General features: G+C 44.1%; 4 protein-coding genes, 1 long non-coding RNA gene and 1 other non-coding gene across 16 annotated transcripts; 3 read left to right on the top strand and 3 right to left on the bottom strand.

Annotated features, from left to right (window-relative positions):
* The first annotated feature begins 24,991 nt into the window (after nucleotides 1-24,991).
* Nucleotides 24,992-58,799, top strand: LOC130296577 (lysozyme C-3-like). Of its 3 annotated transcripts, none has more exons than XM_056548259.1 (9): nucleotides 24,992-25,008; nucleotides 44,507-44,685; nucleotides 45,527-45,803; nucleotides 46,114-46,217; nucleotides 46,405-46,473; nucleotides 55,343-55,438; nucleotides 55,847-55,993; nucleotides 57,407-57,482; nucleotides 58,521-58,771. In XM_056548259.1, the coding sequence occupies exons 5-9, from the start codon at nucleotides 46,464-46,466 to the stop codon at nucleotides 58,588-58,590; spliced, it is 399 nt and encodes a 132-aa protein (XP_056404234.1). In that variant the 5' UTR covers nucleotides 24,992-25,008; nucleotides 44,507-44,685; nucleotides 45,527-45,803; nucleotides 46,114-46,217; nucleotides 46,405-46,463; the 3' UTR covers nucleotides 58,591-58,771. The 3 variants fall into 3 exon arrangements, with proteins under 3 accessions (XP_056404234.1, XP_056404233.1, XP_056404231.1); XM_056548258.1 differs by having other exon boundaries at nucleotides 46,402-46,473; XM_056548256.1 differs by lacking the exons at nucleotides 24,992-25,008; nucleotides 44,507-44,685; nucleotides 45,527-45,803; nucleotides 46,114-46,217; nucleotides 46,405-46,473 and adding an exon at nucleotides 47,992-48,225 and having other exon boundaries at nucleotides 58,521-58,799.
* A 13,870-nt stretch (nucleotides 58,800-72,669) lies between these two features.
* LOC130296589 (lysozyme C, milk isozyme-like) lies at nucleotides 72,670-129,144 on the top strand. Of its 5 annotated transcripts, none has more exons than XM_056548286.1 (5): nucleotides 88,039-88,133; nucleotides 126,860-126,955; nucleotides 127,544-127,690; nucleotides 127,900-127,975; nucleotides 128,930-129,144. In XM_056548286.1, exons 2-5 carry the CDS (start codon nucleotides 126,943-126,945, stop codon nucleotides 128,997-128,999), a joined length of 306 nt encoding a protein of 101 aa, XP_056404261.1. In that variant the 5' UTR covers nucleotides 88,039-88,133; nucleotides 126,860-126,942; the 3' UTR covers nucleotides 129,000-129,144. The 5 variants fall into 5 exon arrangements, with proteins under 5 accessions (XP_056404262.1, XP_056404261.1, XP_056404264.1 ...); XM_056548285.1 differs by lacking the exon at nucleotides 88,039-88,133 and adding an exon at nucleotides 98,672-98,778; XM_056548287.1 differs by lacking the exons at nucleotides 88,039-88,133; nucleotides 126,860-126,955 and adding an exon at nucleotides 72,670-72,796.
* Nucleotides 81,947-179,933, bottom strand: LOC130296588 (lysozyme C-1-like). 4 transcript variants are annotated; one of them, XM_056548280.1, is made up of 7 exons: nucleotides 178,856-179,012; nucleotides 163,880-163,987; nucleotides 96,005-96,144; nucleotides 85,051-85,146; nucleotides 84,282-84,428; nucleotides 82,844-82,919; nucleotides 81,947-82,176 (listed from the first exon to the last, which is right to left on the bottom strand). In XM_056548280.1, exons 3-7 carry the CDS (start codon nucleotides 96,078-96,080, stop codon nucleotides 82,107-82,109), a joined length of 465 nt encoding a protein of 154 aa, XP_056404255.1. In that variant the 5' UTR covers nucleotides 96,081-96,144; nucleotides 163,880-163,987; nucleotides 178,856-179,012; the 3' UTR covers nucleotides 81,947-82,106. The 4 variants fall into 4 exon arrangements, with proteins under 4 accessions (XP_056404255.1, XP_056404257.1, XP_056404258.1 ...); XM_056548282.1 differs by lacking the exons at nucleotides 163,880-163,987; nucleotides 178,856-179,012 and adding an exon at nucleotides 179,744-179,933; XM_056548283.1 differs by lacking the exon at nucleotides 85,051-85,146 and having other exon boundaries at nucleotides 178,856-179,015.
* Nucleotides 179,934-188,316: 8,383 nt separating this feature from the next.
* Nucleotides 188,317-242,312, top strand: LOC130296848 (lysozyme C, milk isozyme-like). Of its 2 annotated transcripts, none has more exons than XM_056548856.1 (4): nucleotides 188,317-189,473; nucleotides 235,424-235,570; nucleotides 236,014-236,089; nucleotides 242,112-242,312. In XM_056548856.1, the coding sequence occupies exons 2-4, from the start codon at nucleotides 235,426-235,428 to the stop codon at nucleotides 242,179-242,181; spliced, it is 291 nt and encodes a 96-aa protein (XP_056404831.1). In that variant the 5' UTR covers nucleotides 188,317-189,473; nucleotides 235,424-235,425; the 3' UTR covers nucleotides 242,182-242,312. The 2 variants fall into 2 exon arrangements, with proteins under 2 accessions (XP_056404831.1, XP_056404832.1); XM_056548857.1 differs by lacking the exon at nucleotides 188,317-189,473 and adding an exon at nucleotides 200,883-201,020.
* LOC130297203 (U2 spliceosomal RNA) lies at nucleotides 188,597-188,780 on the bottom strand. The gene has a single exon (XR_008849447.1). It is a non-coding gene; the product is annotated as a U2 spliceosomal RNA (small nuclear RNA).
* LOC130296849 (uncharacterized) lies at nucleotides 189,480-199,194 on the bottom strand. The gene is made up of 5 exons (XR_008849309.1): nucleotides 199,089-199,194; nucleotides 197,805-197,856; nucleotides 197,267-197,336; nucleotides 191,046-191,176; nucleotides 189,480-190,332 (listed from the first exon to the last, which is right to left on the bottom strand). It is a non-coding gene; the product is annotated as an uncharacterized LOC130296849 (long non-coding RNA).
* Nucleotides 242,313-245,608: the final 3,296 nt, after the last annotated feature.

Genomic DNA, 245,608 nt, shown 5'->3' with positions numbered 1-245,608 from the left:
TTGTACCGCGCCTATCTTCAGCAGTCAGAGAGGTTGAGCCGTTGCTAGTGGATACGACCTGGTTACTACCGCCGCAGCAAGACCATCCCGCTTTGCGGCGGGCTCTGGTGAACACCAGTAGTAACTTAGAACCGGTCCACTAGCACGGTCCACGCCAATCCCTCTCTGGCACAGAGGATCCACCTCCTGCCAGCCGGCATCGTGACAGTAGATCCGGCCATGGATCCCGCTGAAGTTCCTTTGCCAGTTGTCGCCGACCTCACCACGGTGGTCGCCCAGCAGTCACAACAGATAGCGCAACAAGGCCATCAGCTGTCTCAACTGACCGTGATGCTACAGCAGCTACTACCACGGCTTCAGCAATCATCTCCTCCGCCAGCTCCTGCACCTCCTCCGCAGCGAGTGGCCGCTTCCGGCCTACGACTATCCTTGCCGGATAAATTTGATGGGGACTCTAAGTTTTGCCGTGGCTTTCTTTCACAATGTTCCCTACACTTGGAGATGATGTCGGACCAGTTTCCTACTGAAAGGTCTAAGGTGGCTTTCGTAGTCAGCCTGCTCTCTGGGAAAGCTCTGTCATGGGCCACACCGCTCTGGGACCGCAATGACCCCGTCACTGCCTCTGTACACTCCTTCTTCTCGGAAATTCGTTGTGTCTTTGAGGAACCTGCCCGAGCCTCTTCTGCTGAGACTGCCCTGCTGAACCTGGTCCAGGGTAATTCTTCCGTTGGCGAGTACGCCATACAATTCCGTACTCTTGCTTCTGAACTATCCTGGAATAATGAGGCCCTCTGCGCGACCTTTAAAAAAGGCCTATCCAGCAACATTAAAGATGTTCTGGCCGCACGAGAAATTCCTGCTAACCTACATGAACTCATTCATCTGGCCACTCGCATTGACATGCGTTTTTCCGAAAGGCGTCAGGAGCTCCGCCAGGATATGGACTTTGTTCGCACGAGGCGTTTTTTCTCCCCGGCTCCTCTCTCCTCTGGTCCTCTGCAATCCGTTCCTGTGCCTCCCGCCGTGGAGGCTATGCAAGTTGACCGGTCTCGCCTGACACCTCAAGAGAGGACACGACGCCGCATGGAGAATCTCTGCCTGTACTGTGCCGGTACCGAACACTTCCTGAAGGATTGTCCTATCCGTCCTCCCCGCCTGGAAAGACGCACGCTGACTCCGCACAAAGGTGAGACAGTCCTTGATGTCAACTCTGCTTCTCCACGTCTTACTGTGCCTGTGCGGATATCTGCATCTACCTTCTCCTTCTCTACTATGGCCTTCTTGGATTCCGGATCTGCAGGAAACTTTATTTTGGCCTCTCTCATCAACAGGTTCAACATCCCGGTGACCAGTCTCGCTAGACCCCTCTACATCAATTGTGTTAACAATGAAAGATTGGACTGTACCATACGTTACCGCACGGAGCCCCTCCTAATGTGCATCGGACCTCATCATGAAAAAATTGAGTTTTTGGTCCTCCCCAATTGCACTTCCGAAATTCTCCTTGGACTACCGTGGCTTCAACGCCATTCCCCAACCCTGGATTGGTCCACAGGGGAGATCAAGAGCTGGGGTACCTCTTGTTTCAAGGACTGCCTTAAACCGGTTCCCAGTACTCCCTGCCGTGACCCTGTGGTTCCCCCTGTAACCGGTCTCCCTAAGGCCTATATGGACTATGCTGACGTATTTTGCAAAAAACAAGCTGAGACTCTACCTCCTCACGGGCCTTATGACTGTCCTATTGACCTCCTCCCGGGCACTACTCCACCCCGGGGCAGAATTTATCCTCTGTCCGCCCCAGAGACTCTTGCTATGTCTGAGTACATCCAGGAAAATTTAAAAAAGGGGTTTATCCGCAAATCCTCCTCTCCTGCCGGAGCTGGATTTTTCTTTGTGTCCAAAAAAGATGGCTCCCTACGTCCTTGCATTGACTACCGCGGACTTAATAAAATCACGGTAAAGAACCGCTACCCTCTACCTCTTATCTCTGAACTCTTTGATCGCCTCCAAGGTGCCCACATCTTTACCAAACTGGACTTAAGAGGTGCTTATAATCTCATCCGCATCAGGGAGGGGGACGAATGGAAAACGGCATTTAACACTAGAGATGGACACTTTGAGTATCTGGTCATGCCCTTTGGCCTGTGCAACGCCCCTGCCGTCTTCCAAGACTTTGTTAATGAAATTTTTCGTGATCTCTTATATTCCTGTGTTGTTGTGTATCTGGACGATATTCAGATTTTTTCTGCCAACCTAGAAGAACACCGCCAGCATGTCCGCATGGTTCTTCAGAGACTTCGAGACAATCAACTTTATGCCAAAATGGAGAAATGTCTGTTTGAATGTCAATCTCTTCCTTTCCTAGGATACTTGGTCTCTGGCCAGGGACTACAAATGGACCCAGACAAACTCTCTGCCGTCTTAGATTGGCCACGCCCCTCCGGACTCCGTGCTATCCAACGTTTTTTGGGGTTCGCCAATTATTACAGACAATTTATTCCACATTTTTCCACCATTGTGGCTCCTATCGTGGCTTTAACCAAGAAGAATGCCAATCCTAAGTCATGGCCTCCTCAAGCGGAAGACGCCTTTTTACGGCTCAAGTCTGCCTTTTCTTCTGCTCCCGTGCTCTCCAGACCTGACCCATCTAAACCCTTCCTATTGGAGGTTGATGCCTCCTCAGTAGGAGCTGGAGCGGTTCTTCTACAAAAAAATTCTTCTGGGCATGCTGTTACTTGTGGTTTTTTTTCTAGGACCTTCTCTCCGGCGGAGAGGAACTACTCCATCGGGGATCGAGAGCTACTGGCCATTAAATTAGCACTTGAGGAATGGAGGCATCTGCTGGAGGGATCAAGATTTCCAGTTATTATTTACACCGATCACAAGAATCTCTCCTATCTCCAGTCTGCCCAACGGCTGAACCCTCGCCAGGCCAGGTGGTCTCTGTTCTTTGCCCGGTTTAATTTTGAAATTCACTTTCGCCCTGCCGATAAAAACATTAGGGCCGATGCTCTCTCTCGTTCCTCGGATGCCTCGGAAGTAGAGCTCTCTCCGCAACACATCATTCCTCCTGACTGCCTGATCTCCACTTCTCCAGCCTCCATCAGGCAAACTCCTCCAGGGAAGACCTTCGTCTCTCCACGCCAACGCCTCGGAATCCTCAAATGGGGTCACTCCTCCCATCTCGCAGGCCATGCGGGCATCAAGAAATCCTTGCAACTCATCTCTCGTTTCTATTGGTGGCCGACTCTGGAGACGGATGTTGTTGATTTTGTGCGGGCCTGCACTGTCTGTGCCCGGGATAAGACTCCTCGCCAGAAGCCTACTGGTCTCCTTCATCCTCTGCCTGTCCCCGAACAGCCTTAGTCTCTGATTGGTATGGACTTTATTACAGACTTACCCCCATCCCGTGGCAACACTGTTGTTTGGGTGGTCGTTGATCGATTTTCCAAGATGGCACATTTTATTCCTCTTCCTGGTCTTCCTTCAGCGCCTCAGTTGGCAAAACAATTTTTTGTACACATTTTTCGTCTTCACGGGTTGCCCACGCAGATCGTCTCGGATAGAGGCGTCCAATTCGTGTCAAAATTCTGGAGGGCTCTCTGTAAACAACTCAAGATTAAATTAAACTTTTCTTCTGCTTATCATCCTCAATCCAATGGGCAAGTAGAAAGAATTAACCAGGTCCTGGGTGATTATTTACGGCATTTTGTTTCCTCCCGCCAGGATGACTGGGCAGATCTTCTTCCATGGGCCGAATTCTCGTACAACTTCAGAGTCTCTGAATCTTCTTCCAAATCCCCATTTTTCGTGGTGTACGGCCGTCACCCTCTTCCCCCCCTCCCTACTCCCTTGCCCTCTGGTTTGCCCGCTGTGGATGAAATAACTCGTGATCTTTCCACCATATGGAAAGAGACCCAAAATTCTCTCTTACAGGCTTCATCACGCATGAAGAAGTTTGCTGATAAGAAAAGAAGAGCTCCCCCCATTTTTTCTCCCGGAGACAAGGTATGGCTCTCCGCTAAATATGTCCGCTTCCGTGTTCCCAGCTACAAATTGGGACCACGCTATCTTGGTCCTTTCAAAATTTTGTGCCAGATTAATCCTGTCTCTTACAAACTTCTTCTTCCTCCTTCTCTTCGTATTCCTAATGCCTTTCATGTTTCTCTTCTTAAACCACTCATCATCAACCGTTTCTCTCCCAAACTTGTTTCTCCCACTCCTGTTTCCGGCTCTTCGGACATCTTCTCCGTAAAGGAGATACTGGCCTCCAAGAAGGTCAGAGGGAAAACCTTTTTTTTGGTCGATTGGGAGGGCTGTGGTCCCTAAGAGAGATCCTGGGAACCTGAGGACAATATCCTAGACAAAAGTCTGGTCCTCAGGTTCTCAGGCTCCAAGAAGAGGGGGAGACCCAAGGGGGGGGTACTGTTACGCCGAGCGCTCCGGGTCCCCGCTCCTCCCCGGAGCGCTCGCTACACCCTCGCTACTGCAGCGCCCCGGTCAGATCCACTGACCGGGTGCGCTGCGATACCGCCTCCAGCCGGGATGCGATTCGCGATGCGGGTGGCGCCCGCTCGCGATGCGCACCCCGGCTCCCGTACCTGACTCGCTCTCCGTCGGTCCTGTCCCGGCGTGCGTGGCCCCGCTCCCTAGGGCGCGCGCGCGCCGGGTCTCTGCGATTTAAAGGGCCACTGCGCCGCTGATTGGCGCAGTGGTTCTAATTAGTGTGTTCACCTGTGCACTCCCTATGTATACCTCACTTCCCCTGCACTCCCTCGCCGGATCTTGTTGCCCTTGTGCCTAGTGAAAGCGTTCCCTTGTGTGTTCCTAGCCTGTGTTCCAGACCTCCTGCCGTTGCCCCTGACTACGATCCTTGCTGCCTGCCCCGACCTTCTGCTACGTCCGACCTTGCTTTTGTCTACTCCCTTGTACCGCGCCTATCTTCAGCAGTCAGAGAGGTTGAGCCGTTGCTAGTGGATACGACCTGGTTACTACCACCGCAGCAAGACCATCCCGCTTTGCGGCGGGCTCTGGTGAACACCAGTAGTAACTTAGAACCGGTCCACTAGCACGGTCCACGCCAATCCCTCTCTGGCACAGAGGATCCACCTCCTGCCAGCCGGCATCGTGACAATATATGAGAAAAACTTTAGAAAACATAGGTATGGTGTAGCCAAACATGCTACCTTGTTGTATGAACCAATCAGAACACAGTATCCGATATATGACTGACAGTTAATATAACATCTTCCTTCTTCTTCTGCTGCTCAGCAGTGACAACAGATAAGTGTTTTGTCTCCACATATTGTGAATTTTATTTTCAATATTATATATTTATATATTTGGATTTATCTATATTTCATTATGAATTCGGGTAGAAAAACAGACATGGTGCACATCTACAATCTTGTATAATGATCTGATTGCTTCTCAGCATAATATCAAAAACTAACAGGTTGTTAGTATACATTTTTGATCAAAAAGTAAAAGCCTACTCGCCACGTCAAGGCCACCTATCCAGAGTGGGTCCCTAACGTCCCTAGCATAAAATGGCGCAGCACCGGGCGGCGACCACCACCGCCGCGACACCAATGCCCACAGGGGGGAAGACCCACCGGCAGAGCGGCCCCAATGCCACTCAAACCAGTCTATGGGCCGCACCCCCCCCCGCATACACGGCGCCACGGCAGCAACGGACACCGCACAGCACCACACCAGTGTGAACAAGGTGTAATAGCTCACTTACCATGCTCGCCCAGTCAGACTGGGAGGCTGCTAGGAAAGAAATGGCCCAGGTGTAGCTAACTACTACTTATATAGGTTTGGGCTGAGGGGGTGGGGAAGAGTGCAGCACATGTTCAAAAAAAAAAAAAAAAAGGAGGGGATAGAAATCACAGTGTGAATTCGGGTAGAAAAACAGACATGTGCTCATCTACAATCTTGTATAATGATCTGATTGCTTCTCAGCATAATATCAAAAACCAACAGGTTGTTAGTATACATTTTAGATCATTTTCCCATATATATGTGGTAAGCCTTGGGGGGTGTAGGGTAGTTGGGATGTTGTAGTAGATAATGGGTTCATGTTAACCCTATAGTTCGTGACGCCAGGCTGAGGGCTAGTATGCTGAGGTAATTCTCCGATCTATCGCCGCCCTTCCCAGTAACGATAGGTGCATGTAATAAAATGACTGAAGGTCCACAAGGTACTTGAACTTGAACAAAAAGTGAAACTAAAAGTGAATGAATATCATTTAACCCCTCCCCTATTAAAAGTTTGAATCACCCCCCTTTTCCCATAAAAAAAAACCAGTGTAAATAAAAATAAAAATATATGGTATCACCGCGTGCGGAAATGTCCGAATTATAAAAATATATAATTAATTAAACCGCTCGGTCAATGGCGTACGCACAAAAAAAATTACAAAGTCCAAAATAGTGCATTTTTGGTCACTTTTTATATAATTTAAAAATGAATAAAAAGCGATCAATAAGTCCTATCAATGCAAAAATGGTACCGTTAAAAACTTCAGATCACGGCGCAAAAAATTAGCCCTCATACCGCCCCAAACACGGAAAAAATAAAAAGTTATAGGGGTCAGAAGATGACAATTTTAAACGTATAAATTTTCCTGCATGTAGTTATGATTTTTTCCAGAAGTACGACAAAATCAAACCTATATAAGTAGGGTATCATTTTAATTGTATGGACCTACAGAATAAATATCAGGTGTCATTTTTACCGAAAAATGTATTATTTAGAAACGGAAGCCCCCAAAAATTACAAAACAGCGTTTTTTTTTTCAATTTTGTCGCACAATGATTTTTTTCCCCTTTCACCGTAGATTTGACGTCATTACAAAGTAGAATTGGTGGCACAAAAAATAAGCCATCATATGGATTTTTAGGTGCAAAATTGAAAGAGTTATGATTTTTTAAAGGCAAGGAGCAAAAAACGAAAATGCAAAAACGGAAAACCCCCCGATCCTTAAGGGGTTAACTATTTATTTACATTTATACAATCTTATACATCCAAATCCTAAGTGGTTACTGGACAATTAACAACTGGATGAGAGGTGACTAGGGGTGAACTAGACAATTGGTACCCCGATGTCCTAGGGACTCTGGCTATGGGGACCCACAATAAAAGGTACCGGATAGGATACGGTACCGGGACACCACATATATATATATATATATTTATATTATATATTTTTTCCTAATATTCCTTCATTCTCTTTGCTTTTATATACATACTTGTATTGCTCGTTTTCCATATATTGCCCATTATCATTCCTCTGTATTCTTTCCCTTATCTCACTCAATTTACTTCCATATTGTTTTGTTTTTTTCAAAAGTAAAGGTTTATTAATTTTTTCAGCAGTAACAAGTGCATAAACCAAATGAAACAATTGCATACTTCCATATTGTTTTATATACATTATTCCAATAAATTTCTGTCACCCTTATACATACCTTACATTTCCGTTGTCTCCGATTGCTACTCCGAACCTCCATCTTTGGTATTCTTTTCTTCTGCGTCAGACTCTCGCGAGACTTCGGCAGAGGGGTCCTCACCTGCCATTGGGCGGGAATCCTGTCAGGTTCCCTTGCGATGCAGCATTACCTCACTGTATTCTCCTGAAATCGGTGGTTGGATACTCATTAGTTACTTGTTAATTACAATGTTATCAGCATTTCTTAGCCTGTACTACCATCTAGTGGCTGAACTATCAATTGCTTTTATAAAAGCATAGTTTTTTTCTCTGAATTTTCCTCACAGTACTGTTCAGCTTTATTATCATTACTAAAATATTATATTTAATACCTTCTTGTCCAAAGTATTTTATAACATTATTATTCCTGTGTCCATTAAATAATTTTTTCCTCACATGGATATGGCAGAAGAATCCAGGAATATCTCTCGAGATATTCTCCCTCAGTCAGTTACTGAGGTGATTAATAATGACCACCGTCAAAATTTAGTGGACAATTCTGCAGTTACTGTATTACAGGATAGTATCCAAAAATCTATTTCTTTGGCATTATCTCGCCCCTCCTAAAACATCCCCAAAAAAGCTACATCTAAAAAACGCCATACCAATGACGGCGCCATTCCCCCTCCTAAAAAACTATCCAATGGGGTCCGCCAAAACAATCCTGATGACAGACCTATTTTAGGTCACCATGAATGTGCTTCACAGTCACATATTATACCCTCTGCCCAAGAGGAGGTACATGTTAAGAGGGCTTAAAAAACCGTTAAACGGTCAAAACCCGACTCATATATTGAACCAGATTCTGATACCTCTTCAGATTTCTGAAGAAATTCTTGATTCTTTTGAATACCTCTCAAAAGAATGTGGTGAATTAACCCCTAAGGATGCCGGGCGTATCCATACGCCCCCGTTTTAAAGTCCCTAGGGACTGAGGGCGTATCGATACACCCGTGGGAATTCCGGTCCCTGTCGCTCGCCGGGTGGGGACCGGACCGGGGTGACTGCTGATATCTATCAGCAGGCCCCCCGTGCAAACCCCTGGGGGGTCCCGAGAACCCCACCACCACCATGTCGGCGATTGCCGCAAATCGTCGGTAAATTCAGACCAACGATTTGCGGCTTTTCCGGGTCAATCGGGTCTCTGGTGACCCAGTGACCCGGAAAAAAGGGTCAATGGGGCTGTCCGAGACAGCCCAATTCACCCTTACCCAGCAGGAGTGAAGAGGCACGGATGTCGCCTCACGATCACGTAATTGATCGGTTGGAACGACCGATCAATCACGACTCTGCTGGGCGGCGATCGGGACGGCGAAGATGGTGGAGATCGGCGCCGGCGGGGGTTCCCTACCTTGCCCTGGTCCGGCGGGGGTCCCCTCGGGATCGGTGGCAGCGACAGGAGCAACAGAATCTGCGGCGATGCAGGCGGCAGGATACAACAGGAGGTGAGGCCGGTTCACCTCCGGCTTAGCAACAACTCGCAGCCTGCACAGCCAAAGGGAATGCTTAGAGTTGTAGTTTTGCAACAGATGGAGTTCCAACTACAACTCCCAGCATGCCCTTTGGTAGTCTGTGCATGCTGGGTATTGTAGTTACGCAACAGCTGGAGGCACATTTTTTCTATGAAAAAGTGTTCAGCCAGCTGTTGCATAACTACAACTCCCAGTATGCACAGACTACCAAAGGGCATGCTGGGAGTTATAGCAGTGTGTCTCCAGCTGTTGCAAAACTACAACTCCCAGCATGCCCTTCGACTGTTAATGCATGCTGATTGTTGCAGTTTTCCAACACATTGGTTGTGAAACCGAGTTTGTTACCTAACTCAGTGTTTTGCAACCAGTGTGCCTCCAGCTGTTGCAAAAATACAACTCCCAGCATGCCCTGAGAGACTGTACATGGGAGTTCTAGTTTTGCAACAGCTGGAGGCACACTGGTTGCAAAATACTGAGTTAAGTAACAAACTCTGTGTTTCGCAACCAATATGCCTCCAGCTGTTGCATAACTACAACTCCCAGCACATTCACACGGGTGGGTTTACAGCGAGTTCTGCTGCAAGATTGAGATGCGGCAGATTTTCCGCCGCAGCTCAAACTCCCAGCGAGAAACTCATTGTAAACCTCAGCCCGTGTGAATGTACTACAATTACACATAATAAAGGGTAAAACTACATAGACACATACCCCTACACAGTCCCACCCCAATAAAAAAAAAAAAAACGTATTGTACGGCAGTGTTTCCAAAACGGAGCCTCCAGCTATTGAAAAACAACAACTCACAGTATTGCCAGACAGCCACTGACTGTCAAGGCATGCCGGGAGTTTTGCAACAGCTGGAGATACCCTGTTTGGGAAACACTGCCATAGGGTATTTTTGTGGCGGATTCAAATCCCCAATTTAGTCCTCAAATGCGCATGGTGCTCTCTCACTTCGGAGCCCTGTCGTATTTCAAGGAAACAGTTTAGGGCCACATATGGGGTATCTCTGTACTCGGAGAAAGTGCGTTACAAATTTTGGGGGGCTTTTTCTCCTTTTATACCTTATGAAAAGTTAAAGTTGGGGTCTACACCAGCATGTTAGTGTGAAAAAAAAAATTCTTTTTACACTAACATGCTGGTGTTGCCCCATACTTTTAATTTTCACAAGCGGTAAAAGGAAGAAAAGACCCCCAAAATTTGTAATGCAATTTCTTCTGAGTATAGAACTACCCCATATGTGGGCATAAAGTGCTCTGCGGGCCCACAACAAGGCTCAGAAGTGAGAGCGTGCCATGTACATTTGAGGTCTAAATTGGTGATTTGCACAGGGGTGGCTGATTTTACAGTGGTTCTGACAAACGCAAAACAATAAATACCCACATGTGACCCCATTTTGGAAACTACACCCCTCACGGAACGTAACAAGGGGTATAGTGAGCCCTAACACCCCACAGGTGTTTGACAAATTTCCGTTAAAGTTGGATGTGAAAATGAAAAATTTAGTTTTTTTTAACTAAAATGCTGGTGTTACCCTACATTTTTCATTTTCACAAGGGAGAATAGGAAAAAAGCTCCCCAAAATGTGTAGCCCCATTTCCTCTGAGTAAGAACATACCCCACATGTGGATGTAAAGTGCTCTGCGGGTCAACTACAATGCTCAGAAGAGAAGGAGCGCCATTGGGCTTCTGGAGAGAGAATTTGTCCAGAATTGAAGGCCATGTGTGTTTACAAACACCCATAGTGCCAGAAAAGTGGACCCCCCCATATGTGACCCCATTTTGTAAACTACACCTCTCACGTATTGTAATAAGGTATACAGTGAGCATTTACACCCCACAGGTGTCTGACAAATTTTTTGGAACAGTGGTCCATGAAAATGAAAAATGTTATTTTTCATTTGCACAGCCCACTGTTCCAAAAGTCTTTCAAACGCCAGTGGGGTGTAAATGTTCACTGCATCCCTTATTAAATTCTGTGAGGGGTGTAGTTTCCAAAATAGGGTCACATGTGGGGGGGTCCACTGTTCTGGCACCACGGGGGGCTTTGTAAACGCACATGGCCTCCCAATTCTATTTTAACCAAATTCTCTCACCGAAAGCTCAATGGTGCTCCTTCTCTTCTGAGCATTGTAGTTTGCCCGCAGAACACTTTACATCCATATATGGGGTATTTCCATACTCAGAAGAAATGGGGTTACAAATTTTGTGAGGCTTTTTTTCCAATTACCCCTTGTGAAAATGAAAAATTTGGGGGTAAAACCAGCATTTTAGTGAAAAAAATCAAATTTTTCATTTTCACGTCCAACTTTAGTGGAAATTTGTCAAGCACCTGTGGGGTGTTAAGGCTCACTGTACCCCTTGTTACGTTTCTTGAGGGGTGTAGTTTCCAAAATAGTATGCCATGTGTTTTTTTGCGGTTCTGGCACCATAGGGGCTTCCTAAATTCGACATGCCCCCCAAAAACCATTTCAGCAAAATTTGCTTTCCAAAAGCCAAATGTGACTTCTTCTCTTCTGAGCATTGTAGTGCACCAGCAGAGCACTTGACGTCCACACATGGGGTATTTCCATACTCAGAAGAGATGGGGTTACAAATTTTGGGGGGCATTTTCTCTTATAACCCCTTGGAAAAATGTAAAAGTTGAGGGAAAACCAGCATTTAAGTGAAAAAATTTATAAATGAATTTACACATCCAACTTTAACGAAAAGTTGTCAAACACCTGTGGGGTGTTAAGGCTCAGCGGACCCCTTTTTTTGTTCCTTGAGGGGTGTAGTTTCCAAAATGGTATGCCATGTTGGTTTTTATTGCTGTTCTGGCACCACAGGGGCTTCCTAAATGGGACATACCCCCAAAAAGCCATTTCAGAAAAACTCACTCTCCAAAATCCCATTGTCGCTCCTTCCCTTCTGAGCCTTCTACTGCGCCTCCCGAACACTTGACATACACATATGAGGTATTTCCTTACTCGAGAGAAATTGTGTTACAAATTTTGGGGGGCTTTTTCTCCTTTTACTCCTTGTAAAATATGGGTCTACAAAAACATGCGAGTGTAAAAAATGAAGATTTTGAATTTTCTCCTTTACTTTCCTGTGAGACACCTAAAGGGTTAACACACTTTCTGAATGTCATTTTGAATACTTGGGGGGGGGGGGGGTGCAGTTTTTATAATGGGGTCATTTATAGGGTATTTCTAATATGAAGACCCCTCAAATCCACTTCAAAACTGAACTGGTCCCTGAAAAATTCCGATTTGAAAATTTTGTGAAAAATTGGAAAATTGCTGCTGAACTTTGAAGTCCTCTGATGTCTTCCAAAAGTAAAAACATGTCAACTTTATGATGCAAATATAAAGTAGACATATTGTATATGTGAATCAATATATCATTTATTTGGAATATCCATTTTCCTTACAAGCAGAGAGTCTCAAAGTTAGGAAAATGCTAAATTTTCAAAAAAGAAAGGATGCAAGTAACAATGAAAATTTACCACTGTGTTAAAGTAGAATATGTCACGAAAAAAAATATCGCAATCAGAATAATTGGTAAAAGCATCCCAGAGTTATTAATGCATAAAGTGACAGTGGTCAGAATTGCAAAAGAGGGCTCAGTCCTTAAGGTGAAAAGGGGCTCAGCCCTTAAGGGGTTAATAGATGACCCTGACATACAGGAGGATTACCCTTCAGTGGAATCAGACCCTTCCTGTTTTGACCCATCTCTTATCCGCCACCCCACGTCAGGGGAAAGTCTCCCAAATCCCCTTGTTGCAAAGTTTTTATCTATAAGAATTAATAAGGGCATGGATAGGGGAACCTGTAACAAATTAACCCCTTAAGGACTCAGGTTTTTTTTCCATTTTTGCACTTTCGTTTTTTCCTCCTCACCTTTTAAAATTCATAACCCTTTCAATTTTGCACCTAAAAATCCATATGATGGCTTATTTTTTGGGTCACCAATTCTACTAAGTGACATCAGTCATTTTACCCAAAAATTTACGGTGACACAGAAAAAAAAATCATTGTGCGACGAAATTGAAGAAAAAATGCCATTTTGTAACTTTTGGGGGCTTCTGTTCCTACGCAGTACATTTTTCTGTAACAATGACACCTTATCATTATTCTGTAGGTCCATACGGTTAAAATGATCCCCTACTTATATAGGTTTGATTTTGTCGTGCTTCTGGAAAAAATCATAACTAGATGCAGGAAAATGTATACGTTTAAAATCTTCTGACCCCTATAAATTTTTTATTTTTCCACGTATGGGGCGGTATAAGGGCTAATTTTTAGTGCCGTGATCTGAAGTTTTTAGCGGTACCATATTAGTATTGATTGGACTTTTTGATCACTTTTTATTCATTTTTTCATGATATAAAAAGTGACCAAAAATATGTTATTTTGGACTTTGGAATTTTTTGCGCATACGCCATTGACCATGCAGTTTAATTAATTATATATTTTTATAATTCGGACATTTACGCACGCGGCGATACCACATATGTTTATTTTTATTTACATGTTTTTTTTTATGGGAAAAGGGGGGTGATTTGGACTTTTATTAGGGAAAGGGTTAAATGACATTTATTAACTTTTTTTTACACTTTTTTTTTGCAGTGTTATAGCTCCCATAGGGGGCTATAACACTGCACACACTGATCTTTTACAGTGTTCACTGCAAAGCCATAGCTTTGAACACCAAAAATAGACACTACTTCCCAAATATCATTAAATAAAGTTTATTAAGTATACATAATCAGATAAAATATTACATTAATATTAAAGAGTACATATGCAGTCACAACAGGAAGTACCTAACAGGTAAGGGATGGGAACTGAGTAAATTTCCCAATAGAAAAAGACCTGTAAGACCTAGTTGCTCTGCACAGACTCTGGGTTTGTTTTATTTCTATTACATGCTGCTAGCTTATTTGCGCTATGCACCTTGTACAAATTGTTTACATCTGTATTACTACCTGCTATGGTTGAACTTTATGATTGCCTGTACCAAGAGTCTGTTCTTTTTCTATTGGGAAATTTACTCAGTTCCCAACTTCCCATCCTTTACCTGTTAGGTACTTCCTGTTGTGACTGCATGTGTACTCTTTAATATTAATGTAATATTTTATCTGATTATGTAATACAGATGTAAACAATTTGTACAAGGTGCATAGTGCAAATAAGCTAGCAGCATGTAATAGAAATAAAACAAACCCAGAGTCTGTGCAGAGTAACTAGGTCTTACAGGTCTTTTTCTATTGGGAAATTTACTCAGTTCCTAACTTCCCATCCTTTACCTGTTAGGTACTTCCTGTTGTGACTGCATATGTACTCTTTAATATTAATGTAATATTTTATCTGATTATGTATACTTAATAAACTTTATTAAATGATATTTGGGAAGTAGTGTCTATTTTTGGTGTTCATTATTTTTGGTAACACTACACCCTAGAGGTGTTGGTTGGTGTGGTATAGTCCCACCGGTTCTATTATTTGGTGTATGAAGCCATAGCTTTGCATTGATCAATGTTATCGGCAGTCGATTGCTCAGGCTTGGAGCAATCAATTGCCGAAGGGACGCGCTGGAGGAAGGTAAGAGGACCTCTGCTTGCGTCCTAGCTGATCGGGACACCATATTTTCACTGCGGTGGTCCCAATCAGCCCCACTGAGCAGCCGGGAAGCTTTAACTTTTGTTTTAGATGTGGCATTCAACTTTGAACGCCATGTCTAAAGGGTTAACAGTGCGCTGCACCACAATCGCTGCTGCGTGCTATTAGCCCCAGGTCCCGGCTTCAGATACATGCAGGGACATGCATATGACATGGTGTCACCGCGTGACCCTGCGTTATATTGCGGGAGCCAGCCAAGGACGTAAATATATCTCCTTGGTCATTAAGGGGTTAAAGCCGGAGTGTCCACGCCCTACCCTTCCCCACAACTCCTCTGTGACACCTGAACTGGTGACCGGTTCTTAATAAATTTTTTATGAAAGCGGGAAAGAATTACAAAAAGGGCATAGACAGGAGTTTCAAAGCCTGTCAGGACAAACTCCTTGACATCCTGGGCCCTTTATCCCAAATTTTGGATCTGGTGGAGGAATCATCTTCTTCTGCTAAACCAGTAGACACAAAAATTTTGAGAGGGTGGGCACAACATGCCATGTTTTTTTTGGGCAAAGCAAATACTGCCCTTTCCACCGAGCATAAACGCTCTATTCTCATGCGAATCGACCCACAATTAACATATCTTGCATCCAATGACCCCACGCACCCCACTGAAGGGATGCTATTTGGGGAAGACTTTATCCACTGGATGGGTAAATACGTGGGACTGTTCTCATCCATAAATAAAGCACAGACTTCCTTAAAGAAAGTCTTTTCCAACAGAGTTTTTGGCAGGGCCGAAAAAGGGAGGAGCTACCTCCCCCCTAGACAACAAGAGTTTGTTTCACCACCCATTTAATATAAAGAATAAAGAACTTATCACAAAGAAAGCCATTGTGGTGTCCCGGCACCGTATTTTATACGGTACCTTGGTTATTAGTCCCCAAATCAGAGTCCCTAGGACTATCGGGGTTCGCTTCCCTAATAAGCCCCTAGTCACCCCTTAGTAACTTGATATTTATGAATATTATCATTGTAAATATGTATATGGTCTTACTCACTTTAGCGTTTTACCGTCACAGGACCTGCGGGTCATGTGACATGGTTCAGAACTCTATGGTATGTTGAAGGACCTTAGGTGGTTCTTAAGTCACGTGTTTACCCATAATGCAGTGTAACGGTGAGTGACAGTTGTAATGGATCAATCCAAAACGGCCAGCCCCTGCCCATATAAGGGAGCTGCGGCCATTAATCGCTCTCTTGGGTTGCTGGCACTGAACGAGGTAAGACCTCCGCAACTTTCAAGTACGTTTACTAGGCCAAAGCCTTGCGGCCTCGGCCTACATCACAGCAGTGTTAGATATATAGTTCCCTGCTACTCTCCGCAAGATCGCTGGACCTAAACTCACCCCTAAATCCAGCGGATCTGTGCAACGGATTCTTTCCTAAAGCTAAATTGAGCTTACCTGATCTCAACCAACTGTCAATCGCTGCCCAAACAAAAATAGACTTTGTTCATGGACTGTTATTGCTATTGTCTGCTTCAGAAAATCTTCAGTAAAAGTTCCTGCAAGTTTCAGTTGACAGTATTTGTGGACAATCCGGTTATTACTCATTCACCTATCGTTCTTGGGAAGGGTGGCGATAGGCCCAGCACCATTACAGTATTTAACCCTCACCCTGTCGTCACGAGTGACAAGGGTTAACAGCGCCCCTTTATTATCCAGAACAGCAACACCCCAACTACCCTACATACCCCACCAAGGCACCACAAAGCCTTTTTGGCATCTGACGAACAGGATTCGGATGTGTGCCTGCTGCTGTTGCCACTATTGAAATTGTACTCCCCCAATATAACGGACTTTATTCATGTGCTGCAAACCGCATTATTGTGTACAAGAGCGGTGGTGCGCAATACAAGGGGGCCACGCAAAAAGTAAAGGGGGAGGCAAAGATTTACTCACAGCAAGAATGTGCAAACTGCAAAATGAATACATGCTACGATCCTCTTGTCTGGTCAGCACAGGAAGAGTTAACCTGCTGCCGGAGAAGCGCGCGAAAAAGTCCCGCGCTGTGCCACGTCCCGCCCATGGGCGTGGCTGTCAAGTTGCTGTATCGCAGCCAAAAGGGAACTTGGAAACAGAGGAGTCGTTTCTGGGAGGACAGGAAGTCGGGGCTGCAGCGATGACGTCCTTCCTGCCGGCCGCCATTTTGGGGAAGCCCAGTATAAAGGAACCCTGCACAGCGACCTCTTCAGTCTGCACAAGGAGCCGGAGAGTACAGACATGGAGGAGAGCAGCGTTCCACGTGATGAGAACAGCAAAATTGCGCTGGAGCAACGGAAAGTTGTGGCGGTCGCAGCCCAACTGTTCCAAGATATTGCCGACCGTCTGCAGCGGTTCTTATTTGATGAAGAACGGGCCTGCAATCTTCACCCACTGCAAGATGATGATGATGACTGCCCGGATACACCTCCAGGAGACTGCGCTGGGACACCTGGAGTAGCATCGCCGTTGAGATTGTCTCCTCACCACAGGACTTGGGGCTCGTGGGCCGAGATCCCATCAGAGGAGTCTGCAGTGAGTACCCCGCCAGAGGCGGCCTTTTCTTCCTCCTCCAGCCCTGAGCCTGAAATAACCCTGTCCAGCTTGCAGAGTGCACAACCGCGCTCACCAGATTTGCCCCAGTGGATTTTTGGGGACGAGCCGGGACTCATCGAGTATATGCATGCGGTTCTACAACCCATACCTGGGAAGCCACTCCCACCAATTCCAACCGCACAAAGAGAAAGGGCCCGTCAGGAAGCCGAGCTGGCTGAGTTGATGGACAAATTAAAGACCCGACACAGAGAACTGTACGCCCCTAAGCATGGGCATTTGCTTCCTGAGGAAATAATTCATTATCAGGAGAATACTAAAGAAATGGAAGCACTCTAGCCAGTAGGAGATTCTTAAGTTTTGTGCCCGGCTGATTTGTGGCAGCCGTGAAATATAGACTCCTAGTGTAGGTGGACTGCAGATCCTTACACGTCCATTTGTGTATATATCCCTACTTTCTTGCTAAAAATTGCACTTATCAGGTGTATGCGCCTGAACCTTGTTGGAGAGTTAATAAATGTGTAAACTTGTATAATAAAAATGTATATGGTTCTTGTACACAGAAAAGATAGCTTTGTGTCTGTGTACCTAAAAAAGTAAGTAAGTGTTGTACACAGAAAAAATGTTCGCTAGATGCACGTGTACACTAAAAACAAAGAACGTAAATAATTCCTGTATACATTGTGGCAGTGTGGCAAGGAAAGGGTGTATTTCCCTTGCTATCTCTGCAGAATGCTCCACCTGTGGCCTGATTAATGAGGTATCAGGAAGGGAAAGTGTGTGTTTTAAAAGGAAAAGAGACAGAATAGTTGGGGCTCTTCCTAGGAGACAGCATGTGGGCTGTAGGGAAGAGACAGAGGCTGCTGAGGAGTATACAGCCCGAGCTGAGTGGCTCAAAGAGAGTGACATTGTGAGTAGAAGGTTGCAGGGGACATATGTTTAACCGGCTGAGGGAAGCTCAGCGGTTGTTAGTCAGGACAAGCTGGTCTGTTTAGTCAGTGACCAGACGGTCTAGGATTTTGTTTTGTTCCTGCTTTTTTGTTTGTTTCTTTCCCTGCAACCTGTCTAATAAAACTGGCAAGGTGCCAGATTTGCATTACAAGCATTTGTTTGCTGGTTTATTGAGAAGAAACGCATCCTGTGGCGTGGTCCAGGACGATCCCAGAGCTAATCCCCAAGACAGATCGTCACAACATGTACATACAAATGCATAAAAGAAAAAAAATACTAAAAAGGTGTTTTAGTAGTTGCTAAATAGGTGACTCTCCCGATTCCTCCGAGAGTAGCATTTCAGTCGCCAATCACTAGCACCTGTCATACTTTCAATTGCTCACTTAAATGTACTACCTCAGTTTTCTTCTGTACATACACAAAATAAAAATATGTCTCACACTCAAGAAACACTTTAGGAATTGTAGCCTATTGATATCCAATTCCTGTCACTGTTAGGTACACTAACTTCTCTTTTCTCTTTATTACGTGTGTGAGATGCTCTACCTGGCCAGTAGGTGCTCTTGCGAGTTAAAATTAAACACGTATTTCTAAAGGTAACCTAGGTAAGGTTATACTGTTGTTTTCTAGGGGTAAGTAGCGTGTAGCCGATAGACCCTAGTAGCTAACCTTATTGGTAGGTAGCCTCAGGCAAGCCAATATACCCTTCTGTGTAAAACAAAAAGTAAATGTGGTCAGCTTGAAACTAAAGGTAAAGAGAGCTGCACTAATGTCTAGTTAGTGTCATAAATGTATAGAGAGCTAAAAAAAAGTCTAAGGAGCTATAAACTAATGTCTAGATAGCTTCATAATGTCTAGATTGCTTCATAATTGTCTAGTAACGATAATAGTCAGACTAACAGAAAATTTTGTCATAATGTATATAGAATGTTTATAATTCTGTCCTTGTCCTAGTCCCACTGCCTTAGGGGACAGGCGTCGTCTTGTTTTAAGTAAGGGGGTTTGTGGTGTCCCGGCACTGTATTTCATACTGTGCCTTGGTTATTAGTCCCTAAAGTCAGAGGCCCTAGGACTATTGGGGTTCACTTCCCTAATAAGCCCCTAGTCACCCTTTAGTAACTTGATATTTATGAATATTATCATTGTAAATATGTATATGGTCTTACTCACTTGTTTTAGCGTCGCAGGACCTGCGGGTCATGTGACATGGTTCAGAACTCTATGGTATGTTGAAGGACCTTAGGTAGTTCTTAAGTCACGTGTTTACCCATAATGTCGTGTAACGGTGAGTGACAGTTGTTTGAGACCAATACAAAACGGCCTGCCCCTGCCAATATAAGGGAGCTGCGGCCATTAATCTTGGGTTGCTGGCACTGAACGAGGTAGGACCTTCGCAACTTTCAAGTACGTTTACTAGGCCAAAGCCTTGCGGCCTCGGCCTACATCCCAGCAGTGTTAGATATATATAGTTCCCCACTACTCTCCGCAAGATCACTGGACCTAAACTCACCCCTAAATCCAGCAGATCTGTGCAATGGAATCTTTCCTAAAGCTAAATTGAGCTTACCTGATCTCAACCAACTGTCAATCGCTGCCCAAATACAAATAGATTTTGTTCATGGACTGTTATTGCTATTGTCTGCTTCAGAAACTCTTCAGTAAAAGTTCCTGCAAGTTTCAGTTGACAGTGGTTGTGGACAATCCGGTTATTACTCATTCACCTATCGTTATTGGGAAGGGTGGCAATAGGCCCAGCACCATTACAGTATTTAACCCTCACCTTGGCGTCACGAGTGACAAGGGTTAACAGCACCCTTTATTATCCAGAACAGCAACACCCCAACTACCCTACTTACCCCACCAAGGCACCACACCATCATATCTGTTCCCCTCAATTCTCCAGGTTTCCTCAGTAACCTATTCCTTGTACAAAAGGAAGACGGAGGTCACAGACCTGTCATCAATCTAAGACCACTCAACAATTTTGTTGTTCAAAGACACTTCAAGATGGAAGGTATCCATCTTCTAAGGGATATCTTGCTAAAAGACGACTGCTTAGTTAAGATAGACTTGAAGGATGCATATCTGACCATCCCGATTCATCCATCTTCCCAAATTTTTCTTCAATTTCTTTGGGACAATCAAAAATGGCAGTTCATGTGCCTTCCATTCGGCCTATCTTCGGCCCCATGGTGCTTCACAAAACTTCTGAAGCCAATTGTCGCATTACACAGAAGTCGAGGAGTACGACTCATTACTAACCTAGACGATATTCTAATCATGGCTCAATCCGAATCTCTTCTCCTAACACACAGAGATTGGACATTATCTCTTCTAACTAATCTGGGTTTTCTGATCAATTTTAAAAAATCCATTCTTCAACCATCTCAAGAGATAGAATTTTTAGGCTTCCTGATCAATACTCGATCAACCACTCTGAGTATTCCTCCGAAGAAAATCAAAGCTATCCGGAAGGAAAGTCACCAAATCCTTCGCAAAGATCTTATTTCTCTCAGTGCTATAGCTCATATTGTGGGTCTTCTTTCGGCCTCCATTCAGGCTGTGTGGATTTCTGGCATTTTTGTCTAGACAAACACATAACACTTAAAGCGGAATATCTCCCTGGCATATCCAATTCAATCACAGATTGGAATTCTCGTTTCCTGATGGATTTCAGCGATTTGAAACTCCTTCCTTCCATATTTCAACAGATCAATCAATTATGGAGTCCTCTTCATCTAGACATTGTTATGATTTGGCTAGCTGGATGTGGATCCTCTGTGTCAGCGAGGGATTGGCGTGGACCGTGTCGGTGGACCGGTTCTAGGTTGCTACTGGTTTTCACCAGAGCCCGCCGCAAAGCGGGATGGTCTTGCTGCGGCGGTAGCAACCAGGTCGTGTCCACCGGCAACGGCTCAACCTCGCTGACTGCTGAGAAGGCGTGGGACAGAAGGACTAGGCAGAGGCAAGGTCAGACATAGCAGAAGGTCGGGGCAGGTGGCAAGGTTCGTAGTCAATAGCAATAGCAGAAGGTCTGGAACACAGGCTTTGGACAACACTAAACGCTTTCTCTGGCACAAGGCAACAAGATCCGGCAAGGAAGGGAAGGGGAAGTGAGGTTATATGGACAGGGAACAGGTGGAAGCTAATTAGACTGATTGGGCCAGGCACCAATCACTGGTGCACTGGCCCTTTAAATATTAGAGAGCTGCCACTTACCGGGACGGGTAAGTGGCTTGGGATGTGATTCGTGAGCGGGCGCGTCCCGCTATGCGAATCGCATCCCCATCGTGAATGTCAGTGCAGCGCTCCCGGTCAGCGGGTCTGACCGGGGCGCTACAGAGAGGAGAACGCCGCGAGCACTCCGGGGAGGAGCAGGGACCCGGAGCGCTCGGCGTAACAGACATGTTCGCTTCTTGACTGAACTGTCAGATCCCTAAATTTTTCAGTTGGAGACCAGACCCAGATGCTCTAGGAATAGATGCCTTCATCCAACATTGGCCTCAGGAAACTCTTAACTCATTTCCACCTTTCAGTTTAATTCCTCAGGTTCTACTTCAAACTTCAATTTGGAAATCTACCACGGATTTGATTGTCCCTTGGTGGTCGACCCAATCTTGGTTCCCCCAATTACTTCATCTTCTCATAGACTATCCCTGTATACTTCCATCTGTTCTGGATCTCCTTCAGGACCCTCTTGGCAATAATCAACCATTAATACTATCAGACCAACTAATCCTATTAGCTTGTCTCATTTCAGGCATTCCAGGGCTTCCTCTCCATTTTCTCTCACAGCTAGAGAACTTCTCTCCGACGCTTGGGCTCCAGGTACTAGATCTTACAGATCAGCCTGGAAATGTGGCTTCATTGGTGCTCTCAACAGGATTTGGTTCCCTTACAAACCATCTCTCGCTGACATCCTGAATTTTCTTTAAGACTCTTTTGATGCTGGTAGAGCTTATAGAACTATCAACCTTTACCGCTCTGCCATTTCAGTTAAACATTCCCTTATCTATTATGTTCCTATTGGTCGCCATCCACTTGTATGTAAGCTCTTAAAAGGCATACGTTTTCGACGTCCACCTTTACCTAAGTACAACTCTATTTGGGATGTGAATATTCTTTTGAATCTTTTCCTTTCCTGGGAGGACAATGATTCTTTGTCTCTTAAATTACTTTCCTTTAAACTTACGGTTCTCTTATGTCTCATTTCAATCAAATAGGATATCTACTGTTAGAGCCCTTAACGTTTCTAGAAGAAAATGCTCCCCGGAAGGACATGTATTCACTGTCCATCGCTGTACAAAACATAATTTGCATTCGGTTTTCTACCCTACTTTTCCTCATCAACAAAAGTTATGTGTGGTTCGCTGTTTACGCTCTTATGAATCTAAAACAGAATCCTTACACTCTCCTTCTTTCTCTCAGCTTCTGATTTCTTTCTGTAAACCCCACAAACCTGTCTCTTCCTGCACCCTGGCTAGGTGGGTCAAATTAACTATGACTATGGCTGGCATTGATACCTCCACATTTGGAGCTCACTCCACTAGAGGTGCAGTTTCAACAAAATTGTTTCAATCGGGCGCTTCCCTTTCCGATATCATTAAAGCAGAAAATTGATTTTCCGATTCAACCTTTAACCCCTTAAGGACCGGAGGTTTTTCCGTTTTTGCATTTTCGTTTTTTGCTCCTTGCCTTTAAAAAATCATAACTCTTTCAAATTTACACCTAAAAATCCATATGATGGCTTATTTTTTGCGCCACCAATTCTACTTTGTAATGACGTCAGTCATTTTGCCCAAAAATCTATGGTGAAGCGGGAAAAAAAATCATTGTGCGACAAAATTGAAAAAAAAAACGCTGTTTTGTAACTTTTGGGGGCTTCCGTTTCTACGTAGTACATTTTTCGGTAAAAATGACACCTGATATGTATTCTGTAGGTCCATACGATTAAAATGATACCCTACTTATATAGGTTTGATTTTGTCGGACTTCTGGAAAAAATCATAACTACATGCAGGAAAATTAATACGTTTAAAATTGTCATCTTCTGACCCCTATAACTTTTTTATTTTTCCGTGTATGGGGCGGTATGAGGGCTCATTTTTTGCGCCGTGATCTGAAGTTTTTAACGGTACCATTTTTGCATTGATAGGACTTATTGATCACTTTTTATTCATTTTTAAATGATATAAAAAGTGACCAAAAATGCACTATTTTGGACTTTGGAATTTTTTTGCGCGCACGCCATTGACCGAGCGGTTTAATTAATGATATATTTTTATAATTCGGACATTTCCGCACGCGGTGATACCACATATGTTTATTTTTATTTTTATTTACACTGTGTTTTTTTTTTTATTGGAAAAGGGGGGTGATTCAAACTTTTAATAGGGGAGGAGTTAAATGATCTTTATTCACTTTTTTTTTTCACTTTTTTTTTGCAGTGTTATAGGTCCCATAGGGACCTATAACACTGCACACACTGATCTTCTATGTTGATCACTGGTTTCTCATAAGAAACCAGTGATCAACGATTCTGCCGGATGACTGCTCAGGCCTGGATCTCAGGCACTGAGCAGTCATTCGGCGATCGGACAGCGAGGAGGCAGGTAGGGGCCCTCCCGCTGTCCTGTCAGCTGTTCGGGATGCCGCGATTTCACCGCGGCTATCCCGAACAGCCCACTGAGCTAGCCAGGATGCTTTCGGTTTCACTTTAGACGCGGCGTTCAACTTTGAACGCCGCGTCTAAAGGGTTAATAGCGCGCGGCACAGCGATCAATGCCGCGCGCTATTAGCCACGGGTCCCGGCCGTTGTTAGAGGCCGGGCCCGACCCGCTATGACGCGGGGCCACGCCGTGGCCCCGCGTTATAGATCGGGAGTGGACACATGACGTTCCAGTACGTCATGTGTCCTTAAGGGGTTAAAACATTTTATTGTAGACCTGATTCACATGTATCTATGAAACTTTTGTAATCTCATATGTTGTTTAATACTCATTTAATTTTAGCTTTAAACTAGGATAATAGGAGCGTCTTGAGTTTAAATAAAAGTGAAGATTTTCCTATCCTTGGTGAAGGAAAATATAGATTTTATTAAAGACAAGACGCGAGTATGATCCCTCCCTATGAACCCATCCCTTTGATTCTCTCTCATTGCTTTTGTCTTCATAGCCACATAGGAAGGTTTACTTTAAATTTACTTATATTCTTCGATTGAAGTTTTTATATTGTTAAATCAATTTCTACAACCATAGAAGAAGACCTTCTCCACACTTCTACTTTCTTCTATGGATGTTCCATTATTGTTACAACGTTTTTTCTTCGAGTTCCAATCTGTATACCAAGTTCAACTTCAGAATATAGACTACTTGCCTTCGCTCAAAAGAAGAAGGAAGATATTATATTAACTGTCACTCATATATCCGATACTGTGTTCTGATTGGTTCATATAACAGGGTAGCATGTTTGGCTAGACCATACCTATGTTTTCTAAAGTTTTTTCTCATATATTATTAATATATGGTCTTTTGCTGCTGAGAAAGTAAAAGAGATTTTTAAAACATAATACTCACATCTTGGGGGAGATTTATTAAAACCAGTGCAGAGGAAAAGCTGACCAGTTGCCCATAGCAACCAATCACATTTCTTCTTTCATTTTTGAAAAGGCCTCTGCAAAATGAAAGCAGCGATCTGATTGGTTGCTATGGGCAACTCAGCAACTTTTCCTCTGCACAGGTTTTGATAAATCTCCCCCCCTGTCTTTAATAAAATCTATATTTTCCTTCACCCACGATAGGAAAATCTTCACTTTCTAAGTGTCAACTGGAGATTTTACTGACTGCATAGCCAATGTTAAATTCCAGTGGTCCAAACGTCCATTTCATAAAAAGTAAAGTAGCCTGGTGTGACATGAACATGATTTTGTTTATAGCCCTTTTAGGTTGCTGCAGTATGACACATTTTATGTTGTTTGTATTTTAAAGACAGTTCATTCTGTAGACTTTGGATTTTTACACTTTTTCTATATCTTGAGGCCAGAACTGTGAGGAACCGGCCAAATACGATTTTACAAGGCGTAGAACAATTAACAATGGATTTTATTGCTTTGCCACGATTTTATAACACAGATCTACATGTTTCCCGGTTAAGACCAATGTAAACAAATTTTTATAGTTGTATAAAACAATGTGCAAAACATCCATCACTGTGCAAGGACTACAACATGGGGGCCTGCTCCCTCATAAAGTGATTATCTACAAGCATCCATACTAAGAAATTTGTTTTAGGTTTTTCTAGCTGTAGTGATCAGTGTCAGGCAGCTGCGGCCAAGGCAAATAAAATCATGGGGTGCATCAATAGGGACATAGATGCCCATGACAAGGAAATAATTCGACCACTAGTGAGACCATCACTAGTCAGACCACCCATGGAATACTGTGTACAGTACTGGGGACCAGTGTACAAGTTTTTTGTGACATATTCTACATTATGTTACTGGCAAATTTTCGGCAATACTTGTATAATTTCTTTTGAAACTCTCTGCTTATAAGGAAAATGGACATCCCAAATAAATTATATATTGATTCACATGCACAATATGTCTACTTTATGTTTGCATCATAAAGTTGACATGTTTTCACTTTTGGAAGACATCAGAGGGCTTCAAAGTTCAGCAGCAATTTTCCAATTTTTCACAAAATTTTCAAAATCGGAATTTTTCAGGGACCAGTTCAGTTTTGAAATTGATTTTAGGGGCCTTCATATTAGAAATACCCCATTATAAAAACTGCACCCCACAAAGTATTCAAAATGACATTCAGTAAGTGTGTTAACCCTTTAGTTGTCTCACAGGAATAGCAGCAAAGTGAAGGAGAAAATTCTAAATCTTCATTTTTTACACTAGCATGTTTTTGTAGACCCAGTTTTTGAATTTTTACAAGGGGTAAAAGGAGAGAATTCAACCTAAAATTTGTAACCCGATTTCTCTCAAGTAAGGAAATATCTAATATGTGTATGTAAAGTGCTCTGTGGGTGCACTAGAGGGCTCAGAAGGGAAGGAGCGACAATGGGATTTTGGAGAGTGAGTTTTGCTGAAATGATTTTGAGGGGGCATGTCACATTTAGGAAGCCCCTCTGGTGCCAGAACAGCAAAAAAAATAAAAATAAACACATGGCATACTATTTTGCAAACTACACCCCTCAAGGAAAGTAACAAGGGGTACAGTGAGCCTTAACACCCCACAGGTGTTTGACAACTTTTCATTTAAGTAGGATGTGTAAATAAAAATATTTTTTTCACTAAAATGCTGTTTTTCCCCAAATTTTACATTTTTATAAGAAGTAATAGGAGAAAATGCCCCCCAAAATTTGTATCCTCATTTCTTCTGAGTATGGAAATGACCCATATGTGGATGTAAAGTGCTCTGCGGGCAAACTACAATGCTCAGTAGAGAAGGAGCGCCATTGAGCTTTTGGAGAGAGAATTTGTTTGGAATGGAAGTCAGGGCCCATGTGCGTTTACAAAGCCCCCCATGGTGCCAGAACTGTGGACCCCTCAGAATTTAATAAGGGGTGCAGTGAGTATTTACACCCCACTGGTGTTTGACAGACCTTTGGAACATTGGGTTGTGCACTTGAAAATTACATTTTTGATTTTCACGGACCACTGTTCCAAAAATTTGTCAGACACCAATGGGGTGTAAATGCTCACTATACCCCATATTACATTATGTGAGGGGTGTAGTTTCCAAAATGGGGTCACATGTGGGTAGAGGGGTTCATTGTTCTGGCACTATGGGGGCTGTGTAAACATGTGGCCTTCAATTCCAGACAAATTTTCTCTCCAAAAGCCCAATGGTGCTCCTTATCTTCTGGGCATTGTAGTGCACCCGCAGAGCTCTTAACAACCACATTTGGGGTATGTTCTTACTCATAAGAAAGGGGGTTTCAAATTTTAGGGGGCTTTTTCCCCCCTATTTTGTCTTGTGAAAATGAAAAATTTAGGGTAACACCAGCATTTTAGTAAAAAAATGTTTTTTTTCATTTTCCCATCCAACTTTAACAAAAATTTGTCAAACACCTGTGGGGTGTTAAGGCTCACTATACCCCTTGTTACGTTCCGTGAGGGGTGTAGTTTCCAAAATGGGGGTCACACGTGGGTATTTATTTTTTTGCGTTTATGTCAGAACCACTGTAAAATCAGCCACCCCTGTGCAAATCACCAATTTAGGCCTCAAATGTACACAGCACGCTCTCACTCCTGAGCCTTGTTGTGCGCCCGCAGAGCATTTTACGCCCACATATGGGGTATTTCCAAACACAATTGCTCCCAAGTACGTTGATATACGACAGAGCTCCAAAGTGAGAGAGCGCCATGAGCATTTGAGCACTAAATTAGGGATTGCATAGGGGTGGACATAGGGGTATTCTTCGCCAGTGATTCCCAAATAGGGTGCCTCCAGCTGTTGCTAAAATCCCAGCAGCTGGAGGCTCAGTTTTGGAAACACTGCCGTACGATACGTTTTTCATTTTTATTGGTCGGGACAGTGTAAGGGGGTGTATATGTAGTGTTTTATCATTTATTTTGTGTTAGTGTAATGTAGTGTAGTGTTTTTAGGGCACATTCACACGAGCAGGTTTACAGTGAGTTTCCCGCTAGGAGTTTGCGCTGCGGCAGAAAATTAGCTGCAGCTCAAACTTGAAGCAGGAAACTCACTTGAATATACCCTGTACATTCACATGGGGGGGGGGGGGGGGGCGGGCAAACCTTCAGCTGTTGCAAAACTACAACTCCCAGCATGCACTGACAGACCGTGCATGCTGTGAGTTGTACTTTTACAACAGCTGGAGGCACACTGGTTGGAAAACCTTAAGTTAGGTTCTGTTACCTAACTCAGTTACCTAACCCACCAGCTGTTGCAAAACTACAACTTCCAGTATGTACTGATTGCCGAAGGGCATGCTGGGAGATGTAGTTATACAACAGCTGGAGGTACGCAACTACAACTCCCAACATGGCGAGACAGCCGTTTGCTGTTCGTGCATGCTGGGAGATGTAGTTTTGCAAGATTTCGAGGGCCACGGTTTAGAAACCATCTCACAGTGATCTCCAAACTGTGGCCCTCCAGATGTTGCAAAACTACAAATCCCAGCATGCTCAGACAGCAAACAGCTGTTTGGGCATGCTGGAAGTTGTAGTTTTGCAACTCACCGGCCTCCGTAGTCATCAGGATCGCCGCACGCCCACCAGGGAGAGGATCGCCGCTCGCCGCCGGTAAGGGACCTCCACTGCCAGTCACGCTACAGCTACCCCGCTCTGCCCTTACTACCGTGGGTGGGCAGAACGGGGGAACTGAACTTTAACCCCCTCGCCCCCGATCTGCTATTGGTTGGTCGCTTCTGACCGACCAATAGCAGGGATAGGAGGGGTGGCACCCCTGCCACCTCACTTCTATCCCTTCGGGGGGGATTGGGGGTGACTTGGACACCCTTGATTCCCATTATTTTCCCTTTAATCGCCTCAGATCGCCGGCCGACTGGGGGGGGGACCCCCCTCTGCGATTTCCCGGGATGCCTGCTAATTGATCTCAGCAGGCATCCTGTTCTGAGCCCCGGCCGGCTAGCGGTGGGGACCGGAATTCCCACGGGCGTACCTGTACGTCCTACTTCCTTAACACCTTAAGGATCGGGGTTTTTCCGTTTTTGCATTTTCGTTTTTTGCTCCTTGCCTTTAACCCCTTAAGGACTCAGGGTTTTTCCGTTTTTGCACTTTCGTTTTTTCCTCCTTACCTTTTAAAAATCATAACCCTTTCAATTTTCCACCTAAAAATTCATTTTATGGCTTATTTTTTGCGTCGCCAATTCTACTTTGCAGTGTCATTAGTCATTTTACCCAAAAATGCACGGCGAAACGGAAAAAAAAATCATTGTGCGACAAACTCGAAAAAAAACGCCATTTTGTAACTTTTGGGGGCTTCCGTTTCTACGCAGTGCATATTTCGGTAAAAATTACACATTATCATTATTCTGTAGGTCCATACGGTTAAAATGATACCCTACTTATATAGGTTTGATTTTGTCGCACTTCTGGAAAAAATCATAACTACATGCAGGAAAATTTATACGTTTAAAAATGTCATCTTCTGACCCCTATAACTTTTTTATTTTTCCATGTACGGGGCGGTATGAGGACTTATTTTTTGCGCCGTGATCTGAAGTTTTTATTGGTATGATTTTTGTTTTGATCTGACTTTTTGATCACTTTTTATTCATTTTTTAATGTTATAAAAAGTTACCAAAATACGCTTTTTTGGACTTTGGAATTTTTTTGCGCGTACGCCATTCACCGTACGGCTTAATTAATTATATATTTTTAAAGTTAGGACATTTACGCACGCAGCGATACCACATATGTTTATTTTTATTTATTTTTACACTGTTTTAATTTTTTTTATGGGAAAAGGGGGGTGATTCAAACTTTTATTAGGGAAGGGGTTAAATGACCTTTATTAACACTTTTTTTTAACTTTTTTTTTGCAGTGTTGTAGGTCCCATAGGGACCTATAACACTGCACACACTGATCTCTCATCCTGATCACAGGCGTGTATTAACACGCCTGTGATCAGCATTATCGGCGCTTGACTGCTCCTGCCTGGATCTCAGGCACGGAGCAGTCATTCGTCGATCGGACACCGAGGAGGCAGGTAAGAGCCCTCCCGGTGTCCGATCAGCTGTTCGGGACACCGCGATTTCACCGCGGCGGTCCCGAACAGCCCGACTGAGCAGCCGGGATACTTTCAGTTTCACTTTAGAAGCGGCGGTCAGCTTTGACCGCCGCTTCTAAAGGGTTAATACAGCACATCGCCGCGATCGGCGATGTGTGGTATTAGCCGCGGGTCCCGGCCGTTGATTAGCGCCGGGACCCACGCGATATGATGCGGGATCGCGGCGCGATCCCGCTTCATATCGCGGGAGCCGGCGCAGGACGTAAATATACGTCCTGCGTCGTTAAGGGGTTAAAAAATCATAACTCTTTCAATTTTGCACCTAAAAATCCATATGATTGCTTATTTTTTGCGCCACCAATTCTACTTTGTAATGACATCAGTCATTTTGCCCAAAAATCTACGGGGAAACGGGAAAAAAAATCATTGTGCAACAAAATTGAAAAAAAAAAAACGCTGTTTTGTAACTTTTGGGGGCTTCCGTTTCTACGTAGTACATTTTTCGGTAAAAAATGGCACCTTATCTTTATTCTGTAGGTCCATATGATTAAAATGATACCCTACTTATATAGGTTTGATTTTGTCGGACTTCTGGAAAAAATCATAACTACATGCAGGAAAATTTATACGTTTAAAATTGTAATTTTCTGACCCCTATAACTTTTTTATTTTTCTGCGTATGGGGCAGTGTGAGGGCTCATTTTTTGTGCCGTGATCTGAAGTTTTTAACGGTACCATTTTTGCATTGATAGGACTTATTGATTGCTTTTTATTCATTTTTAAATGATATAAAAAGTGACCAAAAATGCACTATTTTGGACTTTGGAATTTTTTTGCGCGTACGCCATTGACCGAGCGGTTTAATTAACAATATATTTTTATAACTCGGACATTTCCGCACGCGGTGATACCATATATGATTATTTTTATTTACACTGTGTTTTTTTTTTTTATGGGAAAAGGGGGGTGATTCAAACTTTTAATAGGGGAGGGGTTAAATGATCTTTATTCACTTTTTTTTCCCACTTTTTATTTGCAGTGTTATAGCTCCCATAGGGACCTATAACACTGCACACACTGATCTCTTATACTGATCATTGTTATCCCATAGGGACCTATAACACTGCACACACTGATCTTTATCATTGTTCACTGGTTTCTCATAGGAAACCAGTGATCGATGATTCTGCCGCTTGACTGCTCATGCCTGGATCTCAGGCACATAGCAGTCATTCGGCGATGGGACAGCGAGGAGGCAGGTAGGGGCCCTCCCGCTGTCCTGTAAGCTGTTCGGGATGCCGCGATTTCGCCGAGGCTATCCCGAACAGCCCACTGAGTTAACCGGCAGCTTTTACTTTCACTAAAGGGTTAATAGCGCGCGGCGCCGCGATCGGCGCTGCGTGCTATTAGCGGCAGGTCCCGGCTTCACTATGACGCCTGGCCCGCCGTGATATGATGCGGGGTTAGGATGACTCAGGATGCAGGGTGTATGCATATGCCCTGCACCCTGAAGAGGTTAAATAGCAGCACATGGTTAATAACGGATAATAAATAATAAAATCAGAAAATAATTTCATCATATGCAAAACAGGTAAATGCAGCAGCCAATTAGTATACAGCATAGGTAACATAAGGGCTGCCCAGGTGATAATCTTCCTCTTCTTTGATGCGAGGATAAAATAAACCAATAAATGTCACTAATAAGGTAAAACAATGTCTTGAGATAAATAGTCTCTATCCACACAAAGAACTGTAGAGAAACAAAACCGGAACTGAAGCTCCATAACCAGGTTCCATGAATAGAAGAACTTTGCGGGAATTAATAGAAAACTTGGAGGATCAGGATGATCACAATGAAGGCTCCATAAGTTGGGAATTTATGCTGAAAGACAGAGAAAAATATATAACAATATTGGGTAGGGTAATCAGGAGGGATAATGTTGGCTTCCTGTCTTCAATAAAATCTGTATTTTCCGTCACCAAGGATAGGAAAATCCCCAATTTTATTACAAGATGAGGAGGCTCATATTATGCAAGTTTAAAGCATCATGTAAATATATTATTTATACAATTAAAATATATATGAAAGGAAAAAAGAAAAGGTTAAATGAGCATCATAGAAACATGAGGTTCAGGACAGAAATAAAAGGTTTTAAATGTAGATTCAGAAGCCCAATTTGCTGCTTTCATAATGTCTGAAAGGGAACCTCCAGCTTGACTTACTTTTGTGGAAACAGCACCTCTAGTGGAATGAGCTCCGAAAATTGTTGTATCAATGTCAGCTAAGGATATAGGCCCACATTTATCATTGCAGTGCAAGTGAAGCATTTTTTTTTACACCTTTTTTGTGTGCTGATAATGTGTAGGAGCACCAAATTTATTAACCTCTTCAGGACATAGGGCGTATGGATACGCCCTGCATCCCGAGTCCTTAAGGACCGAGGGCGTATCCATACGCCCGTGGGAATTCCGACCCCCACCGCTAGCCGGTTGGGGACCGGAGCCGGATGCCTGCTGAAATCGTTCAGCAGGCATCCCGGGATATCGCCCAGGGGGGTCATTATGCCCCCCCATGTCGGCGATCGCCGCAGATCGCTGGACAATTCAGTCCAGCGATCTGCGGCGATTCCGGGTCAATCGGGTCTCCAGTGACCCGATGACACGGAATTACTGGCTGTTCGGGGCCGTCTCTGACGGCCCCGAACAGCCAGAGCCTGCAGGGGTGAGGTGGCACTGGTGCCACCTCACGATCGCCCTGATTCGTCGGCCGGATTACCGGCCGACCAATCAGGGCGCCTGCTGCGGGTGTCACTCCCGCACCCGCTCCGCCCCTCTTCCGGAGGACGTGAGCGGGTGCAGGACGTGCACCATGGGTGCTGGGGACCCCGATCCCCGTCGTTAATGTTGGGATCGGGGCCCCAGGAGCAGCGGCGGCGGCGGGACTGACCTGCAGCGTCTGGATCGTTGGAGGTGAGTGACAGCCTCCTGCTGTTGCTTAGCAACAGCTCCCAGCATGCAAAAAGGGCATGCTGGGAGCTGTAGTTATGCAACAGCAGGAGGCAGACCACCACAACTCCCAGCATTCCCTTATGGGCATGCTGGGACTTATGGTTTTGCAACAGCTGGAGGCACATTCTTTCTATGGAAAAGTGTACCTTCAGCTGTTTTATAACTACAACTCCCAGCTTGCACAAACAGCTAAAGTGCATGCTGGGAGTTGTAGTGGTGCATCTGCTGGTTGCATAACTACAACTCCCAGCATGCCCGTTGGCTGTCGGTGACTGCTGAGAGTTGTAGTTTTGCAACAGCTGAAGGTACACTGGTTGTGAAACTCAGAGTTTTTTTTTACCTAACTCAGTGTTTCACGACCGGTGTGCCTCCAGCTGTTGCAAACTACAACTCTCAGCAGTCACCGTACACCATGCACCGTACATGCTGGGAGTTGTAGTTGTGCAACAGCTGGAGGCACACTGGTTGTGAAACACTGAGTTAGGTCACAAACTCAGTGATACATAACCAGTGTGCTTACAGTTGTTGCAAAACTGCAACTCTCACCGACAGCCAACGGGCATGCTGGGAGTTGTAGTTATGCAACAGCTGGATGTCCCCCCCAATGTGAACGTACAGGGTACACTCACATGGGCGGAGGATTACAGTAGGTATCTGGCTGCAAATTTGAGCTGCCGCAAACTTTCTGCTGCAGCTCAAATTGCCAGCGAGAAACTACTGTGAACCCCCGCCCGTGCGACTGTACCCTAAAAACACTACACTACACTACCACAAAAAATAAAATAAAAAGTAAAAAACACTACGTATACACATACCCCTATACAGCCCCCCTCCCCAATAAAAATGAAAAACGTCTGGTACGCCACTGTTTCCAGAACGGAGCCTCCAGCTGTTGCAAAACAACTCCCAGTATTGTCGGACAGCCGTTGACTGTCCAGGCATGCTGGGAGTTTTGCAACAGCTGGAGGCACCCTGTTTGGGAATCACTGGCGTAGAATACCCCTATGTCCACCCCTATGCAAGTCCCTAATTTAGGCCTCAAATGCGCATGCTCTCACTTTGGAGCCCTGTCGTATTTCAAGGCAACAGTTTAGGGACACATATGGGGTATCGCCGTACTCGGGAGAAATTGTGTTACAAATTTTGGGGGGTATTTTCTGCTTTTACCCTTTTTAAAAATGTAAAATTTTTGGGAAAACAAGCATTTTAGGTAAAAAAAAAAATTTTTTTTTACATATCCAAAAGTCGTGAAACACCTGTGGGGTATAAAGGTTCACTTAACCCCTTGTTACGTTCCCCGAGGGGTCTAGTTTCCAAAATGATATGCCATGTGGGTTTTTTTTTGCTGTCCTGGCACCATAGGGGCTTCCTAAATGCGGCATGCCCCCAGAGCAAAATTTGCTTTCAAAAAGCCAAATGTGACTCCTTCTCTTCCGAGACCTGTAGTGCGCCAGCAGAGCACTTTTCACCCCCATATGGGGTGTTTTCTGAATCGGGAGAAATTGGGCTTCAAATTTTTAGGGGTATTTTCTGCTATTACACTTTTTAAAAATAAAAAATTTTTGGGAAAACAAGCATTTTAGGTAAAAAATTTTTTTTTTTTTTACATTTGCAAAAGTCGTGAAACACCTGTGGGGTATTAAGGTTCACTTTATCCCATGTTACATTCCCCGAGGGGTCTAGTTTCCAAAATGGTATGCCATGTGTTTTTTTTTTTTTGCTGTTCTGGCACCATAAGGGCTTCCTAAATGCAACATACCCCCCAAAAACCATTTCAGAAAAACGTACTCTCCAAAATCCCCTTGTCGCTCCTTCCCTTCTGAGCCCTTTACTGCGCCCGCCGAACACTTTACATAGACATATGAGGTATGTGCTTACTCAAGAGAAATTGGGCTACAAATACAAGTAAAAATTTTGTCCTTTTACCCCTTGTAAAAATTCAAAAATTGGGTCTACAAGAACATGTAAGTGTAAAAAATGAAGATTGTGAATTTTCTCCTTCACTTTGCTGCTATTCCTGTGAAACACCTAAAGGGTTAAAACGCTGACTGAATGTCATTTTGAATACTTTGGGGGGTGTAGTTTTTATAATGGGGTCATTTATGGGGTATTTCTAATATGAAGACCCTTCAAATCCACTTCAAACCTGAACTGGTCCCTGAAAAATACTGAGTTTGAAAATTTTGTGAAAAATCGGAAAATTGCTGCTGACCGTTGAAGCCCTCTGGTGTCTTCCAAAAGTAAAAATACGTCAATTTTATGATGCAAACATAAAGTAGACATATTGTATATGTGAACCAAAAAAAAATGTATTCGTAATATCTATTTTCCTTACAAGCAGAGAGCTTCAAAGTTAGAAAAATGCAAAATTTTCAAATTTTTCATCAAATTTACGGATTTTTCACCAAGAAAGGATGCAAGTATCGACAAAAATTTACCACTATCAAAAAGTAGAATATGTCACGAAAAAACAATCTCGGAATCAGAATGATAAGTAAAAGCATTCCAGAGTTATTAATGTTTAAAGTGACAGTGGTCAGATGTGCAAAAAACGCTCCGGTCCTTAAGGCCAAAATGGGCTCCGTCCTGAAGGGGTTAAAAGGTAAAAGAGCATTTGATAAATTTTGTGCAGGTCCACATTTTCTGAAATTTCTGTCTACACATACACCAAAAAGCTACACCATGTCTGGGCTGGTGTAGTTTTAGAGACTTTTCAGTCGCTTTGCGCCTTTTTTTTGCTCCTTTTTACAAAAAGGCACAATGATAAATCCCTTCCATATCATGTCTATTGCCAAAATCAGTGGATTGCAACTCAAAATCAGTGGATTGCAACTCAAAATCAGCAGAAATGTGTAAATAAAAGGGGGCAAAAAAAGGCGCAAAAAACCCTGCTTGTGCCTTTTTTGCCCCTTTTTTAGACACAAAAAACAGTCTAAAGACAATGATAAATGTGGGCCACAGTCTGTTTAACCCATATGGCCAAGGTAGAGGAAGAAACAGGTCAATGAGGTTTATAAAAAAGATATTAATAACTGAGTTGCAGATGAATCTCTTAAAAGAGCTGTCTTTTGTTCATACATAGTGTTGAGCAGCATAGGCCATATTCGAATTTGCAATATTTCGCGAATATATGGATGAATATTCGTCATATATTCGCTAAATACACATATTCGTAACATTCACGTTTTATTTTCGCAAATGCGAATATTCGCATATGCGAAAATTAGCATATGCAAAAATTTGCATATACAGAAATTAGCATAAGCGAAAATTCGCATATGCAAAAATTTGCATATTAGAATATTCGCACGCCAGTCTCGCACAGTAGTATTAGAGCCTTCTTTACACCACACAAGCTGGAAGCAGAGAGGGGTGATCACTGTGATGTGTACTGTGGAAAAAAAATATGAATATTCGTAATTACGAATATATAGTGCTATATTCGCGAATATTCGCGAATTCGCGAATATGCGATATTCGCGATTAAAATTTGCATTGCGAATATTCGCGAGCAACACTATAATCATACACTCTCAGGCAACGGACTACACATAGGTTTTCCTGATGAGGAAAGGCTGGATAAAATACAATATGAAGGTTGGTTTTTGCGTGTTTGTGGATGGAAAAGGGAATTCTAGTAGGAGAAAATTGTCTTCTAGATATATCCAGAGCTCTTACATCAGATACTCTCTTGATAGAAATAGGACAGAGTAAAACTGTAAGTTTAAGGCTAGGTTCAGACTAGCGCCGACTGAATTAGTCGGCGCTAGGACCGCGCGGACACTGCAGTCTCCTATAGACTGCTATGTGTTCCGCTAGGATTTTCGCCTGAAGAAAGAGCAACCCCTTTCTTCAGGCGGAAATTTTCTAGCGGATTTTTCATCTGGATTTTCCTCTTCACAAATTCCGAAGTGTGAATTTGTGAACGGAAAACCATTCACTACACTATGCATTTTAGTAAGTGGAATTTCTGCCGGAAATTTCAAAGCGAAAATTCCGGCGGAAATTCCGTAGTCTGAACGTAGCCTAAAAGACAAAAATTTTTGAGAAAGTGATTTGTTATCTCCCCAGCATTCAAATTAATTAACCCCTTAAGGACGCAGGACGTAAATGTACGTCCTGGTGAGGTGGTACTTAACGCACCAGGACGTACATTTACGTCCTAAGCATAACCGCGGGCATCGGAGCGATGCCCGTGTCATGCGCGGCTGATCCCGGCTGCTGATCGCAGCCAGGGACCCGCCGGCAATGGCCGACGCCCGCGATCTCGTGGGCGTCCGCCATTAACCCCTCAGGTGCCGGGATCAATACAGATCCCGGCATCTGCGGGAGTTCGCGATTAAAATGAACGATCGGATCGCCCGCAGCGCTGCTGCGGGGATCCGATCATTCATAACGCCGCACGGAGGTCCCCTCACCTTCCTCCGTGCGGCTCCCGGCGTCTCCTGCTCTGGTCTGTGATCGAGCAGACCAGAGCAGGAGATGACCGATAATACTGATCTGTTCTATGTCCTATACATAGAACAGATCAGTATTAGCAATCATGGTATTGCTATGAATAGTCCCATATGGGGACTATTCAAGTGTAAAAAAAAATGTAAAAAAATGTAAAAGTAAAAGTAAAAAAAAAGTGAAAAATCCCCTCCCCCAATAAAAAAGTAAAACGTCCGTTTTTTCCTATTTTACCCCCAAAAAGCGTAAAAAACATTTTTTATAGACATATTTGGTATCGCCGCGTGCGTAAATGTCCGAACTATTAAAATAAAATGTTAATGATCCCGTACGGTGAACGGCGTGAACGAAAAAAAATTAAAAAAGTCCAAAATTCCTACTTTTTTAATACATTTTATTAAAAAAAAAATTATAAAAAATGTATTAAAAGTTTTTTATATACAAATGTGGTATCAAAAAAAAGTACAGATCATGGCGCAAAAAATGAGCCCCCATACCGCCGCTTATACGGAAAAATAAAAAAGTTATAGGTCATCAAAATAAAGGGATTATAAACGTACTAATTTGGTTAAAAAGTTTGTGATTTTTTTTAAGCGCAACAATAATATAAAAGTATATAATAATGGGTATCATTTTAATCGTATTGACCCTCAGAATAAAGAACACACGTCATTTTTACCAGAAATTGTACGGCGTGAAAACAAAACCTTCCAAAATTAGCAAAATTGCGTTTTTCGTTTTAATTTCCCCACAAAAATAGTGTTTTTTGGTTGCGCCATACATTTTATGATATAATGAGTGATGTCATTACAAAGGACAACTGGTCGCGCAAAAAACAAGCCCTCATACTAGTCTGTGGATGAAAATATAAAAGAGTTATGATTTTTAGAAGGCGAGGAGGAAAAAATGAAAACGTAAAAATTTAATTGTCTGAGTCCTTAAGGCCAAAATGGGCTGAGTCCTTAAGGGGTTAAGGATCAAATTAACATCCCAAGTAGATTTGTACTTGGGAAGGGGAGGATGTCTAAATTTTATGCCTTTCATGAGTTTACAAAATAATGGATGCTTTCCTATAGACATAGCGTGAATAGGGGAATGATAAAAGGAGATGGCCAAACGATAGACATTAATGGTCCGATAAGCCTTATTAGAGTCAAAAGCGGAAGATAAAAAATGTATGACTTGAGTTATAGATGCATGTACGGAATCCAAATCCCATTGCAAACACCAACCACACCATAGTTTCCAGGCTAATCTGTAAGCCGATCTGGTGCCTGGGGCCCATGCGTCCAAGAGAATGTCTCTATCTGACTGTGAAAGGTTTGAATCTGGTTTTGTTGACCTGAAATGTACCATGCTACAAGAGTCAGTAGATTGGAAGAGATCTGGGGGTGAGGATACCATGTGTTTGTTTAAAATTGCACGAATCTCTCTGCGAATCGTTTTCAATCTCCTGGAGGGAAGACTGAGAAAAGTTAATTGTGTATTTATGAGGAAACCCAGAAATTCTATTTATTTTGAAGGAAAAGAATAGATTTCTCTTTGTTTATGATGAATCCCAAAATGGACAGAAGGGAGATGGTCCAGTGAATGTGGAGATGAATCAAAGGCAAGGTTTGAGCTAGTATGAGGATGTCGTCTAAGTAAATAATGAGACGTACACCTCGAGACCTCAGGAGTGCTATTATTGGCTTGAGTAGCTTTGTAAAGTACCATGGGACTGATGAGAGTCTGAATGGTAGGCATGTAAATTGCCATTTGAGATCCTTCCATATAAATTGGAGGTAAGGTTAAGAATTGTAGTGCATCGGCACTGTGAGGTAGACATCCTTGAGGTCTATATTCGCCAGCTAGTTGTCTTCTAATAAAATATCTCTTAAGAGAAGGATACCCTCCATCTTGAAGTGATGATAAACCACCAAATTGTTGAGGTTTTTTTTAATTTATGACTGGTCGAAATCCTCCATCCTTCTTTTTCACCAGGAAAAGATTGCTCACAAATCCTGGTGATTGTGGAGGAACCTGGATTATAGAGCCTTTGGAACATAGTTCCATGATCTCCTGATCTATCAGACCTTGATCTGCTGAGGAAAATCTTATTGGATGAGGAGGTCTGAATTGAATGGATTTTTGTACAAATTCGATTTGAAAACCCATGACTGTATGTAAAATCTACACTTCTAAGGTAATTGAAGCCCAAACTGGGAAAAAATGAGCTATCCTTCCTCCTAATGGAATGTGAGAAGAAAATTGAAGAGGAGGACTTACCTGAAGTAGGTCTGGATTTTTTATATCCGCAACGTCCCTGAGCTCTCCAAGGCCTTCCTCTGGAGGGAAAGAAAGGGGTGAAGTGGAAAGGGTTGGATTTAGTAGGAAATTTGTCATTGTGGTGCGGGGCATGGTATTGTCCCTCTTGGGGTTGACGGCTGGGAAATTTGCCCCTTCTCTTCCGAGCCCTTCCAAAAACACGAAGTTGGAATACCTTGCATAAGGAAGTCTGAGCCTTATCTAATGAAGAAAAAAAACTGACATATTTATTGATTTCTTTTATAAAAGAGTCTTCAAAAAGGAGACTGTCAGTGATAGAATTGAGTTTGGTATTTGCCAAATGTATCAACTGGGGGTCCAGTTTCAACAAAATTTACCTCTTTCTTTTGGTACAAATTGAAGCATTCACGCTTCCAAAAATACAAATGGCTCTCTGAGCCCATCCTAGGGTGTTGAGATCCACAGGATTCCCAGAAGATGCAGCTTCCTCTGATAAATCCAAAATCCTGGTCAATGGACCCAATATATCCAAAAAACTGTCCTGAATGGTTTGAAAGGAGCGATCTACTCCTTTTTTGGGATTTTCCCAGATTTATTCAGGAATTTAACTAATGTTGGGTCAATGTCAGGAGTGTCAGCCATCTTAGATCATCAATTGGATGGGTATCCAGGAAAAATAGGACTCTGCCAGGCGCTTCTCCTCTAGGTATTGAAAGTCCAGACCATACAAGATGGATGCAGGGACAATCACTTTATTGGTGCTAGTCCTATTTTTCCTGGATACCCATCCAATTGATGTTCATTTACTGGAGTGACCCAGAGCCACTTGAGAAGGACGCCTCGACTTGCTGACCTCAATCCTCATTGTCATACTACGGGAACTTCACGGTATTGCGCCCGCAGCGCATCATCTTCTGGTAAGCAGAATTAAACCTTTTTGGGGCACCTGCTTATCTTAACTTCTACACTAGGAGCGCACCTTTGTTTTCTTTCTAATTTCAGCCATCTTAGATGGTAGTGTGGGTCTTGGGCACTCCACACGCAACTTACTTCTGGTTGTTTTGTCTAATGCTTTTCTTTACCATGAATTAATATATTTGACCACTTGAGTTGTGGCATCCACTCCCCTGAGCTGGGATGTTTAATATACCCCGGGACAAAGAAAGGGGTACCGGTAACATCAAGAATGACAGATTTTGTATCTTCTGCATCTAAATACTTATCTTCCTCTGACAAGTCCTCATATTCAGAATTTTCATCCTGGTCCAAAATTTCTACCTCTTCAGAAGAGGATTGACTCAGTGGCTCCATAAATGAGTTGTTACACAGAGCGCTCCGGGTCCCTGCTCCTCCCCGGAGCGCTCACGGCGTCTCTCTCTCTGCAGCGCCCCGGTCAGACCCGCTGACCGGGAGCGCTGCACTGACTTTGCCGGCGGGGATGCGATTCGCATAGCGGGACGCGCCCGCTCGCGAGTCGCATCCCAAGTCACTTACCCGTCCCGGTCCCCGGCTGTCATGTGCTGGCGCGCGCGGCTCCGCTCTCTAGGGCGCGCGAGCGCCAGCTCTCTAAGATTTAAAGGGCCAGTGCACCAATGATTGGTGCCTGGCCCAATCAGCTTAATTAGCTTCCACCTGCTCCCTGGCTATAATACCTCACTTCCCCTGCACTCCCTTGCCGGATCTTTTTGCCTTGTGCCAGTGAAAGCGTTTAGTGTTGTCCAAGCCTGTGTTTCCAGATCTTCTGCTATCCACATCGACTACGAACCTTGCCGCCTGCCCCGACCTTCTGCTACGTCTGACCTTGCCTCTGCCTAGTCCTTCTGTCCCACGCCTTCTCAGCAGTCAGCGAGGTTGAGCCATTGCCGGTGGATACGACCTGGTTGCTACCGCCGCAGCAAGACCATCCCGCTTTGCGGCGGGCTCTGGTGAATACCAGTAGCATCTTAGAACCGGTCCACCGACACGGTCCACGCCAATCCCTCGCTGACACAGAGGATCCACATCCAGCTAGCCGAATCGTGACAGTAGATCCGGCCATGGATCCCGCTGAGGTGCCGCTGAGGTATCCACGGTGGTCGCTCAGCAATCGCAGCAAATCGCCCAACAAGGACAGCAGCTGTCGCAGTTGACCGCCACGTTACAGCAACTTCTGCCACTGCTACAGCAGCAACCATCTCCTCCGCCAGCTCCTGCACCTCCTCCGCAGTGAGTGGCCGCTCCTAGCCTCCGCTTGTCCCTGCCGGACAAATTTGATGGGGACTCTAGACTCTGCCGTGGATTCTTATCTCAATGTTCCCTACATATGGAGATGTTGTCGGACCTATTTCCTACAGAACGGTCTAAGGTGGCGTTCGTAGTGAGCCTTCTTTCTGGAAAGGCCTTGTCTTGGGCCACACCGCTCTGGGACCGCAATGATCCTGCCACAGCCACAGTCCAGTCCTTCTTCGCTGAAGTCCGTAGTGTCTTCGAGGAACCAGCCCGAGCTTCTTCTGCCGAGACTGCCCTGCTGAACCTGGTCCAGGGTAATTCTTCAGTAGGCGAGTACGCCATCAGATTTCGTACTCTCGCTTCCGAATTATCTTGGAATAATGAGGCTCTCTGCGCGACCTTTAAAAAAGGCCTATCCAGTAACATCAAGAATGTGCTGGCCGCACGAGATATTCCTGCCAACCTGCAAGAACTTATTCATTTGGCCACCCGCATCGACATGCGTTTTTCTGAGAGACACCGGGAGCTCCGCCAGGAAAAAGACCTTGATCTCTGGGCACCTCTCTCTCAGTATCCTCTGCAATCTACCCCTGCGCCGAGGAGGCTATGCAAGTGGATCGGTCTAGCCTGACCCACGAAGAGAGGACTCGCCGTAGGGATAACAATTTATGTCTGTACTGCGCCAGTACCGAACACTTCTTGGTGGATTGCCCTATTCGCCCTCCACGTCTGGGAAATGCACGCACGCACCCAGCTCACGTGGGTGTGGCGTCTCTTGGTACGAAATCTGCTTCTCCACGTCTCACGGTGCCCGTGCGGATTTCTCCTTCTGCCAACTCCTTCCTCTCAGCCGTGGCCTGCTTGGACTCTGGTGCCTCTTGAAATTTTATTCTGGACTCTTTGGTGAATAAGTTCGGCATCCCTGTGACCCGTCTCGTCAAGCCGCTCTACATTTCCTCGGTCAACGGAGTTAAATTGGGCTGCACCGTGCATTACAGCACAGAACCTCTCTTAATGTGCATTGGACCCCATCACGAAAAGATTGAATTGTTCGTCCTTCCCAATTGCACCTCTGAAGTCCTCCTCGGTCTTCCATGGCTCCAGCATCATTCTCCCACCCTTGACTGGACCACCGGGGAGATCAAGAATTGGGGCCCTGCTTGCCGTAAGAGATGCCTCACATCGGCTCCTCCTGTCTCCTCCTGTGCCTAGCCTCCCCAAGGCCTATCTGGACTGTGCCGTGCCTCCTCATAGCCCCCGTCCTGGTGACACTCTGCCCCGCGACAAGCTTCACCCTCTGCCCCCCCTCCCCATTCCCACTTCTTCTGAACTACCTGCCGCTGGTATAGCTACCCAGAATTTCTTTTTTCAGAAGGAGACTCAAGAGGCGTCCCCTATGTTGTCGTCTCTTTTGAAGGGACAAGGAGACAAAAAGAGGGGGAGACCTAAGGGGGGGGTACTGTTACGCCGAGCGCTCTGGGTCCCTGCTCCTCCCCGGACCGCTCACGGCGTCTCTCTCTCTGCAGCGCCCCGGTCAGACCCGCTGACCGGGAGCGCTGCACTGACTTTGCCGGGGATGCGATTCGCATAGTGGGACGCGCCCGCTCGCGAGTCACATGCCAAGTCATTTACCCGTCCCAGTCCCAGGCTGTCATGTGCTGGCGCGCGCGGCTCCGCTCTCTAGGGCGCGCGCGCGCCAGCTCTCTAAGATTTAAAGTGCCAGTGCACCAATGATTGGTGCCTGGCCCAATCAGCTTAATTGGCTTCCACCTGCTCCCTGGCTATAATACCTCACTTCCCCTACACTCCCTTGCCGGATCTTGTTGCCTTGTGCCAGTGAAAGCGTTTAGTGTTGTCCAAGCCTGTGTTTCCAGATCTTCTGCTATCCACATCGACCACGAACCTTGCTGCCTGCCCCGACATTCTGCTACGTCTGACCTTGCCTCTGCCTAGTCCTTCTGTCCCACGCCTTCTCATCAGTCAGCGAGGTTGAGCCATTGCCGGTGGATACGACCTGGTTGCTACCGCCGCAGCAAGACCATCCCGCTTTGCGGCGGGCTCTGGTGAATACCAGTAGCATCTTAGAACCGGTCCACCGACATGGTCCACACCAATCCCTCGCTGACACAGAGGATCCACATCCAGCTAGCCGAATCGTGACATGAGTCTGGCTTAGATTTCTTAGAGATTTTTATAGCCTGTTTATTTTCGGCTTCCTCGAGGGCGGAGGCTTAAGGATGCACTTTAGTAGCATCAGCAGATGTGCTTTTAGAAAAAGCTGTGAATGTATCCTGATTTTGAAGGGTTTTTGGGAACATTATGTGACATAGCAGTGGCCACAAATTTTGCTATAATGTCTGGAACGGAGGACATAGCAGTATGTACATCAGATTGTATGGAGCTAGAAACTGATTGATCCACCATATTTGGATTATATTTTCATCTAACATCTCAAATTGAGCATTTTCAGCCATTTTTGTGGAGTCTTCACTAGTCATGACTGAATAAGTGAAGTCTATATAAATAATGGTGCATATTAAGTTTATTAATATATATGAGGTAAGGAGTTCAGGGAAGGAACCTGAAAGAAGGAAAAATTAGGCAGAGAAAAAAGATATAGAATAGTGAATAATATATTCAGAACAAGTTCTAAATAAAAGTACTTTGGTAGAAAAACAGCACAGCACCTGAATGAAAGAGTAAGGAATCCTTTCTTCTTCTTACAGGAATCGCACGACGAGCGGCAAGAGACCCATATGACAGGAGCGCTGCGCTGTGTGTGAGGGAAGCCGAATACACAGACTGATCACCAGCCGCGCTCGTAATATGACTCAGCACCGCCGAGTCAGGCACGGGAGTGTGGCGCAGAGTGAAAATATTTAGTATATACGCTACAAGGAGATAGGTAAGATGTACCGAAGTTGAAAACAACTATAAAGGAGAGGGACGGAAAGAGATATGAAAAGATAAGGATAAGAGAAAAAGGTATTAGATAGAAAGAGAGGTATATCCAAAGACCTATGCGCATATATACATGGCTTTTAAGATATATAATTAAACAATTTATCCATATTTAAAAAGGGGACACAGAAAATGTAAGGAGAATTTTTTTTTTGTGCTGAGTACTTATCTTGAATAAGAGCAGCAAAAAAGAGGAAGATTATCACCTGGGCAGCCCTTATGTTACCTATGCTGTATACTGATTGGCTGCTACATTTACCTGTTTTGCATATGATGAACTTTTTTCTGATTACCTGTTATTAACTCTTCATGTGCTGCTATTTAAAAGTAGTAAAGAAGAATTGCATAATGTGAGCCTCCTCGTCTTGTAATAAAATTGAGGTTCCCTTACATAGGAGCACACCAGTATGCTTTGAGAGAGAGTAAAGGTAACTTTACACATACGACATTTGTAGGCCGAATACATATCAGGGATACCTGTTTATTAGGCCCCATATACTGATATATGTCAGTCATTCATGTTCCCCCTCCTAGGCTATTTTAAATGTCTTGTGCATTTGTGTTGTGCTTTTTATGGGGTTCATGTGGGGTTTCTCATTTTTGTCATTTGATTTGTTTTAATTGATAAATAAAGATAATTGTTATTGGTATTTTGGTATCATTCCTTTTTTAATAGTGGGGTCTAATTTATAGGTTTATATATTTGTATATAGGTCTCATATTGATGTACATGTGTTGGACATAAGTTGGTCACTATATTTGTAGGTTGTTATTGTATTTTGTAGGGCCAAGAATTAAGGATGGATTTATCAAGTCGGGACAAGAATTGGTTATCCCAAGTATTGAATATTTTTAAGAACCCAGAGAGTGGGGAAATAAGCAACACCCAGGGGGACATTGTTAAAAATCAGCGCACTAAGACCAAGACTAAGACATGGTGGAAAAAGGTCTCTCTTGAGCAGTATCTCCAGAAACAAATTATCCCAAGAGGACTGAGAATTCAAGTGTTACCGGCATACCCAGGATGAGGAGATTTTCAAAAAATGGGAGGAGTCTTGTCAAGTATGTTCCACTACATTTTTAAAGTTATTAATTGATCTGGATCATAAAAATTTGTGTGACATAGAGGGTCAAATTGTTAGTGTTTAAGAGAAACTGAAACAATTCAGTACAGAAGAGGCTCTTCTACAGTTACAGACAGAGATGAATGAGTCTCTGGAAAAGGAGATCCAACAACCTAAGGTTAAGAAATTCCAATGTGATGTTAATGATTACCAAAACCAACGTGCATATAGATGGAATCAACAGGACAAGAACAAGCGTTGTGAGTCTGTAACATCTATGACTAGTGTTAATTCCCATTCCTCTTAAGCTTCAGGAACAAGCACTACTAGCTCACGATTGTCTAGAAGGGAACTGAGACAGAGACCAAAGGGGAAACAAATGATGGATGCTGACGGTGATTCGTCCTTGAAGGTAATTAACTTATCCAATCATTGTTTGTCCGATGACCACATTTCTGTACTGTCCTTAGGCCTCTCATTCTGCTCTACAGCACAATTTGATCAATTTATGGCTATTAAGGATATTTTCTTATTTGCAAGAAAAATCTTATTGAAAAAATATCATTCTAAAAAACAAACATCTGATTTATTTACAGCAGAGGAGGAATTGTAAGCGCTCAGGGCACAAAAGGATTTGTTATTGGAACAAACAGATGCAATGGAGGAGGGTAAGTTTTCAGCTTACGTGTCTAAAAAGTCGACTGTATTTTGATCATTGTCTTTGATTCCAACCGTGGACATGTTTGTGAGACTAGTTATGAAGGAATTTGAAAAAATACAGATGGATAAAAAATTTGATAACCTGATTAAAGATCAGAGGAAAGCATTGTGGGAATTCACGAAAATGAAAGATGTGGTGTTCAAACCCAGTGACATAGGCGTGAATATGTCATTTGGCCAGTGGAAAAATATGAAGTAGAGGCATACAGACAACTGAATGATCCAGATTGTTACAAACGGCTGTCTTCTAATTCCCTGACCAAATTTCAAGGTGAATTGTTTGGAATATTGCATCAGGCCTTTGAACAGGAGATTATCCCCAAGAAAATTTTGGAAGGTCTTATGGTGGACTTATCGGTGATACCCACATTATATTTACTGCCAAAAGTAAACAAGAGTTTGATTGATCCACCGGGACGCCTGATTGTATCAAGAAGGGGCAGCCTTTGTGAACCTGTGCGTAAATTCCTTGACTATTTTTGTTCAAGGACAGATATTTTCTTCAGGCGAAGGGAGTGGCCATGGGGGTGACTTGCGCCCCTTCATTTGCAAACCTATTCCTTGGATATTGGGAACAAATAAGTGTCCTAACTTATGAAGGTATGGAAAGTGGTCAGATCATTTCATGGATGAGATTCATCGATGATATTTTGTTTATTTGGCAAGGTTAACGGGATACTCTTGAAACTTTTATTTCAGAACCGAAATGATCTCAACATTCGACTCACCCATGTTATAAAAAAAGATTTGATTTTTTTTTATATTAGAATATTTACAGATGAATTGGGCTTGTCACATACCACAGTATTTCAGAAGGACACAAGTGTCAATGCCTTGCTTCATGCAAAATCATACCATCCACCACATGCAATCCATGCCATACCATACGGCCAATTTGTGAGGACAAGAAGAATCTGTGACCAAGATAGTGACTATGATCAACAGTCATTCCAGCTTGAGCAAGATTTTTTTTAAAAGAGGATATAAACCGAGGGACATTTTAAATGGATATGTTAAGGCAAAAGCACTGGATAGACAAAGACTTTTTGATTCAAAGAAAGTCAGGAATGATGATGGACAGATTTGTCTAATTGTGAATTTTTATACAAGATGGCAAAACATGAGGAACATGGTGGAGAAATTTTGGCCAGTGTTAACCCAGGACAAAGAATTGAGGACACTTATTCCACAGAAATCACTTATAACAGCTAGACATTCTAAAACCAGGATATGTTGGTACAAAAGTCATTATGTACCTCCACAATCACAATTTATTTTTTCTTCCCGGGGTCCCAAGTGGAGATCGTCTCCATGTGGATCATGTTCCATTTGTCCACAAATGGTGAAAATAACTACATTCTGTAACTCAAAGAGAGATTGTGAATATAAAATTGTTCATTTCATCAACTGTAGAACGACATCAGTAGTGTATTACGTGACGTGCCCTTGTGGGCTGATGTATGTCGGAATGACATCAAGGGAACTACGTCCAAGAGCCCAAGAGCATATTAGGGACATCAGAAATGTAATGAATGTGGATTTGAGGGATCATGAATAGATGATGAAACTAAAGGCCATACCACGTCACTTTAGGAGATTCCAAAATGGACAAGGAAAACTTCTCCAGTTTAGAGGGATTGATCGAATACATCTTGGTGCAAGAGGAGGCAATCTTATGATAAAGCTAGGACAGACAGAATGTAAGTGGATAACCCTTTTAAAAACAATTTCACCCTTAGGAGTGAATGAACAATTAAGCTTTTCTTGTTTTTTATAACCCACTGGATCTCTGGGTCCTGTAATAACATGGGTATTTTAATATAAGCATACGTATAAGTTGGGGGTAGCAGACTAAGATCTGATGTCTTATTGAATAGAGCGACTATTTTCTCCTTTGACCCGTAAAGGTATTTTGAGCATATGGTTGATTATGACTAAGTCTGTTTAAAATTTTTTTTTTAGGTAGCAATTGACATCATGGCAGTCATATTCTAATATGTAGATTTTTTCCCTATTTGAAGAGCAATGTTATGGGCCGAGGCATAAAATGATGATGAGAATGCTAATGAAGCTTCTAGGAACTCTGTTGACATCACGAGCACAGTGATCTCTGCTGACATCTCTGTCCATTTTAGGGACTGTCCAGAGCAGCATATGTTCTTAAAATGGACAGAGATGTCAGCAGAGAGCACTGTGCTCGTGATTCAGCAGAGAGCTCTGTGTTCCAAAAAGAAATAATTTCCTCTGTAGTATTCAGCAGCTAATAAGTACCGGAAGGATTAAGATTTTTTAATAAAGTAAAGTAATTTACAAATCTGTTTAACTTTCTGGCACCAGTTTTATCACTTTGTATGTATTTCACATCTATTATATTTTGTTCTCAGTAATATATGTCTAAATAATCAATCACAATTATTTACATGTGTACACATAGTTTAGAGGTTATATTTAATATTCACATTATACCACTATTAATTTACACTATGAATTATATTGTTTTATGTATTCATTTATTTATATTTGCACACATAGTTTAGAGTGGGTATTCAACACTCTTACTATATCACTAGTAATTCACACCATGCATTATATATTTATTTATTTATTTACTAGCTGAGTACCCGGCGTTGCCCGTTTTTTCCTTCCTCATCCTTGTTAGGGAGGAAAATCAACAAAGGAGGAAGCTTTTGACTTCAAATCCCATCCCCATACATTGTTGTCATATCCCAACCCCATATCCCGTCCTCATATCCCGTCCTCATACCCCGACCTCCTATCCCGAACTCCTATTCCGTCCTCCGATCCTGTCCACCAATCTCGACCTCCTATCCTGACCTCCTATCCCGTCCTCCTATCTCGACCTCCTATCCCGTCCTTCTATCCCGTCCTCCTATCTCGACCTCCTATCCCGTCCTCCTATCTCGACCTCCTATCCCGTCCTCCTATCTCCACCTCCTATGCCGACCTCCCATCTCAATCTCCTATTCCGTCCTCCTATCTCGACCTCCTATTCCGGCCTCCTATCTCCACCTCCTATCTCAATCTCCTATCCCGTCCTCATATCCTGTCCTCATATCCCGACCTCCTATCCCGACCATCCTGTCCTCCTATCTCGACCTCCTATCTCGACCTCCTATCCCGACCTCCTATCTCCACCTCCTATCTCAACCTCCTATCCCGTCCTCATATCCCGACCATCCTGTCCTCCTATCTCGACCTCCTATCTCGACCTCCTATCCCGACCTCCTATCCCGTCCTCCTATCTCTACCTCCTATCCCGTCCTCCTATCTCAACCCCCTATCCCGTCCTCCTATCTCCACCTCCTATGCCGACCTCCTATCCCGACCTCCTATCTCAACCTCCTATCCCATCCTCCTATCTCCACCTCCTATCCCGGCCTCCTATCCCGACCTCCTATCTCCACCTCCTATCTCCACCTCCTATCTCAACCTCCTGTCCCGGCCTCCTATCTCCACTTCCTATCTCCACCTCCTATCCTGTCCTCATATCCCTTCCTCATATCCCATCCTCATATCCCAACCATCCCGTCCTCCTATCTTGACCTCCTATCTCGACCTCCCATCCCGTCCTCATATCCCGACCTGTAATATGTGTACCAGGTATTGAAATATTTCCAGCCGTACGGAAGTTATGTGAGTACATACATTTCCCATTGATTTGCATGGGACTTTAAACAAAAACCCCAACCTTCACAAATGTGGGTAGTTAAGGGTTAAATTAACTATCCTCTATTTTAAGTGGACATATAAGTAACATGTGACCAAGTATTATCGAAATATCTCCAGCCGTTTGGAAGTTATGCACTAACATATATTTCCCCTAGACTTGTATGGGACTTTAAACAAAAACCCCGCCCCTGGCAAATGGGGGTGAGTAAGGGTTAAATCACCTATCCTATGTTTGTTGTTGACATATAAGTAACATGTGTGCCAAGTTTCATATTAATATCTTTAGCCGTTTGGAAGTTTTTGTGGAACATACACACACACACGTTGAGTTTTATATATATATAGATTATGTATATCATGAATTCACACAAAAAAATGTTTTAGGGTACGTTCCCACATGGCGTATTTGCTGCGTATTTGCTGCTGCGTATTTTATTTGCCCTGTTGAAGTCAATGGGTAGGAAAATACGCAGCACCAAATACGCAGCAAATACGCAGCAAAATACGCCATGTGGGAATGCACCCTTATGCTGCATATTTTTTTTATATATTTTATTGCATATTACAATGATTGGTGTTCTATTTATTTCTGGGCACAATCATGTATATCATGATTCCCGGTGATCACATAATGAAGGGGGATCATTTTTATGCACTTTAGCACATGTTGAAATGAATTTTTCATTTTTAGACCTACCGTATATACTCGAGTATAAGCCGAGTTTTTCAGCACGATTTTTCATGCTGAAAACGCCCCCCCTCGGCTTACACTCGAGTGAGCTCTCTGCCTGTCAATCCCTTCATCAGTGGTCTTCAACCTGCGGACCTCCAGATGTTGCAAAACTACAACTCCCAGCAAGCCCGGGTGTTGTAGTTTTGAAACCTCTGGAGGTCCTGCACAACGTCCCTGTGCGTCGTTGTCAAATCAACATCACTACTCCGGGGCCGGGGCCGAAGCGCGGAGAAGAGAGGCCCCCCTGGTGAAAATGGACAGCCCGCAACGACTAACCATCCCCACCAGATGGTCCCTGCAGTATAGATGGCCCGGACAAAATCACCCTAACGTCCTGCCGAGGGGAGATGAGTGCAAAACAAAAGGGGGGGGGGGGAGTTGTCTGGATGATGACGAAGGCAGCAGTGGTCTTCAACCTGCAGACCTCCAGAGGTTTCAAAACTACAACACCCAGCATGCCCGGACAGCCATCGGCCACGCTAGGAGTTGTAGTTTTGAAACCTCTGGATGTCCGCAGGTTGAAGACCACTGATAAAGGGATTGACAGGGGGTGATGATGAAGGGGGGGGATGATGACGGGGTCTGGATGATGACGGGGGTCTGGATGATTACATGGGGGGATGTTGTATTTCCCACCTTAGGCTTATAGTCGAGTCAATAACTTTTCCTGAGGTAAAATTAGGAGCCTTGGCTTATATTCGGGTCTGCTTATACTTGAATATATACGGTATTTATATTATTCACACATAGTGATTTAATTTTTAAATTATTTGTTTTATAGATTATAGATTTATTTATGATATTGTTTTCCTTCTTATATTATTACACTTATTACATACTGTATATTATTTATAATTGTATCTCATTACTTACCAGATTGAGATTATGGACCTATTCCGCAGTATAACTTATGCAGTTGTTTATGGATTGGTATTAGCCCATACATTTGGCCTTTTGTAAGATGGCCGCCATGGTGTGGTGCGCACTGCAGCCTCGCTGATGGGGCGGTGTCACACTTCTGCCAGCAGTCGCTTCCAGCGGATGCGCACGGAGCGGCCGGTAACTCATGCCACAGGAGTAAGTAATTGGTCATTGATATGGGTATATATATAGTCACTCCCGCACCCCTACATCATCGCTCCTGGTCAAAGCAGGACAGCGAAGCGCTTCAGAGGGTGAGGCAGGGGAACGCGAGTGACTGCCTGAGCACTTTCTATTTGTAAGTTTACATGATGTGGAATAGTGTAATATATATGTGGGGAGGTTCTTTGGTGGGGTGGCAATGGTGCTGTTTACATTATAGAATTGATTACCTTGATATCCCTCAGCAAGCCCGTATTAAAATCTACATCACATCCCCTCATTGATATTGTTTGTTGGATGTCTTGTGCCATATCAGGGATACCTGTTTATTAGGCCCCATATACTGATATAGGTCAGTCATTCATGTTCCCCCTCCTAGGCTATTTTAAATGTCTTGTGCATTTGTGTTGTGTTTTTTATGGGGTTCATGTGGGGTTTCTCATTTTTGTCATTTGATTTGTTTTAATTGATTGCAATAAAGATAATTTTTATTGGTATTTTGGTATCAATTTATAGGTGTCTAATTTATGGGGTCTAATTTATAGGTTTATACATATAGGTATTGATGTACGTGTTGGACATAAGTTGGTCACTATATTTGTAGGTTGTTGTTCGAATACTTATTCAGCCAACAGCTATATCTGCCGATTTCTCAATACACATGAATGCTTGACCAAGTGTTCATTTTTTCTAAATATGGTGGTGGTGGTGGGGGGGTGTAGCTGTAGGGGGTGCCACTTTGAGATCATAAGAGGCTGGTGAACTTTGCAAGGATGCCAGTGGCTGCGTAATGTGTATTGAGGACTGGTTATCCATTGGCCAGACAGACGCCTACATCTGATAAAACTCAGACGGAGAGAGTATGTCATAAGTAATCCTCTTCCTTCAAGGATAAGATCGGTGGGATCGTAAGGATCGGTGCAGGTGGCACCAGGGACAAAACATAAACATATAAATTTACTGTCAAGTTAAAAACTGTGTGTTGTTGAAAAGGTTTAAGTAGTACTGTAAGGAGGTGGCATCCTATTCAGAGACTATGCTTGCTTATGGACTGTGTGAAAGGGTGCAGCTCTCTGTAAATCTGCATAGGAGATTGGCATGCAAGCTACTTGGATGTTGGATGAAATGTAGCTGGTTAAGGTGATTCTAGAACAAGGTGGTAGAGGAGTCAGGGCTTTAAATAATACAAAGCTAGACACGTAATGGTAAGGTGAAATGTCCCTTGGATCTAGAGCAAAATAGATGGCAAAACTTTCCAGCCATCTTAAGACTCAACCTGATCTAAGGACCCTGAAGGAAAGAAGACTATCACCGTAAAAGATAAATATTGTAGCAGTGTCTGCTAGATTGCATCGAATTCCCATTACTAACAATTACTGGATTATTTGGGAAATTAATAAATTGTAAAAAATTGGAATAACAAAAGGTGAGCAGATGACTCACAGCATATTACCATTGAAGGGCAAAGGGTTCACATAATTATGTAGCACCAGGAGTTAGTGAGTTGCCAGTCTGCGACTGCAAATTGCTCATCTGTTAAAGACCTCTATTGAGTATGACCTGCTTGGAATATGTGAAAAGACTATGGGCGAAATTTATCAAAACCTGTCCAGAGGAAAAGTTGTTGAGCTCATAGCAACCAATCAGATTGCTACTTTCATTGTTGAAAAGGCCGCTGAAAAATGAAAGAAGCGATCTGATTGGTTGCTATGGGCAACTCAGCAACTTTTCCTCTGGACAGGTTTTGATAAATCTCCCCCTATGTGTGTGTGTGTGTGTGGAGTTGGAAGAGATTTCATCTCTTCACCAGGCGAGTTTGTCATAAAGTCTCAACATTTTTGCGCAAACAACAGTTTCTTCCAAAAATTTTGTGACATTTTGATTCCTTGCTTTACACTGGCTACATGGGCGGAGCTTGGTGGAAAGTGGGTGTGACGCTACACAAATGGTGTCATAAATGCACCACATGTATTGAAGTTTACATTTGCAAAAAGGGAATATAATAACTAAAATGTACGATAACTGTGAACATGTGCCTCTACACCAGCGTGCCTCTGTGACTGCTGTGAGAAATCTGTCTTAAAGGGGAATTCTGGGTTTATCCAAAGGATAGGGGATAAGATGTATGTTCGTAGGGGTCCCGGCCACCACGCCCCCTCCCATAGACATGAATGGAGGGGGCATGGTGTGATGTCACTAGATGCGTGCCGTGACGTCACATCCCCGTCTCGGAGGTAGCGCCCGGTACACAATGCTGGAGGCTGTGGCGGGACCCCTGCGATCATACATCTTATCCCCTATCCTTTGGATAGCGGATAAGATCTATAAACCTGGAATACCAGTTTAATAAATTCCCCCCTATCTCTGTCAAGTATGTTTAAAAAAAATGGAAGGGAGGTGCTACTGTCTCTAACAAGGTACTAAGGGATCTGCTTGTGTCCCATTTTGACACCTAGGTGTTAGGGTGGAGTCTGAAGGACTATGTACACATGAAGGCCAGTGCCACGTTGGTTGATTCAGTCAAGGAGGTAATTGAGTGGCATCAAGAGGAGATGTCCTATAAAAAGAGTCAACAAGTCCAAACAAGAGTTAACCAGTCCCATTGAGTCCATGCTGGCAGTACAGAGCAAGATGTAAGAGATGGGACTTTGTCCTACAGTAGATAGAGTGCCACCATTTTTCTGAGCATGGCAATTGGTGAAAAGAAGGGAAATGTACGGAGAACCATGCAAAAACTCACATATTGCCTACTGTTACCGACCTTAGAACATGACAAGTATTGCAGATGTTGTGTTACTGGGGATACCTTTCTTTGCAGTGGATGCTGCATAATGCTTTATCATGCCTTTATTCATCATGCTAGAGTTGTGTTTGCTGTAGTAACTGGGGTTGCTGTAGATGGCGAAATCTGCAGCTACTTGGTATCTTAGAAAGTAAATTCCGGGAAAGTCTGTCAGGGAACGTACAAAACTGTACACAATGACTAGGTGTAAGAATTTAGAAGCACTGTCAACATTATGGACTTTTTTAACTACTTACACTATGTAAGAGAATATTTGGTAATCCAATAACACATACTGCCTCTGGCTCTAAATGGGAAAACAAAGAGAATTCCTAAATTCATTGCCAAAAGCCCCAAACAATAATGTGTACCCAGTATATGCCCCAGGGCTTTACATGTACTGACTGTGTGGTCAGATGGTGGTGTGTGTATTGTGTGAACACAAGGCATTGACTATAAATATAAAGGGTGCAGGATCAGCCTCCACAACACATCAAAATGAAGACCATTATTGTCCTCATCCTCGCAGCTCTGACAACTACAACTACCAGCCAGGCATCCAACCGCTGCACATGGCTTAATGCATTAAAAAAACTTAACTTGGATAACACCATGGTGGCAAATCGTAAGCATATCTCATCTATCTCATATCTTTCTATCTATCTCTCTCTCTCATATCTATCTATCTATCTCTCCCATATCTATCTATCTATCTATCTCATATCTATCTATTTATCTACATATCTCATATCTATCTATTTATCTAGCTATCTATCTCATATCTATTTATCTTATATCTATCTATCTATCTCCTATCTATCTAGCTATCTATCTCATATCTATCTATCTATCTATCTATCTAATATCCATTCAGCCATCCATCCTTCTATTTATCTCATATCTATCTATCTAATATCCATTCAGCCATCCATCCATCTATTTCTCTCATATCTATCATGCTCCACTTTTATCTTTTACATTGCAAATTATAAAGATAGTGTAAAAGATCATGTTTGTTCCTTCTGTCTTTCAGTCATGTGCATAGCCCACCATGCCAGTAATTTCAATAAATACCATAGAGCAAATGATCGGGCCCATGGTGTCTTCCAGGTTGGTGCTGGCTTGTGGTGCCAATGCCCTAAATACCCAGGCCAGAATCACTGCCATATCCCATGTTCTGGTAAGCATTGCTTTCCACTTTCAAACCTTTATAGATGTAAAGCTTGCTATAAGTCTTAGATATTTAAAGGGGTACTCTGGTGGAATTTTTTTTTTTTTAAATCAACTGGTGCCAGAAAGTTAAACAGATTTGTAAATTACTTCTATATAAAAATATTAATCCTTCCAGTACTTATCAGCTGCTGTGTGCTCAAGAAGTTCTTTTCTTTTTGAATTTCTTTTCAGTCTGACCACAGTGCTCTCTACTGACACCTCTGTCCAATGTCGGGAAGTGTCCAGAGTAGGAGCCATCCCCATAACAAACCTCTCCCGCTTTAAGCAGTTCCTGACACAGACAGAGGTGTCAACAGAGAGCACTGGGGTCAGACAGAAAAGAACTACACAACTTCCTCTGGAGCATACAGCAGCTGATAAGTACTGGAAGGATTAAGATTTTTTTATTGAAGTAATTTACAAATCTGTTGTTTAACTTTCTGGAGCCAGTTGATTTAAAAATAATAATAATAATAATAATAATTATTATTATTCCACCGGTGTACCCCTATAACTCCTTAAAGACACAAACAAACACACACACACACACATATATTACACTTTCCTCCCTTTCTAAAAGCCCTGGTGCTTTCAATTTTCCACCTACCGACCCACATGAAGACTTGTCTTTTGCACCGCTAATTGTACTTTGTAATGACAATGAAAATAACATTTCAGAAGAAAATCTATGGTGAAACAAAAAACAAAAACATTATTTAAGGTTAAAAATTACTGACATTTTGCAAATTTTGGGGGCTTCTGTTTCTATGCAGTGCACTTTTCGGCAAACATGACAATTTATCTAAATTTTGTAGGTCCATACAATTAAAGATATACCCAATTTAAATAGGTTTTGTTTCATTATACTACTTTTAAAACATGATAACTTTTTGTATGAAAATGGCCATGCTTAAATTGTCCTCTTTTGACCCCTATAATTTTTTGTGTCATGATCTGTATTTTTTTTTATCGGAATCATGTTTGTTTTAATGGGACTTGTTGATCACTTTATATTAATTTTGTTTCTGATCGCAGCATCTAATGTGTTAATATCAGGCATTGGCCTGATTGGTGATGCCCATCATTAGCTGTAGGTCCTGTCTGCTCATACTAACCGAGACCCACCGTGTATGAAGCGAGCTCAGCTCCTAAGCATGCTTCATACAGCCGAAGGGGACACCGGGTGTAAATATACGCCCAATGTTTTTAAGGGGTTAAAACTGGTCATGTGTTGTATCTCAATATGTTTATAATATTCTTGTTTAATATGCAGAAAGTTATCACAATCCACCCTGGTGGTTATAACTAGCACTGCAAAAAGTATATTAAAATACGAACATATAGCTCTGTCTTACAGTGTTGTTGTTTTTTTATTTTGTAGCCTTACGTGACCAAAACCTAAATGATGATATCCAATGTGCTGTCACTGTTATAAAAACCCAAGGATATGCTGCATGGTAGGTTGTGACACTATGGTAGGAACTTTCTGTAGACTGTATATACTACTCTTACCATCTTACATTAAATGGATATCCTGGGATATTTTTTTTATGTGGCTATGATACAGGGGCTGTAAAGTTGTGTAATTCATAATATAGTGTATGTACCTGTGTTTGATGGCTGGCCTCACAATTATTAAGGGATCTTTGCCCTGATGTTTATTGTTAACAGCATACAAATTGAGCGTTGTAGTGCAGCCCAAGACATTACATCACTAGGCAGGTGTTGAAAGGGAGCCTGTCCATGCTTCATTGGGTGCAGCGACCACTGGGTGGGTATTACTACAGGGTATTACTACAATGGTTGAGGTGGCTGATGTGTGGGAGGGAGAAAAGTGAACTCACGCTTACAAGCAAGGGATCCTGGGACTTGTAGTTGGAGGGAGGAAACTCCGACAGGAAATAGCCATTTCACAAAAAGAAAGCAGCGTTTTTGTGGACTCACAACACAGCCATTTAGCCCTAGACAACCATGGATCCTTCCTAAGCATGCCTATTACTGTCTGACGGGTAAGTACTAAAATCACCTGATGGTGGATAACCCCTTTAAACCTTTTATACTTGGTTTGTTGTCGGGAGATGGATTAAGGGAAATTTTCAAGGCCATGTGCCATGTGGTCACCCACTACTGAAATTAATAAGAGGTCTGCCCAAAACCAAGTATATTCTATAAATTGACTGCATTTACTATATACAGTACATACATTTACTACAACACTTTAGTCATTGGGAGGTAGAATAAAGAATCTCAAAATGTCAGATCTATGACTCTGTATCTAATGTGCACTACTAGGGATTGTATGAGAGTTTATATAAGTCATGGCTATGTTACATATTGCAGCTCAGAATGATTAACTAGAACGAGGTTAAGCTGCAATACCACACACAGTCCATGGACAAGGGGGCGCTGTTTTGCAAGATAGTGCCACGTTTCTTTTTACACTTTATTAATCCTTTGGACTATACTAATACATTGTTTGCCTCATTCTTATATAGGGGTGTCTGGAAACAACACTGTGAAAACAAAAACCTTCAAGAATATCTAACGTGTCCAACGACTTGTTAACTTGATACAAGTGATGAAAACACCGGATGACTGATGAAATCTCTGGTGTCTCCTCTCTGAATCACCAATCACATGTAATTGTTCATCTTCTGAAATTGTCACAAAAATCTAACAAAAATATTTCTTAATCTACAAATCAATAAAATCTTTAGAGCATCAAGATTCTGTGTTTGCCTATTGATACATAGAGCTCCCCCTGCAGGAAAAATATAGCATTACATAAAGTCCATAAGATAAATGGCTGTCCATGTCATTCATGACCAGACCACGTCTGCAGGAGCGAGACTGCTCTTTGTTAGCTGCTCTAAACTCTGGGTAATAGACAGTGGTGTGAAGCAGGGAGCTTAGGGGTTACACCAGTAGTGTTGCTCGCGAATATTCGCAATTCGAATTTTATTCGCGAATATCGCATATTCGCAGATTCGCGAATATTCGCGAATATAGCGCTATATATTCGTAATTACGAATATTCGTTTTATTTTAATTTTTTTTTTTTCACAGTACACATCACAGTGATCACCCCTCTCTGCTTACAGCTTATGTGGTGTAAGAAGGCTCTAATACTACTGTGTGAGACTGCTGTGCGAAGTTTCGCATATGCGAAAAGTTGCATATGCTAATTTTCGCATATGCTAATTTTCGTTATGCACATTTATGTATAAATAAATTTTCGCAAATGTCAATTTTCGCACACGCGAATATTCTCATATGCGAAAATAAAACGAGAATATTGCGAATATGACGAATATTCGTTCATATATTCGCGAATATTCGCGAATTCGAATATGGCCTATGCCGCTCAACACTATACACCAGTGGTACAAAGGATGTCTGAAGGAGATCTGGAGCTTTAAAGCATAAATCTAAAAGGATGAATATGGGGCCTACAGTAGCGCACACACACTATACACTGCAGTGTTCTCTACCACTAACTTACAACATACACTTTATTTATCTTACATTAAAATGCATGATATAAATAAGTATAGGCATTTTTATATTTTAGTATTTTGTGCATTAAAAAGGTTTTTTAAGCATGCATTAACATAGACAATGATAGCTTGTTTTTTGTAGGAGGAGTTTTTATCGCTATTATATTGGAGTACATACAATGCACTGAATAGTGTATGTGCTAATACAATTCTGTATACAAGCACAGTAATATGTTCTAAGATAACAGAAACACCAAGTATGTATACTGCTTTATGTTTTTAGTATACAATGTGCACAATTTATACACAATTAACTTTCCTCTTTGTTCCTGTATATAAAGTATTGTGCATTATCTGCAAAGCGATGTGTAATGGGGCAGGGGGGAGCAGGCAGAGCACATACAAGTATTCTCAATCCTGCTTACTTATATCTCAGAAGAGCGATTTCAAGGGGTCAGAGTTCATTTGTTTGGCCAGAACAGATCAAGAGCATTATGCTAGTCAGGGAAAGGGATTATGGTAATGGCCTTAACCCTCCAATCTCTTTACCTCTCACCCTACAAGCAAGTATGGTTAACAGGGCTGGCATCAGAAATTTCGGGGCCCCTCACACAGCTCAAGGCCTGGGAATCCCCCCCCCCCTTCCATGTAGAGATACATGGAGGGGGGTGCCGGCAGCTTCCTGCAGAGTACAGACGTCAGCTTCCAGCAAACTGCCGGGCCTGTGCAGGAGATCGCGGGGGGTGGGGGGGTGTCTTGGTATCCGAGCGCTTGGACCCCCCTGCGATCTATAACTTATGCCCTATCCTTGGATAGGGGATAAGTTATTTTTCACCAGACTACTCCTTTTAAAGAGGGGCCTACCCAAACGATATGGAAGCAACTATTAACAGAGGGGCCTACCCAAACTATATGGAAGCAACTATTAACAGAGGGGCCTACCCAAACTATATGGAAGCAACTATTAACAGAGGGGCCTACCCAAACTATATGGAAGCAACGATTAACAGAGGGGCCTACCCAAACTATATAGGGGGCTCCATATAGTTTGCGTAGGTCCCTCTGTTAATAGTTGCCCCTATAGTTGTGGTAGGCCCCTCTCAGAGAGGCCTACAACTATATGGGGGGAAAACTTTTAGCAAAGAGGAGCCTACAACAACTATATGGGCCGGGGAACAATTTGCCACTATATAGTTGTTGTACGCCCCTTTCTGCTGTAAACCGTTGCCCCCAATGCTGTATCAATGCGCAGCGGCAGTGCGCAGGGATGCAGCTAGAAAGTACAGGGCCCCGATGCAAAAAAATTACCTCAGGGCTCCCTACCCCTTCCCCCCTAACCCCCCCCCCCCAAGGGCCCAGGCATTTTATAATAAGCAGCCCATTTTTGGGGTGGGGGTCTGAATGCTGAGACCCCCACCAATCACCTTGGTGTAAGTGTTTCTCTAGTCGTTGGAAAGCTAAAACTCCCATAATGTCTGGAGAGCCTCTGGCAATGGGATTTGTAGTTTTGTAACAGCTGGAGAGACACAGATTGGACACAGTTTTAACCATCATCACTGCAGAACTTACAAGTGACTACAGCTCTGATGGGACAGTCAGTAGAATACACAATGATATCAGTTACCTGAGGGACGTCTTCTGACTTGAGTCAGAACTTGAGTCTGACATCCGGACATCATTGGCTCCTCACTTTGTCAGCAGATCCTCATCCTCTGCATGAAAACAGTAATCATTATAACCTTGCCAGAAAGTGTACCCTAAATAAAATACTGCCACACACTGTACCCTGAATTTAATCCTGCCACACACTGTACCCTGAATATAATACTGCCACACACTGTACCCTGAATATAATCCTGCCACACACTGTACCCTGAATATAATACTGCCACACACTGTACCCTGAATATAATACTGCCACACACTGTACCCTGAATATAATCCTGCCACACACTGTACCCACTAAATATAATGCAGCCGCACACTGTACCCTGAAAATAATACTGCCACACACTGTACCCTGAATATAATCCTGCCACACACTTTACCCACTAAATATAATGCTGCCACACACTGTACTCTGAATATAATCCTGCCACACACTGTACCCTGAATATAATACTGCCACACACTGTACCCTGAATATAATACTGCCACACAATGTACCCTGAATATAATACTGCCACACACTAGAAACAAACACTAGAAGAATTGGAGTCATTTCAAATAACGTAAAAGTAATATATTTTATTAGAATGATTAAAAGCAGAAAACAGGGGAGCAAACTGACACAGGGGGGAAATAGGACATAAACAATGGCGTCACTACTGCCAGCACATGTAAACATTAATAATATGGCGGAGAGGAAATAGGAACACTGTACATTTTATTAAGAGGACATAAGTCTCAGCAGTGCAAATACAGTACCAACCTCAAACAAACGTCAATAAAGTGCAGGAGTGGTGCCACCCCAATGTACGTTTCGGCGATATCCCTCCCCAGGACGAAGGATATCGCCGAAACATACATATGGGTGGCGTCTCTCCTGCTGCACCTTTGCACTTTATTGACGTTTGTTTGAGGTTGGTACTGTATTTGCACTGCTGAGACTTATGTCCTCTTATTAAAATGTACAGTGTTCCTATTTCCTCTTCGCCATATTATTAATTAATGTTTACATGTGCTGGCAGTAGTGACGCCATTGTTTATGTCCTATTCCCCCCTGTGTCAGTTTGCTCCCCTGTTTTCTGCTTTTAATCATTCTAATAAAATATATTACTTTTACGTTATTTGAAATTACTCCAATTCTTCTAGTGTTTGTTTCTAACTCTTTAGGAGTTCATATATGAAGCCCCCCCAGTACCAGGTTGAACAGCGTATACATTTACATATTGTTGCACATTTGTTGTGTGTATATATATATATATTTTTTTTCCATCAGTTTTTGTACATGAATTTACCTAGGTACTGTGCTATTTATTAACATACTGCCACACACTGCACTCTGAATATAATACTGCCTACATGCATACACATCATATATACATATACACCCCTCTTATTCTCTGTGTCCTCATCACTCCTCATCACCCCCCCGCCAAACCTCTTATCACCCCCATAACCTCCCTGCACCTCTCATCACCCCCATAACCCCCTGCCCCTCTCATCACGCCCATAACCCCCCTGCACCTCTCATCACCCCCATAACCCCCTGCACCTCTCATCACCCCCATAACCCCCCTGCACCTCTCATCACCCCCATAACCACCCTGCACCTCTCATAACCCCCCCACCTCTCATAACCCCCCTACCACCTCTTATCACCCCCCTGCAACACTCATCACCCCCCCTGCACCTCTTATCACCCCCCCTGCACCACTCATCACCCCCATAACCCCCCTGCACCACTCATCACCCCCCTGCACCACTCATCACCTCCATAACCCCCCCCCACCGCACAAGTTCACCTACCCTGCTGGGGATCTGTGAAACCAAGTGAGGCTTCTGCAGCTCCTCTCACTGCACGGGGAGGATCACTGGAGATCGCGCGGGGACGTATTCAGGGGCAGGTCAGGTGATTGGAGTAGACGTGCGTGCCTGCGCGGGGCACGTGACGGCTCTACTCCAATCAGCCTTGGCCTGTCCGGCCCTGCCATAATTCTTAAGGGGCCCGCACCCTAGAAATAAGTAATTCAATAGAAATGTGCGGGCCCCCTGGACTATGAGGCCCGGTCATAGTCCTTGCGGGCACCCAGCAGTCAGTGAGTGACAGTCGCAGTCACTCACTGACAAGCAGGGCCACCATCAGGGGGGTACAAATGACAATCCAGTGTAAAAAATAAAATAAAAAGTTCCAGGGACGTCCGGCCTCCTGAGGCTCCGGGCCCCATACAGGTGTATGGGTGGTACCCCCCTGATGGCGGCCCTGATGGCTATCACCAGGGGTCAATTCCTGGAAAAAAAAGTGTGGGAACTCACCCAAGATTTCTAATACACTCCCCCAGTTTGCGCAAAAAAAAAAACTAATGAAAATGTCCAAGCTAAAACTTGACATCCTGCACGGTTCCAGTATTCTTACAGGCCACAGGCATGCAGCTGCTTACGGAGTATAAGAGTGACACACTGTAACAAACCTCCTCCTCATGTAATCTCCTTACTACTGGGGTGACACACTGTAACAAACCTCCTCCTCATGTAATCTCCTTAATACTTGGGTGACACACTGTAACAAACCTCCTCATGTAATCTCCTTACTACTGGGGTGACACACTGTAACAAACCTCCTCCTCATGTAATCTCCTTAATACTTGGGTTGTGTCACCCAAGTAACACACCTCCTCCTCATGTAATCTCCTTAATACTACTGGGGTGACACACTGTAACAAACCTCCTCCTCATGTAATCTCTTTAATACTACTGGGGTGACACACTGTAACAAACCTCCTCCTCATGTAATCTCCTTACTACTGGGGTGACACACTGTAACAAACTTCCTCCTCATGTAATCTCCTTAATACTACTGTGGTGACACACTGTAACAAATCTCCTTCAATGTAATTACCTTACTAGGGTGACATGTCTCCTCCAGCTCAGCCCCGCCTCCTCCACAGCATCACACAGGTCCTTCAGCCATGATCTTTCCTCTCCTCCACAGTTAAGCTCTGCCCCCAACATGTGACGGTGACATCATCACAGGTCCTACATCTCCAGCATCAAGCAGTCCGGGCCAGGGGAGGAGACAAAGGGAGGGTAAGAATAATTCAGAGGTCGGTCCTGCAGGACTAGTGTACAGGGACGGCATTCCTCCTCAGGAAAAAGCAAAGGAACGCCGTTCCTGTGCGTTCTTGCAGGACTTGAGCCCTCGGGGCAATCCACTGCTGAGGTAGCCTGAGGGCTTACCTCTCCTGCTGCGGCGGCTCCGGTGCTCAGAATGATAAAGCCTAGCAGGGCCAGGCTTTATCAATCGAGCGCAGAGCACACTGATCAATGGGATTGTATGTAACCCCATTGATCTGTATGAGGAATCAAATTATTCCTCCTAAAAGTCCCCTAAGGAGACTAAAAGTGTAACACATTAACCCCTTCCTTATTAAATGCTTAAATCACCCCTCTTTTCCCAAATTCCATCTAAAAAATATATAACCATAATAAAAATAAATATATATGGGGAATGAGCAAATATCATGAGGAATGTGCCTTGTCCTCATGGCATTTCACTTCCTCTACACGATGGGAGGGGTCCAGAGCAGATACCGGAAGGAGCAGAGGGGGAAAACAGGGAGGGGGGCCTCCTACATGAATCATTTTTTTTACATGGAAGGAAACCATAGAAACATCTATTACAAGCTGTCAGGGTCCGGACTAGCGGCTGGTGAAGACACTGGAGGTGGATCCCCTGTACCAGAGAGGCGATGACGTGGGTCGTACTGGGGAATCGGTTCTAAGCAGTTACTGGTGTTCACCAGAGCCCGCCGCAAAGCAGGATGGACTTGCTGCGGCAGTAACTACCAGGTCGTGTTCCCCAGTAGCGATTCGACCTCTCTGGCAGCTGAGACTGGCGCGGTACACAAGGACTAGACAGAGGCGAGGTCAGACGTAGCAGAAGGTCAGGGCAGGCAGCGAGGTTCGTAGTCAGGGGCAACAGCAGAAGGTCTAGGTACACAGTCTTGGGACACACTTAAATGCTTTCTCAGAGCACAAGGCAACAAGATCCGGCAAGGAGAGGAAGGGGAAGTGGGTTTTTATAGGTTAGGGAGTGATAGGAAGTGATTGGGCCAGGCACCAATTAGTGGTGCACTGGCCCTTTAAATTTAAGCAAGTCGGCGCGCGCGCGCCCTAGGGAGCGGGGCCGCGCGCGCCGGGAGGAAGCAGACGGGGGCGAGAAGTGAGTGAGACGGGGCGCAACCCGAGGGTGGGCACGAGCCGGGAGCAATGCCGACCGGAGTGCTGCAGCCAGAGGAATGCCGTGAGCGCTCCGGGGAGGAAGCGGGACCCGGAGCGCTCGGCGTGACACAAGCCCCCTAAAAAATGATCATTCTACCTTTCCCTAATTTCCATCATCCTAACTCATCTGCCCCAATGTGTTTTCTCGAACGTTTCACAGTACTTTAGACGACCCATGGCTTATCCATGTACCCCCTTAGCCTCAGACTTTACACATATGGAGTCAGATGCTGTCCATATGGGTCACAGGTGTTATAGATGGCATTGAAGCTCTGTAATGGGGTATAGGCTTGATCTGTAATCTCAAAGTCCACATTTTTCATCACTGGCGTGGCATTCTCGAGGGTCGTCTCACACTTCTTCTTCTTTAGGCAAAGCAAAACATAACACACAACAAAGTAAGATTATTAGAATTATGAGTATGGTTATTTTACCGGTTCTATACTGGCTGAGATATACGTGCAACAAATCTCCCAAACATCTTGTATACCCCCTTTTTCCTTTTACACCATACATCATAACTAATGCTGTAACATTTTGGAATATTATAGCGGATGTGACTCTTAGTTGTTCGGTCTAACCTCTAAGAGCATTTACAAAGAAATGTATTAATCTTAGTTAGTTATAATAGATATAATAAATTTTACTCATGGAAATCTGGGATATTATTGACTCAACTCCATCTTTTTATTTGACCTCTAGCTATAAAACTCATCTGGGACCCCCCCCTTGGGACTCCTTTAACATCAATATACACAAAGGGATCAAAACTCCCAGCAGGGGCTGCACGTTTTCCTCTAAAGTGTGGTTTGGATTCCTTTGTTGGTTCGGTAATGAAAGTGTGTATAGGCAGACGTGTCTTGACTAATGTGTATTCCCCAGTTTAATTCCTTTCTAATTTAACTCTAAACTTCATATCATCAAGTATCTCATACTTTACGATAGTTACCATTTACTCATCCGGCTAGCTAGGTCTATCCTTTCTATAATCTTACACCAAGTATTCCTTTCCTTTATAACATTATCACTCACTGAAATACTTGTTGCACCCCACTATTTGTACATGTTCACCTACTGATTCTCCTCATACAACGTCACATCCTAACAATCCGTTGTGATTATCTTTCCCTTTGGAACAACCATGGTTATGCACAGACATAGATTTAACAGTTACCAGAGATACATCTATACGGGATCATCATATGCAATCTTCTCTTTCCTCACTTATTTCCTGCATAGGTTTTGAAGAAATGGGGGACAATTACAGAATCTGAACTAGGTACAGTTTCACAAAAGGTTCTTAATTGTATACTTTACTGTATCTGTGGTTAGGGATCAGTACAATTAGACAAGGAGATACTGGTATTGACCTACCCCAGGCAGTTAGATGAAGTCTACTCATAGTCTCTGAAACAGGTAAGATGTTTATGGAGCGTGTTGGTCAGGTACCTTTATTGTTTTTACCTAGGTCATATGTCAGATGTAAATTATTACGTCTGTACAAACCTTCTTTCTGCATTGTTGAATCCTGAGGCGACCCAATGTACTGACATTACTATGCACATAGCTCCCCGTTGCTTAGTGTATGGGGTCATATATGTTACCATGGGGTACAAGACTGCTGGCACATACATTTTCTTACCAACTCTTTCCGGATGCCGTCTTTGCCTTGTACCACCTCTTTCTTCTTCCATTGGTCTCTCTCAGCATGCATTGCTGGTTCCTGCAAGAGACCTAATACCAGAAAATTCCACATTGCCCATCCACCTGTACACTTTGTACCATCATTGTGGGGGAACAGGAGCGCTGCAGCCTTGGCAGCCTCCTTCACCATTCAGTCCCCTTGGCTTCTGGGGCTGTTTCCTTCATGTGTCTCTTATCTTTACGATGGCCATTTTCTCTGGCAGCTCTCGGACTTTGAACACTTGAATTACAAATTTACAGATTGGTTCGCTCAAGGATTCAACAACACTCTTACGTCAATAGGCCCATACTTGTGGGCGGTAATTAAAATGTACCCATACTTATTGTGTCATACCTTTAGATATCTTACACATCTCAGTGAATACCTTCAACTCTACTTCTCTGAACCACCAGCTCAGATCGAGTGGCTCATTGCAGTAGAACTTCATTCTGCGTGTGGTCACCATATATCCTGTCTTATGTATTACATCTTTACATTACTTAGAACAAATTAACATTTATGACTCAGAATTAACCATGGATTCTCCGATATCCTATCATGGCTCTTGAATTTTTTATTTATTTAATTATTATTATTTGTTTTTATTTGTATTTTTTATTTTTTTATTATTTTTTTTTATTTATTTTTAATCTTATAAGTTCAAGACAATCAGCATCTTCATATTACACTAAACACCATTATAAAGTTATCCACTTAAAATTGATGTTATTCAAATAAATACAATGTAGAATGTATAGGTATATCACATTGTGTATGCAGGTACATCCAAGTTTAAACAGTAGATTTGTAGTTCCTTCAATTTAATTTGACTGTGTTTCCTTAGACCAAGGCTGTTCTGTCAATCTTCCTATAAGCCCCGCCTTTCTCCTCCCACTCCTCTATGTCACTGGTCACCACCCCTTTGAGTCTGGCTTTTTTCCTCATTTTGGTTTGGTCATTTCTCAAAAAAATTCTTGAGCAATCAGTGCCTACATGGAGACATACCATACACATGGAACATGTAACAATACCAACATTTACAAATACTCAACATACAACACACACAGACAGGGCCCACATTCTCACCAAAAACAAAATGTAAAAGAATAAAAAAATATATACAGAGCTCTTTCAAAAATTGGGAAAAAATGATCTTCAATGCGCATTATTTATAATCAATAAACCCTTAGCTGATTTTAAATGCTTAAAGTAATATTCATTAATTAAACAGTGATCATTTTTTCATTTATTTTATGTTTTATTTTATTCTCCTTGGCCAAACTTCTCTCCTTACTCCTATAATATAATCAGATAGTTAATTGCATTTCCTTATAAATTTCCTTTTTTTTTTTATCCATCTTGCATTCCTGCAAAAAACAAACTTATTAAGAGATTAATAAAATATCATCAAGTAGTTTCATTATGACATAATCATGTACATACACAGTTTCACCTAAATCCCTTTCACTGGTCATACTCCGTGTATTTCTAATTTATCATATATGTTTCAATTGACTAGGTGTGTTAAAAATGGCTGCTGGGAAGGGGAGGTGGGAACTAATTGTATGAACTAAAATGGCTGCTGGGGGAGGAACTTCACTTTTTTTTTTTTTGGAGTGTAACATGGCTGCCCCCCATAGGAGTGAACACGTGGCAGAGACTAGCAGCCTCATGGAAAGAGAGAGGAAAAGGAAGAAAGAGAAAGAAACATGGAAAATCTGGGTTATGATCTTAAGGTGTCACTCCATAAGGGATTCTTAGCTCCATAATAATAGTATTATACAGACCAATTTTCTCAGTCCCTCCCCCCTGCTTAATACAAAGACTCTCTTAATTGAGAATATGATAATTTTCACCATCCTGTCACCAGTTTCTAAACAAATGTATGTCTGTACATACATCGGTGTTAACTTCAATACCTAAATATTTGCATCATACTTTCAGTCCACACCTCATGCCTATCTATTCGCTACACATTCTTTTGCCTATTACACTGCTATATATATATATATATATATATATATATATATATATATCTATATATATATATATATACACCTTCTTATCCCATCAACCATCAATATATTTCAAACTTGCAACTGCCTTAATATCTTTAATTTATCAATTCCATTTTGGAACCACATGCTTTCCATCAAAACTTAATTTCCTTAACTCCATACAACTCTGTGTAATTCCCTTCCTTCACTTCCTCTCCATATGCAATTCTATCTGCACTTTCCCAAACCCTGCATTTCTCTTCAGCCCCCTCTGTCTCCTACAAACAGCCCAGGGTGTCCCCAGCTGTTGCAAACTAAAACCCTCTCAAAAACCCCATACTTTTAGGAGATATCTTTAAAACACTAATACATTAGATCTAGTATTAGAAGGGAAGTTATTTCCCCCTCTTCGTCTGAATTAGCTAATTTCCATGGACACATTAAGACAAGACAACATAACACATATTCAATCAGTTATAATGGGACAAGGTCCAGAGGATATGTTATTTTTGGGGAGTCCCTGGAAATATGTCATTTTAAGACACACTGTCTTAGATGACAGTCTACCCCAAAAGTCAATTCCCCCAAAGGACATAGGCCCATTTAATCGGCGTCCAGCACCAAAATTCCACTGATACCCTCTCTTCGGATCATCAGCTCACCCCAAATAATCCAATCCTCCAAGGCGACCAAGGAAAGAGTCCCGAGAATCTGTAACTTTTGGGAGTCCCTGGATATCCCCCAAGAGACCTCATACCCCAAAAAATGCAATTCTTCCAGGCTAACTCAATCAACTCCTACCCAACAGGATCCTGCTTACTCACTCACACACATTTCATACACATTCGGGCAGTAAGATAGCTACATTATACATGGGTAATTGGCTGGACGAGAATTTATCTGTCTTGCTCTGTTAGGTCACATGTAAGTCAGCTAGATCAGCATGACAAAACAAAAGGGAGACATGGTTGCTTTGCCTGGAGTTGATCAAATCCCATCTGCGTCCGTTGTTGTTCCATCGTCTGGTCTGGGTACTGGGACATGAGGCCTATAATCCAGCCCCACGACTTTGGGCGACATCTGTAGTACATTAACTCAGCGTTCTTATAGCTATCTTACTTCCGGACAACTCCGTATACAGAATGGGGGGGATTCATCAGTATGTGTCTATTGTAGACACAGTTCTATCCATTTACACTTCTTGTCTAATATATACTCTTGCTCAGAATTTACTAAGGCTGTGCACTTCTATAAATCTTCTGATAAATCTTGTGCAAATTTAAAAACTCCCCCCCTCGCTCTACCGTACACTCCTTCTCTACCTCACAGGAAAAAAAGATGTAGGGATTTTGTTCTATTGCTTTGAGGCCAGGATTCCATTGTGGTTTTTTATGCATCATAAAAACCGCCAGAAAAACTGTCCCAGCTTTTTTTCTTTTAAATTTAGATACGTTTATGCGGAGGACTATGTCAGATTTTGTGGATTGCGATGATGAACAGCGTTTTAGTTTTTTTAAATGTCAATAAAAGCGTTAACGGGGGCTGTGGGGTATTTTTTTTTTTTTAAATACATTTTTTTTCATTGTGTTGTGTTTTTTTATAATTGAATTTTCAGGCTTAGTAGTGGAAGGCGTCTTGTAGACAGAATCCATCACTAAGCCGGGGCTTAGCATTAGCCCCAAAACAGCTAGTGCTAACCTCCAATTATTACCCCGGTACCCACCGCCACTGGGCTTCCCGTAAGAGCCGGTACCAACAGGCCCGGAGCGTCAAAAATGGCGCTCCTGGGCCTAGGAGGTAACAGGCTGGCTTTATTTAGGCTGGGGAGGGCCAGTAACAATGGTCGCCCACCCTGGTAACGTCAGGTTGTTGCTGCTTGGTTGCTATCTGGCTAATACTGAAAAAATTAGGGAACCACACACTTTTTTTATTTATAAAAAAAAAAATAAAAACGCATAGGGTTCCCCCTATTTTCAGTATCAGCCAGATACCAACCAAGCAGCAATGGCCTGACGTTACCAGGCTGGGCGAGGACCATCCTAAATAACGCCAGCCTGTTACCGCCTAGGCCCAGGAGCGCCATTTTTGACGCTCCGGGCCTGTTGGTAGCGGCTCTTCCCAGCACCCCTGTGGCGGTGGGTACCGGGGTAATAATTGGGGGTTAGCGCTAGCTGATTTTTGGGCTAACGCTAAGCCCCGGCTTAGTAATGGATTCTGTCTATAAGACGGCTTTCACTACTAACCCTGAAAATTCAATTATAAAAAACACAACACATTGAAAAAAAATGTTTATTTAAAAAAATCACTCCCCCACAGCCCTCGTTAACCATTTTATTGTAATAAAAAAAAAACGCTGGTCATCGTCGCAGTCCACCGAATCTGAGGTAGTCCTCCGCATTCACGTATCTGAAATGAGAAGAAAAGAAAAACAAGAAATGTGGGTTAGTACACTTTTTGCGCTCTCCCCTGGGAAGCGCACATAATGCAGCGTGTTCCTAAACAGGGAGCCTCCGATTGTTGCTAAACTACAACTCCCATCATGGGGGGCTGTAGTTAAGCAACAGCTGGACGCACACTGGTTGCAAAACACTGAGAGTTTGTTACTGACGTAGTCCTCCGCATTCACGTATCTGAAATGAGAAGAAAAGAAAAACAAGAAATATGGGTTAGTACATTTTTTGCGCTCTCCCCTGGGAAGCGCACATAATGCAGCGTGTTCCTAAACAGGGAGCCTCCGATTGTTGCTAAACTACAACTCCCATCATGGGGGGCTGTAGTTAAGCAACAGCTGGAGGCACACAGGTAGGGAAACAATGAGTTAGGAAACAGACAATGTTTCCCAACTAGTGTGCGTCCAGTTGTTGCAAAACTACAACTCCCGTCATGCCCAGGCAGCCGAAGGGCATGCTGAGAGTTGTAGTTTTGCAACAACTGGAGGAGAACAGTTTGGAGACCACTGTGTAGTGGTGTCCAAATTGTAGCCCTCCAGATGTTGCAAAACTACAACTCTCAGCATGCCCAGACTGCCAAGGCATTCTGGGAATTGTAGTTGGCAACATCTGAAGGGCCAGATGTTACAGAACTACAACTCCCAGCATGCCTGAACTGTCTGGGCATGCTGGGAGTTGTAGTTTTGCAACATCTGGAAGAGCACAGATTACAGTGGTCTCCAAACTGCGGCCCTCCAGATGTTGCAAAACTACAACTCCTAGCATGCCCAGACAGCCGAAAGGCTGTCTGGGCATGCTGGGAGTTGTAGTTTTGAAACTACCAGAAGCAGCAGTGAAGAGCTCCACTGCTGCCTCTGATGCAGAAGCCGCCACCGCTGATCCACATGTCCACTGATCCACATGTCTGCCTCATGTCAGTCTTTCAAACAACAACACACCACTACCCCTCTCCTCTCCACCCCCGCTCCCTCCCTTCTCCCGGCAGGGTGCACTACTCACCCCTGTTGTTCCTGACCGTCCTGCTCGCTCGTTCCTCATCACTGAACTGGTATGCCTGGGACCAGTCCTGACAGCTGACGTAATAGACGTCAGCGCAGCTCCGCCGTCCGACACATTCCACCCACGCCCCCCTCGGCGTCACGTCGCGTATAAGTGACAGATCGTCTCCGGGAGCAAGTTAACCCCTTCGGAGTCCAGCAGGTCGGTGGGGACACGATTGGGTGTGTACAGTATACAATTATTATTGCACATTGTTTCTGTGAGCTCCATCTGCAGACCGAGCTCACAGAAACAGTGAGTGACACCGACTGTCGGACGCACGGCATGGTGTCCTCCCTCATGGCATCCCCCCCTTGGTACGCTACAGATGCAATGCGGATCGCAGCAGATCTCCAAAATGATCTGCTGCGATCCGCATTTAAATTAAAAAGCCGGTGGTACATGCGGCTACGGCTACACCGCGCTGCCACCGGCTTCTATATACACTCTCATAATTCATAATCCCCGCTGGGAGAGGGGAGCTCTAATTGGAGAATAGCTATTGACCAATCAGAGCTCCCGTGTTCCGGCGGCGGGGATTATGAATTATGACAGCTGTGTACAGAAGCCGGTGGCAGCGCGATGTAGCCACATGTACCGCCGACTTTTACAGTTAACAAAGGCGGATTGCAACGGGTCTCTGCAGAATGACCTGCTGCGATCTGCACCTCAGCCCCTGAACTACAACTTCCATCATGGGTAGAGTCTGTCCATGATGGGAGTTGCAGTCCTTACTGTGTGAAAATACACACTTTGGTACGTGTCCTCCGAGGTGGTGTATATTTGCGCAAAAAAATGATACTTGCGTTCTTTTTGTGCGTCCAAAAAAAACCCCGCAGTTAGTAAATCAATGCCTACAGGAAAAATAGCTCTACGGTACACCTGAAGGGTGACATCTTTAGAAAAAGTTCCACCAAAAAAGACGCACAAAATGAATGCAGAAAATATCATTGCGCAAGATTTTGTGCAAGAAAATACACTTAAAATTACTCTATTTAGATTGATGAATCCCCCCCAATGTATATACCGAAGCATAGAGAAATAAATCAGACAGAGCCATTGTGCTTTAGCGTTCCCTGTGTGCTGTCCACTGGGCTTCATTTCAAATCGTTCAAGCTTATATCACCTTTGTCATTAACATAAGTTCCCACCCCCTGCTACGGGACGTTCTAGCATATGGGGAGTGAGCAAATATCATGAGGAATGTGCCTTGTCCTCATGGCATTTCACTTCCTCTACACGATGGGAGGGGTCCAGAGCAGATACCAGAAGGAGCAGAGGGGGGAAACAGATGAGGGAGGGGGGCCTCCTACATGAATCATTTTTTTACATGGAAGGAAACCATAGAAACATCTATTACACATGGCTGTCTAACTACCTGCCTGCCCACCTGTCTAACTACCGGTCTGCTAGCCTGGCTGTCTAACTAATTCATGCTCTATTCCTATATATGTGTGAAGTCTAATTTATTTAGATGCTATTTTTGTGAGCTAAATGCTGTTTTAATTAATTACTGAATCCATGCCGTGTTTTACCATTTACTCTCTTAATGAGAGAAGATTCTCCTATATATAAGGAAGGGTAGAGGTCCCCTTCCCATATTATTCATAAATATTTTGCTGCTGAAGAAAGGACCTAAGGCAGTCCTGAAACGAGTCCAGCCAACTCTTATAGTGCGGACCATTATTTGCTGCCTAATATTTAATATTTATCTGGCAATAGCGCTATCTTGGATTTTCTAATTGGACCTGTCAATCACAGATCCCAAGCCTCTGTTGCACGAGGACACCATCCTAGGCTCATCCCCGCTCAGCTCTTACCACCCACCAGTCTGTTACTAACCTCCAGCAGCATAGCCCACGATCCTGTATGAAACCTCGCACTCGTGAGTTCACCGAACGGCCAGCGGCAGACCGGTCAAACAGCGTTGCGCAGACACTAGATGAGCCACCGCATGGCAGCGCAACCTCCAGACAACCAGGGGAGGTGAGAGGTGCAGTGCACCATTCTATGTTCCTATACTATTTGGACCAAATGCGGAGGAGCGGGTAAGATTAAAGGGGTATTCCAGGAATCAAAAAACGCCTTTTTTCTTTCAAAGACAGCGCCCTCCTTGTCTCCACTTTGGGTGTGGTATGACAACTTGGCTCCATTCACTTCAATGGAACGGAGCTGCAGAACCACACCTAACCTGGAGACATGGAGGGGACTATCTTTAAAAGTCCTCATCACTACCAAATCCTTATCACTACCACACTTAAGATTGCAGTCAGATACACAAAGACTTACCTGTCTGACAGTGGAGGAGTGTGTTCCTGATACTGAAATCACGGGCGCATGGATTGCCACATTTTATATTTACTAAAATTGATATTGGATTGTTTTTCCAAAAGAACTTTGAATTACTATTGGATCAGCCTTGTTAATCACAGGATCCACATACTACTAACAATTGGTGTATTGTAAAGGCTAGACTGTTTATTTGTATGGGAGGACTATAAATCCCAGCCTGCCTTGAAACAAACAGCAAAGGAATCATTTTACAAGCAGCAAATAATAGGATCTTTTTAGATGTGTTTATACATTATTTATTTATCCATGTGTTTTATTACTTTTATCTAATATCAGTGTGTCACAAGGGCCATGTGACACACTATTTAGTAATAATTATTATCTATTATTTACTGAATTAATATATTTTAAGTTGAATTTAGTACTTTAATCCATTAAACTTTGTTCATCGGAATATATATATATATATATATATATATATATATATATATTTTTTTTTTTTACTTTTCAAACACGTATGGTATAAATGTCACTCGGTTTGCACAGTTATCAGTTACGTGATGTATAGGAGCCTGTCCCAGTACTTTACTATATCTTACTACCTGCCCAACCACCTGTGTAACTACCTACCCACCTGGCTTTCTGACTACCTACCTGCCCACCTGGTTGTCTGACTAGCTGCCCCCCTGGCCACCCAGCTGCCTAACTACCTGCCCGCCTACCTGGCTGTGTAACTACCTGCCCGCATGCACACCTGCCCACCCACCTGGCTATATACTCCCCACCCACCTGGCTGTCTAACTACCTGCCCACCCATCTAACTACCTGCCCGCCCACCTGGCTGTCTTACTACCTGCCTGCCCGTCTGTCTAACTACTTGTCCAACTATCTGGTGGCTGTCTAACTACCTACCTGCCTGCCTGCCCACCTCGTTGTTTAACTACCTGCCCAGCCACTTACCCACCAGGCTTTCTGCCTACCTATTTACCTGGATGTCTACCTGCCAACATACCTACTTGAAATAGAGCGGAGAATAAAAAGGCCCTTTCAATGTGCTGCTGGTTCGAATTGGGGAATGACAAACCAGGACCAGAGATGTAGGTATACAAGCACTGGAAAGGTTTTATTCATAAAAAAATAAATAGAGATGATGCATTTCAGGGGAGGCAACCTCTTCAGATCAGTATCCTACATACATCCTACATACCTACTTGGCTGTCCACCTACCTAACTACCTTCCTGGCTATCTAGGTAGCTACCTACCTATCTAGCTACCTACTTCCCCACCCACCCACCTACACACCTGGCTGTCTACCTACCCACCCTCCTACACACCTGGCTTTCTACCTACCAATCTACATACCTGGCCAGACACCTTACTAGCTAGCTGCCTACCTGCCAGGCTAGCTTTCTAACTTCCTGACTCTCTACTAACTTAGCTAGCTGCCTACCTGGCTATCTGCCTAGCTAGGTAATTACCTACTTAGGTAGCTACCTACCTGGCAACCTACCTAACTACATACATACCTACCTAACTGTCTACCTACCTAGCTAGCTAGCTATCTACCTTCCTGGCTAGCTAACTAGCTACATAGCAGCCTACCTACCTGGCTACTTACCAACCTACCAACATAGTTAGCTCCCTGCCTACCTTGCTAACTATCTGGCTATCTACCCAACTAGCTAACAACCTACCTAGATAGCTACCTACCTACTTAGCTAAGAACATTCCTAGCAAGCAAGTTACCTACATAGTTAACAACCTAGCTATCTACCTACCTATCTCACAACCTACCTACCTACTTACCGGGTTACCTGAAAAATCCTACATAAGAAATCACGGTAGACTTAAATAGATGTATAAATAAAATACAATCTTTATTGAACATTCACATACAATACATACATTCTTAAAATATGCACAAGAACAGACAAGGAAAATCCCACTGGGTAATAATGTGACAATGTATAGGGCACAAACAGATTTCTCACCTCTTAAATACAAATTATGCAAGTTTTTGCAATATCAAATAACAGTAGATCAGGGGATAAATTGTTACATAGTATGATGGATTAGTAAATCTACATCGATAGGTGCTATAAAAATACTGGTAACTATAAATATATTGCACCATATGCCCAGGGGCAAATATATTTCGCACATATGCCCCAAGAAATGTAAACATATATAAGTAGTCAAGTGCAAGAAATTTAAACGTACGGTATATAAGCAGTCAAGTGACAGTGTCCTTATAGAGCTAATATGTGCCACATAAGACCTCAAGTCAGCCCCTGAAAAATAGCATACAATCCCCTGGAAAAGATATATGGCCCAATCTCACATAAATTACCTGTGGTGAATATAAGTCACCTTCCTAACACACGTTTTGAGTCGGTTGGTCACAGGACCTCAAGTCAGGGTCCTCTCTGAGGAAATACCTGCTTATGGGGGGGGGGGGCTGCCTAATAAGGGAACATTCTAATTACTGTGGGACATACCTACCTAATGGTGGAACTACCTGCCTATTGTGTGGGGGATAAACCTTATTAACTGCAGACCTACTATCCTACCCGCTTTTACTGTGGTGGACACCAAGGGGGCATTATAACAGTTCAGGACCTATAGATGGGAGATTGTGTAGAGATCGGGATGGTACTGTAAAATGTGGAGTCTGTCACGTTTGTCCTGCAGAGAACAAAAAGATGAGTTTTGGCTAGAAGAGGTTGTCATGGTGGTCTGAGCCGGATGGAGAAGAAAAGGAGAGAGGATGGAGCTGATCAGAAAAGATGTCTGTGAGTTCCTTATATGTAACTGTAATCACTTATTGCGTATACAGATCCTGTGCACACCTGGTATATACCTCTATATGGCCCTGTATATAATCACTTATATGGTATACAGATCATGTGTACAGCTGGTATATACCTCTATATGGTCCTATATATGTAATTACATATATGCTGTATATAATCATTTATATGGTATATAGATCCAGTGTACAGCTGGTATCTACCTCTATATGGTCTGTATATAATCACTTACATGGTATACAGATCCTGTGTACAGCTGGTATCTACCTCTATATTGGCACTGTATGGCGGAATACCAGTCTGTGTACAGTGTTTTTTTTTCCAGTAACAGTTCAGATAGTCAGTCACTTTGTGATGTATAGTGTGTTCCTAATGCACTGGTACTATTTTGCCATTGTATTATTTTTATACTGGCATTATTGGTATTGTTAGTCTGTGTATAGTGGTTTTTACTCAGATTGGGATATTACTCAGTCTTTGTGTGGTGGTTTCATGTATATTGTTATTATTGGTCCCAGTACTCTGGATTTTGTCATTAACAGTATGATGGTAATATATATGGGGATTGGTAATATTTGTCTCAGTATACAGTACTTGGTCAGCAACAGTATGATGGTAATATGTATGGTGATAATATTTCTCCTTTTATACTGGTATTGTTTGTAATATTGTTCAGTAAACAGGATTTGGAGTCTTGCAGGGGGCCCATGCTTTATTAGGTCTTGGCGCCCCAAGTGTTGCTAGTTTATTAAATTATATAAAATAATGAATATGAGGGCGTTTTGGTTGGTGTCATTTTATAGCAAGGGGGAAGGAGCAGCATTTCATTCTCGGATTCAAGCAGCACAGTATACTAGTTAGCTAACAACCTTCCTACCCAGCTAGCTACCTACCTGACTGCCCATCTTTGTCGCACTGAGTATCATACAGTGTTGCACGTAATGTAAGCAAAAAGAGTCGCACTGCAACCCACAAATGGCTGCTTTACCAGCTGTCAGCCATGGCCACTTGTAGGTCTATTAAAATTCTCAGCACCAGGCCCATGATACTCTTATTCCAGCCCCCGCTGCTTACCAGTACCATGCAATGCATGCAGCTCTCCTGCCTCGATGTAGGCTCCAGATATTCCTTTTTTCTGCATGCAACAGTCTCTGACTTCTCCCATAGGGGCCGTGCATGTGCACAAGCTTTCTTTTATAAAGTCAATGCACATTTCTGATTCCTGTCCTCCTTCAATCCCTGCCAGACACCAGCTATATGAAAGCACTTTCCTGTGATGCCTGAACAATATTTTAGTACCTACACGCGAATGTATTTGTTCCTTTGTTCCAGATCTGCATACCTGTGTCTGACCTGAGCCTGATATCCTGACCCTGCTTCTGCCTGACCCCTTGGACCTGCTTGATTCTCCAGTATATGACACTGTCAGCTTTCCCATCCTGGAGTAAGATAAAGGATGAAAACCAGATTACAGACTAATCTACTATTTAGCTCTATGTTAGCAATATTTTAGCTCTTTTTCGCTGTGTGTTTTAGGACCCATGACTGAGACCAAGCTTCCTGATGCTCGGCAGGATATCTCGCTCCAGAATGCCTTGATAGTCTTGAAATGTTATTGAATCCTGTACAGATTCAAGACACCCTGTGCCAGATGCAGCAAAGAAGCCATAAAACATAAATCAGCCTCCTCCATTCTTCGCAGTAGGTATCAGGATCTTTTTGTGTAGGTTTCATTTTTGCATCTGCGAATATAGAGCTGATGTGTCCTACCAAAAAGCTTTAGTTTTGTCTCATCTATCCAAAGGATATTCTTCTAGAACTATTGTGGCTTGTTCTTTGGCCAGAAAACTGGAGCTTTTTGGCAAGTCACATAAACTCTGTGTTTGTAGATACAAAAATGAAGCATACAAAGTAAAGAACACTGTACCTATTGTGAAGCATGGAGGAGGTTGAGTTATGCTTTGGGGATGCCTCACTGCATCTGGAATCTATACTGGGTACAATGAAATCTCAAGACTATCATGGTATTCTGGAGCAAAATGTGCTGCCCAGTGTCAGGAAGTTTGGTCTCAGTCACAGGTCCTGGATCCTCCAACAGGATTATGACCCAAAACACACAGCTAAAAATACCCAAGAATGGCTACGAGGAAGAAACTGGACTATTCTGAAGTGGCTTTCTATGGTTGGGTGGGATACCTTTGAGGTGTCCCATTGCATGACTTTCTAGCACCTCTTGGTTGTTAGGCATATTAGTCCCGAAACTGCACATTATTGTTGTTATGTTATGTTGTATTCATATTTTGCAGTTTTTCATCACATCCTTACTCATATGTGATACCTCAGTGTAACAAACAGAAATAGTTTTGCTTAAAAAAACTCATAATACCCCAAACACAAACATTCAGGCTTTTAGCAAATAAATTCCTCAGTCACATGACAACTGCACACATTTTTAGCTAGGACATGATTACCAAGACACTGTACAAGGCACTGTGAGTACCAAGTACCAAGACTGAGCATGATAGGGACAGGGATGCCTACACATCATCTAGTGGCCTTGCTCCTGCCCTCCAGGAAAAAGTAAGAGCTGCAATATCCCTATGGGCACTTGCTAAGGCTGTGACAACACAAGGCCCAGTCTGTCTGCTGGTATCCTATGCCACAAATTGCATTTCACTTCAGCTGTGACACTGATCTCAGTAAACTTACCAGTTGAAAATGGCACTTGGCCATCAATAGTGCCTTTATCTACTATGAAGACAAGAGAGAGCACTCCATAGCGTTATACCGCAGGTATAGGGTCCAAGAGTAGAATAGGAAATGCCCTTACCAAATGCGGTTGTGTAAGCTCACAAACAACAGTGATCAGCGTGAGTGAGAAATAGGATCCAGCCTGCAGCCTTCCCATCCGAACACGGCAATGGCAAGAAAGGACTTCTGAAGGTGGTGGGATTCAGCGGCGCTGGCCAGGAGCAGACACATCAGGCAGGTAGGAAAGTATCTTTATTAAAACAATGCAACGCGTTTCACCGCAGATACGGCTTCACCTGATGAAGCCACACCTGCGGTGGAACGCGTTGCATTGTTTTAACAAAGCTACTTTTCTACCTACCTAACTTGTCTGCTCCTGGCCAGCGCCGCTGAATCCCACCACCTTCAGAAGTCCTTTTTTGCCTTTATCTACTATGAGACCATGATGGACATCCATATTCTGAAACCTGTGAACAATGTTATGTTTATGCTACAACAGTAAAATGGGTACAAGTCCAAGGGTAAGCCACTGAGTAGTGCAGCTGCCCCTTTAAGGGTGATAACCATACTTGCTTGTAGGGTGAGAGGTAAGGAAATTGGAGGGTTAAGGCCATTACCATAATCCCTTTCCCTGACTAGCATAATGCTCTGGATCTGTTCTGGCCAAACAAATGAACTCTGACCCCTTGAAATCGCTCTGCTGAGATATAAGTAACCAGGATTGAGAATACTTGTATATGCTCTGCCTGCTCCCCCCTGCCCCATTACACATCGCTTTGCAGATAATACACAATACTTTATATACAGGAACACAGAGGAAAGGTAATTGTATATATATTGTGCGCACTGTATACTAAAAACATAAAGCAGTATACATATTTGGTGTTTCTGTTATCTTAGAACATATTACTGTGCTTGTATACAGAATTGTATTAGCACATACACTATTCAGTGCATTGTATGTACTCCAATATAATGGCGATAAAAACTACAACTCCTCCTACAAAAAACAAGCTATCATTGTCTATGTTAATGCATGCTTAAAAAACCTTTTTAATGTACAAAATACTAAAATATAAAAATGCCTATACTTATTTATATCATGCATTTTAATGTAAGATAAATAAAGTGTATGTTGTAAGTTAGTGGTAGAGAACACTGCAGTGTATAGTGTGTGTGCGCTACTGTAGGCCCCATATTCATCCTTTTACATTTATGCTTTAAAGCTCCAGATCTCCTTCAGATATCCTTTGTACCACTGGTGTAACCCCTAAGCTCCCTGCTTCACACCACTGTCTATTACCCAGAGTTTAGAGCAGCTAACAAAGAGCAGTCTCGCTCCTGCAGACGTGGTCTGGTCATGAATGACATGGACAGCCATTTATCTTATGGACTTTATGTAATGCTATATTTTTCCTGCAGGGGGAGCTCTATGTATCAATAGGCAAACACAGAATCTTGATGCTCTAAAGATTTTATTGATTTGTAGATTAAGAAATATTTTTGTTAGATTTTTGTGACAATTTCAGAAGATGAACAATTACATGTGATTGGTGATTCAGAGAGGAGACACCAGAGATTTCATCAGTCATCCGGTGTTTTCATCACTTGTATCAAGTTAACAAGTCGTTGGACACGTTAGATATTCTTGAAGGTTTTTGTTTTCACAGTGTTGTTTCCAGACACCCCTATATAAGAATGAGGCAAACAATGTATTAGTATAGTCCAAAGGATTAATAAAGTGTAAAAAGAAACATGGCACTATCTTGCAAAACAGCGCCCCCTTGTCCATGGACTGTGTGTGGTATTGCAGCTTAACCTCCTTCTAGTTAATCATTCTGAGCTGCAATATGTAACATAGCCATGACTTATATAAACTCTCATACAATCCCTAGTAGTGCACATTAGATACAGAGTGTTCAGTGATGAAAAAGAAGCGATCCTGTTGCGGCGCTCGCCCGTGTGGCAGGAATGGAGTTCAAAAGCCGATGGTAAGTAAAGGCATCTTTATTCAGAATCAATTCGGACTACGCGTTACGAAGGGACACGCTCCCCTCTTCCTCAGGTCCAGGACAGGCTCCCTTTCAACACCTGACTAGTGATGTAATGTCTCGGGCTGCACTACAACACTCATTTTGTATGCTGTTAACAATAAACATCAGGGCAAAGATCCCTTAATAATTGTGAGACCAGCTATCAAACACAGGTACAGACACTATATTATGAATTACACAACTTTACAGCCCCTGTATCAAAGTGACATAAAAAAATATCCCAGAATATCAATTTAATGTAAGATGGTAAGAGTAGTATATACAGTCTACAGAAAGTTCCTACCATAGTGTCACAACCTACCATGCAGCATATCCTTGGGTTTTTATAACAGTGACAGCACATTGGATATCATCATTTAGGTTTTGGTCACGTAAGGCTACAAAATAAAAAAAGACAACGCTGTAAGACAGAGCTATATGTTCGTATTTTAATATACTTTTTGCAGTGCTAGTTATAACCACCAGGGTGGATTGTGATAATTTTCTGCATATTAAACAAGAATATTATAAACATATTGAGATACAACACATGACCAGTTTTAACCCCTTAAAGACATCGGGTGTATATTTACACCCGGTGTCCCCTTCGGCTGTATGAAGCATGCTTAGGAGCTGAGCTCGCTTCATACACGGTGGGTCTCGGTTAGTATGAGCAGACAGGACCTACAGCTAATGATGGGCATCACCAATCAGGCCAATGCCTGATATTAACACATTAGATGCTGCGATCAGAAACAAAATTAATATAAAGTGATCAACAAGTGATCAATACAGATCAGATCAATACAGATCATGACACAAAAAATTATAGGGGTCAGAAGAGGACAATTTTAAGCATGGCCATTTTCATACAAAAAGTTATCATGTTTTAAAAGTAGTAAAATGAAACAAAACCTATTTAAATTGGGTATCACTTTAATTGTATGGACCTACAAAATTTAGCTAAAATGTCATGTTTGCCGAAAAGTGCACTGCATAGAAACAGAAGCCCCCAAAAGTTGCAAAATGTCAGTAATTTTTAACCTTAAATAATGTTTTTGCTTTTTGTTTCACCATGTTCATGTGGGTCGGTAGGTGGAAAATTGAAAGCACCAGGGCTTTTAGAAGGCGAGGAAAGTGTAAAAAATAAATAAATAAATAAATAAATAAAAATTATATATATATATATATATATATATATATATATATATATATATAATGTGTGTGTGTGTGTGTCTTTAAGGAGTTATAGGGGTACACCGGTGGAACAATTATTATTATTACTTTTTTAAATAGACTGGTTCCAGAAAGTTAAACAGATTTGTAAATTACTTCAATTAAAAATCTTAATCCTTTTAGTACTTATCAGCTGCTGTATGCTCCAGAGGAAGTTGTGTAGTTCTTTTCTGTCTGACCCCAGTGCTCTCTGCTGACACCTCTGTCTGTGTCAGGAACTACTTAAAGCATTAGAGGTTTGTTATGGGGATTGCTCCTACTCTGGACACTTCCCGACATGAAAAGACTGACTGAAGACTGAAAAGAAATTTGAAAAGAAAATAACTTCCTGAAGAGCATACAGCAGCTGATAAGTACTGGAAGGATTAATATTTTTTATATAGAAGTCATTTACAAATCTGTCTAACTTTCTGGCACCAGTTGATTTGGAAAAAAAAAAATTCCACCGGAGTACCCCTTTAAATATCGAAGACTTATAGCAAGCATTACATCTATAAAGTTTGAAAGTGGAAAGGAATGCTTACCAGAACATGGGATATGGCAGTGATTCTGGCCTGGGTATTTAGGGCATTGGCACCACAAGCCAGCACCAACCTGGAAGACACCATGGGCCCGATCATTTGCTCTATGGTATTTATTGAAATTACTGGCATGGTGGGCTATGCACATGACTGAAAGACAGAAGGAACAAACATGATCTTTTACACTATCTTTATAATTTGCAATGTAAAAGATAAAAGTGGAGCATGATAGATATGAGAGAAATAGATGGATGGATGGCTGAATGGATATTAGATAGATAGATAGATAGATAGATAGATAGATAGATATGAGATAAATAGATGGATGGATGGCTGAATGGATATTAGATGGATAGATAGATAGATAGATAGATATGAGATAGATAGATATGAGATAGATAGATAGATAGATAGATAGATAGATAGATAGATAGATAGATAGATATGAGAGAAATGGATGGATGGCTGAATGGATATTAGATAGATAGATAGATAGATATGAGATAAATAGATGGATGGATGAATGGATATTAGATGGATAGATAGATAGATAGATAGATAGATATGAGATAAATAGATAGATATGAGATAGATAGATAGATAGATAGATATGAGAGAAATAGATGGATGGATGGCTGAATGAATATTAAATAGATAGATAGATAGATAGATATGAGATAGATATGAGATAGATAGATAGATATGAGATAAATAGATATGAGATAGATAGATAGATAGATAGAAAGATATGAGATAGATAAGATATGCTTACGATTTGCCACCATGGTGTTATCCAAGTTAAGTTTTTTTAATGCATTAAGCCATGTGCAGCGGTTGGATGCCTGGCTGGTAGTTGTAGTTGTCAGAGCTGCGAGGATAAGGACAATAATGGTCTTCATTTTGATGTGTTGTGGAGGCTGATCCTGCACCCTTTATATTTATAGTCAATGCCTTGTGTTCACACAATACACACACCACCATCTGACCACACAGTCAGTACATGTAAAGCCCTGGGGCATATACTGGGTACACATTATTGTTTGGGGCTTTTGGCAATGAATTTAGGAATTCTCTTTGTTTTCCCATTTAGAGCCAGAGGCAGTATGTGTTATTGGATTACCAAATATTCTCTTACATAGTGTAAGTAGTTGAAAACGTCCATAATGTTGACAGTGCTTCTAAATTCTTACACCTAGTCATTGTGTACAGTTTTGTACGTTCCCTGCCAGACTTTCCCGGAATTTACTTTCTAAGATACAAAGTAGCTGCAGATTTCTCAGTCGCCATTTTGCGGAACCCCAGTTACTACAGCAAACACAACTCTAGCATGATGAATAAAGGCATAATAAAGCATTATGCAGTATCCGCTGCAAAGAAAGGTATCCCCAGTAACACAACATCTGCAATACTTGTCATGTTCTAAGGTCGGTAACAGTAGGCAATATGTGAGTTTTTGCATGGTTCTCCGTACATTTCCCTTCTTTTCACCAATTGCCATGCTCAGAAAAATGGTGGCACTATATCTACTGTAGGACAAAGTCACATCTCTTACATCTTGCTCTGTACTGCCAGCATGGACTCAATGGGACTGGTTAACTCTTGTTGCGACTGGTTGACTCTTTTTATAGGACATTTCCTCTTGATGCCACTCAATTACCTCCTGGACTGAATCAACCAAAGTGGTACTGGCCTTCATGTGTACATAGTCCTTCAGACTCCACCCTAACACCTAGGTGTCAAAACGAGATCCCTTAGTACCTTGTAGACCTAACTGTCTACCTACCTAGCTAGATATCTACCTTCCTGGCTATCTAACTAGCTACATAGCAGCCTACCTACCTGGCTGACTACTTACCTGGCTACTTACCAACTTATCTACATAGTTAGTTCTCTGCCTACCTTGCTAACTATCTGGGTATCTACCCAGCTAGCTAACAACCTACCTATATAGCTACCTACCTACTTAGCTAAGAACATGCCTAGCAAGCAACCAACCTACATGGTTAACAACCTAGCTATCTACCTACCTATCTAACAACCTACTTACCTGGCTACCTGAAAAATCCTACATAAGAAATCACGGTAGACTTAAATAGATGTATAAGTATAGAATAAGTATATTCAAGACGTTCGGCACTGCTTACTTCTGTACCTACGGCGAACGGATTCTAAGTCGCTGTAGCGATGATGGATGTGATGGTGCTCGGACACATGTAAGAAATAACCTTGGTGCACTTGATAATGTGACAATGTATAGGGCACAAACAGATTTCTCACCTCTTAAATACGAATTATGCAAATTTTTGCAATATCAAATAACAGTAGATCAGGGGATAAATTGTTACATAGTATGATGGATTAGTAAATCTACATCGCTAGGTGCTATAAAAATACTGGTAACTATAAATATATTGCACCATATGCCCAGGGGCAAATATATTTCGCACATATGCCCCAAGAAATGTAAACATATATAAGTAGTCAAGTGCAAGAAATGTAAACGTACGGTATATAAGCAGTCAAGTGACAGTGTCCTTATAGAGCTAATATGTGCCACATAAGACCTCAAGTCAGCCCCTGAAAGATAGCATAGAATCCCCTGGAAAAGATATATGGCCCAATCTCACATAAATTACCCGTGGTTAATATTAGTCACCCTCCTAACGCACGTTTTGAGTCGCTTGGTCACAGGACCTCAAGTCAGGGTCCTACCTGACGACATACCTGCTTATGGGGGTCGGGGGGCTACCTAATAAGGGAACAGTCTAATTACTGTGGGACATACCTACCTAATGGTGGAACTACCTGCCTATTGTGTGGGGGATAAACCTTATTAACTGCAGACCTACTATCCTACCCGCTTTTACTGTGGTGGACACTAAGGGGGCATTATAACAGTTCAGGACCTATAGATGGGAGATTGTGTAGAGATCGGGATGGTACTGTAAAATGTGGAGTCTGTCACGTTTGTCCTGCAGAGAACAAAAAGATGAGTTTTGGCTAGAAGAGGTTGTCATGGTGGTCTGAGCCGGAAGGAGAAGAAAAGGAAAGAGGACGAAGCTGATCAGAAAAGATGTCTGTGAGTTCCTTATATGTAACTGTAATCACTTAATGCGTATACAGATCCTGTGCACACCTGGTATATACCTCTATATGGTCCTGTATATAATCACTTATATGGTATACAGATCATGTGTACAGTTGGTATATACCTCTATATGGTCCTATATATGTAATCACATATATGATGTATATAATCACTTACCGTATATACTCGAGTATAAGCCGAGTTTTTCAGCACGATTTTTCGTGCTGAAAATACCCCCCTCGGCTTATACTCGAGTGAACTCCCCCACCCGCAGTGGTCTTCAACCTGCGGACTTCCAGAGGTTTCAAAACTACAACTCCCAGCAAGCCAGGGCAGCCATCGGCTGTCCGGGCTTGCTGGGAGTTGTAGTTTTGAAACCTCCGGAGGTCCGCAGGTTGAAGACCACTGCGGCCTTCAACATCATCCAGCCCCCTCTCACCCCCCTTTAGTTCTGAGTACTCACCTCCGCTCGGCGCTGGTCCGGTCCTGCAGGGCTGTCCGGTGAGGAGGTCGTCCGGTGGGATAGTGGTTCCGGGCTGCTATCTTCACCGGGGAGGCCTCTTCTAAGCGCTTCGGGCCCGGCCTCAGAATAGTCACGTTGCCTTGACAACGACGCAGATGCGTCGTTGTCAAGGCAACGGCTCTATTCCGGGCCGGAAGCGCGGAGAAGAGGCGCCCCCGGTGAAGATAGCAGCCCGGAACCACTATCCCACCGGACGACCTCCTCACCGGACAGCCCTGCAGGACCGGACCAGCGCCGAGCGGAGGTGAGTACTCAGAACTAAAGGGGGTGAGAGGGGGCTGGATGATGTTGAAGGCCGCAGTGGTCTTCAACCTGCGGACCTCCGGAGGTTTCAAAACTACAACTCCCAGCAGGCCCGGACAGCCGATGGCTGCCCGGGCTTGCTGGGAGTTGTAGTTTTGAAACCTCTGGAGGTCCGCATGTTGAAGGCCGCAGTGGTCTTCAACCTGCGGACCTCCGGAGGTTTCAAAACTACAACTCCCAGCAAGCCCGGACAGCCGATGGCTGCCCGGGCTTGCTGGGAGTTGTAGTTTTGAAACCTCTGGAGGTCCGCAGGTTGAAGACCACTGAGGGCGAATGATGAGAAGAGGATGATGAAGGGGGGGTGTGGGATGATGAAAGGGGGTGGGGATGATGACAAGGGGATGATGAAGGGGGGGGTGTGGGATGATTACAAGGGGATGATGAAGGGGGGATGTGTGGGATGATAAGGGGATGATGAAGGGGGGATGTGTGGGATGATAAGGGGATGATGAAGGGGGGATGTGTGGGATGATGACAAGGGGATGATGAAGGGGGGATGTGTGGGATGATAAGGGGATGATGAAGGGGGGATGTGTGGGATGATGACAAGGGGATGATGAAGGGGGGAATGTGTGGGATGATAAGGGGATGATGAAGGGGGGATGTGTGGGATGATGACAAGGGGATGATGATGAGGATGTTAATGACGGGTCTGGATGATGACAGGGGGGGATGAGGTATTTCCCACCCTAGGCTTATACTCGAGTCAATAACTTTTCCTGGGATTTTGGGTTGAAATTAGGGGTCTCGGCTTATACTCGGGTCGGCTTATACTCGAGTATATACGGTATATGGTAGATAGATCCAGTGTACAGCTGGTATCTACCTCTATATGATCTGTATATAATCACTTATATGGTATACAGATCCTGTGTACAGCTGGTATGTACCTCTATATGGGCACTGTATGGCGGAATACCAGTCTGTGTACAGTGTTTTTTTTTCGATAACAGTTCGGCGCATTAGTCAGTCACTTTGTGATGTATAGTGTGTTCCTAATGCACTGGTACTATTTTGCCATTGTATTATTTTTATACTGGTATTATTGGTATTGTTAGTCTTTGTATAGTGTTTTTTTACTCAGGTTGGGATATTACTCAGTCTTTGTGTGGTGATTTCATGTATACTGTTATTATTGGTCATATTGGTCCCTGTACTCTGGATTTGGTCATTAACAGTATGATGGTAATAAATATGGGGATTGGTAATATTTGTCTCAGTATACAGTACTTGGTCAGCAACAGTATGATGGTAATATGTATGGTGATAATATTTCTCCTTTTCTACTGGTATTGTTTGTAATATTGTTCAGTAAACAGGATTTGGAGTCTTGCATGGGGCCCATGCTTTATTAAGTCTGGGGGCCCCAAGTGTTGCTAGTTTATTAAATTATATAAAATAATGGAAATGAGGGCGTTTTGGTTGGTGTCATTTTATAGCAAGGGGGAAGGAGCAGCATTTCATTCTCGGATTCAAGCAGCACAGTATACTAGTTAGTTAACCCCTTAAGGACCCAGCCATTTTACACCTCAGGACCCGGGCATTTTTTGCAATTCTGACCACTGTCACTTTAAACATTAATAACTCTGGAATGCTTTTAGTTATCAATCTGATTCCGAGATTGTTTTTTCGTGACATATTCTACTTTAACATAGTGGTAAAATTTTGTGATAACTTGCATCCTTCCTTGGTGAAAAATCCCAAAATTTTATGAAAAATTTGAAAATTTAGCATTTTTTTTTTACTTTGAAGCTCTCTGCTTGTAAGGAAAATGGATATTCCAAATAATTTTTTTTTTATTCACATATACAATATGTCTATTTTATGTTTGCATCATAAAATTTATGTGTTTTTACTTTTGGAAGACACCAGAGGGCTTCAAAGTTCAGCAGCAATTTTCCAATTTTTCACAAAATTTCCAAACTCACAATTTTTCAGGGACCAGTTCAGGTTTGAAGTGGATTTGAAGGGCCTTCATATTAGAAATACCCCACAAATGACCCCATTATAAAAACTGCACCTCCCAAAGTATTCAAAATGACATTCAGTCCGCGTTTTAACCCTTTAGGTGTTTCACAGGAATAACAGCAAAGTGAAGGAGAAAATTCACAATCTCCATTTTTTACACTCGCATGTTCTTGTAGACCCAATTTTTGAATTTTTACAAGGGGAAAAAGGAGAAAATGTATACTTATATTTGTAGCCCAATTTCTCTCGAGTAAGCACATACCTCATATGTCTATGTAAAGTGTTCGGCGGGCGCAGTAGAGGGCTCAGAAGCGAAGGAGCGACAAGGGGATTTTGGAGAGTAAGTTTTTTTGAAATGGTTTTTGGGGGGCATGTTGCATTTAGGAAGCCCCTATGGTGCCAGGACAGCAAAAATCCCCCACATGGCATACCATTTTGGAAACTAGACCCCTTGAGGTACGTAACAAGGAATAAAGTGAGCCTTAATACCCCACAGGGGTTTCACGACTTTTGCATATGTAAAAAAATAAAAATAAAATTTCACTAAAATGTGTGTTTCCCCCCAAATTTCACGTTTTTGCAAGGGTTAATAGCAGAAAATACCCCCCAACATTTGTAACCACATCTCTTCTGAGTATGGAGGTACCCCATAAGTTGACCTGAAGTGCACTACGGGCGAACTACAATGCTCAGAAGAGAAGGAGTCATATTTGGCTTTTTGAGAGCAAATTTTGCTCGGGGGGCATGTCGCATTTAGGAAGCCCATATGGTGCCAGGACAGCAAAATAACCCCCACATGGCATACCATTTTGGAAACTAGACCCCTTGAGGAACGTAACAAGGCATAAAATGAGCATTTACCCCCCACTGGTGTCTGTCATATCTTTGGAACAGTGGGCTGTACAACATTTTTAATTTGCACAGCCCACTCTTCCAAAGATCTGTCAGACACCAGTGGTGTGTAAATTCTCACTGCACCCCTCATTACATTCCGTGAGGGGTGTAGTTTCCGAAATGGGGTCACATGTGGGGTTTTGTTTTTTTTGCGTTTGTCAAAACCGCTGTAACAATCAGCCACCCCTGTGCAAATCACCTCAAATGTACATGACGCACTCTCCCTTCTGGGCCTTGTTGTGCGCCCCCAGAACACTTTACGCCTACATATGGGGTATCTCCGTAGTCGGGAGAAATTGCATTACAAATTTGGGGGGCTTTTTTCCCCTTTACCTCTTGTCAAAATGAAAAGTATAGGGCAACACCAGCATGTTAGTGTAAAAAGTTTATTTTTTTACACTAACATGCTGGTGTAGACCCCATCTTCACCTTTTCATAAGGGGTGAAAGGAGAAAAAGACCCCCAAAATTTGTTAGTCAATTTCTCCCGAGTACGGCGATACCCCATATGTGACCCTAAACTGTTGCCTTGAAATACGACAGGGCTCCGAAGTGAGAGCGCCATGCGCATTTGAGGGCTGAATTAGGGATTTGCATAGGGGTGGACATAGGGGTATTCTACGCCAGTGATTCCCAAACAGGGTGCCTCCAGCTGTTGCAAAACTCCCAGCATGCCTAGACAGTCAACGGCTGTCTGGCAATACTGGGAGTTGTTGTTTTGCAACAGCTGGAGGCTCCATTTTGGAAACCGTGGCGCACCAGGCGTTTTTCATTTTTATTGGGAGGGGAGGGGGGCTGTGTAGGGGTATGTGTATATGTAGTGTTTTTTACTTTTTATTTTATTTTATTTTGTGGTAGTGTAGTGTAGTGTTTTTAGGGTACAGTCACACGGGCGGGGGGTTACAGCGAGTTTGAGCTGCCGCGCAAAATTTGCTGCATCGCAAACTTGCAGCCCGATACTCACTGTAAGCCCCCTGCCCATGTGAATGTACCCTGTACATTCACAGGGGGGGGGGGGGAACTCCAGCTGTTGCAAAACTACTACTCCCAGCATGCCTGAGAATGTTTGGGAGTTGTGGTTTTGCAACAGCTGGAGGCACACGGGTTGGGAAACACTGAGTTAGGAAACAATATTTCCCAACCAGTGTGCCTCCAGCTGTTGCAAAACCACAACTCCCAAACATTCTCAGGCATGTTGGGAGTAGTAGTTCGGCAACATCTTTAGAGCCAGATGTTGCCGAACTACAACTCCCAGCATGCTGGGAGTTGTAGTTTTGTAACATCTGGAGGACTACAGTTTGCAGACCACTAATACAGTGGTTCCCAATCTGTGCCCTTCCAGATGTTGCAAAACTACAACTCCCAGTATGCCAAAACTGTCCAGGCATGCTGGGAGTTGTAGTTCTGCAACATCTGAAGGGCCAGATGTTACAGCACTACAACTCCCAGCATGCCTGGACAGTAAGGGCATGCTGAGAATGTGTAGTTTTGCAACATCTGGAAGGGCACAGTGGTCTCCAAACTGTGGACCTCCAGATGTTGCAAAACTGCAACTCCCAGCATGCCCAGACGCCAAGGGCTGCCTGGGCATGCTGGGAGTTGTAGTTTACAGGGTCCTATTACAGCAATGCATGTCGCTTTACGGCGACGTGCATTGCTGTAAAGGGCCAGACCGCGGCTGAAGATCTACTCACCTGTCGCTGCGGCCGCCATCTTCCTCGCCGGGATCCGGATCTTCAGGGACGAGGTAAGTACCGGGGCCGGTCCCCAGCACTCCCCCGTCCCCCGCCGCGTCCTCCGGTCTTCCTCCCGTCCTCTCCGGACTTTCAGGGGCCGGGCAGGATGGGAGGAAGTAACCGCCCCCCCCCCTCCTGCGATTGGTCGGTTAACTAACCGACAGATCGCAGGGTATAGGAGGAGGTGGCAGGCGTGCCACCTCGCTCCTATACGTTAGCATGGTCCTGGCTGTCTGTGACAGCCGGGATCATGCGAAATTACCGGGTGGTCGGGTCCCAGAGACCCGATCAGCCCGGTATCGCCGCAGATCGCAAGGGCGATTTCCCTTGCGATTTGCGGCGATCGCCGACATGGGGGGCCTACATGGCCCCCCTCGGCGTTTGCCCTGGATGCCTGCTGAAGGATTTCAGCAGCCATCCGGTTCCGATCTCTGCCCGGCGAGCGGCAGAGACCGGAAAACGCCATGACGTATGCATACGTCATGGGTCCTTAAGACCCAGGGTGTGATGGCGTATGCATACGTCATGGGTCCTGAAGAGGTTAAAGGGGTACTTCGGTGAAAACCTTTTTTCTTTTAAATCAACTGGTGGCAGAAAGTTAAACATATTTGTAAATTACTTCTATTAAAAAATCTTAATCCTTCCAGTACTTATTAGCTGCTGAATGCTACAGAGGAAATTCCTTTCTTTTTGGAACACTGATGACATCACGAGCACAGTGCTCTCTGCTGACATCTCTGTCCATTTTAGCAACCATACATAGCATGTGCTTGCTAAGGGCAGCATGGTGGCTCAGTGGTTAGCACTGCTGCCTTACAGTGCTGGGGACTTGGGTTCAAATCCCACTAAGGACAACAATAAAAAAAGCATTATTATTATAATAACATCAGCAGAGAGAACTGTGCTCGTGATGTCATCAGAGAGCATTCCAAGAAGAAAGGAATTTCCTCTGTAGTATTCAGCAGTTAATAAGTACAGGAAGGATTAAGATTTTTTAATAGAAGTAATTTACAAATATGTTTAACTTTCTGCCACCAGTTGATTTAAAAGAAAAAAGGTTTTCACCAGAGTACCCCTTTAACAATCTTCCTACCCAGCTAGCTACCTACCTGACTGCCCATCTTTGTCGCACTGAGTAACATACAGTGTCGCACGTAATGTAAGCAAAAAGAGTCGCACTGCAACCCACAAAAGGCTGCTTTACCAGCTGTCAGCCATGACCACTTGTAGGTCTATTAAAATTCTCAGCACCAGGCCCATGATACTCTTATTCCAGCCCCCGCTGCTTACCAGTACCATGCAATGCATGCAGCTCTCCTGCCTCGATGTAGGCTCCAGATATTCCTTTTTTCTGCATGCAACAGTCTCTGACTTCTCCCATAGGGGCCGTGCATGTGCACAAGCTTTCTTTTATAAAGTCAATGCACATTTCTGATTTCTGTCCTCCTTCAATCCCTGCCAGACACCAGCTATATGAAAGCACTTCTCCTTTCCTGTGATGTCTAAACAATATTTTGGTACCTACAAGCAGGACTCAAGTCCTGCAGGAACGCGTGGGAACTGAGTTCCTGCACTTTTTCCACAGCAGGAACAACTTTCCTATTAGCAAAACCAGCACTTGAGTGGAAATCTTGAGTTCTCACACTTTTTTTCCCAGGACTTGACCCCTGATTGCCCCCCTGCGATCGCACTGCGGGAGGGGGGGGGGGGTGATCCACCCCACTGGACCACCAGGGATGGGATACAGCCACCTTTAGACGCCGCTGTCAACTTGAACAGCGGCGTTCTAAAGGGTTGGCTATTAACAGGAATCTACAGGAATCAGCTGGGGGCCGGACGGTATGATGCGGGCTCGAGTCGGGAGCCCGCGTCATACCCCGTTAATGGCCATTGGACGAGCATAGACGTCCATGGTCGTTATCAGGCTAATATAGTGTCTTATACCACCACCACTGTAGAAACTTTGAACCCTGAATACTGGAATCCTTGCCCGCACCGTCTCTGATACCTAGGAATCGGTGGACATACTTGCCACGAGACAGACGTTGGCTCGTCGAATTCAACTGCACATTGCCACATGTGCTAGCAAGTTGACTAACTGCAGCGCACTGCTCCACCATTACCATCAAAGTTACAGACCCAGCGAGAAACCCCCACTCTGACATCCAAAGGTTTGCTTACTGAGAGGGATCACGGTCATTCCGCTAGCAGCCGCTCTCACAGCAAGGACTCATACCAACGCATTAGGGTGAGCGGTAGTGTGTACCAGTTTCTACATCCACAGGACTGTATCACATGAGCTGCGGAGCATTGAAGGACGTGCATGTGACACTGCCATTGTGAAATACTGTTTATCCATGCGGACGTTATTCTAAGATTTGACTGCTAGTTTTTTACTGAATCTATTCTATATTCATAGGTGCTATTTTTCAGGATTTCTTTACAGGATCTAATTCACGCTTTTGAACATGCCTTTTTGTTTACCTATTATTGCATAACTCCAGTGGTGGTATACTTTTTATATTTTTTTATTGTTTTATAGGTGTTACCATTTTTTATTCATACACTGAATTCTCTACACCAAGTCTGTTGTCACTATTTTGCATTTATCCTAGGATATTCACCCACAAGGGTCCTGTGGGTGGACTGTATATATGCATTGACTATATGGATCACTTTTATATAAATAAATAACTTTTATATAAAACATTTGTTTTTATCAGTTTAACTGTCTGTATATTTATAGACCTAGAGCTCCAAATTCCTTTATTATATTATCTTCTAACTATCTGCACCTAGGGTATAGGTGCAATTTTTGGTTAGCTCGGTCTAGCACATTTTGGAGTTGCACTGTGAGCTATCCTTATAATCCTTTTGCTACATACTACAGAGGAAGTTGAGTTGTTCTTTTCTGTCTGACCACAGTGCTCTCTGCAGACACCTCTGTATGTTTCAGGAACTGTCCAGTGTAGGCAGGGGCGTAGCTAGAAACCCCAGGGACCCCCACCTATCACCTTGGTTCCAGTTGCTCTCCAGTTGTTATAAAGCTATAACTCCCATCATGTCTGGAGAGCCTCAGGAATTATGGGAGTTGTAGTTTTGCAACAGCTGGAGAGCCACAGATTAAGGTATAGCATCACCTATGATCACTGCAGAACTAACAAGTGATTACAGCTGATGGGACAGTCAGGAGAATACACAATGATATCAGTGACCTGAGTGACGTCTTCTCTGTTGTCTTTTCTTTTCTTCTTCATCTGGTCCAGACGTCAGGACTTCTTCCAGCTCCATCTTCTCTGCACAGTCTGACACCCGGACATCATAGGTTCTCACTTTGTCAGTAGATCCTCATCCTCTGTATGAAGACAGTAATCATTATTATTATGCTAAATACTGTACCCCCTGAATATAATACTACCATCCACTGTACCCCCTGAATATAATACTGTCACACACTGTACCCCCTGAATATAATACTGCCAACCACTGTATCCCCTGAATATAATACTGCCATCTACTGTACCCCCTGAATATAATACTGCCGCCCACTGTATCCCCTGAATATAATACTACCTTCCACTGTACCCCTTGAATATAATACTGCCACCCACTGCACCCCATGAATATAATACTGCCATCTACTGTACCCCCTGAATATAATACTGCCACCCACTGTATCCCCTGAATATAATACTACCTTCCACTGTACCCCTTGAATATAATACTGCCACCCACTGCACCCCCTGAATATAATACTGCCATCTACTGTACCCCCTGAATATAATACTGCCCCACACTGTACCCCTGAATATAATACTGCCACCCACTGCACCCCCTGAATATAAAACTACCATCCACTGTACCTCCTGCATATAATACTGCCACCCACTGTACCCCCTGAATATAATACTGCCATCTACTGTACCCCTGAATATAATACTTCCAAAAACTGTATTCCCCTGAATATAAAACGACCATCCACTGTACCTCCTGCATATAATACTGCCACCCACTGTACCCCCTAAATATTATACTGCCACACACTGTATCCCCTGAATATAATACTGCCACTGACAGTACACCTAAATATAATACTGCCACCTACTGTACCCCCTGAATATAATACTTCCACACACTATACCCCCTGAATATAACACTGCCTCCAACTGTACCCCTGAATATAATACTGCCTCCTACTGTACCTCTGAATATAATATTGCCACCTACTGTATTCCCTGAATATAAAACTACCATCCACTGTACCCCCTGCATATAATACTGCCACCCACTGTACCCCCTTAATATAATACTTCCACCTACTGTACCCCCTGAATATAATACTGCCTCCTACTGTACCCCCCTAAATATAATACTTCCACCTACTGTACCCCCTGAATATAATACTGCCTCCTACTGTACCCCCTAAATATAATACTTCCACCTACTGTATCCCCTGAATATAATACTGCCTCCTACTGTATCCCCTGAATATAATACTGCCTCCTACTGTACCCCCTGAATATAATACTGCCTCCTACTGTACTCCCTGAATATAATACTGCCTTATACTGCACCCCCTGTATACTGCCACGACTGTACCCCTGAATATAAAACTGACTCCTACTGCACCCCCTGAATACTGCCACGACTGTACCCCTATATATAATACTGCCTCCTACTGTACCCCCTGAATATAATACTGACTCCTACTGTACCTCCTGAATATAATACTGCCAACTACTGTACCCCTGAATATAATACTGCCAACTACTGTACCCCAATATATACTACCTCCTACCGTACCCCATGAATATAATACTGCAACATACAGTACATACACACACATCATTCATACAGTACATACACACACATACATACACACATACCATACACACACACCCGTTGCCTCCAGATCCCCCCCACAGAATTAATCTCCACATCATACATACATCTTGTTTACACACATTCATACATCATACATACAGTACATACACACACATTCATACATACAGTACATAAACACATCATTCATACATCGTACATACACACACATCATTCATACATCATACATACAGTACACACATACACACATCATACATACAGTACATACACACACATTCATACATACAGTACATACACACATCATTCATACATCATACATACAGTACATACACACACATCATTCATACATCATACATACAGTACATACACACACATCATTCATACATCATACATACAGTACATACACACATCATTCATACAGTACATACACACATCGTACATGCACACACATCAGCAAAATCTGCTGAAGCAAATATGCAGCAAAAATACGCACACGTGAACGCACCCTTAGGGTAGGGTCACATGTAACAGATCAATAGTGTATGTTACTCTGCTGATCCGTCAATGACCTGACCCTATAGTGTGCTTCCAGCTGTTTTCCCCCGTGCAATCTGCAATCTGCCGCTCCACGATGTCTGCGAGTACACTGCATGTGCCCACGGTGACTTGCAGGTCCCTGTGTGGCTGCTTGTTAGTGGCAGATTGCTGCTATGAGCAGCACACAGGGGGGGGGGGGGGGAGGGGGAAACAGCAGGAGCCACTCTATAGAGTCATCGGCGGATCTGCAGACATGTAACCCTACTCTAATGTTAATCTGTACAGGATGATTTATGATAAGAGAGGTTTCCACAATATATAATTTTTTTCTCTAACTTAAAGGAGAACTCCAGGATGCAAAAATTGTCATTCAGACGCTGGCAGTAACATAATAAATATATACGCACCTGGGGAGCGGCCTCCGCCGCGATCCTTTTCCTGGTTGCCGGTGGTTGGTGAGTCACACTGCCGCTCAGCCTATCGCCGGCCGAGGCAGGACTTCGCTGTGACCGGTGATTGTCAGCATGCCTCACCAACCGCCGGCCACCAGGAAAAGGATCGCAGCGGAGGCCGGAGCGGGTTACTGGAGACACCAGGGGAGCGACAGCAGGTATATATATTTATTATTTGACTTCCGGCAGTCTGAATGAAAATTTTTGCATCCCGGAGTACTCTAAGATATTTACTGTAAGCCAGTGTTTTCCAACCATGGCACCTCCAGCTGTTGCAAAACTACAACTCCCAGAATGCCCAGACAGGCTTTGGCTGTCCAGGCATGCTGAGAGTTGTAGTTTTACAACAGCTGGAGGCACCATGGTTGGAAAACACTGGCTTCTAAGATCAGAGGATTTCACTATGCGCAACTACTATGAAGTGAGCGCAGGAGTTCCTACGCTAACTACATAGCCATGCCATAAATGAACGGCGCTTCATGCCCCTTTTCTAACCCCCGACCTCCTACATGCTCCTTTTCCCAACACACTCCCCTCCTCCATGCTCCTTTTTCAGGGGGGTATTGGAAAAGGAGGTCAGAGGGGGGCTTATTCATGCTCCCCCCCCCCCCCCCCATCTGTCCTGCATGTTCCTTTCCCCCTCCCCTCTGTCATACTCCATGCCAGTGTTTCCCAACCAGGGTGCTTCCAGCTGTGGCGAAACTACAACTCCCAGCATGCCCAGACCGCCTTTGGCTGTCCAGGCACGCTGGGAGTTGCAGTTTGGCCACAGCTGGAGGCACCCTGGTTGGGAAACACTGCTCCATGCTCTTCTAGCCAGCAAACCCTCCCCCACCACTCTCACCTCTGACCCTCCGTCATTGTTTTCCAGCCTCGTCCTCCTCCTCGTCTTGCAGGGAGGATGCAAGTGAATAAAGATCATTTAACCCCTCCCATATTAAAAATTTGAATCACCCCCCTTTTCCTATAAAAAAAAAAAACACAGTGTAAATAAAAATAAAAATAAACATATATGGTATCACCGCGTGCGGAAATGTCCGAATTATAAAAATATATCGTTAATTAAACCGAACGGTCAATGGCGTGCGTGCAAAAAAATTCCAAATTCCAAAATAGTGCATTTTTGGTCACTTTTTATCTAATGTAAAAATGAATAAAAAGCGATCAATAAGTCCTATCAATGCAAAAATGGTACCGTTAAAAACTTCAGATCACGGCGCAAAAAAACACCCCATACACGGAAAAATAAGAAAGTTATAGGGGTCAGAAGATGACAATTTTAAACGTATAAATTTTCCTGCATGAAGTTATGATTTTTTCCAGAAGTACGACAAAATCAAACCTATATAAGTAGGGATCATTTTAACCGTATGGACCTACAGAATAAATATCAGGTGTCATTTTTACAGAAAAATGTACTACGTAGAAACGGAAGCCCCCAAAAGTTACAAAATGGCGTTTTTTTTTTCAATTTTGTCTCACAATGATTTTTTTTTCTGTTTCAACGTAGATTTTTGGGCACAATGACTGACGTCATTACAAAGTAGAATTGGTGGCGCAAAAAATAAGCCATAATATGGATTTTTAGGTACAAAATTGAAAGAGTTAGGATTTTTTTTTAAAGGCAAGGAGCAAAAAACGAAAATGCAAGAACCGAAAACCCCCCGGTCCTCAAGGGGTTAAAGGAGTACTCCGGTGGAAAACTTTTAATTTTTTTTATTTTTTTTTATGAACTGGTGCCAGAAAGTTAAACAGATTTGTAAATTACCTCTATTAAAAAATCTTTACCCTTCCTGTACTTTTTAACAGCTGTATGCTACAGAGGAAATTCTGCTCTTTTTGAATTTCTTTTTTGTCTTGTCCACAATGCTCTCTGCTGACACCTGATGTCTGTATCAGGAACTGTCCAGAGCAGGAGAAAATCCCCATAGCAAACCTATGCTGCTCTGGACAGTTCCTGACACGGACAGAGGTGTCAGTAGAGAGCACTGTGGACAAGACAAAAAAGAAATTCAAAAAGAACAGAATTTCTTCTGCAGCATACAGCCGCTAAAAAGCACAGGAAGAGTAAAGATTGTTTTTTTTCCAAAACTTTATTTATCAGGTTTTACAGGTATATAAAGCACAAAACAGGCATAGCATATAAACGAGCGACCACATAGGTCACAATACAGCCCATAAAACTGAGATAAGGGAGAAAGGGCGAGGAAAGAAACAGACAAGGGATACCGACAAGGGGAGGAAGGGGGGGGGGAGAGAAGGTGCACAATCCCTAGAATAAATGCTTTGGCACATATGTCAACATGTACAGTAGTCAAGTGGTAGCGAACAATGTCAAGCCCAAGGAGCATGATTAAGGGAGCAACTAATTGAGATGAACCCTAGTAGGGGAGCACATCCAAGTAAAAAAAAAAAAAAAAAAAAAAACTAAAGCAAGGTGGAAATTGGGCACTTCCTCACTGAACGGTTAGTTGGTTACGAGCAATATACCGCAACCATTTGTCCCACAATAAGAAGACGAGCAGCCGTAAGAATGTGAAATGCGATAGTCTTGCATTGATTAGGGAGGTCAACGATGTGATTGGAGAGTAAAGCAAAGTCTGGACCCCAGGGGATAACTATGTCCAGAACATCATGGAGTAGGTGGAGAACTCTAGACCAAAACAGCATTAAAGCACTGCACGCCCAACAAATATGTAGGAAGGTCCCCACTTGAGCGCCACACCTCCAGCAGGTAGGATCCATTCCAGGGTATATCTTAGACAGTCGTTCCGGGGTAGAGTACCAACGGTACAAAATTTTTCGGGCAGATTCAGCATGGTTGGTACACTTAGAGAGCTTAAACGGGAGAGAATATAGGAATAGCCATTGGTCCCCCGAGATATCCCCACCCAAGTCTCTCTCCCACATTGGTTGAAAGGGATGGGTGTCAGAGGATCGCAATAATTGTAAATGTTTATATGCTTTAGACACTCCTCCTTTATTCCCCACGATATTGGAGAAGCATAAAGTGTAGAGTTTATCACCTACACCCAAAGGCCAAGAATGGGAAGAAATGAAGTGCCGTAGCTGAAGGAACTTGTAAAAATCAGTATGGGGTATGTGATACTTGGGGGCAAATGTTGAAAAGGGGAGGAGAGAGGTGGAAGAGCATATATCACCCAAGCTCCCGACCCCCCCCCCCCCCCACTCGGCCAGTTAGTGAAATCAATGTGAGAAAGAAGATGTTGTATAACAGAGAAGGGAGTAGAGGGGAGGATACAAAAGGGAAAGGACCCAAGAAGAGAGTGCGAAGTTCCAGATGTGAAGACAGGCAGAGATGGTAGGGCTAGGAGATGATAGGGGAATTTTAAGGATAGCCACCTTCCAAAGTAAATGCTGTAGAGACGGGACTTTAGCAATAGCCGCTTCCATTGGAAGCCACCGAGCATCTGTATCACTCCTCCACCACTGCTTGAGACTCACCAAGTGGGAAGCTCTGTAATAATTGATTAGATCAGGACACCCCAAGCCCCCAAATTTAGTCGGAAGGAATAATAACTTGGCCGCAACTCTCGCCCTACCACCCTGCCAGATAAAACACATAAGTAAGGATTGGAGTCTTTTAATAGCAGGGAAGGTAACAGGTAAGTTACGGAAGAGATATAGAATGTTGGGTAGAAGAAACATTTTGGAGACCGCTTTGCGGCCAAACCAAGAGAGTTGAATATGAGAGAAACGCTTGATTTCAGAAGAGGGGGTAGAGGTCAAAGCAGAGAGATTAGAGGAAACGAGAGAGGACAAGGAAGGTGTAAGAAAAAAAACCCAGGTATGTATTGCCCTCAGTAGCCCACTGAAGGGGGTACATAGATTTAAGTTATGCAGTATCAGACTGAGACAAGAAGAGAGGTAGAACAGTTGATTTAGAGGTATTACGTTTATAAAGACTAGCCTCACTGAAGAGAGAGATAAGATTCAAGACATTTGGTAGAGATTGTAGGGGAGAGGACAAGGCAATCAGGACATCATCTGCGAAGAGTCCAATTTTGTGCTCTTCACTGCCAACAGTGATGCCAGTAATACTAGTGTCGCACCTGAGATGTTCTGCAAAGGGTTCCATAACCAGAGTAAAGAGGATGGGGGACAGGGGACATCCCTGCCTAGTCCCATTTGATATAGTGAATGAGGAGGATAGAGCGTTAGATGAAAACACTATGGCGGACGGCGAGGAATACAGTGCCATCAGACTGGTAATAAGGGAAGTGGGAAAACCAAATTTGGCGACGACCTCCCGGAGATAACCCCAGTGCACCCGGTCGAACGCCTTCTCTGCATCCAAAGAAAGGAGAAGAGAAGGCGCCCGACCTCAGCATGCAGCAGTAATAATGTTAAGAAACCGCCTGGTGCCATCGGAGGACTGACGGCCCTTGACAAATCCCACTTGATCAGCGGGGATTAGGGATGGGAGAACAGCTGAAAGGCGAATCGCCCACAATTTGGAATAAAGTTTGAGGTCGCAATTTAGAAGAGAGATCGGTCTAAAGTTGGGGGGTGATGTAGGGGGCTTCCCTGGCTTGGGGAGGGTGACTATGACCGCTTCTAGCATCTCAGGTGGGATCTGGCCTGTTTGAGCTATATCCTTAAAGAGATCTGTCAAATGAGGTACTAATGTTTCCGCATGGATTTCAAAAAATTCATTTATCAGCCCGTCAGGACCTGGTGACTTCGCTCCCTTCAATGTCCTGATTGCCTCTGAAACCTCTAAGGATGAAAAAGGTAGGGTCAGAGAAGAGACAGCCTCCAGAGATAGAGATGGCAAGGATACCGAAGAAAGAAAGGAAGAAATGGAGTGAGGGGTAGGTGCAGCTGAGGAGGGATCAGAAGATAGATTGTATAGGGAAGAGTAGTAGGAAGCAAAAGCGTTAGCAATGGATTGGGGGTCAAAAGCTTTCGTGTCATCTGGTAAGGATAAAAATTGGATGCGGCTCCTGGCTGCCCTCACCTTAATTTGCCTAGCTAAAATTTTCCCCGGCTTATTGGCAAGCCAGTAGGTCTGGAGCTGCAGACGATGGAGTGCTAGGTCGAATTTGTGCAGGTCCAGGGAGTGAAGTTCAGTAGTCAGCGCAGATATGCGCGAGTGTAAGCTTGGCGAGGGAGATAGCTTGTTTTTTCTGTGCAAGATGGCGAGGTCCTGTTGGAGGGAGAGCCGTTTGGTGTTAATCTGCTTGGTATGATGAGCTGATTGACAGATTAAAGTTCCTCTAACGGTGGCCTTAAAGGCACACCATAAAACCGCCTCGGAGGAGACAGAGCCCTTATTGATAGAAAAGAATGATTCAATGCTGGAGCGTATATCAGGTTGGTAAGTGGGATGTTGGAGGAAATATGGGTTGGCCAAGTAGGGTATGACTCTTCTACAGTGAGGGATACAGGGGCATGGTCAGACCATGTAATATTGTGAATCTGCAATGTGGATATGGATTGTAAAAGGGGGTTGGTAATTAGGAAAAAAAATCGATTCTGGTGTAGGAACTATGTGGGTGAGAAAAAAAGGAAAAATCGCGTTCGCCAGCATGCTGTATCCTCCAGACATCAAATAGGCCTTTGTCGGAGATCATTCGGAAAATAGGCGTGGGCTCAGTAATGTGTGAGGGAGAAGTAGAATCCATAGAGGGCCAGAGGGTGACATTAAAATCACCCACAACTAGTAAACGTTCAGCTGGAGAGGACCTCGCCACCCTGGACAGTACATATTTGAGGAAAGCTTGGGTGCATAGATAACAATAGAATACTTAACTAGGTTAAGCAGACAATGTACAATCAAATACCTGCCGCCTTCATCCGCCTCCACTCTCATATCTGAGACAGCAATAGTGTCTCTGATAGCAAGTGCAACACCTCTTTTTTCCGGTGCGCATGAGAAAAGAAAATATGTGGGTAATTTTTATGGTGGAGACGAGTGGAATCAGCCTCCAGTAAATGAGTTTCTTGCAGACAGAGTAAATCTGCCTGCAAGCGTTTGGCTTCAGCCCACACCATTGATCGTTTAAAGGGGGAATTTAGGCCCCTCACATTAAGGGAGACAAATTGCATTACCATGGCGGAGAAGGAGATGGATCGCTGGGCAAAAGTATAACATTGACTACATATTCACAATAAAATGGGACATATGTTCTCAATACTGTGGGTGTTCGTAGGGTGACTGTGCAGAACCACAAATAAACAGACATACCATACATGTGTCAACAGGACACAACCTGTAAAACAGAATGCAGAGTGACAAATTACTCCAGGAGAGAGCAATTTAGGGGGAGATACAGGAGAAACCATACCCATATCTAACATGTGTCGGACCGGCAATATAATAACTACACCCCAACTATGACATTAGGAAGAAATTTAAGAAGATTTCCGTTTTCCATACTGTACCACAGTCCAGTCCTCTGTCATCCTCGCCGGAGATGGTTGAGGTGCTGTGGGGACCTCCGCAGGTATCTGTGGCAAATTAGGTGAAGAGGCAGTGAGGTGCCACTTGGAACACAGCTCTAACAGATCCTCAGGAGATGTAGCCAGATGTTTAGATCCGTTGTAGGTGACAATGATTTTAGTGGGGAACCCCATTTATAGGAGATTCTGTTAGCTCTAAGTAGGCTAGTGCCTTTGGCAAACTCTCGTCTTCAAGCCATGGTGGCGGGCGAGAGGTCAGCGAAGATAGAGAGAGAAGTAAACCTGGCCAGTAGAGCAGGCGGGTTCCTGGCTGCTAACATAATCTTCTCCTTAACATGAAAAAAGTGCACCCGCAGGATGACATCCCTCGGTGCCGCCTGCGGGATAGACTTTGGCTTAGGTAGCCTGTGGACTCGATCCAGGAGAAGATCTGGCGAAGATGCATTTCGTAGAAGCAAGGCAAAATAGTCCGTCACAAAGCCAGCCAAATCCTCTGTTTTGAACTCCTCCGGTACTCCCCTAATGCGGAGATTGTTCCTCCGGGAGCGATCTTCCATGTCCGCCATCTTGGACCTAATAGCCGCAATCTCTTCTTCGAGGGAGGAAACCTTGTCCACTACAGCATTGTGGGCCGAGGTAAGTTCTCCCATCTTGTTCTCCACATGAGAAGTGTGGGATCCAAGCGAGTGGAGCTCTTTTTGGAGGCTAGAGACTGCAGCACGTATTTCCTTTTGGATGGTGGAAGTGAGTTCTGCTGCAACTGCTATTAGCGCGGCCTCCGTGAGGGGCGAGGAAGGGCCAGCTGGGGACCCACCAGTAGGTGCGGAGGTATGCCAGAGAGAGGAGCAGGCAACCTAAGGGGAAGCCGGAGGAGAGCGAGAAGCAGAGCCACTTGAAACCGAACCAGCCAAGCCCAGGGAGGAAGGTCCACGTGGATGACCGGAGCCCATAGAGGTAGGGGAGCTCCCGGCTTCTGGAGATGTTCTTGCGCTCGCGGCTGGCAGGCCGCCCGCGCCATCTTGTAGGTCAGCCACCGGGAAGAATTGGGTAAGCTTCAGCGGGCTCTTCTTGGCTTTTTTTGTCCGAGCCATCGCACACTCGGTGCAGCAGGAGTTAGCAAGCTCGAGGGTAGTTAAATTAGCTGAGATGAGCCGGGTTGAGCCGCTCTATTGCCGGAGACTAGCGGAGCACAGGGATTATGCGACCGCCACCATGCGCGTCCAGGCCACGCCCCCAGAGTAAAGATTTTTTTAATAGAAGTCATTTACAAATCTGTCACCAGTTCATGAAAAAAAAAAAAATAAATAAAGGTTTTCCACCGGAGTGCTCCTTTAAACAGATTTGTAAATTTATTCTATTAAAAAATCTTAATCCTTCCTTAAACCATATAGATGCTAAAAAGTACAGGAAGGGTAATGATTTTCTAATAGAAGTAATTTACAAATCTTTTTAACTTTCTGGCACCAGCTGATTTGACATTTTTTTACCCCTCCGGAGTACCCCTTTAATTGCAGAAGACCCACCGCATAGCTGCACCTTATGTGGTTTTACTGTACACTGTACTCTTCTATCTGGCCCCAATATCGTCAATAATTCACCAGTCTATCCCTTGGTGGCCGCTTATGGGCCTACTTATTTAAAGCATAATTTCTATGTTGGTCCAGCATTAAGATACCTGTTTACATTTTCCACTAACTTTGTAGGCCAAGACTTGACCAAAACTAAAGTTATCAGGATACGGATTTGCCAAAAGTGCCATAGACTTGCATCTGCCTCACACTGACTCACTTCCTTTGACCAACTGCCTTATATTACTTACTTCTTATCTTTGTCTGTTTGACACTGTCATCAATTGGTGATTGCCAACACTGCAGTGTACTAACCAGTCACATTGTAAGGAGAATGATCTTACCACCCTTACTAAGTTGGATATATACTATACACAGGAAGTTAAATAATACATTTTCTAAATCTTTCTAGTTACAGGACATTTTCCTGACTATACCTCCAATGTTAGGTCCAGTGGTCCAAAAGTCCATTTCCAGTAAGTAAAGTTGCCTGACACTGGTGTAAAAAGAAGTTTCCCCCATAGCCTTAGGGTTATAGCAGAAAGACAAATTTTATGCTGTATGCATATTGGAGACAATTTGTTTTGTAGATTTTGGTTTCATACAATGGGTCATTAGCTTGAGGCCAGAACTGTGAGAAACAGCCTACTAAGATTTTATAAGGTATAAGAACAATTAATAATAGTTTTTATGTTTGATCCAGGATAATAACATAGATTTACAAGTATCCTGGACAAACAAAGGTTAACCTTTCATATTTCACTTCTGCACATTCTCCTGATTCAGCACTGTGAATGTTTTGCAGTATCTTTCCATTCCCTTGAATTGGCTTAAGCTCCATTTATATCGAGATCATCATATTGTCAGGATGCATTTGACTGGGTAAATGGGAAACTAGTGTAGAATGGCATCTATCTATCTATCTATCTATCTATCTATCTATCTAATATATTTGAGGATTTGCACCTCTCACAGCAAGTGGGAGGGAAGAAGCAGAGGTGCATTTAGTGCCCCTAGTGCCCCTGTTTGAGTGGCGTATTTGTACCCCCCACCAACATCATTGCCCCCACAACCCCTTCCGACAACCCCACGGCGACGCCCTACCCAAAAAACTTACACCCTGCACTAATATACATGCAGTTATATTAAGTGATTCACAATTGATGTCTTTTCTGATCGCAGTTGTCCTCTTTCCTTTTCTTCTCCATCAGGCTTAGACCGCCATGACGACTTCTTCCAGCCAAAAACCATCTCTTTAGCATCTGCGGGACAAACAACTTAGTCTCCGCATATTTCTAGTGCACTTCCCACTTCTACATCTATAAGAGCCCAAAGTGTAATAATGCCCCCCTTGGTGTCCCGCACATTAAAAATAGGGAGGTTAGTAGGTCCCCCATTAAGTAGGTATATACCCCCTGCAGGCAGCTAGTTGTCCCACAGTAGTAAGATAGTTCCCTTATTAGGTAGTGATGTCCTCAGTTAGGTACCCCCCCAATAGGTACATACATCTATGAGTAGGTAGGTAGATCAATCCCCCCCCCCAGTAGGTAAATAAGTCGGAAGGTAGGTAAAAAGCCAGTAACATAGGTAGCCAGGTGGGTAACTAGCTGGGTAAGTAGGTAGCAAGGTAAGTAAAATATAAAACAGCAAGTGGAGCTCACAGCAAAAAACATGAGGTTAACTGAGTAACCCTCAATCAGGGGTTAATAAAAACAGAAAATGAAAAATGGAAAAACCTTAGTCCTCAGTGTCTTATCACCTATGGTGAATGTGCAGTAGACATTTGGTACTATGAATATCAAGCTAATTATAGTATACAATCAACTCTTTAATAAATTGTTAAAAATATTATGGACAGATATAGATAAAAAATTGGATAAAATAGGATATTATCTGGAGATCTGCCCCCACAGGGCCCTTGTGGTTGATAGGCCGACTCCAGAATACCAGTAATCAATACATACAAATTATTGATAAGATGATAAAAAACTACTAATGTGGTCCACCTGAAATAAATAACAATCTCATAAACTGAATAACCTGTAAATATTTTGTTTTTGTTTTGTATAAACAAAAGATGTTCTGTCCCAAATGTATTATTGCCAAACTATGTATATGACAGTTCAGTCCAATTGATCCTATAGAAGAAAAAATGTATCCGATCCTATAGGTGTATCTGATGCTGTAAAATAATATTCATATGGCAAAAAGCTGTAAGAAAATAAGTCCAAGTCCAAGTCCATAAAGAAAGAATGTATCCGACCTAAAGAGACATATCCAAGTTCAGCAATCCTGTCAGAAAGAAAAGTTTGGCACTTAGTGCCACTCAGCACTCCTGGATATCTATGGAGGTGTAACACCGGTGAGTTGATTCTCTGTTTCTGGAGCGGCCACACCAGTGCACCGGAGTCTAGCCGCTATACGGAAGCGGTTCCTCCAATCTATCCGTCCCGCTCTCGGTCAGTGCTGCTGCTTGCATCCGGAGGCGTGTGATGTGGATGTGAACGGTCAGCTAATTGCAGGTCAGCTGACCTCTGGTGGTATCAGGCACCTGGGATGTACCGGAGCCCAAGGCTCTGGACGGGATGGTGTAAGTCAGATGATGTTATGACACAGGTATCGCTGGTCTCTTTGGCTTCAATGCGAATATTTTTAAGGTCTGCTAGTTATTGTAGTCCTTCTGCCACCTAATTGTGGTATAACAGACTCGGTGGGATAGGTAGTAATAGTAATAGTCTATGCTGTAACCTCTTCACAAATAGAGGAATCCCGGTGAATCTTTAGACCGCAGGGGAAAAAAATGCAGGTGGACCGCACATTAGTATGAACTCAGCACAACAAATAAAACCAAACGCGTTTCGCGGTACACATAGGTAATATCCTGACCACTTCTTCAGTGGAGAAAAAAATGATAATGACCTTTTGGAAACTGCTATGTTGGCTTTTTATACCTAAATGATTAAGTCACCTGTGAGGGATCTTATGGAACAGGTAAAATCTGGTATGGAGCAATTGGATGTGATGTGTCATCCAGACCAGATGACTCAATTTGTGAATGTACATTGTGTGAACAGGAGTCTAACTAAAACATATAAGGGATTATGAGTTGTTTTTATGTGATACGGATTGTAGTATAAAGAAGGTAGAGTACAAATATTATAAAATGAATATATCTTTAGTGGGTGGTATTGACCATATACATGTGTAACAATGCATATGTATAAACGTGTGTTTTTTTTTAAACTAAAATGCCCAAAATAAAATAAAAATAGAAATAAAATAAAATAAAAATAAAAGTGAAGGAAAATAAGGTGAGTGAAAATGAAATTATGTGGAATAAAAATGGATGTGTGTGAACATTAAAAATAATAATAATTAAATACAAGGATGAAAAAAATAAAATTAAAATAAATAAAAATAAAAAGTAATAAAGAAAAATAAACATAAAATAAACAAAAATAAACAAATAAACAAATGTTGAGACTTGCAATGGCGGGAGTGTTAGATGGCCTATGCATGGCATAGGAATCAGTCTGGGGGAACGTCCCGAAACACAATGACAGGACGGACCCCCGAAATGGGACCCATCCCACTACAGAAACCCAAATATTTCTAAACTTGCATTTAACCCATTTGGTTCTAAATTTTCGAACTCGTAGATCTTCTGTGTTTCCAACTTAGATATTTTGGACAGGTAACTGCCGCCTCCCAAATCTTTCCTGACAATTTGAATACCTACAAATGTCAGGGTGGCGGGATTTCTGTTATGTACCTGTAGGAAATGTAGGGACAGGGGATGTTTCTGGAATCCTTTTTTTTTATTATTAATGTGTTCGGCTATCCTTAATTTTAATGGGCGCTTGGTTCCAGAGAATTGGGCAGCACTTGCAGGTATGTTGCTCAAAGGTGCAGGGTAAAATAGGACTCGGTCCCGGAGAGTCCCAGATACATCCACCTGAAAGAAGGTAGTGTGGTGTCCCGGTACCGTATTTCATACTGTACCTTTGTAGATTTCCCCATTGTCAGAGTCCCTACGAACGTCGGGGTCCCTCTTCTTTAGTTATCCCCTCGTCACCCCTTAGTTGGTTCATATTTGTATAGAAATTCATATAAATATAAGTAAAAATATGTATATATTCAAATGCCTACCTGTTCAGCGTAGCAGGACCTGCAGGTCATGTGATTGGGTTCAGAACTCTATGGTTTTGCTAAAGGCCCTTTGGTGGTTCTCATGACGTGTTCAAAAGACAATTTACTAGGCCAAAGCCTTGCGGCCTCAGTTTATAACAAAGCGGTTATACTAAGCAATTCCCCGCTACTCTCCGCCAAATCACTGGACCTAAACGCACCCTTAAATCCAGCGGATCTATGCTACAAAATCTCTGAGAAGCTAAATTGAGCTTATCTGATCCCAACCAACTGTCAATCGCTGCTCAGCCATATCTGTAAAGACTCTGTTATCTGGACTGTTACTATTGCTGCATGTACAGAAATTCTTCAGTAAAAGTTCCTGCAAGTTTTCAGTTAACAGTGGTTGCGGACAATCCTTTATTCTACATTCACCTATTGCTCTTGGGAAGGGTGGCAATAAGCCTATCAAGAAACACAGCATTTAACCCTCACCCTGGCATCACGAGTGACAAGGGTTAACAGCGCCCTTTATTATTCTGAACAGCAACACCTTAACTACCCTACACCCTACAAGGTTTTATCCCCCAAGGTTACCACAAAGCCTTTTTGGCGTCACGAACAGGATTCGGGTGTGTGCCTGCTGCTGTTGCCACTAGTGAAATTGTACTCCACCCCAGAAAGTAACGGACTTTGTTCATGTGTCGCAGACTGCATTACAGTGTACAGGAGCGGTGCGTGTGGTGCGAATTACAAGGGGGTCACGAGAAAAGTAAGGTTGGAGGCGAAGATTTATTTGCTGCAATGTGTAAACTGCGAAACAAATTCATGCTACAATCCTCTGGTCCAGTCAGCACGGGAGGAGTTAACCTGCTGCCGGAGAAGGGCGCGAAGAAGTCCCGCGCTGCGCCACGACCCGCCCCTGGACGTGGCTGCCAAGTTGCCGTGTCGCAACAGAAAGGGAACTTGGAAACAGAGGAGTTGTTTCTGGGAGGACCGAAAGTCGGGGCTGCACCGATGACGTTCTTCCTGCCGGCCACCATTTTGGGGAAGTCCAATATAATAGACACCACGCACAGCGACCTCTTCAGTCTGCACAGAGAGCCGGAGAGTACAGACATGGCGGAGAGCAGCGTTCCACGTGGTGAGAACAGCAAAATGGCGCCGGAACAGCGGAAAGTTGTGGCAGTCGCAGCCCAACTATTCCAAGAAATTGCCGACCGCCTGCAGCGGTTGTCACTGGACGAAGAGGGGGCCTGCAATCTTCACCCACTGCCCGATGACGACGATGACTGGCCGGACACACCTCCAGCGGAGAGCGCAGGGACACCTGGAGGTGCATCACCGGTGATATTGTCCCCTCACCACAGAACTTGGGGCTCGTGGGCCGAAATCTCATCGGAGGAGTCTGCAGTGAGTACACCACCAGAGGCGGCCTTTTCTTCCTCCTCCAGCCCTGAAGCTGAAATACCCCTATCCAGATTGCCAAATGCACGACTGTGCTCACCAGAGTTGCCCCAGTGAAATTTTGTGGACGAGCCGGGACTCATCGAGTATATGCACGCGGTTCTACAACCTATACCTGGAAAGCCACTCCCACCAATTCCAGCCGCACAAAGGGAAAGGGCCCATCAAGAAGCCGAGCTGGCTGAGTTGATGGACAAATTAAAGGACACAGAGAACTTTACACCCCTAAGCATGTGCATTTGCCTCCTGAGGAAATAATTTATTACCAGGAGAATATTAAAGAAATGGAAGCATTATTCATCGCAAATGGGACCATCCCCGAGAAGGGGAGGAGCCTCTAGAACAATGAAGAGCAACTGTGGCCAAGTTTAACAAGGTCAGAGGTTATGGGACACTCTTAGATTGCCATACAGGGCAAACCATCCTCGTAAACCGGCGAGCAGTACAGAGGCCATATCTTCACAAAAAGTTCTACTCCCGGGAGGTGGGTGAAATTGTGGAGTACACCCCCGTCCAGAGCCTGCGTGGAGAATGGGCTGCAGCGGTCACAAGACCAACAGCCCCAACACAGCTTCCCTTCAAATACTTTCCATCTACAGATTGGGAATCGGATCCTTTCAACTTGAGGCCGAAATGGTCTGCTCCTGATGCCTCCACCAACGTACTCAAGGAGGAGGAGCCTCCACAACATCAATCATCTTCTGTGTACAGTAAAGTGCAAAGTCCTGCTCAAGATCAAGAAAGTAAGCCCAAATTGCGGGCACCAAAGACCGTACCTAGACCCTCTCGGAGCAATGAGAGTTTGTCTGTTCCAGAAGTACCAACATACGTACCTAGGCCCTCTCGGAGCAATGAGAGTTTGCCTCCTGAACAGGTACCAACATATGTACCAAGGCCCTCTTCCGACGTGGAGAGTTTGCCTGCTTCCAGGCAAGTGCTTTGGCCCACTCCTGGCATGGAGATGGCGCAAAGGCCTTATGCACCAACTTTGATCACGACCAGTAAGCCCCTGGTCAGTTTGAATCCCACTGTTTCCCACTCTACCCTCACCAATGTGGTGTGGGAGAGTTACATTAACTCCCTGCCAGTGCCTGATGTAGGAAGGGTTAGGGGGTCTACAAGAGGCACAAGAAGAGTCCGCAAAAATGTCTTTTGAAGGACTGTAAAGTAATGTCTGTTGCTTTTCTATGCTAACCACTTTTGTTTTTCCAGTAACCAAGTTCAAGAAATTGTGCCTAGCAGGACTGTGCTAAGATTGTTCCAGTTTCAAGTTCAGCAACGTAACCATCAAGCTTTGTGCCTGACCATCAGGTAGAGAGACTCCGAGCCAGTAGAAGATTCGTAAGTTTTGTGCCCGGTTGATTTGGGGCAGCCGTGAAATATAGACTCCTAGTGTAGGTGGACTACAGATCCTTACACGCCAGTTTTCTGTATATAACCCTATATTCATAGGACTTTCTTGCTAAAATTTGTACTTATCAGGTGTATGCGCCTGAACCTTGTTGGAGTGTTAATAAATATGTCAGCTTGCATAATAAAAATGTATATGGTCCTTGTACACAGAAAAGATAGCTTTGTGTCTGTGTACATAAAAAGTAAGTAAAGGTTGTACACGGAAAATTGTCCGCTAGATGCACGTGTACTCCAAAAACAAAAAACGTAAATAATTCTGGTACACATGTTCATATAAATGTATAAAAATACTAAGAAGGTGTTTTAGTAGTTGCTAAATAGGTGACTCTCCCGGCTCCTCCGAGAGTAGCATTCCAGTCGCCAATCGCTAGCACCTGAACAGCAACACCCTAACTACCCTACACCCCACAAGGCTTTATCCCCCAACGTTACCACAGTAGTAGCACACAAGTTACGGTGAAAAGGTTGATGGCTTTATTCACCAGACATCAGAGGCGATGTTTCGGCTGTCTCACATAGCCATTGTCAATGGCTGTGTGAGACAACCGAAACGTCGCCTCTGATATCTGGTGAATAAAGCCATACACCTTTTCACTGTAACTTGTGTTCTGCTAACTCCTTTCAAGTAGGTCAGAAAGTGGCTAGGTAGGTAGCAAAGTAGTTAGGTAGCTAGATAGGTAGCCAAGTAGTAATGTAGCTAGGAAGGTTGCTAGGTAGCTAGCTTGATAGGTAAGTAAGTAGGTAGGTAGCTAGCTAGCTAGCAAATTAGCTAGAAATGTAAGTACAAACAAAGAATAAGTTGGCCAGCACTATTGATTCCAAACTATTATATGGACCTGGCTTACAGGTGCAGGCTGCTGGGCTAAATATACAGCAACAGGAGAATACAGCAGCGCACTGCTAGCACAAAGATATAGATAAAACATGAGTGATAGTTTGTAATCAATAGTGCTGGCCAACTTATTCTTTGTTTGTATTACACATATGGGTGAGTGGCTACCTCCATGTTGGTTCTTGCACCCCACCCACCTCTATCAGGTGTATATAAGGTGATTTGGATGTTACAGATCCTGCAATGCCTGCTGATCTATTCACACAGAGGCATATACATAGTGTAGGGTCCGTCCCAATGAGATCACCTTACCGTGGTGGGACGGTCCAAGCTATTTGGCCGCCAAATTGCAAGCTAGTATCTCACTATTTCATTACTGCACCATAGCTGAATAGCTTCTCATGTTGTATCTATATACTCATGTTTTATCTATATCTTTGTGCTAGCAGTGTGCTGCTGTATTCTCCTGTTGCTGTATATTCCTGTTGCGGTTTCAATTGTATACATTGGAATGACATCATCGCTCTTGCATTATATGGAGGCAGAGGTCACTGACTCCTATCAGTGTAGGCTGCAGGTCTTGCGGCTTACAATGATAGACAGCTTTCGGCTGTATGCAAGGCCGGTTTTAGACTTAATGTTGCCCTGAAATTATAAGTGGGGCCCCAAAAGCCAAACAATTCAGTCACATTTAGTTAATTCAGGATCTACCATGCCAAGAGTGTTGCAAGTTTATTAACCTTTTAAGGACACAGGTTGTACGCCCTGCGCCCGATCTCCTACTATGACGCAGGCTATCAGCCACCAGGACCCAGGGACTAATGCAGTACATAACGGATTGTGGTGATGCCCAGCATTAGCCCCTTAGATGTGGCGATCAAAGTTGATCGCGGCATCTAACGTGAAAGTATAACCGTTCCCGGCAGCTCAGTTGTGCTGTTTGGGACCACCGCTGTGAAATCGGCTGGATCAGCAGAGTGCCGATAACACTGATCTATGCTATGGCATAGCATTGTACAGTGTATGCAATCAGAAGATTGCATGTAAAAGTCCACTATGGGGACTAAAAAATTGGGTAAGAAAAGTAAAAAAAAAAAAATTTAAACAAAAATAAACATATATGGTATTGCCACATGCGTAAATGTCTGAACTATAAAAAAAATAATGTTAATTAAACTGCATGGTCAATGGCGTCTACGTAAAAAAAATTCAAAAGTCCAAAATTGCGTAATTTTGGTCATTTTGTATACCCTAAAAAAATGTATAAAAAGCGATCACAAAGTCCCATCAAAACAAAAATGGTACCAATAAAAGCTACAGAACACGGCACAAAAATGAGCCCTCATATTTCCCATATATAAAAAAATAAAAAAAAGTTATAGGGGTCAGATGACAATTTTAAACATACTAATTTTGGTGCATGCAGTTGCATTTTTTTAATTAGTATAATAAAATAAAACCTACATAAATTGGGTATCCTTGTAACCCTATGGACCTGCAGAATAAATATTTGTCACTTTTACTGAAAAGTAGAAATGGCGTTTTTTTATTTTCTAATGTTTTCCCACAAATCATTTTTCTTTGGTTTTGTCATAGATTTTGTGGTTAAATTACTGATGTAGTGCATAAAATAAGCCCTCGTATGGGTCTGAAGGTGGAAAACTGAGTGTTATGGTTTTTAGAAGGTGAGGAAGAAAAAACGAAAGGCAGAAACACAAAAACGCTGAGTCCTGTAAAGATTAAAAGATCAGGAGCACAAGCCACAAAGTGTATGCCCCTGTAGACACAATATTTGCTAGACACACACAATACAGCTATATTGTTTCTAAATAAAAACCACGCTAAATAGACCAATATTCTCACATACAGTAACATATATGACGCCGGATGATTGGATACAACGGAGAGTGAAGTTTGGATTACATCCCCTGAAATACACTAATGTGTGTGTGTGTGTGTGTGTGTGTATATATGTATATCATAGGAAAGAAAAAAAAAAAATATATATATATATATATTTCCCAACCAGAGTGTATCCAGCTGTTGCAAAACTACAACTCTCAGCATGTTGGGTTTTGTAGTATTCTATCAGCTGGAGGCACCCTGGTTGCGAAACATTGATAGATACACATACATGCATAAATTTGTGTTTCCCAATCAGGATGCCTCCAGCTATTGCAAAACTACAAATCCCAGCATGCCCGGACAGCCTATACAGCTAGTGGCACCCTTGTTGGGAAACACTGATAACGAGATTATACATATATATATATATAAAATGTTAGAGCCATGAGATTTTACTATATCTGCTGCACTAGGGTTGAGCCTTAGGTAGGCCTAGTGACAGATCGTGACAGATGCACCACTGTATATCACATATATTTAAAAAACTATGCAAACACTCATTCACACATATATCATACATATATGATATCCATACATGCATTACACACACATACAGCACGCTATACACAAATACATGTAACAGATGAACTGTTTACCTCACACATGTATATCTACACATTACATCTACTTACTTTTATTGAAGGCTGGCTGGTTGCATTAAATACTTCAAGAGCTGCTAAATATACATGCCTCCTGGTGCCTACAGACTATCCTCCTTATCGTCGGCCAACAGGCAGCTAAACTGTGCGACAGCAGCAGCAAGAGGAGAGGACCGGGAAAGGAGGCTCTCACTGCCAGCACTATGTAAATGAACTCTGCAGTGAGGCTTAATCCTGGATGCTGCTGGCTGCAGGGCTGCACTGCTTTCCCCAATTACAAACACTCTAGCAGCCGCAGGGAGCCCTCTGGAGGATGGGGACCCTGGGCAATTTCCCAGTTTGCCATGCCCTAACGCCGGCCCTGACTGTATGTGTGTGCGCAGTTCAAAGTGCCCCCCCTCGCTTGGGGATTAGGGACAAGTATCCTAGATTCCCATTAGCAAGGGAACACCTGTGCCTGGTGGCGGTGCTTGGCAGCTTGGGTTTACCAAAGCACAAATATGTTACTAAGAAGGAGTCAGTAAGAGGTCCGGAAAGGGGCTTTGCTTTGCATAGATAGGGCATGCAGGGCATGTGTCCTCCTCTTATGTGACTTTAGGGCTAACAGCTAGATTTACTAAGCAACTAGACTTACTTAGAAGTGTGCGCCTTTTAGGAAATCCAGGGATCTAAGTATGGGCGGGGCTTTAAATACATGTGGCGTACCAAAACAGTGCAGATGATAAATCTCTCCCTTATGTGTATTTGTTGCTGGAGAAAAAAGGGTCCATACACTTTTCTTGCATCAGGGCACCTACCTAGCTAGAACATTATCTGCTGTTCAGATTGGACTCTGTTTGGGAATTGACACGATTTAGGATAAATTTACAAGTACAGGATCTGCTTCAGACTTTATGCTGCAGATATTAATGTAACTAAATGACTGAACATAGAATCATGCAGGAAAAAACTGCAGAAGATAATGTATGTGTGAATGTACCCTTAAAGGGGTACTTCACTAAATCAACTGGTGCTAGAAAGTTAAACAGATTTGTAAATTACTTCTATTTAAAAATCTTAAAGGGTAGCTCCCACCATCCTATTTATTTATTATTTTTTTTGCTAGCCCGTTCCGCCCCCCCCCCCCCGCTACGGCACTAGCCCGTTCCCTCCTCCCCCCGCCCCGCCTACCCCGTTCCCTCATTACACTTGCAGTTACTACAGAGTCCTGCAGCGGGCGTGCAGGGGCAGCGGGCGTGCAGGGACAGCGGCGGCAACGAGGCGGCGGCGGCGATGTGCGGGAGGAGTGGCCTCTCAGCCAGTGGCCGGGGAGCCAATGCACTCGCTCCCGCCTGTCTGGTTGACAGGCAGGGAGCGAGTGCAGCCTAACTGAAAAAGGACTGATTGCCACTCCAAAATCAGTCCTTTTTCAGTGGCCGGTTTTTAAATGTAAATTAAACCTTTTTAATGAAAAAAATTATAATAAAAGTATATTAGAGATATGTTGTAGTACATAAGTACTACAACATATCAAAAAATAAAGTTGGTGACAGTGCCCATTTAACCCTTCTAGTACTTATTAGCTGCGGTATGCTCCAGAGGAAGTCCTTTTCTTTTTGAATTTCCTTTCTGTCTGACCACAGTGCTCTCTGCTAACACCTCTGTCCATGTCAGGAACTGTCCAGAGTAGGAGCAAATCCCTATAGCAAACCTCTCCGGTTCTGGACAGAGGTGTCAGCAGAGAACACTATGGTCAGACAGAAAGGAAATTCTAAAAATAATATAATTTCCTGTGGAGCATATAGCAGCTGTTAAGTACTGGAAGGATTAGGATTTTTAAATAGAAGTAATTTACAAACTGTTTAACTTTCTTGTACCAGTTGATTAAAAAATAATTTTTTCAGGAGAGTACCCCTTTAACCCCTTAAGGACCAGGCCATTTTACACCTTAAGGACCGGAGCGTTTTTTGCAATTCTGACCACTATCACTTTAAACATTAATAACTCTGGAATGCTTTTAGTTATCATTCTGATTCCGAGATTGTTTTTTCGTGACATATTCTACTTTAACTTAGTGGTAAAATTTTATGGTAACTTGCATCCTTTCTTGGTGAAAAATCCCAAAATTTGATGAAAAAAATGAAAATTTAGCATTTTTCTAACTTTGAAGCTCTCTGCTTGTAAGGAAAATGGATATTCAAAATATATTTTTTTTGGGTTCACATATACAATATGTCTACTTTATGTTTGCATCATAAAATTTATGAGTTTTTACTTTTGGAAGACACCAGAGGGCTTCAAAGTTCAGCAGCAATTTTCCGATTTTTCTCAAAATTTTCAAACTCGCTATTTTTCAGGGACCAGTTCAGGTTTGAAGTGGATTTGAAGGGTCTTCATATTAGAAATACCCCATAAAAGACCCCATTATAAAAACTACACCCCCCAAAGTATTCAAAATGACATTCAATAAGTGTTTTAACCCTTTAGGTGTTTCACAGGAATAGCCTCAAAGTGAAGGAGAAAATTCAAAATCTTCATTTTTTACACTCGCATGTTCTTGTAGACCCAATTTTTGCAAGGGATAAAAAGGAGAAAATTTTTACTTGTATTTGAAACCCAATTTCTCTCGAGTAAGGACATACCTCATATGTCTATGTTAATTGTTCGGCGGGTGCAGTAGAGGGCTCAGAAGGGAAGGAGCGACAAATGGTTTTTGGGGGGCATGCCGCATTTAGGAAGCCCCTATGGTGCCAGGACAGCAAAAAAAAAAAACACATGGCATACCATTTTGGAAACTAGACCCCTCGGGGAACGTAACAAGGGGTAGTTTGAACCTTAATACCCTACAGGTGTTTCACGACTTTTGCATATGTAAAAAAAATATATATTTTTTTTTACCTAAAATGCTTGGTTTCCCGGAAATTTTACATTTTTAAAAAGGGTAATAGCAGAAAATACCCCCCAAAATTTGAAGCCCAATTTCTCCCGATACAGAAAACACCTCGCATGGAGGTGAAAAGTGCTCTGCTGGCGCACTACAGGTCTCAGAAGAGAAGGAGTCACATTTGGCTTTTTTGAAGGAAATTTTGCTCTGGGGACATGCCGCATTTAGGAAGCCCCTATGGTGCCAGAACAGCAAAAAAAAAAACACATGGCATACCATTTTGGAAACTAGACCCCTCGGGGAACGTAACAAGGGGTAATGTGAACCTTAATGCCCTACAGGTGTTTCACGACTTTTGCATATGTAAAAAAAAAAAAAATGTTACCTAAAATGCTTGTTTTCCCAAAATGTTTACATTTTTAAAAAAGGGTAATAGCAGAAGATACCCCCCAAAATATGAAGCCCAATTTCTCCCGATTCAGAAAACACCCCATATGGGGGTGAAAAGTGCTTTGCTGGCGCACTACAGGTCTCAGAAGAGAAGGAGTCACATTTGGCTTTTTGAAAGCGAATTTTGCTCTGGGGGCATGCCGCATTTAGGAAGCCCCTATGGTGCCAGGACAGCAAAAAAAAAAACACATGGCATACCATTTTGGAAACTAGACCCCTCGGGGAACGTAACAAGGGGTAGTTTGAACCTTAATACCCTACAGGTGTTTCACGACTTTTGCATATGTAAAAAAAAATATATATTTTTTTTTACCTAAAATGCTTGTTTTCCCAAAAATTTTACATTTTTAAAAAGGATAATAGCAGAAAATACCCCCCAAAATTTGTTAGGCAATTTCTCCCGAGTACGGCGATACCCCATATGTGACCCTAAACTGTTGCCTTGAAATACGACAGGGCTCCAAAGTGAGAGCGCCATGCGCATTTGAGGCCTAAATTAGGGACTTGCATAGGGGTGGACATAGGGGTATTCTACGCCAGTGATTCCCAAACAGGGTGCCTCCAGCTGTTGTAAAACTCCCAGCATGCCTAGACAGTCAACGGCTATCTGGCAATACTGAAAGTAGTTGTTTTGCAACAGCTGGAGGCTCCGTTTTGGAAACAGTTGCGTACCAGATGTTTTTCATTTTTATTGGGGAGGGGAGGGGGGCTGTGTAGGGGTATGTGTATATGTAGTGTTTTTTACTTTTTATTTTATTTTGTGTTAGTGTAGTGTAGTGTTTTTAGGGTACAGTCGCACCGGCGGGGGGTTCACAGTAGTTTCTCGCTGGCAGTTTGAGCTGCGGCAGAAATTTTGCCGCACCTCAAACTTGCAGCCCGATACTTACTGTAATCCTCCGCCCATGTGAGTGTACCCTGTACATTCACATTGGGGGGGAACGGGGAACATCCAGCTGTTGCAAAACTACAACTCCCAGCATGTACGGTCTATCAGTGCATGCTGGGAGTTGTAGTTTTGCAACAGCTGGAGGCACACTGGTTGTGAAACACCGAGTTTGGTAACAAACTCAGTGTTTTGCAACCAGTGTGCCTTCAGCTGTTGCAAAAGCAACAACCCCCAGCATGTACAGACAGCGGAAGGGCATGCTGGGTCTTGTAGTTATGCAACAGCTGGAGGCATACTACTTTGGCTGGGGATGCTGGGGATTGTAGTTATGCAACAGCTGGAGACACACTGGTTTGCTACTTAACTCAGTGTGCCTTCAGCTGTTGCAAAACTACAACTCTCAGCAGTCTCCGACAGCCAACGGGCATGCTGGGAGTTGTAGTTATGCAACCACCAGATGCACCACTACAACTCCCAGCATGCACTTTAGCTGATTGTGCAAGCTGGGAGTTGTAGTTATACAACAGCTGAAGGTACACTTTTCCATAGAAAGAATGTGCCTCCAGCTGTTGCAAAACTACAAGTCCCAGCATGCCCATAAGGGAATGCTGGGAGTTGTGGTGGTCTGCCTCCTGCTGTTGCATAACTACAGCTCCCAGCATGCCCTTTTTGCATGCTGGGAGCTGTTGCTAAGCAACAGCAGGAGGCTGTCACTCACCTCCAACGATCCTCGCCGCACAGGTCAGTCCCTCGTCGTCTCCGCCGCCGCCGCTGCTCCTGGGGCCCCGATCCCAACAGGGGCGCCGGGGATCGGAGTCCCCAGCACCCGGGGTGCACGTCCCGCACCCGCTCACGTCCTCCGGAAGAGGGGCGGAGCGGGTTGCGGGAGTGACACCCGCAGCAGGCGCCCTGATTGGTCGGCCGGTAATCCGGCCGACGAATCAGGGCGATCGTGAGGTGGCACCAGTGCCACCTCACCCCTGCTGGCTCTGGCCGTTCGGGGCCGTCACTGGAGACCCGATTGACCCGGAATCCGCCACAGATCGCTGGACTGAATTGTCCAGCGATCTGCGGCCATCGCCGACATGGGGGGTCATCATGACCCCCCTGGGCGATATGCCCCGATGCCTGCTGAACGATTTCAGCAGGCATCGGGGACCGGCTCCGCTCCAGATGGTTGCGGGGGGGCCGGTAAAACACATGACGTTCTCATACGTCATGTGTCCTTAAGGACTCGGAAATGGAGACGTATGAGAACGTCATGTGTCCTTAAGGGGTTAAAGGACACCAGTCGACACTTTTTTCCTGACAGAACCATGAGTCATTGGGGGTAGTTCGCGGTGGCTTCTCGCCACCCCACCAGCCTTGATAGACAGTTCTTTTCCTGGTTGGGTATAGGCCAGCAGGGCATACTGAAGGCATTGGGGACCACCATGATGACTTGTGGTTTAGGCAGCATGAAAGTGATGATAGGTTCCCTTTAAGGGTTGCTATAACTCCTATACTTTAAGAACACTGAATCATTATTGACGGCTACTAAAGATGCACATTTCTAGCAGGGCAGATTGGAAATATAAATAGTCATAGTCAGAAATGTAAAAATTGTCTCATGTTGTAGGTGGATCCAACTTGGCACCAGGCAAAAATAGCAAACTATTACCAATTATTTTGCATAGCTGCCATCTATCACTGTCACAATGTCATCCTCTCATCTCTGACTGGCTGCTCTCTGCCCAGCATCCTGGGTCTGCACATCTGCCCTTATTTTGATGGGCAGCTTGGTTGGTGATGTTAGACTAATTTTCTTTGGGTTGTGGACTGTGTAGAGACAAGAAAGATGTGGAGCACATGTAATGGGCTACAATAGGTCTCCCCCTTATAAAAAAGTTTTAAACACGACACACTACCATAAATAATCCTAATACATCGATGGTAAGCTCATAACATAGTACAGTACTAGAACCAAGCTCATAACATAAAAACTGGATCATAACAGGTGTCCCCTGAGAGCAAAAGTTGCGCTTAAAGGGTTTCTCCGGCGCTTAGACATCTTATCCCCTATCCAAAGGATAGGGGATAAGATGCCTGATCACGGGGGTCCTGCCGCTGGGGACCCCCATGATCTTGCACGCCGGACCCCGTTAAAATCAGTCCCTGGAGCATGTTCGCTCCGGGTCTGATTACCGTGTTGATCACGGGGACGGAGCGTTGTGACGTCATGGCTCCGCTCCGTGTGATGTCACGGCTCCACCCCATGTGACGTCACGGCTCCGCCCCTCAATGCAAACCTATGGGAGGGGCGTCATGCCCCCTCCCATAGGTTTGCATTGAGGAGCGGAGCCGTGATGTCACACGGGGGGAGCCGTGAGGTCACAACGCTCTGTCCCCGTGAGCGATAGGTTTGCATTTAGGAGCGGAGCTGTGACATCACACAGGGGCGGAGCTGTGAGGTCACAACGCTCCGTCCCCGTGATCGACACCGTAATCAGACCCGGAGCGAACATGCTCCAGGGACTGATTTTAACGGGGTGCGGCGTGCAAGATCACGGGGGTCCCCAGCGGATAGGGGATAAGATGTCTAAGCGCCGGAGAAACCCTTTAAGTGCTTCCTTACAAGAAGAGGTGTCCCTTTATACAATATAGATGACTATATAGATGCCACAATTAACAAATATTCTCTTACATGGTGAAAGTATCTAAAAACTATTAGGTGCTCCCTTACTCTTCACATGAAGAACAGAGAAGGTAGTCTAGAGGCTTCTTTTGGCCTGTGAAGTTGGCGGCTATGTGCAGGCAGGTGTGAAGATGTTACTTTATTGCTCACACTTGAGTTAGGGTGCTATTGCAGAATCTCGTTGGTTACAGGCTATCATAGGACTGCAGTCTACAGGACACAGGACAAGCACAGCCCAGTATGAGGATGTGACATTATCATGCTTGTCTGGTGGATCCACAAGTGGAAAGGTGATTGGGAGAGCAGGGAGCTGATGACTTACTGCTCCAACATAGTCTCCAACCCAAGAATTCAAAAATAGTTGACAGTGATGCTGGCCTGGTTATTTAGGGGTCTGGGATAAAAATAAGTGGCCTCTGTCTCAGATGCCCAATGCCTTCCCCCATCTTACCTCCGAGTGGCCACCTGAAATTCTCCTGGTAGAGCCTATGGTCAGTCCACTCCTGATTGTTACTACTTTAGCAATGTTGATTTTTGGGTTTAAATTATATATACTCCTTTGTTGTATAGAACATACCGTATACACATTTTCTGCAACTTACTGTACGTTCATTACCTTTTATTCATAGTTACATAGTTAGTATGGTTGAAAAAAGACATACGTCCATCAAGTCCAACCAGGGAATTGAAGGGAAGGGTGTAAGGGGATAAGGGAAAGGGATGTAGTTTTATAATTCTGCATAAGCATTAATGTTATTTTGTTCCAGGAATGTATCTAACCCTGTTTTAAAGCTGTTAATTGTTCCTGCTGTGACCAGTTCCTGAGGTAGACCGTTCCATAAATTCACAGTCCTCACGGTAAAGAAGGCGTGTCGCCCCTTTAGACTAAACCTTTTCTTCTCCAGACTGAGGGAGTGCCCCCTCGTCCTTTGGGGGGGTTTAACCTGGAACAGTTTTTCTCCATATTTTTTGTATGGGCCATTTATATACTTATATACGCTTATCATATCCCCCCATAGTTACATAGTTATGTAGGAAGTACAGTTGAAAAAAGTTCAACCAAGGAAGGTATGGGTGAATGAAGGGGATAGGATTCTATATTTATGCGTAAGCATTAATGTTATTTTGTTCTAGGAATGTATTTAAGACTGTTTTGAAGCTCTAAACTGTTCCTACTGTGACCAGTTCCTGAGGTAGGCTGTTCCATAAATTTACAGTTCTCATGGCAAAGAAGGCTTGTCGCTTCTTGAGACTAAACCTTTTTATTTGTTGTTTGCATTTTTTCTTTTTTTTACCGCAAACAGTTTTCCTTATATTTTTGTATAGCCAATTTATATACTTAAATAATTTAATCATATCCCCCCCTTAAATACTCTTCTGGAAGCTTAACAAATGTAATTCCTTTAATCTTTTCTCATAGCTAAGATGTTCCCTGCCCCTTTTAGTTTTGTTGTGCCTCTATGTACCCTTTCCAGCTGTATAACATTCCTTTTATGAACTGGGGCCCAAAACTGAACAGCATATTACAAAAGCTTGTCTTGCGGGGTGACTTTCAATAGATCGCAGATCGCTGCTCTGTTAAACACGAAAACCCTGACTTACCGTATTTTTCGCCCTATAGGACGCTCCGGCATATAAGACGCACCCAATTTTAAATGAGGACAATCTAGAATACAACGTAAAGTATAGGTCACAGTGATCTTCAACCAGCGGACCTCCAGATGTTGCAAAACTACAACTCCCAGCATGCCTGGACAGCCGTTGGCTGTTCGGACATGCCAGGAGTTGTAGTTTTGCAACATCTGGAGGTCCGTAGGTTGAAGACCACTGGTATAGGAGGTAATACTAAAGTGTCCCCACCGCTCCGGACCCATCACTGCTGCCCTGGATGTCGCCCTCCATCGCTGTCCCCGGGATGTCCCCGTCGTTCCGGAATGTCTCTGCTGCCCGGTATCCTTGCTCTCCGTCGCCATCATCACGTCGCTACGCACGCCGCTCCTATTGGATGACGTGGCGGCGTGCGCGACCACGTGATGACGATGAAGGAGAGCGCCGACCATGCAGGAGATCCCGGCATGGAGAAGACACCGAGGAGGCAGGTAAGGTCCCTCCCGGTGCAGTCAGGTTAGTGTTACTTTCGCTTCAGATGCGGCGATCAGCTTTGATCGCCACGTCTGAAGGGTTAATACAGGGCATCACCGCGATCGGTGATGTCCTGTATTAGCCACGGGTCCCGGCCGTTGATAGCTGCAGGGACTGCCGTGATAGGTGTGTATTCGCCGTATGAGATGCAACAACTCCCCCCCCCCCCCCCCCCGCCAGGGGTAGAAAAAGTGCATCTTATACGGCGAAAAATACGCTAATTCCACCGGCTGCTAACTGTATCAGTTTCCATTGAGGAAGGTAAGCTATCTAGCTCTTGCCTACCTGAGTGCCAGCTCTTTGATTTGGCTGGGACATGATATTTGGGGACTGTTACCAAATTATATTTGACACATAGATTCAGCCAGGCATGTCTATGGGAATGGGAATGTTCTCGTAATATCACTGACTGGCAGGGACATCTGAGAACGAAGAAGTAGAAACTGATGAGTTACAAAGTGATGGAGGAATCAGCCCATGGGGATAAAAATGGCTGACAGCTGCTACCAGAAAGTGGATGCGGAATAAATCTGGGAGCTTACTAAACTGCACACAGTTACTAGACCTAAGCATTCGGGGCACTGCCATTTATTCAATAGTTTTTAGATACTTACACTATGTAAGAGAATATTTGGTAATCCAATAACACATACTGCCTCTGACTCTAAATGGGAAAACAAAGAGAATTCCTAAATTCATTGCCAAAAGCCCCAAACAATAATGTGTACCCAGTATATGCCCCAGGGCTTTACATGTACTGACTGTGTGGTCAGATGGTGGTGTGTGTATTGTGTGAACACAAGGCATTGACTATAAATATAAAGGGTGCAGGATCTGCCTCCACAACACATCAAAATGAAGACCATTATTGTCCTCATCCTCGCAGCTCTGACAACTACAACTACCAGCCAGGCATCCAACCGCTGCACATGGCTTAATGCATTAAAAAGACTTAACTTGGATAACACCATGGTGGCAAATCGTAAGCATATCTTATCTATCTCATATCTTTCTGTCTATCTATTTATCTATCTCATATTTATCTATCTATGTCATATCTATCTATGTCATATCTATCTATGTCATATCTATCTAGCTCATATAATATCTATCTATCTCATATCTATCTAATATAATATCTATCTATGTCATATCTATCTATCTCATATAATATCTATCTATCTCATATCTACGGTATCTAATATAATATCTATCTATCTCATATCTATCTATCTATCTCATATCATATCTATCTGTCTCCTATCTATCTATCTATCTCATATCTGTCTATCTACTGCATCTCTCTATCTCAGATCTATCCATCACTTGAAAATGGTGGCGTGAGGTCACTGAAACATACTGATTTTTGCACCATAAAATAAACTCCAATTTCTTGGGACATTTTTGCCAACTGGTGTGCTGCATTAATCTCTACCCTTTCCATCTTTCTATCTATCTTAGATCTATCTATCAATCCATCTATCTTACTCCACTTTTATCTTTTAGATTGCAAATTATAAAATTAGTTTAGTGTTATACTATGTCCATGTTTGTTCCTTCTGTCTTTCAGTCATGTGCATAGCCCATCATGCCAGTAATTTCAATAAGGACCATAGAGCAAATGATCGGGCCCATGGTGTCTTCCAGGTTGGTGCTGGCTTGTGGTGCCAATGCCCTAAATACCCAGGCCAGAATCACTGCCATATCCCATGTTCTGGTAAGCATTCCTCCCCATTTTCCAGCCTTCATAGATATAAAGCTTGTTATAAGTCCTAGATATTTAAAACTGCTCATGTCTTGTATCTCATTGTGTTTATAATATTCTTATTTAATACTCGGAATGTCATTACATGCAAAAAGTATAAAAAATACGAGCATATAGCTCTGTCTTACATGGTTGACTATTTCTTTTTTTTTTTTTTGTAGCCTTACATGACCAAAACCTAAATGATGATATCCAATGTGCTGTCACTGTTATAAAAACCCAAGGATACACTGCCTGGTAGGTAATAACTCTATGGTGGGGATTTTCTGTATATACTACTTAAAGGCGTACTTCGCCTCTAGACATCTTATCCCCTATCCATAGGATAGGGGATAAGATGTCTGATCGTGGGGGGTCACGCCACTGGGGACCCCGCGTTCTCATTACCGGCACCCCGCCATCATCACAGCACAGAGGAAAATCTCTGTGCGTGATGACGGGGTGACACGGGGCCGGAGCACCATGACATCACGGCCCCTCAATACAAGTCTATGGGAGGGGGCGTGGTGGGAATGCCCCCTCCCATAGACTTACCTAAAGGGGGCAGGGCGTGACGGTATGAGGGGCCGGAGCCATGATGTCACGGTGCTCCGGCCCCTGTATCGCCTGTCATCACGCACAGAGATTTTGCTCTGTGCTGTGATGACGGCAGGGTGCTGCTACTGAGAATGCGGGGGTCCCCAGTGGCGGGACCCTCACGATCAGACATCTTATCCCCTATCCTTTGTATAGGGGATAAGATGTCTAGGGGCAGAGTACCCCTTTAAACCATCTCTCCACAAACCTATTATACTTGGATCGTTGTCGGGAGATGGATTGGGGATCATTTATAAGGCCATGTACCATGTGGTCACTCACTATTCTATTAACTATCTTCATTCAGTATATACAGTACATACATTACATACATTTACTACTAAATGTAGATGTAGAATGAAATGGCTTTGAATGATCTTTATGCAGATAAGGTCTTATTTTTCTTATGTGAACTACTAGGGATTGTATAAAGACATGGCTTTGTTAAATATTGCAGCTCAGAAGTATTCACTAAAATGGGGTTAAGCTGCAATACCACAAAAAGTCTATGGACAAGGGTGGCACTGTTTGTTGGAAAAGCGCTAGGTTTCTTCAAACTCAACTCTCTAATCCATTGGACTATACTAATACATTGTTTGCTTCTTTCTTATATAGGGGTGTCTGGAAACAACACTGTGCCAATAAAAACCTTCAAGAATATCTAACGTGTCCAACGACTTGTTAACTTGATACGAAGTGATGAAAACACCGGATGACTGATGAAATCTCTGGTGTCTCCTCTCTGAATCACCAATCACATGTAATTGTTCATCTTCTGAAATTGTCACAAAAATTTAACAGAAAAATACCTTAATCTACAAATCAATAAAATCTTTAGAGCATCAAGATTCTGTGTTTGCCTATTGATTACAGCTATGTTCATACAGCGTCCCCTGCAGGAAAAATATAGCATTATATAAAGTCCATTAAGATAAATGGCTGTCCATGTCATTCATGACCAGACCACGTCTGCAGGAGCGAGACTGCTCTTTGTTAGCTGCTCTAAACTCTGGGCAATTGACGGTGGTGTTGAGCAGGGAGCCCCTCTAGGACATGTATTTACCCTTATAGGGGTTATACTGGTGGTACAGAGGCAGAAGACGATCAAGTTAGACTGTGCTTATATGGCAAATGTCTTTGTGGAACTCTGCAGAAATATTCCACATGATGCAGCATTCCCATTGATTTTCCTGATTCCAGTGTCGACAGAAATAATAGACTTGTGTATTCTTTATGTGGATTCCCCTCTGAAATGCATTGCCCCGCCAGATTATTCAAATGTGTGGAATGTCCGTCCGTGTTTCCCGGGCAGACATTCCACACATTTGTGACCGTGTGAACCTGCCCTTATGATGGAACTCAAGGCGGGCAGCTAACTAAAAGACATGGTTAGCAAACTAACAATAGATAGAACTCACACGGCATGTAAACACGGTCACGCATTTCAGGTGTTGCCACCCCTAATCATACTGATTCCTAATCATATGATTAAGGCTACATTCACACTGCTGGTTGTTTCCGGTTTAGGATTGAGAAAAGCTGGAGAAAAAATAGTGCTTTCACCGTCTTTTTCTATGGCTTTTCTCTCCGCAAAAAAAAACAGCGCCTGACAGACCCATTGACTATAATGGGTTCATCGGGATCCCTTATTGGCCGTCATGACCTGTCAAAATTACGGCCGTAAAACTACAAAAAAAAAAAAAAAAAAAACTTGCTCTATGTGCCAGTATTCCAAGTAATGCTATGCGCACATGGGTCAGATGAATTTGTACTGGTCATCTGACCGTGTTGCGCTATGAGCACAACACCATAGTTGGCATCAACACATCAACTGGTGTGTTAGCAGGGTCCCAGAGATCACCCGCAGCATTCAACCGCAGACTTCTATGGAGGTTGCGTCTGACATGCAGTCCTGGAATTCTCCACACAATCCAGCACCGGTAGAACCTCCACTGGGCGGATGGGCTCTAGGGTGTGGGGAAAATAAAAGAAAAAAAGAGAACGCTTGTATGAAGGTGCTCCCGGGGACTGTATAGTAATTTACCGTAATGCACAGACTTTAAAATAAAGAAAGGTTTATTGGAAAGAGAAACAGACAATTTGTCTCAAGTTAATGCTCTTCGTCAGGTCCATAACTAGATGTGATGAAGAGTGTTAAAGGAAATCTGTAAATAGTATCACTCGCACTAAACCTGTCGGGTGATGCTGATTAAAACGGTACTCACATTGCCCAGCCATTCCGCCGCAAATTGCATTTCTCTATTTCTGCTAATGAAGGCCTTGGGGCACGGGCGGAGCTCTGATCCGAGCTTGGGGTACGCTGATGTAATCTTCGCCGGGTGGCCGCTCCGCCCAGCTCATTAACATTCATAACCACCTCCCTGCTCCTTCACCCGTGTTAGTGTATGGTGCATGCGCCGCTTACTGTGTACTCCCGGAAGCAGCGTTCTCCTCGGCTTCACTGCCGCAGCCATCTTTGATAAGTAACATGCTTAGGGGAATGTCGCTTCTGGGAGTACACAGTAAGTGGAGTATGCCGGGCGAAGGAGCAGGGAGAGGTGTTCTGAATATTGATGAGCTGGGCAGAGCGTCTGCCCGGCGAAGATGACATCAGCGTGCCCCAAGCTCGGATCGGAGAATTTTTACCTCCAATATGAGGGTTTTTGCCTTCCTCTGCAGCAGCTCAGCAGGGACTCAATAGAAATATATAGGTTGAACTTGGTGGACTCTGGTCTTTTTCAACCTTATGAACTATGTTACTATCTGCAGAACAATATGAAATGGGGTAGGGGAAAGCAGGGGGAGCAAATACAGAATTCCTCAATCCTGGTTTCTCACAGCCCAGAAAATCAGCATCTAAGGGTCAGGGTTCATCTGTTTGCCCAGAGCAGAACCAGAGTTATATACAGTTGCCCCTACTAACTAATCAGATCGCTTCTGTCCTTTTTAAAAAGGCTTCTGAAATATACACATATATATATATATAAATGTAGAAAAAGCGCAGCACTCCTCAATAACGTGAAAAAAGTGGTGATTTATTGGCTCACATAGCAGCAACGTTTCTGTCCTACCATAGGACCATTTTCAAGCTTAGTGACACAACTCAAGTAGGGGGTATATATACCCAAACATATGTGTGCAATCAACATCATGATCAATATAAACAATTAGCAAAATAAAGTGCATAAGTGCAAAAAATGCATTGCATTACAAGCAGTGTAAACAGTATCAAAAGTGTACATTCATATTATATAAAGTGCATTACATAAAATGTGCGGTAGATTAAAAACATGCTTGAAAATCTCATAATACATATAATTGTCTATTAATAACTGCAGCTGATAACAATATTAAATAATGTATACTAGTATAGTAGTATAGTAGTAAGTGGAGATACCTGTGAGATGCTCCTGAGCATAACAGTATGGCGCCCACAGCATGGGACGCCGTTCTCGGCGTCTACTATTGCGAGCGACCGAGTTCCGGTCAGGTGAACATGTCACATGACTAACAGCGATCACGTGATGCTGTAGTCATGGAGCACACAGACGCCTGAACTTGCGCCTGTGAGAAGCGTATGAATCAGATGGAGAATGGTCTAGTGTGTGAACAGCGCCCGAGGGATGGCACACAATCAATCCCAATGTATAGAGTAATAAGATATTGCACAGAATAGGAGAAATGAGATGAAATGCAAATAGAAATAAAATAAATACAAATAAAAACATAATGATAAACGAAAATGTATATAAGAAATAAAAAATAAAAAAATAAAAAAATAAAAAATAAAATAAAAAATAATAAATACAAATAAAATAAAATGATAAATAAATCAAAAGATAGTGGTACACAAAACCAGTGTAATTCTTTATTATTAATGTTCTCTCCCTTGGGCTAGGGAAGGAGGATAAAGGCCATCTACTAGAGACCCTCCCTGGTTTGTAGGGCAACCCCGGATGTGTCCAGAAACCGGGTCACCACCCGAGGATGCCAAAGGTTCATTCAATAAATGCGAGGTTCTGTTAGGAATCCCCGGTTCGCTAGAGTTCCCACTACAGCCAATTTTGGGAGTGTGCTAATATTTAAATAGCACCATAGACTCATGCATATATAATAATATTTTAGGCCAACCTCCAGATGTCAAAATAATGAAAATAAATGATAAATTAAAATATACAAATAAAATAATAATAAATAATAATTATTTAAAGTATAAAAATAATAAAAAAATAATGAAAGAACTAAATACAAAGATAAACAAAATAGGAAAAGGATAGTTGAAACCAAAAGAACTTGTAGTTAGTACATCTGGATTTATTGAGTACCCACTCTGGGTCTTTTTTCTCACTGTTGACCATGTCACCATCTATATATACATCAATATACTTATAAAAACATGAAAATATTAAATAAAAATTATATGAGCAGTCGCACAGGTGTCTTCCACTTTGAGGTCCTGTAAACTGAAAAAAAAAATAATAAGAAAAAAAGAAAAGAAAAAGAAAATTAGTGAAAATCAATGATAGCAATACATAACAATAATCATATCCATATTCATAATAATGCAGATCTAAATTGTGTCAAAGAAGTCCCAGCTGAAGTTGTATAATTTTATCAACAGATGTAATAGTTGAAGATTGTCAAGAGGTATGAATAGAGTAAAGGAAATATGCTCACCATTCTTATTATATTATATTGAAGTCGACATTAAGACCAGTAGGACGGAGTGTGTTCAACTGATGAATCCACCAGAATTCCCTCTGTTTTAACCTTGCCAACCTATCACCACCCCTGTTGGGCTTGGGAACAGATTCTAGTGCCATAAATTTTAAATCCTTGTCAGTGTGTCCTACTTCAGTGTAATGCTTTGAAACAGGAAGATCCATCCTGTGCTTACGGATGCTGTATCTATGGTTGTTGATGCGCACCTTGAGACTGCACGTGGTTTGACCCACATAAAGCAGTCCACATGGGCACACCAACACATAGATCACCCAACCGGAGTCGCACGTCAGGAACTGTCTCAACCGGTATTTTTTCTGTGTTGTGGGGTGGGTAAACTCATTGCCCTTCAACATTGAGGGACAGTTGATACACGTGAGGCAAGGAAAGGATCCTTTTCTTTGGGATCCTAGGAAAGTTTGATGACTAACTTTCTGTGAAGGAACCTCTGTTTTTACTAGTTTGTCTCTTAGGTTATATGATCGTCTGTACGACATCAGAGGGTTCGCTCTGAACTCACTGATGTTTTTAAAGCTATCTCGCATAATAGGCCAGTGTTTATTCAAAATATTAGAGATATGGTTACTATGTGCAGAATAGGTAGAAATAAAAGGAATCCTAGTATGTTTAGCTCTAGTCTTGGGTTTCAAAATAGATTCTCTATCTAGCGCTAGTACCTCCTCTTTATGTGCATTAATGATATAATTAGGATAACCCCTTTGTTGGAAATTTCTAGACATAACATTTAGTGTTTCCATTAACTTGGAACTGTCATCCACGATCCTCCTTGCTCTCAGCATCTGGCTGTAGGGCAAGGAGTTAACCATTTTACGCGGATGACAACTCCGGAAATGGAGCAGAGTATTTTTATCTGTAGGTTTGGAATATAGTGTAGTATTTAGATGTTGTCCCATTTTGCAAACCATCACATCAAGAAAGCTCACTTCCTGTTTGGAATAAGTCATAGTGAATTTGATTTTGTCCTCCATATTGTTTAAGAACTCATGAAAAGTATGTAGCTCTTCCTCGGAACCACTCCACAGGAGGAAGACGTCGTCAATGTAACGCCACCACCCCAGACAATGTCTGAAGTGGCGGCACACATAGACGACGTCTTCCTCCAATGAACCAACATATAGATTTGCATACATTGGCGCAACATTCATCCCCATAGCGGTCCCAACTAACTGTAAATAATATTTGTCATCAAAAATAAAATAATTGTTGGTCAAGATTAATTTTAATAAATCTAACATAAAATGTTGGGCCGCTATGGGGAAGTCTGTTGTCGCCAATTTCTTTTGAACTGCAGCAATCCCTTTATTATGATCAATAGATGTATAGAGACTGGAAATGTCAAATGAAACCAGGATTGTATCTGCAGGTATATTGGTATTGTGTATTTTACTTAGAAAATCATTAGTGTCACGTATATACGACTGGGCCCTAAAGACCAATGGTCGTAGAACTCTGTCCAAAAAAATTGAGGCATGACTCAGTACCGCCTCCCTACCCGAAACGATCGGGCGGCCAGGTGGATTAGACAGTGATTTGTGAACCTTTGGCAGGATATACAGTGATGGTGTTTTGGGATATTGTATTAAAAGGAATTCCTTGAGTGGCCCATCAATAATACCTGCTGCCAAGGATTCACAAACAAGGCTAGAGAAACGTTTCTGTATATCAGGACATGGACCTCTATCCAACAATTGATATGTATCAGCGTCCATGAGTTGTCTGTACACCTCCTTCCTATAATCAGCTGTGTCCATGACCACGATCCCACCACCCTTGTCCGCAGGCTTGATGTGAGATCGTGGTCATGGACAAGCTGATCAAGGGCAACCCTCTCAGCCCTAGTTAAGTTAGGATGCTCCCTACCGGAAGGCCTCTCTTTCAATATTTCAATATCTTGTCGTACCAAAGACATAAAGGTCTCCAAAGGATGAGACATCAAGACAGGATTGAATGTGCTCTTATTTCTAAGATCAAACTTATTAAGCTGTAACATACAAGTATTGGTCTGAGACCCAGTCGAATTATCGGCATGGGTGTTAAACCAAATCTTTAACTTAAGATTTCTAAAAAAATACTGTAAATCACATTCAATTTTATACCAATCCGTGTTGGTCATAGGGCAAAAAGATAGTCCTTTAGAGAGCAATTGTACCTGAGTCTCTGTCAGAGTGTGAGATGAAATGTTGATAACCGTATCTGTTATTTCTTCTTCTGTTGTGGACGGGGATTGTTGTTCCTGCCTGTTCTCTGTGTTCTGGTTCTTCCTTGGCCTGTGGCGTTTTCGCCCCCCTCTCCTTGTGGGTTTCCTGGAGATGGGTTCGAGACAGAGTCCTCCCCTAAAAAATCATTAGTGGGGAAAACATGAAAATCAGAATCCTTCTGAGCCGTTTTTTTCTTCCCTGGTTTGGGGGTGGCATATTGTTGATTAGGCACATAAAGATTTTGTTGATGCCACGTGTATACACGTCCTTTAGCATAATCTCCTGCATCCCTATGCCATTTCTTTTTCTTGACCTCCATAACATCATTTTTGTACTTATCAGAGAAGCCTTTAAATCGTTCAAAATACAGTGTACAATCGTCCGTTGACAATATTTCTAGCAAATTCTTTTTCAACTCAATCACCTTGGCCCGAGCCATCTCCAATTCTTTTTGTAAAAAATCTAGATTAAGCAAAATGATGTCAAGAGCATATCTATCTGAGATAGCTTCAAATTTCCTCTTGAATTCCACATTATCGGTCTGCACAGCTGGTCTGAGTCTAGAGCGCATTCCTCTAGGAATCCTTTTATTTCTATAGTACTCTCCTAATGTAATCAAATGCAATTCAAGCGTAATACATCTTCTAGACTCGTATTCAAAATTACGTTTAATGTCCGTGATGGCAGGTGTAGCAAGAAACGTGGCGTCTCCTTTCACTCCATTCAAAATCCTCTCAACTTCAACCTCAGCATAGGACGACAAATGAGCCATATCCAAATCAATAGGTGCTTCCATAGTACACAAAAACAATAGTGTGCCAGCAAAAAAAAATGAATAGATATCAATGAAGAAAATCTGCAGCACTACTTATCCAATACAGCAGCGGGTGCCAGCGCCCCAGACCCGATCAAAGTCCATGTAATATAAATGTAGAAAAAGCGCAGCACTCCTCAATAACGTGAAAAAAGTGGTGATTTATTGGCTCACATAGCAGCAACGTTTCTGTCCTACCATAGGACCATTTTCAAGCTTAGTGACACAACTTAAGTAGGGGGTATATATACCCAAACATATGTGTGCAATCAACATCATGATCAATATAAACAATTAGCAAAATAAAGTGCATAAGTGCAAAAAATGCATTGCATTACAAGCAGTGTAAACAGTATCAAAAGTGTACATTCATATTATATAAAGTGCATTACATAAAATGTGCGGTAGATTAAAAACATGCTTGAAAATCTCATAATACATATAATTGTCTATTAATAACTGCAGCTGATAACAATATTAAATAATGTATACTAGTATAGTAGTATAGTAGTAAGTGGAGATACCTGTGAGATGCTCCTGAGCATAACAGTATGGCGCCCACAGCATGGGACGCCGTTCTCGGCGTCTACTATTGCGAGCGACCGAGTTCCGGTCAGGTGAACATGTCACATGACTAACAGCGATCACGTGATGCTGTAGTCATGGAGCACACAGACGCCTGAACTTGCGCCCGTGAGAAGCGTATGAATCAGATGGAGAATGGTCTAGTGTGTGAACAGCGCCCGAGGGATGGCACACAATCAATCCCAATGTATAGAGTAATAAGATATTGCACAGAATAGGAGAAATGAAATGCAAATAGAAATAAAATAAATACAAATAAAAACATAATGATAAACGAAAATGTATATAAGAAATAAAAAATAAAAAAATATATAAAAAAATAATAAAATAAAAAATAATAAATACAAATAAAATAAAATTATAAATAAATCAAAAGATAGTGGTACACAAAACCAGTGTAATTCTTTATTATTAATGTTCTCTCCCTTGGGCTAGGGAAGGAGGATAAAGGTCATCTACTAGAGACCCTCCCTGGTTTGTAGGGCAACACAGACACATCCGGGGTTGCCCTACAAACCAGGGAGGGTCTCTAGTAGATGGCCTTTATCCTCCTTCCCTAGCCCAAGGGAGAGAACATTAATAATAAAAAATTACACTGGTTTTGTGTACCACTATCTTTTGATTTATTTATCATTTTATTTTATTTGTATTTATTATTTTTTATTTTTTTATATATTTTTTTATTTTTTATTTCTTATATACATTTTCGTTTATCATTATGTTTTTATTTGTATTTATTTTATTTCTATTTGCATTACTACTGGGCCGGGCGAGACACGGAAGAGCGGGCGGCCGCAGGCGGCGAACATAGTCAGAGCCTCTGCCAGGCGGCCCAGATTGCTTCCCCAAGAGTACCCCCCCCCCCCACTCCCGGGGGCCCGAGCAGCGAGACCAGCGACCCCACGCACCGGAGCGTATCCGCTGGGCCACGGGGGGGGGGGGGGGGCGGGGCCCACCGCCTTCCAGGTGCTCGCCGGGCCCTCACCTGGCTTCGACCCGGGTCTCCTCCTCGGCCGCGGGAGGGGGCGGAGCCCACGTCCAGCACGGTGCCCGGTCCGGTCCGCACGCCGGGCTCTCTTCCACCTCCTCGCTCCCCGTGGTCCCGGTCGGCAGAATGCGGCGTTCTCCCTGGCTGCCGGGGGCGGCGCCGCCGGGCCGTGGGGTGCGAGGGGGCGGAGCCAAAACGTGAAAAAAAAAAAAAAAATTATAATAATAGTAATAAATATGTCAAAACAAACAAGTAAATGTATAAATAACAAGTTGGCCGGGTGGATCACTCTGGCTTCCCAACAGTAGGGGGACTGGCGGCACCCCTGCACCATTCAAGGGCTCGGCTCCCCGCGGCCACCGGGCAACTGGATGCCATAGGGGGAGTCTCCTCTGCATTTCCCCTCCTCCACTTTTACACCCAGGCTTTCCTTTCGGTACCAGGGCCACCTCGGCCCAGGTTGGTGGGGGTCGACTCTTTACGTAGCGGCCATGCCTCACGTGATCGCTGTTAGTCATGTGACATGTTCACCTGACCGGAACTCGGTCGCTCGCAATAGTAGACGCCGAGAACGGCGTCCCATGCTGTGGGCGCCATACTGTTATGCTCAGGAGCATCTCACAGGTATCTCCACTTACTACTATACTACTATACTAGTATACATTATTTAATATTGTTATCAGCTGCAGTTATTAATAGACAATTATATGTATTATGAGATTTTCAAGCATGTTTTTAATCTACCGCACATTTTATGTAATGCACTTTATATAATATGAATGTACACTTTTGATACTGTTTACACTGCTTGTAATGCAATGCATTTTTTGCACTTATGCACTTTATTTTGCTAATTGTTTATATTGATCATGATGTTGATTGCACACATATGTTTGGGTATATATACCCCCTACTTGAGTTGTGTCACTAAGCTTGAAAATGGTCCTATGGTAGGACAGAAACGTTGCTGCTATGTGAGCCAATAAATCACCACTTTTTCACGTTATTGAGGAGTGCTGCGCTTTTTCTACATTTATATTACATGGACTTTGATCGGGTCTGGGGCGCTGGCACCCGCTGCTGTATTGGATAAGTAGTGCTGCAGATTTTCTTCATTGATATCTATTCATTTTTTTTTTGCTGGCACACTATTGTTTTTGTGTACTATGGAAGCACCTATTGATTTGGATATGGCTCATTTGTCGTCCTATGCTGAGGTTGAAGTTGAGAGGATTTTGAATGGAGTGAAAGGAGACGCCACGTTTCTTGCTACACCTGCCATCACGGACATTAAACGTAATTTTGAATACGAGTCTAGAAGATGTATTACGCTTGAATTGCATTTGATTACATTAGGAGAGTACTATAGAAATAAAAGGATTCCTAGAGGAATGCGCTCTAGACTCAGACCAGCTGTGCAGACCGATAATGTGGAATTCAAGAGGAAATTTGAAGCTATCTCAGATAGATATGCTCTTGACATCATTTTGCTTAATCTAGATTTTTTACAAAAAGAATTGGAGATGGCTCGGGCCAAGGTGATTGAGTTGGAAAAGAATTTGCTAGAAATATTGTCAACGGACGATTGTACACTGTATTTTGAACGATTTAAAGGCTTCTCTGATAAGTACAAAAATGATGTTATGGAGGTCAAGAAAAAGAAATGGCATAGGGATGCAGGAGATTATGCTAAAGGACGTGTATACACGTGGCATCAACAAAATCTTTATGTGCCTAATCAACAATATGCCACCCCCAAACCAGGGAAGAAAAAAACGGCTCAGAAGGATTCTGATTTTCATGTTTTCCCCACTAATGATTTTTTAGGGGAGGACTCTGTCTCGAACCCATCTCCAGGAAACCCACAAGGAGAGGGGGGCGAAAACGCCACAGACCAAGGAAGAACCAGAACACAGAGAACAGGCAGGAACAACAATCCCCGTCCACAACAGAAGAAGAAATAACAGATACGGTTATCAACATTTCATCTCACACTCTGACAGAGACTCAGGTACAATTGCTCTCTAAAGGACTATCTTTTTGCCCTATGACCAACACGGATTGGTATAAAATTGAATGTGATTTACAGTATTTTTTTAGAAATCTTAAGTTAAAGATTTGGTTTGACACCCATGCCGATAATTCGACTGGGTCTCAGACCAATACTTGTATGTTACAGCTTAATAAGTTTGATCTTAGAAATAAGAGCACATTCAATCCTGTCTTGATGTCTCATCCTTTGGAGACCTTTATGTCTTTGGTACGACAAGATATTGAAATATTGAAAGAGAGGCCTTCCGGTAGGGAGCATCCTAACTTAACTAGGGCTGAGAGGGTTGCCCTTGATCAGCTTGTCCATGACCACGATCTCACCATCAAGCCTGCGGACAAGGCTGGTGGGATCGTGGTCATGGACACAGCTGATTATAGGAAGGAGGTGTACAGACAACTCATGGACGCTGATACGTAGGAAGCCTATTTGGCTGAATTTGTGCGAGGGGGTGTGAATTCCCACGCCCCCCTGCACCTAGAGGCGGGGTCTTGCTGGAGGCACCACTATTAAACGCCCCTGCAACACACAGGCGGGGCGTACGTGGTTTTCAGGCACTTCGGCGGTCGTCCAGCGTGCAGAGGTCCCACCACGAGAAACCGGGTCTCCGGCCTTATGTCTCAGTCAGGTACCACCACACGCTCCAGGTTACCGGAGAGGACCGGAGCTCCGTCCCCTCGCCCTTTTGCCGTGTCACTCTACTGGGCCGGGCGAGACACGGAAGAGCGGGCGGCCGCAGGCGGCGAACATAGTCAGAGCCTCTGCCAGGCGGCCCAGATTGCTTCCCCAAGAGTACCCCCCCCCCCCCCACTCCCGGGGGCCCGAGCAGCGAGACCAGCGACCCCACGCTCCGGAGCGTATCCGCTGGGCCACGGGGGGGGGGGGGGGGCGGGGCCCACCGCCTTCCAGGTGCTCGCCGGGCCCTCACCTGGCTTCGACCCGGGTCTCCTCCTCGGCCGCGGGAGGGGGCGGAGCCCACGTCCAGCACGGTGCCCGGTCCGGTCCGCACGCCGGGCTCTCTTCCACCTCCTCGCTCCCCGTGGTCCCGGTCGGCAGAATGCGGCGTTCTCCCTGGCTGCCGGGGGCGGCGCCGCCGGGCCGTGGGGTGCGAGGGGGCGGAGCCAAAACGTGAAAAAAAAAATTATAATAATAGTAATAAATATGTCAAAACAAACAAGTAAATGTATAAATAACAAGTTGGCCGGGTGGATCACTCTGGCTTCCCAACAGTAGGGGGACTGGCGGCACCCCTGCACCATTCAAGGGCTCGGCTCCCCGCGGCCACCGGGCAACTGGATGCCATAGGGGGAGTCTCCTCTGCATTTCCCCTCCTCCACTTTTACACCCAGGCTTTCCTTTCGGTACCAGGGCCACCTCGGCCCAGGTTGGTGGGGGTCGACTCTTTACGTAGCGGCCATGCCTCGCAGCCGCGCACAAGCGTTGTGCCGTTCAGTCACTCATAACATTCTTTCCGCACAGTCGCCCTTAGATTTCTTTCTGTACAGTCACTCAGCTTTCTTACCTGACAGTCACCCGGCTCTTACGTCGTCCAGTCACTCATAGCATCCACATCATGCAGTCACTCATAGCATCCACACCGTACAGTCTTTTCATAGCTTTCACACCGTGCAGTCACTCATAGCTTTTACGTACGGCGCAGTCACTCACAGCTTTCACACCATGCAGGCACTCTCAGCTTCCATGCCGTACAGTCACTCACTACGTCCATCACTGTGCAGCCACTCCTAGCTTCATACCGTATAGGCACTCTTAGCATTATTCCGTCACAGTTCACGCACAGCGTTCTGCCGTGCAGTCACTCGTAGCATTCACACCGTGCACTCACTCATAGGTTCACCATGCAGCCGCTCATAAGCGGCATACCAGGCAGTCGCCCACAGCTTCTTGCAGTCCGCTCACTCATAGCGTCTTACTGCACAGTCACTTATATCATTGATATTGCACTGTCACTAGGCGCTCATACATTGCAGTCACCCTTACCATCTCATTCTGTGCCATCTCCTTAGCGTTTCCACCATGCACCTACTCTCAGCACTCATACCATGCAGTCACTCCTAGACCGTTCCACACGTAACTTCTCACGATACATGTACTCATGGTTTCACACCGCACACAACACGTATACGGTTCATACAGTCACAACATTCACCACTCTTACGCAATGTCAGTACTACACCGCCCGCTGTTCTTACTGAACCTACGCGCATGCATTTCACACCACGTATAAACATTCAGAAATTTCATCCTGCACAACAGGCGCTCTTAGCGGCACACGCAGGGCATACAGTTATAGTGTTGTATAGAGCACACACGTCATAGTGCTTCATGCAGTGGGTACAGCAAGTCATTCACAGGTTACTCAAGTTCAGGGTCACTTGCCGCAAGCACAGTCACTTCATTGTACAAATACTCGCTCACAGTCTCACATACAGTAGGTACAGTTGGGGTACCGTGTACGGTATGTACGCTCTTGGTGTCATTTACAGTGAGTACAGTTGTTGTTGCATTCAATTCACACGCCCAGTCGCACATAGTGGGTACAGTAGTAACACACACAGTACACACGCTCACTCTGTTACATGCAGGGAGTACAGTCACATTGTCGCATATAGCACACACGCTCACAATGGTTATGCTGCGAGTGCAGCGGTAGTACGGTCACAGTTCATATGATAGTTCCATGCAGTGGGTACAGTTCCGTTTTACACGCAGCACATACGTACATCACGCCACATACTGTGAATACAGTCGTAGTGCCAGACGTTCACAATTTCAGCACCACACCGTGCCCATCATGGTCATTTCGCACTCACATGTGCCGCTGCGTCAATTTCAGGCGCTCGCGGCTTGCACGGAACGCACACTCACAACCATCGTCGTGTCTAGCTCCTCACTGTGTTGCCGCACTTTGCTCATAGCTACTACTGTTTCATACGTACAACCTCACTCGGCACACCACACTCACGCTCGTAAACTTCTCACGGTTCAGATATTCTCAGGTGGCACTGTACAGTCACATATAGTTACCCTGCACATGGCGGTACCGGCGGTTGGTCCCTGTAGTTGACATGCCACATTCAAGTTACCATAGTAACTGCTCAGTCTCAGCCAAGCATCCGCGTCTTGCCATGCTCGCCAGTCACCTAGCTTGTCCTAACGGTTTATTGTTGTTGCGGACACGTCATTCTGCACATTTCATGCCACGACACAAGTGGTGTACACCCACTCCACCTGCCACGTCCTGCAGGAAGAGCCGCTTCCCATTCCTTGTTACTGTCATGTCTTCTGAATACAACATCACGACACATAGGTTTCCTCATCACACCTGCCACGCCTGCAGGGGACAGCACTTCACGGTGGCTGCTACTGACACTCCTTCAGAGCTACGACACCACGAAACACGGATGGTGGGCGTAGCCCTCATGCCCCCAGGGGGTTGCGCCGAGCAGCCATGGTTATACACACCGTCAGATCACACACACTTTAAAAAATAAATAAATAATAATAATATAAAATAATGGGAAACATGTACACTCACGCATGTACTTCTCGACACGTACCCACTGTTTCCATGTCACTTCATCATTCTTGTTTGCTTACCACAGTTACTCGTTCCACACACCGACGCTGCTACTGACACGTCTTCAGAGCCTCGCGCGTCCTCTCACCCACCAAGTTCCCAGGTCCGACTCGCTCCAGTCGGGGTCCTGGTAAAGTCCGTTGTTCCTGACTCTGCTTCAGTGCAATATGACTCGTCACACATAGGCAGTGGGTCAACCGTTGGCTGACACGTCGTCAGTGGGGGCCCCTGCGTATGCTGTTCTGACTCTTCTTCAGCGCAACAGCATACACTTAGTCTCATTTTCACGACACCATGCATACATCATGTCAGGCACTCAGCGGTCTTTCACTCCCGCTAAAAAATAAATAAATAAATAAATAAAAAATAAAAAGGAAGCATGCACACTCTTATATATGTACGTCGCAACACGTACCCGATGATCCATGTTTCACTTTCACCTCTTTGTTGCTTACTACAGTTACTCGCATCACACACTGACGCTGCTACTGACACGTCGTCAGAGCCTCGCGCGTCCTCTCACCCACCAAGTTCCTCAGGTTGGACTCTCTTCAGTCGGGGTCCTGGTGAAGTCTGTTGTTCCTGACTCTGCTTCAGTGCAACATGACTCGATACACTTAGGTATGTGGGTCAACCGGCTGGCTGACACGGTTTCAGTGGGGACCCCTGCGTAGGCTGTTCTGACTCTTCTTCAGCGCCACAGCATAGTTTCACAGCTTAGTCTCATCTCGCGTCACCACGCATACATCATGCCAGGCACGAAGCTGCCATTCACTCCCGCAGTAGGAAAAAAAAAAAAAAAAAAAAAATAATAATAATAATAATTCAAATAAAAATGAATATGAACCCAGGGGTTGCATACCATCTCCACCTGCCACGTCTGCAGGGAGATTAATAGGCTTCATCAGTATTTCCCCAAACACAGGTCGTAGAGTTACTATGTCATGACTCATAGGCGGTTTTATTTCACGCATCAATCTGTCTTGTCCGCGCATGTCAGCATCACATTAACAGCTATCTCTTCCACAGACACGAGGGCACTCTTAGACCTGTCACGCCACAGGCACGAGGTTCGAGTCAGACTGCCTTTCCAGGCACAGCAGTATTGCAGAGACCTGTCACATCCACAGGCACAAGGGTATGCGAGACCTGTCAGGTTACAGGTACGACAGTCACATATAGGCCTTCCACAGGCATGAAAGCATGCAGGACCTGTCAGAATCTACAGGCTCGATAGTCGTGTAGAGGCCGGTCTTGTCTGCGGACACAGTGGTTCTGTTGATGCCTGTCTGCAGGCATGGCGGTCCTTAGGCTTAATTTGTTACTGGTATCTGTCGAGAATACAAGCGTGATCAGGGCTGGGAGGCCCGTCGTTCGCTACTGGTCATTACCTCGGAGACTATATTCGGGACGGTATATTGGCAGGGCAGGACATGGCTCACAGTACAGTCCAGCCAACTCTTCATATCTCTACACAATGAATTTTTGCCACTCTTTAGCAGGGACAGGAGGACGTGTTGCCCGGCAAGCTCTATCGGTTCCCCTTTTCGGCAATTACATAGCGAGCATGCCAATATGAACGAATCAGCTAGCACGTAGTCAGGCCCCGTTCCAGGGCTGGGCCGTGACGCAGTAGGCGTCTCCAACATATTCTCTCCGTGTCAGACACTGCCTCAGGTGGTCGCCAGCCGGCAGGCACAACTCTCTTGGTTCCTTGAGTCTAGCATGTACAGTTTGGGGGAAGATAGGCATGACGAATTTTGGTTATTATGGTTAGGGATGTTATCAACTCTACTTCTTGATTTTTTGCCCTCTATAGGCGTGCCCTCATACGCGGTTTCGGGCACAATTCAACCGCTTTGCCAGTCATTTATTGATATAAGTACATAGGTTTGTATGCAAGGTGCAATCACAAGTACGGAACAACGCAAGCCGCTTGGTAAGTCAACGTTATGGTTTGCATAGTTGTGTTTCAGTCCTTGCCTTTACAAGCCCGAATGTAAGCCCTGAGCACAAGTAGGAAGCCTATTTGGCTGAATTTGTGCGAGGGGGTGTGAATTCCCACGCCCCCCTGCACCTAGAGGCGGGGTCTTGCTGGAGGCACCACTATTAAACGCCCCTGCAACACACAGGCGGGGCGTACGTGGTTTTCAGGCACCCTCCCAACCCGCCCTTATTTCTATCAATCCACCATAGGGTATGCCCTCTATAGGCGTGCCCTCATACGCGGTTTCGGGCACAATTCAACCGCTTTGCCAGTCATTTATTGATATAAGTACATAGGTTTGTATGCAAGGTGCAATCACAAGTACGGAACAACGCAAGCCGCTTGGTAAGTCAACGTTATGGTTTGCATAGTTGTGTTTCAGTCCTTGCCTTTACAAGCCCGAATGTAAGCCCTGAGCACAAATATCAATTGTTGGATAGAGATCCATGTCCTGATATACAGAAACGTTTCTCTAGCCTTGTTTGTGAATCCTTGGCAGCAGGTATTATTGATGGGCCACTCAAGGAATTCCTTTTAATACAATATCCCAAAACACCATCACTGTATATCCTGCCAAAGGTTCACAAATCACTGTCTAATCCACCTGGCCGCCCGATCGTTTCGGGTAGGGAGGCGGTACTGAGTCATGCCTCAATTTTTTTGGACAGAGTTCTACGACCATTGGTCTTTAGGGCCCAGTCGTATATACGTGACACTAATGATTTTCTAAGTAAAATACACAATACCAATATACCTGCAGATACAATCCTAGTTTCATTTGACATTTCCAGTCTCTATACATCTATTGATCATAATAAAGGGATTGCTGCAGTTCAAAAGAAATTGGCGACAACAGACTTCCCCATAGCGGCCCAACATTTTATGTTAGATTTATTAAAATTAATCTTGACCAACAATTATTTTATTTTTGATGACAAATATTATTTACAGTTAGTTGGGACCGCTATGGGGATGAATGTTGCGCCAATGTATGCAAATCTATATGTTGGTTCATTGGAGGAAGACGTCGTCTATGTGTGCCGCCACTTCAGACATTGTCTGGGGTGGTGGCGTTACATTGACGACGTCTTCCTCCTGTGGAGTGGTTCCGAGGAAGAGCTACATACTTTTCATGAGTTCTTAAACAATATGGAGGACAAAATCAAATTCACTATGACTTATTCCAAACAGGAAGTGAGCTTTCTTGATGTGATGGTTTGCAAAATGGGACAACATCTAAATACTACACTATATTCCAAACCTACAGATAAAAATACTCTGCTCCATTTCCGGAGTTGTCATCCGCGTAAAATGGTTAACTCCTTGCCCTACAGCCAGATGCTGAGAGCAAGGAGGATCGTGGATGACAGTTCCAAGTTAATGGAAACACTAAATGTTATGTCTAGAAATTTCCAACAAAGGGGTTATCCTAAATATATCATTAATGCACATAAAGAGGAGGTACTAGCGCTAGATAGAGAATCTATTTTGAAACCCAAGACTAGAGCTAAACATACTAGGATTCCTTTTATTTCTACCTATTCTGCACATAGTAACCATATCTCTAATATTTTGAATAAACACTGGCCTATTATGCGAGATAGCTTTAAAAACATCAGTGAGTTCAGAGCGAACCCTCTGATGTCGTACAGACGATCATATAACCTAAGAGACAAACTAGTAAAAACAGAGGTTCCTTCACAGAAAGTTAGTCATCAAACTTTCCTAGGATCCCAAAGAAAAGGATCCTTTCCTTGCCTCACGTGTATCAACTGTCCCTCAATGTTGAAGGGCAATGAGTTTACCCACCCCACAACACAGAAAAAATACCGGTTGAGACAGTTCCTGACGTGCGACTCCGGTTGGGTGATCTATGTGTTGGTGTGCCCATGTGGACTGCTTTATGTGGGTCAAACCACGTGCAGTCTCAAGGTGCGCATCAACAACCATAGATACAGCATCCGTAAGCACAGGATGGATCTTCCTGTTTCAAAGCATTACACTGAAGTAGGACACACTGACAAGGATTTAAAATTTATGGCACTAGAATCTGTTCCCATGCCCAACAGGGGTGGTGATAGGTTGGCAAGGTTAAAACAGAGGGAATTCTGGTGGATTCATCAGTTGAACACACTCCGTCCTACTGGTCTTAATGTCGACTTCAATATAATATAATAAGAATGGTGAGCATATTTCCTTTACTCTATTCATACCTCTTGACAATCTTCAACTATTACATCTGTTGATAAAATTATACAACTTCAGCTGGGACTTCTTTGACACAATTTAGATCTGCATTATTATGAATATGGATATGATTATTGTTATGTATTGCTATCATTGATTTTCACTAATTTTCTTTTTCTTTTCTTTTTTTCTTATTATTTTTTTTTTCAGTTTACAGAACCTCAAAGTGGAAGACACCTGTGCGACTGCTCATATAATTTTTATTTAATATTTTCATGTTTTTATAAGTATATTGATGTATATATAGATGGTGACATGGTCAACAGTGAGAAAAAAGACCCAGAGTGGGTACTCAATAAATCCAGATGTACTAACTACAAGTTCTTTTGGTTTCAACTATCCTTTTCCTATTTTGTTTATCTTTGTATTTAGTTCTTTCATTATTTTTTTATTATTTTTATACTTTAAATAATTATTATTTATTATTATTTTATTTGTATATTTTAATTTATCATTTATTTTCATTATTTTGACATCTAGAGGTTGGCCTTAAATATTATTATATATGCATGAGTCTATGGTGCTATTTAAATATTAGCACACTCCCAAAATTGGCTGTAGTGGGAACTCTAGCGAACCGGGGATTCCTAACAGAACCTCGCGTTCGTTGGATGAACCTTTGGCATCCTCGGGTGGTGACCCGGTTTCTGGACACATCCGGGGTTGCCCTACAAACCAGGGAGGGTCTCTAGTAGATGGCCTTTATCCTCCTTCCCTAGCCCAAGGGAGAGAACATTAATAATAAAGAATTACACTTGTTTTGTGTACCACTATCTTTTGATTTATCTATCATTTTATTTTATTTGTATTTATTATTTTTTATTTTATTTTTTATTTTTTTATATATTTTTTTATTTTTTATTTCTTATATACATTTTCGTTTATCATTATGTTTTTATTTGTATTTATTTTATTTCTATTTGCATTTCATTTCATTTCTCCTATTCTGTGCAATATCTTATTACTCTATACATTGGGATTGATTGTGTGCCATCCCTCGGGCGCTGTTCACACACTAGACCATTCTCCATCTGATTCATACGCTTCTCACGGGCGCAAGTTCAGGCGTCTGTGTGCTCCATGACTACAGCATCACGTGATCGCTGTTAGTCATGTGACATGTTCACCTGACCGGAACTCGGTCGCTCGCAATAGTAGACGCCGAGAACGGCGTCCCATGCTGTGGGCGCCATACTGTTATGCTCAGGAGCATCTCACAGGTATCTCCACTTACTACTATACTACTATACTAGTATACATTATTTAATATTGTTATCAGCTGCAGTTATTAATAGACAATTATATGTATTATGAGATTTTCAAGCATGTTTTTAATCTACCGCACATTTTATGTAATGCACTTTATATAATATGAATGTACACTTTTGATACTGTTTACACTGCTTGTAATGCAATGCATTTTTTGCACTTATGCACTTTATTTTGCTAATTGTTTATATTGATCATGATGTTGATTGCACACATATGTTTGGGTATATATACCCCCTACTTGAGTTGTGTCACTAAGCTTGAAAATGGTCCTATGGTAGGACAGAAACGTTGCTGCTATGTGAGCCAATAAATCACCACTTTTTTCACGTTATTGAGGAGTGCTGCGCTTTTTCTACATTTATATTACATGGACTTTGATCGGGTCTGGGGCGCTGGCACCCGCTGCTGTATTGGATAAGTAGTGCTGCAGATTTTCTTCATTGAGATATATATATATATATATATATATATGGGCAACTGCACCATTACTCTCCCTTTACACAGGTTTTGATAAATATCCCCCTATGTAATGGTTATCACCCTTAAAGGGATGACTTAATTTTGACTTAATTCACAGGTTTCAGGATATGAACATCAAGCATGGTATCATAGTCAAGGCGCCTGAAGTGGGGCAGTGAGTGGTGGACGGTAGCACTGTGCCTGCGCCAAAACAGGACCAATCTAGTGATGCTTTTAAAACTGGTTTGCCGGATATATAAAGCCCTAAGTTAGAGAGGAAGTAGACTGCGGCCCCTTGAGAAAGTGGGACAACGAAAGGGCATTGGAGCGTAGAGACTATCTCCATCATGGGTAAGCACACTTGCACTCAGTAATTAGTCATCTTTACTTATGCTTCATTTGAGCACTTTATATAATAACACTGGGAATCCGGAGGTTTAGGCTATGCACCCAGTGTGCCTAGTTTGAGCACTGAATGTTGATGCATGCCAGTTATAGTTATAGCGTGATATTGGTATGTGTGGTGAGCCACGGTGAATAGCGGAACCATGGGGTGTAGCGGTGTAGGTGGATGGGGCAGATGGTATTAACCCCAGGGGCAAGGTGTTATTAGCCCCTAATGTTCATGACGCCAGAGTGGTTTTTGGGTATCAGGAACCACCCAAACAATATCTCTGCTGTCCCAATGGCTAGGCAGTGAAATGAGAGTCCACGACCAGGTTATTGTTTAACAGAGTCTTTACTGAGGTCAAATAGTTGTTATAGTCTCTACAGCTCGGCCAGAATCCCAGAGAGGTGGCCAAGAGCACAGAAGGACCTCTCAGCTTGCTGGGACCAATTATTCTTGTAACAGACTTTAGATGCTTGACATTAGGCTTGATTGGACTGTAGGCAGTGACAGCAGACATAGACTTGACTTACTGGAAGTTAATGTAGATTTGAGGCCTTCCAGGTAGCTGGACACTAGCACTGAGACATCGGGTCTCCACTGTTCCTCAGAAGCAATGATGGTAGAAGAGTCAGAATTGTAATGGACTCCCCCTAAAGGGGGGCTGAGCCAGAAGCCCATAGGTCAAGCTGCGGGTCATGTGTTAAGCTGGTGCTCTCTGGGTAACATAAACTTGTGGTCGGGGCTCCATACGTGTACTAGTGACAGGAAAGATTGCCTAGGTATACAAGATCTTACCCTAGCATAGCGGTCTGAGTTGTGCCATAACCGCGCAATGAGGGCACGCCTATAGAGGGCATGCACTATAGTGAAGGAATAAGATAAGGGAGGGTTGGGAGGGTTCCACAAACTACACGTGCTCCGCCCCTGTAGGAGAGGGGGAAGTTATATACACACGCCCCCACCTGTTCCCAATGAGCCCCACCTGGAAGTGCAGGGAGCGATAATTACTTCCGCCCCTCGCACAAATACAGCCCATCAGGCTTTATACTTGTGGTCGGGGCTCCATACGTGTACTAGTGACAGGAAAGATTGCCTACATACCTATACAAGATCTTACCCTAGCATAGCGGTCTGAGTTGTGCCATAACCGCGCAATGAGGGCACGCCTATAGAGGGCAAAAAGCAACCATGCTAGGATGAATACAATTCCTGAAATAAAACATCCTACATCCAGCATCAATCTTCACATACCCGAAGTAGACTATACCTAGTGTGCTGAAAGAGTAGCCCTGACCAACTAGTGACTACTAGAGGTGGTAACCATACCTTTGAAACCGTGGTAGTAACGTCCATCTGTAAAGAATCAACCTGAGAATAACCTTCCCTGCCAAATGCTAACTGAACTATACCTATCACCATCCCTACTTGTGACATTACTTCAAATGGACACGGAAAGGCTAACTTCATGGCAGGTCTGACAAGCACCAATCCCCTGCTATTTAAGAGGCAAAAACTAAACTGACAGGTAAATGACAAGAAATACCTATCTACCTGATAGACCGTGTGGGTCATGTCGCATGACAAGGTTCACGAAGGCACCTTACCTGATTGAGACTGTAACAGACATACCTAACTAGCCACTGTACTGACCCAACTGGACTTGGAAGTGATGACCCATTGCAGATGACAGCTCCCTGCGAGAGCAACGTATCTGTAGACGTGACCAGTGTTTAGATGAACCATCATGTCTGTAGACCTGACAGGTCTTTGTGACACCGTCGTGCCTGAACCCGTCACAGGTCCCCGCGGAACCATCGAGCCCGTAGACATGACAGGTCTTTGTGAAATCATTGTGCCTGTAAACGTCACAGGTCTTTGTAAATCACTTTTTTTTTTTTTCTTCTCAAATACGTAAGTGTGAAATGCCATATTGAGATTGTATACTATCTGAAACGTGTCAGATTACCTACATAACCATGTCAAATCAATTGCTCTGAAATGAGACAGCAGCAACCACGATTCAATCCCCGATCCTAAAGAAATGAGTCATGAAACTGTGTATTAAATGCAGAACATATCTGCAACTAAATGCTGGCCCTCCTTAAAAGAGAATGTGCAATTATGCCAGATAGTTGAATCTGTGTACTATAACGAAATTATAACGTCATCGAGAAATACAACAGACAAGGTTGTATCTGACCTGAAAACGTGTCAGGTCATAACAAATATAACACACGACAAAATTGCTCTGAAAACGAGTCAGTAGCAACTGGCATTACCCCTTTTAACCTGAAGAGGAGTCAGGCAACAGGGTAACATCATGAGTATTCATGACAAGATACCTGTATGAAGCTGGCGTGTTGTTCTGAAGGCGTGTCAGTAACAAAAATGACCAATTGTGTCCAATACCCTAAGCAAAGGATCTACCTCCCCTGTGTGCACCGCATGAAACATGTTAACCGTATGTACGGCATAACCTGCTAACAGTATACCCAACTACAAGTCGCTACTCAATATGTTATTGCTCTGAGACATGTCTAACAATAACCTATGTGGTGCATCCCCCCCTGCAGACGTAGGAGGTTTAAGAATATGTGCTCGATATATCTGCAATGAATGTAAGCACCATATGAATACTGTAATCGTGTCTTGTAAATATATGTACAGCCAGAGGTGCAACTGCTATTCAACACTAGGAACGAATGCACATAACCTACCCGCATACAACTATGGTAGTATGCAACAAATGCTGTGTACTGGTGCATGTATCATACACAAGCTGGGAGCGTAAGTACCGTGAAAACGTAAGGAACGTTATGAATTTATGCTCTAACACCATTATGAGTACCGCATACATGCCGAGAAAATAAAGTGTAAACATATATCTAAAAAGATAGACAACGTGCAACTATGCCGGATAGTTGAATATGTCTACTATAAGTAACTGATAACGTGGTTGTTACGCCGAGCGCTCCGGGTCCCCGCTCCTCCCCGGAGCGCTCGCTTCACTCTCCCCGCGGCAGCGCTCCGGTCACGTCCTCTGACCCGGGGCGCTGCGATTCCGCTGCCAGCCGGGATGCGATTCGCGATGCGGGTAGCGCCCGCTCGCGATGCGCACCCCGGCCCCCCTACCTGACTCGCTCTCCGTCTGTTCTGTCCCGGCGCGCGCGGCCCCGCTCCCTAGGGCGCGCGCGCGCCGGGTCTCTGCGATTTAAAGGGCCACTGCGCCGCTGATTGGCGCAGTGGTTCCAATTAGTGTGTTCACCTGTGCACTTCCCTATATCACCTCACTTCCCCTGCACTCCCTTGCCGGATCTTGTTGCCTTAGTGCCAGTGAAAGCGTTCCTTGTGTGTTCCTTGCCTGTGTTTCCAGACCTTCTGCCGTTGCCCCTGACTACGATCCTTGCTGCCTGCCCCGACCTTCTGCTACGTCCGACCTTGCTTTTGCCTACTCCCTTGTACCGCGCCTATCTTCAGCAGCCAGAGAGGTGAGCCGTTGCTAGTGGATACGACCTGGTCACTACCGCCGCAGCAAGACCATCCCGCTTTGCGGCAGGCTCTGGTGAAAACCAGTAGTGGCTTAGAACCGGTCCACTAGCACGGTCCACGCCAATCCCTCTCTGGCACAGAGGATCCACTACCTGCCAGCCGGCATCGTGACAGTAGATCCGGCCATGGATCCCGCTTAAGTTCCTCTGCCAGTTGTCGCTGACCTCACCACGGTGGTCGCCCAGCAGTCACAACAGATAGCGCAACAAGGCCAACAGCTGTCTCAACTGACCGTTATGCTACAACAGTTACTACCACAGCTTCAGCAGTCATCTCCTCCGCCAGCTCCTGCACCTCCTCCGCAGCGAGTGGCCGCTCCTGGGATACGCTTATCCTTGCCGGATAAATTTGATGGGGACTCTAAGTTTTGCCGTGGCTTTCTTTCCCAATGTTCCCTGCATCTGGAGATGATGTCGGACCTGTTTCCCACTGAAAGGTCTAAGGTGGCTTTCGTAGTCAGCCTTCTGTCCGGAAAAGCCCTGTCATGGGCCACACCGCTCTGGGACCGCAATGACCCCGTCACTGCCTCTGTACACTCCTTCTCGGAAATCCGAAGTGTCTTTGAGGAACCTGCCCGAGCCTCTTCTGCTGAGACTGCCCTGTTGAACCTGGTCCAGGGTAATTCTTCCGTTGGCGAGTATGCCGTACAATTCCGTACTCTTGCTTCAGAATTGTCCTGGAATAATGAGGCCCTCTGCGCGACCTTCAAAAAAGGCCTATCCAGCAACATTAAAGATGTTCTGGCCGCACGAGAAATTCCTGCTAATCTACATGAACTTATTCACCTAGCCACTCGCATTGACATGCGTTTTTCCGAAAGGCGTCAGGAACTCCGCCAAGATATGGACTCTGTTCGCACGAGGCGTTTCTTCTCCTCGGCTCCTCTCTCCTCTGGTCCCCTGCAATCTGTTCCTGTGCCTCCCGCCGTGGAGGCTATGCAGGTCGACCGGTCTCGCCTGACACCTCAAGAGAGGACACGACGCCGTATGGAGAACCTCTGCCTGTACTGTGCTAGTACCGAACACTTCCTGAGAGATTGTCCTATCCGTCCTCCCCGCCTGGAAAGACGTACGCTGACTCCGCACAAAGGTGAGACAGTCCTTGATGTCTACTCTGCTTCTCCACGTCTTACTGTGCCTGTGCGGATGTCTGCCTCTGCCTTCTCCTTCTCTACAGTGGCCTTCTTGGACTCTGGATCTGCAGGAAATTTTATTTTGGCCTCCCTCGTCAACAGGTTCAACATCCCGGTGACCAGTCTCGCCAGACCCCTCTACATCAATTGTGTAAATAATGAAAGATTGGACTGTACCATACGTTTCCGCACGGAGCCCCTTCTTATGAGCATCGGATCTCATCATGAGAGGATTGAACTTTTGGTCCTCCCCAATTGCACCTCGGAAATTCTCCTTGGACTTCCCTGGCTTCAACTTCATTCCCCTACCCTGGATTGGTCCACTGGGGAGATCAAGAGTTGGGGGTCCTCTTGTTCCAAGAACTGTCTAAAACCGGTTCCCAGTAACCCTTGCCGTAACTCTGTGGTTCCTCCAGTAACCGGTCTCCCTAAGGCCTATATGGACTTCGCGGATGTTTTCTGCAAAAAACAAGCTGAGACTCTACCTCCTCACAGGCCTTATGATTGCCCTATCGACCTCCTCCCGGGCACTACTCCACCCCGGGGCAGAATTTATCCTCTCTCTGCCCCAGAGACTCTTGCCATGTCCGAATACGTCCAGGAGAATCTAAAGAAGGGCTTTATCCGTAAATCCTCCTCTCCTGCCGGAGCCGGATTTTTCTTTGTGTCCAAAAAAGATGGCTCCCTACGTCCTTGCATTGACTACCGCGGTCTTAATAAAATCACGGTTAAGAACCGCTACCCCTTACCCCTCATCTCTGAACTCTTTGATCGCCTCCAAGGTGCCCACATCTTCACTAAATTGGACTTAAGAGGCGCCTATAACCTCATCCGCATCAGAGAGGGGGACGAGTGGAAAACGGCATTTAACACCAGAGATGGACACTTTGAGTATCTGGTCATGCCCTTTGGACTGTGCAACGCCCCTGCCGTCTTCCAAGACTTTGTCAATGAAATTTTTCGTGATCTGTTATACTCCTGTGTTGTTGTATATCTGGACGATATCCTAATTTTTTCTGCCAATCTAGAAGAACACCGCCAGCATGTCCGTATGGTTCTTCAGAGACTTCGTGACAACCAACTCTATGCCAAAATTGAGAAATGTCTGTTTGAATGCCAATCTCTTCCTTTTCTAGGATATTTGGTCTCTGGCCAGGGACTACAGATGGATCCAGACAAACTCTCTGCTGTCTTAGATTGGCCACGCCCCTCCGGACTCCGTGCTATCCAACGCTTTTTGGGGTTCGCCAATTATTACAGGCAATTTATTCCACATTTTTCTACCATTGTGGCTCCTATCGTGGCTTTAACCAAAAAAAATGCTGATCCCAAGTCCTGGCCTCCTCAAGCAGAAGACGCCTTTAAACGACTCAAGTCTGCCTTTTCTTCGGCTCCCGTCCTCTCCAGACCTGACCCTTCCAAACCCTTCCTATTGGAGGTTGATGCCTCCTCAGTGGGAGCTGGAGCTGTTCTTCTACAAAAAAATTCTTCCGGGCATGCTGTCACTTGTGGTTTTTTCTCTAGGACCTTCTCTCCAGCGGAGAGGAACTACTCCATCGGGGATCGAGAGCTTCTAGCCATTAAATTAGCACTTGAGGAATGGAGGCATCTGCTGGAGGGATCAAGTTCTCCTGTTATTATCTACACCGACCACAAGAACCTCTCCTACCTCCAGTCTGCCCAACGGCTGAATCCTCGCCAGGCCCGGTGGTCTCTGTTCTTTGCCCGATTTAATTTTGAGATTCACTTTCGTCCTGCCGATAAGAACATTAGGGCCGATGCTCTCTCTCGTTCCTCGGATGCCTCAGAAGTTGAACTCTCTCCGCAACACATCATTCCACCTGACTGCCTGATCTCCACTTCTCCTGCCTCCATCAGGCAGACTCCTCCAGGAAAGACCTTTGTTTCTCCTCGCCAACGCCTCGGAATCCTCAAATGGGGTCACTCCTCCCATCTCGCAGGTCATGCGGGTATCAAGAAATCTGTGCAACTCATTTCCCGCTTCTATTGGTGGCCGACTCTGGAGACGGATGTTGTGGACTTTGTGCGAGCCTGCACTATCTGTGCCCGGGATAAGACTCCTCGCCAGAAGCCCGCTGGTTTTCTTCATCCTCTGCCTGTCCCCGAACAGCCTTGGTCTCTGATTGGTATGGATTTTATTACTGATTTACCCCCTTCCCGTGGCAACACTGTTATTTGGGTGGTCGTTGATCGATTCTCCAAAATGGCACATTTCATCCCTCTTCCTGGTCTTCCTTCTGCGCCTCAGTTGGCTAAACAATTTTTTGTACACATTTTTCGTCTTCACGGGTTGCCTACGCAGATTGTCTCGGATAGAGGCGTCCAATTCGTGTCTAAATTCTGGAGGGCTCTCTGTAAACAACTCAAGATTAAATTAAATTTTTCTTCTGCATATCATCCCCAGTCCAATGGACAAGTAGAAAGGATTAACCAGATCTTGGGTGATTATTTGCGACATTTTGTTTCCTCCCGCCAGGATGACTGGGCAGATCTCCTCCCATGGGCCGAATTCTCGTATAACTTCAGGGTCTCTGAGTCTTCCTCCAAATCCCCATTTTTCGTGGTGTACGGCCGTCACCCTCTTCCCCCCCTCCCTACTCCCTTGCCCTCTGGTCTGCCCGCTGTGGATGAAATTTCTCGTGACCTTTCCATCATATGGAGAGAGACCCAAAATTCTCTCTTACAGGCTTCATCACGCATGAAGAAGTTCGCGGATAAGAAAAGAAGAGCTCCCCCCGTTTTTTCCCCTGGAGACAAGGTATGGCTCTCCGCTAAATATGTCCGCTTCCGTGTCCCTAGCTACAAGTTGGGACCACGCTATCTTGGTCCTTTCAAAATTTTGTGTCAAATTAATCCTGTCTCTTATAAACTTCTTCTTCCTCCCTCTCTTCGTATCCCTAATGCCTTTCACGTCTCTCTTCTCAAACCACTCATCCTCAACCGTTTTTCTCCCAAATCTGTTCCTCCCACTCCTGTTTCCGGCTCCTCGGACATCTTCTCGGTCAAAGAAATTTTAGCTGCCAAAAAGGTCAGAGGGAAAAAATTTTTTTTAGTGGACTGGGAGGGTTGTGGTCCTGAAGAGAGATCCTGGGAACCTGAGGACAACATCCTAGACAAAAGTCTGCTCCTCAGGTTCTCAGGCTCTAAGAAGAGGGGGAGACCCAAGGGGGGGGGTACTGTTACGCCGAGCGCTCCGGGTCCCCGCTCCTCCCCGGAGCGCTCGCTTCACTCTCCCCGCGGCAGCGCTCCGGTCACGTCCTCTGACCCGGGGCGCTGCGATTCCGCTGCCAGCCGGGATGCGATTCGCGATGCGGGTAGCGCCCGCTCGCGATGCGCACCCCGGCCCCCCTACCTGACTCGCTCTCCGTCTGTTCTGTCCCGGCGCGCGCGGCCCCGCTCCCTAGGGCGCGCGCGCGCCGGGTCTCTGCGATTTAAAGGGCCACTGCGCCGCTGATTGGCGCAGTGGTTCCAATTAGTGTGTTCACCTGTGCACTTCCCTATATCACCTCACTTCCCCTGCACTCCCTTGCCGGATCTTGTTGCCTTAGTGCCAGTGAAAGCGTTCCTTGTGTGTTCCTTGCCTGTGTTTCCAGACCTTCTGCCGTTGCCCCTGACTACGATCCTTGCTGCCTGCCCCGACCTTCTGCTACGTCCGACCTTGCTTTTGCCTACTCCCTTGTACCGCGCCTATCTTCAGCAGCCAGAGAGGTGAGCCGTTGCTAGTGGATACGACCTGGTCACTACCGCCGCAGCAAGACCATCCCGCTTTGCGGCGGGCTCTGGTGAAAACCAGTAGTGGCTTAGAACCGGTCCACTAGCACGGTCCACGCCAATCCCTCTCTGGCACAGAGGATCCACTACCTGCCAGCCGGCATCGTGACAGTGGTCATGAAATACCACGGAGGAGGCTGTATCTGTCCTGAGAACGTCTCAGGTCGTGACAATGAACCACAATGTAATTGCTCTGAAAATTTGTCGGTAGCAACCGACATTAACTCCTTAAGCTGAAGGAGTCAGGCAAATAGGGCAACATCCTAACACAGCTGTATAAGCTTTCCGTATAAACACTATGCACAAATATGCAGTATGAAAGCTATGAGCATGAGTACAGTAAAGCTACGGGAGCATATGTGTAGTGTAGACTCTAAGGATGGAAATGCAGAAAAACTATTACCCATGTGCAGTACAACAAAATAAAGCTATGAACGTAACCAGACTATGAGCGTAACGTGCAACTATGCCAGAGAGTTGAATCTGTGTACTATAACGAAATAACATAATCGAGAAATACAACAGACGAGGTTGTATCTGACCTGAAAACGTGTCAGGTCATAACAAATACACCAACGACAAAATTGCTCTGAATACGAGTCAGTAGCAACCGACATTACCCCTTAACCTGAAGAGGAGTCAGGCAACAGGTTAACATTGTGACTATTCCTGAAATTGGTTGCTCTGAATGTGAGTCAGTAACAACCGCGATTCAACCCCTGAAGGAACGAGTCAGGTGACCGGGTATTGAACAGCCGATTAGTGCCACTAAAATGATGACCACCCTTGAACGAGTACCTGTGCCGGATAGTTGAATATGTGTACTATAACTAACTGATAACGTAGTCGTGAAATACAACAGAGGAGGTTGTATCTGACCTGAGAACTTGTCAGATCATGACAATAAACAACAATGCGATTGCTCTGAACGAGTCAGTAGCAACCGACATTGACCCCTTAACCTGAAGAGGAGTTCAGCAATAGGGCTACATCCTGACAAACCTGAGTGACCTTTCCGTATAAAAGACTATGCACGAATACACAGAATGAATGCTATAAACATACGTACAGTAAAAGCTACGGGAGCATGTGTGTAGTGTAGACGCTATGGATGAACATGCAGAATAAATACCATTACCCATGTACAGTAAACGCTATGGATGTTAGTGCAGATAACATAACAGAATGAATGCTACATGTACGCAGAATAAGTACTACAACGTGTCAGCATAATAATTACTACCATCGTATGTACAGAATGAATGCTACGAATGTCCGTGTAGTGTATTGCTACAATTCTATGTGCAATGTACATGACGTGAACATGTCTGTGGTATGAATACAACGAGCGTGTATGTGGTATAAATGCTATGAGCGTATAGTGATATGATACTATGAGCAGTATAATGCTATGAGTATACTTGCGATATCAATGCTAAGAGCGTATGAGCCTGATGTAGGCCATGTGTATGTGCAGTATAAATGCTACAAGTACATGTGCAGTATAAGCGTCGAGCATATGTGCTACGAATTAATATGTGGTATGACGCTATGAGGTATGAGTACTATGAGCAGTATAATGCTGTGAACATGCTATGAGCGCGTGGCCACAACTGCACGAAACAGCATGTCACTATGTGTGAGAACCATAGGAAACCTGCGTGTATGAATGCGGTGAACATGTGAACAACAAAACCATGACCGTGTAACCAATATAACTGCCATGAGTGTATGAACCCTGCATGTATGAATGCGGTGAACGTGTGAACAACAAAACAATGACCGTGTAACCAATATAACTGCCATGAGCGTATGAACCCGGCATGTATGAATGCGATGAACGTGTGAACAACAAAACAATGACCGTGTAACCAATATAACTGCCATGAGCGTATGAACTAGGCATGTATGAATGCGATGAACGTATGAACAACAAAACAATGACCGTGTAACCAATATAACTGCCATGAGCGTATGAACCCTGCGTGTATGAATGCGATGAACGTGTGAACAACAAACCATAACCGCGTGACCAATGTAACTGCCATGAGCGTATAAAACCTGCGTGTATGAATGCGGTGAACGCGTGAACAACAAAACCATGACCGTGCAACCAATACAACCGCCATGAGCGTATGAACCGTATGAACCCTGCGGTGAACATGTGAACAACTTAAGAACCGTGAGAGTGTGACCACTATAACTGCCATGAGTGTATGAACCGTATAATTGCTATAGGCAGTATACTGCCGTAACCAGTATGAAATACCATTAACATATGAACCGAATGATACTTTGAGCGTATGAACCACTGATAATTACGAGGTGTTTGATTGCCATGAACGTAACATGGTAGAAAGAACGTAAGACCGTGAACATGCCAAGAATATGTGAACAGCATAAATGCCAAGTTTGTTGACCGTGTAAAACAACAGTGAGTGAGAGAATAACCATGAGGTGAACAGCATAAACGAGTTTGCCCAGTATTAATGCTGTGAATGTATCGTCAGTGAGTATATGTACCGTATATAATGATATTAGCACATGAAACTGTATACATACTATGCGCGTACGAGCAGTGTGCCATAAGCGTATGAATTAACCATGAGAGTACGGACAATAAGAAACTCATGGAGTTATCAAACCGTGAAGATGCTCTACTCGTGTGCACCTTGTAACAGTAATGCGTGTATGTCCATAATAAACCAAGCGTATGAACCGTATGGATACCATGATCGTGCAAATAACACTGTGTATACTATGATTTATTTGGATGTAGCCTATGTTATATCTCTACAGAGCATTGCACCCTACTATATACTATATTGAAACAAGACAGTCTACAGAGCACTGCATCACCACACACAGCATATGCTACCCTGCAACGTGATCCTCTGCAGAGTATTGCACCACACCAAACAGTAAATGCCACCCTGTGTTGCAACGAGACCCTTCGCAGAGCACTGCCCCACACTGGACATGCTAACTGTAACGACCCTCTGCAGAGCATTGCACTATGCCCTATATAATATGTTGTATTGAAACCATCCCATCTGCAGAGCATTGCACTAACTGTATAAAGTTTGTTTATAATGAGACCATCTGCAGAGTATAGCACTATACTGTATATAGTATATATTATATTGTAACAAGACCATCTGCAGAGCATAGCACCATAGCTGTATATCATGTATACTATATTGTAATGAGACCATCTGCAGAGCATTGCACCTTAACTATATATCATGTATACTATATTGTAACAAGACCATCTGCAGATTATTGCACCATAACTGTATATCATGTATACTATATTGTAACGAGACCATCTGCAGATTATTGCACCATAACTGTATATCATGTATACTATATTGTAACGAGACCATCTGCAGAGCACTGCACTATACCGTTATACAGTACATGTTATATTGTAACGAGACCCTTTGCAGAGCATTACACTGTACCGTATACTGCAAGGGCACCGTATAACCTGCAGAGCACCGCACCACACAGCAAAAGTTATATTGAAACGACTCTTTGCAGAGCATTGCACCACACTGTATACAGCAAACTTTATATTGAAACAACCCTCCGCAGAGCATTACACTATACTTTAGATTAACGATAGCAGACAAGCTGACAGGACCGCCTAACGAGGACTGGGCAGCTGCCGAAACCTGTCCCAAGGGCATACACAATTGTAGCTGTGCGGGTGGCGGGCGGTCCACATGTCGCCATGAGGCAGCTAGCGGGCTGCGCGGAATGCTGAGGCCGCACCACCCCCAGCACCGATTTAACTCACCTGCTTGCCGCTCCTGGCCCCCACTACCGCTGCGGGCAGAGCCAGTCAGCACCATACCTGCCCAATATTACCTTATAATCAGAGTGAGACAGCATCCCCAGATAAGACAGCCAGCGGAGCTGCCAGGAATGCCGCGCCTGCACCCCCCAGACTCATGATCAGTGAGGCCTCCGCACCATGAGCAGCAGCTCTGAAGATTTTTGTGGGAGATTCAAACACCAGCCTGCCACAGGAAGCAGAGATTCCACAAACGACACGTGCTCCGCCCCTGTAGGGGAGGGGGAAGTTATATACACACGCCCCCACCTGTTCCCAATGAGCCCCACCTGGAAGTGCAGGGAGCGATAATTACTTCCGCCCCTCGCACAAATACAGCCCATCAGGCTTTATACATAACATGTAACATCTCACAGGTCCTTTAGACAATTACATTAGTCCTCCAACGGTCTTTTATACTGGCTATACATTAGTATACTGACTATACATATAGTACAATAAATAACATTAAAGTAACAGCAGGGGAGACACTGCAGGAGAGCCCCCAGGTCACTGAGGGACTCAACCTGACAGGGCCTAAGTGTAGTGCAGGACCATGTCCTGTACTGGGACATTACAAACCTCCTACTTAAAGTCGGCCTCAACACAGGTTCTGTCAAGATTGAGGGTCGAAGCGGCCATGGGGCCGGATGCAGTCCTGGGGCATTTTTGCAAACAAACGCCCATTTCCAGGCTGGTAATTTGCTTTGAAAAGAAAAACTGAGAACATAAGAGTCTCTGTATAATTGTCCATACATGCTCAGATTTTGGTTGCTCAACTCAGAATAGGATTAATAAGGACTATGACTAGTACCGATAACTTTACTTAAAGACCTATAGCTATGCATTTGATGATGCTTGACTGTGCATAATAATTAACACAACATTTTGACTATACATGTAATATACTATACATGACTAGACTTAATACTTTCAACTAGACATTTGCGGATTGGGTGGACTGAGGCTCTCTGCCCAATGCCTTGGCTACTGGGGTCCCTTGGCATTTAAAACACCCCAGAACACTCTATTAAGTTTATGCTAGACGTTTTATGCTAGACATTTTATGTTGATAACATTTGACATTTCTGTTACCGTAGCCTTGATTACGTGCGTTACTCAATATCAGGAATACCTTCTGGCCAGTAAAGTATCCTGTGCATGAACACAAGAACATATGACATTAGACATTTGACATTGAAGTAGACTGTGTAATTTTGAGTGATACAGTACTACTGCATGTGACTTGAGGTGTACATTACTCGTACACGTACATGACTACGTGTAATATTTATGTGTACATTATGTGTAGTACTTTACTGTATACGGTACATTGTATAAGATGCTTAGTCTTAATATCTGGCTGGTAACTGCCCTTGTGTGGACCGTTGGGACCTACGCAGCAGAATCTCTTGGGACTCAGGAACATCAACTTCTTCAGGAGCTCTTGACTCAGCTAGACTTAAAGCAGGCTCCTTCTCTTCGGTATCCGAAGAAGGTAGTAACTCCGGACTGGCAGGACTTGAACTTGTATTGGACAATGGGGCAGGAGACGGTGGTGATGGTATGGGGCTGGCTGCCACACCCAGGGGTTCTGGCATAAGGGCATAACTCTCTTCAGACTCAGTTCCGGGCTCTATAACCTGAATAGCCAGTCTCTTAAAAGCAGAGAATGACAAATTGGGATTTTGTACCACCAACATCCTCAACTGAGCTTTGTCCCATTTATTAAAAGCCCCATCAATAAACCTGTCCATCAATACTTTGTTACCCTGATCAGGAGTGATGCCATCTAGCTTTTGAACAGTCTTTAGGGCATTTTGTAAAGCTACTGCATAAGCTCTCAGAGTCTCACCTGGCTTCTGCCATCTCTCATACAACCAGAGGCATACCTCTGAGGGAGAATGTGACTCAAATACCTGGTATAACCCCTTGAAGATCTGCTCTATCATCGCCTTTTCGTAGGTGGGCCAGGTGTGGACTTCCTCAAGTGCTGGTCTCTGTAGTTGTCCTGTGAGCAGCAGTACCTGTTGATTAGGAGGGAGAGAGTAAAAGACAAACAAATTCTGAATCTTCTCCTTGAAATCCCTCAGAGTAAAGGGGTCTCCATTGTAGATAGGAAGGACAGGATTCCCCAGAAATACTGGTGCTGTTGCTGGGGCACCCACATGGTAGACATGGACTGCAAGCTGGACCGGCAGGACCCTAAAGCTGGTGTAGCAGATGTTCCTGTTGCTGGTGATGTAGGGGCACTATCGCCGAGTTGATCTGGAGAGCTGGGTGCTGTCACTTTAAGGTGATTTGAGTGCAATGTCACTTTAACCCCTTAAGGACCAGGGGTTTTTCCGTTTTTGCACTTTCGCTTTTTCCTCCTTACCTTTAAAAAATCATAACCCTTTCAATTTTGCACCTAAAAATCCATATTATGGCTTATTTTTTGCGCCACCATCAGTCATTTTACCCAAAAATCTATGGCGAAATGGAAAAAAAAATCATTGTGAGACAAAATTGAAGAAAAAAAAACAAAACGCAATTTTGTAACTTTTGGGGGCTTCTGTTTCTACGCACTAAATTTTTCGGTAAAAATTACACACTCTTTATTCTGTAGGTCCATACGATTAAAATGATACCCTACTTATATCGGTTTAATTTTGTTGTACTTCTGAAAAAAATCATAACTACATGCAGGAAAATGTATACGTTTAAAATGTATCTTCTGACGCCTATAACTTTTTATTTTACAGCGTATGGGTCGGTATGAGGGCTCATTTTTTGCGCCGTGATCTGAAGTTTTTAGCGGTACCCTTTTTGAATTTATCGGACTTGTTGATCACTTTTTAATAATTTTTTCATGATATAAAAAGTGACCAAAAATACACTATTTTGGACTTTGGAATTTTTTTGCGCGTATGCCATTGACCGTGCGGTTTAATTAACGATATATTTTTATAATTCAGACATTTCCACACGGGACGATACCACATATGTTTTTTATTTACACAGTTTTTTTTTTTTTTTTAATAGGGGAGGGGTTAAATGATCTTCATTCACTTTTTTTTTCACTTTTTTTTTGCAGTGTTATAGCTCCCATAGGGACCAATAACACTGCACACACTGATCTTTCACATTGATCAATGGTTTCTCATAGGAAACCAGTGATCGATGATTCTGCCGCTTGACTGATCATGCCTGGATCTCAGGCACTGAGCAGTCATTCGGCGATCGGACAGCGAGGAGGCAGGTAGGGACCCTCCGGCTGTCCTGTAAGCTGTTTGGGATGCCGCGATTTCGCCGCGGCTATCCCGAACAGCTCCCTGAGCTAACCAGCATGGTTTCACTTTCATTTTAGACAAAGTTGAACGCTGCGTCTAAAGGGTTGATAGCGCGCGGCACCGCAATCACTGCCGCGCGCTATTAGCCACGGGTCCTGGCCGTTGTTAGAGGGCGGACCCGACCCGCTATGTGGCCCCGCGTTATAGAAAGGGAAAGGACTCAGGACGTACCAGTACGTCCTTAACGACGCAGGACGTATATTTAAGTCCTGCGCCGGCTCCCGCGATATGAAGCGGGGTCGCGCTGCCGGAACCCGCGGCTAATACCACACATTGCCGATCGCGGCAATGTGCAGTATTAACCCTTTAGAAGCTGCGGTCAAAGCTGACCGCCGCTTCTAAAGCGAAAGTGAAAGTATCCCGGCTAGTCAGTCGGGCTGTTCGGGACCACCGCGGTGAAATCGCGGCGTCCCGCACAGCTTACAGGACACCGGGAGGGCCCTTACCTGCCTTGACTGCCAGGCAGGAGCAGTCAAGAGCCGATAACACTGATCACAGGCGTGTTAATACACGCCAGTGATCAGCATAGGAGATCAGTGTGTGCAAGGTCATTTAACCCCTTCCCTAATAAAAGTTTGAATCACCCCCCTTTTCCCATAAAAAAAATAAAACTGTGTAAATAAAAAAAAATAAAAAAACATATGTGGTATCGCCGCATGTGTAAATGTCCAAACTATCAAAAAATATATCATTAATTAAACCGCACGGTCAATGGCGTACGTGCAAAAAAATTCCAAAGTCCAAAAAAGCGTATTTTGGTCACTTTTTATACCATTAAAAAAGGAATAGAAAGTGATCAAAAAGTCAGATGAAAACAAAAATCGTACCGTTAAAAACTTCAGATCACGGAAAAATAAAAAAGTTATAGGGGTCAGAAGATGACATTTTTAAACTTATAAATTTTCCTACATGTAGTTATGTTTTTTTCCAGAAGTACGACAAAATCAAACCTATATAAGTAGGGTATCATTTTAATCGTATGGACCTACAGAAGAATGATAAGGTGTAATTTTTACCGAAAAATGCACTGCGTAGAAACGGAAGCCCCCAAAATTTACAAAATGGCGTTTTTTTCTTCAGTTTTGTCGCACAATGATTTTTTTTTTCCGCTTCGCCGTGAATTTTTGGGTAAAATGACTAATGTCACTGGAAAGTAGAATTGGTGATGCAAAAAATAAGCCATAATATGGATTTTTAGGTGAAAAATTGAGAGGGTTATTGTGCTGCATTTTTAGGTTAACTGCATTATAATGATAGGTTGTGTAGTGTACCACTGCCATCTAGTGGCAGAAGTTAATATCAGCTTTACTTACACAGATAGTTTATACAGACAGGAAGTGACCTTTGTTCCAGGAAGTTCTTACACCATCTTGAGGTCACTCTTCCACTGTGCAGGCAGCATGTATCTATCTCTCCCATGAGGTTTGGGACATCATCACCTGTAAGTGCCTTTCTGCTTAGTTATTTGTCATTTATGCTAGGCTAATGATTCCATGTGTACTGATATGTTGTTATTGTATTGTATTGCAGTTTCACAGACTAAAATAAAGTTGGAGTCCTCTGGTGGACAATACAAGCATGGGCTTCTGTTTACTGGAGTCTCTAACAAGTGTTTAGCTGTCCGTTTAGAATCACACATAGTCAGTGTTTTGAGAGCGGAACAGTTATGATTTTTAAAAGGTAAGGAGGAAAAAACGAAAGTGCAAAAATGGAAAAACCCTGAGTCCTTAAGGGGTTAAGGGGTTAAGACTATTTGATTTCGAGGGGGCGTGGCCAGAAGTCCATGGAGGGAGATGTGCCCTGGGTGAGCTCTGTCTCCTCTTAAAACAGTGGTTATTGTCCGCAAATCTACTAAATACACAGCTCAAAAGACTCATCTGGTCCTCTGAACTGCAGTCAACGTTGCCCACCTGAGAGAAAACTCTGCGCAAACTCACCCGAACCACGGAACCTGTGGCCTCCTTCTGACAGACGCCATATCCACGGCAGTCTCCTCCCTTACTGCATGTTTCCCACAGCTTCGGAGTAACGGAGCCCCGACTTCGAGAGGATAGCAGCACCCTTCCTGATCCGGGCACCAGAGGGGAGCGCCTGAGTGACGATAGCTGCGTGCTCTGTGGGTGATCCTCAGTCAGCTCTCCTTGTGGAGGAGAACGCATACAGCACAACTAAAAGTCATAACTACTACAGTGTGCTGACCCTCTTACCTCCTGGCCATGCTTGCTAAACACGTGCTAAGGGTCTGAAGTAACTGAAAGTGCAAGCGACACTGTACAAGGGGAAGTATCTCCCGCCAGTAAAAGGAGCAGCAGCCTCCATCTTGGGACCCACACCAGCTCCCAGACACGTGGTGACTTGAAACCGGGCTCCTCATAAGCCCTTCTCACTCCATCCATGGTTCACAGTTAGTAATAGTATTGCTCGCGAATAGTCGCAATGTGAATTTTTTTGCGAATAAAGCACTATATATTTGCAATTAAGAATATTTGCCTTTTTTTCACAATACACATCACAGTGATCTTCCCTCTCTGCTTTCAGCTTGTGTGCTGTATAGAAGGCTCTAATACTACTGTGTGAGACTGGCGCGCGAATATTCGCATATGCGAATATTCGCGAATATTGATCCCTCCTTTCTTTTAGCTTGTGGGCCAATGAGAATGATGCAAATACAGATGTCGGAGATTAGCAACATACCCAGCAACCAATAGGAAAGTATCCCACCCCTTCGCTATGGGTGGGTTCACACCACATTTTTAACGTATCCCGGCCGTATGCGCCCATATAGTAATTCATTTCAATGAGTCGACCGGAGTGAAACATTCGCTTCGGTCGGCTCATTTTTGCCCCGTATTCGCTTTTCCAACCGGACCTAAAACCGTGGTTGACTATACAGTGGTCTCCAAACTGTAGCCCTCCAGATGTTGCAAAACTACAATTCCCAGCAAGCCCAGGCAGTCATTGCATGCTGAAAGTTGTAGTTTTGCAACATCTGGAGGACCACAGTTTGGAGACCACTACTTAGCGGTCTCCAAACTGTTCTTCCCCAGTTGTTGCATAACTACAACTCCTAGCATGCCTTTTGGCTGTCAGTGCATGCTGGGAGTTGTAGCTTTGCAACAGCAGTAGGCAAGCTGGTTGGGAAACACTGAACTAGAGTCTGTTTCCTAACTCAGTGATTCCAACCCGTGTGCCTCCAGCTGTTGCATAACTACAACTCCCAGAATGCACTGATAGACTGTACATGCTGGGAGTTGTAGTTTTGCAACAGCTGGAGGCACCCGGGTTGGAATCACTGAGCTAGAGTCTGTTTCCTAACTCAGTGGTTCCCCACCAGTGTGCCTACAGCTGTTGCAAAACTACAACTCCCAGCATGTACGGTCTGTCAGTGCATTCTTGGAGTTGTAGTTTTACAACAGCTGAAGGTTTGCCCCCCCCATGTGAATGTACACTCAGGGTACAGGGTACATTCACACGGGCGGGTTTACATTGGGTTTCCTTCTACAAGTGTGAGCTGCGGCAAATTTTCCGCCGCAGCTCAAACTCCCAGCGGAAAACTCACTGTGTACCCTCGCCTGTGTGAATGTACCCTAAAAACACTACACTACACTAAAACAAAATAAAAAGTAAAACACTACATACACACCCCCTTACACGCCCCCCCCCCCCCCCAATAAAAATGAAAAACATCTCATACGGCAGTTTTTCCTAAATGGAGCCTCCAGCTGTTGCTAAACAAAAACTCCCAGTATTGCCGGACAGCCATTGACTGTCCTGGCAGGCTGGGAGTTTTGCAACAGCTGGAGGCACTCTGTTTGGGAAACACTGCCATAGGTTTTTGGTGGAGACAAGCACCATCCTTGTATCGGGGTCCACTACTATTGTAAATTCCTAATTTAGGCCTCAAATGCAAATGGCGTTCTCTCACTTCAGAGCCCTGTCGTATTTCAAGGAAACAGTTTAGGGCCATATATGGGCTATTTCCGTACTCAGGAAAAATTGTGTTACAAATTTTAGAGGGATTTTTCTTCTTTTATCCCTTATGAAAAGGAAAAGTTGGGGTCTACACCAGCATGTTAGTGTAAAAAAATAAAAATGTTTACGCAAACATGCTGGTGTTGCCCCATACTTTTCATTTTCACAAGGGGTAGTAGGAGAAAAAGACTCCCAAAATTTGTAACCCCATTTCTTCTGAGTATGGAAATACCCCATATGTGGATGTAAAGTGCTCTGCTGGCGCACCACAATGCTCAGGAGAGGAGGAGCGCCATTGAGCTTTTGAAGAGAGAATTTGTTTGGAATGGAAGTCCCCCCGACTTGTGCATTTACATAGCCCCCCTTAGTTCCAGAACAGTGGACCCCCCCCTCCCACATGTGACCCCATTTTGGAAACTGAATCCCTCACGGAATATAATAATGGGTGCAGTGAGCATTTACACCCCACTGGCTTTGACAGATCTTTGGAACAGTGGGCTGTGCAAATGAAAAATTTCATTTTTCATTTTCACGGACCACTGTTCCGAAAATCTGTCAGACACCTGTGGGGTGTAAATACTCACTGTACCCCTTATTAAATTCTGTGAGGGGTGTAGTTTCCAAAATGGGGCCACATGGGGGGGGGGGTCCATTGTTCTGGCACCACGGGGGGCTTTGTAAACACACGTGGCCTTCCAGACACATTCTCTCTACCAGGGATGTGGAAATCCTATCGCCCGACGCCCAGGACAAGTAGTTTTGGGAGCCGGGCAGGTGAATTTTTTTCATAGATTTAGCCCTGTATTGGGCTAGCAGGGACAGACAGACTTCTCCCTTATTTTTCTTTAATGCCGGTGTGCGGTGCAGGAGCCGATGCAAATCTGCACCTCACACCGGTGCTCAGGGTATATGGAGGGGGCAGTGTGAGGGGATCTCAGGAGCGAGGGCAGAGCCCGAGGAAGGTCTGCAGGAGATTATTAAGCCACGCCCCCTCCTCCCCCCTCCCGGAGGATGGAGAGCGCAGCTCTGCATAATACAAGAAGACGGGGAGAATGTGGACATACACAGCTCCTCCCTCCCCCACACACAGCCTCTCCCTTCCCCCTGCTCTGTCTACACAGGACCTCATTTATCACGGGGAGGTTTCAAGTATTCACGGAGGAGGAAAATACAGAGCGGAGAGAGGACGTGTGTGAGGAGACTGCACTGCACGGGCTGGGGATTTCACCTCACACCGGCTCAGGTGAGGAGGCCGAGCATGCAGGCGGCGAGAAGGGTGGTTGTATATGTATGTAATGTATGATTGGGGGGGGGGGGGTGTATCAGTGGCGGATGTATGTATGATGTGTACATATGTATGGTGTATGTGTCATGTGTATATATGAAGTGTATATGTCTATGGTGTCCGTGTATGTGTGATGTGTGTATGATGTGGGGTGTATCAGTGGCGGGTGTATGTATAATGTGTGCATATGTATGGTGTATGTGTCATGTGTATATATGAAGTGTATGTGTGATGTGTGTATGATGTGGGGTGTATCAGTGGCGGGTGTATGTATAATGTGTGCATATGTATGGTCTGTATGTGTCATGTAGATATATGAAGTGTATGTGTAATGTGTGTATGATGTGGGGTATATCAGCGGCGGGTGTATGTATAATGTGTGCATATGTATTAGGGATCGACCGATTATCGGTTTGGCTGATATAATCGGCCGATAATCACGATTTAGGGCATTATCGGTATCGGCAATTACCTTGCCGATAATGCCCCGCCCACCGCACCGCCCCCATCGCACCGCGACCGCCCCCCCCGCACCGCTGCACTGCACCACGGCCGACCCGCCGCACCGCCCCGGCCCCATTGCCTCCCCCATCCCGGGTTTTATAATTACCTGTTCCCAGGGCCCACGCTACTTCTGGTTCCTGCTGCGTCCTACGTTACACTGTGCGCAATGACTAGTGACGTGACATGCGCGACGTGACGTCACCGTCAGTGCGCACAGTGACAGCTCAGGAGGACGCCACCGCAGCCAGATGTAGAGTGGACCCTGGGCCCCAGGAACAGGTAATTATAAAACCGGGGATGGGGGAGGCAATGGGGCCAAGGCGGTGCAGTGGGGGGTGCGTCGCCATGTGGTGCGGCGGTAGGGGGCGCGGAGCGGTGCGGCAGTGGGGGGAGTGGTGGCGGTGATAGGACTCGGGACCCCCGGACAGGCAGGGGGAGAGTAGCGGGTGGCGGCGGCGGTCTATGGCACCGCAAAAGCCCCTGCACACGCTTTAAATCAATGATCTGCGGCGGTGTTGCGGGGGGATAAATAGCCGATAACTTATACCGGAATATCGGTATAAGTTATCAGCTAACGGCCCTAACCTCCCCCGATTATCGGTATCGGCCCTAAAAAAATGATATCGGTCGATCCCTAATATGTATGGTGTAAGTGTCATGTATATATATGATGTGTGTATGGTGTCTGTGTATGTGTGATGTGTATATGTAATGTATGATATAGGGGGCAGCGGTGGGTGTATGTATGATGTGTGCATATGTATGGTGTATATTTATGGTGTGAGTGTATGTGTATGTATGATGTGTGTATGTAATGTATGATGTGGGGGGGGGGGAAGGTGTATGTATGATGTATGTATGTGATGTATGTATGTAATGTATGATATAGGGGGCAGTGGCCTGGTGTATGTATATGTGTATGTATGATATGTGTATGCATGTACATGTATGTTTTGTACAGGGGCGGACTGACAAGTGCTGCTGCCAGTTGTGTTATCCAATTTTATTTATTTTTAGTGGTTTCTGGCCACCCGCACTAAATTGCACCCCCAGAATCCCACCGCCTTCATACTCACCCGCCAACCAAGAGCCCCATGGATGCACGCAAACACGCCCGAACCAAAACTACAACTCCCAGCATGTTGCACCATAACCTAATCTGTAGAACTATAAAGTGTAACATGCTGGGAGTTGTAGTTTTGGTTCGGGTCAGCTGCAAAGCCATAGGCTGTATCAGGGCATGCTGGGTGTTGTAGTTACTAACTGCAATTCCCTGTATTCCTTGACACATCCTATGGCTCTGCTGCTGACCCAAACCAAAACTACAACTCCCAGCATGTTACACAATAACCTTAACTGTACTACTATACAGTGCAACATGCTGCAACACCCACACAACCATAGGCTGTATCAGGGCATGCTGGGAGTTGTAGTTACTAATTGCAATTCCCAGTATTCCTTGACACATCGAATGGCTCTGCAGCTGACACAAACCAAAACTACAACTCCCAGCATGTTACACAATAACCTTAACTATACAGTGCAACATGCTGCAACACCCACACAACCATAGACTGTATCAGGGCATGCTTGGAGTTGTAGTTATCTAGTAACTAAATGCAACTTCCAGCATTTTCTGACACATAATTAGAGTAAATAAATTGCAGGACACAAACTGGAGAAGCAAAACTCCATATATAAGTCCCTATAGTGATTAAAATATTTTAAGAAGTGCGTATATATGTGAATAAGCCCCTTTCCTAATAAAAGTTCTGATAAAAACTACAGATCATGTCACACAAGATTACCCTCATCCCTGTATATGGAAAAAATTGGAGTTATAGGGGGTCAGATGGGGGGGGGGGGCAATTTTCTGGGCTTGCCTCGGGTGTAAAAGGAGCTACAGCTCTCCCTCCACTAATAGCCTGGCATGCTGCGATCACCGTGGCCGCTATTAAACCATTAGATCACCTCTATTAAAGTTGACAGCAGTGTCTAAAGGAATCTTATAACCATCCCTGGTGGTCTAGTGGGGTGGATCGTACTGTTTTGGTTGAAATTATTTCATCTACCAGGACAAGTGGATTTTCTTGAGGGACAAGTAGATTGTGTTCAGCTTTAGTCCCTTGGACAAGTAGTTTTTTTTTTTTTAATTTCCACACCACTGTCTACAAAATCCCAATGGCGCTCCTTCTCTTCTGAGCATTGTAGTTCGCCCACAGAGCACTTTACATCCACATATGGGGTATTTATATACTCAGAAGAAATGGTGTTACATATTTTAGGGGGGCTTTTTTCCTATTTTACCTTGTGAAAATGAAAAATTTTGGGTAACACCAGCATTTTAGTGAAAATATTTTTTTTTCTCATTTTCCCATCCAACTTTAACGAAAATTCGTCAAAAACCTGTGGGGTGTTAAGGCTCCCTATACCCCGTGTTACGTTCCGTGAGGGGTGTATTTACAAAATGGGGTCTCACATGGGTATTAATTTTTTGCGTTTATGTCATAACCGCTGTAAAATTAGCCACCCCTGTGCAAATCACCAATTTAGGCCTCAAATGTACATAGTGCGCTCTCACTCCTGAGCCTTGTTGTGCCCCCGTAGAGCATATTACGCCCACATATTGGGTATTTCCGTACTCAGGAGAAATTGCGTTACAAATTTTGGGGGTCTTTTTTTCCTTTTACTGCTTGTGAAAATAAAAAGTATGGGGCAACACCAGCATGTTAGTGTGGTGTCCCGGTACTGTATTGCATACGGTACCTAGTGTAGAGGTCCCCAAAGTCAGAGTAACTATGCTCATGTAGGGTCCCTCAGGTGGGACAGCCCCTAGTCGCCTCTCCTCAAGTCTAATTCTCTAATGTTAATAGATGTATATATTTAATAATAATGTATATCTAATATAATGTATAGTGCTTACCTTGTTTAGCGTCACAGGACCTTTGGAGGACCTTTGGAGGTCCTTGGGTAACGTGTTGCCCACAAGTCTTTGTAATGGTGATTGACACAAGTATGGACCAATTAGCAATAGTCCAGCCCCTGCCTATATAAGGGAGCTGTAGCCAATTATCGCTCTCTTGGGTTTCTGCTCTCGTGGATGCCAGACTAACAGGACAGATCTGCGCAACTTGCAGAGACACGCTAGGCCTGAAAAACCTACCGGCCTCAGTTGAACTAAAACCATGAGTTCTAAACTACCCCCGCTAAAGCTAGCGTGACTACTGGACCGCAACTAAATCCCCTAAATCCAGTGGAACAGCCCCCAATATCTAAAGACTCAACCTTTGTCAATCTCCAAAGAAGCAGTAGTATGCAGAGACTGTTCAGTTTATGAAGCTTGCAGAAAATCTTCAGTAAAAGTTATACCTGTTTCAGAAAACTCTCCGGTTGTGGACATTCTATTATTATCTACCCTCCTATCGCTCTTGGGAAGGGTGACGGTAGGACATGCATTACTGAGGAGCCCTCACCATGGTGTCATGAATCGCAAGGGTTAACAAGCACCCTTTAGTCACCGCACAGCTACACTCCCCATACCCTACATCCCCCAGGCTATCACATATACAACTGTGCACATAATGCCATCTGCACAGCACTCAGAAGACATTGGCACGTACTGCTAGCCGACCCAGTGCTTAAACCCAACATAACCTACAGGAGAGCGTATACATGCTGGCTCCTAGCAAACTTAAAGGGGTACTCCGTTGCTTAGACATCTTATCCCCTATCCTGATGACTGACCGCGGGAGTCCAGCTGCTAGGGACCCCCGTGATCTTGCACGCGGCACCCCGTTTGTAATCAGTCCCTGGAGCGTGTTTGCTTTGGGTCTGATTACGGGCGATCACAGGGCGTGCGCCCCCGTGTGATGTCACGCTCCACCCCTCAATGCAAGCCTACGGGAGGGGGCGTGATAGCTGTCACGCCCCCTTCCATAGGCTTGCATTGAGGGGCGGAGGGTGACGTCACACGGGGGCGCAGGCGTGACGTCACACGCCGCCCGCCCTGTGATCGCCCGTAATCAGACCCGAAGCGAACACGCTCCCGGGACTGATTACAAGATCACGGGGGTCCCGCGGTCAGGCATTTTATCCCCTATCCTTTGGATAGGGGATAAGATGTCTAAGCACCGGAGTACCCCTTTAAACAACAAAACAAACCCAAGAAGATTACCAGCACTCTATCTATAAAGGGAGCATACAAATGCAGGAGCAGCAATTGTCTATGTTGTAACAGCATAGCACATAACCAGAAAACTTTCAGAAGCACCTCCAGCGGGGAAGAATTCCCAAACACTTTTTTAACTGCAATTCCAGCTTCATTATGTACCCGATCACCTGCAAAAGTGGTAAGCAGTATGTTGGAAGGACGACACAGGGACTCCGTCTCCGCCTCAACAAGCATAGGAATAACATAAAAAGGACATTTCTACTTCATAGTGTCTCCAGACACTGGACAGAACAACACCAAGAAGATGATAATCTATTCATAATCTTTCCAATTGATCATGTCCCCAAAAACATTCCCAACAGGTTTGAAACCTTGACCAAGAGGGAAATGTTCTGGATTTTTTGTCTTAGCGCACTGCAACCGCAAGCAACGGAGTTAATCAGATAAATATTCATCTTAACCCCCATCGGAAATAATTCTTATCCCATTTGGACCCCTTATTCAATTCTCTATACAGAATTTTTCACTACTATCACACACTGCCTATACAATCTAATACCAGCCTATCTAACCCCCAAACCTCCCATTCCCCCTACACCCCAGGCTCAAGTCCTGCAGGAACTCATGGGAACGGAGTTTCTGCACTTTTTGCACAGCAGGAACGCAGTTCCCATTAGCAGGGGTCCTGCAGGGCCAGCCCTTAAAGGATTACTCTGCCCCTAAACATGTTAACCCCTATCCAAAGGATAGGGGTTAAGATGTCTTATCGCGGGTGTCTCTCCTGCGGCACCACAGACATCCGGTGCACGGAGAGAAATTCTCTCTGTGCCGGATGACTGGTGATACAGGGCAGAGGCTCGTGACGTCACAGTAATGCCCCCTCAATGCAAGTCAATGGGAGGGGGCGTGACGGCCGTCAGGCCCCCTCCCATAGACTTGCATTGAGGGGCCGTGACAGTGACAGCCTCTGTCGCTGCACCCAACACTCTAAATGAATGCTGGGAGCAGCAGGGAGAACGTGGGAGTCCCCAGTGGCGGGACCCCAGGATCAGACAACTTATCCCCTATCCTTTGGATAGGGTAAAAGATGTCTAGTACCCCTTTAAGTGGAAATCTAGGGTGAGTTCCCACACTTTTTTTTCCCAGGACTTGACCCCTGCTACACCACCTGTAGGTTACCACCCTACCGACGGAGCACTTCATTATGATGGCCGCCCCCCCGATAGTTCCTCCACATTAGGTTGTAGTTCCCCCACATTAGATGCAGTATAGTTCCCCACATTAGGTGCAGTATAAGTCCCCGCACATTAGGGGGGCAGTACAGTTCCCCCACATTAGGGGTGCGGTACAGTTCCCCCACATTAGGGGTGCTTTACAGTTCCCCCACATTAGGGGTGCTTTACAGTTCCCCCACATTAGGGGTGCAGTACAGTTCCCCCACATTAGGGGTGCAGTACAGTTCCCCCACATTAGGGGTGCAGTACAGTCCCCCCCACATTAGGGGTGCAGTACATTTCCCCCACATTAGGGGTGCAGTACATTTCCCCCACATTAGGGGTTCAGTACAGTTCCCCCCCATTAGGTACAGTCCCCCCCCCCATTAGGGATGCAGTACAGTTCCCCCACATTAGGTACAGTACAGTTCCACCCACATTAGGTGCAGTGTAGTTCCCCCACATTAGGTGCAGTATACTTTCCCCACATTAGGTGCAGTATAGTTCCCCCACATTAGGTGCAGTACAGTTCCCCCACAGACATACAGGCTTCAGCCATATACAGTGTATGGCTGGAGGCTGTATACCTGTTTACTGCCCCAGTGTTGGAACACTGAAGATGACGTGCCGCTGGCGAGTGGTGACCTCCCATGCGCGCGTCCTCCTCGATGATCCGCTCCGCTCTTCTATGGGCGCACGCACAGGACGTCAGTGACATCCCTGCGTGCGCTACCTCCCGGTAACCGGGGCATTCTTGTGTCCTGAAAAGATTTTTGGGACACAGGGATGTCCCGAATGTGACGGGGGTCTCCAAGGCTGCCATCAGGAATTTCAGGGCCCCATACAGCCATAGTGTCTGCCCCCTCTACCAAAAGCAATAGTACAAAAAAACTTTGAATTTGGGTCATATCTTTGGCTGTTTACAGCACAAGGGGGGAGATTCATCAAGACCTGTGCTGAGGAACAGTAGAGCAGCTGCCCATAGCAACCAATCAGATCGCTTCTTTTATCTTTCAGAGGCCTTTTCAAAAATGAAAGTGATCTGATTGGTTGCTATGGGCAACTGGTCAACTTTTCCTCTGTACAAGTCTAGTTCAATCTCTCCCAAAATACGTGCAGCATTACAAGTCAAAATATGGCCAGATTTTAGCATGTAAATCGACATGTATATGTCTGGTGAAGCAGCCATATTGGAAACATGAAGTACCAGATGTCGTACTAGTATTCTGCCATTCAGGAGTCTTATAAAGCTGGGGAAGTACTAGTGGGACGTTTTTACTTCACTTCATGTCTCCTCTCCAATGTGGATGCTTCACCAGACTGATATTCCCTTTAGGAGACTGGGAAAGCTGGGTGACAAACAGTACATAAAGAGGGAGTAGTGTAAGCCCTGCACTGTGCACTACCTGTCACCCAGCTTTCCCAGTCTCCTGAAGAGAGCCCCCAAATACCCATATAGTGCCCCACACTGTGAATACACACACATTGCACAGATACAAAACACCTGCACATTGTATGTATATATATATATATATATATATATATATATATATATATATATATATTCATAATATTAACAGACATATAAACAATCAGGCCCAGGAGGTATACACAATCAGGCCCAGGAGGTATACACAATCAGCCCAGGAGGTATACACAATCAGGCCCAGGAGGTATACACAATCAGGCCCAGGAGGTATACACAATCAGGCCCAGGAGGTATACACAATCAGCCCAGGACGTATACACAATCAGGCCCAGGTCGTATACACATTCAGGCCCAGGACGTATACACAATTAGGCCCAGGACGTATACACAATCAGGCCCAGGACGTATACACAATCAGGCCCAGGACGTATACACAATCAGGCCCAGGACGTATACACAATCAGGCCCAGGACGTATACACAATCAGCCCAGGTCGTATACACAATCAGGCCCAGGTCGTATACACAATCAGGCCCAGGTCGTATACACAATCAGGCCCAGGACGTATACACAATTAGGTCCAGGACGTATACACAATTAGGCCCAGGACGTATACACAATTAGGCCCAGGACGTATACACAATCAGCCCAGGACGTATACACAATCAGGCCCAGGACGTATACACAATTAGGCCCAGGACGTATACACAATTAGGCCCAGGACGTATACACAATTAGGCCCAGGACGTATACACAATCAGGCCCAGGACGTAAACACAATCAGGCCCAGGACGTAAACACAATCAGGCCCAGGACGTATACACAATCAGGCCCAGGACGTATACACAATCAGGCCCAGGACGTATACACAATCAGGCCCAGGACGTATACACAATCAGGCCCAGGACATATACACAATCAGGCCCAGGACATATACACAATCAGGCACAGGAGTGACATATACACACATACACAAAAGCACACTTACTTTTAAGGCAGGATTGAACAGCTCCAGGGGGTCCACATTTTGTGTAGCCCCCAGCCTGACTTCTGCTCCCAGCAGTAACACTGTGCAGCCTCCCCCTCCTCCTATTCCCGGACTGCCCAGCTGTGTATAGCAGGAGGCCAGGGAACTTACTGAGCAGTGGGGGAGGGGCCCAGGAAAGAGGCCTGTACATCTTCTTGCCCATGTGTGGGGTACTGCTGAGCCTGGGAGCCCTGCAAAGTCCAGGCAGTGGGAGGGGATGGGCCCCCATGATTTTAGCTCTGTAAACAGAACAAGCCCTACTGCTTTGCAAGGGGCTTGTTCTTTTTACTAACATGCAGTGTGGGTAGGGTGACCACATGTCCCGTCTCGCCCGGGACAGTCCCGCATTTGGAGAGTCTGTCCCGGGTCCCAGTCACCCTCATTCCGGGACAATGCAGTGTCCCGAAATGATCTTAGCCCGTGAGCCGCCGTCCGCCGACTGCAGCTGTGCTGTGACAAATAGTCACTTCCTTATACTATGCGATCGCCGAAATAGATCGGCATCGCATAGTACTGTCCAGTGTGTGTGGCTCCTCCCCTGCCTTGCTACACGCAGTGCGCGGCCGAGTCACGTGACGACGGTGACGTCAGCCGGAGCCGGGATCTCTTAATTTAATTGTACAAAGCGATGGGGGAAAACAGGAACAGGACGTCTTTCTCTAGCTTCATATACTGTATGTAGATTTCTTTTGTTCTTGAAGATATGCATTCAAATCCAATTTTGAAAAGAAGTCTTAAAATTCAGTCTCAATCTTTTTCCTCTTACTGCCTTTGTAATGGTAAGAATTTTGAGTGTAAGCATTCTACATTCTGCCCAGAAAGCTACAGAACATCCAAAATGGAACTTACATTTTGTCCTCTTTAATGCTGATAACGGCTGCTGGATTAGTACAGACAGTTACAGTAGGCGCCGCACAGTAGAGATCATGTTTTCTATTTCTTCAGAGATATCTAAGTTGCCAGTTAAAGTGTGCAGAAATACTGAAAAATACACAGGCAGATATGTTTTTGCCAGTCTCACGTATAAGTTTGACAAAATGCACTTGTGAAAGTAACTGTCCCTGATTGGCAGTTAGGAAATGTGGTCACCCTAAGTGTGGGAGGAGAGTGACAGAGTCAGAAGCCGGGCCCCCAGTGCACAGTGCACCTGGCCCGGGCCCCTGATGGCAGTACTGCCTGTACTGCCCTGATGGCGGCCCTGCGGGCCTGGGGCCCGGAGCAGGCGCTCCATGAGCGCCAATGATGATCCGGCCCTGACCCCACTAAGCAAATCTCAATCTGAATGATATATCCCAAAATGACATCCATATCCTCACTGTCTGACACGGATGGTAGGTTAATAACAATACAATGCCTAGCTATCTATCATACTAAGTTTCCATACTAAAAAAAAAAACATGTTTTTTTCCTACCGTGTTTCCTCGAAAATAAACCCTACCCCGAAAGTAAGCCCTAGCAGTATTATCAGGGTGGACTGTAATGTAAGCCCTAACCTATCTATCTTACACTTTCATACCGTACGGAAGCTACAGCGGGACCTTCTTCTGTTGCTTAGCAGCCGGGGCAGGGACGCTGTCACTTTAAAACATCGGCACGTATTCACGGCCGACGTCACGGACGTGTCCCTGTCCCCAGGTGCTAATCAACAGAAGGAGGTCCCGCCACCGCCGAGAGCTGCAGCTTCGGTACGGTATGAAGGTGTAAGGTACTGTAGTTTATCATGGCAGAGGGGTGGGGAGCACTGTAGGAGTGTGGAGGACGATGGGGGAAGGGGAGGATGGGGGCTGTAGCAGTGGGGAGGATGGGGGGCTGTAGCAGTGTGGAGGATGGGGGGCTGTAGCAGTGAGGAGAATGGGGGGCTGTAGTAGTGTGGAGGATGGGGGGGCTGTAGTAGTGTGGAGGATGGGGGGGCTGTAGCAGTGTGGAGGATGGGGGGGCTGTAGCAGTGTGGAGGATGGGGGGCTGTGGGAGGATGGGGGCTGTAGCAGTGTGGAGGATGGGGGGCTGTGGGAGGATGGGGGGCTGTAGCAGTGTGGAAGATGGGGGGGGTGCGGCATCCTCCACACTGCTACAGCCCCCCATCCTCCCACAGAGCCCCCCATCCTCCACACTGCTACAGCCCCCATCCTCCCACAGCCCCCCATCCTCCACACTCCTGCAGCCCCCCCATAAATAAAAAAGCCCTACCCTGAAAATAAGCCCTAGTGTGTTTTTTGGCACTAAAATTTATATAAAACCCGGTCTTATTTTCGGAGAAACACAGTATAACTACTCTCTCAATTATACTCTGCTGCCATCTACTGGCTGCGTGTATAATACACAAACTCTGCTGTTTCATTTATACTACACATTCTGTTTACAGTTTATACACTACTTCCGCTTTCAATTGACCTATGGGGGAGATTTATCAAAACCTGTGCAGAGGCAAAGTTGCCCAGTTGCCCATAGCAACCAATCAGCTTGTTTCTTTCATTTTTCACAGGCCTTGTTAGGAATGTAAGAAGCAAGATGATTGGTTGATATGCCAGACAAACATTTTAGGATTCTCGCTACAGCAAAGTCCTCACCTCTATACAAACCCCCTATATGTATTACACTGCCCCATATAGTAGTCCCTTCTGTGCCCTGTAGAGTATTAGGCCCCAACATTGTCCTCATACATTTTAATGCCCCCTCACATTGTCCCCATCCACATCCCCCATACATAATAATGCCCCCTCACATTATCCTCATATATATATTAATGCCCCCTCACATGGCCCCATATATATATATATTAATGCCCCCTCACATATATATATATATATATATATTAATGCCCCCTCACATGGCCCCCATATATATATATATATATATATATATATATAAAATACCCCCTCGCATGGCCCATATATACATAATAATGCCCCCTCACATTATCCTCATATATATATTAATGCCCCCTCACATGGCCCCATATATATATTAATGCTCCCTCACATACATATATATATATATATATATATTAATGCCCCCTCACATGGCCCCCATATATATATATATATATATATATATATATATAATACCCCCTCGCATGGCCCATATATATATAATAATGCCCCCTCACATGGCCCCCATATATATATTAATGCCCCCTCACATGGCCCCCATATATATATATTAATGCCCCCTCACATGGCCCCCATATATATATTAATGCCCCCTCACATGGCCCCCATATATATATTAATGCCCCCTCACATGGCCCCATATATATATTAATGCCCCCTCACATGGCCCCCTTATATATATTAATGCCCCCTCACATGGCCCCCTTATATATATATTAATGCCCCCTCACATGGCCCCTATATATATATTAATGCCCCCTCACATGGCCCCTATGTATATTAATGCCCCCTCACATGGCCCCTATGTATATTAATGCCCCCTCACATGGCCCCTATGTATATTAATGCCCCCTCACATGGCATCTATGTATATTAATGCCCCCTTACATGGCCTCTATGTATATTAATGCCCCCTTACATGGCCCCTATGTATATTAATGCCCCCTCACATGGCCCCTATGTATATTAATGCCCCCTTACATGGCCTCTATGTATATTAATGCCCCCTTACATGGCCTCTATGTATATTAATGCCCCCTTACATGGCCCCTATGTATATTAATGCCCCCTTACATGGCCCCTATGTATATTAATGCCCCTCACATGGCTACTATGTATATTAATGCCACTATGTATATTATGGCCCCTATGTATATTAATGCCCCTCACATGGCCCCTATGTATATTAATGCCCCCCTCACATGGCCCCTATGTATATTAATGCCCCCTCACATGGCCCCTATGTATATTAATGCCTCCTTACATGGCCCATATATATATTAATGCCCCCTCACATGGGGGGACATGTATCAAAGATACAAAATTTTGCGCAAGCCCTTTTTTTTTGTGCATTTTTGCACACGTTTTGGTAGAGCATGTCCTCCAGATGTGGCCAAATCGGGGTACCTTGGAGTGACATCTATAGTACACATGGATTTATTAACTGCGTACTTTTCCTTTACACCAAAAATTTTGCCGCAAGAGCTGTTTTTTTTTGCGCAAATATAAGCCATCTTGGACTTGACGTAGCGAGATGCTCTAAATCATTGATTCTATTTTCCAATGAGTGGATTGAGGAGATTACTATATTTACCCCCAATTTATGAAGCTCATTGCACTTTGATTGATAAATTTAGCTCTTCTGCACATAATTTAGAATTCGGAAAAAGGGGTAAACTGCTTCTACCATACAAAAATAATGATACATGTCCCCCATGGCCCCTATGTATATTAATGCCCCCATAACATGGCCCATATATATATTAATGCCCCCTCACATGGCCCATATATATATTAATGCCCCCTCACATGGCCCCTATGTATATTAATGCCCCCTCACATGGCCCCTATGTATATTAATGCCCCCTTAACATGGCCTTCATATATATTAATGCCTTTAACAAAAACAAAAACACCACTCACCTCTGCCTCGTTCCCCTGCAGCTCCTGTTCTCTCCTCTTCTCTCTGCTTCCTGCCCCTGTGCTGTGCCCCTTACATATAATGCCCCTGTGCTGTGCCCCTTACATATAATGCCCCTGTGCTATGCCCCTTACATATAATGCCCCTGTGCTGTGCCCCTTACATATAATGCCCCTGTGCTATGCCCCTTACATATAATGCCCCTGTGCTGTGCCCCTTACATATAATGACCCTGTGCTATGCCCCTTACATATAAAGTTGTCCCTCAACATACGATGGTAATTCGTTCCAAACGAGCCATCGTTTGTCGAATCCATCGTATGTTGAGGGATTCGTGCAATGTAAAGTATAGGAAGCTGTACTCACCTGTCCCCGCCGCTCGCAATGGTGTCCCCGCCGCTCGCAATGGTGTCCTCGCCGCTCCCGATGGTGACCCCGGGCCTCCGCTGGGCTCTCCTGGTCATCTCCGGTCCTCCGCTGTCTTCTCCCGTCCTCCGCTATCTTCCGCAAGGCCTTACTGGGCCTGCGTAGCGACTTCATTATGCCGCAGCGTACGCCATTCCTATTGGATGACGTGCGCAGCAGCGTATTGACGTCATCGGAGAGGGCCGAGAAAACACCGGAAGACCAGCGATGGACCCGGAGGGCACCCCCGAGCATCGTGGAGGGATAAGTAATACTTACCGCACCACACGAGGAACATTAAGCTGCTATCCAGCAGCAGCTTAAGCATTTTGCGCTGCCGGATAGCACTTAATGCGATGGCCCCGACATAAAAAAGCATCGTATGTCGATGCTGACATCGACATGAGATGGCCTCTGAGAGGCCATCGTATGTCGATTTGATCATATGTCGGGGCCATTGTAGGTCGGGGGGTCACTGTAATGCCCCCTGTGCTGTGTCCCTCATATAATGCTCTCATCATGTGCCCCTCACATATACTGCCCCCTGTCCTGTGCTCCTAACATATAATGCCCCCAGTGACGTGCCCCTCACATATAATGCCCCCTGTCCTGCCTCACAGGGGGCATCATATGTGAGGGACACATGACTAGAGCATTATACCTGAAGGGCACATAATGATGATGGGGGCATTATATGTGAGGGGCACAGCACAGGGGGTATTATATGTGAAGAGCACATGACAGGTGACCCCCTGTCATGTGCTCTTCACATATAATGCCCCCCTGTCATGGGTACCTCACATTAAATGTATCCTTTTTTGCGCCCCCTACGTTTTTTAATTGCCCCCTGACCCCAGTGCTATATAGTTGTGCCAAACAGTTTACAAAAAAATACATACACTTCTGTTTCGACGCTGAGCAGCTCTCTTCTTCCGTGCACACACTGTGCAGACAGGTGAGTGCCGAGGCGCGGTGACGGGATCTTCAGGCGCCGGCGCGATAAAGTGATGTCATTGATCGCCGATCACGTCCCAGCGGCGAGAAGGGTAAATTAATGAGTGAATGGTGGCCCCACTCCACCACGTAAGAAATCGGGGGGCAGAAATCTCGGGGGGGGGGGGGGGGGGGGCAATTATGCACTAAAGTCCCAGGGATCCAAGTCAGTCATCTAAATCTGTCACACAAGTCCGTCACTCAAGTCACTAAAGTCAGCGTGGGTTGCCATACAGTCATATACAGCACAATCAACTACAGGTCCCAGAAAGGTGATAAGCTTCCAAGGTTTACCCTGCACCTCCCTTTATACCAATCTGAGTTGTAACAGATTTTACCATCTATCCTGCCTCAGTAAAGCCAGTTATCTGTAACCTTGCCTCAGAGTATTTATTCCCCTGTGCCTGGCACAGGAGAAGCTGGCTCAACCTTGGACGGTGTTTAGGTTAACTGTGCCCTGGCATCACGAAAAGGTTAATTTGCATATTACCCTCCCCCGACACCACAGTGATATATATGAAAATTAAAGACACATTTGTCAGACATGAATATAAAAAACAGATATCAATGACATATTTGTCAGATTAGTTAGTAACTACATTTCAGCATACCAGCATCCACCTAGTCACAGAAGTTAGTTCTTTTGAATATGATGTGGATCTTACTTTGAAAAGAGAATCTCACACCAAATGATATAGAATAGGCAAATGTCTTTTTTATTTTGCTCATATTTGGCACTTTTTTTTTATTTTTATTTTTTTTTACTTTAGGCTGTAAACAAAAAGCTACAAACGATCTTGCTAAGGTCAATTTCAGTTTTCACTTTGCAGTGGTAACGGATTTATCAAGTGAGAATGTCGCACACAAAGTCGTAAACCCCTCGAAAACACTGCAAATCTACACCAGCCAAGACCTGGCTTAGGGTGGGTTCACGCAACGATTTTGCTATACAGTTTCTGGATACATCTTTTTTTTAGAAAACCATATTACTGAAAAAACGGACCAAACCATATTCAACTGTATTCACTAAAAATCAACCGTATACGGTAAAAAAATTGTAGTCCGGTTACATACGGTGATATACGGTTTCTATCATGAAAAGTCTATACAGTGACCCCCCCGACCTACGATGGCCCCGACATACGATCATTTCAACATGCGATGGCCTCTCAGAGGCAGCATCAACATACGATGCTTTTGTATGTCGGGGCCATCGCATAAACGGCTATCCGGCAGCGCAGACTGCTTCAGCTGCCACTGGATAGCCGTTTAATGTGCCCCGTGTGCTCCGGTGATGGTCTCCTACCTGTCCTCGGGGCTCCGGAGTGTCCTCTTCAGGATCCCTTGCATCACCGGCGCTCTCCTTCGTCTTCATCACGTCGCCGCGCTCGCCGTCCTGTCATCCAATAGCAGCGGCGTGCGTAGTGGCGATGACGGCGACGGAGAGCGAGGATGCCGGGGAAGCAGAGGCCTTGCCGGAGCGTCGGGGACACCCCTGGGACCCGGCGACAGTGATGGAGGGCGACATCCAGGGCAGCGGTGACGGTCCGGACTGGCGGGGACACTTGAGTATAACCTTCGATACCAGTGGTCTTCAACCTGCAGACCTTAAGATGTTGCAAAACTACAACTCGCAGCATGCCCGGACAGCCGTTGGCTGTCCGGGCATTCTGGGTGTTGTAGTTTTGCAACATCTGGAGGTCCGCAAGTTGTAGACCACTGTCCTATACTTTACATTGCACGGATCCCTCAACATACGATGGTTTCAACAAACGATATATATTTTTATATTCCACTTTTTTTTTTTTAACAAAGTTACAGTTGTTCTGCCCTTGCCTTGCTAGGTTGGAGAGAGAAGGAAAAGCAGGTTATTTTTTGAGCTATTGATTCTGTGTGTATTTTCAGTGATTTAACCATGCCTATTGTGCCCGTTTTGCACCTAAAGCTGTTACAGCTGTGGGAGCGTGAGAGGGAGCTTATGTGGAGGCAATTTTCACGTAGGTTTTGGGTGCACCCGGCTAGGTCCGTTTGACTCACTTTATGTCCAATTACGTATGTATTTGGACAGTCCCATAATTATCTGCAAATGGCCCCTTCCAGTTTCGACCTCCTGTTGGATCTGGTCCGAGAGGACATTCTGCGTCAGGATACATGGTTTTGCCTTGCTGTATCCCCTGAACAGCAGCTGGTGGTCACCCTCAGGTAAGATTTAGTTTACATTTTTATTATTTTTTATAGTAACATAGTCCAACAGCTGTTCAATTGGTGGCTGGCAAATCAGGGATTGCATGGTCCGGGAAATGAAAAGTGTATTAAGGGTGAATTCACACACTTTGTTTTTGCAGGTTTTCCGCTGCGTATTTGAAAGGGGCGGGCACTTTTCCGCATTGTAAATTCCTCCATGGAGAATCTGCTGAGGACAGCCGAGAAGAGCCCGCACCCTTTCAAATATGCAGCGGAAAACCCGCAAAAACAAAGAGCGTGTTGCATCTGCCCATAGTAATCATGCAATTCTGTATGTGCAAAGCATGTTCTTTAATTGATATAGTGCAAAATTCCCTTTTGTGTGTAGTTTAAATGCACACATATTGTTGAAGATTGATCCAAAACTGTGCAGAGGTGAAGTAGCCCAGTTGCTCATGACAACCAATACTTTTTTTTGTTTTTTAAAAATTTCCATAGCCTTTGTAAATTTATAAGATGCAATTTGCTTTGTTGCTATGGGCAACTTTGCCACTTTACCTTGGCACAAATATTTAAAATTGACAAGCCTTATTCAAGGATAGTGTCAGATATTAATTTGAATAGTTAGTGTAATCTCTGTGGTGCAATTGGTTAGAATGTTTGGTGTAAAAAACTGAAAGGTTGGTGGTTTGAATCCACCCAGAGACACTATCTTTTCATTTTGATATCTAGTAAGGCTCTCCATTCTTCCAATATGTTTGTGGTTTATTGCTTGCTATGTGTCTTTTTTATTAATTGCTACATTTTCCTTTTTGTGTGTTTTGTTTTATGTTTATAGATTTCTGGCAAGTGGAGAGTCTTTCCAATCTCTCCATTTTCAGTTTTGTATGGGCAAGTCTACCATCTGTACCATTGTTGCTGAAACTTTTTTTTTTTTTAAAGAGCCGAGGCAAGTGCTCTCTATCACCAAAAGTGCAAGAAAAAGTGCAAACGTGTCACACTAAAAAAATGTGCACAAAGGATGCGGTCTATCGCTAAGCCCTTTTCCAACAGGAGAGAGGCCCCCCCAACAAACCTACCCTTCACCTCCGGGCTAAAAGGCACCTGCAAGGATCCAGGTTCGATGCCCCTTTTCGCCGAATCTACTAAGGGGCCGTATACTGATGGCATCTTGACCGAAGCCAAGATGCCATGGGGTTGCAAGGAGGTGAGGAACCTAATGGCCACACACACCTCCCCTAGACCGCCAGGAGGGACACCCAGAAGGGCTACCGCATCCTGCCAATCCTGTGTACAAAAAAAAAAAAAAAAAAAAAAAACACGAAACGTGGTACAGTGACATACAAAAAAAAAAAAAAAAAAAAGTAAATGAAGTGCAGATATACTGCCCGGTCATCCGACCGAATCTATAAAAATTTCACTCATCCTAGCCAGAAGGCCGGGATACCAAGGGTGAGTGCCAAAGGTGAAGAGTAATGTTGCAGTGCGTTCACTCAGTGAGTTATAACACCCAGTTAGTTTCGGCACCTCAGGGTCACCACTTCCCGAGGCACAGAAGTACCTCAGCTCTACACCCCTCTACCTCATGGCTAGAACTGGAGGAAACCGGTCACATCAGGACAGCCGTCGAGCTGATTCCTCAGAACCAGCCCCGGAACGCCCTGGTACACCTGCTCCCTCCATGCAGCATCCATCCCACATCAATGGCCAAATCCTAAACCACTGATAAGAACAGATACTACACTTGATTTAAGCCAAAAGGCCGAGAAGCGATTGTTACCATTGTTGCTGAAACATCTGCAGTATTATGGAGCAAGCTACAGCCTCAGCACCTTCCACAGCCTACAAAGAGTATTTGGCTAGCTTCAGCTGATGGTTTTTTGGCTTAATGACAATTTTCCAAATTGTCCCTGGAGGGAAAGCATGTTAGGATAAGGAAGCCATCCAGTAATGCGTCCTTGTTCTAGAACTATAAAAAAAAAAAAAAAACTTGGGAAAGGCCTTGTACAGTGGAAAATTTCAAATACCCGAGCAAAAACCACTCCCAGGTACAGAAGGACCTCCTCTTCCTCATGTCATTGTGGCTGATGAGGCGTTTCAAATGAGCACCAATCTCCTGAAGCCATATTCTGGAAGGAGGCTGAATCCGGAATGCCATATCTTCAATTATCGTCTTACATGAGCCAGAAGATACGTAGAGTACCTTTGGAATCTTAACAAATAAATGGAGGGTGCTAACCACCACGATGCTATTGAAACCTGATAATGTGGACTATTTAATCAAGGCATGTGTGGTACTGCACAATTTTATCATAAATACTGAGCCAGCATCATTCACAAATTTGGATGAATTGGATTACAAGCAAACCCTCATCAGACATTTGTCACTGTCATGCGGATCTGAGACCAATTAGAGCAACTTTTCAATTCACCGCTAGGTGCTGTATCATGGCAAGATGATGTATAGGTAAGACTCACCTTTTGCATGTTGTCCTTGATATATTGTGGTTAGAAATGATCCAAAATAATAAAACAGCTAAAATGTATCTTTACAGATGCATTGTACATCAATCGAGCCCTCCATCAACATGCTGTTTTTATTATAATTTTTTTTTAAATATCTTTGAAAAAAAAAAAAAAAACAGGGGCAAGTTTTAGTTATAAACTTTACTTTATAAAACTTAAAAAAAATATGCAAATGCATCAATGTCTTTTGTCAGTGCACATGAAGGTATAAACAAATATATAAAGCTATACAAACTCTGAACCATAAATTAAAAAAAACTACATTCTCCTATAGACTTGACCCTCCTCAACCTCAAAATTTTCATCATAACGCACTTGAGGGTATGTGCTAGGGTAGGTTCTGGTTCGGGGTTGTTAAACCGAAGGAGAAGGTGGAGGATACATCTGAGCTTGTGGAGGGTTCAAAAAATCTTGGGTCATGCAAATTAATCGCACGTTATAATTTGCAAGTTGCTCCTCTGACATTGGGTCCATAGATGGGACAAGGGTCATAAGAAAGTCCCTATTAGGACTTGGGACTGGGCCAGTTACTATACCCTCTAGGCAGAGAAGGCACACATCAACTTTGATGTGCAGAAATCTTCAAGTTTCTGAATTGCCTCAAGAATTAGATTCTCTCTTTGAGAGAACTCTCTTTTTTTGTTTTGGAATAATGTCTTTGAGAACGTTTATATCTTATTCCACTAGATATAAATGCCTGATGATGTGTGCCAGATTCTTCTTCTGTTCTTTCCACCTCAACAACTTCCTGTACTTCTGGTGGCGTCATTGGAGGCGCTGCAGTGTTTGAAGTTGTTCTACTAAGAAAAAATAAATAAAAATGTTAATTCTACTAAATGGTAACACTTAAAATCTTCTGAAACTATGGATAATGATTTATTTTTTAAAGTAGATATGCATTGACAAAAATGTAACTACTTCTGTGCCCGGGCTGCAAATAAAAAAAAGAAGAAAAAAATTTAACTCAACTTCCTACGTTCCCTTGTTGCGGAGATATCCTCCGCAGCAGCTGGTCCTGCTCCTCCCTAGGCTCTGAACGTCACAAAGCCATCAGCCTATCACCAGCCGGGGCAGGACATTGCTGCGGACAGCGATAGGCTGACGGCTCTGTTTCGTTCTGAGACTAAAGAAGTCATAAAGACCTGCAGCTGTGGAGGAACGGGAATGGGAGTTACATTTATTTTTTTTTTTTTTTGAAGCCCGTACAAAGAACAAATTTAATCCTTTTTGCCAGATATCTACTTTCAATTTTTTAAAACAAATTAACTGTCTAGAGGAAAAGTTGCACAGATAGCCATAGCAACCAATCTGATCACTTCTTTCATTTTTCACATGGCTCATACGAATATTAACAGCTATTTGTTTGGATTGCTATGGTCATCAAGGCAATCTTTACATTGCATATTTTTTAAAGCAAAAAATAGCAAACATATTTCTAAAGGATCATCCCTACATTTTTTTATTTCTCATTATTAACTTTATTATCCAATTAAATGCAAACTTACGTACTTACTTTCTGTCCTTTACGCAGGAAAGACAACCTGTCTACATGTTTATCATTAGATTTTTTTGAAGCAGAGCCACTTGGCAAGTTTTGATCACGGAGAAACTTGAAGAAGCTTCAACGTTTTTGTACCAACTCCACTACATTTTTATTGAAAAAAAATAAAAAATTAAATCATTATATATTATATCAATTTATAAAGAGAAAAAAAAGATATTTATTTATATATATATATATATATATATATATATATATATATATATTTATCTATCTATCTATCTATCTATCTATCTATCTATCTATCTATCTACATATACATATACATATACATATATATATATATATATATATATATATATATATATATATATTGGACCCATACATTATGAAGTCTGGAAATATTCCAATGTACACTTGGTCCGATTTTTTTCCTGTTATAATTGTTGTCAGAATGTTTCGGGTGTTCTTGGTCCCAATGGGATGGACGCTCTTGAACAAGATCAATTACAGCTTCGCTGCTAAAGTCACTGGGAACTACTGTATAATAAACTGTGTGTATTTTTTGTATACTGCTAATTTGCTATATATTAAAAAACAAAAAACAAAACATTAAACCAACAAATCTAAAAACACATGTAGGGGGATAGTTATCTGAACATGTCAAAAGGAAAAGTTGCCCATAGCAACCAATCAGATGGCTTCTTTAATTTTTAACATGGCCTCTGAAAAATGAAAGAAGCAATCTGATTGGTTGCTATGGGCGACTCAGCAACTTTTCATCTGGACTAGTTTGGATAGATTTCCCAATAGAGCTGTGTATCCCCATCAGGCTAGAATTCCACTAAGGTTTTTCCCACCAGCAAAAGCGCCAGGAAAAACTGCCACAAATTTTCCCTTCGTTTTGGCAGTTTTTCTGGCATTTTTCCTGGTGTGTGGAAACAGCCAGTTTTGTCCCCTGTGGCAGTTTTCTCACTGCCTTCAGGTACCACTCTGTGGGTCGGATGCTGAGTGCCCGGTCCACAGAGTGTAAGGAGGTGAGGAGAGATGTATAGCATCACTACTCACCTCCTCCGGCCGCATAGTATACAGGGGGGCATAGTGTACCTGTATATACTATACAGGAGCGGGGAATCCCTTCACTATACTGACAGGACTCCCTGCTCCTATGGTCCATTTGGGCGACATAGTATATACAGAACACGAGTTGCACTTACCTTCCTCGCTGCCTGTAGGGTCTGTGTAGCTCCGCCCCCTAGTGATGCCGCCATTAGGGGCGGAGCTACAGACGGGAGCCAGGCTGGAAAGTCTGAAGCTCTCTTCACATTGTCCGTTTTGTATAATGTGAACAGACCCCTCTGGCAGTGTCTTCCCAGACAGGGAGACTCCAGCTGTTGCTAAACTACAACTCCCAGCATGCCCAGACAGCCAAAGGCTGGGAGTTGTAGTTTTGCACCAATTGTAGTCTCCCTTTTGGGTAGAAATTGCATTATGGGTGCTCTCCCCAGGGGAGAGTGCCAAAAATGTCCTAACCAATTTTTTGTGACTTTTTTTCTTCTTCTTGTTTCAGATCCATGTATGCAGAGGATTACGGCGACTTCAATGGATTACGGCGGATGAACTGGATTTTTCCCCCTTTAATAATATGGTTAACTAGGGCTGTGGGGAATGTTTTTTAAAATAAAATAATTTTTCCAATGTGTTGTGTTTTTTTTAATTTTTTATTGAATTTTCAGGCTTAGTAGTGGAAGCCGGTCTTATTGACGGAATCCATTACTAATCCAGGGCTTAACATTAGCCCCAAAAACAGCTAGCGCTAACCCCCAATTATTACCACGATACCCACCGCAACAGGGGTGCCGGTAAGAGCCGGAGTGTCAAAAAATGGCGCTCCTGGGCCTAGGCGGTAACAGGCTGACGTTATTTAGGCTGGGGAGGGCAAGTAACAATGGTCCCCACCCACCCTGGTAACGTCAGGCTGTTGCTGCTTGGTTTGTATTGTGCTGAGAATGAAAATATGGGGAACCCTATGTTTTTTTTGTTTTTATTTATGAAAAAAAAAACGCATAGGGTTCCCTGTATTTTTATTCAAAGCCAGATACAAACCAAGTAGCAACAGCCTGATGTTACCAGGGTGGGCGAGGACCATTGTTACTGGCCCTCCCCAGCCTAAATAACGCCAGCCTGTTACCACCTAGGCCCAGGAGCGCCATTTTTTGACGCTCTGGGCCTTTTGGTACTAGCTTTTCCCAGCACCCCTGTAGCTGTGGGTACTGGGGTAATAATTGAGGGTTAGCGCTAGCTGTTTTGGGGGCTAACACTAAGCTCTGGCTTAGTAATGGATTCTGTCAATAAGATGGCTTCCACTACTAAGCCTGAAAATTCAAGAAAAAAAATTAAAAAAACACATTGTAAAGATTATTTTATTTTAAAAAACATTGTTAACCATTTTATTAAAAGAAAAAACAAACAAACAAAAAAAACTGTTCATTGAATCCGCTGTAATCCTCTGCATACACAGATCTGAAATGAGAAGAAAAAAAAAACACAAAAAATTGGTTAGGACATTTTTGGCACTCTCCACACCCTTTGGCTGCCTGGGCATGCTGGGAGTTGTAGTTTAGCAACAGCTGGAGTCTCCCTTTCTGGGAAGACACTGCCAGAAGGGTCTGTTCACATTATACAAAACGGACAATGTGAACAGAGCCTTAGGCTTACCAGCCTGGATCCTGCCTGACGTCATCACTAGGGGACGGAGCTACACAGACCCAGCTGGGAAGTTGCCTTGGGAGCGCCGGAACGTGTTGGGTCTCTTGTGGCCCCGTCCTTCCGCTGATTCTGCTGCATTCACCTGGTCTTTTCTTCCATTCTGGGACGCTTGTTCTCATATATACTAGTACTCGCAAGTATACAGGGATCATGCTTGTGCTTATCTATGGCTATAATTATTGATATACTCAGATAATAGTCTGTACAGCTGTACTGCTTGTGTATTATACCATAAATAATATTGTGAATTTTTATGGAGTGACATAATATCCAGCAGAGAAGGACGGGTGCTTGTACCTAGGAGAGGGGGTTCATGGACCCTCCCTAGGGTTGTGTTTGGGCTTACATTTCTCAGCCCACAATTTTTTTAATGGTTTTATCGTCTTTCCTCCCTATTTTTTATGTGGTTAACAAAGGTTATATGTTATTTGATAAAGAATTGTCATATTGAAATCATATATTGGTGTGCTGATACATTTTTCAGTGTTCCCCCTTTTTTTCTTTGTCTTTTTTTCTGCACATTGAGAGCAACGTGACTCACCGACCGGCAGGAAGTGGAAGAAGACAGGGCCAGGAGAACGGGACACCGATATCCGCGCAACGGGGGATAATGTCAACACTCTACACCATTAGGGATTCTCATGTACCATATCATTATTTAAAAAAAAAATTGTAAATCATTTCAGTCCTTACTTTGCTAGGAGCTTTTCAGGGGGCATCAGACTTGCTGGACCTTTTGGTTTGCAAAGGTTCCAGAGTTTGGGTTGTTTATATGCATATAAATCAAAAAATGTTGCAGTATCATGTAATACCTTTTTTATTGCCTCCAGCTGTTGCACAACTACAACTCCCAGCATGCATGTACAGCCATTGACTGTCTGGGCATGCTGGGAGTTATAGTTTTGCAACAGCTGGAGGCACACTGATAGGGAAACATTGATGTATGGGGTGTATTGTGTGTATATGTATTGTATGTGATGTGTGACATCGCATACAGTACTGTACAGTTCTTTAAATACCTTCAGGGGGGACAGAATGTCCTCCATTACCATCCTGCCGACTACAGCTCTATAGGAAAGGAAGGGGAGGGCAGCCAGCAGCTCATTGGATGCCTGCAGCAAGATGCTGCAGGCTATTGGCTATGGCTGCACTGGGGGGCGGGGCTTACACGGAGCTCACAGTGGAAGCCTGCGTGAGTTAGCAGGACAGCATGTGAGTAACAGGAGGCAGAACGGGGACATTAAACAACTATCTGTCAGTTGCTGAAGTTGTCAGCGCTGTCAGATAGCTGTTTGTATGATGGCCCCGACACACAGCATCATCATATGTCGAGGCTGCCTTCAACATACGACGGGCTCTGAGAGGCCATCATATGTTGAAATGATCATATGTCGGGGCCATCATAAGTCGGGGGATCACTGTATGTATATATATATATATATATATATATATATATATATATATATATATAGTATATTAATGGCCCATACAAAAAATATGGAGAAAAACTGTTCCAGGTTAAACCCCCCCAAAGGACGACGGGGCACTCCCTCCGTCTGGAGAAGAAAAAGTTTAGTCTCAAGGGGCGACACGCCTTCTTTACCATGAGAACTGTGAACTTATGGAACAGTCTACCTCAGGAACTGGTCACAGCAGGAAAAATTAACAGCTTTAAAACAGGATTAGATACATTCCTGGAACAAAATAACATTAATGCTTATGAAGAAATATAAAATCCCAACCCTTCCCCAATATCGCGCCACACCCCACCCTTCAATTCCCTGGTTGAACTTGATGGACATATGTCTTTTTTCGACCGTACTAACTATATATATATATGTATATGTGGTGTCCCGGCACCGGATTGCATCTGTTGCCTTGTGGTGGGGTCCCCAAAGTCAGAGTCTCTAGGTGTAGGTGGGGTCCTCATCCTTATCTAGCCCCTTGTCACCCCTTTTGTAATTAAAACTATTTAAATGTAATGTATATATTTATATCGTAAGTGTACTTGCCTAGTTAGCGTCGCAGGACCTGCGGGTCACGTGATGCGTTCCAAAGACTCTATGGTTTGTAGTTCAAGGACCTTTGGAGGAAGTCAGGTGTTTACCCATCAGGCTATGTAACGGTGACCCCTGAGGAAGTCACAGTGTGACGGAACGCGTGGGGCTCTGGCATCCCGTCTGGTACTAGTATAGGGATTTTCTGCCTGTGGTTTGTTGTGGCTCATGCCTTGTATATCTTTGTCAATCTTTTTATATATAATGTGCATTGTGCTTAAGGAGGGTCACTGGTCATTTATTTAGTGATTGCTTCATGCTTATTTGTTTCCACAGTCAGTTCTGTTTATATATTACCTGTACCTTGTTAGACGGGATTGTGTGGAGGGGGGGTTCATGGCCCCTCTCCCATGTTGTGTACTCTAGTTTATAGAGTTTTTAAATGATTTTAGCCTTGCTCTTTTTTTCATGTTATGACATATTTTAATAAAGTATACACATTTTTCATAATCGGTGTGCGCTTTTTTTGCAGTGGTTACTAGTGTTGGCTTAGGCTATGTAACTGTGAGTGACAGCTGACTTGGACCAATCCAAAATGGTCCTACCCATATAAGGGAGCGGCGGCCATTACTCACTCTCTTTCCTCGTGGGCTGTTGACAGGGAAGGATCTGCCCTGCTGTCATCAGTGAGTTGGGCCCGAGCCTTGCGGCGACGGCTGATCTTTACAAAACTGTGAGTGTAATCAATCCCTAAGCCCTCTGCAAGATCACCGGACCATATGTTACCCCTAAATCCGGACGGATCTTCGCAATTACCCTAAATTCTGAGACTTATATCAAAAGTTAAGGTCCGCAACATCTGTCAGTCACTGAAGTGTATGGAGACTGTATTAATGAGACTGTTACTGTTCATTGGATGTACCGCAAGTCTTTAAGTAAAGTTTATCCAAGTTCAAGTTCAACTACCTTGTGGACCTTCAGTCATTTCATGCACCTATCGTTACTGGGAAGGGCCACAATAGGCCGGAGAATTACCTCAGCATACTAGCCCTCAGCCATGCGTCACAAACATTAGGGTTAACCTTAACCCCTGATATACTGAAGCAATACCCTGAATACACTACCCCGACCCCAGAGGCCTACCACATATATACATATATATATATATATACACACACATATACAGAAAAACATTAGCGAATTCGTAACCTAGAAGAGCACTTGAAAATAAATATAATTATGTAGAGATATTTAGCAGAGTTTGTTTAAAACTGCAAAAAAAAATGTGGAAACTAATTATATTTACATACCTGGCTACACGACGGTTGCTGTGAGGGATCCTCTGACTCCTCATACATTGGTGACATCCTCAATGGAGGTTGTAAACAATTATGCACATTTACCAAATAGTGAGGATGATAAAATAATGATTTAAAAAAATAAATAATTTTTTTTTTACAAACTTACTGACAGCGGTGGACTATCCAAGAGATGTTCTGGGTTTGGAGTCTACAAATTAATATACTTGAAAATGGTCCTATGGTAGAACAGAAACGTCGCTGCTGTTATGTGAGCTAATAAATTCATCACTTTTTCACATACCTAAGGAGTGCTGCGCTTTTTCTAAGTCTATATGTATATATATATATATATATATATATATATATATATACATACACACACAAGACGGTATAAAGGCGACTGCTGCACACAGGTTCAGTGTAAAAATAAGTGGTTCTTTTATTCCATGAACAAGAGCTTGTTCATGGAATAAAAGAGCCACTTATTTTTGCACTGAACCTGTGTGCTGCAGTCGCCTTTATACCGTCTTGAATCTACATTGGGCCGGGACCAGGGCCCCTGAAACTTGCGTGCACCTGCCTACTGACCTTCAGGAAGTTCTGCTTCCCCCTCCTTCTTTTACTGTATATATATATATATATATATATATATATATATATATATATATAAACTATATATATATATAAACAACAGCAATACATACCCCATTAGGACTGCTGGTGAAAATGCTGCGTGGCGATGGCATTGTGATCAACCTATGTATAAAAAATAAATAAATAAATGACAAATTTTTTCACAAAGAGGACAACTATAAACACACCAAAGATCTTTATACATTTTTACATTAAGAACCCAAAATAACCTGTCCAGTTAAAAAGTTGTCAATAGCAACCTATATGCTTGTTTTTAACAAGGACTGTGCAAATGTGCTAAATACTTCTGCACGGTTGCTATAGGCAACTGTGAAACTTTTAAACCTAGACAGGTTATGCAAAAGCTTACTCAAAAAAGGGTTACATTAGAAGTTAAATTGATTATGGGTGTCTTTCCTTGCAGAGGTTATTATAAAAAAAAACATTTGCAAAAAATTACATCCAATATATATGCAGTTTATATTCTTGACCCATCCACAGTCTACAAATTTAGCAACATAAAATAAAAAAAAAACATTCAAAATCATTGGAAATACAGTATAAAAATCTATAATTCTCATTATTGCTGACAACAGCAGAAGAGATGGTATGCAAAATAGAAAGCAATCATGAAAAGGGTTAAATTCTGGTAAAACAAAGGGTTAAAATCAAGAAGGAAGTGATGTAGAGCAAGGCACTTACTTCCATACCCAAAATTGCAGCAAAATGGCTTCTCTGCAAGACTCTGAGGCAAAATGACTTCTCTGGGGCTTGAGGAAGAAGGGAGGGGTGTTTCATAGCATATTCCAGAAGGTGGGTGGTTCTCCCGGCTCGTAATGCGCTTGTGCAAGGTTAAAAACCTGATAGACAAACCTGGACTGAACCGTAAACACTTAGGCTAGGTTCACACTATGGAATTTCTGGGCAGAATTTCTGCCGAAGATTGAGCCGGCGGCACTAGGACCGCGTGGACTACATTGCCGTCCCCCATAGATGGCAATGCATTTTTGAGCAGATCTCCCAAAAGATCCACCCAGAAATGCATTGCAGTCTATGGGGGGCATCAATGCAGTCTGCTCGGTCCTAGCTCGGTCCTAACGCTGCTGGCTCGATCTCCGGCAGAAATTCTGAAGTGTGAACCCAGCTTTACAGTGCTAATAGAGTCCTATGTTAAAATAGTGGTAGGCCACTGTCCAGAAAAAAAAGTTAAAAACCGTATGGTTTGGAAAACGGATACAACCGTATGCATTATGGTGCATACGGTTTTGCATGGGAAGTCTATGGGCATGGTTTTCTGTACGGTTGCATACTATTTTTTTATGAAACGGTATAGCAAAATCGTGGTGTGAACTCACCCTTACAAAGTGTCTTTAAAGAGTTAACATGCTGTCATCTCAGGACAAGCCGGCTTCTCCTAAAGCTAAAGATGACAGCTGGGCAGGTTGTGTTCCAAGAGCTTGTCTGGAAAGTAGGAGAGAAAAGATCGTCAGACCAGAAGGAGCTCAAATGAGAAGTCTCATGCAGAAATATTTGAGGCCATTATGCCCGGGCTGCCAGAATATAAAACAACAAATGGAACTCACCTGCCACTGCTCCATCGGTGGCCCAGTATAGCGGCTCCAGTCCTTTGCTGCCATCTTTTTCCTGGTTTCCCATGGTCAACGCGTTGAGTCCCAGCAACCAGGGAGAAGACGGCAGCAGAGGACTGTAGCATCTATACCAAGACACTGATGAAGCGTCTGCAGGTGAGTCACGTTTTATATTCTGGCAGCCCGCTCATAATGGCAGCAAATATTTCTGCACAAGGCTTCTCGATTAAGCTCCATTTGGTCTGCTGATCATTTCTCTACTGCTTTCAAGACATGGAACACAACCTGCCCACGTGCAATTGGTGACCACAGCAATCCCATCTCGGTCAGTGATTACCTGCTGTATGCTCCACAGGAAGTTGTATTTCTTTCTGAAGTTTTTTTCAGTCTGACCACAGTGCTCTCTGCTGACACCTCTGTCCGTATCAGGGACTGTCCAGAGCAGGAGAGGTTTGCTATGGGGATTTGCTTGTACTTCCTGACATGGACAGAGGTGTCAGCAGAGAACACTGGTCAGACTGAAAAAAATTCCAGAAAGAAATACAACTTCCTGTGGAGCATACGGCAGCTGATAAGTACTGAAAGCATTAAAGTAGTACTCTGGAGCAGACTACTCCTGCTCCATCCTGCCCGGGCTGAAAATAAAATGAAAATAAACCATCACTCACCTTCCCGGGTTCCCACGGAGCGCCACTACAGCTGATTGGTCCTCTGGTCCATCCTCTTCATACTTCCGTGTGAACGAAGCGTCACATGGCGCTCAGCCTATTATGGGCCGAGGCAGAACATTGCGGCGGACGGCGATAGGCTGAGCACCATGTGACGCTTCGTTCACACGGAAGTATGAAGAAGATGGACCGGAGGACCGATCAGCTGTAGTGGCGCTCTGCGGGAACCCAGGAAGGTGAGTGATGGTTTATTTTCATTTTTTTTTGCAGCCCGGGCAGGACGGAGCAGGAGTAGTCTGCACCAGAGTACTCCTTTAAGATTTTTAAATAGAAGTAATTTGCAAAGCTGTTTAACTTTCTGGCACCAGTTGATTTAAAAAAACATGTTTTCCAGTGGAGTACCACTTTAAACATGGCTCTTAGCTGGTGCCTCTAAGGCTCCCTCTTCATCAGGCCCCTTCTTCGGGAATTACTCAATGTCTCTGGCCTAGTTTTTCTGCCTCTCGATTTACAGAATACGTCTAAAGTAACTTGAGCCGCACACTAACTCACATCCTGCTGCCATCTCCTTTGTACTTCTTACTCCTAGTCTTTTTCTGCTTGGCAGCACCATCTAGTGATGATGACTTGTGGTGTCCCAGTACAGGATATTGTCCTGTGGGCTAAAGATTGCCTCTGGCATCCTTGCTGCTACTGTGCTGGATCCACTACTATATCTTATATTCGGTTGTATTGCACTTTGTTGTGTTGTGGTAAATTATGTTACTGTACCTTTAAGAGATTGCTGCAGAATGGATCAGGTGACCCTGACTCCCCGATGGGTGACCCCCCCAACCTTGGCCTTTATGTAGTGTAGGGGGAGGAGCCTTTCAGTCTAGTGAGTGTCTAATCTGTGTTCAGTCACTCAGAGTGCAGAGCTCAGTGTGAGCTAAAGTACAGTCAGGGGAGGCCTAAGGAGGAGAAATCCAAAATCTGCAGCCACCCCAATCTCAGGACACCCCCTTGCACAGGTGAAAGTCAAAGCCTAACGGTGAGCATAAAATTCCAGGGAAAACTTTCTCTTCAGTCAGCCAGTCTAGATTCTTCAAGTCAGCAGGAGCTGCCATTTAACCCCTTAAGGACCAAGCTCATTTTCACCTTAAAGGGGTTATCCAGGAAAAAACTTTTTTTTATATATCAACTGGCTCCAGAAAGTTAAACAGATTTGTAAATTACTTCTATTAAAAAATCTTAATCCTTTCAGTACTTATGAGCTTCCAAAGTTAAGGTTGTTCTTTTCTGTCTAAGTGCTCTCTGATGACACGTGTCTCGGGAAACACCCAGTTTAGAAGCAAATCCCCATAGCAAACCTCTTCTAAACTGGGTGTTTCCCGAGACACGTGTCATCAGAGAGCACTTAGACAGAAAAGAACGACCTTAACTTCAGAAGCTCATAAGTACCAGGCCAATTTTATTTTAGCGTTTTCGTTTTTTTCCTCCTCGCCTTCTAAAATCCATAACTCCTTTATATTTCCATCTACAGACCCATATAAGGGCTTGTTTTTTGCGAAACCAATTGTACTCTGTAATGAAACCTCTCATTTTACCATAAAATGTACGGCGAACCCCCCCCAAAAAAATTTAGGGAGGAAATTTCACTGAAAACCACAATTTTGCGCATTTTTGGAGGGTTTTGTTTTCACACTATATTCTTTATTCTGTGGGTCAATATGATTAAAATGATACCCATGACTAGATACTTTTATATTTTTGTACCGCTTAAAAAAAAATCTAAAACTTTTTGTACAAAATCAGTAAACTAAAATCGCCCTATTTTGACCACCTATAACTTTCATTTTTCTGTACATAGGGCGGTTTGAGGGCTAATTTTTTGCACCGTCATCTGTACTTTTTATCGATACCACATTTACATATATAAAACTTAGATAATTTTTTATAAATTTTTTTTAAATAAAATGTGACAAAAAAAGCAGCATTTTTGGACTTTTTACATTTTTTACGTTTACACCATTCACCGTACGGGATAATTAACATTATATTTTGATAGTACGGACATTTACACAGGCGGCGATAACAAATAGGTTTCTGAAAAAAAAATTACGCTTTTTGGGGGTAAAATGGGAAAAACTGACAATTTTCATTTTTATTGGGGGAGGGGATTTTTCACTTTTTTTAACTTTTAATTTTTTAATTTTTCAACTTTTGTTTAACACTTTTTATGTCCCCATAGGGGACTATCTATAGCAATCCTTTGATTGCTAATACTGTTCAGTGCTGTGTATAGAACACAGCACTGATCAGTATTATCGGCGATCTTCTGCTCTGGTCTGCTTGATCTCAGACCAGAGCAGAAGACCCCGGGAGACGGCCGGAGCCAGGTGAGGTGACCTCCGGCCGCCATGCTGAATGATCGTGCCGTGATCTGTATTGATCACGGCCTCTGAGGGGATCACGGATATCGGCCATTACGAGCGGGTCCCCGGCTGCTACTAGCAGCTGGAACCTGCTGTGTATGATGCGAGCCCCGTTCCGATGCTCGCGGTCATACACAGGACGTAAATGTACGTCCTGGTGCGGGAAGTCCCGCCAAACCAGAATGTACATTTACGTCCGTGGTCCTTAAGGGGTTAATCTCAAGTGTCAGCAACTTCAAAACCCAGCAAGGCGACAGGCTATACTTACATCGGTGTCATCATCGTCTTCGCACAAACTAACATTACAGAAGAGAAACCAGTCACATTAGAAAGGCTGGTTAGGCTTACGCTCCTACTAAATAGACAAATAATCAGATGAATAAATAATCAGTCAATAGCACCTTGCTGATCGTTTCTAGGAGGCCACAGGAGATTTTACTGACTATATAGCTAATATTTGTTCCAGTAATCAGAAAATCGATTTCACATGGGTGGACATTGGTATAACACAAAGGTACTTCTGTTTATTGCCCTGGGGATGTAGCAGCAAGACACATTTTATGTTGTTTGCATATTGAAGACAATTCATTCTACAGATTTTAATTTTGGACGCTAATTCTTTACCTTGCTAGAGGCTAGAACTGTGACAAACAAGCTGGAAGATTTTCTATGAATAAGAACAATTAACAATGCACATTATTTCTATGATCTATACTCAGTACTAATGACTCATATTGTCACACACTTTTGTCTAACTATTGTTAGGGTACGTTCACATGAGCGGATTTGCAGCGCGTTTTACGCTGCAGATCCGCCGCTGAAGGACCCTCTGTATTCTGCCTTTACTTGTGCCTGTTCGGAGCGGTAATACGCCGCTACGTGCAGCCACACTGAAACAATGTGCGAGTCGCTGCGCACGTTTGATTTACCTACTTTTAGTGATGTAAGTGATGCAGTGATGAGATGGGCGTGGAACGGGATCACTCGCCTGGCGAGTGATCCCGTTCCACGCCCATCTCATCACTGCACATCTTACGTCACTAATTACGGTATGCACTGTATTCATGCATTTAATGCTCACACTGTAAATCGGAACATATTTTTACTTTTGGAAGACATCAAAGGGCTTCAAAGTTCAGCAGCAATTTTCCGATTTTTCACAACATTTTCAAAATCGGAATTTTTCATGGACCAGTTCAGGTTTTAAGTGGATTTGAAGGGCCTTAGAAATATCCAATAAAATACCCCATTATAAAAACTGCACCCCTCAAAGTATTCAAAATGACATTTAGCAAATGAATAGCAGCAAAGTGAAGGAAAAAATTCAAAATCTTCATTTTTTACACTCGCATGTTCTTGTAGACCCAGTTTTTGAATTTTTACAAGGGGTAGAAGGAGAAAAATACTCTCAAAATTTGTAACCCAATTTCTCTCGAGGAAGGAAATACCACATATGTGTATGTCAAGTGTTCGGCGGGCGCAGTAGAGGGCTCAGAAGGGAAGGAGCGACAATGACATTTTGGAGAGTGAGTTTTTCTTAAATAGTTTTTGGGGGGCATTTCACATTTAGGAAGCCCCTCTGCAGGGCCGGTTTTAGGCTTTGCGTGGCCCTAGGCAAAATCAAAAGAGGGGCCCCAAAAGTGGTAATAGTGCACTAACCAGCTTTGCACATTTTTGGTCACTTCAAATACCATAAAAAAAATATCTAAAAAGCAATTGAAAAGGCCATCAAAACAAAAATGGTACCGATAAAAACTACAAATCACAGTGCAAAAAATGACCCTCATATATCCCCATATACAGAAAAATAAAAGATTTATAGAGATCAGAATAGTCCAATTTTATATTTTTTGCATAGTTCCCCCCACCTTAGGTTGGCTGTACAGTTCCCCCCACCTTAGGTTGGCTGTACAGTTCCCCCCACCTTAGGTTGGCTGTACAGTTCCCCCCACCTTAGGTTGGCTGTACAGTTCTCCTCACAGACATACAGCCTTCAGCGATATACAGTGTATGGTTGGAGGCTGTATGTCTGTGTACTGCCCCACTTCAGTGTTCCGACCACCGGTCCTACGGTCCGGAGTCACGATCTACTGCTATGGCCTATAGACCATAGCAGTAGGTACCGGGACCGGAGGGGCCGTGGTCAGAGCACCGAAGATGACGTGCTGGTAACTTACTATGCCGGCCGGTGCCTGTCCTCCTCGATGGGTGCACGCACGGGACGTCAGTGACGTCTCTGCGTGCGCTTCCTCCCAGTGGCCCCTGCGTTTTTAAAGTTAATGCGGGGGCCACCGCAAAAAGGTAACAGAGACATCCTTGTGTCCTGAAAAGATCTTTCGGGACACATGAATGTCAAGAATGTGACGGGGGCCCCCTGCGGGCTGCTCAGTGGCGGCCGCGGATCCCCCCCCCTTGGGCTTGATTAGGCCTATGCTGAGCAGCCGGCAGGAGGCCCCCCTGGGGGATGGGGGCCCTAGGCAATTGGCTGGTTTGCCCCGCCCTAACGCTGGCCCCTGCCCCTATGGTGCAAGAACAGCAGAAAACCCCCCACATGGCATACCATTTTGTAAACTACACCCCTCAAGGCATGCAACAAGTGGTCCAGTGAGCCTTAACACCCCACAAGTGTTTGACGACTTTTTGTTAAAGTCGGATGTTACATAGTTACATAGTTAGTACGGTCGAAAAAAGACATATGTCCATCAAGTTCAACCATGGAATTAAGGGGTAGGGGTGTGGCGCGATATTGGGGAAGGGATGGGATTTTATATTTCTTCATAAGCATTAATGTTATTTTGTTCCAGGAATGTATCTAATCCTGTTTTAAAGCTGTTAATTTTTCCTGTTGTCCAGTTCCTGAGGTAGACTGTTCCATAAGTTCACAGTTCTCATGGTAAAGAAGGCGTGTCGCCCCTTGAGACTAAACTTTTTCTTCTCCAGACGGAGGGAGTGCCCCCTCATCCTTTGGGGGGGTTTAACCTGGAACAGTTTTTTCCATATTTTTGTATGGGCCATTAATATACTTATATACGTTTATCATATCCCCCCTTAAACGTCTCTTCTCAAGACTAAACAATTGTAACTCCTTTAATCGCTCCTCATAGCTAAGATGTTCCATGCCCCATATTAGTTTAGTCGCGCGTCTCTGCACCCATTCCAGCTCTGAAGTGTCCCTTTTATGGACAGGCGACCAAAACTGAACAGCATATTCCAGGTGAGGCCGTACCAATGCTTTATAAAGGGGGAATATTATGTCCCTGTCCCTTGAGTCCATGCCTCTTTTGATACATGACAATATCCTGCCGGCTTTGGAAGCAGCAGCCTGACATTGCATGCTATTCTGTAGTCTGTGATCTACAAGTACACCCAGATCCTTCTCTACCAGTGACTCTGTCAGTTTAATCCCCCCTAAGACATACGATGCATGCAGGTTATTAGTACCCAGATGCATAACTTTACATTTATCCACATTGAACATCATTTGCCAAGTGGATGCCCAGACACTTAGTCTATCCAAGTCATCTTGTAACTTATGCACATCCTCTATAGACTGTACCGTGCTACAAAGCTTGGTGTCATCTGCAAAGATAGAAACAGAGCTGTTAATGCCATCCTCTATATCATTGATAAATAAATTAAACAACAGCGGTCCCAGTACTGAACCTTGGGGTACACCACTAATTACTGGGGACCAATCAGAGTATGAATCATTGACCACCACTCTCTGGGTATGATCCATGAGCCAGTGTTCAATCCAGTTACAAACTAAAATTTTCAAACCCAAATACCTTAACTTACCTGTCAGACGTCTATGAGGGGCAGTATCAAATGCTTTTGCAAAATCCAGAAACACTATATCCACAGCCATTCCTCTGTCAAGGCTTCTACTCACCTCTTCATAAAAGCAAATTAGATTGGTTTGACAACTTCTATCCTTAGTAAACCCATGCTGGCTATCACTTATAATACAATTATCCCCTATGTATTCCTGTATGTAATCCCTTATAAGTCCTTCAAACAATTTACCCACAATGCACGTTAAACTTACCGGTCTATAGTTTCCTGGGGAAGACCTAGAGCCCTTTTTGAAGATTGGTACCACATTCGCCTTGCGCCAGTCCCTTGGCACAATACCAGACACCAGTGAATCTCTAAATATCATGAACAGGGGTACAGATATTACTGAACTTACCTCTCTAAGAACTCTTGGGTGCAATCCATCTGGCCCTGGAGATTTGCTTACATTTATATTACTTAACTTACCTTGTACCATCTCTACATTAAGCCAGTTCAGTACATTACATGATGTGTTACCAGCACTGACCTGTCCAATGTCAGCTCCTTCTTCCTTAGTATATACAGAACTAAAGAACCCATTCAGTAGCTCCGCCTTCTCTTGATCGCCCGTGGCAACCTCCCCATTATCATTATTAAGGGGTCCTACATGCTCTGTCCTTGGTTTTTTTGCATTTATATATCTAAAAAAATATTTAGGATTAGTTTTGCTTTCTTTGGCCACCTGTCTCTCGTTTTGAATTTTTGCTGTTTTTATAAAATTTTTACAGATTTTATTAAGTTCTTTGTACTGTTTAAATGTTATAGCTGACCCATCAGATTTGTATTTTTTAATGCTATTTTTTTGTTGTTTATTGCTCTTTTAACATCATTTGTCAGCCATGTAGGATTTAGTTTTAATCGTTTATATTTGTTCCCCTTTGGTATATATTTAGCTGTATAGTTATTTAGAGTTGATTTAAAGATGTCCCATTTACCTTCTGTATCAGTATTTGACAACACCTCCCCCCAGTCTGTCCTGTAGTGCAGCCCTCAGCCCAGGGAAGTTTGCCTTTTTAAAGTTATATGTTTTTGCCTTCCCCGCCTGTCTTTGTTTTCTACATTTTAAGTCAAAAGTAACTATATTGTGGTCGCTATTCCCAAGGTTTTCCCGCACAGTTACATTACCAACCAGCTCTGCGTTGTTGGAAATGATCAGATCCAACAAGGCATCACTTCTTGTTGGGTCCTCCACAAACTGGCCCAATGTGTAAATGAAAAAAAAAAATTCCACTCACTAAAGTGCAATTTTTTCCAAAATTTACCATTTTTACAAATGGTTTGGAAAGCAAATTTTGCTGAAATGGTTTTTGGGGGGCATGTTGCATTTAGGAAGCGCCTATGGTGCCAGAAAAGCAAAAAAAGCCACATGGCATACTATTTTGGAAACTACACCCCTCAAGGTACGTAACAAGGGGTACATGAAGCCTTAACACCTCACAGGTGTTTAATGACTTTTTGTTAAAGTTGGATGTGTAAGTGAAAAAATTTTTTCACCAAAATGCAGGTTTTTCCTCAAATTTTACATTTTTACAATGGGTAATAGGAGAAAAATTGTCCCCCAAACTTGTAACCCATTTCTTATGAGAATGGAAATACCCCATGTGTGGACGTCAAGTCCTCTGCTGGCGCACTACAATGCTCAGAAGAGGAGGAGCGCCATTGAGCTTTTGGAAAGAGAATTTGTTTGGAATGGAAGTCAGGGGCTATGTGCATTTACAAAGCCCCCCGTGGTGCCAGCACAGTGGTCCCCCCCCCATATGTGACCCCATTTTGCAAATTACACCCCTCACAGAATTTAATAAGGGGTGCAGTGAGCTTTTACACCCCATTGGTGTTTGACAGATCTTTGGAACAGTGGGCAGAGCAAATGAAAAATTACATTTTCCATCTTCACGTACCACTGTTCCAAAAATCTGTCAGACACCTGTGGGGTGTAAATGCTTACTGTACCCCTTATTACATTAAATGAGGGGTGTAGTTTCCAAAATGGGGTCACATGTGTGTGTGTGTGTGTGTGGGGGGGGGGGGGTCCATTGTTCTGGCTCTATGGGGGCTTTGTAAACACACGTGGCCTTCAATTCCGGACAAATTTTCTCTTCAAAAGCCCAATGGCACTCCTTCTCTTCTGAGCATTGTAGTGCACCCGAAGAGCACTTTACATCCACATATGGGGTATGTTCTTACTCAGAAGAAATGGGGTTACAAAATTTTTTTTTTCGTATTGTCCCTTGTGAAAATGAAAAATTTAGGGTAACACCAGCCTTTTAGTGAAAAATATATATTTTTTTATTTTCCCATCCAACTTTAACAAAAATTTGTCAATCACCTGTGGGGTGTTAAGGCTCACTGTACCCCTTGTTACATTCCGTGAGGGGTGAAGTTACCAAAATGGGGTCACATGTGGGTATTTATTTTTTTGCATTTATGTCAGAACCGCTGTAAAATCAGCCACCCCTGTGCAAATCACCAATTTTGGCCACAAATGTACATAGTGCACTCACTCCTGAGCCTTGTTGTGCGCCCGCAGAGCATTTTATGCCCACATATGGGGTATTTCCATACTCAGGAGAAATTGCATTACAAATTTTGGGGGTCTTTTTTTCCTTTTACCGCTTGTGAAAATAAAAAGTATGGGGCCACACCAGCATGTTAGTGTAAAATTTTTTTTTTTATGCTAACAGGCTGGTGTAGCCCCCAACTTTTCCTTTTTGTAAGGGGTAAAAGGAGAAAAAGCGCACCAAAATTTGTAGTGCAATTTCTCCCGAGTACGGAAATACCCCATATGTAGCCCTAAACTGTTTCCTTGAAATACGACAGGGCTCCGAAGTGAGAGAGCGCCATGCGCATTTGAGGACAAAATAGGGATTGCATAGGGGTGGACATAGGGGTATTCTACGCCAGTGATTCCCAAACAGGGTGCCTCCAGCTGTTTCTAAACTCCCAGCATGCCTGGACGGTCAGTGGCTGTCCGGAAATGCTGGGAGTTGTTGTTTTGCAACAGCTGGAGGCTCTGTTTTGGAAACACTGCCGTACAATACATTTTTCATTTTTATTGGGGGGGGGGGGGGCAGTGTAAGGGGATGTATATGTAGTGTTTTACCCTTTATTATGTGTTAGTGTAGTGTAGTATAGTGTTTTTAGGGTACATTCACACGGGCGGAGGTTTACAGTGAGTTTCCCGCTAGGAGTTTTCTGCAGCTCATACTTGAAGCAGGAAACTTACTGTAAGCCTGCCCATGTGAATGTACCCTGTACATTCACATGGAGGGGGGGGGGGGGGGTAAACCTCCAGCTGTTTCAAAACTACAACTCCCAGCATATGCTGACAGACCATGCATCCTGGTAGTTGTACTTTTGCAACAGCTGGAGGCACACTGGCTGGAAAATCTTCAGTTAGGTTCTGTTACCTAATTCAGTATTTTCCAACCAGTTTGCCTCCAGCTGTTGCAAAACTACAACTCCAGCATGTACTGATCACCGAAGGGCATGCTGGGAGATGTAGTTATGCAACAGCTGGAGGTACGCAACTACAACTCCCAGCATGCCGAGACAGCTGTTTGCTGTTTGGACATTCTGGGATTTGTAGTTTTTCAACATCTGGAGGGCTACAGTTCGGAGATCACTGTGCAGTGGTCTCTAAACTGTAGCCCTTCAGATGTTGCAAAACTGCAAATCCCAGCATATCCAAACAGCAAACAGCTGTCTCGCCATGCTGGGAGTTGTAGTTGCGTACCTCCAGCTGTTGCATAACTACATCTCCCAGCATGCCCTCCGGTGATCAGTACATGCTGGGAGTTGTCGTTTGGCAACAGCTGGAGGCACACTGGTTGGAAAATACTGAGTTAGGTAACAGAACCTAACTGAAGGTTTTCCAACCAGTGTGCCTCCAGCTGTTGCAAAAGTACAACTCCCAGCATGCATGGTCTGTCAGTACATGCTGGGAGTTGTAGTTTTGAAACAGCTGGAGGTTTGCCCCCTCCCCATGTGAATATACAGGGTACATTCACACGGGAAGGTTTACAGTAAGTTTCCTGCTTGAAGTTTGAGCTGCAGCAAATTTTTCGCCACAGCGCAAACTCCTAGCGGGAAACTCACTGTAAACCTCCGCCTGTGTGAATGTACCCTAAAAACACTACACTACACTAACACAAAATAAAGGGTAAAACACCACATATACACCCCTTACACTAACCCCAATAAAAATGAAAAACTTATTGTACGGCAGTGTTTCCAAAACTGAGCTTCCAGCCGTTGCAAAACAACAACTCCCAGCATTTCCAGACAGCCACTGACTGTCCAGGCATGCTGGGAGTTTAGCAACAGCTGGAGGCACTCTGTTTGGGAATAACTGGCGTTGAATAACCCTATGTCCACCCCTATGCAATCCCTAATTTAGTCCTCAAATGCGCATGCCGCTCTCTCACTTCGGAGCCCTGTCGTATTTCAAGCAAACAGTTTAGGGCCACATATGGGGTATTTCTGTACTTGGGAGAAATTGCACTACAAATTTTGTGGGGCTTTTTCTCCTTTTACCCCTTATGAAAAGGAAAAGATGGGGGCTACACCAGCCTGTTAGTGTAAAAAAAAAAAAAAATTTACACTAACATGCTGGTGTTGCCCCATACTTTTTATTTTCACAAGAGGTAAAAGGAAAAAAAAGACCCCCAAAATTTGTAACGCAATTTCTTCTGAGTACGGAAATACCCCAAATGTGGGCATAAAATGCTCTGCGGGCGCACAACAAGGCTCAGGAGTGAGAGCGCACTATGTACATTTGAGGCCGAAATTGGTGATTTGCACAGGGGTGGCTGATTTTACAGCGGTTCTGACATAAATGCAAAAAAAGAAATACCCACATGTGACCCCATTTTGGAAAATACACCCCTCACGGAATGTAACAAGGGGTATAGTGAGCCTTAACACCCCACAGGTTTTTAATCAAAATTCTTCAAAGTTGGATGGAAAAAAAATAAAAAAATTTCACTAAAATGCTGGTGTTACCTTTTACATTTTTCATTTTCACAAGGGAAAATAGGAAAAAAATCCTCCCAAAATTTGTAACCCCATTTCTTCTGAGTAAGAAAATACCCCATATGTGGATTTAAAGTGCTCTCCTGGCGCACTACAATGCTCAGAAGAGAAGGAGCGCCATTGGGCTTTTGAAGAGAAAATTTGTCTGGAATTGAAGGCCACGTGTGTTTACAAAGTCCCCATAGTGCCAGAACAATGGATCCTCCCCACATGTGACCCCATTTTGGAAACTACACCCCTCATGTAATGTAATAAGTGGTACAGTGAGCATTTACGCCCTACAGGTGTCTGACAGATTTTTGGAACAGTAGTTCGTGAAAATGAAAAATGTAAGTTTGCATTTGCACAACCCACTGTTCCAAAGATCTGTCAAATGCCAGTGGGGTGTAAATACTCACTGCAGCCCTTATTAAATTCTGTTAGGGGTGTAGTTTCCAAAATGGGGTCACATGTGGGGGGGTCCACTGTTCTGGCACCATGGGGGCTTTGTAAACGCACATGGCCCCCGACTTCTATTCCAAACAAATTCTCTTTCCAAAGCTCAATGCCGCTCCTCCTCTTCTGATCATTATAGTGCACCAGCAGAGCACTTGACGTACATACATGGGGTATTTCCATACTCAGAAGAAATGGGGTTAAAATTTTAGGGGTCATTTTCTCCAATTACCCCTTGTAAAAATGGAAAATTTGGGGGAAAAAATGCATTTTAGTGAAAAAAATTATTTTTTTCATTTACACATCCAACTTTAACGAAAAGTCGTCAAACAACTGTGAGGTGTTAAGGCTCACTGTACCCCTTGTAATGTTCCTTGAGGGGTGTAGTTTCCAAAATAGTATGCCATGTGTTTTGTTTTGTTGTTCTGGCACCATAGGGACTTCCTAAATACGACATGCCCCCCAAAAACCATTTCAGCAAAATTTGCTTTCCAAAAGCCAAATGTGACTCCTTCTCTTCTGAGCATTGTAGTTTGCCAGCAGAGCACTTGACGTCCACATATGGGGTATTTCCATACTCAGAAGAGATGGGGTTACAAATTTTTTTTTGGGGGGGGGGGGCATTTTCTCCTATTACCCCTTGTAAAAAATGTAAAATTTTGGGGAAAACTAGCATTTTATTGAAAAAAAATATAATAATTTAAACATCCAACTTTAAGGAAAAGTCGTCAAACACCTGTGGGGTGTTAAGGCTCACTGTACCCCTTGTTACATTCCTTGAGGGGTGTAGTTTCCCAAATAGTATGCCGTGTGTTTTTTTATTTATTTTTTTGCTGTTCTGGCACCATAGGGGCTTCTTAAATGTGACATGCCCCCCAAAAACTATTTCAGAAAAACACACTCTCCAAAATCCCACTGTCGCTCCTTCCCTTCTGAGCCATCTAGTGCACCCACAGAGCACTTGACATACACATATGAGGCATTTCCTTACTCGAGAGAAATTGGGTTACACATTTAAGGAACATTTCTCTCCTTTTATCCCTTTCAAAAACTGGGTCTACAAGAACATAGGAATATAGGTGCACTACTGTGGTAGATGTATACAATGACATTGGCTATCCCTCAACACTGATGTTAAAATTGAGACATTCACCAGTATTTCCTTATATGAAGGACATATTAGAGCCCGCACTCCAACGCTAAGGTTTCTCAAAATGGCACGGGACCTAACACTAATCCTACCTGTGCGTGATAAGCAAATATTATATATAATCAGTGTTTCCCAACCAGGGTTCTTCCAGCTGTTGCTAAACTAAAACTCCTAGTATGCCCAGGCAACCAGATGCTGTTCTGGCATGCTGGGAGTTGTAGTTTTGCAACAGCTAGAGGCACCCTGGTTAGGAGTCATGTCGCAAAGGAGGCCTAGCTTACCAGGGAGATGATGCAGTAATCCGGACCCCAGAGCAAGTTGCAGGCTCCGAGGTCCCAGCCTCGAAGGTAATATGGTCCCGGTCTTGGAGATAACTCTGCTTTATAAGAGACAGGCACACACACACAGCCCTGCCTCATGATACAGACACACACACAGCCCTGCTTCATGATACCCACACACACACAGCCCTGCTTCATGATACCCACACACACACAGCTCTGCTTCATGACACACACACACAGCTCTGCTTCATGACACACACACACACACAGACTGTTGAGACCCAATTAGCTCCTAGCAGGCTATAACTACCCCTCCCCCTTATTACAATAATTAATTAAATAATAACTGACACAACAACAATTCAACTTTTTATGGGTGGGGATCGGCCACAGCTTTATTTATAAAATTACTTATATAAATAACAATTTAACTGTAACAAAGACACCGATTGGCTTCTTGCCAACCCGAGAGGTGCTGCCACACTGTCCTGTGTGGAGGTCTACCCCGGGTTGACCCCGCTTTCACCGTCTTCTTACCGCCACGGAGGAGACCAGTTAGCCCTACACTGGGCTCCGACCCCCACCCAAGAGACACTGGATAGCCAACACCTGGGGCCACTTCAGCCCCCCGGACACACCCAACACATTTCCTCTCCAGGAAATCCGCCCAACACATTTCCTCTCCAGGAAAACCGCCCAACACGTTTCCTCTCCAGGAAAACCGAGGTACCTGCCGCCAGGACCTATTTCTTATATAAATTTGTATTCATTCATTTTATTTATTAATCTTTTTTTTTTTTTAATAACTCTTGTGCGAACACATCTCTCAGACTCACCCATACATCGAAGAGAGCCGCAGCACTCGCACCACCTTGCGGAAAACCACTCGCAAAACATAACACATATGGGAAACATCAAACTGGGCGAAAATAGCAACGCAACATGCAGATGGCCAGCGCCCCATGCGCTGCGCTACCCTCTCCGGAAACCAAGCCATCTCCGCCGGCCCCGATACAAAAGAGGGCAAATCTCAAACTCACAACACCCCATCCTATCAAAGAAAAGCAAAACCCAAAACAGACAAAAAAACTCGAAACTTAATAATCGGGGGCGTGGAGCAAAAAAGAAAAAAGGGGGGGGGGGCGCCCCACAGCCGCCCCGTCAAGCAATAGGACGACAACCCGAAAAAACTGTCATTCGCTGAACCCCATGCAGCACAAGCTGCGCTACTTGGATCGCCGAAGCAGTCTCGGACAAAAAAGTGGGCCTTTAATTTTTATCATTTTTTTTTTTTTTTTTATTACTGTGTCGCAAATTGCACAAAATAGGCACCCAAAAAACAGACACCCCAGTCCCAGATGAGGAGAAAGGAAGTGCCCCATCCACATAGCCCCGAAAAAAAGCCAGCGCAAACCTCGGATGAGCAAAACGACGCAAAAGCGACAACCAAAAATCCGACCCGCAGCTGCCACCAAGTGACCCAAAACTGATAGAAAAAACCGTTCGCCTACAGCAAGGCCACCCACTCGCGGGCCCAGCCCCTAGGTACGCACCAACATCCCACCAACCGCAAAGTAGAAAGAAAAAATTACCCCCCCGCCATGCGCCAACCGCACCCCACTGGGTCGCAGCACAATGGGAAAGCCACCCACCTGTTTTCTCCTTTTTTTGAATAGAAGGTGATTCACATGAACAGGTGAAGATACCCGGCGTCATGTACTAAGAATGTTATTTGGATGCACAGAGAACACAGCCCAAATCTCAAACCTCCTTGGAGAGGTGACACAGCAGTCAACTTCCGTCATCACATCATATGAAAACGAAATAGGAATAAACATCAGAGCCCGGAAGGTTACTACAAAGGGCATTCCAGGTACCAAAAACAAATCCCCTATCCACAGACACATTTGGAACCTCCGGGACCCCCCTCCACTGTAGACATCCCGGCCACCACACCACCAACCACTCGCAAACGCCTTACCGTGAGTGTGACCAAGTCGCAGGAGCCACCAAAGCGGACCAAGAAATACACACCAAACTCCACGATGACCCACGGGCCAGCCACACAGACAAACCTTCCGACTCTGCCCAAGGGAGCAACCTCCAGAACCACTGCCAGAGAAAAACGAGACAAAGCGTCAACACCCAATACCGACCCCAGGGAGCACAACCCCAAAATAAATAGTAACTCCAAACAGCGAAGCACTAGGCACAACAAGCCGAACACAAGAAGAAATCCGCAAGAGTAATATCAGTGACAACTCCCCGAATGTCAGACCGACAACACGCCACGATCACTCAAAGCACCCCAGAAAAGAAGAAAAGTAGCACAAAATTAGAGTGCTACCAAGCGCAGGGGCAAAGCCAACCCACACAGTATCGTTACAAGTCCAGAACATGAGCTGCCGAAGCAAGCACCCAAAGTCCCACAACCAATACCAAGGCAAAAGCGCTAACAAAACCCAAGCATGGCAGAAACCCACTGACTACCAAGACCCAGGGCTAAACCACCCAGCAGCACCACTGGGAAACCAAACCACACCAACAACCAACCAAACCGGCCACATCCGGAAACAGAGCGAGCTTCCCATGAGCTGCAACGGGGGACAGAAAGCAGGCCTGTCCACTGCACGACACATGAAAAAACCCCAACCAGCCGAAACGTCAGCCCTTAGTGCACCCGGGGCACATATGCGGGGGCACAGATACCACACACCCTCGGCGGCCAGAGACCTGGAGGAAAAAACTCTGCCCGGAACCATATTCCACGTGGAACAATCAGGAAACCAGCAAGGACCGTAACCAGGGCACCTAGCGAGCCCCGAAGAGACCAAAACAGAGAAAACGCAATCACACCCTGACCACAGGAAAGCAGCAGACCAACGCCAACGCGGCATGCGGAACCCATGCTAATCTACTCAGTATTGTTCCAATTTTAAAATATGTGCTGCCGAAGCGAGCACCAAATATGGAACGCTTCACAAATTGCATGTCAGCCTTGCAACAACAAACCACACCCCCACAAGCGCAGAGCACAGGAGAATCGCCCTCCGGAATACCACCACGAACAGAAAAACTCACAAGGCAAGGCAAACAGAGACTCAAGCGAACCTACCCCCGGAGACTCAATCGAAACCTACCCACCGAACACATCAGCTAAAGCACCCAAAACGACATACAGAAGTCCCATGCCTACCAGAGATTGGGGAAAATACGGAGAGATTAACCAAACAAAGGGGGAGAAAACCAAAAGAAACAAAACCGTAACTGGGCGGCACCCACCGAATCAGGAAAAGGAACAAGCCGCAGGAGCCAAGTCTGCCAAACCCCGGCCACCCAGAGCGTAAGGCCAAAAGAGCACTCACCGCAGAAAACATTTTTTGTATTTTTTTTTTTACTTTTTTATGATACCCTACCAAGGCACCCTGAAATAGAGGAGGAAAGCAGGATTAGAACGCTGGTCTCCCACACAATACACATTCAACTAATGGCTGCTCAGACCACTGACCTACAGCCAGAACCCAAGAAGAGACGTACTCAACTCCCAACCAGAGACCAAACTCAACATACAGACAGAAACAAAAGGACGAACACTGCACAGAACGCAGCCATAAGCACACTAACCGGGGAAGGGGCCAAGCCCCGCATCAGAAAACCCACCAATTCCAGAAGATGGAGAAGCCAACAGCTGGAAGAACCACTTCACCACCGCCGCAGGCGTGGGACAAGGCAAGTCGGAGATCGCCGGGTCGCGGGCACTCCGCCACCACACTCACTACCCCTCCACGGGGGGCATTGGAGAGGCAGGAGGAAGAAGGGGGGGAGGGAGATCTGGGAACACGGGGCGGAGAGGTGATGGGGGGGGGGCAGATGCAGTGGGCAGGGGGTGTGGTAAGGGGAGAGGTGCCAGCGTGGCCGGAGTGAGAAGCTGGGTGAATGAGAGGGGACGATAGGAGAGCTCAAATAGTTTGCGCCGTAATCCGAAAGAGCCCGCAGTACCCTTGCCATTTTCTCGGATTGTTTTTTTATTTATTTTTTATTTTATTTTTTTTTATTTATTTATTTTTTTATGAACACCGTTTATTAATACATACAGTAGAAAAATTGACCGAATATGCTAAACAGAAATGCAATATGTGTTTTAAATTACCAATATTATTTATTATGTATATCACGTGTATAATGAAATGTAATATTTATTTATTTCTTTTAATTTAAAATTATTTTATTTGAATTATTCATTTATTTATATTTGCGTGCACGCCATAGACGGAACACTTCAAACGACGACATATTGTTATACCCCAGACATGCACGCATGAAGAGATACCACATACATGCATGTCTGCAACACACATATTTTATTTTTTTTTTTACTTATTTATTTATTTTTTTTTAGTTATACCTATATATACATACATATATATACACTTTTATTTTTTTATCGATTTTTTTATTTTTTTTATTATTATTTTCATTTATTTATATATATATATATATATATATATATATATATATATATATATACACACACATTTATTTTTTTTTTTTTTTTTGTATTATTTATTTATTTATTTATTTTTTTTTTTGGATGGGGAAAAGGGGGCAAACCAAACTTTTATTATTGAAGGGTTAAATGACCTTTATTGAATAATTTTTTTTTTTTTTTTTTTTTTTTGCAATGTTATAGCTCCATAGGAGCCATAACCCTGCACACACTGCTCCTAACACTGATCACTTGCCATGTATTAACATGGCAATGATCGGTGCCATCAACGATCGATTGCTCAAGCCTGAATTTCAGGCTTGGAGCAATCAATCAACGAGCGGACGCGCAGGAGGCAGGTAAGTGACCCTCCTGCTGCGTCCCAGCTGATCGGGACAACGCGATTAGATCGCGATTGTCCCGGTCAGCCCGACTGAGCAGCCGGGATGCTTGAAAGTACATCTTCAGACGCGGCGATGAACTTAGATCGCCGCGTCTGAAGATGTAATGCCGGACATCTGCCTGATCGGCGATGTCCGGCTTAGCATGGGTCCTTGTTGCTAAGAGCAACCGGGACCCCACGGATATAACGCGCGCTCACCTTGTGAGCGCGCATTATATCTGAAGGAGCGCAAATGGACGTTAATAAGCGTCCATTTGCACATAGGGAGTTAAAATAGCAGCAGCCCCCCAGGGGCCGCTGCCTCCTGAGCCAGGGGGAGAACAGGGGGGGGGGGGGAGACGGAGGGGACCGCAAAGAGGAAAAAGAGACGGAGGGGGGAGGACAAGGAAAACAGCAGAGCATGCTCATAATGAGCATGCCCATAGGGAGGGATACAGGCACAGGCAGGGGAGAGGGCTTTGGCCACGGGCAGGGAAGAGGGCAAAAGGAACGGGCGGGACAGGGCTCACAGGGACTATAGTGGGTAGGAGAGCGGGACTGTGAGAGGTCCGCCAGCCTCCCAAACCCGCCTCGGGTGCAACAGGAGGGGAGGCCAGCTCAGCCATAAGGGAGCATGCCAGCCCTCACCCTCCTGCTCCATCCAGGCCACAAATAAAAGGAAGACACATACCAACCAGCAGTCAAAACTCCGGGTCCTGGGCAGATTGAGGGGGGAAGGGAGGCACCACAGCTATAAATACCCAGGGGAGGGCCCCTGAAAGCTCGGGAAACTATTAAACCCCTGATTGGTGCACTCCTTCCCCCCCCCCCACCCATGGGACATACCACTATAGTTACCAACAAGTTTTTACAGGCGGGGGAGGGGGCTAAAAACCTTGCCTGTATATTTCTTAACCCCTTAACTGCTCACCAGTCAGGGGGCAAGCTAGTTATGCACAGCTTGCCCCTCCAGCTCTGCTTCATGAGACACACACACACAGCTCTGCTTCATGACACACATACACACACACAGCTCTGCTTCATGACACACACACACAGCTCTGCTTCATGACACACACACACAGCTCTGCTTCATGACACACACACACACAGCTCTGCCTCATGATACAGACACACACACAGCCCTGCTTCATGATACCCACACACACACAGCTCTGCTTCATGACACACACACAGCTCTGCTTCATGACACACACACACACAGCTCTGCTTCATGACACACACACACACACACACAGCTCTGCTTCATGACACACACACACACAGCTCTGCTTCATGACACACACACAGCTCTGCTTCATGACACACACACACAGCTCTGCTTCATGACACACACACACACACACACAGCTCTGCTTCATGACACACACACACACAGCTCTGCTTCATGACACACACACAGCTCTGCTTCATGACACACACACACACAGCTCTGCTTCATGACACACACACACACAGCTCTGCTTCATGACACACACACACAGCTCTGCTTCATGACACACACACACACACAGCTCTGCTTCATGACACACACACACAGCTCTGCTTCATGACACACACACAGCTCTGCTTCATGACACACACACACAGCTCTGCTTCATGACACACACACACACAGCTCTGCCTCATGATACAGACACACACACAGCCCTGCTTCATGATACCCACACACACACAGCTCTGCTTCATGACACACACACAGCTCTGCTTCATGACACACACACACACAGCTCTGCTTCATGACACACACACACACACAGCTCTGCTTCATGACACACACACAGCTCTGCTTCATGACACACACACACACACACAGCTCTGCTTCATGACACACACACACAGCTCTGCTTCATGACACACACACAGCTCTGCTTCATGACACACATACACACACAGCTCTGCTTCATGACACACACACACACAGCTCTGCTTCATGACACACACACAGCTCTGCTTCATGACACACACACAGCTCTGCTTCATGACACACACAAACAGCTCTGCTTCATGACACACACACATACACACACACAGCTCTGCTTCATGACACACATACACACACACAGCTCTGCTTCATGACACACACACACACAGCTCTGCTTCATGACACACACACAGCTCTGCTTCATGACACACCAACACACAGCTCTGCTTCATGACACACCAACACACAGCTCTGCTTCATGACACACACACACACACACACACACACACCTCTGCTTCATGACAAACACACACACAGCTCTGCTTCATGACACACACACACAGCTGTGCTTCATGACACACACACACACACAGCTCTGCTTCATGACACACACACACACAGCTCTACTTCATGACACACACACACACAGCTCTGCTTCATGACACACACAGCTCTGCTTCATGACACACACACACACAGCTCTGCTTCATGACACACACACACACAGCTCTGCTTCATGACACACACACACACAGCTCTGCTTCATGACACACACACACACAGCTCTGCTTCATGACACACACACACACAGCTCTGCTTCATGACACACACACACACAGCTCTGCTTCATGACACACACACACACACACAGCTCTGCTTCATGACACACACACACACAGCTCTGCTTCATGACACACACACACACACAGCTCTGCTTCATGACACACACACACACACACACAGCTCTGTTTCATGACACACACACAGCTCTGCTTCATGACACACACACACACAGCTCTGCTTCATGACACACACACACAGCTCTGCTTCATGACGCACACACACACAGCTCTGCTTCATGACACACACACAGCTCTGCTTCATGACACACACACAGCTCTGCTTCATAACACACACACACAGCTCTACTTCATGACACACAAACACAGCTCTGCTTCATGACACACACACACAGCTCTGCTTCATGACACACACACAGCTCTGCTTCATGACACACACACACAGCTCTGCTTCATGACACACACACACAGCTCTGCTTCATGACACACACACAGCTCTGCTTCATGACACACACACACACACACACAGCTCTGCTTCATGACACACACAGCTCTGCTTCATGACACACACAGCTCTGCTTCATGACACACACACAGCTCTGCTTCATGACACACACACAGCTCTGCTTCATGACACACACACAGCTCTGCTTCATGACACACACACAGCTCTGCTTCATGACACACACACAGCTCTGCTTCATGACACACACACAGCTCTGCTTCATGACACACACACACACAGCTCTGCTTCATGACACACACACACACAGCTCTGCTTCATGACACACAGCTCTGCTTCATGACACACAGCTCTGCTTCATGACACACACACACAGCTCTGCTTCATGACACACACACACAGCTCTGCTTCATGACACACACACACAGCTCTGCTTCATGACACACACACACAGCTCTGCTTCATGACACACACACAGCTCTGCTTCATGACACACACACACACAGCTCTGCTTCATGACACACACACACACAGCTCTGCTTCATGACACACACAGCTCTGCTTAACCCCTTAAGGACACATGACGTTCTCATACGTCTCCATTTCCGAGTCCTTAAGGACACATGACGTATGAGAACGTCATGTGTTTTACCGGCCCCCCGCAACCATCTGGAGCGGAGCCGGTCCCCGATGCCTGCTGAAATCGTTCAGCAGGCATCGGGGCATATCGCCCAGGGGGGTCATTATGACCCCCCATGTCGGCGATGGCCGCAGATCGCTGGACAATTCAGTCCAGCGATCTGCGGCGGATTTCGGGTCAATCGGGTCTCCAGTGACCCGGTGACCCGGAATTATTGGCTGATCGGGGCCGTCAGAGACGGCCCCGATCAGCCAGAGCCAGCAGGGGTGAGGTGGCACTGGTGCCACCTCACGATCGCCCTGATTCGTCAGCCGGATTACCGGCCGACCAATCAGGGCACCTGCTGCGGGTGTCACTCCCGCAACCCGCTCCGCCCCTCTTCCGGAGGACGTGAGCGGGTGCGGGACGTGCACCCCGGGTGCTGGGGACCCCGATCCCCGGCGCCCCTGTTGGGATCGGGGCCCCAGGAGCAGCGGCGGCGGCGGAGACGACGAGGGACTGACCTGTGCGGCGAGGATCGTTGGAGGTGAGTGACAGCCTCCTGCTGTTGCTTAGCAACAGCTCCCAGCATGCAAAAAGGGCATGCTGGGAGCTGTAGTTTTGCAACAGCTGGAGGCACATTCTTTCTATGGAAAAGTGTACCTTCAGCTGTTGTGTAACTACAACTCCCAGCTTGCACAATCAGCTAAAGTGCATGCTGGGAGTTGTAGTGGTGCATCTGGTGGTTGCATAACTACAACTCCCAGCATGCCCGTTGGCTGTCGGTGACTGCTGAGAGTTGTAGTTTTGCAACAGCTGAAGGCACACTGAGTTAAGTAGTAAACCAGTGTGTCTCCAGCTGTTGCATAACTACAATCCCCAGCATCCCCAGCCAAAGTAGTATGCCTCCAGCTGTTGCATAACTACAACACCCAGCATGCCCTTCCGCTGTCCGTACATGCTGGGGGTTGTAGCTTTTGCAACAGCTGAAGGCACACTGGTTGCAAAACACTGAGTTTGTTACCAAACTCGGTGTTTCACAACCAGTGTGCCTCCAGCTGTTGCAAAACTACAACTCCCAGCATGCACTGATAGACCGTACATGCTGGGAGTTGTAGTTTTGCAACAGCTGGATGTTCCCCCCCCAATGTGAACGTACAGGGTACACTCACATGGGCGGAGGATTACAGTTAGTATCCGGCTGCAAGTTTGAGGTACGGCAAAATTTCTGCCGCAGCTCAAACTGCCAGCGAGAAACTACTGTGAACCCCCCGCCCGTGTGACTGTACCCTAAAAACACTACACTACACTAACACACAATAAAATAAAAAGTAAAAAAAACTACATATACACATACCCCTATACAACCCCCCTCCCCAATAAAAATGAAAAACGTCTGGTACGCCACTGTTTCCAGAACGGAGCCTCCAGCGGTTGCAAAACTACAACTCCCAGCATGCACTGATAGACCGTACATGCTGGGAGTTGTAGTTTTGCAACAGCTGGATGTCCCCCCCCAATGTGAACGTACAGGGTACACTCACATGGGCGGAGGATTACAGTAAGAATCCGGCTGCAAGTTTGAGCTGCGTCAAATTTTCTGCCGTAGCTCAAACTGCCAGCGAGAAACTACTGTGAACCCCCCGCCCGTGCGACTGTACCCTAAAAACACTACATTAACACAAAATAAAAAGTAAAAAACACTACATATACACATACCCCTATACAACCCCCCTCCCCAATAAAAATGAAAAACATCTGGTACGCCACTGTTTCCAAAACGGAGCCTCCAGCTGTTGCAAAACAACTACTCCCAGTATTGCCAGATAGCCGTTGACTGTCCAGGCATGCTGGGAGTTTTACAACAGCTGGAGGCACCCTGTTTGGGAATCACTGGCGTAGAATACCCCTATGTCCACCCCTATGCAAGTCCCTAATTTAGGCCTCAAATGCGCATGGCGCTCTCACTTTGGAGCCCTGTCGTATTTCAAGGCAACAGTTTAGGGCCACATATGGGGTATCGCCGTACTCGGGAGAAATTGGGCTTCAAATTTTGGGGGGTATTTTCTGCTATTACCCTTTTAAAAAATGTAAAATTTTTGGGAAACCAAGCATTTTAGGTAAAAAAAATATATATTTTTTTACATATGCAAAAGTCGTGAAACACCTGTAGGGTATTAAGGTTCAAATTACCCCTTGTTACGTTCCCCGAGGGGTCTAGTTTCCAAAATAGTATGCCATGTGTTTTTTTTTTGCTGTCCTGGCACCATAGGGGCTTCCTAAATGCGGCATGCCCCCAGAGCAAAATTCACTTTCAAAAAGCCAAATGTGACTCCTTCTCTTCTGAGACCTGTAGTGCGCCAGCAGAGCACTTTTCACACCCATATGGGGTGTTTTCTGAATCGGGAGAAATTGGGCTTCAAATTTTGGGGGGTATTTTCTGCTATTACCCTTTTTAAAATTGTAAAAATTTTGGGAAACCAAGCATTTTAGGTAAAAAAAAAATATATTTTTTTACATATGCAAAAGTCGTGAAACACCTGTAGGGTATTAAGGTTCACATTACCCCTTGTTACGTTCCCCGAGGGGTCTAGTTTCCAAAATGGTATGCCATGTGTTTTTTTTTTTGCTGTTCTGGCACCATAGGGGCTTCCTAAATGCGGCATGCCCCCAGAGCAAAATTTGCTTTCAAAAAGCCAAATGTGACTCCTTCTCTTCTGAGACCTGTAGTGCACCAGCAGAGCACTTTTCACCCCCATGCGAGGTGTTTTCTGTATCGGGAGAAATTGGGCTTCAAATTTTGGGGGGTATTTTCTGCTATTACCCTTTTTAAAAAATGTAAAATTTTTGGGAAACCAAGCATTTTAGGTAAAAAAAATATATATTTTTTTTACATATGCAAAAGTCGTGAATCACCTGTAGGGTATTAAGGTTCACTTTACCCCTTGTTACGTTCCCTGAGGGGTCTAGTTTCCAAAATGGTATGCCATGTGTTTTTTTTGCTGTCCTGGCACCATAGGGGCTTCCTAAATGCGGCATGCCCCCCAAAAACCATTTGTCGCTCCTTCCCTTCTGAGCCCTCTACTGCGCCCGCCGAACAATTAACATAGACATATGAGGTATGTGCTTACTCGAGAGAAATTGGGTTTCAAATACAAGTAAAAATTTTTTCCTTTTTATCCCTTGCAAAAATTCAAAAATTGGGTCTACAAGAACATGCGAGTGTAAAAAATGAAGATTTTGAATTTTCTCCTTCACTTTGCTGCTATTCCTGTGAAACACCTAAAGGGTTAATACACTTACTGAATGTTTTTTTGAATACTTTAGGGGGTGTAGTTTTTATAATGGGGTCTTTTATGGGGTATTTCTAATATGAAGACCCTTCAAATCCACTTCAAAACTGAACTGGTCCCTGAAAAATAGTGAGTTTGAAAATTTTGTGAAAAATTTCAAAATTGCTACTGAACTTTGAAGCCCTATGGTGTCTTCCAAAAGTAAAGACTCATAAATTTTATGATGCAAACATAAAGTAGACATATTGTATATGTGAACCCCAAAAAAATATATTTTGAATATCCATTTTCCTTACAAGCAGAGAGCTTCAAAGTTAGAAAAATGCAAAATTTTCATTTTTTTCATCAAATTTTGGGATTTTTCACCAAGAAAGGATGCAAGTTACCATAAAATTTTACCACTAAGTTAAAGTAGAATATGTCACGAAAAAACAATCTCGGAATCAGAATGATAACTAAAAGTATTCCAGAGTTATTAATGTTTAAAGTGACAGTGGTCAGAATTGCAAAAAACGCTCCGGTCCTTAAGGTATAAAATGGCCTGGTCCTTAAGGGGTTAATAAGAGACACAAAAACTAACACACACAGCTCTGCTTCATGACACACACACACACAGCTCTGCTTAATAAGAGACACAAAAACTAACACACACAGCTATGCTTAAGAGACAGAGTTTGTCTCATCACACATCAACATCTCTCCTGCTTCCCCCGCATTTGACACAGCGTCCTCTTCGGTCTCTCCCCTGCTTTGCTAAAGATTTCTGCAGCCAAGTCCCTGGCCTCTAAACTCCCTCAGAGTTGTCAGATCTTTCTTCTGTGCAGATGCTTCTAGGGGGCGTGGCTTACATGGACAGAACTGCAAGCCAGGCCCTATAAACAGTATACAAGTCACATGGTCTCTGTCTCCAAGGGAGGGGGCCAGAGGCAGTTAGGGGAAGAAAGCCAAGACAGAGTGGACGCAGGATAGATTATTTTTCTGCATTTCGCCTGATGTGTGCTTTATAAAGCTCTGCAATGGTGCATTACTTATAATAACTTGCTTGGGAAGATATATTTATCATCACATGAGGAAATGAAATAAATGATATTTTACTTAAATGGACACATGAGGCTATACACATGAGGCTGTGCCTTTTTACTCAAAGTTCAGTCAAAGGGCACAGCATCAAGACTACAACACGATGGAATGGAAGCCCAGCTATACAAAGGCCAGGCTTCCCTGATGGGCTGTAGTTTTTAAAGCCTGTGTGGCGGAAGCCTAGTATTTGATTTACTAGGTTTCTATTAAGTATGTTGCTGATGTACAGTTCTCTTAGGCTAAGTTTCCACTTGTTTTTTGTCCTGTGTTTTTTGTGTAAAATAAATAAAAACATTTAAAAAAAAAAAATAAATAAAAAAAACAGGAAAAACGCCAGTGCAATTTCCTGTGTTTGTCATTTTTTTCTGGTGTTTTTTCATGTGTGTGGACATTGCATTTTTCCAGCCTTTCCTGAGAACAGCCCCTTTTTTTCATAGGTGAAAAAAACGCCAAAAAACAAACAAAAAATGGTATGGGAGAAAAACGCTAAGATTTTGACTAAAACGCCATAGGCTTAACATGCTGCAATTTTGCAAAACTTCCAAGGAGCTAAAAAATGTCAAAAAAGAGTGAAAAAACGGCAAAAGGATTTAAAAAAAAAAAAACGTTAAACTTAAAAATGCCAAGTGAAAAAAGAATTTTGCAATTTTCATTGATTTACAGCTAACATCTGGCCACAGCATTTTTGACAGGAAAAAACAGCATGTGGCAGAGTTACCACTTTTTGCCAAAAAAAAAAAAAAAAATGGGAAACTCACAGAAGCCTGGCTTCCCTGTCCCTTCTCTGTGTCCAGCGAATGACGCAATGATGCAATGCTGTGGGGCTGGTATGCAAATATTTCCAGGGCTAGTTTTTATTCCCTGTCCGGCTCTGCCTGTTATAAAGCCGTCATTTTTATGGAATGAAAAGCAGGTTATGTAGTGGGGCCTTTTATTCGGTTTTTGGGACACCTTAAGTTTCAGGCGAGCCCAGATCAGCATAGATTCTGACGATAGCTTATCAATGGGCTTTAAAACTAGGTAACAGTCAGTCTGCAAGTCAGGCTGTAAGGAACCTGCACCATTGATAAGAGTTAGAATCTGGAGGTTTGCATCCTCAAAAAGGGGCACTATAAGGCTAAGTTTCCACTTGGTTTTTTTCTGGCAGTTTTTGGAATACTGCCGCTGCAGTTTTTGAGCCAAAGTCAGTGGATCCATGAGGGAGAAGTGTAAGTCCTTCCGTTATATGTCCTATTCCTTTTGAATACATTTCTAGCTTTGGCTCAAAAACTGCAATGGCAGAAATCCAAAAACTGCCAGAAATAAAACCAAGTGGAAACTTAGCCTAACCTGGGTGAATAACATATTTGATTACTGTTGTGTTGGGCGGCTGGTATCAAGCCACCTGTATAGACTGGGAGGTTTTATATGTATAGTTAGCGCTTGACAAGCAGGATTTATTTTGTGTGAAGGCTGTATTTATTTTGTTACTAAAAAATAAAGACAACAGGAGCCATATTTAAACATTACTCCTGTGTGTCTGTCTCTTACTGCTATCTTGCCACTATTTAGCTGGCTCTACAGAGATCTATCTATCTCATATCTATCTCTCACCTTTCTGTTCTCATCTGTTTTTTGGATGCCATGGAGGGGTCATACAGTATTTTAGGGGGGTCAGACCATGGCTCTGTTATGACAAAAATGTTGTCACAGGAATTATTGGTTGGGACAACAAAGATATTAGTTTGTGGTTGCAGGTCACTGCGTCGGTTTGAGTGGGTACCAGTGAGCAGTCCTTTCCGAGGGGAGAGAGAGAGTGTCAGGAGTTCAGGGCAATCTGGGTGCTCTAGATCTTTGCAGTAGGGGCTTTTTTTTTATTTTTTTCAACGAGGAAGGAACAAATTTTAAGCATAAGTGTTTGGGCTGTGGGTGAGCCCATGGGATGCTGCAATACTTTTAAGGAAGAACAAAAAAGTAGCATGGATAGTTTTGAAAAGGTGGTAACTCCTGTGTGGGTGGGAGAGATGAGGTCGTTCCTAAGTAAGTACCCTAATGGCTGCTCGCTTGTTGGAACTGGGTTTTACTGATGGTTTTCCGAATTCCGTTTGTAAAGGGAGGGGGTGTTTTTGTTTAGGAGGCATTCAGCACTAGCACATCCAGAAGTGGAGAGTAAGAAGTTGAGGAAAAAAAGTTGCATTGGGCAGGATGTATAAGCTATCTGCTGTTCCACTAGATGACAATTTATGGGGATCGCCTTTGGCTGAAAATGGACATTGAGGTGGTGTTTTGCTTGCTTTCTGTGCATTTGAGTTGTTTACACTTGTTAGGTGAATTTTGGGATAGTAGTTATTTTGTAGCGCATTTTTAGAATGGATGGTCCAGGTGTTGTTGAGTTTGTAGTAGTTTATCCATTATTTGGATGATTTCTTGTGTATTAGCCCTCCTGTTTCAAATGGGTGTTTTTGTTACATGCTATGGAGTAGGTGGCATCACATTTCAGGCTCGGGATAAGACGGATGGGCCCAGCATAGTTCTGAGTTTTTGGGGGATTGAGATAGATACAGTTTCAATGGAATTCAGCCTGCAGATTCATAAGTTGGTGGAGTTATGGGAATTAGATGCTAGGGCTAGGCGAAGCAAAAAAAAAAAAATCCAGTTGCAGGATCTTCAGTCGTTGCTGGGTAAATAAAATTTTACATGCCGGATCATGCCTATGGGGCATATTTTCTGTTGGAAATTAGCTTCGGCAACTGCTGGTTTAGTTTTTCCTTATCATTTTGTGCGACTCATTAGGGTGTTGAGGGATGATTTGAGGGTTTGGGCCTTATAGAGCATTACAATTGTTGGTCCTTGGTGATGGATTCTGGGATGGAAGTGTGAGATTTTGAGTTGTACACGGATGGACTGGGGGGGGGGGGTCATTTTGGGTCATTTTGTGAAGGCTCTTACGCGAAGTTGTGGCATGTGTTAACTAACTTGATTTTACGCTATTACACTATTTCTCACTGTGGTGGCCTTGTCCACTGTGACAATATACACTGCTCAAAAATAAATTTTTGTGGGATTTTGTTGTCAGAACATTCAACTATCAATGGAAATCAAATTTATCAACCCATGGAGGTCTGGATGTGGAGTCACACTCAAAATCAAAATGGAAAACCACACTGCAGGCTGATCCAAATTTATGTAATGTCCTTAAAACAAGTCACAATGAGGCTCAATAGTGTGTATGTGTGTGTGTGTGTGGCCTCCACGTGCCCGTATGACCTCCCTACAATGCCTGGAAATGCTCTTCCTCTTGCAGGAACTGCTGACATACTCCAGCCATATGAGGTCTAGCATTGTCTTGCATTAGAAGGAACCCAGGCCCACCGCACCAGCATATGGTCTCACAAGGGGTCTGAGGATCTCATCTCGGTACCTAATGGCAGTCAGGCTACCTCTGGCAAGCACATGGAGGGTTGTGCGGTACCCCCAAAGAAATGCCACCCCACACCATTACTGACCCACTGCCAAACCGGTCATGCTGGAGGATGTTGCAGGCAGCAGAACGTTCTCCACGGCGTCTCCAGACTCTTTTTACATCTAATCACATGTGCTCAGTGTGAACCTGCTTTTATCTGTGAAGAGCACAGGGCAAATTTGCCAATCTTGGGGTTCTCTGGCAAATGCCAAACATCTTGCCCGATGTTGGGCTGTAAGCACAACCCCCCCTGTGGATGTCGCGCCCTCATACCACCCTCATGGGGTCCGTTTCTGACCGTTTGAGTGGACACATGCACATATGTGGTCATTGTGCAGGGCTCAGGCAGTGCTCCTCCTGCTCCTCCTTGCACAGAGGTGGAGGTAGCGGTCCTGCTGCTGGGTTGTTGCCCTCCTAGGGCCTCCTCTACATCTCCTGATGTACTGGCCTGTCTCCTGGTAGTGCCTCCATGCTCTGGACACTACGCTGACAGACACAGCAAACCTTCTTTCCACAGCTCGCATTGATGTGCCATCCTGGATGAGCTGCGCTTGCCTGAGCCACTTGTGTGGGTTGTAGAACCTGTCTCATGCTACCACTAGAGTGAAAGCACCACCAGCATTCAAAAGTGACTAAAACATCAGCCAGGAAGCATAGGGACTGAGAAGTGGTCTGTGGTCATCATCTGCAGAACCACTCCTTTATTGGGGATGTCTTGCAAATTGCCAATAATTTCCACCTGTTGTCTGTTCCATTTGCACAACAGCATGTGAAATTGATTGTCAATCAGTGTTGCTTCCTGAGTGGACAGTGTGATTTCACAGAAGTGTGATTAACTTGGAGTTACATTGTGTTGTTTAAAGGAGACCTATTGGATTGAAAATTTTATCCCCTATCCGAAGGATAGGGGATAAGTTTCAGATCGCGGGAGGCCCGACCGCTGGGGCCCCCACGATCTCCCGTACGGGGCCGCGGCTCTCTGCATAGAGAGCGCGTGTCGACCACCGCACGAAGCAGCAGCCGACATGCCCCCTCCATTTACTGCTATGGGAGAGCCGAAGCGCTGCCTTCGGCAATTTCCGGCTCTCCCATAGCAGTGTACGGAGGGGGCGTGTCGGCCGCTGCTTCGTGCAGTGGTCAACACGCCCTCTCTAACCAGAGAGCCGGGGCCCCGTACGGGAGATCGTGGGGGGGCCCAGCGAGCGGACCCCCCACGATCTGAAACTTATCCCCTATCCTTAGGATAGGGGATACATTTTTCAATCCCGTAGTTCTCCTTTAAGTGTTCCCTTTATTTTTTTACAGCAGTGTAGGAGTGGTTATGGCAGTCCAAAAATGTGTCAGTATCGTCACCCCTGGTGGGGCACCTATTGCAGCACCTTGATTTAATGTGTTAATCTTTAAATGTATGAATTGTTGCAGTGCATGTACCTGGGGTGAAGAATGGACCTCCTTGTAGCCAGAGGAGTTGTGGGAGCTGTCATTTCAGCAGCAAATGCACTGATTGTGTTGTTGTTGGTGAATAATACCTGGTTCTCTTACTTGGCAGCAGTGGAGTGGTGCAATTGTCTTGAGTAACATAGTGGAGGTGGATGTTCAGTTATTGTTTTTTGGGTCGTTGCAGGGAGGAGGGTTGGTTGGTCCTGAGGGTGAACAAGTTAGTGACCAGCAGTTTCAATGGTTGTCATGCTTAGAGTTTTGGAGGGTGTTACAAAATCATTCCTGGTTCAGCAAGCGCTGAGGGGTTACAGAAAAGGATGATGTCCTTGGAGTTGGTAAGTTCTCAGCTGCAGGGGGTTTGTGCTACAGAAAGGGAAGAGATTTTATTTTGATTGACTTTTGCGATTGCATTTTTTTGGGGCATTGTGACTGGGGTTGCAGGTGAGTCAGTCTACACAGTAGGCAGGTGGGTTGTGGTGTTATGATGTGGATTTATTTAGGGATTGGGTGGAGTTGCACTAAGGGCCAGTTTGGAAGGGGTAGGCGGGGGGTGTTGTTTAAAGTTTGGGGGGATGACGTGTCCGGTGCGTTGGTTGCAGGGGGATTAATAAGGCATGCATCAAGGTCAATCGAGCTATGGGGAAGTTTATGGCTCAAAAAGGGGCGTTCTGGATGTGTGATGGCATCCACCTGAATGCTATAAGTAACAATTTGTGGTTCGAGGCAGCCTCATTATGTAAATAACAATAAGTTCTGAATACTAAATGAGGTCAAAACATCAAAAAACAACTAAACGAAAAAATGCGCTTCACGAAACCAAACTAAATGAATAGTACCACATTTTTACACATTGCACATATATATTCCAATGGACTAGGGCAGGGTAAAATTCTAATCCTGGACTTTGTGAACCTTGTGAACTGGGTTGGGGAAATCTATACAAGATTACATATAATCCCCATACTAAAATATGTCTGGTTTATTTGAAAAATGCTAGAAATTGGCACACTATGGATCCTCTAGAAAGTCATACAATATCTATTAGCTGCTGGAGAGCAAAAAGTCCTTATACTTGTACCAAGGCACCTGCCTGGCCTGCACATCATCCACTGCCAAAATTGGACACTGTTTTAGGAATGGACAATTTTTTGGGTTGAAATGAATTTGCACTGCACTGCTAAGCAGATCATATCTTCAGAGGTGAAACTCTTAATTGTCTTAAAATTTAGTTTAATATTTCTCAGCTAAGTTTCAGTGCTTTTACCACTGGATACTTACTGTATTGATTTTTGATGAGAGAGGGAAGCCAGCTACTTCTTGCTTCCGAGGGCCAACTCTTGGGTCTGTCTGGGATGACACTGATTTGGTCATTTATTCTCTGATACCAGAAATTCTTGACACGTAGATTCAGCGAAGCGTCTCTCTGCACACTAAACAGGATGAGACAGGAAGGTGGACAACCATGTGAATGACAGAGTGATGGAGGAACCAGCCCATGAGAGATAAAAATGGCTGACAGCTGCTAACAAGAAGTGAACACAGACAAAGTCTAACAGCTATGAATATAAAAACTGAGCACAGTTACTGGACCTAAGGATTCAGGAGCACTGTCAACTATTCAATATTTTCTATCTACTTTAACCATGTAAGAGAATATTTGGTAATCCAATAACACATACTGCCTCTGGCCTGAAATGGGAGAACAAAGAAAATTCCTTACTTTTTTGCCAAAAGCCCCAAACAATAATGTGTACCCAGTATATGCCCCAGGGCTTTACATGTACTGACTGTGTGGTCAGATGGTGGTGTGTGTATTGTGTGAACACAAGACATTGACTATAAATATAAAGGGTGCAGGATCAGCCTCCACTACACATCAAAATGAAGACCATTATTGTCCTTATCCTCGCAGCTCTGACAACTACAACTACCAGCCAGGCATCCAACCGCTGCATATGGCTTAATGCATTAAAAAGAAATAACTTGGATAACACCATGGTGTCAAATCGTAAGCATATCTTATCTATCTCATATCTATTTATCTATCTCTCTCATGTAGGCAGCAGAGTTCTCCCACAGTAGGTGTAGGCAGCAGAGTTCTCCCACAGTAGGTGTAGGCAGCAGAGTTCTCCCGCAGTAGGTATAGGCAGCAGAGTTCTCCCACAGTAGGTGTAGGCAGCAGAGTTCTCCCACAGTAGGTATAGGCAGCAGAGTTAGACAGGCAGTGGCCAGCCCGTGCTACTTTTTACATTGGGCAGCGAAGCATGGGCCGGCGCTGCCGGCCCACAGGGCGGGTGGCATGCCGGGGATTTTCCCGGTATTCTGGTACCCCAGTCCGGCCCTCTATCTATCAAAAAGATTCAGCAGCACTTTCAATGGAAGTAACATACAATATATTCAGCATATAATATTTACAGCAACAATGTTTTGGTTGCCTCATGCCCCCATTTCCAATCCTGAAGCCGCAGGTTTTTCACTTCCATCAAAAGTACTTCTGAATCTTTTTTCTATTGTCGACATGGAAAATCTGTGCTCCGGATCTTATCAGCCTGCACCCCTTATCTTTTACTCTGGTTGTGCTGCTCTTGTGGAGTTTTTTTTTCTATCTATCTCATGTCTATCAGCTATCTGTCTATTACATAGTTTTTAAGGTTAAAAAAACACAAGAGTCTATCAAGTTGTACCTAAAACCCTACTGTGTTGATCCAGAGGAAGGCAAAACACCCCTATAAGGCTGATGCCAATTGCCCCATGACAGAGGAAAAATTCCTTTCCAGGCACCCTTAAACTTGTTTATTGAGTCAGACATCACAGCATCATGTTGCAGAGAGTTCTATAGTCTTACTGCTCTTACAGTAAAGAATCTCGGTCTGTGATGATGGTGAAACAGTCTTTCCTCTAGTTGTAGAGGATGCCCCCTTGTCATGGTTACCAACCTAGGTATAAAAATATCACTAGAAAGATCTCTATACTGTCCATTCATATATTTGTACATTGTAATCATATCACCTTTTCTTCAAACTAAATAACCCAAGCTTGATAACCTGTCTTGGTCCTGTAGTCCTCCCATACCATTAATTATCTTTGTTGCCCTCCTCTGCACCCTCTCCAGTTCTGCCGTGTCCTTTATATATACAGATGCCCAGAATTGGACACAATACTCCATATGTGGTCTTACTAGTGATTTATACAGAGACAAAACTATGTCCTTGTCGCAAGCCTCTGGGCCTCTATTGATATATTCTACTTTGTTAGCCTTGACAGCAGCTGCCTGGCACTGATCACTAAAGTAGAGTTTACTGTCCAGTACCCTCGAGTCCTTAGCACATACATTTTGGTTTTATGGCACAAGTGCATAACATTATATTTATCCACATTAAACTTTACCCAGTTTAGTGTTATCTTCATATATAGAAAATCTACTCTGTAATCCTTCTACAAGGTCATTAATAAACATATTGAAAAGAAGTGGACCCAGTACTGCCCCCTGTGGTACCCCACTAATAACTGTAACCAAACTAGAGTGAATTCATTTTTACCCACCCTCTGCTTTCTGTCCCTAAACCAGTTGCTAACTCATTTGCATATATCCTCCCCTAGTCCCAGCATTTCTCACCTCTAAACTTCACTACTCTTGGTATGGTGTTTGGAGGAAAAATTGCATTGCACATCACTCTAAAAACACTATATCAACAGTAAAGTTTGCAGGTGGGAACATCATGGTGTGGGTCGGCTTTTCAGTAAATGGTACTGGAAAACTTTAAATAAATAAAGGAAGGATAAATGGGCAAATTTAGTGAGACATTCCTGACATCTACCAGGAGGATGAAGATGGAAAGGGGGCCGACATTTCAGCAAGACAATGATCCCAAACAAACAGCCAAGGAAACTCTCAAATGGTTTCAAAAATAGAAAATAAAGCTGCTAGAATGGACCAGCCAATCACTTGACCTATATCATTAAAAATCTTTAGAAATAACTGAAGACTATGATTCATAGAAGAGGCCCACAGAATCTTCATGATTTTTGTTTGTGTTGAAGAATGGGCTAAAATCACGCCAGAACAATGCATGCCACTTGTTTCTCCATACAGGAGATGTCTTGAAGAAGTCATTACCAACAAAGAGTATTGTACAAAGTATTAAATAAATATCAGTAAGTGTGTTTAAAGGGGTAGGAAATGACATGTCTGATTGCGGAGGTCCAACCACTGGGGACCCCCACAATCTCCGCTGGAGCACTCCAGTCATCCGATGCATCGAGAGAACTCCATGCACCGGTTCCCTGCGATCAAACATGTTATTCCCTATCCTTTGCATAGCGGATAACATGTCTAGGGGTGGAGTACACCTTTAACACTTTTTTCCCCTGTGTCATTTCACATTACTAAACATAACTTAATTTCTGGGCTTATTTGTTTTGTTTTCTTTGTATGTATGAATTACCAACATCCAGTGAAAATTTCACATCAATACTTATTTCCCCCGATGCAGCAAATTATAGAATTATGCAAGTAAAATGCACCCATGTTTCTCCATTCTTTTTTTGCAGTCATGTGCATAGCCGACCATGCCAGTGGGTTCGATAAAAATCATAAACATACTGATGAGCACCATGGTGTCTTCCAGGTCAGCGCCCTCAAGTGGTGCCAATACCCTAAATACTCAGGCCAGAATCTTTGCCATATGCCATGTTCAGGTAAGTATTTTTTTCCATATTTCAGCCTCTTTGAGGTGCGTTCATACTATTTAATTTCCGCGAGCCAAATTCAGGGCAGTGAACTTTAACATCAGTTTGAGTGGGTCTTCCGCGAGACCCGTTCACACTGAGCAATTTCAGTGGCGGACAATTCCACCGCTAAAATTGTTCAGCGCAAAAAAGGAACATCCTCATTCTTTGCACAGAAATCCGTCAATGGTGACGACGCAGTGCCGCATGGCGGCTGCCAGATCTGAATCACCTCCACAGAATTCTGCGACATTTACTCAGTATGAACGCACCCTAAAGCTTGCAATTAGACTAGTTTTCCATAACTTCATTCCTTGCGTGCCAATAAATTTAGAATGTTCTTGTTTGATATGCAAATATATTAAAATATAAATCTATAGCTCTGTCTTACAATGTTCTCTTCTCTTGTATAGCCTTACACGACCAAAACCTAAATGATGATATCCAATGTGCTGTCACAATTATAAAAAAACAGGGATATACTTCCTGGTAGGTTTTACAGTAACTCAGTTTTTTTTACAGCATTATGGGGACTTTCTGCATACTCTGTATACAACTCATCTCACAATTAACCTTTCATAGTCTAGGATGTCAGGGGTGGACAAAGGTTAAGTCATACTGTTAGTATTTTCCACCATGACATTTTTCTATACATACCAAAAAGGTGTGGTTGGTGAGGAAGCAAGATTTAGGTGTCCAGTTATTGTAAAATATAGATATTTTACAGACCAACTTCACAGTAAAACAAATCCAGAATGCTGGGTAGAAGGTAACACACAGTGAAGAGCTCACAGTACTTCTCTAGCGTTCCCAGTGTCTGGTAAAAAATAAAATAAAAAAAACATATTCCAGACATGAGGAGAAGTAGCAGATGTCACTTAGCTGCTGTATTTACTAATTTTTTAAATATATTTAGGTCCATTGCCAGCTCCCTCTGTCAGCAACCAGGACCGGTGGCCAATGCTGGACATTGCCGATTGGACTGATGTCTGGCATGAACCCTTAAGACGCCACAATCAACTTTTATTGCAGAGTCTAAAGGGTTCATGGCAGACATCAGCCCAATTGGTGATGTCCAGCGTTAGCCTCAGGTCCTGGTTGCTGATAGACGAAATTGCGGCATCTAGATCAGCTAAGAGGATGGCTGGAGGTCTCTTACCTAACTCCCAGCTGTCTGATTGGCGCTCCAAGGCTCCAGTAGGCCATGGCAGGCTAAAGCAATGAAGTTCCGATAACACTGATCAATGCTGTGCAATGGAATAGCATTTAACAGTGTATGCAATGGGAAGACTGCAAGTAATGGTCTCCTATAAAAAAATAAAGATGAAAAAATAGTTGATCAATGTGATCAATCCCTTCCCTAATAAAAGTTTGAATCATCCCCTTTTCCTATTTTTTAAATAAAATATTGTAAACCAAAATAAACATACTTGGTGCCACCACGCTCGTAAATGTCCAAGGTTTTAAAATATAACATTAATTAAACTGCACGGTAAATCTGTACTTGTAAAAAAAAAAAAAAGGTCCACTCATATCATAAAAAAAGGAATAAAAAGCGATCAAAAAGTCACATCACTACAAAAATGCTACTGAAAAAAAAAACCTACATTTCATGGCACAAAAAATGAGCCCTCATGGGAAAAAAAAAAGTTATAGGGGTCAGAAGAGGACAATTTTAAGCATACTAATTTACACACAAAAAGTTCTAATTTTTAAGTAGTAAAATAAAACCTATAGAAATTGGGTATTTTAATTGTATAGACTTACAGAACAAAGATAATGTATCATTTTTACCAAAATTGAACTGAATACAAATAGAAGCCCTCAAAGGTTTGAATTTTTTTTTTTAAGGGGTTATCCACCATAAGGTGATTTTAGTACGTACCTGGCAGACAGTAATGGACAGGCTTAGGATGGATCTGCGCTTGTCTTGGGGCCAGTGGCGTCTCCAGCATTCATATTTAGGGGGGGCACATGGGGGGCCAGTGACAAAAGTGGGGGGCAATTTTTAAACGTGTGTGTGTATATATATATATATATATATATATATATATATATATATATATATATATATATATATACATATATATACACACACACACACACACACACACACATATATATATATATATATATATATACACAATGATTTTTTTTCCGTTTTTGCCATAGATTTTTGGGTAAATGACTGATGTCATTATAAAGAAGAATTGGTGGCGCAAAAAATAAGCCATCATATGGATTTTTAGGTGCAAAAAATTGAAAGGGTTATGATTTTTAAAAGGTGAGGAGGAAAAAACAAAAGTGGAAAAACGCTCGGTCCTTAAGGCGTTAAAACTTTTGGACACTACCATCAACTTTGATAGCGGCATCTAAAGTGTTAATGTCGGACATCAGCCTGATTGGTGATGTCTGGCATTAGCCGAGGGTTCTAGCTAATGATTTATACAACACAGTGGGAGCAGGCACTGTGCGTACACATACGCCTTGTGTCCTTAGGTCTCATTTACACGGATGGATCCTCAGCATATTTTACGCTGCAGATCCCCCGACAATGGACCCTACATTGCTGCCTCCATCTGTGCTGCTCAGAACAGCAATCCGCCACTACGAGCAGACACGCTTTGATGTGTATACTCGCACACATCGCGGCTGCTCTCGGCCTAGCTCAGAGAGCAGGAGCGGCCATGATGTGCGCGAGTATACACATCAAAGCGTGTCTGCTCGTAGTGGCGGATTGCTGTTATGAGCAGGCACAGATGGAGGCAGCACTGTAGGGTCCATTGTCAGTGGATCTGCAGCATAAGGGTGCGTTCACACGGGGGTACTTGTCAGCGGATCCGCTGACAAAGGCCGCTAAAGTGCTGCCCTCTTTGTGCCTGCTAATAGCGGCAATCCGCCGCTATCAGCAGACACACTGTGATGTGCGAGTCGCAGTGTATCCGCACATCCCGGCCGCTCCCCCGGCTCCCTGAGCTACACAGAGAGCGGCCGCGATGTGTGTGAGTACACTGCAGGGTAACTCGCACATCGCAGTGTGTCTGCTGGTAGCGGCGGATTGCCGCTATTAGCAGGCACAAAGAGGGCAGCACTTTAGGGGCCTTTGTCAGCGGATCCGCAGCTGCGGATCCGCTGACTAATACGCCCGTGTGAACGCACCCTAAAATACACTGTGGATCCACCCCTGAATGAGCCCTTAGGGTACGTTCACACGTACAGGATCTGCTGTATATTTTCTGCAGCTGATTTTGCTACCTATTCAAGCTAATGGGTTGCAAAATCAGCTGCACAAAATATGCAGCAGATCCTGTACATGTGAATGTACCCTTAAGGGGTTAATGATAATCTAGCAGTGTGTTCACATGTTGTCCTTCCAGAGGGGTCACTTTCCCTCCTCCAGTGTCCACATGTCACCAACAGGTCACATTACCAGAACAATTTATGGAAAAATCACGGCAAAAATTGCGCTGTTTTACCGCGATTTACGAAAAATCGCGGTAAAAGCGCACAATTTTTGCCGCGATTTTTCCCAAAAATTGTTGTGATAATGTGGCCTGTTGGTGACCTGTGGACACTGGAGGAGGGAAAGTGACCCCTCTGGACTGCTACTATACACATTACTCAGCCCCAGGATAGACTGCTGAACAGGGGGGAGAGAGGGAGGACACGGGACATCACTCACCTCACATGAAGCGGTGGCTCTGCTGTGTGACCTGTCAGCTCTCGGCCCGTCCTCTCCTGTGCTGGGGGCGGAGCCATCAATGTATCGGGACATCCCTATTTATTTTAAATTGGGGGGGCCAAAGGGGGGGCACGGCCTGATCTAGGGGGGGCCATGGCCCCCTCTGCCCCCCCCCCCCCTAGCGACGCCACTGCTTGGGGCTAAATGGCTATGTTGTGAGATTACCATAACACTGTGGCTAGCTTTTTGTGAACTGGTATTTCCTGTTTTAGTTTTCTTCTTTTGCCTACAAATTGCACAATTCTATTTTCCTCTCTCCCACACATCAGCCCCCCCCCCCACTCACTGAAACATAAATGAGCTGCATCCATTCAAAAGACCTGTGGTTTTCAATCAGGGTGCCTACAGCTGTTGCTTTAGTTGCAGATTGATCTCTCTCCCACCAAGCGATCGCTCCACCCATAGAAGCAGAAAGGCTCCCTGTCATCAGCTGATTCATTAGTCAGATCTCAGCTGCATTGCAACCTGGGAAAACAGTCATTTTGTATCTTGTTAAAAATAAATATTGGGATGAAAATCACATAGGAATTGTGAGAAAACCGTCACACACACACACACACACACACACACACACACAGTATTATGAACTACACTAATTTTACAGCCCCTGTAGCATAGTCAAATAAAAAAAAAATCCTGGAATACCCCTTTAATGTTGCCCCACAAATTTTTTTTTTTTTTTTTTTACCATAGATTTTGTGGTTAAAAAAAAAATTGTCATTGCAATATACAATCAGTGGCTCAAAAAAACAAGATAGGTCTGTTGATGGAAATGTAAAGCATTATGATTTTTAGAGAGGGAAGGAGGAAAAAGTGCAAAAATAATAAAAACCTGTTGTCCTTATTGATTAGTTATGGATTAATATTTTTAAGGTGTGAAAATGCCTCCAACAAAATGTAATGCTGTAGGTGAAGTCAAATCAAAGGCAATAAAAATGATAGGACTACATTGCTATTCCTCTCCCACAAGGAAGATTGGGCAATGCCGTGCACTCAGCTAGTGTGTGTATAAAAATATATTACACCTATGGGGAGATTTATCAAAACCTGTGCAGAGGAAAAGTTGTCCAGTTGCCCATAGCAGCCAGATTGATTCTTTCATTTTTCAGAGGCCTTTTTAAAGATGAAAGAAGCAAATAATCAATCTGGCTGCTATGGGCAACATTTTTTTTTCTTTTTAAATGAAAAATTAATTTTTAAAAGCAAAAAACAATTACAAAAATGTAATCCAGTATGGCTGCCATCATTAACAATCCAAAACTAGTTAAAAGGGGTACTCCGGTGAAAAACTTTTTTTTTTTTTTTTTTAAATCAACTGGTGCCATAAAGTTAAACAGATTTGTAAATTACTTCTATTAAAAAAATCTTAATCCTTCCTGTACTTATCAGCTGCTGAATACTACAGTGGAAATTATTTTCCGTTTGAAACACAGAGCTGTCTGCTGACATCATGAGCACAGTGCTCTCTGCTGACATCTCTGTCCATTTTAGGAACTGTCCAGGGTAAAAGGAAATCCCCATAGCAAACATATGCTGTTCTGGACAGTTCATAAAATGGACAGAGATGTCAGCAGAGAGCACTGTGCTCGTGAGGTCAGCAGACAGTTCTGTGTTTCAAAAAGAAAAGAATTTCCGCTGTAATATTCAGCAGCTAATAAGTACAGGAAGGATTAAGATTTTTTAATAGATGTAATTTACAAATCTGTTTAACTTTCTGGCACCAGTTGAGATATATATATATATAAATAAATAAAAAATAAAACGTTTTTCACCGGAGTACCCCTTTAACTTTACCTCTGGACAGGTTTTGATAAATCTCCCCCATAGTGAATTATTAGGCTTCTTTCACACTGCCATTAGGACACGGCAGTGTGATGGCTGTAGCGGGAGCCCGGGGGAATAGTGGTAGAAAAATTACTGCATTTGCCGTTTTTTTTTCTCTTCCTAATCCTGCTTCAAAATAACTGTGCCCGAAGGATCCCTTTATAGTAAATGGGATCCATCAGGACCGGTTATTGCCCATTGTGCCCCGTCCCGAGGCTGGAAAAAAAATAAAGAGCCGAATGGCTGTTTAAGGTTGGGGCACAGTGGAAGTGTGAAAGAAACCTTAGTAAATCTAATACACCTGTCTATGCCATTGGTCAATAAACAATTATGAAAGAAAGGTATAGCTAAATACTCAATTCTGTACAGTAAAGGACATGACATAATTTTGACTTTTTTCTGGACATGTTTAGCTTATAGGGCAGGAGTTCCTCCCAGTCTATAAGCCAAATGTAGCGCACAAACATGATGTGAACAGAACCAAAGAATGCTAAACTAGTGCTAGAATAAAAAATTATAAAGGGATAATAAAAACAAAGCAAATATAGCAAATAAGAATGCTCAATGCTTGAGAAAGGTTACAATGGTTTGACCGAAACATTGCCAGCCTGTGCTGGAAAAAAATCTATATTCCATTCACTTCATCTGTGCGTGCTGTGGTGATTCTTCTTTGCTGTATACATTTGTGGCCCTGGAACCGGGACCCATTACCAATAGCACCCGAATGCTACTACTTCTTCAAGTCAGAGAGCTGCTTTTTCTCTTCTTGTTAGGATAATAAAAACATAGCTATTTTAGTCATTTTAGCTAGAGCTGATTTACTTAAATGGGGTTGAGCTGCAATACCAAACACAGTCCATGGACAAGGGTAGCACTGTTTCTTCTTATACCAGCCATTAACCCATTGGGTTCTATTGATACATTGTTTGCTTCATTCTTATATAGGGGTGTCTGGAAACAACACTGCGCCAAACGAAATCTTGAAGAATATCTAACATGTCCAGCGACTTGTTAACTTGATACAAAGTGAAGAAAACACCGAATGACTGATGAAATCTCTTGTGTATCTTCTATTTGAATCACTGATGTTCATCTTCTTAAATTGTCACAATAATCATCAGAAATATCTCTTAATCTACAAATCAATAAATTCTTTGGATTACAGAGATTCTGTGTTTGTCTATGGATTACAGCTATTTACATACAGCACCCTCTCCAGGGAAAATGTAGTACAGGTGAAACTCGAAAAATTTGAATATTGTGCAAAAGTCCATTGTATTTCATTAATGCAATTTAAAAGAAAAGGAAGCAGGAAGTGCTCCAAAATCTTTTGGGAGACAGATGCGTTGACCCTGGACTTAAAGGGGTACTCCGATTCTTACACATCTTATCCCCTATCCAAAAGGATAGGGGATAAGATGCCTGATCGCGGGCGTCCCGCAGCTGGGGACGCCTGCGATCATGCACGCGGCACCCCGTTTGTAATCAGTCACCGGAGTGTGTTCGCTCCGGGTCTGATTACGGTCGACCGCAGGGCCGGCGGTGTGTGACGTCACACCCCCGCCCCCGTGTGACATCACGCTCCGCCCCTCAATGCAAGCATATGGGAGGGGGCATGATAGCTATCACGCCCCCTCCCGTAGGCTTGCATTGAGGGGGCGGAGCGTGACGTCACACGGCCCTGCGGTTGACCGTAATCGGACCCGGAGCGAACACGCTTCGGGGACTGATTACAAACGGGGTGCCGCGTGCATGATCCCGGGCGTCCCCAGTTGATGGACCAACACCAGCAGATTAGAGATGTAGCGAATTGTTCACCGGCGAACAGTTCCCGGCGAATTTAGCATGTTCACGTTCGCCTCGCCGGGCGAACATATGTGAAGTTCGATCCGCACCCTATACTTTAACATTGCAGTAAACTTTGACCCTGTGAGTCAGAGTCAGCAGACACATTACAGCCAATCAGCAGCAGTCCCTCCATTCCAGATCCTCCTACCTCTTGCACGGACGCCATTTTACCCTCATTCGGCATGCTGCAGGCTTAGCAAGTGGAGGGTCAGAGAAGCTGCTCCTGCTGTATAGGGAAAGCGATAGCTAGGTTGCTGCTAGGTGGTGTATTCAGGGTCCAGTTTACTCCTAAAGCACTAGTGTAACATCTGCTTTAAGGACAGCACCCAAAAAAGCCCTTTTTAGGGCTGAAATATATCAGTCCGTGTGTCTTGCAACAGCTGGAGGCACCCTGGTTGGGAGGGAACCGCTGGTTAAAAGGGATACTCCAGAATAAAACTTAAGATCCTTCAAGCAACTAACTACTACAGTATTCAAAGGGCTGAAATTATATCAGTCCGTGTGTTTTGCAACAGCTGGAGGCACCCTGGTTGGGGACCACTGCTTAAAAGGGGAACTCTGCTGGCAAGCTTTTTTGCTCATTGTCACACTAGTGCAAATCACATTTGGTGTGATAGTTGTGCAAAAAAAAATAAAAAACTTTTTTGGCTGTTAAATAAAACCAGTCACTGTCAGTTCACGTCATAGTTGCCAGTTTTTTTTTTTGCCTGTAGGGCAAATTGTGTCTCCCTAGTGCAAATCACATTTGGTGTGACAGTTGTGCAAATTTAACCAAAGAAATGACAGGCAGAGGAAGACCACCCCGCAGGGGCCGTCGTGGTGCTGGGATTCCCTTTGGCCCTAGAATGGCCAGTGTTCAGAGGCCACGTACCCTGAACCCCCAAAGTTCTGAGGACTTAGTTGACTGACAATCACAAGACACCCAATCTACTACAGCTTCCGCTCAGAACCTTGACGCACCATCCTTCTCCTCCTCTAGCTTAGCTTCGGGCACCTCTCATGCTACCAGTTGCCCGCCTGCCGCCACCACCAACACTAGCACCACAGTAGCTTTACTTGATCCGTCAGAGGAGTTATTTACACATCAGTCTGAAGACATGAGTGATGCGCAACCATTATTGCCAGAGGATGTAGTTAACAGGGATATGTCTCAGTCAGGCAGCATTACACACATGGACGTACGGAGTGATGATGATGTTGTACCCGCTGCTGCTTCCTTTCTTGAGGTGTTACATAGCGGTGAAGGTGTTGATGATGACGATGTGTCCGTGGATGCCACGTGAGTGCCCGCTAGAAGAGATAAAGAGGGGGAAAGTTCAGATGAGGAGACAGAGAGGAGGAGGAGACAAGTTGGAAGCAGGGGCAGGTCGTCGCAAGGAGCTAGTGGCACAGTCAGACAGCATGCATCGGCACCCGGGGTCAGCCAGACGGGACGCCAATCAACGCATGCTGTTGCCACCACCAGAATGCCGCCATCGCAGAGCTCAGCAGTGCTGCATTTTTTGTGTGTGTCTGCCTCGGACAACAGCGAGGCAATTTGCCACCTGTGCCAGAAGAAACTGAGTCGTGGGAAGTCCAACACCCACCTAGGCACAACTGCTTTGCGAAGGCACATGATGTCACATCACAAACGCCTGTGGGATCAACATGTCAGTACAAGCAGCACACAAAGTCAAAGCCGCCATCCTCCTCCTGGTCCAGCATCTTCATCCAGGTCAACCACTGCTGCCCTCCTTGCCCCCTCTCAACCATCCGCCTCTCCGTCTCTCACCTTGAGCAGTTCCTGCTCATCTGCCCAGTCAGGTGTCTGTCAAGGAGATGTTTGAGCGCAAGACGCCAATGTCTTAAAGTCACCCCCTAGCCCGGCGTCTGACAGCTGGCTTGTCGGAACTGCTAGCCCGCCAGCTTTTACCATACAAGCTGGTGGAGTCTGAGGCGTTTAAAAAATTTGTAGCCATTGGGACACCGCAGTGGAAGGTACCCGGCCGAAATTTTTTTGCACAAAAGGCAATCCCCAACCTTTACTCCATTGTGCAAAAGGAAATTATGGCATGTCTGGCACACAGTGTAGGGGCAAGGGTCCATCTGACCACTGATACCTGGTCTGCAAGCCTGGTCAGGGCAGATATATCACCTACACTGCGCATTGGGTAAACCTGGTGATGGCTGCCAAGCATGCAATATGTGGCTCTGCAGATTAGTTGGTGACACCGCCATGACTTGCAGGCAGGCCTGCTGCCACCTCCTCTACTCCTCCTACTCCATCCTCTTCCATAACATCCTCGGTCGAGTCCTTCCCCCCCCCCCCCCCCCAGCTCCCCAGGTGCTATTCCACATCCCGGATACTTCAGTGTCATGCCATCTTGGGGTTGACTTTCCTCAAAGCGGAGAGTCACACCGCACCAGCGCTCCTGTCGGCCCTGAACGCACAGGTGGACCAGTGGCTGACTCCGAACCAACTGGAGATCGGCAAGGTGGTTTGCGACAACGGAACAAATTTGTTGGCGGCATTGAGGTTGGGCAAGTTGACACATGTGCCGTGCATGGCACATGTGTGTAATCTGATTGTACAAGGCTTTGTGCTCGAGTACCCA

The sequence above is a fragment of the Hyla sarda genome, chromosome 12 (genome assembly GCF_029499605.1).
Source record: "Hyla sarda isolate aHylSar1 chromosome 12, aHylSar1.hap1, whole genome shotgun sequence".
NCBI lineage: Eukaryota > Metazoa > Chordata > Amphibia > Anura > Hylidae > Hyla > Hyla sarda.
The sequence above is the reverse complement of the archived record's forward strand: the minus strand, read 5'-3'. Positions and strand labels throughout refer to the sequence as shown.

Bases quoted from the DNA above. Each gene is read 5' to 3' on its own strand.
- LOC130296577 (XM_056548256.1), top strand. From the start codon at position 48,084: ATGATGAAACTAAAGGCCATACCACGTCACTTTAGGAGATTCCAAAAT. The intron at 55,439-55,846 runs GTAAGCATATCT...TCTGTCTTTCAG, and splicing joins TAACACCATGGTGGCAAATC to TCATGTGCATAGCCCACCAT. The intron at 57,483-58,520 runs GTAGGTTGTGAC...ATTCTTATATAG, and splicing joins ACCCAAGGATATGCTGCATG to GGGTGTCTGGAAACAACACT.
- LOC130296588 (XM_056548282.1), bottom strand. From the start codon at position 96,080: ATGGAGCTGGAAGAAGTCCTGACGTCTGGACCAGATGAAGAAGAAAAG. The intron at 84,429-85,050 runs GTAAGCATATCT...TCTGTCTTTCAG, and splicing joins TAACACCATGGTGGCAAATC to TCATGTGCATAGCCCACCAT. The intron at 82,177-82,843 runs GTAGGTTGTGAC...ATTCTTATATAG, and splicing joins ACCCAAGGATATGCTGCATG to GGGTGTCTGGAAACAACACT.
- LOC130296589 (XM_056548286.1), top strand. The intron at 127,691-127,899 runs GTAAGCATTCCT...TTTTTTTTGTAG, and splicing joins CTGCCATATCCCATGTTCTG to CCTTACATGACCAAAACCTA. The intron at 127,976-128,929 runs GTAGGTAATAAC...TTTCTTATATAG, and splicing joins ACCCAAGGATACACTGCCTG to GGGTGTCTGGAAACAACACT.
- LOC130296848 (XM_056548856.1), top strand. From the start codon at position 235,426: ATGTGCATAGCCGACCATGCCAGTGGGTTCGATAAAAATCATAAACAT. The intron at 235,571-236,013 runs GTAAGTATTTTT...TCTCTTGTATAG, and splicing joins TTGCCATATGCCATGTTCAG to CCTTACACGACCAAAACCTA. The intron at 236,090-242,111 runs GTAGGTTTTACA...ATTCTTATATAG, and splicing joins AAACAGGGATATACTTCCTG to GGGTGTCTGGAAACAACACT.